This window comes from Squalius cephalus, assembly GCF_949319135.1.
Source record: "Squalius cephalus genome assembly, chromosome: 2".
Classification (NCBI taxonomy): Eukaryota; Metazoa; Chordata; class Actinopteri; order Cypriniformes; family Leuciscidae; genus Squalius; species Squalius cephalus.
Window position 1 is genome coordinate 43,046,407 of NC_137123.1, and position 283,123 is coordinate 43,329,529.

At 39.2% G+C, this 283,123-nt stretch overlaps 5 protein-coding genes and 1 long non-coding RNA gene across 7 annotated transcripts; 3 read left to right on the forward strand and 3 right to left on the reverse strand.

The window, feature by feature from the left end:
- Positions 1-1,218: 1,218 nt before the first annotated feature.
- LOC307153779 (uncharacterized protein) lies at positions 1,219-8,700 on the reverse strand. The gene is made up of 5 exons (XM_079863446.1): positions 7,488-8,700; positions 5,729-6,699; positions 5,419-5,578; positions 5,009-5,104; positions 1,219-3,038 (listed from the first exon to the last, which is right to left on the reverse strand). The coding sequence occupies exons 2-5, from the start codon at positions 5,731-5,733 to the stop codon at positions 2,721-2,723; spliced, it is 579 nt and encodes a 192-aa protein (XP_079719572.1). The 5' UTR covers positions 5,734-6,699; positions 7,488-8,700; the 3' UTR covers positions 1,219-2,720.
- A 20,615-nt stretch (positions 8,701-29,315) lies between these two features.
- dnajb14 (DnaJ heat shock protein family (Hsp40) member B14) lies at positions 29,316-242,688 on the reverse strand. 2 transcript variants are annotated; one of them, XM_079863383.1, is made up of 8 exons: positions 242,506-242,687; positions 101,571-101,748; positions 72,105-72,250; positions 65,381-65,557; positions 60,821-60,906; positions 35,024-35,133; positions 34,458-34,630; positions 29,316-34,330 (listed from the first exon to the last, which is right to left on the reverse strand). In XM_079863383.1, exons 1-8 carry the CDS (start codon positions 242,639-242,641, stop codon positions 34,206-34,208), a joined length of 1,131 nt encoding a protein of 376 aa, XP_079719509.1. In that variant the 5' UTR covers positions 242,642-242,687; the 3' UTR covers positions 29,316-34,205. The 2 variants fall into 2 exon arrangements, with proteins under 2 accessions (XP_079719509.1, XP_079719510.1); XM_079863384.1 differs by lacking the exons at positions 29,316-34,330; positions 34,458-34,630; positions 35,024-35,133 and adding an exon at positions 51,185-51,489 and having other exon boundaries at positions 242,506-242,688.
- On the forward strand, positions 115,346-116,167 carry LOC307154763 (zinc finger BED domain-containing protein 4-like; the record flags this gene model as incomplete). The annotated part of the gene is made up of 2 exons (XM_079864850.1): positions 115,346-115,454; positions 115,651-116,167. Exons 1-2 carry the CDS (start codon positions 115,351-115,353, stop codon positions 116,165-116,167), a joined length of 621 nt encoding a protein of 206 aa, XP_079720976.1. The 5' UTR covers positions 115,346-115,350.
- On the forward strand, positions 167,771-169,623 carry LOC307154764 (uncharacterized protein; the record flags this gene model as incomplete). Its single annotated transcript, XM_079864851.1, has 3 exons — positions 167,771-167,944; positions 168,008-168,614; positions 168,813-169,623. 3 exons carry the CDS (start codon positions 167,771-167,773, stop codon positions 169,196-169,198), a joined length of 1,167 nt encoding a protein of 388 aa, XP_079720977.1. The 3' UTR covers positions 169,199-169,623.
- Positions 199,967-202,678, forward strand: LOC307153785. Its single transcript, XR_013820207.1, has 2 exons — positions 199,967-201,344; positions 202,166-202,678. It is a non-coding gene; the product is annotated as an uncharacterized lncRNA (long non-coding RNA).
- Positions 242,689-278,625: 35,937 nt separating the features above from the next.
- On the reverse strand, positions 278,626-280,668 carry LOC307150344 (putative nuclease HARBI1). The gene is made up of 2 exons (XM_079857492.1): positions 279,612-280,668; positions 278,626-278,898 (listed from the first exon to the last, which is right to left on the reverse strand). Exons 1-2 carry the CDS (start codon positions 280,412-280,414, stop codon positions 278,676-278,678), a joined length of 1,026 nt encoding a protein of 341 aa, XP_079713618.1. The 5' UTR covers positions 280,415-280,668; the 3' UTR covers positions 278,626-278,675.
- Between the last annotated feature and the right edge of the window lie 2,455 nt (positions 280,669-283,123).

Here is a 283,123-nt window from a genome sequence, read left to right on the forward strand (position 1 = left end):
CCAGTCTTACAGATCATTAACTAAAAAAAGTTGTTTTAAGGTTTAGTTACACTTTAAGGTAAAAACGAAATGGACATCCATGTTTTGACGAGTCATTTCTCTTTCAAATGTGTAATTTATTCATTTGTTCATCATTTGTTTTCAGAAAAGTACTTTTTATTTTAAAATAATTAGCAGACAATAAAATAATTAAAATAATATTTTATTTTAAATTGTACATACAACTCTGTAAAATTACAAACAATATTTACAACTGAAATTAACAACTCTTACCAAGCTGTCTATTTTACTAAAGTACTATTTAGTACTATGTAGTACTATTGTAATAAAAAAGTACTACAGAAATAATATTATTAAATATTATTAGAAGTTTTTTTTTTTAATTTAAAAGTGTTCCTGTAATGCCAAACCTGAATTTTCAGCATTATTGCTCCAGCCTTCACTGTTACATGATCTTTTCAAAATTATTTTAATAAGCTAATGTGCTGATCTTTCCATGTTGAAATGTTTTTTTAAGTGAGCTTTTTCCTCCTTTGATAAGTTCAAATGAACATCATGTATTAGTAAAATACATTTGTTATAATATACAATTACAATTTTAAGCAGCTTGATGTATCCTTGTAATTTCTTTAAAAAAATTAGATTTCTGTTTGCTCAACAATTGAGAGTAAGCATATACATGATTTTTTCTAATTGAAAACATTGACTAAGTTCAAGAAAAAAGTTAAAATGAACATAATTCAGTATAACCACACACACTGTTAAAAATGACTAAAATCTAAAAGCCATTTTGTCAGATATCTTCAACAATTTTTTGAAGATGCATTTAGTTCTGGGTTACAGTTTGTTTGTTGTGTTTGTCATAAATTATTCATACATTAGCCATTTTCATGCAAATTAAAATGTTTACACACTGTAAAAAAAAAAAAGTTGACTTAACTTAAAATTTCGAGGCAACTTGCTGCATGGCTTTTTTGAGTTTACTCAACTTTTAAATCAAGTAGTTCACTTAACTCAATTCACTAAGTAAAGTCACATTTCTCCCAACTTAAGATCTTTTGTTCAGCTGATTGAGTTTTTGTAGTTAAAAAAACTTAGAAAATTCTAAAATTTCAACTTTTAATGTTATGTTAACTTAACTTAATAAAGTATGTTAAGTGGACTAAAAATGTGTTTTTAAACATTACAGGCTTAAAAAAATAAAACTACTACATTCTTGAAATTTTGTTGGAAGTTTTATTTCATAACAGCAAAAAACAATGTTCAACAGCTATACTTATTCTTAAAGTAATAAAACAAAATGCAGAAAAAACACTTTTTCTTTAACATTCAAAGTGTTATCACATTGACACGTTCTATGCGTAACATTTAAAATTGTTAATATGAAACACAAATGAGCAATGTAAGTGCAAGTTAAAGCAGCACGCTGACTTTTTGGGACTTTAGCTTATTTACTGTTTCCCCAGAGTTAGATAAGTCCATACACACCCTTTTCATCTCTGTGCGTGCCGTAACTCTGTCTGACACACCCACCACTAGCCTAGCTTCGCACACAGACTGGAGGTAAATGATTCAAACTAGCATACCAATCCCAAATAAGTGACAAAATAACACCAACATTTTCCTATTTACATGTTAAGATTTGTATAGTTACAGCTAGTATAAATAACAAGGTCTGTTTTTTTTGTCACATATTGGGAGCAGTATGCTAGCTGGAGCCATTTGCCTCCAGTCTTTGTGCTAAGCTAGGCTGGCAGTGGATCGTCAGACAGAGTTACAGCACAAACAGAGATGAGAAGGGTATGTATGGACTTATTTAACTCTGGGGTATAATGTGAATAAGCTAATGGCCTAAAAAGTTGGCATGTTCCTTCAACGTTTGGGCTTAAATTGCTGAAACAGTGGCACAATGTTTTTCACAACCTCAAGTGTACAGTTTAAAAACAAGTCACAGTAAAATCTTAGTTTTGAGGTACTAGCAGAACAATGAGAGCTCATTCTCCTTGAACACCTTCAATAACCTCAAAAGAGTATTTCAGTTTCTCTGGGTACTCAAAATCAAAGGCAAACAGAAGGCCAAACAGGTATGTGCACATGCAAGTTAACGTTTGGCCTTAAAGTGTTGACTGAGTGGCACAATGTTTATCAAAATCTCAAGTTTACAGTTTAAACAAAAACAAGTCACAGTAAAATCTTAGTTTTGAGGTACTAGCAGAACAATGAGAGCTCATCTCCATGAACACCTTCAATAACCTCAAAAGAGTATTTCAGTTTCTCTGGGTACTCAAAATCAACGGCAAACAGAAGGCCGAACAAGTATATGCAAGTGCAGGTTAACGTTTGGCCTTAAAGTGCTGAAAGAGTGACACAATGTTTATCACAATCAAGTTTACAGTTTAAACAAAAACAAGTCACAGTAAAATCTTAGTTTTGAGGTATTAGCAGAACAATGAGAGCTCATCTCCATGAACACCTTCAATAACCTCAAAAGAGTATTTCAGTTTCTCTGGGTACTCAAAATCAACGGCAAACAGAAAGCCGAACAAGTATATGCAAGTGCAGGTTAACGTTTGGCCTTAAAGTGCTGAAAGAGTGGCACAATGTTTATCACAATCAAGTTTACAGTTAAAAAAAAAAATTCAAACAAAATGCAAGCACATTTCAAAAAATACAAAAAAAACTATGTACTTGCATCTTAAATGCTTAAGATAAATGCAACATCACAGCAATAGCTTATTTTTTAGGGACATTACCCTAGGAGAACAATGAGTGCTGCCCATCTCCATGAACACCTTCTCAATAACCTCGAAAGTGTATTTTAGTTGCTTCGGGTACTCAAAATCCAAGGCAAACAGAAGGCCGAAGAGGTAAGCAAGTGCAGACTGCAAATCTGCAGCATCTTTCAGTACAATTACCTCCTCCAACACAACAGAAAATTTGATGACACTGGGCAGTGTGCTGGGGCAGGCATCATCTTCAATTACAATAAGGATTCCCACCTTCATCCCTCTGGTCTGTCTGTCCTCTGGAGTCTTGTCCTGATGATAATAATAATAATAAAAAAATAATAAATCAGTATCACTTGACACTAGGGGTTGCACGACTACTGATTTCTGCTAGTCGATTTCTTATCAAAACAATACTCGAGTTACTCGACTACTCGTGGTTCATGCTACTGTAAATGAAAAGACATGAAATAGCTAGATCTTATCAATAAACATTTATTAATTCATAGCCTAATGCAACAATTACATAAGTAAACTCTCAAAACATTATAATTATGACATTTCATTTTTAAATTTTCATGTAACAGTCTAAAGCCAAATAAATAGCCGTTCTTGCCTTTCATCTCAGACGTCTGCTTCTAGGGGCCGTTCACATATCGCGTCTTTTTCGCGCTCAAGTTCGTTATTTCCAATGTAGGCGCGCGGCGAGCTTCCTCATAATGGAAGCAACGTGGTGCGCTAGTTTTTCCAGGCGCGCCGATGCCGCGGCGAGATGAAAACATCTCAACTTTTCAGATTGCCTCAAGCGCAGGTCATGTGACAAAAAATAAGCTTCGGCCTTTCCATAACATCATCGAAAGCTCGGCCGAACAGCTGATCGTAGCTGTACAGGGCGGTTTTTTCCTTCTCATCTCCAGAAATATATCTAGTAGTAAAGCTAATGCAAGGGCTAGAAATCAATTTAATCCTTTGCTGATACTTCTTCGTCGTCATTATGGAGAGCGCAGTTCATCGTTGCATAGCAACGACAGACGCCATGGGAGCGCAAGCGCTTGTAGGAGGCAGCCGCACGGCCGCGCTTTTCACACGTTTTTAGACGCAATATGTGAACGGCCTCTTGCAGAGTTGGCCAATTACAATATTTTTGTCATCCTTGATGAAATACTTCCACACATCTGACGTGTGGTGTCTGTTGGTGACGTTCGCCATTTCTAATTCATTTATGGTTAATGGACGCTCGAGTAGTCGATTGTTTCCGACAGCGTCGACTAGTGGTTGAAGTAGTCGATCTATCGATTACTCGACTAGTCTATGCAAGCCCTACTTGACACCAACAACAACAAAAAAAAAAAAGGAACTATTAAGTAATTGATGTGCTCTAAATTTTGCAATCCCACCTGCAGAATCTGCAAGATGTTAATAATTTTATAAAGTACATAAATACACAAAATACAATTGGCTATTTTTCAATTTAGTACTGCCCTGAATAAGCTACATCACAAAAAAGCAATTATAATAACCAAGATGGTATATTTTCAGTTTCATTAAAATTCAAAATATTAGAGATTAACAAATTGCATACAAAATCATTGACTGAATCATGGTGTATTTGCAAAAATATACTTTAAATCAATAACTTATGAATAATCAAAACAATCTGTTTGTTGTTAAAGGAGAACTTCAGTCAATTTTAACATTGAGATAATTTTACAGTACATAGAACAGTGTACACTGTTGGGTACTGTCGAACAGTCGACCGAAAACAGGATGTAAACACGATGTGTGCTGGCTGAATTAACATCACATTTATTCATATCTTTTACATCTAATGCAGTCAGTCATATTCACCATACTCCCTCTTGAAGGAATCACTCATAATGGCTGGGCACTTGAAATGTCATATCAAGGATGTTAAGAGGCTAAAAGCAGGTTTAAAACTAGTCCCATTTAAGTCAACAGGGTGCAAATTTTAAAAAGAGGATAACACGTGTAGGCAACACTGATTTTTGACGTTGTACACTCCAAATTTACAAAAAAATAAAATAAAAAATATCTCCATGTTAAAATTAATTGGAGTTCTCCTTTAAAGAGGTTGTTCAGAGTAATTTCAACCTAGAGTCCTTTGCACTATGACCATGAGTCAAACACCCACCTGGGGGGGGTTTGGCTCAAGGTCACGGTGCAAAGGACCCTAAGGTTAAAATTACTCAGAACCATCCCTTTAACACAAAAATTCCCATTACCATGGCAAGATGATGTATAAGTAATGAAACATGACTCACCTGGCATGTTCTAAAAAGTGCTGAAGAGTCTTCTCTGAGAAACACTGGGAGACCTTCCAGGACGGTTTGCCTTCTATGAGACACAATATTTGTGGTCTAAAAAAAAATGGGTACAAAACAACAACAAAAATATTGTAATGCACTGTTATTAATTTAATTTTGTTATGAGTTTGCATGTATTTTTTAAGTCACAGAGCCTCTGCTAATGAGCCCATGAATCAAAATAGATGGCTTTAATAGGAAATCAGTATTGTATGCAGTAAGTTCAGAACCAAAATCTAATCAGCTAGTGAACACTTGACATACATTGTCATAATTCTTCAAAAATATCTTCTGAAAATAAAATAGCAAATGGCTCTTATAAATCGTTTTTTAAAAACATCTATCTATTGGTAACTTTAACAAGTTACCTGCTGATCAAGCTTGTTGAGAAGATCTTCCATTTCGTTTCCAAATGCCCCCCTTTCTTGCTCTGTACAACTTGAGGAGTTGTGGAGTGTGCTGGTGTATTGCTGATCTGAAAGTATCGAGGAGGTCCACACTGGTAATGCGTTTGAATTCATTACATAACTGTTGATAGAAATAAAACAGGTCTTGGTTGTAACATTGACTAACTGGCTTCAAATGGCTTACAACAGACATTTACAAGCAACAGAACAATAAAATGCATTAAAGATCATCTACACCCAAATAATTTCACTTCAACCATCTTCATTTTACCTCATTTGGAAGAAACAGGGCAGGCCATCGTTCCAGCACTTCAGATACCATTGGCACTACTTCCACAATCTCCTTTCGTCGGAGGGAGAAAGTCAAGCTCATTTTCTGATTGAGAAGCACTTCATTCTTGGTTTTCTTCTTCATTTCCTCTACCAAGAAGAGCCTTTCCTCCTCGAGAGAATCATCAGATTGGCCTGTAGGATGATCTGGCAAATAATTAACCTCTCCTCGTTTGGCCTTTTTCACAGTACCTGCTCCATCACCTCCTCTTTTCCTGTTGATACTGACTTCGTTGCAACCAGCTGAACGGAGTTTAGATCTGTAATTACCAAGTTTATACTTTATGCTCATTTTCCAGCCATCAAATCCTTTGCCATTTCCTGGCTCTGTAAGGCAGGGATGCTTCAGTACGAGTGCAGAAGCAACATCTTCAATTTCCTCAGGCCGTGGATATGCTTTCAAAGCAAATATTGTCTCTGCAATTTTTTCCAAAATGTGTGACTTCATTTCTCTTGGTAAACTTAAAGCTTTGCTTGTTTGATCGTAAACGTCATTTCCTTTCTGAAGCCTCAACTCAACATCGTACGAGAAAGTAGGAATTGGAAAGGGTGAGGGCCACTGTGATGCACTTCTCATATTGCTCTGAATGATGGCTGATGAGGTCTGAGGAGAAGCAGTTGAGGACACACTGGCAGTACCAAGGGAGGAAACAGATTGTGTATCAGACTGATCAAAAACAGATAAATCTTTGTCCCACACAATTTTTAACACAGCCTTTTCTGCAGGCAGTTCAGAAATGTCTGATAAATTGCACAGTTCATTTCCAAAGTCGGGGTCCTCATATTGTAGCATAAACTCTCCCTGAAGCTGCAACTTCAACTCTGCTTGTAAATCATCCACCGAGGCCGGCAGCTGTGGAAGGTTGATTTTCCTAATGTTTTGGGGTGAGATGTAAACCCGAAGCAACATTTCTGTGGAGACAAGATATCCTAAATATTTTGTTTTATGTGTGAAAGGCATAATTACAACTTTACACACTAAGCTTGTGTAAACTACACCGCAAAACATGATTTTCTTACTCTGTATTTATGTCTTGTTTCTAGTCCAAACATCAAAATATTCTTAAATCAAGATGCATTTACTAGATGAGTGAAATGCCATAAGATATTAGGTCTTGTTTTCTGTTGAGTGCCATTGGCTTGTTCTAAGCAACAACTCACTTAAATTTGATTTATTTAAAAAGAAAACAAGACTAAATATCTGTATGGCCTTTAACTCATCTAGTAAATGCATCTTGATTTAAGAATTTTGTTGATATTTGGACTGGAAACGAAACATAAATACTGATAAAGAAAAGCATTTTTTGCAGTGTATGAGAATACACGTGTGGTGAGCAGGACGAGATTGAGGGCCGTGAGAGAACAGCGTGAGGTCGGTGGTGTGATTATTGATGACCGACATCTGCATGTCTCAGCGGTCTTGTATCTCTAACGGAGGAGCAGAAGCATAAAAGTAGGAACTACGATCGTGAACATCTCGTCCTTCACTGTGATTACTCCTACTTTTATGCTTCCGCTCCATGAGAGATACAAGACTGGTGCATCACGCAGGTGTCGGTCATCAGTAATCACACCACCGGCCTAATGCCATTCTCTCATGGCCCTCAACCTCATCATGCTCACCACAGCAAGATTTACATATTGCAAGAAAATTTACTTTCTTACAAACTAATTGAAAAACAACAATAAAAAGCACTTACCTTTTAATGGAGGAAGACTTTTAGAGATACCAGCAGCTTTCCTCCTACTTTATATGCTTGCAGTGGGGTGGGATCATTCAAAGACTCCGGCTCCAGAATATCTATTGGCGTGTAACTGCTTTCAGTAAGTTCAAAGGATCTGTAATGTTCCAAATACCAGCATGACAGTTTTTTAGAGATAAATGATACATTGTTTTCATCAATCATAATACTAACAATCCTAAAGAATTCTGGCAAACCACTGCACTGGCCAGCAGAAATGACCATGTCCTTAACATATCTGACACCTTGGAGACGTACATCAGAGCTTAAAGAAACAGTTTTCTTATGAGGACATTTTCTGGTCACGGCTACCCTCAGTGTTGTATCTAAAGAATTGGTCTCAACCACTTTAATGTTCTCAACATATAACTGTGGCTTGAAGAGAGAATGTCCTTCTAAATAATATGCAGACATTTGCTGATGCTTTGTTGCCAGAGTGAGAAGCACATTCTTGAAATTGTGGGTATCATGCACCACTTTTTAAAAAAAACTATGCTTGGCCTCAAATCTGATGGTCCATAATTCCACTAATGGCCCAAAGCAGCGGATCAGGTGTGGGTAATGATCGACAAAGTGGTGTTTTGGTCTTAATTTGAAATCTGGATATGTCTCTGTGAGTAACTTCCGATGATCTGCTATTTTAGCCTCCAAATAGCATAATGTCTCTTCTGAAAACTTTGTAGATACAACCAATTCTACAATCTGTTTGAGGTCCATCAAAATCTCCCATGCCGGATCATTTTCAGGTATGCTGGATCCAATAATGAGAGGTAGCAATCGCAAGAGTGTCCAATTTTCGTGCCCATTGCCACCAATTGTTCCCTTGGCAAAACTAGATTTGGGAATTTTCTGTGGTTTATTTACACGGTCCGCATATTTGTAAGGGAAGGACTTGATACGACTGTTCAGTTCATCTAGTGATATAAATCCTTTTGAAATTAAGTGCTTAAGACACAGAGATAGTTCAACAGGAAAAATCCCTTCAAAAAAGTCATGTAAAACATCTGCAGGAAATCCTGTGATTGGATGGAAGTAGGATAAGTGCTTACTAAGAACACACTCCTTTTTCACACCATTCAAACTTTGGGGCTGGTCACCTTTTTGAAGTTCCTCCACCAGAGAGTTGTGTTGTTCTGGAGTTCTTAACAAAAAATCTCCAGGCTCAGTGTTGGCAATTTGTTTTTGAGATATTAAGCAGAATCTGCAAAATTTCTCAACAATGAAGCTTTCTTGGAAGCCTGCAAGGCCATGGGCACCAAGATTGTCTGCACAAATGCAAAACACAGTACCCTTTATGTACTGCTGTAAAGCTGGAGCAAATATCCCCACCTGTTCCAGGGACTTTACATCCTTTATCAATGGGTCGAGGAACTTTTCATAACCAAACAATCGCACATCATCACTCTTTCCCAGAGCTGCAAGATTAATTAAATTGAGAGTGGAGCGACTTTTTGATGGCAAATTTAGAACGACCCAATATACAGCAGTAATTTTATGTATCTTTCTTGAGGTACCGAGGGGGTTGCAGACTTCAAAGTCATCAATGTATAACCCTAAAGAAATACTAACATCCTCTTCACCTAACAGTTTGTTCTCTTTGTAGTATCTTCCATCTTGAAAAGACTTGTAATGGCCAGGCAAAGACTCCTGATTAAATACAACCTTGTCTAAAAACTCTTTATGGCTTAATAAACATTGTAGCTGGGTTGTAATAGAAACATAAACATAAGAATTTTTTTTTGACTTGTCATACAAATATTCAGTAGGTTCAATCACTGCAAATTGCTCTTTAAAATATAAATTTCTTCTGTAATCTGTAGATAATTTGCCTTTCGCAGATGTAGTTACAAAAAGAGGATTTGTTTGAAATATTGCATCTGTAATGTCTTGGACAACCTGACAATCTGATATGTTATGATTAGCAAGTATTTCTCTTACTTTATCAACCGCAAGGAACTTAGAAAAATGGAAAATGTCATGTAACTGCTCCACTATTTCTTGTATTGCACTTTTAGAAATATGCAATACAGTTTGCATAGAAAGAAAAAGATGCGCAAGTTTATGTTCAAGCGTCTCAGCATCAACACTTTCTGTGTTCTGCTCTATAGATTTGTCTTGGTCATGTGATGATGGTCCTTCTTCAGGATCACTGTACACCTCTGGCTCTGTGTCATCGAAGACTTTTTCTGATTCTTTGCATACTAATCTGAAATCTTTGACGGTCTGATTTTTATGTTTTCTTGTTCTATGACTGCTAAAGGTTGTGAGATTATTTGTTTTGAATCCACATCTCTGAAAGGGGCACAGAATAGTTTCTTTATTCCGTAGATGTTTTCCAAGATGAGAGAACAACTGGGTTTCAGTGCAGATCTCGTTGAAATCACACAAATCACAAAAAAATGTGGAATTTTCTATTCTTTTTCTGCTTCTGTTGTGTATTTTGGAAAGATGTGATTTAAGTGAACTTGGGTTTTTGAAGGTGCAGACACAATTGTCATAAAAACAGGGCCAATTTCTTCCTCCTCCATGTCGTAGTCTAATGTGTTTCAGAAGGACATCTTGAGCAGAGTGGGAAAATTTGCAAATTTTGCATTGCATGTGCTGATGAGTGCCAAAATCTGAAATGCAAACATAAGGACACTGCTAGAGCAGAACTGTATGCATGTAACCTTAAAACCCAAAATGAATACAAAAGCATTAGAGCTGGGTGATAAAACAATAATGATATGTATCGCGATAGACATGTAATCGATATCAAGAAAAAACGCATTCGATATAACGTTCGATAAAAAAAAATCTTCGCCGGAAGAAAAAGAGGTTGCGAAGCAAGTTTGGTTGCATGAACAAAAGAACTCACTCTCTCGTAACCTAGCAACGTAGGGAGTTAGCATAGGGAGTGACAGGGGAGTAAAGGCGGTCGCTCACCGGACGGTCACGGGAAGCGCAGCGTGCGCGTCAGGACATCAATGGTCAGGACAACTCGAGGTAGCCTATCGCACAGCACACCAGACGTGCACATTCTCAGTTTATGGCCAGCAATATTGTTATGTTTAATGACATTATGGAATTAATATAATATCAGTACTATGTTATGTTGTACAATTAAATACAATTGTTGCCAAGTATGCAGTCTGAACAATGAACTTACATAAGAGCGTCTGTTAACTTAATTAATTAATTGAGAATATCACTTAAATTCGATAACATCAGCTATTTTCATTCAAGCATTTTGTAACGGTTTGACCAGGACTCTCGTGAAATGGGTGGAAGAAAGAGCTTAAATGCGAAAAGGCTGTATTATGCACGTTTAATCGCAAGTTCACAGGCAGCGCGATCCTCTCATACATGAGAGATTACTCTTTCTTAGCGTCACAAAATAATAAAAATAAACAAAAAATAACAAGGAGGTAGAGCACGCTTAGCATCTACTGTGTTTCTGTTTCTCATCTCAAAAACTCTCACCGCCACCTGAACGTCATCACGCACAACGCACGTCTGACGTGACATTGTCTCTTAAAGGGCACACTGCACAATAATGTTATGCATGTTAATACAGTTACAATCGTTACAAGCTGATTTCTGTAACGTTAAATGAATGTAAAACTAAACGTATATTGCAGCACAGGGTGAAGTCAGTATACATTATCGACGATTTGCTGCACTTTAGCCTTGATAACTGTGGGGATTATAACCAGAAGGTAAGTTTAAAATAAAAAAGGTTTACATGTAATATATTTATATATAATATGTATATGTTATGTTATATTTTAAATATTAAAAAAAATAATAATAAAATTATCATAAAAAAGATCAATAATTATCGATATTGACCGATATAAAACACTGATACTGTGATAAAGTTTTCAGCCATATCGCTCAGCCTCAACGGTCCGTGTGATGTAATTATATTTCTTATATAAATGGATGTTTGTGGACATATGCATGTAGCCAGATTTTTCTTTCCATGCAAACACATACGTATTCATTATTTTATTAAAAAAAATGTAACATAACATATTGCACTTTTAAATACATGCACTCAAATTCATGAACTTGGTCAAATTTGCTAATTTCTTTGCAGTCCACAAACAAAAACAAAAAAAACCATTTAAAATTGTGTCTGTGAAATTCAGAATTAAATGATTGTCCAGAGATTTGTACAAATGTCTCATCCCAAGACGTCAATGACGTGTCTTGACCACATACAACGAAAAGGGTACCCCTACAACATCAATAGAGGGTTTTCACCTACGTCACGATTTGGTCAGTTACCCGGATGCGCGGCCATATTGGAGGTACTCGGATGTAAACAACAGCATGGATTGCACTGTTTATGTACTACTGAACACATTGTTACACTAATTTCTGATGTCTAAACCACGGGAACAACACATGGAAGCTGCGAAATCATATAGAGAAGGACTTAAAGCAGGAAAGAGCTCAACATTTTGACAAACTTAAGTTAATATGTGGTAAAGATCCGAACGAGCTAGCTTCTCTAACTAGTCCTTACTTCTATTTCGCATCCCGACATTGGCTACGTTCAGATTGTCAGTCCAAAAAAAAGCACATGAAATCCGTTTCAAGCTACATCCATATGTGGTTTAATATCCTATTCAAATCACATATCAGGAAATCCACCAGTCTGAACGCTCTTTCGCGTGGTTTATGTGACTTTCTCACGCCACGTAAAATGTAAACATCAGACATTGTTATAGGGAACATGCTGAAAGTTGCAGCCGAAACAAGGCTGTGTTGTTGCAAAGTGCCGGACAAGCATAACATTATTATTTTTGAAAAGTATTTTGAAACCGGCGCGGAAAAAGAGTTGTGCAATGTGCATACAGTACCAGCCTCCTACAGTTCTGCAGCTCGAGACGCAGTAGTCCAGCGCAGCGGCTACACATCTCCATATTGTAAAATTTAAATAAGAAAACATTTATATTGCAAATGCAAACCCCTCCATCAACGCAACATCATTGCCGTGTTGTCAAAGAGCTGCGTGGACACACAAATCGGACCTGAACAGTTGCAATACAGTGTGGACATCATTTTAGATCATATTCCAATCGGATACAAAGATAATCGGATTGACAGTGTGTATGTAACTGTTACCCATAGTTAACTATTTTACGTCAAAATTTTAGCCATAACGTTTTACACATGTGGCTGATGCTGTGCCTCTCTCAACCACAAACGCCATCTTTCATCAGTTTTTTGCACTCTTCTCTTTAACTTTCGGCAGTCTATAGAACTAGAAATGTTTTTTCTCGGTGCGACCGATGAGTACAGACCAAAACTTGACCATTTTTCAGAAGCAATAATCAGCCAAATTTGCGAGTCCGTTCAGTTCAATGGCACTGTTTACGTTCAGTGCCTCCAAAATGGCCGACTTCCGGATTGATGACGCGTCGTGAAAACCCTCTATATGAGACGGAGACATAAGCGCACCAGCAGCGCCTCCTAGCGGTACCCCTAACCCATACCTAAACCTAACCATAACCCGAACCGTCTTCATATTGACGTTATAGTATATGACGTTTTGGGATGAGACTGTTACAAAAAAGACATGTTTGTTAATACAATTTGTGGTAACGTTACTTTGAATTAGATCAAATAAATTACAGACACAAGTTGACATGCATGTTTGTGGAGAGCAAAATACATTTGCAAATTCAGTGATTTTGTGCATATGTTAATATCAAATCAAAATCAACTCCATAAAATGATACTTACTTTAAATGAGCCGTTAACTTAGCAGTCTTGTCGATTCCGATGAGTAGAAACACGTGAGAATGCCTAGCCAGGCAAATGGCACAAGGACGAAATGTGCAGATTTTCACTGACTTTGAGTTGTCTGAAATGGGAAATTTATATTAGCCCACGGCAACGCGTGTGTGAATAACATTAGCCTATAAATTCAAGATAAAGAGTCGACTTTAAAATATTTCTTTGGTGTCACGTTATTGCAAAAAATCCCAAACTAAATAAAGTTAGTTTAAAATAAGTGGCGATTTCGAACTTCTTAACTCAAAACGATTACCTCAGATTCTATTATAAACATTTTACATGCTGAATGCAAGTTAGGAGACTTGTTTAGAAAAAAAAATCATACCATGCATACGTTAACAGGGCTTTGCGATCAATAATACATACTAATTTCACAAACAACTTCAAAATAATGCATATATTCTACTTATTACTTACATAAAACGATGACTTTGAGAAGAAACACGTTGGGTGCAGTTGGATGCAAGTAAATCCGTAGGTCTCGCACGCTGATGGTCAAAATGGCTCCTTCGTCTTTCCACTGTTTGGTGTTCGCGCGCTTCACTGCACATGCGCCAACTTCGTGGTCGTTACAGTGCGCATGCTCCAACTTCCAACCCAACTTGTATGCTTGTTAACTCGCATTTACAAATCGAATTTACAACTAATACTATGTTGGTTCAACAATTGTTGAACCAACGACTTTTCACTAGTTAAGCCAACATTTTTGCATTTAATTGTCCAGTTAACTTAAATATAATAATTAGTCTAACTTTTTGTGAGTTGGATTTTTTACAGTGCAGAGTTCCTGTGGATCCATAAAAAGTCTTACATTTTTATTTTATTTAAGGTCAGAAAAATCTTAAAACGTTTTATTTTTACTTATGAGTGGTCTTACATTTTGGATGACACTTTAACTTAGGCATATCTAAATGCTTTACCAAATTACAACTATCAAATTTGCTAACATAGCCTATATATATTCTTTTATTCTATCTTTGTGATTATGATTTGTTTGTTTACATGATAATTTGTGACATTTACAACAGCATGTTACGCCTGTCTACTGCACGCAAAAAGGAGAGAAGGAGAAAAAATGTGTAGGCCTAATGTCAGTTCAATTGTAAATTAATTATTTACATATAGATACATTTACATACATTTTTCTTTTAAGCCGCCAAATTTTCCCAAAATGAAACCGTAGCAAAACCATGCAACAAACAGCAATGATTTTTTTATCCCCCTTTTCAACAAATCAATTTAATTAATGATTCCATGACCCATCACATGCTACTTTTCTCAATAAATCAGCTATTTGAATAAATCGGTTGAACAAATGACTCACTCAACACACTTAAGACAGTGACGTGCTGCCACCTACTAGCAATTTTAGTTTAATATGTAAATAGGCTACCCTTTAAATAAAAAGTTCAAATTAGAAATAATTTCATTGTTACACATTTAATTTAATCTCATAGCAATATTTATGCACTTGTAAAAGCTGTGTAAATATATTAATGCCTCTTTTTCTGTCACCTCTGCACTGCAAAAAGGGATTTTGTTGATAATGATTTCATTTGACTGATGACCACCCTATACTATTATTATACCCCTAATGTACAGTATTAATATTTATTTCTTCAGGTCTTAAAGTACAATATAATAGAGGTCTGCTACCCGACCCGAGCCCGACGGGTCCCGAAAAATGTGCGGGTTTCGGGTCGGGTTCGGATTAATGTTTAATGAACAGCCTCGGGTTCGGGTCGGGTTCGGGTTTGTAAGAAAAAATAAATAGGCTATATATAGTTTGCGTGCCGTGTGCTTTGCCTGCTTTCTGTGTTGTGGTGACCGGCACGCGCGAGAGAGAAAGTAGCCTACATGCGTGCGCAGATGTGCAATGTGCATAGGCTACACAGACTGTCGATGCCGTTCTCTTCCTTCATAACTCATACTGAGAAGGATATATTTGTGTAAATAGCTCTGAAAGCGGCACTACAATTAAAACTTTCACAGAGATCTCAAACAGGCATTAAAACATCAAATATTAAGAATTGGCATATCGAGCAAAATAATATGAGTGATCTAAAATTGTAGGCTATCTCTCCCTCCTCATGCTCACCGGCAAGACGCACCGACATTAAATTTCTTTGTAGGCTAATAGGCCTATGTGTTGTAACCCAGTCATTAAAAAACGATTTAGTTTTATATTCATGTTTAAATAAAAATAATATATATATTTTTTAAATTTCATGTTGAGATTATATGAAAAGTGAAAAGCATGAATAAGATAAGATGATCCCGAAAATATCGGGAGACAAATGGAGTGGGCAGACATGATTTTGACCACTTCATTAAGTTTGTTTTTTAGAAAGCCTGTCTTTAAAGTGAATTTCGTTTTGTATTAATTGTATCTTAATTTTAATCAATTTTTCATTAATCAATTTCTTGAATTTAATAAATAAGAGGCTAAATAGGCTATAGCAGGCAATATAATCAGGACACGGTGTCGCCGGCGCGTGAACTGGAGCTGGTCCGAAACACAGCGTATAGGCTATAAGCTACTTGCCTCTCAGACTTGAGACATATATTATATATAGAAAGCATGAAATGTGTACTTTTAAACAAAACAATTCAAAACGAAAGAAAACAGACTGTTCTCTCTGGCGCGTTTACTGCGAAGATCGCGAATCAGCATCGTCAAATTTATCTTTGACACAGAAAACACTTGTTTATTAATAAACAATTGAAATGTCCTTTATATATTTGACATACTAATCATTAGGCTACTTTTCCCTGACAGCTTTTAGGCGCGTTATTGGCAGCGCACCCTATGTTACATGAACACGTTACCACCGCTATAATATTATTCTTCGGTGTTCAGTTAAAAAAAAAATACAGACCGACCTACCGACCTTTTTTTGGCTGTTACGGCAAACCAAAATATTTTTAAGGATGGCCTTACCGTTTCAAGCAATCATTACACTATTGCAAAAATGGTAGTCTTTGTAGGCTGGTGTTAGAAAGAGTGGACCTCGGGTTCGGGCTTAACATGTAAATGTAATTGTCGGGTCGGGTTAAATGATCGCGGGTACGGGCCGGGTTCGGGCTTCAGTTTAAAGCCCGTGCAAACCTCTACAATATAATAATTTCTATGATTTTAATGTGATCTTATGTTTTTCCTTAGATGCCTAAACTGAAGAGTTTTCGAATGCGGCGCAAGCCATTGATCAACAAAAGTAAGACTGATATCGCTTCCTCCCCTGTTTGCGTGTGTCCAGATGTGTCTGGCATTGTAGCAGGCAATGAGGTAAGATTGCAGTCTGCAGAGTTGAATGAGGAGATTATAGGTGCAGCCTGCAGTGTAGTTTCAATAGTCAAGCATAAAATACATAATGTGTGTACCTGGAAGAAATCAGATCTTCAGGAGATCCTTAACAAAGGAAGTAAATTGGTTAAAGACATAAAAGCTGAGGCTAATAGAGACCGTCAATTTCCTCACAACTTTGGTGGCCAATATAGTGTTTTCAATAAAACATGCCAAGTAACAGTAGGACAAGCATTGGGTGGATCAAAGAACGAGTTGTATAAGAAATTACAAGAGATGCTGTTCAGTCATGAATATTGTTTGATGAACATAAATGGAGACATTTGCACTATCGTGAGACATAACAATTTCTATGTTGTTGTAGACTGTAATGTCCGTAACGCATGTGGTTTGGGATCTGACATCGGTACAGCAGTTATTGTTTTTAACACAAACTGGCAAGACATATTTTTGCACATTGATAACTTAATGACGAGCTTGAGTGCAGGTCAATTTAGTATTTGTGGTATTAATGTAGACATCATCTCATCAGATATGCCACCCTTCGTAAATAGTGAAATTGATGGAACAATTTGTGCATCTACAGCCAAAGATACTGAACAAAGCCCACCATCTACATCAAATGAAACAGAAAGTGTTAGTAGCATTCGTGGATCATTTCATCAGGGTGATAGGCAGTTCCAGTGGGCAGGAAAACAGTGTGTTGCGATTAGTTTGACTGTAATGGCAAAGCACAGTGTACATAGCGTATTCTCATGGGGAAAAAAAGATTTAGATAATGTTGTGACTGATGGTGACAGGTTATATACCAGTTTGTATCAAAGTGGTTCAATCACTGACCCGACAAAGGAAAAATTGTTGTGCATTTAAGATCTTCCTCAGCAGTACACTTTTAATTCAAATGCATTTAAATTTAAATACGGCGACTTTGTTTCTGGATTTGTAGATGTGGTTGATGGAGAATTTACTTTGTCCGGTGCATGTGTGACATGGTTTGCAATCAATGTTTGAAAAATATGATACATGCTTTTTAACTTTAACTGGTAGTACCTGTGCTATAATTAAACAAAATGGGCAGTTTGCTATAGTTGATTCACATGCTCGTAGTAGTACTGGGATGCCTGATGGTGATGGATTTAGTGTAGTTGTATATTACAAAACACTGAGCTGTGTTTTAAGGCACATTAAACATTTGGCTGCTTGTATTGGAGGAAACCTAAAGGTATTTGAATTAAGTGGCGTTTGTGTATTAGTATTGTAACAGTTAGTATTGTAGGTGATGGAAATTGTTTCTTCAGGGCAGTGGCACAAGCAGTGTGTGGCACACAAAAGGCTCATAGAGCAGTTTGACTTGCAATTGTAAAGCACATGGATTTGCATAGTGAGGAATACAGGAATCTCTTAAGATGTCCTTATACATCTATGGAAGATTATTTGTCAAGTTCAAAAATTAAGTTTGTAGGCTCATGTGCCACAGAAGTGGAAATTCAATCGACAGCAAATTATTTAGGAGTTGATATTTATACATATCATAATGAGGAATGGTTAAAATACAGCAGTATGCATAGAAGGATGTGTAATAAAGGGATATATTTAAAACACTACAATGAGAATCACTATGAAGTTGTTATTTGTGTGAGACAACCTGATAACCAGATTTGTTATAAGTTGTGTCAGAATGATAAGCAAGATGATGGAAAAATGTGCACAAGACAAAGTGTAAAGCCAAAAAATTAAGTTACCATAAAACAAGAGGAGCCAATTTGTATTGGTCAAGATACAAATAACGATTTATCTGTTAAAAAGAGCAGATATTTTAACAAGTATTATTCATTAAAAAGAGTTAAAAATAAAATTGAGGTACAAAAAAAAATGGAATAAAGTCCATATCAAAGACTTGTATAATAGAAATTCAGAGTTTCAACAACATGTCAAAACTGTCAATAGGACAAGATATACAAATGTTTTGTATAATGAGTCATTAAAACAAGCAAGTAAAAATAAATATTTTGAAAACAAGCAACATAAAGACAAAATAAACAGTACAGTAGAGTAAAGTACAGAGTCAATACACAACATAAAGAAAAAAAAGAAAGAAATGACAGTAGGGTGAAATACTGTGTCAATACACAACATAGACAAAAAGTCAGAGAGTACAGTAGGGTGAAATACTGTGTCAACGAGCAGCATAAGAAAAAAGTCAAAGAGTACAGTAGGGTGAAATACACTGTCAACGACCAGCATAAGAAAAAAGTCAAAGAGTAAAGTAGGGTGAAATATGGTGTCAACGAGCAACATAAGAATAAACTGAAGAAATACAACAGGATGAAATGTCATAATAATGAAAAACACAGAAATACAGTAAAGGCAGCGAGTAACTTAAAGTATCACAACAATGCATTGCACAAAGTAAATATAAAAAGAATTAACAAGATGAGAAGAGAACAATTAAAACAAAATCAGCAGATATCTGATTTTATCAAAAAACAATTTGAAGATAAAGTTAGTTCTGGATTAGAATTTGTTTGTTGTATTTGCCATAGATTGTTGTTTAAACAGCAATTATTATGTTGTAGAAAAGAATATTACAATAACAATCCTGCAATGTCGTTGGTAGCCAACACATGTATTACACATCATTTTTTGCACACGTTGTGGTGAGCAATGTAATATTTCCTGTGATTTGGCAAATTCATGTAAAGGTCAGCTTTGGATTTGCTTTACTTGTCATTCTAAGTGGAAAAAAGGTGAAATGCCAGCAGAAAGTGCTGTTAACAATCTGGAATTGCAACCAATACCAGAAGAGCTTCGTTGCCTTAATAACTTAGAGCAACATTTGATTTCATTGCATATTCCATTTAAGAAAATGTTGGCTTTACCAAAAGGTGGTCAAAATGGAGTTCATGGTCCTGTCACTTGTGTGCCAGCTAATGTTAAAAACACACAAAAAAATTCTTGCCTAGAACAGAAACTGAAGGGTCTTTCGTATGTGTGAAGTTAAAGCGCAAATTAACTTATAAAGGTCATTATAAGTATAGGTATGTAGATACAAATAAATGGTAAATGGACTGCATTTATATAGCACTTTCACAGACCTATGGCCACCAAAGCGCTTTACATATAGCCTCACATTCACCCATTCACTCACGCATTCATACACCGATAAGAAATAAGATTAGACAGGCTTTATGTTACTTAAAACAATGCAACAAATTTTATTCAGATATAGTTTTTAATGATGATTGGTTTAACGACTTTACTAGGCAAGAAAATGAAGATGATAAAAATGACATTGAAGAAAATGAAGCGGAAAATGTACAAGTTGATGAGGAGTTACATGATAGGCAACAGCACTGTGTGTTTATGGACACGTGTTTACAGCCTGTAGATATTGGCCAAGAAGTTCTTGATCAGTACTTTGATAAGATCTTGAGTGTTGCTCCTGCTGAAGGGAATAATGCAGTGAAAATGCTTGCAAATGAAACAAACGAGGCAAAATGTTTTCCTGTTTTGTTTCCAGATGGTAGTTCAATATATCGTGACAAAAGGGCACAGAGATTAACATTGTCACGCTATTTTAATAATAGAATTTTGCATGCAGATGGAAGATTTCCGCAAAATGTTGAATACATTTTTTATGCACAGTATTTGTCCGAAGTTGAAAAGGTAGTGTCTAGTGTATCTATTGCTCTATGGAAAGGGCATGGCTGTAGTAAATCCATACCAAGTGACATGTTTAAAGACACAGAGTCCTTGAGGCAAGTACTTAATTTTGATGAAGGGTACAGGTTTTTGAAGCCCATTCGAGGCACTCCATCATTCTGGCAAGGAGTGCAAAAAGATTTGTTTGCTATGGTCAGACAGTTGGGCATTCCCACTTGGTTTTGCTCGTTTTCATCTGCTGACATGAGATGGACAAATTTGATGTCAAGTATTTTAAAAAATGAAGGAAGACAGGAAACTTTAGATCAGCTAGAATGGGCTGACAAATGTGAGCTTTTGCGTCATAATCCTGTTACTGCAGCTCGCATATTTGATTTTAGGTGGCATTGTTTTTTAAAAGAGGTGCTTATGTCACCTGTTCACCCCATAGGAGAAATTGTAGATTATTTTTATAGGGTGGAATTTCAACAACGCGGTTCTCCCCATGTTCATTGTTTGTTTTGGATCAAAAATGCTCCACAAATAGATAAAAATTCTGATGAGGAGGTTGTTGATTTTATAGATAAATATGTTACTTGTGAAGTGCCCATTGAAGATGAGAACTTACACAGTATTGTCACATCTGTGCAATGTCACAGCAAACATCATTCTAAAACATGCAAAAAGAAAAACACAGTCTGTCGTTTTAACTTTCCTAAGCCACCGTCAATGCAGACGTTCATATGTCGAAGAAAGGTAGACGTGCCCGATAATGGTGATTATACAAATAGTTGTCAAGATAGAACTAAAAGTGGAACTGTAAATGATAACGTCAATGTAGAATATGCTCGTGGCATAATGACAGCAGTTAAGACAGCTGTTTTAGAAGAGAAGATATATTCTGTACAAAGTTTGTTTGATAGTGTTGGAACAAATCAGAAATTGTTTGAGATGGCATATAAGTGCATAAATAATACTACACACATTGTCTTGAAACGACAATTACATGAAGTGTGGGTTAATCAGTATAATAAGTTTGGCCTTCAGTGTTGGAATGCTAATATGGACATTCAATATGTAACAGATGCTTATGCCTGCATTGTTTATATCATTTCCTACATTTCCAAATCTGAAAGGGAAATGGGTTTGTTGTTAGCTAATGCCCAACGAGAATCAACAACTCGGGGTAATGTGGATGCAAAACAAGCTTTAAAAAAATTAGGGACCGTGTATTTACACAATCGAGAAGTTAGTGCACAGGAAGCAGTTTATAGATTAACCAATATGCACTTAAAAGAGTGTTCAAGGAAGGTTCAGTTTATTCCTACAGGTGATGATACTGTTCGTATGAGTTTGCCACTTAGAATTATACAAAACAAGTTGAACTCTCAAAATCTGTAAAGTGAAGAGATGTGGATGACAAGTTTTGATGATCGTTACAACAATAGACCAAATCAGCCTTTTTTTTAACAATATCTGCTTAGCCACATTTGCGTCAGAGTACCGAATTGCATACAAAAGTGAACCTACTTCCAATAAAATTATGTTACAAAACAATTTGGGTTTCATTGTGAAAAGAACACGCACTCAACCTGCTATAGTCCGTTTTGTACGATTCTCAGTGACAAAAAGTCCAGAAAATTTTTATCTCAGTTTATTACAACTTTTCCTTCCATACCGTACAGATAGACAACTTAAACCAGAAGGATATAATAATTATGAACATTTTAATAGGGAAGGTGAGGTTTCTTTTAGCGATGGATCAGCACAATTAGTACAACATGTCGTAAATACAAACAGAGCATTTTTTTTTCAACTTTTTTTTTGAGTAGATTTTACATTTTTTTTCCCCCAACACCAGGTGACAAATGTATAGTTAACAATAAACATTACAAAATGGGACCGAAATGACACCTGAACCAGATCCCCTCCCCACCAAACCCAGCCCAACCCAACCCAACCCAACCCAACCCAACCCAACCCAACCCAACCCATGAACTAACCCAACACAGGCCCACTGTAATCTTGGAATTAATCTAGATTAATCTAGATTAAAATGGCTCATTTGAATTCTGCCGAAGGCATTCAGAATATGTGTGCTACCCAAATAATGACTAAAGGGCACGTGTTTCTTAAATACAAAGTAACATTTAAAAGAACTAGTGAAGAAATGCCAGAGTTTTTTTTTTATTATTAAAACTAACATAATAAAGTTTTTTTTTTTTTTTTTTTTTTACTTTGCGCAATGATGGAGCTATAATAGACTCTTCTTATGAGCATATAAAACAAAACAGCTCCTTGGAAAAAATTAAATGTAGCCTAATATTGTAGTAGTTATAAACAAAGGTCTATTTTTAGTTCAGATTAACATTTGAGGGCAGCAATTTTATTCATAATGTCAAAATAAAACCAACGTAATGTTACTTGAAAGCATTATAGCCTATTATTCCTGCCAAACTCCCATGGTTGCAGTTAGTGTTACTACAGTAAATCCATGGTAAATGTTGCAGATCTGTGGACACTGGATAGTTCATTCATGGCACAATGTTTCTTCCTGGCTTCCACGCACTGTTTGATCCGTTAATAACGGAGAAATGTGAATGTTTCTCACTAGATCTCGCAGCGATGTTATTACTTCTGTGGCGAATTCAAATGCTTTCTTTACTGGATCTCTTAGCGCTGTGTAGTAACAGTGTCGCATGATCACGATCGGCTCGTGCTGCTTTGGTCCAAACTGATAAACAACGGTCCGTCAACCACACAATAAGGAGTAGCTCAGTTTCGTTCTGCTTACATTACGTTTGCTATTTGATGTCGGACAATGTTGTGGTCGCGCCAGCGTCTACCCGCCTACATTTGAAATAACGAAACTTTGGTCGGCAGGAAAAATGATCCAACGAACCGTTCGGTTTGAAAATGCGTACCGAACACCGAACCGAATTCGGCTAGGTATACATCCGCGATAAAATATCAAGGTGAAAGTCATCATAGCTTGCGTAGTATAGACCCAGCTCCCAACCCAACTTTGAGAATAGATTAACGACGATATTTTTTTTTATCGCCCGATGAGAGTCTCACGTTAACGCAGCACGTTAATGCTGATAACGGCCCACCACTAATATATATATATATATATATATACAGTACCAGTCAAAAGTTTGGAAACATTACTATTTTTAATGTTTTTGAAAGAAGTCTCTTATGCTCATCAAGCCTGCAGTTAAAAAACAAAAAAAACCCAGTAATATTATGAAATATTAGTACTGTATTTTGTTACAAAAGATTTCTATTCTAAATAAATACAGTTCTTTTTAACTTTTTATTCATCAAATAATCCTGAAAAAAGTATCTCAGGTTATAAAAAAAATATTAAGCAGCACAACTGTTTCTAACATTGATCATAAATCATCATATTAGAATGATTTCTGAAGGATCATAAGACACCAAAGACTGGAGTACTTGCTAAAGACACATCTCTTTGACCTAGCTTTCACATAATACATTATAGACTTCTATAATTTAATGTTAGGCTGCATATAGTAGGTCAGCCGGAACCGGGAACACTTCCCAAAAATCCTGATGTACTCGTTACATCATGAGAAGAATGGCACCTACGCTAATTTTAGTGTCTGTGTTTATCCCGAGGTTTTCCTGCAGCCTGCCGGATCCAGGCCGTATCCAGATCTGACGAAGGACCTTCGCCTGGACCGATGACAACGCAGTGCTGAAGTGCCAACTAGTCTCTCCCTATGGAGGATCCCACTACCACTCTACACTCTACACTCCACTACCACTCTGTCGGGAAAATTCGTCTCGCGGTCCTACCCCAAAGCAACAAATAAAATAAAATTCCTTATCAAAATTTATAAGGAAAGACAAGTATTTTGTTTAGGCTTGGCTTGTAGGGAATTCCAAACCTGCGTATATTCAAACGCACATAACTATAGAACCCATTCTAAATGCGCATGTGAACGCCATCAGTGTTTCTCACAGGTTCGCGTTTAAAGTCTGTGTAGAGGGAATGGTGTCGTCTTAGCGGCCCCTAATTTAATAACAAATGATCATTGCGACGGAAGCAAATCAATTAAAACTAACTTTAGATGGAAATAACTTAACTCTGCTGTAAAGCCGAAACAATCTCTGTTACCTTAAATTATACGCTTATCTCTGTAAAGCTGCTTTGAGACAATCTACATTGTTAAAAGCGCTATATAAATGAAGATGACTTGACTTGACTTGATGAAAATTCAGCTTTGCATCACAAAAATAAATTACATTTTAAAATATATTAAAAAAGAGAACCATTATTTTAAATTGTAATAATATTTCATAATATTACTGTTTTTTTTTTTGTTTTTTTGTTTTTTTAACTGCAGGCTTGATGAGCATAAGAGACTTCTTTCAAAAACATTAAAAATAGTAACGTTTCCAAACTTTTGACTGGTACTGTATATATATATATATAGCTGCAAGCAGCGATGAAGGGCCAAAGCCGGCGGCACCGGGGTTGCGGTGCCACCGGCTTGGGCCCGTAATCGCTGCTCTCAGCTATATATATATATATATATATATATATATATATATATATTAGGGGTGGAGCCGAACCCGAATACGGTATTCGGAAAGGCACAAATGTGTTTTTTACGAATACTTATTTCGAACAAATACTTAAAAAAATATTTGTATTCGGGAACAAGAAAAACTTTATATCCAAAAGCTGCGTTTCCTCCGGCTGTAAATCCACTTGTTGATAAGAAAGGAGGAAATGACACGGAAATATTTTGGATTAGGCTAATGTCACGTTGCCATAAGGGGTCGTTCACATGCAGATTTCAAATGTAGGCGCGCGGCAAGCGCGCTTATAATAGAAGCGAGCGGCGCGCTCGTTTTTCCAGGCGCGCCGTTGGTTGCATAGCAACGACAGACGCGGTGCGAACTGCGCTCTCCGTGATGACGAGGAAGTATCAGCAAATAATTAATTGATTTCTAGCCCTTGCATTAGCTTTAGATATATTTATGGAGATGAGAAATGAAATAAAAAGCCGTCATCATGTCATTAATATCAGTCCTTCAGAAAAGCTGTTCTAGGCTTATTCTTGGCTGGATAACTCTTAGCAGGTTTAAAAAGCCCTTTTAAAATTAAATATGAATGCAGTTTTGGATTAAATAAAAGTACAGCCAAGTCAAATAAAACACGTTTTATCTCCTGTATTTGGTAACACTACAATAAGATACCATTCATTAACATTACTTAATGCGCATCTAACATCAACACATTGAGTGAACAATATATTTTTACAACATTAATTAATGTTTGTGAATGTTATTTAATACAAACACTTGATTGGTCATGTTTGTTCACTTCAGTCATTGTGCATTAAATAATGTTAACAGAAATAATGTTAACTTTTGATTTTAAAAATTTATTTTTAAATGAACCCCAAGGAGAATAATTGCGACAGTATATAACTATTGTTTATTGTTAGGTAATTTAATCTAATGTTATCTAACTAAATGAATCTTATTGTAAAGTGTTTTTAATACTACAGTTTCCATCTTTGTAACCGTGATATACACTTTAATATATGTAAATTTAATCTAAATTAAGCTTTGGTACCGAAATTGGTACCGAGAACCGTGGATTTTCACTGGTATTGGTACAGAATACTGAAATTTTGGTACCGTGACAACACTAGTAGCTCTGTTAGCTCGGTAATTTAGACAATAGGCTGTTGACAGAGTTGTTGGTAATGGCTGTTATGTTATTTTCTTTTCAATGACGTTCCTTGTTACATGTTCATTGCTGGATTTATGGAAAAACATCAACCAATATTGCATATCCATAATTATTATAATGGATATAATTAAAGAATACTTACACTATAACGTAAATTAGAAGTGTTAACGCAAAAAAAATGGATTTTTACACCTATTTTGAATTTTACTCGAATACAAATACAAATACAAATACTTTTCCCCCCTCAACAAATACAAATACAGATACAAATACCGGCTGCTTTGCACACCCCTAATATATATATATATACACACATACAGTATATATATATATATATATATATATATACACTCACCTAAAGGATTATTAGGAACACCTGTTCAATTTCTCATTTATGCAATTATCTAATCAACCAATCACATGGCAGTTGCTTCAATGCATTTAGGGGTGTGGTCCTGGTCAAGACAATCTCCTGAACTCCAAACTGAATGTCAGAATGGGAAAGAAAGGTGATTTAAGCAATTTTGAGCGTGGCATGGTTGTTGGTGCCAGACGGGCAGGTCTGAGTATTTCACAATCTGCTCAGTTACTGGGATTTTCACGCACAACCATTTCTAGGGTTTTCAAAGAATGGTGTGAAAAGGGAAAACATCCAATATGCGGCAGTCCTGTGGGCGAAAAAGCCTTGTTGATGCTAGAGGTCAGAGGAGAATGGGCCGACTGATTCAAGCTGATAGAAGAGCAACTTTGACTGAAATAACCACTCGTTACAACCGAGGTATGCAGCAAAGCATTTGTGAAGCCACAACACGCACAACCTTGAGGCGGATGGGCTACAACAGCAGAAGACCCCACCGGGTACCAATCATCTCCACTACAAATAGGAAAAAGAGGCTACAATTTGCACGAGCTCACCAAAATTGGACAATTGAAGACTGGAAAAATGTTGCCTGGTCTGATGAGTCTCGATTTCTGTTGAGACATTCAGATGGTAGAGTCAGAATTTGGCGTAAACAGAATGAGAACATGGATCCATCATGCCTTGTTACCACTGTGCAGGCTGGTGGTGGTGGTGTAATGGTGTGGGGATGTTTTCTTGGCACACTTTAACCCCCTTAGTGCCAATTGGGCATCGTTTAAATGCCACGGCCTACCTGAGCATTGTTTCTGACCATGTCCATCCCTTTATGACCACCATGTACCCATCCTCTGATGGCTACTTCCAGCAGGATAATGCACCATGTCACAAAGCTCGAATCATTTCAAATTGGTTTCTTGAACATGACAATGAGTTCACTGTACTAAAATGGCCCCCACAGTCACCAGATCTCAACCCAATAGAGCATCTTTGGGATGTGGTGGAACGGGAGCTTCGTGCCCTGGATGTGCATCCCACAAATCTCCATCAACTGCAAGATGCTATCCTATATATATATATATATGTACACTGCTCAAAAAAATTAAAGGAACACTTTGAAAACACATCAGATCTCAATGGGGAAAAATATCATGCTGGATATCTATACTAATATGGACTGGGTAATGTGTTATGAACGAAAGGATGCCACATCGTTTGATGGAAATGAAAATGATCAACCTACAAAAGATTGAATTCAAAGACACCCTGGAAATCTAAGTGAAAAAATGATGCAGCAGGCTTGTCAATTTTGCTGAAATTTCATTGCAGCAACTCAAAATGGTACTCAGTAGTTTGTATGGCCCCCACGTGCTTGTATGCATGCCTGACAACGTCGGGGCATGCTCCTAATGAGCCGACGGATGGTGTCCTGGGGTATTTCCTCCCAGATCTGGACCAGCGCATCACTGAGCTCCTGGACAGTCTGAGGTGCAACCAGGTGATGTCAGATGGACCGAAACACAATGTCCCAGAGGTGTTCTATTGGATGTAGGTCAGGTGAGCGTGGTGGCCCTTCAATGTTATCATTCCTTCATCCTCCAGGAACTGCCTGCATGTTCTCGCCACATGAGGCCGGGCATTGTTGTGCACCAGGAGGAACCCAGGACCCACTGCACCAGCATAGGGTCTGACAATGGATCCAAGGATTTCATCCCGATACCTAATGGCAGTCAGGGTGCCATTGTCTAGCCTGCAGAGGTCTGTGCGTCCCTCCATGGATATGCCTCCTCAGACCATCACTGACCCACCACCAAACCGGTCATGCTGAACGATGTTACAGGCAGCATAACATTCTCCACGGCTTCTCCAGACCCTTTCCTGTCTGTCACGTGCTCAGGGTGAACCTGCTCTCATTTGTGAAAACCACAGGGCACCAGTGGCGGACCTGCCAATTCTGGTGTTCAATGGGAAATGAGCTCCCTGGTGCTGGGCAGTGAGCACAGGGCCCACTAGAGGATGTCGGGCCCTCAGGCCACCCTCATGAAGTCTGTTTCTGATTGTTTGGTCAGAGACATTCACACCAGTGGCCTGCTGGAGGTCATTTTGTAGGGCTCTGGCAGTGCTCATCATGTTCCTCCTCGCACAAAGGAGCAGATACCGGTCCTGCTGATGGGTTAAGGACCTTCTACGGCCCTGTCCAGCTCTCCTAGAGTAGCTGTCTGTCTTCCTGGAATCTCCTCCATGCTCTTGAGACTGTGCTGGGAGACACAGCAAACCTTCTGGCAATGGCACGTATTGATGAGCCATCCTGAAGGAGCTGGACTGCCTGCGCAACCTCTGTAGGGTCCAGGTATCGCCTCATGCTACCAGTAGTGACACTGACCCTAGCCAAATGCAAAACTGGTGAAAAACAGTCCGAAAAGATGAGTAGGGAAAAAATGTCAGTGGCCTCCACCTGTAAAACCATTCCTGTTTTGGGGGTTGTCTCACTGTTGCCCATCTAGTGCACCTGCTGTTAATGTCATTAACACTAAAGCAGCTGAAACTGATTACCAACCCCCTCTGTTACTTAACTGACCAGATCAATATCCCAGGAGTTTAACTGACTTGATGCTATTCTCTGATTAAAAAGTGTTCCCTTTATTTTTTTGAGCAGTGTATATATAAATATAGCTGCGAGCAGCTATGAAGGGCCAAAGCCGGCGGCACCGCCACCCCGGTGCCTTTAGGTAACTAAAGGCACCAGGGTAGCGGTGCCACTGGCTTGGGCCCGTAATCGCTGCTCGCAGCTATATTTGTTACGGACTGCACCTCCCGCTATGTTCCACGTACGTATACGAAATTCGGTACATACATGTAATGACCTAATACCTACAAAAAAGTCTCTTGGAGCATAGCCCTAAACACAACAGTAAGTCAGCCATTTTGAACATCCTCTCAGATTTTTGTGCAGTTTTTGCCATTTTCAGGCCTCGTACTTTAACAAACTCCTACAGATTTAATCTGATCATCTTCAAATTTGGTGAGTGTAATCTTAAGGCCTTTGCGACGTTAAATTGCGAAGATCTTGAGTTTTCGTCGAAGGGCGTGTCCTTGGCGGCCTGACAAATTTCGATGTTTCACCATGAAAGAGGAAGTTGCTGTAACTCAGGCATGGAATGTCCAATCTGCCCCAAACTTCACACTTTTGATAAGAGTCCTGTCCTGACCGCCGGACCCGTGCATCCTCCATGTCTGTGTTTTTTTTTTTTTTTTTTTTTTTTTACACTTTTCACTCGTGTTTGTAGTTCTAACCGCGCAATGGGTTGTGGGCAATATTAGCCGTTAGAGTGAACATCGATCTGCACTTCAGATTCTGACCGGAAATAGTAGACCATCCGGGTATCTTTGGAACACTTATTTCAACATACTACGATTTGGTACATACTAATTCTGTTTTCAAATACTATTTAGGACGGATAGTATGCAAATTGGGACGCAGCAATAGTAAAATATGCCATTGAGTGTTAAACATGTTAGAAACATGCTAAAGCATGCTAGTAATACTTAGCTAAGTGTTAAAGCATGCTATTAATGCCATGAAACAGGAAGTTGTAACTCAGGCATGGAATGTCCAATTTGCCCCAAACTTAACACGCTTGATAAGAGTTCTGTCATGAACACACGTCCATGCTCATATTCAGTTATAATTAAAACGCCACCTGCTGGCAACAGGAAGTGACATGTTTAACACTGTTGTGGTCTCCTAATAACATATAAAAAAAGTGCCAGCAGGTGCTAAACAGGCTAGCAACATACTAGAAACATGCTAAAACATACTAGCAAACACTTAGCTAAGTGCTAAAGCATGCTATTGCTGCAATTAAATATGAATTTGCTGTAACTCAGGCATGCAATGTCCAATCTACCCCAAAATGAATATGTAATATGCTAGAAACATCATGAAACATGCTAGAAATGCTAAAGGAAGTTGTTGTAACTCAAGCATACAATGTCCAATCTGCCCCAAACTTCACATGTTTGATAAAAGTCCTGCACTGAACACATCTATTTAGCGATATTCAGATATAGACATAGCCCCACCTACTGGCAACAGAAACTGACATGGTTAACACAGTAATGCAGTACTAACCACATAATTATTGTGTACTAATAGGGCAAGACCACCTTTGTCGAGTCCAAGACAAGTCCAAGACCAGGACTAGTCGAGTCCAAGTCAAGACCAAGTCCAAAGAGTTTCGAGTCCAAGACAAGACCGAGTCCAAAAAGGTTCGAGTCCGAGTCAAGCCAGTGTCCAGGACAGAAAAAAAAAAAAACTTATGCATGACAATACCAAGACAATCATTTTGGGTTATTATTTGTTGATCTAAAAGCAAAAACAGTGTCACAACACCCAGGATTTTTAAGTATAGACATTCCCCTTGATATCATATAATCTTCTAATCTAAAGAAAACAAAATGATGACATATGGTGATACCTCATAATAGCAGTGTTAGAACTGATATACAAACACCAACCCACTACTATTACCACTGCTAGGTACTAGTACTGAGCATTTGAGCAACTAAATGACAATATAGCCTCACTCCAGATGTACAGTAGTGTAGAAAAGAAGTGACCAGTATTACAGAGTGGACCCCTATGGTTGGTTTATGCCTTCCCTGAAAAACAATATTGTATTGTATTATATTATTATTTGGACGTGGGTTAATAGGAAAGACATGTATTTTCAGAAAACATTAAAGTTTGGTTAAACAACAATGAACACAGTGTAATTTAACATATGTTCTTTTTATTCGAGAACAAACTGCAGAATTTTAAAATAAATTCATCAGGAAGTTGTTTAAAGGGGGGGTGAAATGCTATTTCATGCATACTGAGTTTTTTACACTGGTAAAGAGTTGGATTCCCATGCTAAACATGGACAAAGTTTCAAAAACTAAGTTGTACGTTTGAAGGAGTATTTTTGTTCCAAAAATACTCCTTCCGGTTTGTCACAAGTTTCGGAAAGTTTTTTTCGAGTATGGCTCTGTCTTACGTAAGATAGGGCGGAATTTCCTTATATGGGTTCTAAGGGCACTTCTCCGGTAAGATCGCGGCCGCGCGCGCACTCGTAGACTAGAGCAAGAGAGTGAAAGCAGTTCGCCATCAAAGCGCCCTGCCCGGCTTTTGGGAAGTCAATGTCACCAAAGAAGTGTGTTTTTGGTTGCCAGGGCAAGACAACCCTGCACAGATTCCCAAAGAACCCAGCGTTAAGGAACCCGTGGATGGAGTTTGTTTTCCTGAGCATAAACGGAGTTGTGTTGTAAGACTGTTGTTCCCTGCATTTCGACGATGATTGTTTTATGAACAAAGCCCATATCGACGGATTTGCAGATCGTCTAATGCTTAAGGATCGAGCAGTCACAATGATAAAGTTTCGCGGTCGTGCGTTGGAACCGGACGGTGAGTAAAACTGTTTGTTGAACAAATGTCTCTGTGTGTTGTCACTAGCTTGGCGCGTTAGCACAGCTAAGCTTCGCCCACACGGCCCGCCCCCAGCCGCTCGTTTTTTTCCGGAAAGACTCGGTACAGCCAATCTTTCTGTTAAAAATTTAATAAAACAAAAGACTTTTTGGAGATATGAAGGATGCAATATTACTCTATAGGTACTCAAGATTAACAGGAGATTGAGTGAAAATGAGCATTTCACCCCCCCCTTTAAGAAATTCATAAGAACCATTTTTTCACCAAATAAGAACCATAAGAACCAAAATATTTTAATTAAATTCGGGTGTCGGTTGAACCAATCAAATGAAAAAAGTTTGCCACTAAGCAAACCTGCAAGCTATGAGCCCAGCTGTCAGTACTATTGGAGGAGGCCTAAACGTCTCGTAGATGAGACTGCCTGGGTTATTTTGTTACGATATTAGCTATATTTTAATACAGCCAGTCATTGTAGCCTACTACTCGTGGAATAGGCATTTAAAAGAGAGGCAGATTATGGAGTGATATGACTCAGAAATTACATCGGGCAATGTTCATATGTCATTCAGCGAGATGTTCAGAAGAACGCAAGAGCTAAACTTCTACAAGCTCAATAACATCCACATTAAAAAAAAAAGAAGGTAAGAAAAAAAGTCGGAAAACTTTGCCCATTAATTAGATGTGCAAGGCAAGCAGGCAAGTTTTCGGGTTGTTATGGACAATTAAAAATGTGAATATTCACATTGCACTAGCGGTGGACTTTCAGAGAGTTAAAACATCAAAAGAGCCGGCTCTTTTCAGTGAGCTGAGTCAAACGAGCCGGCTCACGAAAAAGAGCCGAAATGCCCATCACTAGTTATTAGGTGTCCAGTGTTTCACTTTCCCTCCGTCGCGGTGACGTATGTGTGCTTACTGGGAACATAATAAAGACACCTGGACTCGGTCGAGACCAAAAGCCATATTTGGCAAGACCAATGGCCGAGACCGAGACAAGTCCAAGTCCGAATACCAGCGAGTCCGAGACAAGTCCGAGACTATAGAAAAACGGTCTCGAGTCCGGACTCGAATCCAAGACCGGACTCGAATACAACAGCCCTATGTACTAAGCATGCTATAAACATACTAAACATGCTAGCAACACTTAGCTGAGTCATGAAGCATGCTATTATCACCATAATACAAAACATTTTGTAAATGACTTTGACATACTCTTACTATATATACCTCCTTAAATGCACATTGCCCAACCATGCTCTGTCTTCCTAAAGCCACCGAGTGACGATCGCACGAGTGCGAGGGCCCTTTCATCGTTGCTTGCAGCTTTAATTCTGTATATAATCTTTGCTTAGTTTAGTTGTGTGTGTAGCCTACCCGTAGTTTTGTTTATTAAACCATTATATCCACGCTTTATTGTCTCGGTGTTTGCCACTCACAAATCAAAGTCACTTAAATGTCTTGATCTAGCTACAGTACATGCAATTTCTACTGTATAAAGTACTAGCAGGGTAAAAAGGTTATTCTTTCTTGGCCAAGAATTGATAACTGATTATGCTCTCTGTTCGTTGGACGAACTGATTAAATAATTGTACTATTACTTCTGCTACAGTCAATTCTTAAACTAATCCAAATATTTATAATTCGTTATAATTAATTATACATATTTTACTTTTGAGCTAATTTGCTACACAAGCATGGTTGTGCTTCCATGTTTACCCATATTTGGTCAACTCTATGTATGCGAGTTATTCAAGGTTTATAAAGGAGTAAAAGCCTATATTAATTTGGTTTTGTATGCTTGATTCATATGGATTACTTTTAAGGCATATTTTGTGTGAAATTTTGTTTGTGTGGACTTTCAATTGATGGAAAAAATTATAAGAGAATATAAAATTTAAAAAAATCTAATAATTTCTGTTCCTAAAATGAATGGAAGAGTAGTCCTCTATTTAACAGCTTATATTTCATCTGTACTATTTAAAGTTCATTAAGATTCAAAAGAGTGACCTCTTCAAATTAGTAGCATTGTTAAAACTTGGCAAGGAGAGCAACATTGATATGCAGTCAATGCAAGTTTGGATTCAAAGTTGAAAAAAAAAAGTTGTGTAGTTGAAGTGTAGAACATCTAGGCCCACGGTTTAGTGAATTCACACATAATAGAGAGAGAGAGATTAAAACATGGATTGATGGTGCTGGGTAAAAATGATATTTTTCTCAGTTGATTTGATGTACTATGAAGCTAAGCATATTCCAGATGATAGACTTTTAACATTTTTTATATGTTTTCTATAAGAATGTTTAAAAAAAAAACAACTAACAAAAAATAAATTTATACCATGGTGTCTTATTTTCTTAAGTGTCTGTTAGTTTCAGTTTGAGATTTATCCACCACGGAACAGGTTGTTTAATCTGTCCAGCTCTTTGCAGTTCTCCATGGTCATGAGCTCAGCCTTTCGCTGTAGTCTTTCATCTCTGTAGACCTTAGCAGCATACAGCAGGTCTGTTTCTGAAGGGGATGACATGATGACAAAACTAATTGTATTAGGACCTCAAAGCATATCCCTAGGACCAAACAAAGCATATAAACTCATAGTGGAAAAATAATATGGTAAAGATGAAATAATGACACATACTTGTCTGTCTTTCCTTCCAGCAGTTGTTGCGCACATTAGAAACATAATCCTCCTCTACATTCTTCTCAATCTTTAGCAAAGCTGAGCCCTTATATTCTGATTTGAAATCTCTGGTGACAAAATAGTCCACATGCAGGTTCTCTGTTTGTCTCTTAATAGACTGTCCTGTGGACCTAGATGTGAAGGAGCAGAGATTACAACCATTACACAGTTTTAAGGAACAGTATGAAAAATTTGAGTTTAAGGGTACAAGTGTATAAAGTGCTAGAACCATAATATATTTATTCAGATTTTCTTTCTTAATATTAGGGTAACATGGGGTAATATGCCCCCCATGTTTTTTTGTTTAAAAAAAATAAATGAATTCAACAGTGTAAGAGATTCCATTAATTGCTTGAATGCAACCCATAACATTTTAACCCCATATATAAAGAGTTATTACATACTGTCTAAAGTACAGTTTGTACTGTGTTGTGAGGCATGTATCAAAAGGCATTACTGCACATGATCTAAAGCATAGATTCTACTGTAGTATGAGGCATGTATTGTAAGGTATTATGACATACGGTCTGGAGTAAAGGCTATAAGGAGGTGTGGACACCATCATCTGGCTGAGGACTGAGACCAAGACCAGCACAACTATCGGCATCAGCTGAATAAACATGGAGTACCCACCCTGAAGAATAGACACTGGCATCAGTCACTATCTGTGAGTTACTTCAAAACAAGAACAACAGAATGAAACATTAAAATAGGGCTGGGCAAAAATTTTGATTTTGATATATATATATATTTTTTATTTATTTATATAGCACACATAATACAACAGGCGTTGCCCAAGGTGCTTCACAAACAGTAGAATAAAACACTTAATTAAAAATTACATACAAACAAGCAATGGAATGTAAACATAAGACAGGAGACAGCTACATACTGTATCACTTTCACACAAAGAGCCAAGCCACTTCAGACTGACCCCCATGCTACATCTAATAAGTAGGTTTTTAACAACGACTTAAACACAGCCAACGACTTTGCTGATCTGACAGAGTGCGGGAGGTTATTCTACAGTATAGGACCGACTCGAGAAAACGCTCTGTCACCTTTATGTTTAAAATTTATTTGAACAATTACGTTCAATTACGTTCAAATATTACGTTCAAATTCGTTACAATTACGTTCAAATTCAAACAATTACGTTCAAATATTTATTTCAACAATCCTGATATTGAATCTTAAAACACCATGGTCAATATTTTATTTTATGGCTATCATCATTGGCTGTGTGAAAACGTATTTCTACAACACTTTATGTCTTGCAGAGTTCAATTTGTACTGCTGAGCTAACTAATTTTCATAATGTACCAAATAAGGTTCTCTTTATCATTTTTCTCCATCATTTCAGAGCAGCAATGAATCTTCCGTGCTATTATAAAATAAATCATATCTCCCCCCCCCCCCCCCCCCGCCCCCGCTCAGTGAAATGGAATTGTATTGAATTCCGAAATCTGTATTTATACCCACCCCTTCATGCTTCAACCCCTAATAATAATAATAATAATAATAATAATACAACATCTGGTCCTTAGTAGGTCTTAAAATGAGTTAAATACAACCTCAGATGAACAACAACACATGACATTAACAATAACTATGCCAAATTTGAGAAGCCATGTGTAAAAAATGTCCTTGATCAATTGAAAATCAGCAAGAGTGACCATCTCAATAAAAGCAGAAGTTTTGGCAGTTTGCTGGTGTGGAGCATTCAGGTGTGTGCTAACACAATGGGCCCTATCTTGCACCCAGCGCAATTGACTTTGTACACCGACGCATGTTTCATTCCTATTTTGCACCCGCGCAAAGCGCGCTTTTCCCTCCACAGAAGCACGTCGCTAAACTAGGGAATGAATTTGCGCTCCCTGGGCGGTTCAGCGCAAAAAAGGAGGCGTGTTCCGGCGCAAACAATCCCTGGTGCTATTTTACTGTTCCATAAAACAATTGCGCCACTGGCCAGAAAAAACCTAGTCTAAAGTCAGTGGCGCGTTGCGCGTTGTTCATTATGCTATTTTAAGGGCGCATGCTTGACCATAATGTATAGCGTGCACAACGCGCATACACTTTGATTCTCTAATCTACACAGAAGCAGCAGTTTTCATTTTTGCAAATCATATTATTACAAACGATAGATAGATAGATAGATAGATAGATAGATAGATAGACAATTTTTATAAAAGCATACATCTAGCTTACACATTTACCCACATTATTATATGCCTGTTTAACCGAAGCTAATTTGGGTGTGTTTTTTCCATCCCCAATGTCACTTCTCTCTCTTTTACGGCCGTGACGAGAGCGTCGGTCTCCTCGGCTGTGAACCGCTCCTGGCGCGCGCCTGGCAAATCCGCCGTTATAATAGCAATACGCCAAGGAAAAAGCGTGTCTGCTCTTAAAGGGAATGTGAGATGATGCTCTGATTGGTTTATTTCACGTTACGCCCAAACCACACCTATGAATAATGAAGCTACTTCAGACCAACCCTTTTTAGATTTGCGTCGGGCGCAAGAGTCATTTATCCCGCCGGGAAAATAGCAACAGCGCCGAGACCCGCCCACAAAGTTACTTGCGCTTTGACACTTGCGTTTCAGATCGTTAAAATAGGGCCCAATATCAAGGATGAAAGACATCAGCAATGATCTTAGAGAAGCAATTGTTGCTGCCCATCAATCACCTGGGAAGGGTAAAAAGGCAATTTCCAAACAATTTGAAGTCCATCACTCTACATTAACCCTAAGGTGATTTTGGGGTCCTTGAGATGTTCTGACATGCCCTGACATTTGTGCTTTTTTCAGTTGCTTATAAACATATTAATGGCAAAAAAAATTACACACTATTTAGCACAAACAGGGCTACCAGAATATGTGAGCAACAAGAATGTACATGTCTGCATTTTTGAGAGAATAATGTTTATGCGTGGTTATTGAAAAAACTAAAAACTAAAGTTTCTGAAATAAGGCCATAAAACACATTCTAAATATGTGCCAATAAGACTTTTGTCTAATGGATGTCATCACCTAGTGTTTTTTCTTCAAAATGATGTGAAAATCACCCAGCCTTATCAATCACATAACACAATACATTGATTTGAATTTTGCAAAGCACTTTCTGTTTGGAAAGGCAATATGCGGAGTGGGCGTCAACGATCATGCATATTTAGTGGTTCACACCTGAGGAGACAATGGGGCCTGCATACTTAATTAGCCATTCATTCAGGTGAGTCACTGAGCCACAAGAATGCAAGAGCAACAGTTGGAAGCATCTCAATTCTTTTTTATTTTTCCACATATTGTGCTTGCAATTTGGCCTATAATATCCAAGGACAACATGTCTAGTAATTGTGCAGTTAATTCTCATACTGTATTTTCAGTTTTGGAATATTTATCCTCTCCCCAAATTTGTCACTAATAAAACACAATAAAAATTATTTAAAGAAAAGGCTTATATTTACCTTTTAATAGTTTGTTTACATCTACCTTGTAAATATATTTTTTTATTAAAAAGGTTACAATTACAACAACAATTCAAGTGTAATCTTTCATTTTTTGTAGTCTTTCATTTTTATTATAAGAAATATAAATGTTAATTTGCAGTTTAATACGTTGCTTATACAAATACATTTTATTTCAACATATTTCAGTGGATTTTTACTCAGTATAGCAATACAGTTTGCTAAAACCGAAACATTCATTCACAAACAGAAACGCCTGACTGTAACGTTGTTTTTATGAAATATTAGGGCATATAAATGTTAATTTTCAGTTTAATACGTTGCTTACAAATAGCCTACATTTTATTTCAACATATTTCAGTCGATTTTTACTCAACTCAGTATAGCAATACAGTTTGCTAAAACATCATCATTCATTCACACAGAGACGCAATTTAAATTTAAACTGTCTTTTTGCGAGCTGTGGTAAACAGCGCGCATTCTCTGCGGCTGCCGTTCATTCATTCACAGAAACGCAATTAACTTGAGAAGGAAAAAAAAACTTACTACATATTCGGATCCTCTCTCCTGCAATACCCGCACTCTGAGGTAGATTTTCCATTATTATTATTCCTCACAGCGCTGCCAGATGGTGTAAACACGTAGGCTACAATGATTAAACTTGTGTTTTCTCGAGCTGATATGGGGGCGTTCACAGGTTTGCTTGGATTGCCTCAGTAATTTGCTTTTGAATAGCACGCGCTCTCCGTGGGCGTGTTCACATTACATTTGAATGAGCTCTAATTAGCTCGACTGGAATCGCTCTCTTTTAATAAAGATTTCACAAGATGAGAATATTTGTTTTTTATATAAATTACCTCATTTAAAAGAAGAGAATTCAAGCTTCATGCTTGTGTGTCCGTATGCCTGTTTGACTGAGTATTCGCTGAGTTACAGTTCATTTTCGGACGCGTTTCAGAATGGTCTTCACTGACAGAGAGAAGGCAGAACTCGCATCACGTTTATTTTTCTTTATTTGGCAAAAAGCACAACACTTTGTTTTTATTGTGAGTATACACAAAAATAATACACATTTAACAGAATCGATTGATGTATGAAACTTGCTTGTAATATCAAAGTCAACAGAGCAAAATTAATTTCTTTTGAACTGAACTGAAAAAAAGCGAGCCTATCGTGCCGGCGCGATTGTCGACCTCAGGGGGTTAAGGAAGATTATTGGATAGGTGGATAACATTCAAGACAGTTACAAATCTTTCCAGGAGTGTACGTCCTGGCAAATTCACCCCACGGTAAGACCGTGCTATACTCAGAGAAATTGCAAAAAAAAAAAAAAAAAAAAAAAAAGAACTACATCTCAGACTCTACAGGCCTCGTTAGCATGCGTGTGTCTGTTTAAGAGCCTATAGAAACTGAAACCAAATGGCTAGCTCAATAATTCTTTTTGCATACAAAACCAGAGATGTAACATGTTCAGATCAAGCCTACAACATGCTCCTGTTGCGTTGTTTTCACCCTCTAATGAGTCTGTACAAATTGCGTAATATGCGTTTCCAAAAAAAAACACAAAAAATGCATTGCACGTCTTTGCACACATGTTCTGTAGATCTGCGATTGATAGTTACGTCTTCCGATGGCTCATTGAGGTATCACGTTCTGTGCACTATGACCCCAGGGTTTGTCGCATGTTGTGACGTCACAAGCTGTGTCATTTGACCATGCATTTGACTCCCGTTTGACCCCCATTTGCTGTATGTTTCTTTCTTTTCGTTACTGTCTTTTTATCATTGCTTCATTTTATCATTTCTTTCTCCTTTACACACTCACAAATACACTTTTACAAATGCAAGCACATTCACACACACACACACGCGCACGTAACGTTATGTCTAAACGAAAGTACATGGACGCGGAGGTTTTGGCAATACTAATTGCGTCCGATGACAATTAACTCTCCGTCTGCTCATCGGCTCCAGATTCCGTTTCAAGTGGGGACGAAGCTGACTTTCTTGAAGGAATAGATCCGTCCCAGGACATGTAAGTATATATTTATGAAATATACTTTGCTTTTGAGTTAGAGAATAAACGAAACAAACATAGAATGAACTTGAGCTTATGACGCACCATTTACTCATTTAGTCAGTTCTATATTGCTATATTCTATATTATATTTCTATACAAAAACATCTAACTTACTTACCGTTTTACTTACCTTTTTTGTTGTAGTGTTGAAAATGTTGGAGAGCCATTGGAGCCCTCTGAGCCACCCTGCACCTCTGAGCCATCCGTGCCAGTTTGCAGAGGGAGAGGTTATGGTCGGAGGGCTAACACTAGAGGCTACAGAAGTCGGAGCCAAAGGTCCCGTGGTAAGGGCTCTACATTAGAGACTGCCCCTAATCAATCTGGTGGGTGGAAAACAGAAAAGGACCCTGACCAGTTGCCTAGACCCCTCCATCATTTCCTGCCCAAAAGAAAGCCAGGTGTGCAGCCACCTCTGTCAACTTCTGTGGACAACCCAACACCCACTGAGCTTTTCAAAATGTACTTTGATAAGTCCACTATCAAAACACTGTGTTCCAACACTAATAAAAAAGCAGCAATAAATATTGCTGCAGGGAAAAAATTCAAGTGGACTGAAATCACTGAAGAAGAACTTTACAAATACATTGGCCTCACACTGTACATGGGCATTCTAAAGCTTCCAAAGCTCAGAGATTTCTGGAGTGTTGAATCCATCTTCCATGTTCCCTTCCCTCAAAAGGTTATGTCCAGAGACCGGTTCCTCAGCATCACGTGGAATATGCACTTGAGTGACCCTGCAGAAGATGCTGCCAATGACAAAAAAAAAAAAGGCACAGCTGAGTATGACTGTCTGCATAGAATATGGCCTCTATATGACAGTTTGCGCGTAGCCTGCAAAGCTGTCTACCACCCTGACAGAAACCTTCCCGTGGATGAGCGTATGGTAGCCACCAAAGCCAGAATCAGCCTGAAGCAGTACATCAAAAATAAACCAACAAAGTGGGGAATAAAACTTTTTGTGTTGTGTGATTGTAGTGGCTACACAGTGGATTTCAACATTTACACAGGGAAGTCCAATGTTGCAAGTGGGAAAGGACTTTCATTTGATGCTGTGATGTTGCTGGTCAGAAAGGAGTTCTTGGGATCTGGATATCACATTTACTGTGACAATTTTTATACCAGCCCAGTACTCTTTCAGCAGCTTTATGACCTGGGGTTTGGAGCCTGTGGAACCATCAGGGACACAAGAATTGGTGTCCCAAACACCAAAGTGAATGCGCTGTCAAAGAAATCTCCACGGGGATCAATAAGGTGGATCAGACAGGGATCGCTCCTTTTCACAAAATGGATGGACACTCGAGAGGTGAGTGTGTGCACTACTCTGCACACTGCATACTTGGGAGACACAGTGAAAAGAGTGTGCAGATCCAGCAGTGAGTACAAGAAGTTGGATGTTCCAATTCCTCCGGCTGTGAAAGACTACAATCGCTTCATGGGGGAGTTGACCTGTCAGATCAGTTGATTGGCTACTATTCCTTGTGGAAGAAAAGCAAGAAGTGGTACATGACTGTACTGCACCATTTCATTGACATTGCTGTCACTAACAGCTACTTGCTGCACAAGCTACTGTGTAGCAGCAAGGAGGAGCAGCCCATGACACACCAGGCCTTCCAAGAACAGTTGTCAGCGGAGCTGTGTGGGGTGTCCTTACAACCAGCACAGGAGAGCTACCAACACTTACCTGTTGCCATTTCTGGTACAGTTGGCTCAAAAAAAGCCACACAGGGGCACAGGAAATGCAGGCTGTGTGGGAAATGCACTCCGTTCATGTGTGAGTTATGCCAAGTGCCCCTCTGTGTTATTCTGGACAGGAACTGTCACAAGAATTATCACAGCTAGACAGAGGTGGGTAGTAATGAAGTACATTTACTTCGTTACATTTACTTGAGTACTTTTTTGGAAAAATTGTACTTTTAAGAGTAGATTTAACCCCCTGGGGTCGGCGGTATCGCCGGCGATACCAGCTCGCTTTTTTTATCAGTGTAAAAGAGACTCATAAATACTCTGTTGACTTTGATTTTCCATAGGAGTTTCATACATCAATCCATTCTGTTAAGTGTGTATTATTTTTGTGTATACTCACAATAAAAACAAAGTGTTGTGCTTTTTGCCAAATAAAGAAAAATAAACACGAAGCGAGTTCTGCCTTCTCTCTGTCAGTGTAGTCCATTCTGAAACGCGTCCGAAAATGAACAATAACTCAGCGAATACTCAGTCAAACAGACATACAGACACACAAGCATGAAGCTTGAATTCTCTTCTTTTAAATGAAGTAATTTATATAAAAAACAAATATTCTCAGTTCATGTAATCTGTAAGAAAAGAGCGAGATGTCAGTCGTTCTCATCTCATCTAATTATTTTTAATGTGACTCCGCCCACGGAGAGCGCGTGCTATTCAAATGCAAATGGCTGAGGCAATCCTGCAAACCTGTGAACGCCCCCCATATCAGCTCGAGAAAACACAAGTTTAATCATATCATTGTAGCCTACTTGTTTACACCATCTTGCAGCGCTGTGAGGAATAATAATAATGGAAAATCTACCTCAGAAGTGCGGGTGTTTCGAGAAGCAAGGATCCGACTGAGCTGAGGAATACTGTAATAAGTTTTTTTTCCTTCTCAAGTGAATCGCATTTCTGTGAATGAACGGCAGCCGCAGAGATGCGCGCTGTTTACCACAGCTCGCAAAAAGACAGTTTAAAGTTAAATCGCGTTTCTGTGTGAATGAATGATGATGTTTTAGCAAACTGTATTGCTATACTGAGATGAGTAAAAATCGACTGAAATATGTTGAAATAAAATGTAGGCTATTTGTATAAGCAACGTATTAAACTGCAAATTAACATTTATATGCCCTAATATTTCATAAAAACAACGTTACAGTCAGGCGAAATATGAAAGACATGCAGTTTTTACTGTAGAATATACTGCCACATCAAATAAGCTTTTGTTTAGCAATTTCTGCTCATATGTTATATATATACATAATATATATATATATAAAATACTATTTTTGTCAAAAATAAAGTCATCAACTAAGATGTTAGCTGTTCCAATGTTGGCTATATTCAAACTAATGAAATATTGCACTTGAAATATTGTTGAAATTGTAATTATTGTTGTAATTGTAACCTTTTTAATAAAATAGCAAAACATATTTACAAGATAGATGTAAGCAAAATCTTAAATGGTCAATATAAGTCTTCTTCTAAATATATCTTTTGTCCTTGCATTGTGGCTCAGTAAGTGTCACACCTGAATGAATGGCTCATTATGCAGAGTGGGTGGGACATTGTATTCTCAGGTGTAAACCACTCCTCGTTCACGCCCCCCTCGCATATTGGCTTTCCAAGCAAAACCTGTCTTACTCAATTTAAATCAATGTATTGTTTTATTTGAACGATTAGGCAGGATGATTTTCACATCATTTTGAAGCCAGAACAACGAAGCGACAACATCCATTAGTCAAAAGTCTTGTGGACACATATTTTGTATGAGTTTTGTGGTCTTATTTCAGCAACTTTCATTTTTTATTTTTTTCAATAACCATGCATAAACATTATTCTCTTAAAAATTCAAACATATACATGCATCTTGAGTACATATTATGGTAGCCCTGTTTGTGCTATATAGAGTGAATTTACACCTTTGCCATTAACATGTTTATAAATAACTGAAAAAAGCACAAATGTCAGAGCATGTCAGAACACCTCCAGGGCCCAGAAAACCCCTCAGACCCCAGAGGGTTAAATGTGGGTACTTTTACTTTAACTTGAGTACATTTCTTGAGTACTGTACTTTTACTTCGTTACGTTGGGCGACGTTCCTCTCGTTAATTTATTTTAATGCAATATGCATTAAATGCGTAGTTTATTCCAAGCGCGCTGTATCTTTTTTTTCTGGGCTTGAGCGATGCTCAATTCACAAATGAATCACTCTTTTGAGTCGATTCTGTTCAAAGACCGCTTCATCAAACAACAAGTTAGATCTGTCTAAATCGGTTCGCGAATCAGTTTGAATGATCTGTTCAGTTCCTGCACGCACTGAATCGTCTGAAGCGATTTCAATTCACACTCGACTCGGAGTCGTAACAGGAAGATTTAAGGACATCAAGAGCGTTAGATGAAGTGGCAGTGGACCTACAGTACAGCCAGTGAGAGCAAATCTTCAAATGCATCATATTTTTGCCAGCGATGAAGATCTTTATTAGTTGAACATCTTCGTAAGCTGTCTGTGAATGAATGATTCCACAGGACGATATATTCGATTTCATTTCACTCAGGTAATACATTTTACAACCAAACAGATTATTAGGCCACGATAGCACTACTAGAAAGTATGACATTACCCGTTTTTTGGACATATACATTCATTTATACATTAAATAAGCTACCATTGTTCACAGTTTATGAACACCCGCCATCCCGCGGTAGTTTGTGTGTAGTGTTGCGCAGTGGCGTGCGAACTCGACTTGAAAACGAATGCCTTTGCCTGCCGTAGACACAGTTAACCAGTTTAAACATGCTTGCAGAAATATACATTTGACTATATTTTGGAGAACAGACAGAAGAAGATCCGTCGATGTACTTTTATTTGTTTTTGTTTTTTGTGTTCAGATGTTAAGTAGCAGTCATGAGCGCGAGCACATGTGAAGAGTTTTAACTCTTTCTTCTCTGTGTCAATTACATGCCTTTGAATGCAACACTCTGCAGATTCACTTTATTTCGATATTGTCTAATAATCCAAATGTAGTTGTATTACTATTATACAAACCAACGGACAGGCAATGATTTTCGGGCTATACAGATGGCAGAAATAATGCTTACGCCTCTCTTCTGTTTTTGTTGCAAAGATAGCTACTTATGATAATAATAGTCATTTAAATTAAAAAAAAAACTAAATAAAATCATTTTATATATATGATGACTTCAAAGGCAAAAGCCTCTAAGTACCATCTGAAATTTTCTTCTAAAAGAGCATTTTTATCAAGCTTGTATGTTTATGTTGTTATTTCACTTAAATGGCAATGAAAAGTACCTAAATTAATTGTCATTAAAGTGAAATTACTGAACTTAAATATACGAGCTTGATAAAAATGCTCTTTTAGAAGAAAATTTCAGATGGCACTCAGAGGCTTTTGCATCATGAAGTCTTCATACATATATATATATATATATATATATATATATATATATATATATATATATATATATAGGCCTATATGATCCGAAGTAACTAGTAACTCGCTACTTGAGTAGTTTTTTCATTGGATACTTTTTTACTCTTACTCAAGTAGCCTAACTATTAAGATTATTACTTTTACTTTTACTTTGAGTAAATATTTCTATAAGTACTTGTACTTTTACTTGAGTACAGTTTTTGGATACTCTACCCACCTCTGCAGCTAGAGTTGCCTGTGTATACAGTACAGGCCAAAAGTTTGGACACATTACTATTTTTAATGTTTTTGAAAAAAGTTTATTCTGTTCATCAAGCCTGCATTTATTTGATCAAAATACAGAAAAAAAAGTAATATTGTGATATATTATTACAATTTAAAACCAGTAGTGTATATTGTTGTTACAAAAGATTTCTATTTTTAAAACATTTGCTTTTTTTTTTTTATTCATCAAAGTATCCTAAAAATGTATCACAGGTTATGAAAAAATATTAAGCAGCAGAACTGTTTCCAACTTTGATAATGAATCATCATATTAGAATGATTTCTAAAGGATCATGTGATAGACTGGAGTAATGATCCTGAAAATTCAGCTTTGCATCACAGAAATAAATGATAATTTAAAGTATAATAAATTGAAAACCAATTATATAATATATCACAATATTAATTTTTTTTCTGTATATTTTTGCAGGCTTGAAGAGCAGAAGAAACTTCTTTCAAAAACATTAAAAATAGTAATGCGTCCAAACTTTTGGCCTGTACTGTATGTAGGGGTGCCTATCTGTATGTTGTTTAGGTCTGATAATGTACAGTTTATTTATTTCTTTTTTACACAAGAATTGTTCTGACAGGGTCTATTTATTTTATATTTTAACCAATTCAATGTTCAATCAATATTCAAAAGCAAAATGTTATCTGTTTGAACACAAATGTAATTGAATATTTTACATGGCATTTTTCCCCCTTTTTTTGTTTGAATAAAAAAATTAGTGTATCTTAAAAACTAATTTATGTAAACAGTTCAAATCAATTCTGTATAGTTTTAAATTGTTTTATGCATGTTTTTCACATTGACAAGTTTGAGGTTGACATTTATCAAATTTCTGTATTGAATAAAATATGTAGAAAAAAAATATTAAAATTGTTTTTCTTTTTGTTTATTGCACTTTTGAGATATTTATCTAGTTACTATTGATTTATTACAAACATAGCCTTCAAATTGGGAGAGTAAGGATTATTTTGATGTATGGCATATGAAAATGCTCAAAAGAATGACAGCACAGCATGTAAAAATACAAAGATATACTCTGGCGGAATTGTTCTATGGCAGGTCATAAAGGGTTAAAGCCTCTTCTCTCAAAAAAAAAAAAAAAAAAAAAAAAAGAGGGTTTGCAAAGTTGCATTTGAACAAAACAAAAGACTTCGGGAGCAATATCCTTTGGACAGACAAGACCAAAGTGGAGATGTTTGGCCATAATGCACAGCGCAACATTTAGTGAAAACCAAACACATCATATCAGCACAAACACCTCATACCAACTGTCAAGCATGGTGGTGGAGGGGTGATTATTTGGGCTTGTTTTGCAGTCACAGGACCAGGGCACCTTGCAGTCATTGAGTCGACCATGAACTTCTCTGTATACCAAAGTATTCTAGAGTCAAATTCGATGTCATGAAAACAGGACAATGATCCCAAGCACACCAGCAAATCTACAACAGAATGGCTGAAAAAGAAAATAGTCAAAGTGTTGCAGTGGCCCTGTCAAAGTCCAGACCCCAACCCAATTGAAATGATGTGGCGGGACTTTAGGAAAGTAGTGCATAAACAAAAGCCTGTAAACCTCAATGAACTGAAACAATGTCCAAAATTCCTCCACAACGATGTGAGAGACTGATAAAGTCATACAGAAAACGTCTCCGGTTACTTTCGTAACCTCGGTTCCCTGAAAGGCAGGAACGAGACATTACGGATGTCGTATATGGGAACTCCTCCCTACTTCACTTCTGCTGAAATCTTATGGCTAAATATGCAAATACTGATGAACCCACAGGCAGTATAAATGCATGTGTCGCGTCATTTCCCGTCAGAATCAATGAACGCTCGAATCGAGCAGCAACACGGCGGCGAGCGTAATGTCTCGTTCCTGCCTTTCAGGGAACCGAGGTTACGAAAGTAACCGGAGACGTTCCCTATCAAGGCGGAACTTCGACATTACGGATGTCGTATATGGGAACTGTATAGAATCCCGCCGTGGAAGCATGAAACATACCACAGACTGACAGAACCCACGACCAACTCCGCCCCCCCGGAATACACGCGCCTGATAGGTCAACGCTGGCCAATGGTGAGCTTCTTAACCCTCTGAGGTCTGAGCTGTTTTCTGGGCCCTGGAGGTGTTCTGACATGCTCTGACATTTCTGATTATTTCTGTTACTTGTGACATTTTCATGGCTAAAGTCTAATTACACTGTATTCAGCACAAACTCTGCTACAATAATATATCAGCAGCATGTGTGTAAAAGTTTGTAGTTTTGAGATAATGACATTTATGTGTGGTTTGTGAAAAAAAAAAAAAAATTCTCACTGAAATAAGGCCATGAAACCCACACTGATTATTTCTTCACAAGACTTTTGAAAATTGTATCACGTAGCCTAGAATATTTGCTCTAAAACTATGTGAAAATCACCCTGACTGCTCATTCAGATAAGACAATATATTGATTTAAAAAATGTATGACGTGTTTTGTGTGAAAAAGCTTTATGCGGAAGCTCATTAATATGTAAGCTTTTCACACCTGAGAAAGACAAAGACCCTCCCCTAACGGCCCTATTAGGAGCCCTATCATTCTGAGCAACCTTGCACAATACTGTAAATGAGGAGATTTAAAAAAGAATGGCTTTTAAATTGTTTGGATTTATTTACAACACAACATAGTCCAAAGATACACAACAAATGCCAAAAAAGCACTTATTGAAAACAATGATCCAAAGACAGAGACCTTTGTGCCATTCCTAAAAACATTGTACATACCTTTCATTTCCAAGGTGTTTGATTTTAACTTTACCATGTTCATGTACAGAGACTCATGTGAATGTTGAAGTCCTCAGTGGCATCTGGGCCCTGAAAAAAAAAGAGTGAACATACTGATATCAAGAGAAAGGTCTGCACGATTTTGGGAATAAATTTTAGATTTTTCTGGTTAAAATTGCTTTTTAAAATTCACAGAATACACACACACACACACACACACACACACACACACACAAAGGTTTCCAACAATATATAATATAATGAACACCAGGTTTGTTGTGCCTTGTAGGCATAAGCTATGCGCAGTGCTGGATAAAACAATAATAACAATAACCTATCAGTATAAATCTTCCAAAAGATTTCAGTAACAACTAAGCTAGAGAAAAATATATTGATTATCATGTTACTTCAAATGTTTCCATTCGTTATGATGATATGAAATGAGATAATAGTAAAAACATGAAGCCGTTTGCTTTTCAAACGCGATCGCGAACCAAAATATGATACATTCAAACGCGATCGCGCTGCAAAATATGATACATTCAAACGCGATCACGATCCAAAATATGATACATTCAAACGCGATTGCGCATTCGCGCTCAAATATAAAACATTATGATTACCATATACATATATACGTTTGAGCAGATATCCACAAACACAGTAACAGTAAACACGGGTCTAAATATTATAATATTCACCATATATCTAGCAACAGTTCAACTGCAATGTGACATTTATGCAACAATAGCAAACTAATGTGTAAGAATTTCTTACCTTACATCTGTCTTGTCTTCAAATCGCGTTCTTCTTCTTCTGAGGTAAATCAATCCAATGTAAGCTCAGGCGCGTCTAAAAGCAGAGACTTGTGAAGTGTTTTGGTGTTTTGTTTTTGAGGTAGGCCTAATGAACGCGATCGCGTTCCATGTGGAGATTTGCATGTGAATGTCTCTTGCGAGTGGGCGTGGTAAATTAAAAAATAATTAGGAAGCGTTTGAGAAGCTGGACATCTTGTTGGTTTTATACAAATTACTTAAACGGAGAATATTTATTTTCAGTTTGAATCCGATCATTTAAAAGTACACACTTAAATGTTTATAAAGGTATATGGCTCATAAATGTGTGACAAGTATTCGCTGAGTTTTGTTTCAGTTTATAGATTGTTTATTTTACAAAAGCACAATGTTTTGATTTGATTGTAAGTGGACACATACAAAAGTAGAAATATCACAGATTCTTTTATTATATTTCTTTTTTCTGTATGATCATAAATGACGGAGTAATTTAAGTTTATAGTGCTACAATGTGGAGAAAATCCAGCAAAACGCGCCCGCGCGTTTGCCGACCTCAGAGGGTTAATCCTGATAGGCCGAGCTGCACCAATCACCGCTTTACCTCACTCTGCGCAAATTTGCATATTTCAAGCAATATAACTGGGGGAAGTTGCACTGACAACATTCAGGGTTCCAGTAGAGGAACCACGTGTCGAGCTTACTCTTAGACGGCTCGTCCGGAGCGTTCCAGGAGAGATCCAGCTCGGCGACCGCCATGGTTAGGATCCTAAGGAGCTCTTCCTGGAGGTCCGCCGGGCTCTCCTGTTCCGACTGGGTGTGCTCGGATCCCCAGTCTTTCTCCGACGCTGACAGGGACATAGGATCGCCCTCCTCATTCGCCACGAAGGACAGAAAGTCAGCGACTTCAGGAGGGGGGCGAAAGGTGGCGTCGGGGAAGCTGACTGCTTCCCGTTCCCTGCCGCCTCGGCTGGGGGGGGAGCTCACCAGTGGCTCTCTGGCGGCGGTGAGCTCAATCCCCGCTGCTGCACGAGCCTCGTTCCATCTGGCTTTGAGGGTTCGCATTGGCAGGTCCGCGCAGCTATCGCACTAAATGCCATGCGATAGGGCTGCCTCAGCGTGGGCCAGACCCATACACGCGACACAGAACAGGTGCGTGTCCGGAGGCACGATGGGGCCTGAGCACAAGTTGCACGTGGTCGCCATCGGATGCTGAAGACAGTAATCCTTCGTATCTTCCTTGCACCTTCGACGACGGCGAAAAGTTCTGTAGGATGTAGGTTAATATCTAAGAGCACACGATTTGAGCGTGAAGAGAGAGATTCTGACGGGAAATGACGCGACACATGCATTTATACTGCCTGTGGGTTCGTCAGTATTTGCATTTTTGCGTCATTGGCCAGCTGTTAGCTGGCGTTAGCCATAAGATTTCAGCAGAAGTGAAGTAGGGAGGAGTTCCCATATACGACATCCGTAATGTCGAAGTTCTGCCTTGATAGGGAACTGCTTAAAGTGGTTCTACAAGCTATTGAATCATGGGGTGTACTTAGTTTTTCACACATGGCTTCTCTATTTTGGCTATATTTTTGTTAAATAATGACACTGTGTAATATGTCCTGTGGTGTTGTTCATCTGAGGTTGTATTTACCTCATTTTAGGACCTGTTAAGGATCAGGCAAATTTTTTAATTGTTTTTTTTTTAATGTCCTGATACCTAAAACCATAGAATTCAAATAGGGTGTACTTTCTTTTTCAGATGACTATGTTAATGCTCACATTTACACTCGCTTAAATTTTAAGAAAACATCGTGTGAATAAATTACTTGGTTAGCGACTCTTCAACACGACCCCGCCCTAAACAAGTGCTAAACTGTGTGCATTGGCTTGTGTTGTGCATGCCAAATAAAATCAATCATAATTAATTAAAGGGGTCATATAATGCCATTTTTGTACAAGCTAATATGATTCTTTAGGGTCTAAATTAAAAGTTTGTAATATACTTTAATTAAAAATTCTCATTAGTATTGTAAGAAAACACAAATTTTACCTGGTCAAAAACAGCTCTGATTTCAGCACGCCGTTTGAGTGCATGTGTCTTTAAATGATAACTGTTACGGAAGCAGACGGACAACAAGGTAAGTAGTGATGTAATGTTTATTTAAACAGCTGAGTGTCAAGAAGATTCAACGTGCAGAATTTAGGTGAGTATCAGAGTTCAGAAGTGCAGAGTTCTTGAGTGTAATTCGATAAGGAATGATCGTTGTATCTTTTGCAGGACCGGCAGGATGAGACTTCAGAGTGGATGTGATCTTCGTATGAAGAGGATGACAGGTGACAGCACACACTCACGCACCACTTGATGGGACAGACAGGCTTACGGCTCGGACACCACTCGAGATGAGATCTGGACAGACTGGAACAGACTGGAATCGTCGTAGAGAACTGGTAAGTAAACACAGGTAAGTTTAGTAGTGAAACTCGCAGAGAGAAGCACTATGAGTCCGCTTCGGATAAACGAGCCCGGACAATGAGAGGTGCGTGAGGTGTGCTTATGAAGCAGTGGTGATTAATGGGGTGCAGGTGTGACTTGTTAAAACTCAGGTGACTGTGATCGCTGGGTGACTGTGGTGGATGAACCTGGCCAATCCGTGACAATAATGAGCTTTGCTCACCCCGCCCCTCTGTTCTGTGCGGACACCGTTGGTAACACAATAACACAATAACCACGCGTTGTTCATTAAAAACGTGGGATTATGAATTATATTGATAAAGTCCTACATAGAAAACATGCCGTAATGTACCGAGTGTAAAAATAGCTGCATTCATCGTGAAGCGTGCAGCAAGCGATTTGCAAAGATTAATATAAAGATTAATATAAAGGTTAATAAAACGTTACACTCACTTCAGTTCTTCTGGATGTGCAGCAGGAACACGAATAGTTGACGATCCTTTTTTCAGGAGCAGCTTCTTAGCAAATCCAGTTTTATACTGACCCTCGTTTGTAAAGCAGTCTGGTGTGTGACATGATTCGCGCAAACATGAAAGCATTGACGTTGATCGTGGGGAATATTCACTTCAAAAACAAAACTTCAGCGGTTTGGATTTAGGAACATCAAAATGACTGCTGTGTTCCTTATTACACCCAAGAACAGAACACCACAATCGCTTAGACGCCATTCTGCTCATAGACAGTGCTCCAGTGAGGGTATCAACAATGACGCGCGGACTGTGATTGACAGCTCGCTCACGAGCGAGGGCGGGACTGTGTTGAAACGCTGCTGTCAATCACAAATCGTGGGAGGGGCTTCCGACCGTGTGCAACACTGGGTCGAACAGCTTGATTTTAGAGATTAGAAAACATATAAGGAGATTAAATAAAAACCACTGGATGGATTTTTATCATTTTATGATGGTTGTGTACAGGCACTGCCAACACACATTTCAGTACAATCAACTTGTAAAAGTGCATGTACCATTATATGACCCCTTTAAGTGTGCTTGCTGAAAGCAGCACACTTATTGTTCTTCTTAAGTTTTCTTATTATTAAGTGTGCTTGCTGAAAGCAGCACACTTATTGTTCTTCTTAAGTTTTCTTATTATTATTTCTGTCAGGACCACTACCGTCAAATATGATTGACAATTAGCATACAGTTTGGATTGGCGGTATGGTTCCGTTCTGTGCGAGAACTCCCTGCGCATCCATGCAGCCTAGCATGGAAAAGAGCAGGGAGAGCAGCAATAATCCCCCTTGGGGTAAACAGAACAGAACCAACATGAAAATTTGCAAATAGGCTATATTTAATTCAAGATTTTAAAAAGTACAACATATTCGATAATTGTTCTGATTCAAGGGGAATCAGAATGTCAAATCCTGACTGGGCAAGAGGAGGAGCTGGGGATGGAGGAGGGTAATTCGCTCCTGAGAAACGCGATAGCTTCTGATAACACTGAAGGAGCTTATACATGTATACGGTGATAGGTGTCGTATTCCTATAGGTAGATGTGGATCAGCTGATGCGAGCTTGATTAATGTGACCTGCCAGAACTAATGCTACGCTTGATTATTAAGTGTGCTTGCTGAAAGCAGCACACTTATTGTTCTTCTTAAGTTTTCTTCTTCTTCTTATTAAGTGTGCTTGCTGAAAGCAGCACACTTATTGTTCTTAAGTTTTCTTATTATTATTATTAAGTGTGCTTGCTGAAAGCAGCACACTTACTGTTCTTCTTAAGTTTTCTTCTTCTTCTTATTATTATTATTCCCGGGAGAAAAATTTTGGCCAGCTCCTGCGCCTAGGCCCTTTGAGACAGAGACACTGTTCCAACTTTAAAACGTGCGGTCAGTACCGGTGTAAGTTGCTCGCGAAGATGACATCACGAGTACATGTCGTTTGTCCGCCACACTGGATTGAACAGAAAGCGAAACTAAATTTTCACAGGTCACAAATTTAGTCCGAACTTCACGAAACTGGACGTGCATGATCCTTGGACCAAGCCTCACAAAAGTTACTAGAAGGATTTTTGATTTTCGGAAGCGTTTGCCCGTCACAGCCAAACGAAATCGGCGGCGAGGTCGCCAAAACAGGAAGTAGTTCATATTTCAGGAACTCTATCACGTATCGAAACCAAACTTTGTACATTAACTCAAGACTCCAATGTGAGGAAGCACAAGATCTGATTTTTTTTAAATTTTTTTTTATTTCAGGCTAATAGACAAACCCATTTACCTATGTCTATGCAAGAGTTTCACCTTTAATGTTAATGCATTTAGACAGTAGGTGGCACTGTTGTATTACATTTCACAGAGCTGCCAAGTCAGTGTATATACTGCATTCATTTTTACTAGGTTTGTCTTAATAAATGCAGGCATGAATTTCGTTTTTTGCATTGGTCTAATTTAATCATCATCTGTATTTATTAATATATACAGATTTGTATGCATGAATTGTGCATTTCCAGTTCTCAAAGCAGTTAATAACAAAAAAAAAAAACCTTTATACAAAATACATCATGCTCTTCTTCGCTAACCGAACAAACAATTCATTGTCTGTGGCTGTGTTTGTGCGCGCGGGAAATATGCTGCGCATAACAATAGAAAACAAGGAGAAACATGCAGTCACATGCTCAAACAATCAACAGGTGCGTTCCATTTGACCATAAGTGGACTGCGAAGTGGACTTCACAGGGTTTTCCGCCATCTTAAGTTGCGAACATGTTCAGTTCGAAGGACACTGCGCACGGCATAGGGAATAAGGGAACATCGATACATCACTTCACAGGAAGTGGAGAGCGATGATCACCCAACTGTCATTTCGCGCACCACGTCATCACCAGTCAGAACGGTCATAACTAACGATGGAGGAGTTTACGTATGTGTGTAAGTATTCATACATTTCGCCATTGTTATACAAATGACAGTATTTTTAACGGTTATTGTTGTGAATATTACATATACTATTTTTGATGATTATAATTTACCTCAGTGAATGCAGCAAGCTTAGCTAGTTTGTGAAGTAAAGTGATTTTATTTTAGGTAGTTGTAAAATAGTGCAATATAATTGTAAATATATAATATAATAATAAAAATTAAAATATGAATGTAGTCCTATATATATTTATGTTATATCATAATCTGCGCGACTCCGTCGTTGACTTTCTTTGATGACATTTGCAGGGCGTTTCAAATGATCGGTTATTGTCAGTGAAGTCCACTTCAACTGATATACTGTGCTCATGGAGTAGGGGAGCAGTGAACACTGCATATGGACCCTGTCGAATGGAACGCACATTAGATGTGTAAAAACAAGTGGAAAGCGCGAGCGCGCCGCTGTCTCCTTTCCACAAGCGCTTGTTCTCCTGTGGCGTCTGTCGTTGCTATGCAACCATGAACTGCACTCTCCATGATGACAAGAGCTGTGTCTGAAATCGCTCCCTATCCACTATATAGTGCACTATTTAGGGTGTCGGCCATTTTGTAGTGGTGTCCGAATTCTGAGTGAACGACATCATTCCCTACATTCTTCACTACTTTTACCCACAATCCTCTCTGAATTCGAGTGTACATACGATGTACACTTGCTGAGACACTATTTCCCACAATCCAACACAATAAGGCGATAGAGCGCAAATTAAAAATAAACAAAAATGTCACCATGGCAATGGTGCACGGGAGTTAGAAAACAATCATTTATAAGACCAGACGCCTGGTTATTTATTTATATATACCGTTATATCTATATTTGAATAAATAAAATGTGTTGTGTAGTGTTTTGTTCTCTTTTATTTTCACATATAAATGTAAAAAGTAAATAAATATGACAAGCAAGTGTTTTTATTATCTTTTTTTTTAATCAAATAACGCAATAAACGTGAAAAATACATACATACAATTGTTACATACAATTCATACAGCCAAAAAAAGGAAATATTAAAGATGGGTAGGTAATGTTTATGACAAATTGTCTGAGCTCTCTGGCGCGTGATAATTATGTCAGCGTCCGAATTCTTTGCTGATGTAGTGCACTCAACTGCCATTCACTATGTAGGGATTAGTGAACGAGTGAGCGGTTTCAGACACAGCTAAGGAAGTATAAGCAAAAGATTAATAGATTTCTAGCCCTTGCATTAGCTTTACTACTAGATATATTTATGGAGATGGAAAATAATAAGGCGCCCTGTACAGCTATGATCAGCTGTTCGGCCGAGCATTCAATGTTGTTACGCTGCAAGCTGATGGTTCGTTGCTGCCGCGCTCTATCACTCGCACACCATAAAGAGCAAATTGTTTTTTAATGTTCCAATTTCGTGATTAAAATGACATAATTTGGAAGCGGATAATTTCTTCACAAACAGCTCATTATGACTCAATGTTAGAATGCTGCACCTACACTCGATAGTGTGAATAAGATCAGCGCAACGCAGACCACTGCATTGACAGGGTAAAACATATGATCTGTCTACGGCCAGGGCTCAGCGGAAGACAGAAAATGCCGGTCCAGCACTGATTGAGGAATTAAATTTGAAAATAAAAGACAGTTTGACATCTTTTTTCTCGCATTCTCGCATTTTTTCTCGCATCTCGCATCTATCCACTACCTGCTAACGTTAGTGCACTGCACTCGAGCAAGCACACTTTGCAGTTCCTCCGGAAATGCATTTTTCTAGTTATTATTATTCCCGGGAGAAAAATTTTGGCCAGCTCCTGCGCCTAGGCCCTTTGAGACAGAGACACCGTTCCAACTTTAAAACGTACGGTCAGTACCGGTGTAAGTTGCTCGCGAAGTTGACATCACAAGTCCATATCGTTCGTCCGCCATAGTGGATTGAACAGAAAGCGAAACTAAATTTTCACAGGTCACAAATTTGGTCCGATCTTCACGAAACTGGACGTACATGATCCTTGGACCAAGCCTCACAAAAGTTACTAGAAGGATTTTTGATTTTCGGAAGCGTTTGCCCGTCACAGCCAAACGAAATCGGCGGCGAGGTCGCCAAAACAGGAAGTAGTTCATATTTCAGGAACGCTGTCACGTATCGAAACCAAACTTTGTACATTAACTCGAGACTCCAATGTGAGGATGCACAAGATAAAAAAAAAAAAAAACATTCCAAAATTTGCCATCATTTGGCAAACCCCCCCCCCAGCTATTTGGCCAGCTCCTGCGCCTAGGCCCTTTGAGACAGAGACACCGTTCCAACTTTAAAACGTCCGGTCAGTACCGGTGTAAGTTGCTCGCGAAGATGACATCACAAGTCCATGTCGTTCGTCCGCCATATTGGATTGAACAGAAAATGAAACAAAATTTTCACAGGTCACAAATTTGGTCCGAACTTCACGAAATTAGACGTACATGATCCTTGGTCCAAGCCTCACAAAATTTACTAGAAGGATTTTTGATTTTCGGAAGCGTTTGCCCGTCACAGCCAAACGAAATCGGCGGCGAGGTCGCCAAAACAGGAAGTAGTTCATATTTCAGGAACGCTGTCACGTATCGAAACCAAACTTTGTACATTAACTCGAGACTCCAATGTGAGGATGCACAAGATTTGATTATTTTATTTTATTTTTTTATTTCAGGCTAATTGACAAACCCATTTACCTATGTCTATGCAAGAGTTTCACCTCACACTTTTAATGTTAATGCATTTAGACAGTAGGTGGCACTGTTGTATTACATTTCACAGAGCTGACAAGTCAGTGTATAGACTGCATTCGTTTTTACTAGGTTTGTCTTAAAGGGTTAGTTCACCCAAAAATGAAAATTCTGTCAGTAATTACTCACCCTCATGTTGTTCCAACCGCGTAAGACCTTCGTTCATCTTCGGAACACAAATTAAGATATTTTTGATGAAATCTGAGCTATGTCTCACTCCTCCATAGGCTGCTATGTGACCGAAACTTGCTGGCCCAGAAAAGTCATCAAAGAGATCGTTAATATAGTCCAAGTGACTCCAGTGGCTCAATCTTAAGTATATCAAGCGACGAGAATACTTTTTGTGCGCAAAAACAAACAAAAATAACGACTTTATTCCACTTTTCATTTCCTTCTCTCTGGGCCTCTAGTTGGTTCGCGTAGTCTTTTTGCGCAGCGCGTCTGTGTTACACGTCACCACGTAGGCTCACTATTGGCCGACGCCGGTCATGTGTGTGATGCGTGATGACGTGCAACACAGACGCGCAGCGCAAAAACACTACGAGGCCCAGAGAGAAGGAAATGAAAAGTGGAATAAAGTCGTTATTTTTGTTTGTTTTTGCGCACAAAAAGTATTCTCGTCGCTTGATATACTTAAGATTGAGCCACTGGAGTCACTTGGACTATATTAACGATCTCTTTAATAACTTTTCTGGGCCAGCAAGTTTCGGTCACATAGCAGCCTATGGAGGAGTGAGACATAGCTCTGATTTCATCAAAAATATCTTAATTTGTGTTCCGAAGATGAACGAAGGTCTTACGCGGTTGGAACAACATGAGGGTGAGTAATTACTGACAGAATTTTCATTTTTGGGTGAACTAACCCTTTAATAAATGCAGGGCCTGAATTTCTTTTTTTAAACTGAAGAGAATAACTTTTGATGCATCGGTCTAATTTAATCATTTGTATGCATGAATTGTGCATTTCCAGTTCTCAAAACAGTTAATAACAAAACAAACAAACAAAAAAACTTTATACACAATACATCATCATGATCATGCTCTTCTTCGCTAACCAAACAAACAATTCATTGTCTGTGGCTGTTTGTGCGCGAGGGAAATATGCTGCGCATAACAATAGAAAACAAGGAGAAACGCGCAGTCACATGCTCAAACAATCAACAACGTCGCTCTAGAGCTGCGTTTGACCGTAAGTGGACTGCGAAGTGGACTTCACAGGGTATTCTGCCATCTTAAGTGAGATTCCAATCCGAAGGGAGTGAACATGTTCAGTTCGAAGGGCACTGTGCACGGCATAGGGAATAAGGGAACATCGATACATCACTTCACAGGAAGTGGAGAGCGATGATCACCCAACATGTCATTTCGCACACCACGTCATCACCAGTCAGAACGGTCATAACTAACGATGGAGGAGTTTACGTATGTGTGTAAGTATTCATACATTTCGCCATTGTTATACAAATGACAGTATTTTTAACAGTTATTGTTGTGAATATTACATATACTATTTTTGATGATTATAATTTACCTCAGTGAATGCAACCAGCTTAGCTAGTTTGTGAAGTAAAGTGATTTTATTTTAGGTAGTTGTAAAATAGTGCAATATAATTGTAAATATATAATATAATAATAAAAATTAAAATATGAATGTAGTCCTATATATATTTATGTAATATAATCTGGGCGACCCCGTCGTTGACTTTCTTTGATTACGTTTGCAGGGCGTTTCAAATGAGCGGTTATTGTCAGGTGAAGTCCACTTCAACTGATATACCGTGCTCAGGGAGTAGGGGAGCAGTGAACACTGCGTATGGACCCTGTCGAATGGATCGCACCTTAGATGTGTAAAAACAAATGGAAAGCGCGAGCGCGCCGCTGCCTCCTTTCCACAAGCGCTTGCTGTCCCGTGGCGTCTGTCGTTGCTATGCAACCATGAACTGCGCTCTCCATGATGACAAGGAAGTATCAGCAAAAGATTAATAGATTTCTAGCCCTTGCATTAGCTTTACTACTAGATATATTTATGGAGATGAAAAATAATAAGGAGCCCTGTACAGCTATGATCAGCTGTTCGGCTGAACATTCAATGTTGTTACTCTGCAAGCTGATCAGTTGGTTCGTTGCTGCCGCGCTCTATCTCTCGCACACCATAAAGAGCAAATTGTTTTTTAACGTTTCAATTTCGTGATTAAAATGACATAATTTGGAATCGGATCATTTCTTCACAAACAGCTCATTATGACTCAATGTTAGAATGCTGCACACTCGATAGTGTGAATAAGATCAGCGCAACGCAGACCACTGCATTGACAGCGTGAAGCATATGATCTGTCTACGGCCAGGGCTCAGCGGAAGACAGAAAATGCCGGTCCAGCGCTGATTGAGGAATTAAATTCGAAAATAAAAGACAGTCTGACATCTGTGAATTTATTTTTTAATCATTTGCTCTGAGATGAAGCGAATATATTTGTGCGGGAATTTCTCGCACTATAAAAGCTAACCTTGCGGGAATGGTTTAAATTACGCGCAATCCCCACATTCCCGCACCGAAATTCAAGCCCTGAAATGGCAGCGGGATGTGTAACTCTAGCATATGGCGCATATGTCATATAAAGTTAGGCAAGGCCAAACAGCGTTATCCATGTTGTTGCGATTGCATCGCTAGAGTAAGCTAATAGTGAAAATGATAGCGTTTTTCATTTAATTACAATATGAGGACTGACGGTAGGCTATAAAAGTCAGCGTTTCTGTGTAGGTGATGACAACCATCTTGACAGCAGCAATCAAAGCATTGCTAATTACGGTAGACCTTAATTTGAGATAGTAAATTTGTTCCTAATCAAAGGGAACACTCAACCACAGAACAGCTGGGTGAGTTTTCTATTGGCTTATTGGATACAGTAAATGAAGACTGTCAACTTCTTTTCAATACTATTTCATCACCCAAAACACTCCCAGCTGTATATTCATAACCAATTATTTCAAAGCCAACAACCAAGCCACATAAACAATGCCATTGGCACTAGTCTACATTGCAGACATGTCTCTTAATGCACATAACTTTTCACCTTTTTGCACAATCTTGAAAAAAGTACTATTGTTGAAATTCTCACATCAAGCAAACTTCAACGCACCCTTATCCACTAACTGCTCACGTTAGTGAACCGCACCCGAGCAAGCACACTTCGCAGTTCCTCCGGAAATGCATTTTTCTAGTTTCTTATGTTATTTGTATCAGTTTTTATTAATTTATACTTATTAATTTAAAAATACCATTTCTGATTGTTATTTACATACAAAAATACTTTTAATGGAAACTTGCTTTCAGTTATTTGCTTGAGGCAAAAGAAGTTAGACATAAGTATAAACTGAAATTTATAAATTAATAAATTATATTTATTTTATGAAACAGCATTTCAACTATTTCTGCTCATGTATTTGAAGGCTGCTATTGGATCACTGAGGGTAAACGTTGTATTATGCGACTATGCATTACTTTACAGAGAGCTTACAACCTAACAGAGTTAAAAACTAGCTAGTAGTAACCAAGTTAAAAACTAGCTAGTGGTTACTAAGTCTCTAATATTACTGAGAAAGACAGAAAAAAAGATGCTCATACCTCTCCTCTCTCCTCCGTTCTCTCTCCTCTGGTTTGGTCCGTATGGTGACTGTATGTTCGGTTATTAGTGAATTCTTGTGTGTTCGCTGAAAAAACAAAAAATCACATATTCAGTTTCCCACACACCTAACCAGACCTGACATATTAAAGGGGCAGTAAGCGATTTCTGAGAACCGCTGTTAAAAGTGGATCCTACCGAGCACAACAACACACTTAAAGCCAATCAGTAGTAGGGGGCGTATTCATGATGGGGGAAGAGAGAAAGTGAGCAAGAGGGAGATTTTAAGAAAGGAAGATGGCTGAGAGACATTACAAAAAAGAAAAGGTCAGGGAATATCACTGGAAAAATAAGGTTTATGATCAGGCAAGAGCTTTAGAAAGAGCATTAATATAAGAAAAGCTTTCCAGGGGGCCAAGATGGCAGCATGAGAGGTGGACGCTTTTGCTGATGCTCCTGCCTCATTCAATATGAAATTCCTCATTCAATTAGTTGAGTACATAATTTAATCAATTTTGGCAATGCAACCTGAGGTACAATGTCTTCAGAAACTTTGTGGCCTGATTCTTTAGTAAAAAAAAAAAAAAAACAGCGAAGAAACTTGAGAAAAAGGATCTACATCAGGGGCGTCACTAGGCCATTTTTAGGGAGGCTTCAGCCCCCCTAAACTTCTGCCCAGCCCCCCTAAAAAATATTTGATTAATACATTTTTGATCGCTTCAGTCCCCTTTTAAAAAACTCATTTGAAACGGCGGCAAGCTGCGTCAAGTTTCGGCTCCTCCCCTTATCCGAGTCTGCTTGGATTTAGCGCATTTTTCAATCTGCAGGGGCGCCGAGCAGAGCGAACATCAGAGAGTAGGCTACAAGGTGTGTCGTGAGTGCATTTATTGATAGATTGCTATGATATTACATCTGCATCGGTGCAGTTCTTTGTCATAAATGCATTGCAGTTTACATAATGTAATGTTACTGGAGCATTGGGAGCAACACGGGACGGTTCGGTTTCTCACCCAATACCAATATGTTTCGCTGCGTTCACCTTCAGCCCTTATCAGTGTGATAGTTGTTTTTTATTCCTACAAAAATGAAGCGATTAACACCCATTAAAACATACTTTAGAAAACGATCATGATTTATTTTAATTTACTTTTTAAACTTTAAAACATATTATTTTGTATTTCGGCATGACATTATGCAGCCATGCACAGAAATGATTAAAGACACACATCATTGTCTGAAAGCACTAGATGGCCCAGAGAGAGAAACATCATGTGGAGTTATTTTGTTTTGTATTAATAGTTTTGTATTAAGTAATAATGAATCAGGAGGAGTGTATCATGATACATATATTAGAGTAAGAGTAGAGTAGCCTAAAGGGATTTGTGATTTTCTTTTAAGTACTTGATTTATAGAAGTGGCAAATTGATAATGCATGTTGTTATTTTTAATAAATAGAAATAAATATAGAACAGATTAATCATATTGCCAATAGACAATTACATTAATACATGTTTAGCTGGTTAGTTAAATGATTTGAAATTAAATAGATTTTCACGGGGTAACTTGATGAATAACCAACCGTATTGTTGATTATAAAGGCTAAAAAGCTTAAAAAATAAAATAATTTATATTTCATTGTAGATGGACTTAGTTACCTAGCTTTCCTGGTAGCTTTGTCTGAGAAAATGATTCATGAATCAACCTATCAGTTGACCCTATGTTTACTTTCTTCACTGACAGACAAAAATAAAAAGCCTATATCAGTCAAAGCTCAGCTTTAGGAGGGAAAAGACAGAGCAAGATAAAAACAAAGAGAAAAATAGTGTGATGCTGATGAGGTGAGAAAAACAAACAAACAGCTGCCCGCACATGGTTTTAAAGCTATTGTCATCCAATTTTTTTGGCCTTCAAAACATCTTAAAATGCACATGTAGATCAGAGAAATCAAAATTTTCTCGGGGGAGCATGCCCCCGAACACCCCTAAATACCTCGCATTCGGTACCTCAGTGATTATAAAACCGTGCCATATGCATGTTGCTGGATGAATGAATGAAACTAGTTAATAATGAGCATTAGACCATAAACTAACTTTTTTTTTTTTTTTTTACATCATACCCTCATTGGGAGCTGAGCCCCCCTAAAATGAAAATCCTAGAATCACCCCTGATCTACATGCAGATGCGGTTTGTGAAAAGTCCCACACTAGTAACTATGTTGGACAGCTAGTTCCAGCGTTATCCAGGGTGCTGCAGGAAATGACTGGGTCGATCGCACAGACTATTCAAGCCCATTCGCAACAACTTGAACAAACGGCGGGCTGACTTAACGTTAACGCTACCTCCGGTTGAGTGGCCTGACTTCTACACCTACCTGATAGAGAAACCGAGGGTAAAGAGAAACTGAGGGCATATAAATCTTTAGATGCCTATAACTATGTGCTGAATGGTCATGTAAAGACTTGTGTGGTACGATCCGCAGTCCAGCACCAAGAAGACGACAATGTAAAGAGTGACATTACGGTGCAGTTTTAATGATATGAATATTTTCTAGAAATAAAAATTCCAGATACAGCATACTCATTTTTCATCGATTCTTGCACCCAACAACACAACAAGATGACATTTAATAATAAAAAAAATAATTTAAGCTCCTTATTCTGTAGCCGAATCTGTGCTGGTTTGTATTGGCCGCCTCCAGTTTTCCCTTTGTTTTGCCTCCAGCTAGCGCCGTTACGTAACTGTGACGTCGGCGCAAAAGGGGTCTATATAAGATGGTCTCAGCTGGCGTGTCAGCTTCATTTTGTGGCGGAATGGTTGAAGAATGATCCAGGATCTTTTGGCTTGATCTTGAAGCCTCGCAATCTCTCTGTCCTCTTCAGAATATTTTGTTTATTAGCAATCCTAAAAAGTTAAAAGTTCTATACGATAGTCCGGTCATACGGAACACTCTTCAAGGCAGGGTGCTGCCTGAAATAGGATGTTGAGGTTGCATTGAGGTCCACTCTTGAATTGCGTGTTTGTGCATTTTGGGGGAGGAGCAATGAAGGGAGGGTGTTTGTTTGTTTGGGTTGATTTCAAATATCAACAGTGTTTCTGCTGATACTGCACTTACTGCACTTTCAACGCGATAAGAGATTAAAGACATATTTTCAGCCCTGGAAAAGCAGAGGTGGGTATGGATGGTTCCAGTGCCCTCTAATGTTCTCTAAATGCCCACTGGGATACTACCAGTCCCCAATGGGACGCTCTCTTCTTCTCACAGCCATCCACGCCCATTTAAGTAGCATTTTTCAAAAAGATTGTGGGCTGGACTTGAGCTGAAAGAGGGGGGTTTAATGACCCTTTAAAAACACATGCAAATAAACTTTTGTGACAATGAATCACCACAACATCACGTGTGTAAACACGGGGTAGAGAAAATAATCAAATTTATACCAGTTTTCAAACTTATACAGGTTTCTCGTGTGTAGCAATATATCAGCCACCACTCCTATATCCCACCACACCTTACAGGGTAACTCTCGCCAAAATGCAACCTAGGGTCTTTTTTGTTAATCTACCCGAGGAAAACTTTTATTTAAAAGCATAATTAGAATGGAAACGCCACTTTTAAGTTTGACCGTATGTTCGTTTTCGGTCAAATTGCCTTTTGAATGGGAGTGCTTGGGGCACTTCTATGATAGCATCAAAAATCGCTATTTTAAAACACTAAGAAGACTTGACACAACATGAAACTTTGCTCGAAGTATCACCAGGGGCTCTACACATGAACTCGAGCATTGAGAACATTTTTTATGTACACAGAGTTTACTAAAAAGAAAGATTTTGAACAACTCACTGTAGCTGTGTCCGCCGGCATTTTGACAGTCAAAAATAGTCAATCTCCGAATGCAACGTAACAGGGAGGAGAGTAAAGATGGAAAGCTCCTAAAGCTTAGTTCCATATAAATTCACAGATAATTTGTTGTTTTGTTGTAAGTGAAAATCAATATTGACCTTGTATTTGAAAAAATAATGCTCATATAAGAAGCAATGCTAAAATTCAGAGTCAGTTCATTCACATTCGGAGACCGACTATTTTTGACTGTCAAAATGCTGGCGGACACAGCTACAGTGAGTTGTTCAAAATCTTTCTTTTTTTGTAAACTCTGTGTACACAAAATTTTTTCTCAATGCTCGAGTTCATGCGAAGAGCCCCTGGTGATACTTCGAGCAAAGTTTCATGTTGTGTCGAGCCTTCTTAGTGTTTTAAAAATAGCGCTTTTTGATGCTATCATAGAAGTACTCCCAGTCAAAAGGCAATTTTACAGAAAACGAAATTACGGTCAAACTTAAAAGTGGCGTTTCCATTCTAATTATGCTTTTAAACGAAAGTTTGCCTCGTGTAGATGAACAAAAACACCCTAGGTTGTATTTTGGCGAGAGTTACCCTTTAATGCTATACAATCCCTCATACTAACCAGAATTTATAAAGTGAATGCTGTGCAGATGAATCCATCTGCATGGAGAAAATACACATACTGCATCTGCAGATTTTACATGATCTATACAAAATGGCTTACATGAAGGGAAGCCGCCTCCAAAGAACATGTTAAAGAGATCTTCAGGTGTAATATCAGACTCAAAGCCTCTGTGGAAATTAAATCCTCCATGAGCGCTGCTAGGCTCCTCTCCTCCACATAGATCATACTGCCTCTTTTTCTCTGGGTTACTGAGCACTGCATAAGCATTTCCAATCTCTGGAGAAGAACAAGAACAGCATTTTTTGTTTTAGCCTATATTTTATGTACATCAATTTTGTAATAATTACAGTGGCCGAGAGAGCTCAACACGCTGCAACTGAAGAAAGCACATGCAAATAGAAAAAAACACATGAAAATAGAAAAAAACAACAACTTGCAAATAGAAAAAAACACCCACAAATACTCACAACACAACCAAATACAGAAACGCGCTGCAAAAGTTCACAACACAACCAAGTACAGAAACGCGCTGCAAATAACACAGACCACAACGGAAATGTTTCCAGGGGAACCAAAAAAGTGACAAACCCGGCTGGGACGTGCTTACAGCTCAAAAGTCTACTTTATTTTATTCTATTTCTTTTAACTTTTTTTGTTGTTGTTGTTGCAAAACATACAGAGATTACATTTTTATGACATGCAACTTGTATACAATGTACAAAATGTCATCAGAATACAAATGAGAAAAGAACAATGAACTGAAAACTAAAAAGAGCATGAAGGAAAGATATTAATCTATACATCAGTTACACTGTACAATTTCTTTCATGATATGTTTACATTTTCATAAAGAAAAGTTTCATAATAATTGTTAGGTAATGTAGGGTCCAAAGTTTTAAAGTTGAGACACTCACACACAGATATATAACGCATATTTTAAAAGCTTTTTTGTAAAAAATAATATATTTATTTGCAATTACCATTGTGTTAACAGCATTATATTTCTGTCGTAAGAACGTCTCGGTTACGTATGTAACCCTCGTTCCCTGAGTAGGGAACGGAGACGTTACGTCGGATGACGACGAATGGGGTTTTGCTTAGAAATCCTATCACCTTCGAGTATATAAAACGAGCCAATGGCAAAGAAATGCCATGGGTCTACGGAATTTGCATAGCGTAACTCCGCCCCACCCTGGGGGTATATAAGGAAGTGCGCTGGCAACATGCAGATATGTCTTCGCTGAGGAGCCGAGACTGAACTCAGGCGTTCCAGCGGTACTGCGGAAGTGGCAGGGAGACGTAACGTCTCCGTTCCCTATTCAGGGAACGAGGGTTACATACGTAACCGAGACGTTCCCTTTCGTTGTCACTCCGAGTTACGTCGGATGACGACGAATGGGGTTCCCAGTGTAATCACGCCACCTCTCGACTGTCTTCCAGTGCCCTGCGTAAGTCTGAGCTCCCTGTCGTGAGACTAGCATGGACGAAGGAGTCCTACTTAACACAGGAATACCAAGGTACACTGGGAAGCATATCCAGTGGAAATATGCAATTATACCCAGCCCGAAGGGGGGGACTTGGGATACACATATGACCCCGAAGGGCTGCATATGGAGAATCACTGGGGTGTCCAGCCGCAGGTGGAATATTTCAACCCCAGGGGTGGCAAGGTGGCTTGCCAAGGGAAAGACACATGCTCAAAGAGGCTTACAGTGGAATACACATGTGGGGGTCGCCCAGAGGGGGAACCATGCACATGGAGGCACCTAGCCAAGCGCGAAAGCTGCTCAGTTGCATAACTGCTGGAGGAGACTCAGGGCTTACTAGGCTCACCTGAGGAAAATATCGCACGTATCCCATCCGTGGAGAGGAATGGCGAGCAAGCGAAGACACCTGAGCAGAATCTCTTACCGGCTAGTTGAAGCGAGTACATGAGAAGAAACTGGCTCCACTCGGAGATTGTAAAATCTCGCGAATGTGTTAGGTGTCGCCCAGCCTGCAGCTCTGCAGATGTCTGTTAGCGAGGCGCCATGCGCTAAAGCCCAAGAGGATGCCACACTCCGGGTGGAGTGGGCCGTCACACCAAGGGGGCATGGTCGACCTTGCTGCTGGTATGCCAAAGCAATGGCGTCCACTATCCAGTGAGACAACCTTTGCTTGGAGAGAGCCTTTCCCTTCAGCTTCCCACCATGACAGACAAAGAGCTGGTCTGAGGTCCTGAAACACTGCGTTCTGTCAACGTAAGCACGGAGTGCGCGTACTGGACAGAGCAGTGCCAAGGCTGGGTCTGCCTCCTCCAAAGGCAGCGCTTGCAGGTTCACCACCTGGTCTCGAAAGGGTGTGGTGGGAACCTTGGGCACATATCCAGGCCGGGGTCTCAGGATCACGTGAGAGTTAGCCGGTCCGAATTCCAGGCACGCTTCGTCAACCGAAAATGCCTGCAGGTCCCCTACCCTCTTGATGGAGGCCAATGCAACCAGGAGCGCTGTCTTCATTGACAGGAACTTAAGCTCCACTGATTGCAGAGGCTCAAAGGGAGCACTCTGCAGGGCAGTTAAAACCACTGAGAGGTCCCAAGAGGGTACGAGGGGAGGACAAGGAGGATTCAGTCTCCTCGCTCCCCTCAGGAACCTGACGATCAGGTCGTGCTTTCCCAAAGACTTACCATCAACTGCGTCGTGATGTGCGGCAATGGCGGCAACATACACTTTCAGGGTGGAGGGAGACAGCCTTCGCTCCAACCCTTCTTGCAGGAAGGAAAGCACGACACTGATGGGGCATTTCGTGGGTTCTAGATTTTTAGAAGAACACCAGTTGACGAAGAGGTTCCACTTCAACGCATAGGCATGTCTCATGGACGATGCTCTAGCGGAAGTGATGGTAGCCACCACCGCTGGTGGTAGGGTACTCAAACCTGCCTCGTCCCGTCCAGGAGCCACACGTGGAGGTTCCAAAGATCGGGACGAGGGTGCCATAAGGTGCCCCGTCCCTGAGAAAGCAGGTCCTTCCTCAGAGGAATTGGCCAGGGAGGTGCTGTCGCGAGGAGTACTAGTTCTGAGAACCAGGTGCGGTTGGGCCAATACGGGTCAACCAAAATTACATGCTCCTCGTCCTCCCTGATCTTGCGCAAAGTCTGCGCAAGAAGGCGGGGGAAACGCATACTTGCGGAGGCCCCGCGGCCAGCTGTGCGCCAGTGCATCCGTGCCGAGCGTGCCCTCGGTCAGGGAATAAAACAGGCCGCAGTGGGACGAGTCGTGGGAGGCAAACAGATCTACCTGTGCGTCCCCGAACTGATCCCAAATCAGCTGAACCGTCTGGGGATGGAGTCGCCAATCTCCAGCGAGAGGCCGAAGCCGAGACAGCTCGTCGGCCGCCTGGTTCAGGTCTCCCGGGATATAAATGGCTCGAAGCGACCTCAGATGCTTCTGACTCCATATAAGGAGGTGGCGGGCGAGTTGTGACATACGGCGGGAGCGCAGACCACCTTGACGGTTGATGTACGTTACAGTCGCGGTATTGTCCGATCGGACTAGTACGTGTTTGACTCCTGAGCAACGCATGGAAGCGGTGCAGGGCAAGGCGTACAGCCAACAACTCGAGGCAATTGACATGCCAAAGGCGCTGGGGTCCTGTCCAGGAGCCCGCGGCAGCATGTCCATTGCACATGGCGCCCCAGCCCGTGGTGGAGGCATCTGTTGATACAACAACATGCCTGGAAACTCGTTCCAAGGGCACTCCGGCCCGAAGAAAACTGAGGTTCGACCACGGGGTGAAGGTCTGACGGCAGGTCGGAGTCACTGGGACTCGGAGCGTGCCGTGATGCAATGCCCACCTCGGGACTCGATCGCGAAGCCAAAGCTGAAGTGGTCTCATATGAAGCAACCCGAGCGGCGTGACTGCGACTGCGGATGCCATATGCCCCAGGAGCCTCTGAAATAGTTTCAGTGGAACCACACTCTTGCCCTCGAACTGACAAAGGCAAGTCAGCAGTGACTGCGCGCGCTCACTCGTAAGCTGCGCGCACATGGCAACCGAGTCGATCTCCATACCGAAAAAAGAGATCCTCTGCACTGGGCAGAGTTTGCTCTTCTCCCAGTTGACCCGAAGGCCCAGACGAGCTAGGTGCCGGAGCACTAGGTCCCTGTGTTCGCAAACCTGGTCTCGAGAGTGAGCTAGGATCAGCCAGTCGTCGAGATAGTTCAGGATGCGAACCCCGTGTTCCCAGAGGGGAACAAGGGCTGCCTCGACGACCTTCGTGAAGACGCGAGGAGACAGGGTTAGCCCGAAAGGGAGTATATGCATATATATATGTATACCAGTATATGCCTGCCCCTCGAAAGCAAACCGTAGAAACGGTCTGTGTCGAGGTAGAATGGAGACATGGAAGTAGGCGTCCTTCAGGTCGACGCGACCCGGATGGAGGCTGCTGCTGGGGACGTGCGGGAGGGGCGGGAGCCGTAGGAGGGCGCCCTCGGCGGCGAGCAGACTGAGGCACCTGTGCCGACGGCTGAGTGGAGGCAGCAGCGGGCCGTCGGGGCAGGACGTGTTTGAGAGCCTCAGTCTGCTTCTGGGCGGTCGAGAACTGCTGGGCAAAGTCCTCAACCGCCCCGCCGAAGAGGCCAGCCTGGGATATGGGAGTGTCGAGGAACCGGGTTCGCTCGGCCTCACGCATATCGGCCAGGTTGAGCCACAGATGTCTCTCCTGGACCACGCAAGTGGACATCACCTGACCCAGGGAGCGTGCGGTCACCTTCGTCGCTCGGAGAGCAAGGTCGGTGGCGGCACGCAGCTCATCAAAGAGCCCTGGGCCAGTCCTCCCCTCGTGCATGTCACGCAACATCTGGGCCTGGTAGACCTGGAGTGTCGCCATGGCATGCAGTGAGGAGGCCGCCAGCCCCGCAGCTCTATAGGCCTTCGCCACAAGGGTGGAGGAGAACCTACAGGCCTTGGAGGGGTGCTTTGGGTCCCCGCGGGAAGAAGCACTCTGAGGACACAGTTGCATCGCAACAGAGCGTTCAACCTGGGGAACCCCAGTGTACCCTTTGGCGGCCGCCTGATCGAGAGGAGGCAAGGCGGAGGAGGTCGCCGAGCGATCACAGGAAGACAAGTGTGCCTTCCAGGACCTCGTGACCTCCTCATGCACGTCCGGGAAGAAAGGCATTGGGGACGCGCGCTGACGAGGATCAGCGGCGGCACCCAAAAACCAATCGTCCAGCCGCGAGCGCACCGGACCAGGTGGCGGGGACCACTCAAGCCCAATGGCCGCGGCTGCCCGGGAAAGCATGGCAGTCATCTCGGGATCAGACTCGGGTCGAGACTCTCACAGCCGAATCCTCACTTCCCAAGGACTCTTGCCCACCCTGTGATGCAGCGATCGACATTACATCTTCCTCTGGAGCGCCGAATGAAACCCGCGGCAAGTCAGAGAACTGTACAGCGGGTTCATTCAGAGCGCTCACGGGTTGCACGGCGCTAGAGGACGGTGTGGAGCGTGGAATTGTCGGCGCTTTGTTCCACACCGTAACCCTCAGGTCACCCTGGCCGCCAGCCGAAGTACTAGCTCTCGCGGAGCCAGTAGATCGGGGTGCGGATGAGGGGACTCTACCATGAAGGTCATTGAGTCTTGACCGCAACCGTGCGATGGGCATGTTCCCGCAATGGGAACATGACTCATCCACAAACGCTGCCTTAGCGTGCTCAGCACCCAGACACACAAGACAGCGATTGTGCCCATCAGAGTCAGAAATGAATAGACCGCAACCAGAAGTGCACGGGCGAGGCATCTTTAAAAAGACGTGCCGCGTGCAAGCTCTTTTAGAAAGGAGATTTCTCCACAAATGCTGAAGCGACCAGGGAGAGAACACACACACACTGGCAAATCACTGCACAGATAAGCAGGGAATGTGCACTCGCTGGAACTCGCTGTCACACCAACACTTGGAGAGAGGCTCGTCTCGAAGAGAATGAAGAGATGAATCTCAGGATTGGCTGTGGAGTGAAGTACATCAACTTGGCTCCTAAGCGAAAACATATCTGCATGTTGCCAGAGCACTTCTTTATATACCCCCAGGGTGGGGCGGAGTTACGCTATGCAAATTCCGCAGACCCATGGCATTTCTTTGCCATTGGCTCGTTTTATATACTCGAAGGTGATAGGATTTCTAAGCGAAACCCCATTCGTCGTCATCCGACGTAACTCGGAGTGACAACGAAAGGGAACAGCTATTCAGCTGATGGACACCGTGCTTCGTTGTCATGGGAACATCCCATGTGAAAATAATGAGGAAATTACGTTGTCTTTCGTTGCTCCCTTCATTAAGTGCGTTCCAAACGGCTACATAATGGCACACTAGTGCCCTGCTCACTCCAAAGTCCCACTTCAAGAGCTCTACCGTCTGCCCTTCGAAAGGAGCAGGGCATAGGGATGCTCACGAGCAATAAGCACGTCCCAGCCGGGTACGTCACTTATTTAGTTCCCCTGGAAACATTTCCTTTGTGGTCTATGATATTTGCAGTGCGTTCTGTATTTGGTTGTGTTGTGAACTTTTGCAGCGCGTTTCTGTATTTGGTTGTGTTGTGAACTTTTGCAGCGTGTTTCTGTATTTGGTTGTGTTATTTGGAGCACACGTGTGTTGTGAAACTGATGAAGATGTTTTCTTAATTTGCGGGTGTTTTTTTCTATTTGCATGTGTTTTTTTCTATTTCCATGTGTTTTTTCTATTTGCATGTGTTTTCTTCAGTTGCTGCGCGTTGAGCTCTCTCGGCCACCGTAAAATAATGTAATGGAAAAAAATTGGATATGGTGTTTCAGGGACAGCATTACTTTTAAAGGCCTCGGTTGCTCCTGGCGCATGGTTTTTGTCAGGGTGGAATTTCAAAGCCAGTTTTCTGTACGCCTTTTTCAGTTCCTCATCATTGGCATCTTTTCTGATAGCCAGTACTTCATAGTAATTCTTACACTTCTTTATCCTAAAGACAACAAAAATCAACAGGGTTTAACTTTATTCTGAATTTAACACATTCTGTTGTCTATAAGTAACATTGCACCTACATGTCTACTAACTCTCAAAGTATTAGTAAACTGGTAGGGTTAGGGTTAGGGTTAGGGTAAGATTAAGTTGACATGTAGTTGCAAAGTTACTTATAGTCAGTAGAGTGTCTGTTGAAGGACTATCACAATAAATAGTTAGCAGATATTAAGCAGAGAGTCCACTAATACTCTAATGAGAGTTAGTTGTCATGTAGTTGCAAAGTTACTTATAGTCAACAGAATGTTCAAAAGGGACCATCAAAATAAAGTGTTACCAGCAACACTTTTTAAATGTTAAATCTAAAATGTTAAATCTATTTGATATAAATCTTATTTTTTATTACAACTGTGGCTTATATATGTATACATATATACACAAACACACAAACAAAAACACTCACCACCTACTTTATTAGGTACACCTGTTTAACTGCTTGTTAACACAAATATGTAATCAGCCAACCACATGGCAGAGACTCACTGTATTTAGGCATGTATACAAGGGCTGCATGCAAAATCGCATACTTCCCTACTATATAGTAGGGGGAAAAGAAAAAGTGACAAAAGTAGTATGTCCGAATTCATGGTACTCATAAAAGAGTATTTAAATAGACATATCAAGTAGTAATTAATGTATATGAATCTTAGTTGATTATAGGCTATTAGAGCTGGTTTGGTTGCTGAGAGACAGAGACGGCAATTAACATGTTGTTTGATTTGTGATCATGCTGTGCTTATTCCATTCATTTGAGTAGCCTATAATATCGTACAAGGCTTAAATCATTTAAATATACATACAATAATATACAATATCATATTGTAGAACATGTATATGATGTAGTAGCCTATTTGAGTTGATATTACTCTTGCCAAGCTCTGATTTCTGAGAGATGCATGCATAGACGGATTTGCGCTTGTTTCATTTTTTACTCTCACTCATTCAATAATTCACTCATATTGCATAGAGATTTTAGATGAGGTTTTTGGCTTCAGGAACACCCCTAATCTACTCCAGTAAAAAAAATTCTGGAGGATGACCCACCCACATTTTATTTGCTTCCAACGCTGCTAGTGGTTGTGTAATGGTGTGGGGGATATTTTTTTGGCACACTTTGGGCCCCAATTGAGCATTGTTTAAACGCCACGGCCTACCTGAGTATCTAAGAACTTCGTTTAAGCCTGATTTTGTTCGAAATAATGTCAAATCAGTTCATTCTTTGATTTCGCTTGAAGTATATTGTGGCCTTTAAGATGTGGTAGAACGGGAGATTCATAATCATGGATGTCAAATTAGCAACTGTGAGTCTTCATGTATTTGTAAACCCACAGTAAATGTTTCTCTTTGTGAGCTTTGGTTAGAGGTGGCTGAAATGCAACTTTACACACAACTGCCAGCCAGCATGGAGAGGTTCTTGAGACTCCAGTGAGACCAGCAGCTTCAAATACCTGTTTGCTTCTCAACAGTGGCTTTTTTTTTTATAGTCCTTATAATACAATTATTATTTTTTTGACAGAAACATTCCTTAAGCCTTTATCTGACCGAGTTCTCTTGTACTGGAAGTTACTCACAAATTTTATGATAGTTTAATAATCTTTTCATGCCTTTTGCATAACATTGCACCATTTCACGCTTCTTATCTTCAACAAGATCTTTCTTCCTCCCCATGATCAGTCATCAAATTACATTCATAACCGGTGTGAAGTGTGTCCTCGGCTCGGCTTTATGCCGTTATTAGAGAGAGATGTTGCAATAATGAGACAGAAAAGCATGTGCGTCAATATTATTATTTATTTATTCAATTCGTTTTAATTAATTCGTTCATTCTTTTTTTTTCTATTATTGACAGATGACAGTAGACTAGCCAAATAAATGAAAAAAAAAAGCCTTTTAACAAGTAAGGCCTATCAATGATTTATTTGTTATATTATCTGCAATAAAAATCCGTGCTGCAGGACTATCCATTTATTTAGCCTATATTCAGATAAATTTTCTATTGATTATAGATAGGAATATACTTTATTTATTAAAATTAAACTGCATGTTTCCATTGATTGTGAAGCTAGACATTGAAAATTGCAGATCAAGCGCATGGGGCTAAATGTTTTTTCTTGTTATGAATTGTATCCTATTTTCCGTTATTACAGTTAACTACGCAAAGTGATATGGAAATGTAATGCGGTCAAGACCTGCCTGGAACTACTTTAGCCGTGCGTTTCCCTGAAAATAATGCACACCTTAGAACGTTCGTCAACCAATCAGATTCAAGCATTCAACGGCCCTGTAGTATATATATATATATATATATATATATATATATATATATATATATATATATATATATATATATATATATATATATGAAGAGTTCAGATGCAAAAGCCTCTAAGTGCCATCTGAAAATTTCTTCTAGAATGGTCATTTTTATCAAGCTCATATATTTAAGTTCAGTAATTTCACTTAAATGGTAATTTTCATTGCCATTTAAGTGAAATTACTGAACTTAAATATACGAGCTTGATAAAAATGACCATTCTAGAAGAAATTTTCAGATGGCACTTAGAGGCTTTTGCATCTGAACTCTTCATATATATATATATATATATATATATATATATATATAAAGTAGTAATTTTGATATACCTTATGTCAAAATGATTAATGACTTTGACCTTTGACCTTTTGACAGGTTGAACTTCCGGTATAGGGGTCAGGGATTAACCTTTGCCCTTGCTAGCCCATCGATCATGTGGTTTTGACAGTTAGTTTGACCTATTGACTATCCCTATTATATGTCATAGTTTTGACAGTTAGTTTGACCTTTTAACCCTGCTAGTCCTCGATCATGTAGTTTTGACAGTTAGTTTTGATGAATGTTTGAAGCCAGTGTCAAGAAGGGTTATATAGTATGTGTGTCTGTGTGCACGTCCTCCCACCCCCCGCATTCCTGAGCGCAGTGAAAGTGAGAAAAAGAGATTTTATAAAAATTATGTATATTTCACACAAAAGTTGAAAAACATTCTATTCTTTATTTTTGTCCATACAACATGAAACATGTTGTCAACTGATAGATTTTGTATTTTCAGTCATCAGAATCATCTACATTGTGACTTAGATTTAATCAACTGAAAACAGTGTCTGTAAAGGTGCGAACCAAATGGCCCACAGTCATATGGCCCATACAGACAAATGGCCCATAGAAACTGATGGGTGTGAAACCACATTGCTCAAGGTAGATTGTAGTATAGATCGATCTCCTGTGGGAGGTCCTAACTGTTTTCCTTTGTTTGTAGCCGTTTTGTCTTCATGTATAAAGTTCTGTCTCAGACACAGAACGTTGGGTTAAGATTGTTGAAGGGCAACATGCTAACACATCTGCTGAAGGACTGCTACACTACAAACCTTCAATACATTCTTCTCCCCACAAGAACACTGGTCAAGCTTACTTATTTTATGTATTGGAGAAATCTAATACATTGGCGAGCCACCCAAACCACTGCTTGGCCAAATACACCAAAATCTAACACAACGTTTGTCACAATGTTTTTTTTGTTGTTGTTGTTGTTTTGTTTTAAGAAATCCGAGGACTCTACATTGCTCTTATTTAGATTAAGTTGTATCTTTTAGAAAATCACCACACATTTTTCAGAGATGCTGGTGGTCCGTGGCACGGCACAAGTAAAGTTTGTCTTGAGCGAATATTTAATTTTACTCGTCTTAATTCAAAGCATGATCTTACTTTTTCTACGGTAGCTATGATCTATTACACGTATAAGATGTATAAGATCATTTTTTACTTGTATCTCCCGAACTATCCTTAATCAGTGTGGAAACACACAGGGTGAAACCCTTTACTGAGAATATACTATCGGTTATCTACTCAAAATATATGTAGAATTTTAAAATGTTAGCATTGTTGATGCGACAGGCTCTCTGTCTGGTGGCCGCATGAATAGATTTTGGGGAGAGCTGATGATACTATAGCAGGAAGCATGCCCTTTGACCTCCTCGATTTTGGAGGCTTTTTTGTTAAAGACCCTACAAGTTAGTCCTTAACGGTACGCTGTGTAGGATTTCTCCCATCTAGCGGTGAAATTGTATTTTTGATGACACGCGTTGAGGTAGGCTAGTTCTTTTTGTCCCTCTCTGCTATTATAGTTTTTAAAAATGGCGGAACGACATGGAAGCCTCCTTGGACTAACCCGCCCCATGTAAATAAAGATAAGAAATTCTTCGCTTATGAGGATAAGTCAGATCACTGGCAGAGGTCATTTTACACCAATGAGGACATATTTTATGAATACAGACAATGATTTTAGCTAATAAAATACATTTAAAAAAACTACTGTACCTTTAATTTCAGATGTTTAAATTACAAAATACAATTTTTCAACCGAGTGAATCTACACATGAGAGGCCTTCAGAAGTCATAACTTCAGGGGTCAACAGTTTAGGCCAGTTGGCGAAAACACTGCATGTGTAAAAATCAAATACTGTATTACACTTTTCAAAGGATAATCTAGCTTTAAAGTTAGAATAAAAAGTTAAAAACCAAACATATCTTCATACCTGTTGTGTTCTGACACAAGGCCATTAACTTGTTCTTTTTGTTTTATAAATGTATTTTGCTTATTTCTACAAATATCAACCTGATAAATATGGACTTAATACACGATTAAACAAGATAATCATGCTACGTCTGACACAACATTTTTAAGAAAAAACAGTTTTTTAAAATACAACTAAACCATGATAACAGATGATTTTTTGACAGTCCTACATAAATGCATGTTGATTCCTAAGTTTCAGGCATAGTGCAACCATGAGATGGTCGAGAAATCTAATATTGGTGTAATCTTTGCGATGTCTCACTCACAACGCACAACTTTGTGTTGGGTGATCCAGGCATACCTTTACTAAAATAAAATATTATGGAAGTCATTTTCAAACTGTAATTATACCATATTTTATTTATTAATATTATGGTTTCATGTTGATTTGAAGTTTTTGTTTGTTTGTTATTTGCGTCAGGTTCAGGCAAACAGGAATGCTGAAGCGGCCTTTGACGGTCCATGTAACAGCCAGACAATGTTCCTTCAACTTTTGATCAATGAGATGATGCAGTAGCACAGCAGTCCACGGCTAGTAGAGCTAGAGCCCTTCAGTTAGGAAAACTGGGGTTGTGTGTGATAACTGAGGCTGAGCCGGTGCAGAGTTTATCAGGACAGCGATTGGGGTCCGCCCCCTCGCCCCACTGGAGGGGTTGTATAGGGGTGTCGTCATCAGGAAAGCCATAAATAACTAGTTCCCTTTCGTAGTCACTCCGAGTTACGTCGGATGACGACGAATGGGGTTTCGCTTAGAAAGCCTATCATCTTCGAGTATATAAAACGAGCCAATGGCAATGAAATGCCATGGGTCTGCGGAATTTGCATAGCGTAACTCCGCCCCACCCTGGGGGTATATAAGGAAGTGCTCTGGCAACATGCAGATATGTTTTCGCTTCGGAGCCAAGTTGATGTACTTCACTCCACAGCCAATCCTGAGATTCATCTCTTCTCTTCGAACGAGCCTCTCTCCAAGTGTTGGTGTGACAGCGAGTTCCAGCGAGTGCACATTCCCTGCTTATCTGTGCAGTGATTTGCCAGTGTTTGTGTGTTCTCTCCCTGGTCGCTTCAGCATTTGTGGAGAAATCTCCTTTCTAAAAGAGCTTGCACGCGGCACGTCTTTTTAAAGATGCCTCGCCCGTGCACTTCTGGTTGCGGTCTTCTCATTTCTGACTCTGATGGGCACAATCGCTGTCTTGTGTGTCTTGTGTGTCTGGGTGTAGAGCACGCTAAGGCAGCGTTTGTGGATGAGTCATGTTCCCATTGCGGGAACAAGCCCATCACACGGTTGCGGTCGAGACTCAATGACCTTCATGGTAGAGTCCCCTCATCCGCACCCCGATCTACTGGCTCCACGAGAGCTGGTACCTCGGCTGGCGGCCAGGGTGACCTGAGGGTTACGGTGTGGAACAAAGCGCCGACAATTCCACGCTCCACACCGTCCTCTAGCGCCGTGCAACCCGCGAGCGTTTTGAATGAAACCGCTGTACAGTCCTCTGACTTGCCGCGGGTCTCATTCGGCGCTCCAGAGGAAGATGTAATGTCGATCGGTGCATCACAAGGTGGGCAGGAGTCCTTGGGAAGTGAGGATTCGGCTGTGCTGCCACCTTCGGGTGTGCCAGCATTGCCCGAGTCTGATCCCAAAATGATGACGGCCATGCTTTCCCGGGCAGCCGCGGCCATTGGTCTTGAGTGGTCCCCGCCACCCGGTCCAGTGCGCTCGCGGCTGGACGATTGGTTTTTGGGTGCCGCCGCTGATCCTCGTCAGCGCGCGACCCCAATGCCTTTTTTCCCGGACGTGCATGAGGAGGTCACGAGGTCCTGGAAGGCACCCTTGTCTTCCCGTGATCGCTCGGCGACCTCCTCCGCCTTGCCTCCTCTCGATCAGGCGGCCGCCAAAGGGTACACTGGGGTTCCCCAGGTTGAACGCTCTGTTGCGATGCAACTGTGTCCTCAGAGTGCTTCTTCCCGCGGTGACCCAAAGCACCCCTCCAAAGCCTGTAGGTTCTCCTCCACCCTTGTGGCGAAGGCCTATAGAGCTGCGGGGCTGGCGGCCTCCTCACTGCATGCCATGGCGACACTCCAGGTCTATCAGGCCCAGATGTTGCGTGACATGCACGAGGGGAGGACTGACCCAGGGCTCTTTGATGAGCTGCGTGCCGCCACCGACCTTGCTCTCTGAGCGACGAAGGTGACCGCACGCTCCCTGGGTCAGGTGATGTCCATTTGCGTGGTCCAGGAGAGACATCTGTGGCTCAACCTGGCCGATATGCGTGAGGCCGAGCGAACCCGGTTCCTCGACACTCCCATATCCCAGGCTGGCCTCTTCGGCGGGGCGGTTGAGGACTTTACCCAGCAGTTCTCGACCGCCCAGAAGCAGACTGAGGCTCTCAAACACGTCCTGCCCCGACGGCCCGCTGCTGCCTCCACTCAGCCGTCGGCACAGGTGCCTCAGTCTGCTCGCCGCCGAGGGCGCCCTCCTACGGCTCCCGCCCCTCCCGCACGGCCCCAGCAGCAGCCTCCATCTGGGTCGCGTCGTGGAGGATGCCGCAGGAAGGCGCCACAGCCCTCTCCCGCCCCGTGCCCCGCTAAACGCCAGGCCAAGCGGCGCTCCTGAGACGTGCTGCTCAGAGATGGCGCAGAGTTCTTTTCAGGAGACGGTAGCAGGGCCGCTCCTTCCCCCGGTGGAGGGCCGGGGGAGAATCCTTGGTTTTCCCCACCCCGCTGCTCGTCCCACGACCCTTTTACACCCTAATGTGGTTAAAGAAAGAACTCACTCCCCCATCTCTGAGCACACAGAGTGTTCGGATGACAGTGCGCGCCGCTCACGAGCCTCGCCACTCTTGTCCCCCTCTGTCGCCAGTTCCCTGCCAGAGCACGCCCCCGTGGGACACTGGTCCTCCCCTGGCCTCCTCTGGCACGACGCGGCGAATGACCGTGACCCCGCAGCGGGCCGCTATGCCACCCACGCCTGGGTCGGTCATTCCGCCTCGCTGCACCACCGAGGGTACGTCTGTGGTCCGCATGACCCCGCTGGTACAGTTCCTGGAAGCCTGGTTAGAGCTGTCCCACTGGGTCGCGAGGACCATCAGGCTCGGCTACGCGATTCAGTTCGCACGGTCTCCTCCCCGCATCAGGGGAGTCCGCTTCACTATGGTCGGTGGCAATGCCCCGGTTATGAGAGCGGAGGTCGCTACCTTACTGGCGAAGGGTGCGATCGAGACTGTCCCTCCAGCCGAAATGAGGTCCGGCTTTTACAGCCCCTACTTCATTGTACCGAAGAAATCCGGTGGGTTACGACCAATCCTCGACTTGCGCGTCTTGAACCGCTCCCTTCACAGGATGCCGTTCAAGATGCTCACGGCCAAACGCATTTTCGAGTGCATACGGCCGCAAGATTGGTTTGCAGTGATCGACCTGAAGGACGCCTACTTTCATGTCTCCATTCTTCCTCGACACAGACCGTTTCTACGGTTTGCTTTCGAGGGGCAGGCATACCAGTACGCGGTTCTCCCTTTCGGGCTAGCCCTGTCTCCTCGCGTCTTCACGAAGGTCGTCGAGGCAGCCCTTGTTCCCCTTCGGGAACACGGGGTTCGCATCCTGAACTATCTCGACGACTGGCTGATCCTAGCTCACTCTCGAGACCAGGTTTGCGAACACAGGGACCTAGTGCTCCGGCACCTAGGGGTCAACTGGGAGAAGAGCAAACTCTGCCCCGTGCAGAGGATCTCTTTTCTCGGTATGGAGATCGACTCGGTCGCCATGTGCGCGCAGCTTACGAGCGAGCGCGCGCAGTCACTGCTGACTTGCCTTCGTCAGTTCGAGGGCAAGAGTGTGGTTCCACTGAAACTATTTCAGAGGCTCCTGGGGCATATGGCATCCGCAGCCGCAGCCGCAGTCACGCCGCTCGGGTTGCTTCATATGAGACCACTTCAGCTTTGGCTTCGCGATCGAGTCCCGAGGTGGGCATGGCATCACGGCACGCTCCGAGTCCTAGTGACTCCGACCTGCCGTCAGACCTTCACCCCGTGGTCGAACCTCAGTTTTCTTCGGGCCGGAGTGCCCTTGGAACGAGTTTCCAGGCATGTTGTTGTATCAACAGATGCCTCCACCACGGGCTGGGGCGCCATGTGCAATGGACATGCTGCCGCGGGCTCCTGGACAGGACCCCAGCGCCTTTGGCATGTCAATTGCCTCGAGTTGTTGGCTGTACGTCTTGCCCTGCACCGCTTCCATGCGTTGCTCAGGGGTCAACACGTATTAGTCCGATCAGACAATACCGCGACTGTAGCGTACATCAACCGTCAAGGTGGTGTCTGCGCTCCCGCCGTATGTCACAACTCGCCCGCCACCTCCTCATATGGAGTCAGAAGCATCTGAGGTCGCTTCGAGCCATTTATATCCCGGGAGACCTGAACCAGGCGGCCGACGAGCTGTCTCGGCTTCGGCCTCTCGCTGGAGATTGGCGACTCCATCCCCAGACGGTCTAGCTGATCTGGGACCAGTTCGGGGACGCACAGGTAGACCTGTTTGCCTCCCACGACTCGTCCCACTGCGGCCTGTTTTATTCCCTGACCGAGGGCACGCTCGGCACGGATGCACTGGCGCACAGCTGGCCGCGGGGCCTCCGTAAGTATGCGTTTCCCCCAGTGAGCCTCCTTGCGCAAGATCAGGGAGGACGAGGAGCAGGTAATTTTGGTTGCCCCGTATTGGCCCAACCGCACCTGGTTCTCAGAACTAGTACTCCTCGCGACAGCACCTCCCTGGCCAATTCCTCTGAGGAAGGACCTGCTTTCTCAGGGACGGGGCACCTTATGGCACCCTCGTCCCGATCTTTGGAACCTCCACGTGTGGCTCCTGGACGGGACGAGGCAGGTTTGAGTACCCTACCACCAGCGGTGGTGGCTACCATCACTTCCGCTAGAGCATCGTCCACGAGACATGCCTATGCGTTGAAGTGGAACCTCTTCGTCAACTGGTGTTCTTCTAAAAATCTAGAACCCACGAAATGCCCCATCAGTGTCGTGCTTTCCTTCCTGCAAGAAGGGTTGGAGCGAAGGCTGTCTCCCTCCACCCTGAAAGTGTATGTTGCCGCCATTGCCGCACATCACGACGCAGTTGATGGTAAGTCCTTGGGAAAGCACGACCTGATCGTCAGGTTCCTGAGGGGAGCGAGGAGACTGAATCCTTCTCGTCCTCCCCTCGTACCCTCTTGGGACCTCTCAGTGGTTTTAACTGCCCTGCAGAGTGCTCCCTTTGAGCCTCTGCAATCAGTGGAGCTTAAGTTCCTGTCAATGAAGACAGCGATCCTGGTTGCATTGGCCTCCATCAAGAGGGTAGGGGACCTGCAGGCATTTTCGGTTGACGAAGCGTGCCTGGAATTCGGACCGGCTAACTCTCACGTGATCCTGAGACCCCGGCCTGGATATGTGCCCAAGGTTCCCACCACACCCTTTCGAGACCAGGTGGTGAACCTGCAAGCGCTGCCTTTGGAGGAGGCAGACCCAGCCTTGGCACTGCTCTGTCCAGTACGCGCACTCCGTGCTTACGTTGACAGAACGCAGTGTTTCAGGACCTCAGACCAGCTCTTTGTCTGTCATGGTGGGAAGCTGAAGGGAAAGGCTCTCTCCAAGCAAAGGTGGTCTCACTGGATAGTGGACGCCATTGCTTGGCATACCAGCAGCAAGGTCGACCATGCCCCCTTGGTGTGACGGCCCACTCCACCCGGAGTGTGGCATCCTCTTGGGCTTTAGCGCATGGCGCTTCGCTAACAGACATCTGCAGAGCTGCAGGCTGGGCGACACCTAACACATTCGCGAGATTCTACAATCTCCGAGTGGAGCCAGTTTCTTCTCATGTACTCGCTTCAACTAGCCGGTAAGAGATTCTGCTCAGGTGTCTTCGCTTGCTCGCCATTCCTCTCCACGGACGGGATACGTGCGATATTCTCCTCAGGTGAGCCTAATAAGCCCTGAGTCTCCTCCAGCACTGACGACGTCAACGCCAGAGTTATGCAACTGGCAGCTTTCGCGCTTGGCTAGGTGCCTCCATGTGCATGGTTCCCCCTCTGGGCGACCCCCACATGTGTATTCCACTGTAAGCCTCTTTGAGCATGTGTCTTTCCCTTGGCAAGCCACCTTGCCACCCCTGGGGTTGAAATATTCCACCTGCGGCTGGACACCCCAGTGATTCTCCATATGCAGCCCTTCGGGGTCATATGTGTATCCCAAGTCCCCCCCTTCGGGCTGGGCATAATTGCATATTTCCACTGGATATGCTTCCCAGTGTACCTTGGTATTCCTGTGTTAAGTAGGACTCCTTCGTCCGTGCTAGTCTCACGACAGGGAGCTCAGACTTACGCAGGGCACTGGAAGACAGTCGAGAGGTGGCGTGATTACACTGGGAACCCCATTCGTCGTCATCCGACGTAACTCGGAGTGACTACGAAAGGGAACGTCTCGGTTACGTATGTAACCCTCGTTCCCTGAGTAGGGAACGGAGACGTTACGTCTCCCTGCCACTTCCGCTGTACCGCTGGAACACCTGAGTTCAGTCTCGGCTCCTCAGCGAAGACATATCTGCATGTTGCCAGCGCACTTCCTTATATACCCCCAGGGTGGGGCAGAGTTACGCTATGCAAATTCCGCAGACCCATGGCATTTCATTGCCATTGGCTCGTTTTATATACTCGAAGATGATAGGCTTTCTAAGCGAAACCCCATTCGTCGTCATCCGACGTAACGTCTCCGTTCCCTACTCAGGGAACGAGGGTTACATACGTAACCGAGACGTTCCTGCATAAACAACAAGTCCTACATGCCACCAGAGAGAAGTTTATTATTTTCACTCAATCCAGTTACAAAATCTGATTAAACATTACACGTTTAAAACATATGCATGGGTGAATTGTTCACAATAAGTTCTGTAACACACATTTAGAAAGTAGTTAGTATAACACTAGAGTTGAGGCATGTTTTCTGCATTTTAATTACTGTATCATAACCCTGACTTAAACACTGTATTCAGTTGGCTTTAAATTAATTTTACCAACTATTAAGATGTTAAAGTTCATAGACCATTAGCGCATTCAAATGTATTGAGTGAAAATTAAAACGTGATATAAATATCACATTAAACACAACATTACCGAATTCAGGGGTGTTTAATAACTTCCATAGTTATCAAGCACCAGCTGATTTAAGTTTTTCTTCAAACAAAGAGACAAAAGTAATTTTCTGATAAATTATTGTACACATACATGTGTTTTGTTGTATGCATTTTGAGGGTCGCGTATAGAAAGATGTGTCCTTGTCTTTGTTTAGTGGCATTTTTTATTTAATAACATACATTTCAACATACAAAACGCACATTCGCAACTCTTGTAAATGTTTTCTTTAGCTGTAGATTAGGTGGTGCAGGCAACAGAAATTTCTACCAGCTGCCGACATTCTAGGAAGTCTGTTTTTCAAAGTGTAATGAAAATAGATACGCTACAATAGATTGACAATGGTGATGTTAAAAATTGGTAAACAATTTCAAAACAGGGTGTTTCAGAAGAAATGCAAACAAAATCAAAGATGCATAAAAACAAAGGTGTCCAAAATGTTACGTGCTAATATTTGGTCTTGTTTCAGAGTCGGTATGCTCCGGTGAAAACTATGTGACGTGTGAACTTTGATGAGGCCGAGAACAATAGCACTGTTAAACATGCGGTTCAATAACAATGCTCAATATAAACAAGAATCCGACTCTAATGCGACTGAGCTTGTTTCACATATAACTGTTGATTGTTAGATGATTTATCTAACAATTGCAATTTACGATATGTTAAAACATTTCGGCCAAAAACTGCTTACCACATGTTTTCATAAAAAGAAGAACAATTATTAAGACATAAAACACAACGTCTGTTTTCTGGATCGGCCTAAAACTCTGGTGTCAAAGTATTGGTGTGGACAGAATAAAAAATGAATCAACCCTCCTTTCACGTAAAAATACCACGTATCAACTGTAATTCATTAGCTTAACTGTTGTTTAGTGACACACACAAAATAACTGTATCTATGACTGTGCTGCGAAATGCACATCTTTAAGTGTAATAGTTAGACGAGTTTGAAGTGTAATAGTTTTATAGGTAACAGAAAAACAGCAATACTCATCTTTGATGTTGATGTTTCGTAGACATAGCAGAAAGATGTTCTAAAATAAATATGATTTGTTTAGTCTTAAACACTCTCATACTAGAAGGACCGTCATTTAATTCTCTTTATGCAATATTTGTTCATGTTTTTCATACATTCCTATATGAACATGTTTGACCATGCTCTGAGACTATGTACTTTTTGCAAACTGTACAAAAACAAAATGAAACAAGATGTAAACAGCGTAATTGACTAGTATATAAAATGTCAATTACAGACATTCAAAAGCTAAAACTGATCACTATAGTGGCTTTTCTGTATTTGTTTTAAATGGCTCATGATGATGCATTTACTTTTAACCCAGTTGACCTCTAGTGCTACTTTTGTGCAATTTTATCAGCAGGTTTTACCAAAGTGTGGAACTTTGTTTAACAGCCTCAATCTTTGATGAATATGCCTCTCTCAGTGCAATAGTCAGATGTGATTCTGTTGTAATAGTTTAAGTGTAAAACAGCATGCACTTTGTGTGATTCGTAGATAGAGGTAAAGTTGCACTAAATGAAGTATCAATTTAGTCAAACATTCTCAAACAGAAAGACTATCACTTAAATTCTTAATTGTCATTTATTTCTATAAACAGTGAATGTTGACAGCTCTCAAAGAAATGTCTTCACCTAAAACACATACAGTCCAACATACAAAATGTGAAACAGTGTCGTCTGCTATCTGAACAAGATGACTAAATCTAGTGGAGTAATAAAACCATCATTTGGAAACTTTTGTGTATTTATTATAAACAGCTCTTTTCAACCCTCTTTTCTTAGTGATTTGGTCTTTTGAATCTGACATGGATTGTAAGGACACGTGTGATTCCTGTATAAAGATTATGTTTTAAAGTTAGTCCACAGGCTTTATAAGAGTGTGGAACTTTGCATCACTATGGTGTGGCAAAATATGCTGCCGTGTAAAAATACACCCAAGGATTTAAGCACAACTATTTACTAGGGGTGGCACGGTACATGAAAAAACATCCGAACCGTACTGTTCGCTTGTCTCGGTTCGGTGCGTGTGTGCGTCGCACGGTTAGCACAGTTCGACGCATGCGCAATGTAGCCTCGTGCCCGTGCTAATACAATGCTAAATCATAAATCAGATATGCAGAATAACATTACGATGTCCAGCAATCGATTTAAATAGTGCACTGGGTTTACTTAGACATTTAATGAGATCTACTCCACTATATGCTGTTTTTTCAAGTGAATAAATACATAGATCGACTGTTTCACGTATGTAGGCTACTTCAATGGTCCAGTGGAATAACTTTTGCCAAGTGTGTCAGAGGTTCTGAGTTCTAATCCACACTCGTATATATTTTTTTCTTTTTCATCAAAACCGATTATTTTTATCAGTGGTTGTATATCAAGCAGGGACAGATTTGTGTGAATTTTGTTATGATTTCATCGGAAAGAATAGAGAGTCTCCACAACGGATTGAAGCGCGCGTCCCAGTGTAGACTGTGCGGCGTGTGCGCGAGCCACAAGAGAACACTGTACCAGCGCCACTGATCGCAGCGGCAACGAGTACTTTGATCACTTGATTTAAAAAAAAAAAAAACCTTTCAGCGCTAGATTGCTTCTTATTTAACAAACGAACGAAAATAATACTTTGCTAGTTAACTGCAGATGCTTTATTTATTTGTATTGGTACATCCGTGCCGCGAGATTTGATTTTTACACATGCAGTGTTTTCGCCAACTGGCCTAAACTGTTGACCCCTGAAGTTATGACTTCTGAAGGCCTCTCATGTGTAGATTCACTCGGTTGAAAAATGGTATTTTGTAATTTAAACATCTGAAATTAACCCTCTGAGGTCTGAGCTGTTTTCTGGGCCCTGGAGGTGTTCTGACATGCTCTGACATTTCTGGTTATTTCTGTTACTTGTGACATTTTCATGGCTAAAGTCTAATTACACTGTATTCAGCACAAACTCTGCTACAATAATATATCAGCAGCATGTATGTAAAAGTTTGTAGTTTTGAGATAATGACATTTATGCGTGGTTTGTGAAAATACAAAAAAAAATTCTCACTGAAATAAGGCCATGAAACCCATACTGATTATTTCTTCACACGACTTTTGAAAATTGTATCACGTAGCCTAGAATATTTGCTCTAAAACTATGTGAAAATCACCCTGACTGCTCATTCAGATAAGACAATATATTGATTTAAAAATTTTACGACGTGTTTTGTGTGAAAAAGCTTTACTTTTTAAATGCATTAATATGTAAGCTTTTCACACCTGAGAAAGACAAAGACCCTCCCCTAACGGCCCTATTAGGAGCTATCAGGCCCTGTAATTCTGAGCAACCTTGCAAAATACTGTAAATGAGGAGATTTAAAAAAGAATGGCTTTTAAATTGTTTGGATTTATTTACAACACAACATAGTCCAAAGATACACAACAAATGACAAAAATGCACTTATTGAAAACAATGATCCAAAGACAGAGACCTTTGTGCCATTCCTAAAAACATTGTACATACCTTTCATTTCCAAGGTGTTTGATTTTCACTTTACCATGTTCATGTACAGAGACTCATGTGAATGTTGAAGTCAACAGGACTCAGTGTCATCTGGGCCCTGAAAAAAAAAAGTGAACATACTGATATCAAGAGAAAGGCCTGCACGATTTTGGGAATAAATATTAGATTTTTCTGGTTAAAATTGCTTTTTAAAATTCACAGAATACACACACACACACAAATGTTTCCAACAATATATAATATAATGAGCACAAGGTTTGTTGTGCCTTGTAGGCATAAGCTATGCGCAGTGCTGGATAAAATAATAACCTATAGCAGTATAAATCTTCCAAAAGTTTTCAGTAACAACTAAGCTAGAGAAAAAGATATTGATTATCATGTTACTTCAAATGTTTCCATTCGTTATGATGATATGAAATGAGATAATAGTAAAAACATGAAGCCGTTTGCATTTCAAACGCGATCGCGATCCAAAATATCCTACATTCAAACGCGATCGCTCTGCAAAATATGATACATTCAAACGCGATCGCGCTGCAAAATATGATACATTCAAACGCGATCGCGCTCAAATATAAAACATTATGGTTACCATATACATATCTACGTTTGAGCAGATATCCACAAACACAGTAACAGTAAACACGGGTCTAAATATTATAATATTCACCATATATCTAGCAACAGTTCAACTGCAATGTGAAATTTATGCAACAATAGCAAACTAATATGTAAGAATTTCTTACCTTACATCTTTCTTGTCTTCAAATGGCGTTCTTCTTCTTCTGATGTAAATCCAATGTAAGCTCAGGCGCGTCTAAAAGCAGAGACTAGTGAAGTGTTTTGGTGTTTTGTTTTTGAGGTACTGTAGGCCTAATGAGCGCGATCGCGTTCCATGTGGAGATTTGCATGTGAATGTCTTTTGCGCGAGTGGGCGTGGTAAATTAAAAAATAATTAGGAAGCGTTTGAGAAGCTGGACATCTTGTTGGTTTTATACAAATTACTTAAACAGAGAATATTTGTTTTCAGTTTGAATCCGATCATTTAAAAGTACACACTTAAATGTTTATAAAGGTATATGGCTCATAAATGTGTGACAAGTATTCGCTGAGTTTTGTTTCAGTTTATAGACGTGCTCAAGAAAAAAAAGTTCACCGCGACGGAGAGGCAGAACGCACACCCTGTTTATTTTCTTTATTTTACAAAAGCACAATGTTTTGATTTGATTGTAAGTGGACACATAGAAAAGTAGAAATATCACAGATTCTTTTTTTATATTTCTTTTTTCTGTATGACCATAAATGACAGAGTAATTTAAGTTTATAGTACTACAATGTGGAGAAAATCCACATGTTTCAAAAGTGGTGGGGTAAATATCGACCCTGGCAAAAAATGGTGGGGAAATGTCCCACCCGCATATTACGCCTATGATGACGAGACACGAGGAGAAATTGACAAAGAACTGTCCGACACAGCCCACGTAGCTCTCACTACAGATGGATGGACCTCCAGGGCCACTGAAAGTTTCCTCACGGTAACCGCTCACTCGCTCACTATATCACTTCGAAATGGGAAATGAGAAGCTGCGTTTTGCAAACATGCCCCATTTATGAAATAAATAATTAGATAATTAAGTTATATATCATATGCTGAAGTTAATTTTTGCAGTGTGTTAAAGGTTAAAAGAAAAAATAACAACAAGAACCGTACAGAACCGAAAACCGTGACCCTAAAACCGTGATACGAACCGAACCGTGGGTTTTGTGAACCGTGCCACCCCTACTATTTACACACATACTAAGTAGGAGAATATATAAACTGTATATTGTAGATTATGAACATTCCATTATCTATTTATTTGGGGTCAGAGAACATCCTTAGCTCATATATCTCTTTAATTTTGTGCTGGATGTTGAAGTGTTAGTTAAAAGATAAAGGTATTAGTTAATAACAAACAAACAAAAACTTTAAATCAACATGAAGCCATAATATTAATAAATAAAATATGGTATAATTACAGTTTGAAAATGACTTCCATAATATTTTATTTTAGTAAAGGTATGCCTGGATCACCCAACACAAAGTTGTGCGTTGTGAGTGAGACATCGCAAAGATTACACCAATATTAGATTTCTCGAACATTGCATGGTTGCACTATGCCTGAAACTTAGTAATCAACATGCATTTATGTAGGACTGTCAAAAAATCATCTGTTATCATGGTTTAGTTGTATTTTTAAAAAACTGTTTTTTCTTAAAAATGTTGTCAGACGTAGCATGATTATCTTGTTTAATCGTGTATTAAGTCCATATTTATCAGGTTGATATTTGTAGAAATAAGCAAAATACATTTATAAAACAAAAAGAACAAGTTAATGGCCTTGTGTCAGAACACAACAGGTATGAAGATATGTTTGGTTTTTAACTTTTTGTTCTAACTTTAAAGCTAGATTAGATTATCCTTTGAAAAGTGTAATACAGTATTTGATTTTTACACATGTAGTGTTTTCGCTGTAGTGTTTATACGCCCACGTATAAATATAATTAATTATTATTCATAACGGATTATGATCAATAATTAATATTTTAATTATTTTCAGAATTTACTGTAGCAGAATCAATAGTATGATCATTTTATTGGTTCATCCAATGAACAGAAAGCATAAACAATTATTAACTCTAGGAAATATAATATCTTCCTGGCCAAGAAAGAATAATCCCCAGCTAACAATAAATTACGAAGTAAATTAAGGGTAAAAGCATAGGTAACTTAAATCGAAGTTCAAGACAATAAATTTGTAAGCAGATAACACAAGTAATCTCTTTTCAAATACAAACAATACTTTATTGATTATATACTAACACATAAAGCTAATATCTAACACAAACACACACGCACGCATACACACACATTCATACAGGTTGCTGAAGAAAGAGAGTGAGAAAGAAAGAGTTTGAAAAAAATGAGTTTAAGAGTGAGATGATGAAATCTCAAGATTCTATGCACTTAGAAGACATAACCTGAACGAACCATCAAGCATTAATTCAACCCTTCTGTCGTTTTAGGCAGGTTATTAAATTTATATCAATGCACCAGTTCAGTTTTAGTCTGGAGGTACTTGCGTCTTTGCTTTTGGGGATTCCCTTGGGTTTCCCGTTCGTTGGCTGTGGTCTCCTCGTGCCTGGATAGATGTCTGTGGCGTGGATGTCGGATGGTTGAAAAGTCTTTGAAGTTGAAAGCGTGCGTTGCAGCCGTGAATCGTGGACCGAAACTTTGCAGCAAAACTTAACTTAAAACCGAGACTTTCAATCGGAAAAGGAAAATAACACAAAGAAAGAAATAAAATGAGATACGGAGTTAGATGACTGAAAATTAATCTAACCCATCTGATCTTAATTTGGGTTGGTCTGCTCCTCAGTTACATGGTTACTTGTCTGGTTTAGATCTTCATCTTTTTCTGCCCATCTCTCTTGAGAGTGATAGCAGAGCGTTTCTTGAGGGTGAACCCAGAGAGCGAGAGCACAGAGATAGAGCAGCACAGAGAGCGAACTTTGTTTTTGGGTCTAAGATTTTAAACTCAAAGTTTGTCCCCCCCTCCTGAAGAGATCGGACCAATTAGACACTGGCTTTGTTTGTCTCATCGTAAATCATGCATTATCTGGGACCTCCTTACTCTCCAAGGTCTAGCAGAGAGTACAGAGGCCACAGTTTAGACATCATTACTATTATAAGAATACGAAACATTTTACACAGATTTCAATCAAGTCATCTTGCTAGTTGTGTTCGTAAGATAGCATTGATATGAAACAGTACACACTTTCATTCACACACCTAATAGTTATACAATTACATGAATTATATGGGATTAAAGCATATTAAATGGACACATATATCGTAGAAACAACATAGACTGATGTTGCATGATCTTTGATTATAAGTCCATTGAAAATTGTTCTTGAATGATTTTATGTATTGTTAGGTAAAATTCTCTGGTTTGAAGAGAAAAGAACAGTTTGTTCGTTCAGAGGTCCCAACGGGGGAGGGGTCAGGAATGTTGTTGTGCCATCTCTGAACCAATCCTTCTTTTAAAAACCCCCTCACATTGACAAGCTTTTCCGTTAGTTTGGTCATTAGAAGGGTCTTTTGCCGACTCTCTGGCGCCGGGATGGGTGACTTATGGCTCTGGGTTTGGTGATTTGACCCTGGAATGTGAGGACTCTGTGTGGGACCTTGGTCTCTGTCTTTCTCTTAACCAGTCAGTATTCAAAGCTAGCATTGACCAGTATACAAAGCTAGCATTGACCAGTTATTTCGTTGGTGCTGGGGGGCTCTTTTAAATAGCCAGAATGCTGATGATCATGAGACGTTCTGAACAAATCTTCCCCCCTTCATTCGCGAGAAGTGGAGAGTTTGAATTAATTTTCTGGAAGAAGATTAGCTGGTGTTTGGTTCATACTCGCAGTCGTTACATCGCCAACTGGCCTAAACTGTTGACCCCTGAAGTTATGACTTCTGAAGGCCTCTCATGTGTAGATTCACTCGGTTGAAAAATGGTATTTTGTAATTTAAACATCTGAAATTAAAGGTACAGTAGTTTTTTAAAATGTATTTTATTAGCTAAAATCATTGTCTGTATTCATAAAATATGTCCTCATTGGTGTAAAATGACCTCTGCCAATGATCATACTTATCCTCGTAAGCGAAGAATTTCTTATCTTTATTTACATGTGGCGGGTAAGTCCAAGGAGGCTTCCATGTCGTTCCGCCATCTTGAAAAACTATAATAGCAGAGACGGACAAAAAGCACTAGCCTACCTCAACGTGTGTCATCAAAAATACAATTTCACCGCTAGATGGGAGAAATTCCTACACAGCGTACCTTTAACCCTCTGAGGTCGGCAAACGCGCCCCCGCGTTTTGCTGGATTTTCTTCACATTGTAGAACTATAAACTTAAATTACTCCGTCATTTATGGTCATACAGAAAAAAGAAATATAAAAAAAGAATCTGTGATATTTCTACTTTTGTATGTGTCCACTTACAATCAAATCAAAACATTGTGTTTTTGTAAAATAAAGAAAATAAACAAGGTGTGCGTTCTGCCTCTCCGTCGCGGTGAACTTTTTTTTCTTGAGCACGTCTATAAACTGAAACAAAACTCAGCGAATACTTGTCACACATTTATGAGCCATATACCTTTATAAACATTTAAGTGTGTACTTTTAAATGATCGGATTCAAACTGAAAACAAATATTCTGTTTAAGTAATTTGTATAAAACCAACAAGATGTCCAGCTTCTCAAACGCTTCCTAATTATTTTTAATTTGAACACGCCCACTCACGATTAAAAGATATAACGCGCTCGTTACCTCAAAAACAAAACACCAAAACACTTCACAAGTCTCTGCTTTTCGTCGAGTTTGAAAGGCGCACCGTGAGCTTACATTGGATTTACCTCAGAAGAAGAAGAATGCGATTTGAAGACAAGAAAGATGTAAGGTAAGAAATTCTTACATATTAGTTTGTTATTGTCGCATAAATTTCACATTGCTAACTGTTGCACGATATATGGTGAATATTATAATATTTAGACCCGTGTTTAATGTTACTGTGTTTGTGGATATCTGCTCAAACGTAGATATGTATATGGTAACCATAATGTTTTATATTTGAGCGTGATCGCGTTTGAATGTATCATATTTGATACATTCGAAAAGCAAAACGCACCAAACGGCTTCATGTTTTTACTATTATCTCATTTCATATCATCATAACGAATAGAAACATTTGAAGTAACATGATAATCAATATATTTTTCTCTAGCTTAGTTGTTACTGAAATATTTTGGAAGATTTATAGGCTGCTATGGTTATTGTTATTATTATTTTATGCAGCACTGCGCATAGCCTATGCTTACAAGGCACAACAAACCTGGTGTTCATTATATTATATATTGTTGGAAACATTTGTGTGTGTGTGTGTATTCTGTGAATTTTAAAAAGCAATTTTAACCAGAAAAATCTAAAATGTATTCCCAAAATCGTGCAGGCCTTTCTCTTGATATCAGTATGTTCACTTTTTTTTTCTTTCAGAGCCCAGATGCCACTGAGTCCTGCTGACTTCAACATTCACATGAGTCTCTGTACATGAACATGGTAAAGTGAAAATCAAACACCTTGGAAATGAAAGGTATGTACAATGTTTTTAGGAATGGCACAAAGGTCTCTGTCTTTGGATCATTGGTTTCAATGAGTGCTTTTTTGTCATTTGTTGTGTATCTTTGGATTATGTTGTGTTGTAAATAAATCAAACAATCTAAAAGCCATTCTTTTTTAAATCTCCTCATTCTTTGTGCAAGGTTGCTCAGAATGATAGGGCCTGATAGCTCCTAATAGGGACGTTAGGGGAGGGTCTTTCTCAGGTGTGAAAAGCTTACATATTAATGAGCTCCCGCATAAAGCTTTGTCGCACAAAACACGTCGTAAAAATTTTAAATCAATATATTGTCTTATCTGAATGAGCAGTCAGGGTGATTTTCACATAGTTTTAGAGCAAATATTCTAAGCTACGTCATACAATTTTCAAACGTCTTGTGAAGAAATAATCAGTATGGGTTTCATGACCTTATTTCAGTGAGAATTTTTTTTTTGTATTTTCACAAACCACACATAAATGTCATTATCTCAAAACTACAAACTTTTACACACATGCTGCTGATATATTATTGTAGCAGAGTTTGTGCTGAATACAGTGTAATCAGACTTTAGCCATGAAAATGTCACAAGTAACAGAAATAAGCACAAATTTCAGAGCATGTCAGAACACCTCCAGGGCCCAGAAAACAGCTCAGACCCCAGAGGGTTAAGGACTAACTTGTAGGGTCTTTAACAAAAAAGCCTCCAAAATCGAGGAGGTCAAAGGGCATGCTTCCTGCTATAGTATCTCAGCAAGTATAATCAGCTCTCCCCAAAGTCTATTCATGCGGCCACCAGACAGACAGACTGTCGCATCAACAATGCTAACATTTTAAAATTCTACATATATTTTGAGTAGATAACCGATAGTATATTCTCAGTAAAGGGTTTCACCCTGTGTGTTTCCACACTGATTAAGGATAGTTCGGGAGATACAAGTAAAAAATGATCTTATACATCTTATATGTGTAATAGATCATAGCTACCGTAGAAAAAGTAAGATCATGCTTTGAAATTAAGACGAGTAAAATTAAATATTCGCTCAAGACAAACTTTACTTGTGCCGCACCACAGACCACCAGCATCTCTGAAAAATGTGTGGTGATTTTCTAAAAGATACAACTTAATCTAAATAAGAGCAATGTAGAGTCCTCGGATTTCTTAAAACAAAACAACAACAACAAAAAAAACATTGTGACAAACGTTGACAACATGTTTCATGTTGTATGGACAAAAATGCTGTTTAAAATATTTTCGTATAAATAAGATCTAAGATGCCCAAGCATACTTTTTGCTATATTTATTTATTTATTTATTTATTTATTTTTTGTAAATCTAAAGTTTTTGAACAGACGCTGTTTAGTAAAAATAATACCTTAGGTTAAATTTAAGCAAAATAATTTACATTATACATAAGTCTTCTAAGAAGATAAATACAAGATATGATTTTAATAAAACTTTAAAGATTTGATTTAAACAGTCTTTTAATTTTAAAATATCTAATTTAAACTTTTACGGTTATGCTTTTAAATGAATTTAGTATAAAACTCTGCATGTAGTATGCTCTGGAACGCAGACTAGCTTTACTGTGACATTGTACACCGAGGCTCATCTGGTCTGTAACTCCTCCCGTCTCTGTACGGGTCTGAAGCTTCAGTTCACACTGTAGTTTATCCCTGAAGGATCTGGGGTTATTATGTTTATGACAATGTAAACTATTTGCTTTTTGGATTGTTTTTTATCGTTGCATAAAGAACTACTTCACCTCTCTGGAAATGTAAGGTTTTTTTATTTATATATTTATTTAGCTACAACTTTGTTTACATTTTCTAAATACATTTTAGTAACATATGTTATTATTCATTGGTTATATATTTTATTAATAATAATTTAATTTAAAATAGAGATTAGTTCATTTTTTAGAACCGTGTGTGCGCGCGCGCAAAACAGTTTAGAAATGATATTAAATTATTTATTTATTTTATAGTTTTCTGTGATGGTCGTGTTTAGGTGTACGGGATAGAATATGTAGTTACAGTACAAAAATCATTATGGCTATGGAATGCCCCCACCATAAAAATTTAAACCCCGCATGGACAAAAAAATGCTGATTGAATCTTTTCATGTAAATGAGACGACTAAGTACAGTTTTTCAACAATCTAAAGTTTTTGAACAGACATTGTTTAATAACAATTATACTTTAGGTCACTGTTAAACAAAATAATTACGGTAATCTTCTAAAAGATAATTAGAAGATGCGTATGTATTCAAACTTTAAAGATTTAATTTAAACAATCTTTCATTTTAAAAGATCATATTTATACTTTTACGATTATGCTTTGAAATAAATTTAGTATGAACAAAACTTTGGCTCTGGAAAGGCGTTAGCAGACTAACATTACATACGCTCTGACATGATGCACAGAGGCTAATCTGGTCTGTCACCCTATATCCTGAAGCTATCATTATTGTCAAGTAACTTCTTTCTCTGAAGACGCAGCGCTGAACGGAAGGACCTTATAAGCAGCCTATCAATGGGGCAGCCTGAGGGTTCACAGTTTCTAAATGTTTTCATTGTTGCTCTCTCTCTCTCTCTGAAGATAGGCCTATGTGGTCATTTTCTCACAGATACAACTTAAGGAATTATTGAACATTTCACAGGTGTGAGATGACTTGTGACGCTTCAAATTTCGAATTATTTTACATACCCATGATAAATAAAAAATATACTTTAAGTTCAAGTCAAGTTTTTCCACAGACGATCGTTGTAGAATATTTGTTTTTTAAGACTTTTAATAATTTATTGAATTTAATTTAAAACATCTTTTATTTTAAAAGATATCATTTAAACTTTTAAGATTATACTTTGAAATAAATTCAACACAACATTCACAATGTCTCATCCTGATCACTGAATACAGCCCTCTGAGTCAGAGACCGACAGATGGTGCTGTGAGAGAGAACCACTCTGTGATTTTATATTTTATATTATATATTTTATATTATAAGCAATTAATTTATTAATTAATTTAGAATAGAATGTTTTTCAACTTTTGTGTGAAATATACATCATTTTTATAAAATCTCTTTTTCTCACTTTCACTGCACTCGGGAATGCGGAGGGTGGGAGGGCGCGCACACAGACACACATACTATATACAGTGCTATGCATAAGTTTAGACACCCATGCTAAAGTTGACTAAAAAGAGGAATAAAAAATCATCTTTTGGAAATTGAACTTAATGCCTTAATTTAAAAAATTAGGAAAAATCCAACCTTTAAGGACACCAGTTTTCTTTGTGAATGAATAATGTATCGTAAATAAATAAATGTTCTTCCTTAAAATACAGGGTGCATAAGTCTGGACACCCCTATGTTAAATTCCCATAGAGGCAGGCAGATTTTTTTTTTTAAAGGCCAGTTACTTCATGGATCCAGGATACTATGCATTGGCATGGTTTTATTTCAGTTAGCCTAATAGCTGGTTTGATTTGCATTGAGAGATGATCTTATGGAAAGTACTCCATGCCAATCTCTAGGTATGGTGAAGGCTATGTGATGATGTGGGGCTATTTTAATTCCAAAGGCCAAGGGAACTTTATCAGGATGCATAGTATCCTGGATCCATGAAGTAAGTTCCACCACATCCCAAAGATGCTCTATTGGGTTGAGATCTGGTGACTGTGGGGGCCATTTTAGTACAGTGAACTCATTGTCATGTTCAAGAAACCAATTTGAAATGATTCGAGCTTTGTGACATGGTGCATTATCCTGCTGGAAGTAGCCATCAGAGGATGGGCATGGTGGTCATAAAGGGATGGACATGGTCAGAAACAATGCTCAGGTAGGCCGTGGCATTTAAACGATGCCCAATTGGCACTAAGGGGCCTAAAGTGTGCCAAGAAAACATCCCCCACACCATTACACCACCACCACCAGCCTGCACAGTGGTAACAAGGCATGATGGATCCATGTTCTCATTCTGTTTACGCCAAATTCTGACTCTACCATCTGAATGTCTCAACAGAAATCGAGACTCTTCCAGTCTTCAACTGTCCAATTTTGGTGAGCTCGTGCAAATTGTAGCCTCTTTTTCCTATTTGTAGTGGAGATGAGTGGTACCCGGTGGGGTCTTCTGCTGTTGTAGCCCATCCGCCTCAAGGTTCTGCGTGTTGTGGCTTCACAAATGCTTTGCTGCATACCACGGTTGTAACGAGTGTTTATTTCAGTTAAAGTTGCTCTTCTATCAGCTTGAATCAGTCGGCCCATTCTCCTCTGACCTCTAGCATCAACAAGGCATTTTCGCCCACAGGACTGCCGCATACTCAATGTTTTTCCCTTTTCACACCATTCTTTGTAAACCCTAGAAATGGTTGTGCGTGAAAATCCCAGTAACTGAGCAGATTGTGAAATACTCAGACAGGCCCGTCTGGCACCAACAACCATGCCACGCTCAAAATTGCTTAAATCAACTTTCTTTCCCATTCTGACATTCAGTTTGGAGTTCAGGAGATTGTCTTGACCAGGACCACACCCCATATGTTCATGTATGTCATGCAAATACATGTGACGGCTTGCAACGTTTTAAAGAAACAAACAAGCAAAACTAAACACATAAATCATTATTATTTAAATATACTTGAAGTAAAACAACCTGTTTAAAGTAAATAGTGTAAATAAACTGTGATATTTATATTTAACTATGTATTGTACATAAAATGTATAATTTCACATACTATTTTGTCATTAATTTATGAATATTGTTTAGATTGGTTAATTAATGATAAATGTTATTTGTAACCTGCAGTAAGCAGCAGTAATTATTTGACTGAAAAAATGACTAAATATTAAAGCAGACAAGAAGCTGCACTAAAACTTTATTTATTGAAGTGTTACCTTACCTTTTTGTTTACATTTTAACTTCTTAGTAAATATTTTTTTATTGCAAAAAGAATTTTGCATAAATAGTATGTACAATAAATGTTCATTTAGTTTCACCAATATTCTTTATGTCTCTCATTTACTGTATTCACATGTATTGTATCGGCCTCATATCGGCCAATCGGTCAGATTGCTTTCTCAATATCGGCATCGGCATCGGCCATTAAAAATCCCATATCGGTCGACCACTATTTATGACCACCATGTACCCATCCTCTGATGGCTACTTCCAGCAGGATAATGCACCATGTCACAAAGCTCGAATCATTTCAAATTGGTTTCTTGAACATGACAATGAGTTCACTGTACTAAAATGGCCCCCACAGTCACCAGATCTCTGTGGAACGGGAGCTTCGTGCCCTGGATGTGCATCCCACAAATCTCCATCAACTGCAAGATGCTATCCTATCAATATGGGCCAACATTTCTAAAGAATGCTTTCAGCACCTTGTTGAATCAATGCCACGTAGAATTAAGGCAGTTCTGAAGGCGAAAGGGGGTCAAACACAGTATTAGTATGGTGTTCCTAATAATCCTTTAGGTGAGTGTATATATATATATATTATTAATATATTAATATATATTACTTATATACAAGTAAAAAAGTAAAAGTATATAAAAGATATACACATACATACAGAAGGGGATGGATTCTAGAATGTATATGTAATTGAGTGATTGTAATCAAGGTATTAATCAATATTTTTCCTTCTCAACATCACATGAGTTGAATGACTTCTCCAGGCTTGTGAGATTTTACTGTGTTATAGAAGTTACCAGTGTGATTACTGAAATGGTCTATTCATGTATTTTCATGTATCTAATGTCTGTATTTGATATCTGAATGCAATAACAATGCTTGCTTATTTAGCCAGGCTTCCAGAAAAACCCATTTAATCCCAAATTTTTCCCAGACACAAAAATATCCAAATCATGTGTCATTAGTATCCCTTTGAAACAATCAATCATAATTTTTTGAAATTTTCATGGAAAAGTGTGTGAAAAAGTGTGTTTTATGATCAGTCACAATTGTGACCGGTGGGATACTGTGTTGTATCAACCATTGTATTGATTTAATATAGGTCTATTTGACCTGTGCAGTGTGTTTGTGTGTGTTTTTGTGTGTGTGTGTATGTTTTTTTTTTGTGTGTGTTTTTGTGTGTCTGTGTGTGTGTGTGTGGGTGGGTGTGTGTGTGGAGATCAGACATCAGAGGAGACGTGACCATGTGTGAGTGTGTGTGTGTTTGTGTATGTGTGTTTGTGTCTGTGTGTGTTTCTGTGTGTGTGTCTGTGTGTGTGTGGAGATCAGACATCAGAGAAGACGTGACCGTGACCGTGTGTGTGTGTGTGTGTGTGTGTGTGTGTGTGTGTTTATGTGTGTGTGTGTGTGTGTGTGTGTGTGTGTGTGTGTGTGTGTGTGTGTGTGGAGATCAGACATCAGACGTGTGTGTGTGTGTGTGTGTGTGGAGACGTGACCGTGTGTGTGTGTGTGTGAGTTTCTGTCTGTGTGTGTGTGTGTGTGTGTGTGTGTGTGTGTGTGTGTGAGTTTCTGTCTGTGTGTGTGTGTGTGTGTGTGTGTATGTGTGTGTGTGTGTGTGTGTGTGTGTGGAGATCAGACATCAGAAGAGACGTGACTGTGTGTGTGTGTGTGTGTGTGTGTGTGTGTGTGTGTGTGTGTGTGTGTGTGTGTGTGTGTGTGTGTGTGTGTGTGTGTGTGTGTGTAAAATTAGGTAGAAAGTAAGGTAGAACAGTTAACCTATGTGTATTAGTATGTAGATACAATGGGTTATCCCACCGGTCACTATTGTTGCCGTTGACATGTTTGTGAGTTCTATGACCACATTAAACAAAGTTGAGTAATTGCAAATGCATATATCAATACTAGACACCTTAAACATGATGTGTACCAAAAATCTATGTCCTATCTTTATGTTAACATACTTTACCACCCTTTTCTTTGGGAGCTTTCTTGCTGCCATCCTCTTCTCTTGGCGCAAACAGGAAGTAAACAGCTCTGGTCATGTGACAATTTACAGTAAACATGCGACACTGCACATATTTCATTGAGACCCTTTATTATTTCAATATCTGCTGGAAATGCATTGATAGATCATTCAGAAACATTTTTATAGCCTTAGAAATGAAACGTTTCATCAGCAGAAGTCAGCTTCAAGGGCGGCCTACAAACTCCTTGTGAGTCTTGAAGCTGACTTCTGCTGATGAAACTGCAAACTATCTTCAGTAAATCTTTTCTTTACTTTATTATAATTCTGACTCTTGTCTTAATTAATCATTTCTGGTTCTGGGTCTTTGACTGCAAATCCCTGTACAATACATACATATATATATATAATGATATTAATGGCTGATTCTGAGAAATTTTGACGTGAATATGATGCTGAGCTAGAAGTCTTCTAAGAACCTTTAAGTTTGTGCCAGGCTGCAGCCTTGTCTTTCCATTCATCAAAGGTCCTTAAACTGGTTCTCTTATCAAGACAACTTCAGCAAAGATCAACTGGTTACATGCTCTGAGTAGTAAAGGGTGTCCAACCCAATACAAGCAGGGTATACCTAATAAAGTGGCTGGTGAGTGTATATGCTCCTAGTTTATGGACTGCAAAAAAAGGTGTTGATGCAGAACCTAACCTCCCCTCCCCAGGCCTGAACATGTACTACCGCAAAATTTCACGAGACGTTAAACATGTTAAAGGTCCCAAAAGCACCCAGATCTTAAATAAAGATAAATAAATTAATAAATAATAATCCTTAAGAAAACAATAGGGACCATGGCACCTTCAGTGCTTGGGCCCTAATAATTTATACACACTTGCCTTTGTACCCCTTCAGCTTGCTCCTTAGTAAATCCTTTTGTTAAATCTGCAGTGGAGTCCTGTTTCTGTGCCTCATGTTGGGTTTGGGATCCAGGGTCTGTTCCATTTGATGACTTCCTGCAGTATGCACTGCTTTTCCCTGCCGAAGTACCATTCCTCAGCAAGGCTTCCAACAACACTGCCAACAAAACACAACTAGGCTAAATAGCAGATTTGACTGGGAAATTCAATTCCAATTTATGAATAAATAATTACAAATGTCTTATTACATTAGACTAGTTGACAGTCCTCTTTCATGTTGGTGTTCATTAGCTATTCAGCTTTAAATCACAGGAATAAATAACATTGTAAATCCAAAGAGAAACATTGTTTGATCAATATATGTCTCATGCTCAACCATTAAAGTAGCCTATAAAATAATTATTCTGTTTATTATGAAAATTTCCATTAATACATGGATGCCACGTTTTAGTTATATTTAGATACATTGATAACAAAACTTAATAATTCGCATCTGTGTGCTGTGCACGGAAACCATCCGACAGTATGCATATGCGACAAGTATGCAAAATATAAGTTGAATGTGACAAGTACGCAATTTTGGATGCAGCCATTGTTTTGATCTAAGCCATTCGTGGTAATCCTGAATAAAACTTCAGTGAGTGACATCTTTTCCCTGCGGGTGTTATGGTTTAACTGGTGATTATGTTAAGGTTGTGACGTACGCCAGATGTGAACGATCGACCGTAGATTTGTCAATTCTGGAAAAATTGTGCAATGTTTTCATTACGATTAAACTTTCTTACTACATTATGTTGGTATTGTTGTAAAGATAACTGTAATGGCAGAAATACGTTTAAAAAAAATCTTATATAGTATGACTGTGTTTTAGTCTAAGATTATCTAAGATTACAAGAATAAAGTCATAGCAATATGAGATTTTGAGAATAAAGTAGTAGCCTACTTTGCACAGGACCGGCACTGGGACAAATTCCTGTGGCCTCATTTGACCATATTAGGTGGATAGGCCTGTAGTGGAGTTGGAGCCTACTTCAAATTTTAGAACATTTCTTATTATCTGATCTGCTCGCTTTTTTTCCTTATTTCCAAAAGAGACTCCAAAATAATCTGTTGATTTTGATTTTACATACTTGTGTTATACATCAATCGATCCTGTTAAGTGTGTATTATTTTTGTGTATACTCACAATAAAAACAAAGTGTTGTGCCTTTTGCCAAATAAAGAAAAATAAACATGATGCGAGTTCTGCTTTCTCTCTGTCAGTGAAGTCAATTCTGAAACGCGTCCGAAAATGAACCATAACTCAGCGAATACTCAGTCAAAGAGGCATACAGACACACAGGCATAAAGCTTGAATTCTCTTCTTTTGAATGAAGTAATTTATATAAAAAAACAAATATTCTCAGTTTATGTAATCTGTATGAAAAGAGAGAGATGTCAGTCGTTCTCATCTCAGCTCATTATTTTTAATATGACCCCGCCCACGGAGAGCGCGCGCTATTCAAACGCAAATGATCTGAGGCAATCCATGTAAACTGTGAACGCCCCCATATCAGCTCGAGAAAACACATTGTACTTGTTTACACCGTCTCGCAGCGTAGTGAGGAATAATACTATTGTAATAATAATAATGGAAAGTGTACCTCAGAAGTGCGGGTATTTCGAGGAGCAACGGATGCAGCTGAGCTGAGGAATACTGTAGTAAGTTTTTTCATTCTCAAGTGAAACGCGTTTCTGTGTGTGAATGAATGAATGGCAGAGATGCGCGCTGTTTACCACAACTCGCAAAAAGACGGTTTAAATTTGAATCGCGTTTCTGTGTGTGAATGAATGATCCGCTTTTATATTCCTTATAATAAAAACGAAAGACCTGTTACAGACATATGAAAGACAACATTTCGTTGACTAGTTTTGGATAGATTATACATTTTTACTGTAAAATATCTGCCACCTCAAATAAGCTTTTGTTTGCCAATTTTTGCTCATATGTTAAATAAAGTATGTTTTGTCAAAAATAAAGTCATCAAATAATATGTTATTAGTGTTTTTTCCAATGTAGCCTAGGCTATATTCAAAGTAATGAATCCTTAACTTTTAAATATGTATGTTAAAATGTATACTTTAGTTTTTACAAAGAAAGATTACATTTGGATTGTTGTAATTGTAACCTTTTTAATAAAAAATATATTTTCAAGGTATATGTAAACAAACTATTAAAAGGTAAATATAAGCATTTTCTTTAAATAATTTTTATTGTGTTTTATGCCCTGTTCACCAAAATTAATATTAAAGAGGTGTGTGAACCCGCAAGTACGATGTCAAGCACTGTAATTTGCTCTGGCCCCCTTCCTGTTCGCAGGAGTGATGACATAGTTAGTAGATTGTGTTCACTGAATCGCTGGCTGTCTAAGTGGTGTCCGCTTAATAATATAGAATTCATAGACAATTGGAAAAGTTTTTGGGGCAAACCTGACCTGTTGAAAAGAGATGGTATTCATCCCTCCTGGGATGGTGCTGCTCTTCTCTCTAGTAATATGGCTCATAGTCTTAGAGCTCAAACATGACAAATTGGGCACCAGGTCAGGAAGCAGACAGACTGGCTAAACCGACCGTCTGCTAGCGGCCTCGCGTCACCCAGGTCAGATAAATCCCATCACATAGAGCCTCTTTCACCTAGCTATCATCATATAGAGACTGTGTCTGTTCCCCGAATTTGGAAATCCAAAAAACGTTTAAACCCATCTAAGGTTAAAAATTTAATTGATGTTCAACAAATAAAAAACAGCTATAATACAGATGAGCAAATGCTAAAGCTTGGGTTGCTGAATATTCGATCGCTTACTTCAAAAGCACTCATTGTTAATGATATGATTTCAGATAATAACCTAGATGTGCTGTGTTTGACAGAAACCTGGCTAAAACCAAACGATTACATTACTTTAAATGAGTCCACCCCGCAAGATTACTCTTATAAACATAAGCCTCGTCTGAAACGCAAAGGGGGTGGTGTTGCTGTAATTTATAGTAATATTTTCAAAACCACTAAGAAATCAAGTTTTAAATATAATTATTTTGAAGTGTTGGTGCTTAATGTAAAAATATATAGTATAAATGATAAATCACGTTTGAGATTTGTGCTGGCTACTGTATACAGGCCACCAGGGCACCATACAGACTTTATCAAAGAATTTGCGGACTTTCTATCAGAGTTAGTATTGGCTGCAGATAAAGTACTAATTGTTGGTGATTTTAATATACACATCGATAATGAAAAAGATGCATTGGGTTTGGCATTTAAAGACATTGTAAACTCAATTGGAGTTAGACAACACGTGTCAGGACCTACTCATCGTCGTAATCATACTCTAGATCTAATATTATCACATGGAATAGATGTTGATGCCGTTGAAATTCTGCAGCAGAGCGATGACATCTCAGATCATTATCTAGTCTCGTGTAAATTACATTTAGCCAAGGCTGCAAAGCCGACTCCGTGTTTCAAATATGTTAGACCTATCACTTCTGCCACTAAAGATTGCTTTATCAATAATCTTCCTAATCAGTTTCATCGTCTTAGCATCCCGGATAGCTTAGAAGAACTTGATATTGCAACAGAAACTTTTAACTCTCTCTTTTCCAGCACTTTAGACACAGTTGCTCCTTTGCGCTTAAAGAAGAGTAAAGAAAATAATCCAACGCCGTGGTACAACGAGCACACTCAGGCCCTTAAGAGAGCAGCCAGAAAAATGGAGCGCAACTGGAAGAAAACAAAACTAGAGGTATTTCGCATTTCATGGAAAGAGAGCTCGATTGCATACAGAGAGGCTTTAAAAGCTGCTAGATCTGCTTATTTTTCAACCCTATTAGAAGAAAATAAACATAATCCTAGGTTTTTATTTGAAACAGTGGCTAAACTAACGAAAAAGAAAGCTTCAAACACAGAAGTTTCCAAGCAGCACAGCAGTAATGATTTTATGAACTTCTTCACTTATAAGATTGATAATATCAGGGACAAAATTATAACTATGCAACCGTCTACTACAGTATCGCATCAGGCAGTGCATTGTAGTCTCCCTGAGGAAAAATTTGATTCATTCGTTGCTATAGGAGAGGAAGAATTTACTAAACTCGTTAAATCATCTAAATCAACAACATGTATGTTAGACCCTATACCGACTAAGCTACTGAAAGAGATGCTTCCAGAGGTCATAGATCCTCTTCTTAATATCATTAATTCGTCTTTGTCTCTAGGATACGTACCAAAAAACTTTAAGCTGGCTATGATTAAACTGCTTGTTAAAAAACGCAACTTGATCCTACAGAATTAGTCAATTACAGGCCGATCTCGAATCTACCTTTTCTGTCAAAGATACTAGAAAAGGCAGTATCTTCACAACTGTGTTCCTTTTTAGAAAGAAATTATATCTGTGAGGATTTTCAGTCAGGATTTAGACCGTAGTACTGAGACTGCTCTCGTTAGAGTCACAAATGATTTGCTCTTATCATCCGATCGTGGTTGTATCTCTCTATTAGTGTTACTCGATCTTAGTGCTGCGTTTGACACCATTGACCACAACATTCTTTTAAATAGACTAGAAAACTATGTTGGCATTAGTGGAATTGCACTAGCATGGTTTAAATCATACTTATCTGACCGTTATCAATTTGTAGCAGTAAATGAAGAGATGTCTCATCGATCACAAGTTCAGTATGGTGTACCACAAGGCTCAGTACTAGGACCGCTGCTGTTCACTCTGTACATGCTACCATTAGGAGATATCATTAGGAAACATGGAATTAGCTTCCACTGTTATGCTGACGATACTCAGCTCTATATTTCTTCAAAACCTAACGAAACTTACCAATTCACTAAATTAACAGAATGCATAGCTGATATAAAAAATTGGATGAATCGTAATTTCCTACTTCTAAATTCTGAAAAAACAGAGATTCTAATTATTGGACAAAAAACTTCCTCACGTAATAATCTAGAATACTGTCTAACACTTGATGGCTGCTCTGTTAAGTCTTCGTCGTCGGTTAGGAACCTGGGTGTGCTCTTTGATACCAATCTTTCATTTGAAAGTCACGTGTCTAGTATCTGTAAAACCGCATTTTTCCATCTTAAAAATATATCTAAATTACGTCATATGCTCTCATTGACAAATGCGGAACAATTAGTTCATGCTTTCATGACATCAAGGCTAGATTATTGTAATGCTCTACTGGGTCGTTGCCCTGCACGCTTAATAAACAAACTACAGCTAGTTCAAAACGCAGCAGCTCGAGTTCTTACCAGAACCAGGAAGTAAGGAAAGGCAAGGCAAGGCAAGGCAAGTTTATTTATATAGCACATTTCATACACAATGGCAATTCAAAGTGCTTTACATAAAAGAAATTAAAATAATAAAAAGAAATAAGACTAATTAAAACAGTTAAGAAAAAAAAAAAAAAAATACAGTACAGTACAAACAGTCGGACGAACATTGGCACAGTGCTCATTCAGTAAATGCATAGCTAAACAGATGTGTTTTGAGTCTAGATTTGAAAGTGACTACTGTAGGAGCACGTCTGATCTCCTCTGGAAGCTGGTTCCAGCTGCGGCTGGCATAATAGCTAAAAGCAGACTCGCCATGCTTAGAGTGAACCCTTGGTATTTCTAGCTGATATGATCCTAGTGATCTGAGTGATCTGTTGGGTTTATATTCAGTGAGCATATCTGCAATGTATTGAGGTCCTAGGCCATTGAATGATTTATATACCAGTAATAATACTTTAAAATCAATCCTAAATTTAACTGGGAGCCAGTGTAAAGACCTGAGGACTGGTGTGATATGTTCATATTTTCTAGTTCTGCTCAGAATCCTGGCGGCAGCGTTCTGTATGAGCTGCAACTGTCTTATGGTCTTTTTGGGAAGGCCAGTGAGGAGTCCATTACAATAATCCACCCTGCTGGTGATGAAAGCATGCACAAGTTTCTCTAAGTCTTGTCTGGAAACAAAGCATCTAATTCTTGCAATATTTTTCAGATGATAGTATGCTGATTTAGTTATTGCTTTGACATGACTACTGAAACTAAGGTCTGACTCTAGTGTCACACCAAGATTCCTGACTTGATTTTTAGTTGTTTGACACCTAGAGTGAAGGTATGCATTCACCTTGAGAACTTCATCTTTGTTTCCAAATGCAATGACTTCAGTTTTGTCTATGTTTAACTGAAGAAAGTTTTGACACATCCAACTTTTGACTTCATCAATGCATTGGCACAGGGAGTCAATGGGGCTGTAATCGTTAGGCGATAGGGCTAAGTAGAGCTGTGTGTCGTCTGCATAGCTGTGGTAAGAGATTTGGTTCTTTCTCATTATTTGGCTCATTGGGAGCATATACAGGTTGAACAGGAGTGGCGCAAGAATTGAGCCTTGAGGGACTCCGCATGTCATGGATGTCCACTCAGACTTATGGTCTCCTATACTCACATAATAACCTCTCCCATCTAAGTATGACCTGAACCATTTTAGGACTATCCCAGAAAGCCCCACCCAGTTTTCCAGCCTGTCAAGAAGTATGTTATGATCGACAGTGTCAAATGCAGCACTGAGGTCGAGTAGCACCAGCACTGATAGTTTGCCTGAATCAGTATTTAAGCGAATATCGTTTATTATCTTTATGAGCGCTGTCTCTGTGCTGTGGTGCGGTCGGAAACCAGATTGAAAATTGTCAAAGGATCCATTCGAGCTTAAGAATTTGTTCAGCTGATTGAAGACAACTTTTTCAATGATCTTGCCTATGAAAGGAAGATTTGAGATCGGCCTATAGTTGCTTAATATGGTCTTATCCAGATTGCTCTTTTTCAGGAGGGGCTTGACAACTGCAGTTTTTAGGGAGTTTGGAAAACTCCCAGAGAGAAGTGAGGCATTTACCACTTCTAGAAGATCTGCTTCTAAACTGTTTAACACACTTTTGAAAAATGATGTGGGAAGTGTGTCAAGAGCACAGGTTGATGTTTTAAGGTGTCGTACGGTTTCTTCCAAAATTTTGCCATCAATTTCTTTGAAGTCAGACATAGTAACTACTTTCTCAGGTGGTTTGATCTGTCTGACCCCAGGGCAACTCAAGGATGTGCTGATCACCTTTCTGATATTACTGATTTTCTCAGAGAAGAAAGAAGCAAACTCACTGCACTTGTTCTCTGAGAGCATTTCACTGGGAATCTGGCTTGGGGGGTTTGTCAGTCTCTCTACAGTAGCAAAAAGAGTGCGTGTGTTGTTTAAATTACTGTTTATAATATTTGAGAAGAAAGTCTGTCTAGCTTTGCCTAGTTCCATATTGAAAGCATGAAGGCTGTCTTTGTAGATGTTATAATGGACTACAAGTTTTGTCTTCCGCCACATGCGCTCTGCTTTTCTGCATTGTCTTTTCATATTTTGCACTGCTGTTGAGTTTCTCCAAGGTGCTTTTTGTCTGCCACTCTTCTTCCTGACTTTAACAGGAGCAATATCATCAATCACACTTTTAACTTTTGAGTTAAAAGAATCAAGGAGAAAATCAACAGAGTCTGCAGATATGCTTGGTGTTAAGGATATAGCCTTCATAAATAGTACACTAGTGTTCTCATTTAAGCATCTCTTCTTGACAGACACAGATCTAGCTTCAGTGGCAGGAGAGATCAATATATCAAAGAAAATACAGAAATGATCAGACAGTGCTACATCCTTAATAACAATCGATGAAATGTTAAGACCCTTACTGATAAGTAAATCTAGAGTGTGTCCACGATTGTGTGTGGGTCCATGTACATGCTGAGTCAGATCAAAAGTTTTTAAAACAGTTTTGATTTCTTTAGCCATGTTGTTCTCTGCACTATCTATGTGGATGTTAAAATCTCCAGCAATGGCAAAACAGTCAAACTCTGAGGTAATTGCTGATAACAGTTCTGTAAAGTCCTCAGCAAAGGCTAGAGAGAATTTTGGAGGCCTGTAAATAATGATAAGTAAAATGCGTGGAGCACCTTTTAACACATGTAACGACTATGGCTCGATGGGTAAAAATGGACTTTTAATTTATATACTAATTAAAAGTGAAAACACTTTCTAAGTCCCACAGACTTGGCAGACTCTGTAACTGAATCCCTTTACGACCCACTTCCCCCTTTCCACAGTGTGAGCTTCAAAGACATTCTTTGAAATGTTACACACACACACACACACACACACACACACAAAACACACTCGTGGACTTTGAAACAGACATTCCCACACAGAACAAGTCACTAAATGTTGATATGTATTCCTATGTTTCTTTAAAGTGTCATCGTTTGCCATTACGGAAACACTGACAATTTTATTGTACGTTTAATCAAGCTTTATTTGTGTGTAATGATGCATATGAACGTAACGTTATGTGTGTCCAAAATCTACCTGTAATTCTTGGTATCTGTCTGACCGTCCTGTTTTAATTCGATCAGTCCCACCTAAGTTATATAAGTAACATCTTTAGTTCAGTATGTATAATCTTAAGAGGAAATATGAATTATTTCGTTCAGGAGACATATGGTGAAAGGAGGCGTTTTCTTCACACAAAGAGAATTTTCCCGCCTCAGAACCGAAAGATTTCATTGGGTACCGTCATCAAACAGGGCGTTACCCCGCGCTGCTTTAAAAACCACAACACAAGCAGACGTCTCTCTCTCTCTGCTCTCACACGCTCTCACCCTCGTGACTCCGAACTCTGAACTCTGCACTCTCACCCCTCCCTGCTCCATGAGCAGCGGAGCGAGAGAGAGGGGACAGGGCCTTCATCCAAACGCGGATGTAAAAATCCTTTCTTGGCTTGTAACCAAGTTTTCTCGCCCTTCCCGCACCGGGAAGAGACTTCCGTACCTCGGTAATGTTACATTCAGTGAGTTTTTAAGAACTTCACGCGAAACGCAAGCCTACAAATCGATGAGACACGGTCCAGCCAAGATACGCACGTGGTCCCGAAGCCCAGCTTCACACAGACAAAGGAACAGAATCGCAAGTAACGTATAAAATGATCTCTCTCGAAGCTGCTTTCACAGTTGTCTCTTAAAAGGTTCTGTTTGTGAATTACCATCCTTTCTCCCTCACTTTCTTCCTATTTTCATTCTGATCAAGTCATGTTTATGTTTGTTTGTTTAAACGTTCGTGTGTCTTGTGTAATTTTACGTACGTAGATTAGCCTATATTACTTCCTATATGCATATAATCCTTTGTGTGTCATTTTTGATTAAATAAATCTTTTATACTTTGACTGACTCTGTGCTACAATCCCACCAATGTAATTGTCAATGAAATTGCGATAAGATCTGGCTACTAGCTCTTTATTTTAATTCATAAACCCAGCAATTTGCATCCACGGCCAGGAGAGAATTTGTCTGAGGTTTGATAATATAAATATTCCTTCTTAACTGGTATAATCAAAGCATTCGCTGGTCGAATGACTGATGAGAGACCAGTTATAGAACGAAATATTTTTGATAATTAGCAGGTAATGTAATAGCATATGTGAAATTTATGAATTATGACTATGAGTTATGATTTTAATATTTCCCCAAATTTGAATATTGCTCGAGCTAATATTTCATATGTGACCTAATTACGATTGTTACCAATAAACGCTACACACAATACCCAGATATTCAAAAGAAGGGTAATTCCCAAATGATATTTGCTTACATTGATAGATATCTTTAAAAAGAGCAGCTAGACCCCCACCTCTCTTAACAGCTCTGCAGACACTCATAAAAGTAAAGTTAGGAGGGGCTGCTTCATTGAGGATTGTTGCACTAAAGCTGTCTTCTAGCCAGGTTTCATTTAGAAGCATAAAATCCAGGTTGTTTGTGGTTATTAAGTCGTTGACTAGAAGTGATTTATTTTTAAGTGAACGAATGTTTAAAAGTGCTAACTTAACAGTCTTACTTTTTGTCCCCACATCAATCTTACTTATGACCATATTAGTATGACCATATAAGTATGACCATATTAGCCCAGTTCTGTCAAAACTGCACTGGCTCCCTATTAAACATCGCATCAATTTTAAAATATTGCTGATGACTTACAAAGCACTAAATGGTTTAGCTCCGCAGTACTTGAGCGAGCTCTTAACGCATTATAGTCCTTCACGTCTATTGCGATCTCAAAATTCCGGCCAGTTGATAATACCTATAATATCAAAATCGACTGCTGGCGGTAGATCCTTTTCCTATTTAGCACCAAAACTTTGGAACAATCTTCCTAACATTGTCCGGGAAGCAGACACACTATGTCAGTTCAAAGCTAGATTAAAGACACATCTCTTTGACATAGCATTCACATAATACATTATAGACTTCTATAATTCAGTGTTAGGCTGCATAGATTAGGTCAGCTGGAACCGGGAACACTTCCCATAAATCCTGATGTACTTGTTACATCATGAGAAGAATGGCATCTACGCTGATTTTAGTGTCTTTGTTTATCCCGAGGTCTTCCCGCAGCCTGCCGGATCCAGGCCGTATCCAGATCTGACGAAGGCCCTTCACCTGGACCCGATGACAACGCAGTGCTGAAGTGCCAACTAGTCTCTCCCTATGGAGGATCCCTTTCCCACTCTACAGATAAAGCGTCGTCGGGAAAACTCAATTTGCGTATCTACCCCGAATTGATAAAATAAAATTCTGAATCAAAACTATAAGGAAACACCAGTAATTTGTTTAGGCTTGGTTTGTAGGGAATAACAAACCTGCACACATATATTCAAACGCACATAACTATAGAACCAATTCTTAATGCGCATGTGAACGCCATCAGCGTTTCTCACAGGATCGCGTTTAAAGTTTGTGTAGAGAGAATGGTGTCTTCTTGGCGGCCCCTAATTTAATAACAAATGATCGTTGCGACGGAAGCGAATCAATCAAAACTAACTTTAGCTGTAAAATAACTTTATTAAAGAACCGCTATAAAGCCAAAACATTCTCTGTTACCTTAAATTATACGTTTATCTCTGTAAAGCTGCTTTGAAACAATCTACATTGTTAAAAGCGCTATATAAATGAAGATGACTTGACTTGACTTTTATTAGTGACAAATTTGGGGAGAGGATACATATTCTAAAACTGAAAATACAGTATGATAATTAACTGCACACTTACTAGACATGTTTTCAATGGATATTTTGCAAGCACAATTTGTGGGAAAATAAAAAAAAATGAGATGTTTCTAACAATGTGAATCAATTTGGTAGAATATATATATCATTCTGATATGATTTTTTTTTTTTTAAATCAATGTTGGAAACCGTTGTGCTGCTTAATATATTTTTATAACCAATGATACGTTTTTTTCAGGATTCTTTGAATACAATTTTGATTGCAATCAACAATTTTGATTATTTATTTTGCTCACATTTGATTTGCTTAGAGCCCGCATCAACGGGGCATAAGCATTTACTGTGAGATACCTGCCTTTACTTTTGTTTATTTATCACTCACAATTGCTTTGTTTATAGCCGACTGATTATTTTTTTATTTTGCTCACATTTGATTTGCTTAGAGCAAATTTAGAACATTTCGTTCCTCCACATAGAGGAATTACAATAAAACAGACTGAAAAACAAAACCTTTGAATCTCCTCTCATTCTTTGTTCTTTGTTCAGGCTGCCTCACTTGATGGCCCATTAGCCATTGGGGGAGTGTCTATGTCACACCCCTGGTCTGAATCTTATTAATATTGATAGGCCATTACCACTCCCACGCATAAACAAAAAACTGACTTACAAAGTTTAAATCAATGTATTGTTTTATTTGAACGATTAGGCAGGATGATTTTCAGATCATTTTGAAGAAAAAACTCTAGGCGACAACATCCATTAGTCAAGTCTTATTGACACATATTTAGTATGTGTTTTGTGGCCTTATTTCAGAAACTTTATTTTTTATTTTTTTCAATAACCATGCATAAACATTATTCTCTCAAAAATACAAACATGAACATGTATGTTGCTCACATATTATGGTAGCCCTGTTTGTGCTAAATAGAGTGTAATTACACCTTTGCCATTAATATGTTTATAAGCAACTGAAAAAAGCACAAATGTCAGGGCATGTCAAAACATCTCAAGGACTCCAAAAACACCTCAGACCCCAGAGGGTTAAATTGGATATTACAATGGCTGGAGTTGTCAATCAAACACCGGGTGTTTATCACTGGCTGAGTTTGAACGAATCTCTTATTTACAATGTGTTTGCACTGTTAGTAGAGTTGTTCCGATTCCGATACCAGTATCGGAAATGCGTCCGATACTGCCGAAAATGCTGGCATCGGTATCGGCGAGTACTGGAGTCCAGGCACCGATCCGATACCACGCAATTTATTAGAAATAGGAATCTATTTACTGGTTAGCTCCATTAACTCTAACACGGTTCTTCTTCGCCGCTCTTAAAACAGTTGCGCTGTGCTGCCATCGGCAGCTGCTGTTTTAGAGGGGCGAAGAAGAATTGATCACGTGACGCCTCCTTAAAAGAAGCTAACATTAGCGCATCATGTTGGCGGTTTGGCAGTATTTTACAGTGGATGTTCCCAACAGTAAGTCAGCGACATGCAACATATGCAAGGAATCAATTTCGAGGGGTGGCACAAATGTTGCAAATTTCAACACCAGCAACTTAATTAAACATTTGAAGACGCGTCACGCTAAAGAGCACGACGAATTTAAAGCTAAGGGGAAAAGGAAGGACGAACTGCAGCAGCAAACTCTGGAAGCTGCCTTCCAGCGACGAGATAAATTCCCCAAAGACAGCCAAAAAGCAACAAAGATAACAGACAAAATTTTGGAGTTTATTGTCCTGGATGACCAACCCCTGTCTGTCGTCGAAAGTGTGGGATTTCGCCGCTTAATGGAGCATTTGGAGCCAAGGTACTGTTTGCCAGGTCGTAAATATATCTCAGAAACTGTGCTGCCCAAATTATACGAGACAATTAGGGAACACATTTCGTGTATGCTGAAAGACGTGCATGCAGTCAGCTTTACCACGGACATTTGGAGCTCCGACGTGTGCCCCATGTCTTTGCTAAGTTTAACATCACACTGGGTGGACAGAGAGTCAACATTTACCCCTCGAAGTGCGGTGCTGCACGCCAACGAGTTCCGAGGGTCACACACTGGCACATTAATTGCCGAAGCAATTGAGGGGATGCTGGTAAAGTGGAAAATCCCCAAGTCCAACGTTCATGTTGTTTTGCGCGACAACGCTAGCAACATGAAGAAAGCCATGGACGAGATGGATGTACCAAGTTTGGGATGCTTCGCCCACACTCTCCAGCTAGTGGTGCATGAAGGGCTACTGTCACAGAGAAGTGTGAGTGATGCACTGGCGAATGGTAGGAAGTTAGTAGGGCATTTCAAACACTCGCCACTGGCTACTACACGCCTGGAAGATATTCAAAAAGATCTCCAAATGCCCACCAAACGTCTGCACCAAGACATAGCAACGAGTTGGAACAGTACCTACTATATGGTTGAGAGTTTACTGGAGCAGAAGCGGTCAATTTCAGCATATGGAGCTGACCACGACCTGCCAGTGACCCTTACGGCTAACCAGTGGGCTTTACTGGAGAAAATAATCATTGTTCTGGCACCATTTGAAGAACTGACCAGACAGATTAGCTCCTCCACCTCTTCTGCAGCTAAAGTCATCCCCTCAGTCACAGTGCTGAAACGCCTGCTTGCTCGGGAGAACGAGGGGGACACGAGTATAAAAACCATGAAAACAACCCTTCTTGAGGCTGTCCAGAAAAGATTCAAGACCATCGAGAATGAGCCCTTGTATGCAGTTGCCACTCTTTTAGACCCACGATTCAAAGACAGGTATGTCTAATATTTTTATTAAGTATCTATATTATAAACAAAATTTTGAAATGGTGTTTTGGATAACTAGATATTGCATTATTATTGATTACTATTGCATTAATAATGTTACCACTAAAAGTTACTATGGAGGAGGTTGTTTATTTGTTTATTTTACACATAAAGACATTTATTTATTATTTTTCTTTTTTTTTAGATACTTCACAGAAGCAGACGGCATCAAGCAGGCCAAGGATGCTCTGACCCAAGAGGTGGAGAAGATGGAGGCGTTACTGAGCAGGACCACACCTGAGGGAGCAGAGACAGTGCCAGAAAACCCCCATAAAGCCCCACGTATGGAAGCACAGCCAGACAGCAGCAGCAGCAGAAAGAGCAGCTTGAAAGGCCTGTTTGAGGAAATCCATGATGAGGAACGTGGGGCAAGTAGCACAAGCACACAAGTTCAAAATCAAATACAGACATATTTGACAGAGCAAACAGTCCCACGCTCAGACAGCCCATTCCAGTACTGGGGAGTCAACCAAATTCGGTTTCCCACCCTGGCTGCCACTGCTGCAAAGTTTCTCTGTGCTCCTTGTACCAGTGTTGACAGTGAGAGACTGTTCAGTGCAGCGTCCAACATTGTTGATGCAAGAAGGAACAGGCTAGGAGGAGAGAGGGCAGAAATGCTCATCTTCTTGAAGAAGAATCTGCCTTTGCTCTTGAAATTATGAGCAATACTAAATTGCTAAAATGCTACTGCAATGTGTAGCCTACTTGTTTTAAAGTATTGTTTTGTTTACTGTGCAGCTGCTGCTCTTTTGATTTGTATTTTTTTATGTTTACTTTATAGGTTGGTGTTGCACTATTGTTAAATACTGCACTATTTAAAGATTTAAATGCCTTTTTATTTTAGTGCATAATTTTTTTTTAAAGGAATCTTTAAAGTTACTGTTGCACTACTGTTTTATACTGTTCTATTTAAAAATTTAAATGCCTTTTATTTTAAAATATTGTGGCTGCAGTTTAAATTTTTTTTTTTATAATTATTCCTATATTTATTTAGTTAAGTTGTTGTTGCACTACTGTTTTATACTGTTCTATTTAAAAATTTAAATGCCTTTTATTTTAAAATATTGTGGCTGCACTTTAAAAAAAATTTTTATAATTATTCCTATATTTATTTAAGTTGCTGTTGCACTACTGTTTTATACTGTTCTATTTAAAAATAAATTTAAAAATAAATGGCTTCCATTTGCTGTATTCATTCATGTTTTACAAAGGGTTTAACCTGAGCCAGGCCTTACCAGAATGATAATCATATCAAAGTCATGCAGGTAGTATGATCTTTTTCTTTTTTTTTTAACACACTGGTATCGGTACTCGGTATCGGCCGATACCCTTAGCACGAGTATCGGTATCGGGAGGGGAAAAATGGTATCGGAACATCTCTAACTGTTAGTTATGATGAAAGCATTCGTTAGTGTGCAGATCACATTCATGCGCTCAACATGTCTGTGATCGGCTACATTGCTCATCACTGCAACATTTTCATGCCACGAAATAAATATAAAGCCATAGATCTAAATATAATACTAAAATCAACACTTTAAATGATTATTTAACCTTGAGAGCTATAATAGTGAAAGCATGCTAAAAGATCGAGAGAGTTCCACTTGTAATACTTATTTCATATGCAAAGATGTTAGCCAATCACAGCAGTGGGTGTTTACACTTAAGTCTCACAGCAGACACGCCCCTTCAAATCAGAGGGCTAAAATCAGGGTAGGAAAAATGCCTTTTATTTCTAAATTATGACTTTTTTTAATTTAAAAATCATACTAACATTATAAATGCACCACAGGAAACAAAACAATAGAGTTCAAGACCCCTTTAAACTAGTGTTTCGAAACTTCACCTTCCTCTTCATCGTCTGTCTGTACTACACGTTGCTAACAGAATACCAGACCAAGATGGATTATGCGGCACAATTTGATGCAATATCCCAAAAGGGCTTCAGTTTTTTGGATTATGCTGAGAGTTTCTGCCGTCTCGTCGTCAACTGCACTTATGATGATGCACTTATGATTCTGGCTCGGGGCGAACTACTGCCATCCAGTAGACCTCCCAGACATCTTAGGACTTGACTGGAGGGAGGCCAGTATCAGGTGTCTGGAGAGAATCTGTCCCCGATCCAGGACACAGCTAGACCCAGAGCCCAGCCCACCACCACCTTCGACCACGGAGACCTCGCTCGAGCCCCCTGCAGACAGAGAGCAACCACCCACTGTGATGAGTAGGCCAAATCTCTATGAGGAAGGGACAATGCCGACCATCGCTCCGGAGCCAGAGCCCCAGAGTGAGTCTGACCAGGGGTGAGAGTCAGCGACATCTGTGGCAGAGGGAATACTGGTGGTTTTGGACATCGAGGACTGGCTGATTGATTTGGACACTGAGGTACTGCCTCCCACCCTATCCCACCCTGAACTGTTCTTCATCATCGCTTTTTCAAGACAGCATTGAAACTGTATTGTCGACCTTTATAGACTGTGAAATACCGTCATTGATTCTATCAAGCTTACTGTCACCCTCACAGCAAAGCTCAGCCAGTCCTTGAATCGGCATCGGCTGATTATGCTGCAAATTAGACACAGCACAGCACAGACATGCTGACAGTACAAAAACGTTGAACAACCACTCTGTGCTTGCAAAACAGCGTCTTGAAAGCCATTCAATAATATCTTGGCCTCCCCCAGCACAGCATCATTCAGGATGTACCCACCCACTGGAACTCCACATTACATATGTTGCAGAGGATGCTTGAGCAGAAGCGTGCCCTGAACATTTATGCAGCAGAACATGGCAAGTTTACCACACTAACTGCAGAAAAATGGGATATCTCAAATTTGATTGATAAACTAGGCCCTATTGAGGAAGTGACTTTTGAGATGAGCAAGGCAGAGGCCTCTATCTCCTGCATCATCCCATGCATTGCTGTGCTGAAGATGGTGCTTCAGGCAGTGGGTTCCGCCACAAGGGGGATCAGTGATGAGTGTAACATCTCTGAGCAGTTGGACCAGTACCTCCTTGAGCCACTGATTGACAGACGGACTGGTGTGCCACTGGAATGGTGGAAGCAGAATGCATCCCGTCTGTGCCACCGTCTGCGAGTACTAAGAACTTTAAGCAATGGATGGGTGGGGCGAAAAAGAGACTCAGGGACTGGAACCGGAGCTAAAACTAAAGATAATGTGCACTTTTTTGTATTGTTTACAAACTTCCCTCAGTAATGGTATTCTTCCCTCAGTAATGGCCATTATCTATGTGCATACATAGAACAAGGGTTCAAGTGAAGTTCAGGTGTTAAATAGAGATGGATTTAACACCGTCCAGAGATGTATGGAATTCACGAATCAGATCAATTATATATCAGCTAATAAATTAGTTTTTGTATTACCTATAAGTTGATCACACTATTTTATGTCATCGTAATTAATTATCTTCAAGGAACGTGAACTGTAATGCTATAGGCCTGTTACTATGTGACTATTTGTCAAATTACTTTGTGGGTTAATGCTGCGCAGTTTTACACATTTAAAAGAATCATACTAAAAACAGAAAAAAAAGTTTGTTGAGACAACCTTTAAGTTGGCTTGAGAAAGCCAGACCAGAGAGTTTGGAGAAGTTTAAAGTAGTTTAAAGTTTAAAGTAGTTTAAAGTTTGATAGATACATTAGTTAGAAAGAAAGAATACTTAGAAAGAAATAATACTAAGAAAAAGAAAGAAAGAAAGAAAGATTAGTTAGAAAGAAAGATTAGTTAGAAAGAAAGAAATATAAGTTAGAAAGAAAGAAATATAAGTTAGAAAGAAAGAAAGAAGTTAGAAAGAAAGAAGAAAAATTAGTTAGAAAGAAAGATAGATTAGTTAGAAAGAAAGAAAGAAAGATATATTCGTTAGAAAGAAAGAAAGATAAGTTAGTTAGAAAAAAGATAAGTTAGTTAGAAAGAAAGATATATAAGTTAGTTAGAAAGAAAGATAGATTATTTAGAAAGAAAGAAAAGTTAGTTAGAAAGATATATATATTAGTTAGAAAGAAAGAAAGAAAGATTAGTTAGAAAGAAAGATTAGTTAGAAAGAAAGAAATATAAGTTAGAAAGAAGTTAGAAAGAAAGAAAGATAGATATGTTAGTTAGAAAGAAAGATAGATAAGTTAGTTAGAAAAAAGATAGATAAGTTAGAATGAAAGATATATAAGTTAGTTAGAAAGAAAGATAGATTAGTTAGAAAGAAAGAAAGAAAGAAAGAAAGAAAGAAAGATGGATAAGTTAGTTAGAAAGATAGATAGATTAGTAAGAAAGAAAGATAGATAGATAAGTTAGTTAGAAAGATAGATTAGTTATAAAGAAAGATAGATAAGTTAGTTAGAAAGATAGATTAGTTATAAAGAAAGAGATAAGTTAGTTAGAAAGATAGATAGATTAGTTATAAAGAAAGAAAGAAAGATAGTTAGAAAGATAGATTCGTTAGAAAGAAAGAAATATAGATAAGTTAGTTAGAAAGATAGATTAGTAAGAAAGAAAGATAGATAAGTTAGTTAGAAAGATAGATTAGTTAGAAAGAAAGAAAGATAAGTTAGTTAGAAAGATAGATAGATTAGTAAGAAAGAAAGATAGATAAGTTAGTTAGAAAGATAGATAGATTAGTTAGAAAGATAGATAGATTAGTTAGAAAGAAAGAAATATAGATAAGTTAGTTAGAAAGATAGATAGATTAGTTAGAAAGAAAGATAGATAAGTTAGTTAGAAAGATAGATAGATTAGTTAGAAAGAAAGAAAGATAGATAAGTTAGTTAGAAAGAGATAGATAGATAGATAGATAGATAGATAGATAGATAGATAGATAGATAATGTTTGAAGATAGATAGATAGATAGATAGATAAGGTTTGAGGATAGATAGATAGATAGATAGATAGATAGATAGATAGATAGATAGATAGATAGATAGACAGATAAGGTTTGTAGATAGATAGAAAAGGTTTGTAGATAGATAGATAGATAGATAGATAGATAGATAGATAGATAGATAGATAGATAGATAGATAGATAGGATAGATAGATAAGATAGATAGATTGATTTCTATGTGTGCTGCTGACTTCGTAATATAATGACTGATGTGGACTTCTGTAGGACAAGGAGAAAGGGGGAGACATGGTTTTCAAGTAGACCTCTGACCCCTAAGGTTAAAGGGGGGTCCAATTTAGGACTTGCAGGCTGCAAGCAGAGCTAAACCAAAGTTCAGTGTGTAATAAGATCACTGATTGAGTTTCTTATCCATCTATGGTTAGAGAAAGAACCTTGAAGAGATAACAGTATAAAAAGGCTGGTCTGTCCTTCTCTCCTTGTCGCACTTGAACCACAGACTATACTGTCTACCTCTGTGGGTCTCAACTGGGCCTTTTCTTGCAAGAAAATAAATTACTTTGAATGTTTCTTTGATTCCAGACTGTCTCTTATGCAAAGATGATTGTTTAATGAAAATTTGCCACTACAATAGATAGATAGATAGATAGATAGATAGATAGATAGATAGATAGATAGATAGATAGATAGATAGATAGATAGATAGATAGATAGATAGATGAAGTATGAAGACAGTATGAAGGTCTGACCCGAGTTTGGAGTATGTAGCTTGAACGGTCTAGGAGGAGTTAGTGTCTAAAAATTTGTGGTCAGAAAAAGAAGAAGAAAAACTAGATTAAAAAGTTCGTCGAGACAAACTTTAAGTTGGCTTGAGAAAGCCGGACCAGAAAGTTTAAATTAGTTTAAAGTTTAAATTAATTAGTTTGAAATAGTTTGAATAGATAGATAGATAGATAGATAGATAGATAGATAGATAGATAGATAGATAGATAGATAGATAGATAGATAGATAGATAGATAGATAGATGAGTTTAAATGAGTCACTATGGGTTAGAAGTAGTATAGAAATCTAGTATATTTGGTCTATAAGTTTAATTGAGTCTAAGAGTTCAGAGTTGATTTATTTACGAGTTTAAGAGTTCATAATGAATTCATGAGTTTATACGTGTATGTGTTTATGAGTTTTAAAAGAAGTTTAAAGTAGTTTAAAGTTTAAAGTAGTTAGAATTTTAAATTGGTTAGAAGTTTCCTGAAGAAAATGTGAAGTGGTGCTTGCAGTGGCAAAACTCGCCACTCGGTTGCTAGAGTCAAGTAAAGTCAAGTCAAGTTTATTTATATAGCGCTTTTCACAACATAGGTTGTATCAAAGCAGCTTCACAGTATTAAATTAAAACAATACATCAATGTTTGTTTCTAGTGGAACGTCCACGTTTGGTAATGCTGATCAATAGTATCGTTGATTGATTAACCCTCTGGGGTCTGGGGTGTTTTTGGGGTCCTTGAGATGTTCTGACATGCCCTGACATTTGTGCTTTTTTCAGTTGCTTATAAACATATTAATGGCAAAGGTGTAAATTCACTCTATATAGCACAAACAGGACTACCATAATATGTGAGCCACATGTATGTACATGTTTTCATTTTGAGAGAATAATGTTTATGCATGGTTATTGAAAAAACTAAAAATTAAAGTTTCTGAAATAAGGCCACAAAACACATACTAAATATGTGGCAATAAGACTTTTAACTAATGGATGTCGTCGCCTAGAGTTTTTTCTTCAAAATGATGTGAAAATCATCCTGCCTAATCATTCACATAAAACGATACATTGATTTAAGTTTTGTGAAACACTTTTAGTTTGGAAAGCCAATATGCGGATGGGGCTTAAACGCTCCAACAGCATCATGCATATTTAGTAGTTCACACCTGATGAGACAATGTCCCTGCATACTTAATGAGCCATTCATTCAGGTGTGTCACCTATAGCTAACTTAAATATACAAGCTTCATAAAAATGATCATTCTAGAAGAAAATTTCAGATGGCATTTAGAGGCTTTTGCATCTGAACTCTTCATACACACACACACACACACACACACACACACACACATATATATATATATATATATATATATATACACACACACACACATATATGCATACACATACATACTTTATAATCTATTCAAAACTAGTCAACGTCTTTCAAAACTAAAGTATACATTTTATCATACGTATTTCAAAGTAAAGGATTCATTAGTTAGTTGATGACTTTATTTTTGACAAAACACATACAGTATATATTCCTCATCTCAGTATAGCAATAGAGTTTGCTAAAAGCTGTTCATTCAATACAGCAGTATTTGAAAATCGATAATATTTTGTAAAATTACATTTATATTTGCATTTATGTCAAAACCTAGACACTTTTAAACATCAAAAGGACATTTATTATGTATTCGTGTCAAAATGACATATAAACAGATTTTCCTATTCAATTTTGCATGGAAACGCTTCCAAGACGCTTGCGTGTCGCGTGAAAAATAGGCGTCGGTTCTATTTCTTGCATGCACGCGTTTTCCACGCGGCTCGTGCCGCGCCTGAGACGCGCGTCTCACACAGGCAGTGTGCAAACTCTAAACTGTTAACATGGGAGCCGAAATAAAAACGGACACGCCACGCAGCTGAGACGCTTACGCCACGCATCCAGTGTGTCACCGGCCTTATCCAGCGGATGTGGGTGTTTCACAGGTGTGTATGGATCGCCTCATATTTGCGTTTGTATAGCGCGGTCTCCGTAGGCGGAGTCACATTAAAACTTAATTAGCTGAGATGAGAACGACTGACATCTCTCTCTTTACATACATATTATATAAACTGTGAATATTTGTTTTTTATAAAAATATTTGGCGAAAAGCACAACACTTTGTTTTTATTATGAGCATACACAAAAAAAATACACACTAAACAGGATCGATTGATGTATAACACAAGCATATAAGATACAATTTTTTTTTTCTTTTTTTTTTTTTTTGCACTCATAAGGAAAAAAACGAGCCTATCGCGCCGGCGCGATAGCCGACCCCAGGGGGTTAATTAAATTAAATATCCCCAAATATCCCCAACTGAGCAAGCCAAAGGCAACAGAGTGTGGTACATGATTGCATACAAGCCAACAAACATGTCTGTACGATGTGCTGGTGCTGAGATATGGCTTATTCATGTTGTTCAGGTGGTTGCTAGGGTGTTGCTAGGGTGTTCTGGGTGGTTGCTAGGGCTTTGCTAGGTGGTTGCTAGGGTGTTCTGGGTGGTTGCTATGGTGTTCTGGGTGGTTGCTATGGTGTTGCTAGGCGGTTGCTAGGGTATTCTGGGGGTTGCTAGGGCGTTGCTAGGCAGTGGCTAGGGTGTTCTGGGTGGTTGCTATGGTGTTGCTAGGCGGTTGCTAGAGTGTTCTGGGTGGTTGCTATGGTGTTGCTAGGTGGTTGCTAGGATATTCTTTGTGGTTGCTAGGGCGTTGCTATGGTGTTAGGCAGTTGCTATGGTATTTTGGGTGGTTGCTAGGGCGCTGCTAGGCTAATACTAGAGTATTCTGGGTGGTTGCTAGGGCGTTGCTAGGCAGTTGCTAGGGTGATCTGGGTGGTTGCTAGGCGGTTGCTAGGCAGTGGCTATGGTATTCTGGGTGTTTGCTAGGCAGTTGCTAAGGTGTTCTGGTCGGTTGCTAGGGTATTCTTGGTGGTTGCTAGGGCGTTGCTAGGTGGTTGCTAGGGTGTTCTGGGCGGTTGCTATGGTGTTGCTAGGCATTTTCTAAGGTGTTCTGGGTGGTTGCTAGGCGGTTGCAAGGGTGTTCTGGGTGGTTACTATGGTGTTGCTAGGCAGTTGCTATGGTATTCTGGGTGGATGCTAGGGCATTGCTAGGCAGTTGCTAGGGTGTTCTGGGTGGTTGCTAGGCGGTTGCTAGAGGGTTCAGGGTGGTTGCTAGGCAGTTGCTAGGGTATTTTTGGTGGTTACGAGAGCGTTTCTAGACGTTGCTAGGGTGTTCAGGATGGTTGCTAAGGTATTTTTGGTAGTTGCTATGGTGTTACTAGGTGGTTGGTAGTTGTCAAAGATGGTTACTATGGAGTTTTTATAAAGTTCTTAAAATCTTAAATAACGAGTGCCTTCAGTACGGCACTTGGCCTACGGCCTCGTGCCTGTGGCCGAATAGGCACAAGCATGGAGCGATATCGCAAGGCTACGAGTGTGATATTGCTTTAAAAAAAATTTAAAAAGATTTTTTCTTTTTTTTTTTTGGTTTAGGGTGGTTGCTAGGGAGCTCTTAAGGCCTATTTATACTTCTGCGTCGAACTGCCGCCGTAGCTACGTCGTAGGCTGTGTGTAGCGCGCGTACCCTTCGGCGTACCCTGACGTGCACCTCTCCAAAAATGTAACAACGCATCAATTCTACGCGGACGCAAACGCTGTGATTGGTCTGCCAGAACCCCTCCCTCGGGGTTTCACATGCACCCTAGGTGCGCGTCAACGCGGACAATGATGCAGAAGTATAAATTAAAACCAACACGTTACCTACGGCGTATAGGCTCCGGCGTATGTCCGACGCAGAAGTATAATGAAGCCTTTAGTGGTTACTAGGATGATGTAACTGGTTGCTAGGGTGTGGCTATGAAGATTTTAGGCCATTACTTATTGGCTGCTTGATAATATAAATCCTCTGAAGGAGAGAGAGTGGGAGAGACGCAGGGGTGTCAGGCCCTTTGGAGTCTGTGTGTGTGAAAATGGCAGTTGGGATTCAAATGTTTTTAGAACTCCCAATGTAAAGTCAATGGGACTTTTTTGGCCGCTTTTTCGTCCACTGTGCAAACATCGTACACCCGATCACTTAGAAAAGTCATAGCACACCTCTCCTCAATGAGCTGGTCGATTTGACACCTCACTCAGGGGTCTGTGACAAACGGTGCGGGGCGAGTTTCGCGCCAAACTTTTGTCTGGAATAATAATAAGAATGCAGAATACCCTAGCATTCTTCAGAATGTGGTGCTTGCAGTGGCAAAATTCGGCACGGTTGCTAGGGTGTTCTGGGTGGTTGCTAGGCAGTTGCTATGGTATTCTGGGTGGTTGCTAGGGTGTTGCTAGGTGGTTGCTAGGGTGTTCTGGGTAGTTGCTATGGTGTTGCTAGACAGTTGCTAAGGTGTTCTGGGTGGTTGCTAGGGCGTTGCTAGGCAGTTGCTAGGGTGTTCTGGGTGGTTGCTATGGTGTTGCTAGGCGGTTGCTAGGGTATTCTGGGTGGTTGCTAGGGTGTTGCTAGGCAGTTGCTAGGGTATTCTAGGTGGTTGCTAGGGCATTGCTAGGCGGTTGCTAGGGTGTTCTGGGTGGTTGCTATGGTGTTGCTAGGTGGTTGCTAAGGTATTTTGGGTGGTTGCTAGGGAGTTGCTAGGCAGTTGCTAGGGTGTTCAGGGTGGTTGCTAAGGTATTATGGGTGGTTGCTATGGTGTTACTAAGTGGTTGGTAGTTGTCACAGATGATTACTATTGGAGTTCTTAGCATTTTCTTGGCATGATTTAGCACAATAAACTGCCAGGTGTCAGCTTTCAAATGAGATCATACTTGTGCTTTAGTGCAACGGGATCATGAACTGTATCTGTTTCAGTTTGGGTATGTCATTTCTGGGGATTTTTCAAAAGTGGGGTTGCAGCTTAACAGGTTAATTTGCAGTTTAATACGTTGCTTATACAAATACATTTTATTTCAACATATTTCACTCGATTTTTACTCAGTAGCCTATAGCAATACAGTTTGCTAAAAGCGAAACATTCACAGACAGAAACGATTCAAATTTAAACCGTCTTTTGCCAGTTGTGGTAAACAGTGCGCATCTCTGCCGTTCATTCATTCATTCATGCACAGAAACGCGACGCACTTGAGAATGAAAAAAAAAAACTTACTACATTATTCCATAGCCTCGGATCTGTTGCTCCTCGTACTTCTGAGGTAAATTTTCCATTATAGTATTATTCCTCACAGCGCTGCGAGACTGTGTAAACAAGTAGGCTACAGTGATCTGATGTGTTTTCTCGAGCTGATGTGGGCATTCACAGTTTGCAGTTTCAGTCATTTGCGTTTGAATAGCGCGCGCTCTCCGGGGCGGGGTCACATTACATCTGAATGAGCTCTAATTAGCTCGACTGGAATCGCTCTCTTTTAATACAGATTTCACAAGCTGAGAATATTTGTTTTTTATATACATTACTTCATTTAAAAGAAGAGAATTCAAGCTTCATGCCTGTGTGTCTGTATATGCCTGTTTGACTGAGTATTCGCTGAGTTATGGTTCATTTTCGGACGCGTTTCAGAATGGACTTCACTGACAGAGAGAAGGCAGAACTCGCTTCGTGTTTATTTTTCTTTATTTGGCAAAAAGCACAACACTTTGTTTTTATTGTGAGTATACACCAAAAAAATACACACTTAACAGGATCGATTGATGTATAACACAAGCATATAAGATAAAAAATTTAAAAAAAAAATTATATATTTTTTTCACTGATAAGGAAAAAAACGAGCCTATCGCGCCGGCGCGATAGTCGACCTCAGGGGGTTAAAGCAAGGAATTCAAGTTTGTGCGCTGGATAGCGACGTTCGCTGAGTGACAAACCTCTACTTGTGAAGGCAATCGGCCTCATGATTCCCTCCTGCTCCTGGTACAACGCAGCTCCCAAACCTGTGGTGCTTGCATCCGTGTGTAAGATGTACGGTAGTTTAGGATCCGCAAAGCCCAAGATAGGAGCCGAGGTGAGCTTGTCAATGATTTCATCAAAAGCTTGCTGGCAAGTAGCTGTCCAACGCTGTTTAAATGGCTCTCTAGGATTCAGGTATTGACCTTTTGTCTCTTGAGTCTTCTTCGTTTTTCGAAGTGGAGGGTATCCAGAGGTAAGATTGTTTAGAGGTTTCACTATTTTGGAGAAGTCTTTGATAAATCTCCTGTAATACCCTGCGAATCCAAGGAAAGACCTGAGTTCCTTCAAGTTTGTCGGACTTGGCCAGGTTTTTAGCGCCTTAATCTTGTCAGGATCCGTCTCAACGCCATTTGCAGACACAATGTGCCCTAAGTATCTCACTGAGGTCTGAAAGAATTGACATTTTTCGGGGGACAACTTGAGACTGTAGTCTTTCAGACGTTAAAGAACTCGCAGAAGCCTTTTCTCGTGCTCTTCTAGTGTTGCAGAAAAGACTATGAGATCATCTATAAAGACTAGAACCTCTTTGAGATTGATGTCTCCCATGCAGCGCTCCATTAGTCTCTGGAACGTGCTGGGTGCGTTCGTGACCCCCTGGGGCATCCTATTAAATTCCCAGAATCCCATGGGACAAACAAAAGCAGTCTTCGGCTTATCAATTTCCTCCACCTCAATCTGATAGTACCCGGACTTGAGGTCTAAGACTGAGAACCATCTAGACCCAGTCAAAGCAGAGAAAGTCTCTTCCAGATTAGGTAGGGCGTAAGCGTCCTTAATGGTCTGGAGGTTGAGTTTCCGATAATCGATGCAAAGTCTCACCTCCCCATTCTGTTTCCTCACCACCACGATTGGGGAAGAGAAAGGAGACTCTGACTCCTTTATAACTCCAGCATCTAACAATTCTTGTAGATGTTTTCGAACAGCTTGGATGTCTTTAGGGTGAATGGGTCTGGCTTTGTGTTTAAACGGCGTCTCGTCATGCAGTCGAATATGGTGTTTGGTCTTAGTGGTGTGACCAAAATCAAGATCATGGCATGCAAAGACTTCATGCATTGAATTAAGCTTTCTTGTCACTCTTTCTTTCCATTCAAGAGTCAGCGGCGAATCGTCAAGATTGAATTCAATTTTAGAGTTGTCTAACTACCTTGTCTGATCAACGGGAGGTGTCAACACACTATCTTGACTCCTAGGTAAGACACTATGAATAGAATTCACTTCAGCCACCCGGATCTTCGATGGAATGACCACATCGTGCTGTGGCTCATTTTTCAGTACAATGGGTAAGCGGTCTCCTTTGACAGGAAGGGTAAGCAAACAATTTGACACCATTATTCCACCAGGTAAAGATGACGTATGTGGAGCTTCCACATTAACCCATCTGTCATTCACTGGACTAGCCATCCGGATTGACCCTTCAAGAACTACTGTCTTCCCTGCAGGAATGGTTTCAGGGACTTGACAGTTCAAACCCACCCAACCCAGGGTATCAGATGCACTCTGCTTGTGCGTGAACTCAAGGACTTGTAGGACAGCTCTGTAACCTTGATGAATGGGTTGATGACTCAACTGCTTCGAAGAAGTATACTCAGAATATAGAGAGTTCAGTGTGTTAGTGCCTATGAGCACTTGAGCATTAGGTCTGCCATCTGGAATGATCAACGCAAGGGTCTGCACTTCGGTGTCTGATCCTACAAATTCATTTGGGAAGGTTATCGACGTTTCAATGAAACCCAAGTAAGGAACTTGACAGCCGTTTGCACCTTCAATTTCAAGCAAGTTGTGCAAAGGTTGAATGGCTTGATTTGTAAAGTTGTCTTGGTAGAATGAAAAAGGAAAAGTGGTCACTTGTGACCCAGTGTCAAGAAGACAATTAATCTCTTTGTCAGCAACTATCACTCTTGCTGTGCATTTTGTCCCAACAAGGCCAGGTGGAAGCCTTTTGCAGTCACGGGTGGGGTTATGGTCAGCCGAGGCAGACACGGTAAAGTTATCTCTGGGACGCTGAGTAGTTTCTCCAGTTCCTCTTTGTCCCGTAACAGGAACTGGAACTAGTTTAAATCTTGGGAGTCAGGGGACTTGTTACTTTTCTCCCACTGCAACTGCTTTTCTCTCAGCTGGCGTTTCTTAGCATTGACCAGGGATGGATTTGGATCACCCTCACATTGGGATGCTATATGTCCATCCTCCCCACAGTGAAAACAATACCAGGGTCTTGGCTTAGTTGGCTTGTTATGTTGCGGGTTGGCCTCTCTGTTTGGCTTCGGCGTGAATGTCTTAGCTGATCTTGACTGCATGCTGGGCTCCTTTGGCTTAGACTCTTTACATTTCTTAGACTGTTTCATTGAGGCAATCTGGTGTTGTAGCTCAACTATCAATCGCTTTAGTTCTCCCACTTCATCGCACTTCTCAACAGAAGACGCAGGACTGACAGCGTGAAGATTTGACACAACACGTCTTGTGGGTCCAGTGGATTGCTTGGCAATACCTAAATGTTGGTTCATCCGCACTGCTTTGATGGCTTGCTTATCTTCCTCTGTTCTCAACAACAGCAGTAAATCAGAGAATGTGGGTGGATTGTTTCTTTTCCGCTCTAACTGGAGCTCAGTTATTAAAGCATTATCCCAGCATTCCCGGCAGAATTGTTTCAACAAATGCCGGTCATGCTCATCAGCAGAAACACCGCCTCTTTTTATGGCTGCATTCAAGATCTTTTGTAGCCTGTGCAGAAATTGCGATGGTTTCTCACCAGCATTTTGGAATGTGCTCATAAACTTTGCAAAGAGCTCGTCTTCATCCTCCACAGGCTGAATCTAGGAGCTCAAGATAATCACTTGGAGGAGAATGAGGACTTAAGTGTTTCACAATATCAGCTGCAGGTGGAAGGAGACTGTCTAACATTCGTCGTGAGCGCTGCACATCCGAGAGTGTGGGGTCAGTCAAGAGGAATTCAACATTTGTGCGCCAAGTATCGTAGTCTATCTCATTAGCAGAGTATGAGGGTTTTCCTGAGAAGGGTCTCAAGCGCATAGAAGCAGGGGAATGTTCAGGGGTATCCTCACTTCTCACAATATGCTCCACAACTAAACGCTGCACTTCAGCTGGAGTCACGTCACCCAGTTATTTTTAATGGTGCGCCTGCATCAACATTGGGCCTTGAAAGTGATGCACCAAGCTGTGGCAGAGAAACGTTGGACTTTGTCTGGAGGGGGACTGACTCATTTGAAGGCGTGACATCACGTGGGGCTACCGTCGTAGTCTGCATTGACTCCACTATTCTTTTCAAATCACCTTCATGATCAGACTCACTAGCCGGGAACTCAGTTTGTGGGAGTGATACAGCAGGGGCTTTTAATTTAGCTAACTCTTGCTGCAAGAGCTCTTCCATGGGCTTGCCTGTTACTTTTGAGATTTCTCGTAGCCCTTCAATGAAAGTCTGAGTTGCACTGCTGCTGGCTGCAGGTGTATATATATATATATATATATATATATATATATATATATATATATATAGGTCAAATTCCAACAAAAAAAAGGTCGCAGCTAAATGTCCATGGTAAAATGTGGGTCCAATGGCCTAACCAGTTGAGAACCACTGCATTAGAGCACAGACAAAGTTATTATTACTTATCCATATAGCAATGTTTCTTATGGAAATTTATTACAGTAATCAGTATTGTTACATAACCCATTGTGATGCAATAAAGAAGGTCTAATTTAACAATGTTTATCCTCCAAAAAAGACAGAACAGAGAGAGTGTAGAATGGCAAAAAGGTTCCGGCAAAATACGATAGATGTATTTCTTTAAAAAAAAGCCTAAATTGAAAGATCAGGAAGATGGATATGAGAACAAAGAGGAGAGCAACAGAGAGGAGGATAGAGATCAAAACAAGATGGAAGAAAGCAACAGAGAGGAGGATATAGATCAGAAGGAGACAAAAGAGAGCAACAGAGAGGAGGACAGAGATCAAAACAAGATGGAGGAGAGCAACAGTGAGAAGGATAGAGATCAGGAGACAGAGGAGAGCAACAGAGAGGAAGATAGAGATGAGAAGGAGACAGAAGAGAGCAACAGAGAGGAGGATAGAGATCAAAACAAGATGGAGGAGAGCAACAGTGAAAAGGATAGAGATCAGGAGACAGAGGAGAGCAACAGAGAGGAAGATAGAGATGAGAAGGAGACAGAAGAGAGCAACAGAGAGGAGGATAGAGATCAAAACAAGATGGAGGAGAGCAACAGTGAGAAGGATAGAGATCAGGAGACAGAGGAGAGCAACAGAGAGGAAGATAGAGATGATAAGGAGACAGAGGAGAGCAACAGAGAGGAAGATAGAGATGAGAAGGAGACAGAGGAGAGCAACAGAGAGGAAGATAGAGATGAGAAGGAGACAGAGGAGAGCAACAGAGAGGAGGATAGAGATCAAAACGAGATGGAGGAGAGCAACAGAGAGGAGGATAGAGATGAGAAGGAGACAGAGGAGGAGGACAGAGAGCAGAGGAACTTAGATGAGGATGACATCAGTGATGAGCAGGGCAGCGAGAACACTGAAGAAGGGACTCTACATCCCTTTGACCCTGTGAGAATAAAGAATAAAATAAATAAGGGAGAGAGAGACTCAGATGGAGATAAAACCTGTTTTCTCCAAAATAGATGGATACCACCAGAGCAGCATAGCTATCCCTATCGGACATTTGGCACAAAACAACTAAAATACAATGTCCAGTGGGAGAAAAAATATGAATGGCTTCGTTACTCACCATTTGAGGATTCAGCATATTGTGCTCATTGCCTCAGCTTTAATAAGTTAAAGGGCTCAAACTTTAGTTTTCTTACAAAGGGCTTCACTGACTAGAAGAATGCTGTGGGTGAAAAGAGAGGTATCATCCCAGGACACAGTTTAACAGAAGGACACCGAAAATCCACAGAAAAGGCAGAAAACTTCCTTTCTGTTGTCCAAAATAAAAAAGAAAGGACATTAGTTCAGTTATCAGCCAGAAATATGAGGAAAAATTCATTGCGAACCATTACAGTCTTCTATCTATTATTGACATAATTGTGTGTCTTGGCCAGCGAAATGTAGCATTCCAAGGGAGCTGGGAGGGGGACAGTGAGAATGGAAACTTTAACCACTTCGTTAACTGGAAAGCACAATTTGATGTGGCCTTAAAGCAACACATGCAGACTGCACCCAAAAATGTTATATACCTTTCACCAGCAATTCAGAATGAGCTTATTGAATGTTGTGCAGAGGAAATCAGAGGGACACTAATCAATAGAATACAGGCAGCCAAGTACTTCACTGTATTAGCTGATGAGTCCATGGATATAAGTGGGACTGAACAGATGTCCATATGTGTCCGTTACGTCAATGAGGAGGAAGAAAACCTTGAGATAAAGGAGGATTTTCTCGGTTTCTGTCCCTTGCCCAAACAAGATGTGGCAACAATAACCTCAGCCATTCTCAATCAGCTGACAAAGTGGGGTCTTCAAACAACTCCTAAGGGGTCATGGTTATGATGGGGCCTCTACAATGAGTGGCAAAGTGAGTGGGGTACAAAAGAGAGTCAAGGAACTGTACCCCAAGGCAATGTACACCCATTGTAGGAGCCATGCACTTAATTTGGTTGTGGTGCATGGTTGTTCTGATCTTCCTTTAGTGAGGAACACAATGTCTGTCGTAGAAAAGATTGCAGGCCCCAGGGGTCAGAAAAGATGCCCTGTGGGCAGAGAGTAGAAGAGAAGGGCAACCAAAAACAGCAGAGATCCCACTGATGTCAGACACTAGATGGGGTAGCAGAGCAAACGCACTGAGTGCTTTTGTGGAGAAGTTCACTGCTATACATTCTGTTTTGGACACCATGGAGGCAGAAGTAACTACCACCTCTGGAAAGGCCAGTACTCTCCGGCATAGTATTGGAATATTTGAGACCATCATTACTGCTGTAATAGCCAACAAAGTGCTGGGTTATATGCTACCTCTAACCAAACAGCTGCAGTCTACCAACTTGGACATCATCACAGCATACGAGGGGCAAGAAATGTACGGCAAGTCATAGCCAACCAAAGAAATGAGCAAGGATTCAGTCCATGTTTTCAAAAAGCCACACCATTGGCCAACTCAGTTGATGTGGTCCCAACAAAGCGTAGAATATCAGTAAAACAGAATTACAGACCAAACATATCCACAGAGTCAGTGGAAGACCACTACCGGGTGAATCTCTTCTATCCCTTCATCGATCATATAACTAGTGAGCTGGATGAGAGATTCTCTGAAAGTAATGAGCCTGCATTACTAGCAGCTTACCTGGTACCAAAATCTTTGAAGAAACTCACAGAAGAAATAGAGCAAAGAATGGTAAAGTGGTACCATGAGGACCTACCTTACCCAAACACAGTAGAGCAGGAAATAGAATGCTGGAGGCACAAGTTTCACTCTGAAGATGGGGTGCTGCCTGCATCAGCATTGGAAACTCTGAAAACAACACAGATGGCCTTCTTCCCCAACATCCAGTGTATGCTGAAAATGTTTCTTACACTTCCTGTGACAACATGTGAATGTGAAAGGTCATTCTCTGCAATGTGAAGGTTCAAAACATGGCTCAGATCTTATATGTCTAGTGAAAGGCTCACAGGACTGGCGTTGATGCATGTTCATCAAAAAGTTAACCTGTTAAGCTGCAACCCCACTTTTGAAAAATCCCCAGAAATGACATACCCAAACTGAAACAGATACAGTTCATGAACCCTTTGCACTAAAAGCACAAGTATGATCTCATTTGAAAGCTGACACCTGGTAGTTTATTGTAAATGTAGAATTAATTATTGTCATAATGATTTTTTTTTTTTAAATAGCTTCAAAGTTTTGTAAAGTTATTAGAATTTTTTTTTTATGAAACATATTAATGAAAATAAAATTGAAGTTGGCACTGGAGCAATCTAGAAATGCACTACAGCTAAAGCCACATGTCTAAACATTTTATATTTAAAATATGAAGATAATAAGTCTAAAACTCTGTATTTAGTTAAATGTTTTTCAAGATCATGTCATGACTTTATTTTGATTAGGCTACTCTAAAAATGCTACTGATGTTTAGTCGTCTTCTAAGCATCCATTCAGACTTTTGTCTCTATTGTTTTGTGGTGCAAACGAGCCCCATTCAGTCTCAGTCTCCCCCTGCACACATTCACACCTCTCCAGACTGGTTATGGCTCGAAATATGCATTTCTTTTGTCTGTATTATAGTTACTAACGACTGGCTATTCACAGCCTATTCATAGGGTTTCAATCCCTAATTTCTTTTATCAAAGTTCTCACTTCACATTTGAAGTGCACTAAATAGTGGTCAAATGCACTAAAACATATCAGTAAGCATTCTTATTTAGAACAAAATTCATAAAAGAATAACCCCTGGTGGCAGGTGCACCTGGGCTAGCTAGCATGTTAGCTTAGCACACCATCAATACACGACCATTTATGAGATTAAAACCATGTTTGTGCTCCAAACTTACTTCATAATGCAATCGAGTGTTTTAAATAATCTTCTGTGATATAATTTGGCTTCAGATAAAAAAAAAATCAGACAGAAAACATTATTTATAGTTTTATGCACGATGATAAAGTCTATATCGATTAGCATTACATTATAAATATAATCTATTATTATGAAAATACCTGGCATGGCTTGAAGAACACAGGCAAATCAAATATCATAGCAAACATGTTTATTGTCTTCAAAACATGCATATTACAGCGGGATCTCTGTAGCTTTGTGTGTAGCAGTGACGTCCTGGAATGTCACATGATTATGGCTCTTCTTCATGTCCCATATATGGATTATTTTTTGTGCATATAGCGCCCTCAGGCTATTGGTATGAATTGAAAACACTGCACATCTCAGTAAGAAGCGATCATAATGATTACATCGACGCATTTGGGTATAAATTCAATAAATATTATTCCTGTCTTTAGAAATATGACGTGAATCTATGAGAATATATCAATATTTCTCCAAGTTTGCACATTTTTGAGCTAAAAGCCCTGAAGGACGTTGTTTTGTGTATCGCTGTCATGACGACAGCACGGGAGTTTTTTATGAATGAAAGCGGCTGACGTGCATAATTCATATTAAAGGTATCGACTCATTTTTTCATTTCATAACTCCTGACACAAATTAAGACATAACTGTCACTATAAGTTTCTCAGAATACAATAGTGGTCAAATACTGAAACTTGAGTATTATATCTTTTTAATGATGTATAGTTTGTCGAAGTATAACATTAAATCTGATAGTAACTTTGAACTATATAAATAAAAAAAACGCTTCAGTGCGCCCACGCACTGGTGAAGCTTAACAGGTTAAGCTGGACAAGGAGATAGTCCTTAGACGGTGGGATGCCTCTGGCCACAGGAGGATACAGCTAGCCTTCAATGGAAAGGTGCATGTTGTAAAGAGTATAGCCATCCAACATTCATTTGCATTTGCTTTTGCACTGATTATAAACTATCTGTCTGAAGTCTGAATCTGTCTTTTTTATTTTGTCATTTCAGTGAGCCAAGGATTGAAGAGTAGTACACACACACACACACATACACACTATAGCAAATAGCCTGTAAATAGTTTGTAACATGTCTGTGAAATGTAAAACATTATATTGGAAAAAAAATCTTTCACAATCATCTACAAGTCTGTCTATTTTGGAGTTTAGGCTATATGTAGTGCATTTGTGGGTGTTATTATAGCACAATTCTTAACACCTCACTCCGTTACAAATTGGTACAAATTCAAGGTCAACGTCAAGGTCAAGGTAGCATTTATTGTCTCCCTTAGGAGAAATTTGTTTTAGATTAGGGAAATTGCTGACACATCAAGACATAACACATAACATACAACATATAAAATAAAATAAAAGTAAAACACATTCCAGTCCCAAAATCCTACATCATAAAAAAAACACAACACAGCCCTCAGTTCCTGCCTCTTGTACACTCTATTACCATTATTTATCTTCCTGCAGTTGCTCATTAATTAATTTAATAGACAACGGTAAAAATTAATATTTATATCGGTTATACTTGCATAATGTAACCCTGTATCTCCGACCAGAGTTCATCAGCGTATACTCAGGATACAACACATGCGAAGGGTCTAATAAAATCTTGTTGGCCTGCTGGGTGATACAACGCTCAAAAATATCCTGTAACGAGCTAATCGTCTGTGTCCCCATGATTTTTCCTGCCACTCTCAACACATTATTTATTTGGGCTCTCAATTTTACTGTTAGACTTCCGAACCAAACAATAATTCCATACCTTAAAACAGACTCAATCGTTGCTTTATAAAAAATTAACATGATATTACTGCTCACTCCAAACAATCGCAATCTCCGTAGAAAATGTAAACGCTGGTGGACCCTTGTGCACACCCATGATACATGTGTGTGCCACTTAAACTCACTATCAATGTAAACCCCCAAATATTTATACGAAGTAACCTGCTCAATAGCTTCACCGTGAACCACAACAGAGCTCCTATCCCCCACTGATCTGGGATCTATGATGACCTCTGCAGTTTTTTTAAGATTGATCTGTAGATAATGGTCGTCACACCAGCCCACAAACGCTTCTATAGCAGCTGTGTAGTCGTCAATACTGCAGTCTCTTGTCAACAATTGCAATACTACTGTGTCATACGAAAATTTTATAATAAATTGATTTTATTGCTGACTAATGCAGTCGTTTGTATACAAAGTAAACAGAAATGGCGAACTTACGCCCCCTTGAGGGGCCCCTGTCACCGCTACATCCGACAGCACTGAGTTAAAATTCGCCCATAACTCGAAAACGGAAAGTCTCTGTGCACTCAAACTTTGATGGTAAGGTCCTCTCCGGGCCCTTGATCGAAATCTATCGTCGCGGGCCTCTGGAATTTATATTTCAAAACTTGAAATATAAATTCTCAGAAAATGCATTTAATACCAATATATTGAAACATCTGTTTATATCCATAGGCTACTCCCTTAATAAAGGAGTCCAGACATTAGAAAAATATCAGTCTACACATGTGTTTTATATTTAATATGAGGGAAACAGACATGCATGCATGCATGACACAAAAAACTTTGACTTTTAGGTAGCAAAATATTTTTTAGTAATTCTGTGAATTCCACTAAGCAAACCAAAAGTAATACTACCCACCCGATGAAGAAGGGTTGGCTCTCCACAGAACATAATATATTAATTTATTTTATTTTTCGTGAAAAAACAATGTTACGGACGTGTCAGTTCCCAGTTATGGACTGGAACGCTCTGAAAGCGACACTAAAAGACTTCTTTAAAACTTTCACAGGGACCTCAAACAGAAAGCACAAAGCCTTTCTTTAAAGTGAATTTCGTTTTGTATTAATTTTATCTTAATTTTAATCAATGTTTCATCAACCAATTGCCTGGATTTAATAAATAAGAAGTAAATATAGAAGACGAGATAATCAGGACACGGAGGCGCTGGCGCGTGAACTGGAGATCGTCTCGTAAATGAACCGAAACTCAGCGTCTACTTGCCTCACAGACATGTCTACTTTTAAACAGAACAATTCAAAATGAAAGTAAACAGACTGCTCTCTGCCTATGTAATCCGTATGAAATGTGCATTTCTCTCTGGCGCGTTCACTACTGCGAAGATCGTGAGTCAGCATCGTCAACTTCATCTTTGCAGCCGACACTGACACAGAAAACACTTGTTTATTAATAAACAATTAAAATGTCTCCTTGCTATATTTGACATATTCATAATCATAACTTTTGCCGGTTCTTTGTGACAGCTTTTAGGTGCTTTTATTGGCAGCACCACGTTACATTTTACATGAACGCAAAAAACATGATTGAGTGATGAAAACATGATGAAAAACACCACCTAAACATAGCCTAACTGGTTAGAAAGAAAACATTGAACAAACAGAGTAATGCGCATACGTCCATCTTACGAATGTACAGTCTTCTTCTACCATATTCTCCCATTAGCCGCTTTTCCACTGGCCAGCATGAGCACAGAGACCGAAATCATGCCTCGCAGCACTCCTGTAAAACCTGCCCTAAACACGCCTTTACTGGACTATGTCATACAATACAAAGGTACACAGCAAGAGGGAGATGAATGAAATAAATCGCCATACAAATATATCAGAAGCTGTCATTTAGTCTTTATTTACAAACTTGGAAACCACACGCGGCTATTGACTGAGCACGAACAGGTAATAACTTGCTTGCATTTTTCATTTGTTAATGTCTTGCGGTCGTGCTGTTTTTTTTCCCCCGGGGGTTTTTTTTTTTTTTTTTTTGAGCAATTAAATTTTGGGCTAAAAGTGTGTTGTAACGCAAGCGTTACTGAACATGTACCGAGTAAAATATTACTGAAAATTGATTAGTGATACCTTACAATACTGCGTTACAGCAAAAAGTAATATGTTACTGTAATGCATTACTTTTGTAACGCGTTACTCCCAACACTGATTATGATGTACTGGTAATATATTTTTATATTATTATATCACAAAGAAATATGTGAAATGCTTATAGAGCATTAAAATATATTTTCTCAATAACATATCCCAAAAACATTGAAAACATATTTGTCTTTGTGTGTGTGTTTGTGTGTGTGTGTGTGTGTGTGTGTGTGTGTGTGTGTGTGTGTGTGTGTGTTTGTGTGTGTGTTTCAGCATGCTTAATGGAGTTAACATGGAAAAACTGCTTTGCTTTATTGGTGGAAACCAAGTAGTTTAAAATGAAAGTGAGCCAATAAGTGGTCTTCTACTGCCCTCTGCTGGACATTCTACTAATTAATAAAGTCTTTTCACAGGTGCTTTTGCATTCATATTTAGACAGTATAAAATTACTTGCATGAAAATCACTATTATAACACAATCATATTTTGTCAGAGTTTATCACTTCAATTGTACTGAGCTCTCAGTTTGAACAATTCTGCCTCTTAACCCTTTCGCACGTACGATCACACCGGTGTGATCAGTCTAGGCTGGTCCCTGGAGCGTACGATCACACCGGTGTGATTAGAACGGTCAGCGCATCACGTGATCAACTGTTAAATTCAAATGTGCTTTCGCGCGATGGCTGGCGCTGAGCCAGAGACAGACGCACTCAGAGCTGTCATATATCACAACTTTTCAGTGTTTTCAACCACATAATGTTTATTTTAGGTTTCAGACATATAAGTACTAAAAAACAATACATTTAGAGTTTTTAAAATACACATTGATGTCAAAGGAAGAGGCAATAATAATCCTTTCCATTATAATTTTTATTCATATCAGATACACATTGTGTAAGTAACTTTAAAGTTTACTCTATTCTTCTCCCAGTTCACCAGCCACTAACTTTTATGTATTTCGGGAGTCGTGGATGAATTCACGTGTTGTAAACAATCCAACAGATCCGATTCTCTGAACTGCATCTGCGGCACAAACTAAGATGGCGGCGCCCATCGCACATACAGCTCAACTAACGCGATCGTTATAAAGGTGTTTAAACAACAAAACACTTCCACTTGCATATATTTGACAATCGGAATATCAGATATTTCATGCCATATCTAACAAATTTGTGAATATTTTGAATAAAAAAGGAAAAATGACATAAAAGCAGATCATCATTCATTCAGCTCTGTTGTTGCTGCGGTGTGTCACGTGACAAGCAATGACGCGTCACCATGGACACCATAAAGTGACACATTCTAAATAACGGTTGCCTTGAAAAACTCACGCTGGGGGGTCAGCCAGAATATTTTAAACTTACGTGTGAAAGGGTTAATGATTAATGTGAAACCTGAAAATGGTGAACAAAGGAGATTTGCAATAATCATTTTGTTACCTATCATTTATTTCAAATATCTATATCTACAACAAAATATGTGTGCATGTGTGTGTTCAAGTATGCTTTAGAGTGTATTAAGTAATATTGTTCAAGCTTTTCATTTACATTTTAACCACCAGAAGAAGATCACTCATTGGTTCATTCTGCTCACTAAAATATTACGTTTTATTTATTTTTTTTCATTTGAAATCTTGTTTAAACTTTATACAATCATTATAATAACACATTGGCTGTAATACTAATGTTGTCCTTTAGAGGGGGCCAAAGGATTAGACATATCCCAGATAGCAAGGAGACATTGATTAAATGTTGAAATTCCATCAGAATCATCATTTTGGTTGTGGTTGAAAATTCAATGCTAAATAATATTGGATCAATGTTGAAAAATCAATGCTAAAATAATATTGGATCAATGTTGAAAATTCAATGTTAAAATAATATTGAATCAATGTTGATAATTCAATGTTTTTCAGTGTTGAAAAGACAAACATTGAATCAATGTTGATTTTTGGTCAGCTTAAATTTCTCCACTGGTTGCCTAGAGACAATCCTAACATTGGTTGCCAACCAATCAGATCAAAGCGCTGCATAACGGTCAACAGATTTCAAGCGCAGCATAACAGATTTCAAGCGCGAAACAGACAGACAGACGAAGCATTCAGGCAACGACAAAGTGATTTTTAGAGGTAAGTTCATCTTAAATCTCTAATCTTTCATTTCTCAATTTTATTTATCTATATTTCTTACAACTTGTTTGCCTTTCCTGGGTGAGTCGGAATTAACTGCTATGTTAAATGTAGGCCTATTAGTAACATGGACACAAACCAACGGCCGGGATTTTCCCTACTAATATATTGAATTTCAATTTGTCTTTTACCAAACGCCATCGTGGGTAAATTGTTCATTTTCATTCTAGGGCGAACTAACCCTGAAGTTAAAAAAGGCGCAAAGAAGTGGGAGTTCTTTGGGCACGCAAATGGAAGACGACGTGCACGATGGGTAATATATTTTTTGTATTCAAATAATAACAAGCTATTTATTTTTTTATTAATTTAAATCTGAGTTCTGATTTCTGTTCTGGTTCTTTTGTTTTATGCTTACTCAGCTATGATGCTCTTATTTTTGTTTTATTTTATAATGCATGTTATAACTTTTTTTATTTTAAAATGCATATCTTGTTTTATTTTTTAATGCATGCTATATCGTTTAATCATGTTGTTCTTCTGTAAAGCATTTTGGTCTGTTCTAAATGTGCTAAATAAAATTGAATTTGAAAAATTTATCAGAGTAATGTTTCATTCTTTCTTACCATAGTACTGCACTGTTTTTGTCTTTGTCACCACGAAATGCTATTTTTTTTCTGAATGTGATATTTCCTGTTCAGTTTTGGGGGCATAAATAAATACATTTACTTGTAAACTGAAGGACAGTTTACTTTGAATGACATTTTGATTAAAAACATATTTAATTGCAACCCTATATGGTCTCTGTCTGAAATGAGTCATTTAAAATTTCAAGCACAGTACAAGCATGATAAACTAGCATAGAATCATGCTGTACATAAAACAAGATTGATTTTATATTGTTTCTATGTTGATTCAATGTTAAATAAGTGATTTAATTATGGTTGAAATAATATTGATTTTATGACCATATTGATTGATTTTTTATCGTTGAAATAACATTATTTCAGGGTGCAAACCTGATGAAAAATCAATGTTAAATTTCAACATTGATTCAATGATCTTTTGGTTAATATATTAACATTGATTCAATGTAGATTCAATGTTGGTCTGCTATCTGGGATTTCATGTCTACTCTTCTGTTTCTAACAGTTAAAATTATAAATAAATGCATGCTTCATGTGCTCTACAAAAATTAGGATTGTTTACCATATAAATACTCAATATTGTTCAGAGGAATGCACGTTTCAACAGTTCATTATACAGGTAAGTTAATCGCTGTAGTCAGAAAGCTTGTCATAGGAACCAAAATTGTTTTTTCCATACGGTCTGATATCAGTGTCGCACACAGAAAGACAGGACTGCAAATGTTCGTCTGTACACCTTAATCAATGCTCTGTGTACTGCGTTTGTGCATCGATGTAAGTCCACAAATATGTCTTTATTCATCTGGTATGTATTGTTGATGCTTATTGTTAACATTGGCAAGTTCTGAGCATTTTATTGCGGCTGTAATTTGGTGCTAGAAATGCACTAATTAGCATTAGCCACAGGGTTATTATCATACTGGGCCAGATGTGTTTATTTTACAATCGTTTCGTTGTATTTACTGTATTATTTACTTTGCATTGAGTATATTGATATTTATGTAAGACACAAACCGGATAGTCTAATCTGTGTGTATCGTGCATATATTATTGATATATTACTATTGCAAATCATTTTATTGTAACTCATATCTTAATAGAATATTATTTGTAATTTTCGTTCTTTATTTCTTAATTGTTTTTTTATCATCACTACAGATATCATCACCACACATATCAACTACAGCTTCACTATTAGTAGAGAGACGCTGCACATAAAGTGCAATCACACTCACTAATGCATTCAAGTAAATATGCATATCAGTTGATAGATCTCCTCATACTGAACAACTTTGCCTCAAGAACTACTACTGTCAATCAAATCGTTCATTAAATATTTGTGATTATGTTAAAAACCTACTTTTGCGAACTAGTCCTAGGTTTTTTGCCCGATAGGAACCAAACCAGTCTGCCGCCGTTCCCGCGGCGGTAAATTGCGGGTGTGTATTAGCAGCCTCTTACCGCTAAGAGGCACTACAATCACAGACTTTGCAAAGTGTCAGTTTACTCTCTCTATTGCGTAATCTGCAGCCGCGCCACGGCTCATTGAGAGTGATTGAAAACTTGTAGCAGATCAATTCACATGAAACACTGAACGAATTCATAATCACAATACTGAAATTACTGAAATTAAATTGAATAAATTGAATAATGAAAATAAATTCAACATAAAACATTGCAATAGAAAAATATTAGGCCACATCAATGAGGCTTTGTAAGAGCATAAGATATTAGTTTAACAGTATTCAGACGATAACTCTGTGGCCAACGCAACAACATGAGCCTCGCGGAGCTTCAAGCGATACGAGATCGAATCTCAGTGTAGCCGACAGCGTGTATGTTTTTCCGTTCTTGATGCTTAAATATGTATCTGTTTATTAACCCCCTGAGGTCGGCAATCACGCCGGCGTGATCTGCTCGTTTTTTTTTTTTATCAGTGCAAAATACTGTTGATTTTGATTTTACATACTTGTGTTGTACATCATTCAAAGCTGTTAAATGTCTTCTTTTATTTGTGTACACTCATAATAAAAACAAAATGTTGTGTTTTCCGTAAAACAAAGAAAATAAACATGATGCGCGTTCTGCCGTCTCTCTCAATGTGAAACTCATTATGAAACGCGACAGAAAATGACCTGTTACTCAGCGAATGTTTGTCACACAGACTTAAAACGCATGTCTATACAACGCTTGGAATCTCTATTTTTAAAGTATGTAAATTATATAAAAAACAAATATTATATTTTTAAGTAATCCATACGAAAGCAGCGGCATGTACAGTTTCTCAAACGCGTCCTAATTAACTATAATGTGACCACACCCACGCGCGCACGAGCGATTGACATGCAAATGATCCATGCAGAGAAACGCAGACCTGTAAACGCCCTCATCACCTCAAAACAAAGAAGCAGAGACTTCGTAACTTACTCCTCTCTGCTTTCATCGAGTTTGGACGAATGTAAGCTGTGCTGTGCTGTTTACCTTGAATTTACCTCGGATTTACCTCAGAAGAACGCGATTTGAAGATGAGACGATTTTTAAGGTAAGACATGTTAAACTGGTCGTGCCAGATTAAAATGTATGTTATGAAATGAGTTTGGAGTAAAAACATGAACTAAGCCTAATGTCATATATGTAGCCTACATGTAGGCCTATATATAGACAGAAACATGAAATGTGAACTGGTAGGCAACCTTTCAGTGCTTGTATACATGTTCGACACGAGGATGTTTTTATATTCAATAATAAAACACAGCATGGTAAAAGTAGGCTAATATATATATATATATATATATATATATATATATATATGTATATGTGTGTGTGTGTGTGTATATTCTGTACATTTTAAAAAGCTATTTTAACCTGAAAAATCTAAAATGTATTCCCCAAATTGTGCAGCATAATTTCTCTTGATATCAGCATGTTCACAGCTGTTTTGTTGTTGTTGTTTTTAGAGGAACAAGATGCCACTGAATAAGTCCTGCTGACTTCAACATTCACATAAGTCTCCATACATGAACATGCTAAAGTGAAAAATCAAACACCATGGAAATGAAAGGTATGTACTATGTTTCAGGAATGGCACAAAGGTGTGTGACAGTTCAAGTCTCTGTCTTTAGTTCAGTGTGTTAAATAATGTGTTTTTTTTTTGTCATTTGTGTATCTTTGGATTATGTTGTGTTGTAAATAAATTAAAAACAATCAAAAAGCCATTCTTTTTTAAATCTCCTCATTCTTTGTGCAAGGTTGCTCAGAATGATAGGGCCTGATAGCTCCTAATAGGGCCGTTAGGGGAGGTTCTTTGTCTTTCTCAGGTGAGAAAAGCTTACATATTAATGAGCTCCCGCATAAGGCTTTTTCACACAAAACACGTCGTAAATTTTTTAAATCAATATATTGTCTTCTCTGAATGAGCAGTCAGGGTGATTTTCACATAGTTTTGAAGCAAATATTCTAGGCTACGTCATACAATTTTCAAAAGTCTTATGAAGAAATAATCAGTATGGGTTTCATGAGCTTATTTCAGTGACAATTGTTTTTTGTTTTTTCACAAACCACGCATAAATGTTATTATCTCAAAACTACAAACTTTTACACACATGCTGCTGATATATTATTGTAGCAGAGTTTGTGCTGAATACAGTGTAATTAGACTTTAGCCATGAAAATGTCACAAGTAACAGAAATAAGCACAAATGTCAGAGCATGTCAGAACACCTCCAGGGCCCAGAAAACAGCTCAGACCCCAGAGGGTTAAAGTCAAGCATCTTGTTTAATTATCAATTGTGCATTACAACATACATTTGCTACATTCCAGTTGAGCCGCTGCAAAGACGACACAACTGATGAAGACTGTCAGCCGATCGCACCAGAAAATGAAGATGATGAAGCTCGTCTTTAATCTGCTAATTTTTTTTTTTTTTTTTTTGAATCATTCACGAAATTGAGATGACTGACAGTGATACCCGGCCATAGCAACGGAAGACATACAGATCGAACAAATCAGAAAAATACTTTCAATACAGTATTGCTTTCAATGAAAAAAATAAACAATGAAAATGTAAAAGAAAAAGAAAATTAATTAAGTTTGAAAACCCATCGCACATTTCAAGGTTTAAATAATGTGTCGGGGACAGTTTATTTATTAAAAACAGGGTTGCATCGAGTTTAGAGTTTATTCCCTTTGCGATGCAAAATAAGAAACACAGAATCTTATTCTTGCAACATTTTAAATTTCTATTGTCAACGAAAATGCAGCTAAGTTAAAAAATTAAAACGGTACAAAACAAAAATAGTTCAAAGCAACATAAATTAAGAACAGGCATTTTTCTTTGCCCCTCTCTCGCGCTGGATCTCTTTTTAGTAAGCTTCTTTTGTCTCCCTCACTGCGCACGCCAGGTCTCTCTCGAAATTAAACATTTCAGGGTAAAAACACATCATACAGCTGATAATACTGTATACTGTCGCTGCGTGTCATCCACACAAATCACGAAAGAAAAAACTGTAACAAATAGCCTTTGTTGCTTCAAAGACACAGCATGCCTTGTTGAATTCACCTTACAATAAAACGAGGTTGATCGCAAATTAAAGAGCTCTGTATCTGCTAAATTGAAATTGTGTGTGGAAAACCTTTAAATACAATAAATAAAACTACAATATTAATAATTTAATAAGATATAGGGCCTATATATGGACTTTTGGAGATTTTGAGATTTATCCTTAAAATAATTTTGCCTTTGCCTGCTCATCAGGCTGGCTATCCGACACTCTCCATATGAAAGACGGAACATTAACACCTATTGTCCTGCACCCCCACGATAAAGCAACTATACTGCATTCTCCAAACCCCCCACAAGAGTTTGCAATTCACACTTAAATCGCTATTCTAGACATTAGCAGTAGGTTACTAAAGTGTTGATAATGAAGGAATTAAATAATTTAGGCTATGTAGTAATATTTCTGTCATAAATGTTTATTACTAAATATTTAATTATTTCAATAATTGAAGAATTAAAACGCTACTTCAGTTTGGGCCATGCTTTTTCCAAGCAAAACTAAATACAATCTTCAAACGCATGTTCATTTGTTGTCATGAACAAAATGTACAACTCAATATTAGGGCTGAACGATACATCGAATTTTCATCGTCATCGCGATATGAACTCGCGCGATGAACACATCGCAACAGACAGCCTGACACGATGAATAACGCCTGGTTCAGATTACAAGATTTTTGTGTCTGTTACGATAGCCACGGTGTCAGATTACACGATTTTGACTCCTAAAATCTTGTCGTGTCGTTGACAAGAAACATGTCAGACAACACGTTGCTTTCAGACCAGTCATCGCGTGCCATCACACGCACACATTCACTCGCAAACATTCACTCGCACGCACGCACGCACACAGACGCACACACACAGACACGCACGCACACAGATGCGCACACACACACTGCTCGCTCGCTCACTCACTCACTCGTGCGCGCACACAAACACACACACACACACACACACAAGCTCACTCGCGCGCGCATACACGTATATATACACACACACACACACTCACTGTCCCTCGCTCACTCACTCCCTCTCGCGCGCACGCGCACGCGCACACACACACACACACACACTCGCTCGCTCACTGGCGCACACACACACACTCACTGTTGCTCGCACTCTCACTCACTCGCACATACTCGCACATACTCAACCCGGCGTGGAGGACCGTAGATTAAACATGCTTTCTGTCGTGATGTCTTGAAGCATCGCAGACGCGACGTAGGTTGTCGCCCACTATGACACACTACGAGATGAAACGATCGAATCTTGCATCCCGACGCCCGTTGTCGTTTACGAATTCCCAGACACCACATCAAACGGATCGTTCCAAAATCGCGCTAAAATCATGTAATCCGAACCAGGCTGGTAATAAACGTTTGACCTATCATGCAAAGAACCTATTAGATCACTAAGACATGGGAACAGTATAGCTAACATTCACATTTGAATATTTATCGCAAGTCATATCGTCATCGCAATATTAAACAGTGTTATCGCACATCGCAGCTTTTCCTCATATCGTGCAGCCCTACTCAATATTAAATTCCACAGGGATCTTTGAATCCCTATAACCAGGGTGCGATTTGTGAATAAAGTTTTTTATTTTTGTATTTTTTTTATTCAAATAAATCTCGAACCACAGTGCTTCGTGCTGCTGTTAAACTAAATAACGTTTATAGAATAATTATGAACTTAAATGAAACAATATCGCAACATTGACAAATACATTTATTTGATCTGTTTTTACAATTTAATTCAGGGCGATTTAGCCTACATTTAATTAGAGCGAGATTTTCACCCTTTCCTCATTGGGAAGCGCTCACATGACAGCTAAACATGTTTGAGTAGATCGTCTGTACCTCTCGGTTTCATATGGATTACATCAGGCTTTAGACATAGCCGATTTTGTATCGTAACTGAGCTGAGGCAAGTGGCTTTCGGTTCATTTTTGTGACACGCAGTTCCCAGAGACAGAGAAGACAGACAAACTTTTGTCGTTAGCCTAATATGAATAAATGGGGGCGGGGCTTTAACATTTCAAATATTTTATGTTTCAAAAAAGTGGCGATGTACAGAAAATCACACAAAGATATAGAGGAAAATGTATAAAACATTTTGGATCAATAAAACTAAGAAATAACATAAATAACTCCAGAAAGGCCACACTGCAGACAGGATTTGCATTTCACATGCAAATTAAATTAAATCGGCTAAATTATCTGTGCGAGCAGGCTCTAAGTACAACACAACATCGATGCACCGAAAAAAATAAACAATTAATTTACAAAATTAAATTAGAACAGAATATACTTTTCTAATAAATAATAATAATAATAATAATAATTCATTACATTTATATAGCGCTTTTCTCGGCACTCAAAGCGCTTTACATAGATGGGGGAATCTCCTCAACCACCACCAATGTGCAGCATCCACCTGGATGATGCGACGGCAGCCATATTGCGCCAGAACGCTCACCACACACCAGCTTACTGGTGGAGAGGAGACAGTGATAAAGCCAATCAGTATATGGGGAAGATTAGGAGGCCATGATGGACAGAGGCCACTGGGCAAATTTGGCCAGGATGCCGGGGTTACACCCCTACTCTTTCGAAAGACATCCTGGGATTTTTAATGACCACAGAGAGTCAGGACCTCGGTTTTACGTCTCATCCGAAGGACGGAATAAAAATACAAAACGAAATAAATCAGAATCAAGTCACAAGATGAGGAGCAAATGTGTGCAAAATGCCAAAAGTGCAGGGGAACATATATTCAAAACACAAGCCACAAATAGTTAGATTAGATAACACTGACAGATCAATAAATAAAATAATAATAAAGAAATTATTAAAATAACGATTGTAGCCAGAATTTTCAACTTTATAAATGCTAAACTCAATAAATGCTAAACTGGAGTGGCAGTCTTTTTAGCTAAAAATGTTTACAGCATCCAAAAATCAAATTAGAACCGGGTGAAAAGTTTTGAAATAACTTGTACCCTACCTGATCTAGAGAACAAATCTAGTCTTTCACTCTGTCTGTGTCCGTTGGAATCTTTTCAAATTGTGCACGCAGATAAAATACATTCTAACGTGAAAAGCGTTTACGGCTTAATCTCCTAAAATAGTTAAATTAAAATATCAAATTATGTAGCCTAAAGAAAACGCTTTACTATAGGAGGAACGCATTGCATTCATATTCTGGGTTCATCCACTTATCTGCACATAGTATGGTTTCTTAATAAAGTGTGTACTGTGTACATTAACCCTCTGAGGTCGGCAAACGCGCCGGCGCGTTTTGCTGGATTTTTTTCACATTGTAGCACTATAAACTTAAATTACTCCGTCATTTATGGTCATACAGAAAACGAAATATAAAAAAAGAATCTGTGATATTTCTACTTTTGTATGTGTCCACTTACAATCAAATCAAAACATTGTGCTTTTGTAAAATAAAGAAAATAAACAGGGTGTGCGTTCTGCCTCTCCGTCGCGGTGAACTTTTTTTTCTTGAGCACGTCTATAAACTGAAACAAAACTCAGCGAATACTTGTCACACATTTATGAGCCATATACCTTTATAAACATTTAAGTGTGTACTTTTAAATGATCGGATTCAAACTGAAAACAAATATTCTCTGTTTAAGTAATTTGTATAAAACCAACAAGATGTCCAGCTTCTCAAATGCTTCCTAATTATTTTTAATTCGACCACACCCACTCGCGCAAAAGATATTCACATGCAAATCTCCACATGGAACGCGAACGCGCTCATTACCTCAAAAACAAAACACCAAAACACTTCACAAGTCTCTGCTTTTCGTCGAGTTTGAAAGACGCGCCGTGAGCTTACATTGGATTTACCTCAGAAGAAGAACGTGATTTGAAGACAAGAAAGATGTAAGGTAAGAAATTCTTACATATTAGTTTGTTATTGTTGCATAAATTTCACATTGTAGTTGAACTGTTGCTAGATATATGGTGAATATTATAATATTTAGACCCGTGTTTACTGTTACTGTGTTTGTGGATATCTTCTCAAACGTAGATATGTATATGGTAACCATAATGTTTTATATTTGAGTACGATCGCGTTTGAATGTATCATATTTTAGATCGCGATCGCGTTTGCAAAGCAAAACGCACCAAACGGCTTCATGTTTTTACTATTATCTCATTTCATATCATCATAACGAATGGAAACATTTTAAGTAACATGACAATCAATATATTTTTCTAGCTTAGTTGTTACTGAAATCTTTTGGAAGATTTATAGGCTGCTATAGGTTATTGTTATTATTATTTTACTTTATGTAGCACTGCACATAGCCTATGCAAACAAACCTGGTGTTCATTATATTATATATTGTTGGAAACATTTGTGTGTGTGTGTGTGTGTGTGTGTGTGTGTGTGTGTGTGTGTGTGTGTGTGTGTGTGTGTATTCTGTGAATTTTAAAAAGCAATTTTAACCAGAAAAATCTAAAATTTGTTCCCAAAATCGTGCAGGCCTTTCTCTTGATATCAGTATGTTCACTTTTTTTTTCTTTCAGGGCCCAGATGCCACTGAGTCCTGCTGACTTCAACATTCACATGAGTCTCTGTACATGAACATGGTAAAGTGAAAATCAAACACCTTGGAAATGAAAGGTATGTACAATGTTTTTAGGAATAGCACAAAGGTCTCTGTCTTTGGATCATTGTTTTCAATGACTGCTTTTTTGTCATTTGTTGTGTATCTTTGGATTATGTTGTGTTGTAAATAAATCCAAACAATCAAACAGCCATTCTTTTTTAAATCACCTCATTCTTTGTGCAAGGTTGCTCAGAATGACAGGGCCTGATAGCTCCTAATAGGGCCGTTAGGGGAGGGTCTTTGTCTTTCTCAGGTGTGAAAATCCATACATATTAATGATCCTTGCATAAAGCTTTCTTACACAAAACACGTCTTACAATTTTTAAATCAATATATTGTCTTATCTGAATGAGCAGTCAGGGTGATTTTCACATAGTTTTGAAGCAAATATTCTAGGCTACGTGATACAATTTTCAAAAGTCTTGTGAATAAATAATCAGTATGGGTTTCATGGCCTTATTTCAGTGAGAATTTTTTTTTTGTATTTTCACAAACCACGCATAAATGTCATTATCTCAAAACTACAAACTTTTACATAAATGCTGCTGATATATTATTGTAGCAGAGTTTGTGCTGAATACAGTGTAATCAGACTTTAGCCATGAAAATGTCACAAGTAACAGAAATAAGCACAAATGTCAGAGCATGTCAGAACACCTCCAAGGCCAGAAAACAGCTCAGACCCCAGAGGGTTAAGCCACGTTAAAGTGGCTTTTAAGCGTTTTAAAAGCTTTTTTCACATTAAGCATTTTAGAATGTCCCGTGGAAAACCAACTTGTTAACGTTGGCCGGCAGAAGTGCGATCATGGTTTTCCTGATGCTAAATCCAGCCTCGGAGAATATCCTTTCTGATGGTGTACATTCACACTTTCTTATCCCAGACATTGTTAAAGATTTAAATCCTTGCCGCCAAGACGCTCCTCTGTCGGTCACGGATTGAAAGTGAAACTTAAATCTGCCACGGGGTGTTTGGATTTATTCACGCACATTAAAAAAATATTTATTAATTTCATTTTTATATACAGCATTATCATAATAGGCTGAATATTAACGTATTGACAGAAAACCGGTAGTTCTATGTGAAACCAGACATTGAGCGCCCTCATATAGCCAAAGTGGCATGATCCTCGTTTCATAACACCTCTGCAAAGATTCGACCGTGAGATCGGTAGTTGAATCAGGCTCCTCCAATCGAAGCATCGAATCTTCGACTATTCGGGGTCACCCCTAGCCTGTTGCATATCTTTATTTTATATATTTTATATGATTTATTGGTGAAGTAGCAATGGTTTTTTTTTTTTTTTTTTTTTTTTACAGAACTGCTTTTGAAATTACGATTGGAATTATTATACATATATAAAGTCATTCTGTTGTATAATTTTTGTTCCTTAGTGTAAAATGGAAATGCATGGTAATTTTATTTTATAAATATAAGCAAAAAACTATGGTGTAACAGAGTTTTAGAACAAGACAAATCTCTCTGCATCAATAAAAGGCTATAAAATGCATTAATATAAACATTACAGTAGTCCAGGTTGGTTTGGGATTCGAACTCGTGTCAACTAAATGATCGAAACTTAAGTTCTACCACTCGGCCATGAATTTACTCACTGAGAAATGCCCAAACGTTCGTTTCTCCAGTGTATGTTCGCTCACATGAGCGAGAAGCGCTCTTTATTCGTCTCATTCATGTACATATGGATTACATAATCAGATAACATGTATTAAATATTTAGACACGTAAAGGCTTTAGACATAGCCGATTTCGTATCGTGACTGAGCCGAGGCAAGTGGCGTTCGATTCATTTTTGTGACGCGCAGTTCCCGGAGACAGAGACGACAGACAAACTTTTGTCATTAGCCTAATATGAATGTTTATAGTTTTGAACGACGTAGGCTACTCTACTCTTATCTGTATGACCGAACAATTACGGAGTAGCCAATTAAGTTATTTTAGCTTTTATGAGAAAAATAAATCCAAATGAACGCGCCACCGCGTTTGTCGAACACTAATTCAACATGCCAGAATAAAACCTGGCTTTAGAACAATGCATAGCGCCACATGTCGTGGTGTGCCAAAACACTTAATTATAAACTTCAATATTTCATTCAAAACAATCTCAAAACGCTTTGCATGCATTACGGCCACTGGAACCATTAACGTAACAGAATACTGGTTCAGATTTTATTATTTGTCGTTTAAACGTGCCTGTTGCATATCTTTATTTAATATATTTAATATGGTCTATTGAATTAGCATTGATATATATATATATAATTTATTTTTTTATTTTTTTTATTTTTTTACAGAACTGCTTTTGAAATTACGACTGGAATTATTATAGGTTACAGATGTAAAGTCATTGTATAATATTTGTTCCTTAGTGTAAAATGTAAATGCATGATAATTTTATTTTATAAATATAAGCAAAAAACTATAGTGTAACAGAGTTTTAGAACTAGGCAAATCTCTCTGCATCAATAATACGCTATAAAATGCATTAATAGGCTAATATAAAAATTACAGTAGTCCAAGTTGGTTCGGGATTTGAACAAGTGTCATCTAAATGATCGAAACGTAAGTTCTACCACTCGGCCATGAATTTACTCGTTGCAAAATGCCCAAACGTTCCAATGTGTGTTCGCTCACGCGCTCTTCATTCGTCTCATTCCTCAATAGAACAGTACAAATAATCAGCTTCATTGCACATAATTTACATTTGTTTGTTATTTTTGGTATTAAATTTGTTTTTGTTTTTATGTGTGTTTTTTAATCGCACTGCTCCCTGGGGAATAGGCTTGTCGCCCACCGACGTCTAGGCCTACAATATGAAATATAGGTTATATTGTTATTGTCTCTATTTTTAACTTGTTATTCTATTTTTCTGGCCTTATAAAAATGTTCTATTCTGTTTACCATAGTTGTAGTATTTCACCCTTACTGTTAATTGACATTAACCCCACTTACAGCAATTGAAAAAAAATTTGCCGTGGCGGCTGGCGTGGCGGTAATAGACATTCTGGTTGGCTACCATCTGTATGTGTCAATTTTATGGAGATCGGACAATAGGTGGCACTATAACTGTTAAAAAGTTTTAAAGGGGTCATATAATGCCATTTTTGTACAAGCTAATATGATTCTTTAGGGTCTAAATTAAAAGTTTGTAATATACTTTAATTAAAAATTCTAATTAGTATTGTAAGAAAAACACTAATTTTACCTGGTCAAAAACAACTCTGTTTTCAGCACGCCGTTTAAGTGCATGTGTCTTTAAATGATAATGAGCTTTGCTCACCCCGCCCCTCTGTTCTGCGCGTACACCGTTTGAAATAATAACACAATAACCATAACGCATTGTTCATTATAAACGTGGGACAATTAACTATTGTCACGGATTGGCCAGGTTCATCCACCACAATCACCCAGCGATCACAGTCACCTGAGTTTTAACAAGCCACACCTGCACCCCATTAATCACCACTGCTTCATAAGCACACCTCACGCACCTCTCATTGTCCGGGCTCGTTTATCTGAAGCGGACTCATAGTGCTTCTCTCTGCGAGTTTCACTACTAAACTTACCTGTGTTTACTTACCAGTTCCCTACGACGATTCCAGTCTGTTCCAGTCTGTCCAGATCTCATCTCGAGTGGTGTCCGAGCCGTAAGCCTTTCTGTCCCATCAAGTGGTGCGTGAGTGTGTGCTGTCACCTGTCATCCTCTGCATACGAAGATCATATCCACTCTGAAGTCTCATCCTGCCGGTCCTGCAAAATATACAACGATCATTCATCCACGAATTACACTCAAGAACTCTGCACCTCTGATATCTGATACTCACCTTTATTCTGCACGTTGAATCTTCTTGACACTCTGCTGTTTAAATAAACGTTACATCACTACTTACCTTGTTGTCCGTCTGCTTCCGTAACAGTTAGCCCGGACCGAAAAGAGACAGCGGCAGCATGAGTGTTCCAGATCCCTTTCAAGAGCTGGTGGATTCATTGAAGAGGGTATTGACATTTAATCCTACCGTCACGCATACCCCAACCATCACGCCTTCCGCACCACCAGCACCATCACCATCGAGCACTTCTTCGACCACCGCATCTTCCAGTCCCATGGCCCGACCAGTGCCCTACTCTGGCGGGGCGGAGGAGTGCAACGGATTTCTACTTCAATGTTCTCTCATATTCACCATGCAGCCCACATTATATCCAACCGACCAGTCGAAAATTGCATTTATTACATCTCTTCTCACCGGTCCAGCTCTCCAATGGGCTGAAACGATTTGGAAGCAAGCTGGTCCCGCCATTAGTTCAATTCAAGCCTTTGTTTCTCACTTCAAAGAAGTATTCGGCCGAACCGATGGAGAGATATCAGCCGGTGAGCAACTCTATCATTTGTCTCAAGGAAAGATGTCTACTCATGAATATGCCCTTCGCTTTCGCACTCTAGCGGCAGCCAGTGGATGGAACGAGCGGTCCTTACTGACCACATACCGGCTTGGTCTCACACCTCAACTCCGTCTGCACCTGGCCACCTTGGACGATAATATGGGGCTCGAAAAGTTCATTCAACAATCCATCAGGTGTTCAGACCGTATACAATCTTATCAGTCCCATTCCAACTCTACTGCACTCCTCCGCCCATCTGAAACCGCCAGCCCTCCAGAACCAGAGCCCATGATCATCGAGTCTGGTAAACTTACCGCTGCTGAGCGACAGAGGAGGCTGACCCGGGGTCTTTGCCTGTATTGCGGAGCCAGTGGGCATGTTCGGTTGAACTGCCCAACTCGTCCCATACGAACATCGATGAGTGTATTCCATATTGATGAAGAGAAAATGCAACCACTCACTGCTTGTGTCCAGTTAACCACCCAAACATCCTCTGTTTCAGTTCATGCCCTCATCGACTCCGGGTCAGCTGGGAATTTCATCTCGGGGACCCTCTGTCGCCAGCTCCAGCTTTGTACTGAAGCCTCGTCAATAGTTTACCAGATTCAACCCATATCCAAGTTCATCACTGCACGTCCACGTATTCACCGGAAATGTGAACCCATTACGCTTCATGTCGGAGCCCTACACAAAGAGGATATCCAGCTGCTGGTTCTGGAGGGGGCCAATGCGGATATTATACTGGGACGTCCGTGGCTGGTGAAGCATGATCCCATCATCTCTTGGGGCTCCGGGGAAGTGATGAAGTGGGGCAAGGATTGCTCACCAAGATGTTTTCCATTTCTTCCACGTCCTGTTCTGAGTCCTGTTCCAGTCTATGTCACATCAGTCGAAAGTCCACTCGAGAAACAGTCCACGAAGATTCCTGATATCTACTCATCTTTCCAAGACATCTTCTGCCCCAAGAGAGCTTCCCAGCTACCACCTCATCGGCCATGGGACTGCGCCATAGACCTGATTCCTGATGCTCCTTTGCCCAGAGGTAAGATCTACCCGTTGTCACTTCCAGAGACCAAGGCCATGGAGGAGTATATTCAGGAAGCTCTCGATCAAGGGTACATCCGGCATTCGACATCTCCTGCAGCATCCAGCTTTTTCTTCGTGGCCAAAAAAGATGGAGGGCTGCGGCCATGTATTGATTATCGGATCCTAAACCAAGGTACTGTCAAGTTCAAGTATCCCCTTCCTCTCGTCCCTGCGGCCCTCGAGCAACTCCGAGCAGCTACCATCTTCACGAAGTTGGACCTCCGCAGCGCCTACAACCTGGTGAGAATACGAGAAGGGGATGAATGGAAGACCGCTTTTGTGACCCCTACTGGCCACTATGAATATCTGGTTATGCCCTATGGGCTGGTCAACGCCCCTTCCGTGTTTCAAAACTTCATTCATGAGGTCCTCCGGGAGTTCCTGCATCGCTTCGTGGTCGTCTATATAGATGACATCCTCATCTACTCCTGGAGTGAAGTCGAACATCGTCACCACGTTGCGGAGGTCCTTCACACACTCAGAGCTCATCATCTCTTCCTGAAGGCCGAGAAATGTTCTTTTCATCTCCCATCAGTCCAGTTCCTAGGATACCTCATTGACCGTCAGGGGGTCCGCATGGATGAGAGGAAGGTCACAGCTGTAACCACCTGGCCAGAACCCACCACGATCAAAGAGCTCCAGAGATTCCTTGGTTTTGCCAACTTTTACAGACGTTTCATACGAGGCTACAGCATCATCACCACTCCACTCACCAACTTGCTCAAAGGTAAACCCAAAAGTCTCCTCTGGACTCCTGAAGCGGCCGCAGCCTTCCAATCCCTCAAGTCTGCCTTCACTCAAGCACCTCTCCTGACTCATCCTGATCCTGAGCTTCCTTTCGTCGTGGAGGTGGATGCCTCCACCTCTGGAGTTGGAGCCGTCCTTTCTCAACTTCATGGGACACCGAAATTACTCCATCCATGTGCCTACTTCTCTCGGAAGCTCAGCCCGGAGGAGAGGAATTACGACATCGGCAACCGTGAACTCCTGGCCATCAAGCTCGCCCTGGAGGAGTGGCGACATTGGCTGGAGGGCGCCATCCACCCATTCCAAGTCATCACAGACCATAGAAATCTCCAGTACCTCCGTGATGCAAAACGTCTCTGTCCCCGTCAGGCCAGATGGTCACTATTCTTCTCGAGATTCCACTTCACCATTACCTACCGTCCTGGTCCTAAGAATGTCCGTGCCGATGCTTTGTCCAGACTACATGATACTCCAGAGACTTCCGAGACAACCACCAACATTCTACCCGAAGATATCATCATCAGTCCCATCGAATGGTCTGCTCCTCCAGCCGTCGCCACTCCTAATCCTCGTCCTCCGCCGGGCTGTCCACCGGATCGCCAGTTCATCCCTAGGACACAACGGGTAGATCTCATCCACACTACTCATACCTCTCTGGGCACTGGACATCCCGGGGCCAACAACACTCTCTCGCTGCTATCCGAACGCTTCTGGTGGCCGGGTATGGCAAGGGATGTGAAGAGGTATGTCCAAGGCTGTAAGGAGTGTGCCATGTCCAAAAGTCCCAGACATCTTCCTGCAGGAAAGCTCCATCCCTTGCCAATTCCTAACCGCCCCTGGTCACACCTAGGAGTTGATTTCATGACCGATTTACCATCATCGGATGGAAACACCTGCATCTTCGTCATCGTCGATCGATTCTCTAAGTTCTGCAGACTATTACCACTAAGAGGTCTTCCTACTGCCCTGGAAACTGCCGAACTCCTCTTCAATCATGTCTTTCGCTATTATGGGATCCCAGAAGACATTGTGTCAGACAGGGGACCCCAGTTCATTTCCCGAGTATGGAAATCGTTTTTCAAGCTCCTAGGTGTGACAGTCAGCCTCTCCTCTGGCTACCACCCTCAGACCAACGGCCAGACGGAGAGGAAGATCCAGGAAGTGGGGCGGTTCCTCAGGACCTTCTGCCACGGCCACCAGAACTCCTGGAACCAGTTTCTGGGCTGGGCGGAGTATGCCCAAAATTCACTGCGGCAACCCACGACAGGCCTCACACCATTCCAGTGTGTTCTCGGATTCCAACCTCAGGGTTTCCCATACATTCATTAATTTGTGGCGGCCCGCCACAATATCAACGCTGACCGCCACGGATTGATTCAGAATTTTTTTTTTAATATAGGTAAAATTTTATTTTATTGTAGACCTGCGCGCTGCTTGTTCCCTCTCTCTCTCAAAAAACTGACAACGGAGGCACGACTAGCCCCTCCTCTTCGAGCACGATCTGAATCAAAACATGAGCATGCGTTAGTTAAAGGACGGATTGTTGCCGGTGCTTAATGCTTATTCCCCCAGCGAAGATTCCAGAATCAATCCGGAGTTGAATGGTTAGTAATGAACACTGTTGCTCTCGACAAAACTCGGACAGACAGTCATGGTCAGATACACTTTTCCCAGCGTGACGGTTCAGTTGCGGTTACCGCTTGTGTCCATTTTCAAAACGTATAGTGCTACGCGGATAATCCGCGGGTCGGGCGGGCCAAGTAATAAAAATATTCCATTCCAATTAATCGAGGGTGGATGACAGATAAATCATTATAATGTGTTGAGTTTAATAAAGACACGGAACTCTCATCACGGTAAAACGCAATGAACGTGCGTGACTCTTTTACTTTCGTTTTCAACAACGTAATTCTCTTCAGGGAAAACAAATCAAGGAAAACATATCAGGGCTCGACAATAACACTTGTCTGGGACCATAGACTGTGTCCAGGACACGTGTGTTTTTTTTCTTTTTTTGAAGGGAAAAGTGAGAGAGAATTGTAGCCAATCCGGACAAATGCCCTGATTAAAACAATTTTTAATATAAAATAAAAAATAACTAGGGAATCACCGAAACCGTGAGGATGATTCTGTTTTATTTAATTTAATGTAAGTGGCGATTGATAGCCTAAGTTATATAGTTGATAATAATATAGTCCTACCTAATGTACTGACGGTAACAAAGTTGCGCTGTTGAGGCTCACGCAGTTATTTATAACATATTATAGTTAAGAAACAATATATAGCCTAGGCCTAGGCTACACACGACCAGAGAGCTGTTTTCCTGAATGCCATCAAGATTGAAACAGAGACTGATTTCATAACAGTTCAATAAACAAATAGTTAAAATTAAGTCACTTACATTTTAGACGCAATGACTGCTTTTGTTCTGTTTCAGCAGCGAAAATAGTTCCAAACAAAGATCACAGCAGAACCATCGGGCATCTCACAGGCTGCAACACTTGTTGCAGCAGCATTACTGAATGATTCAGCGTTTTGAACAAATCGTTTGAATGAATGACTCAATGACTCGCTCATTAAGACGGTCGCCTGCCGCCTCCTACTGGCGGTTTAGTTTCATAAAGTATCATTCTTTTCAACATTCCTTATTTGTATATTCAAAAGTATTTAAAATAATCTCATTTAATACAGTTATAATTTTTCAATGTAAATTATTTAATTTGATTGGTAACAGCCTAGTGTCTTATTATTTTAATTGAATATATTGATAAAATTTAAGACTTTGAAATGAAAGATGGAGCAAACATTTAGGGAAAAAATGCCTTTTATAACGGTACAAAAAATTATTCCGAGTGTTTTCAAACAGTGATGTAATGAAACATTGACAATTTAAGTTTGAAGGGAGTAAAGTCTCTGTTTAGGCTATTAAGGAAATGTAATTTTGGCAAAAGAAGAACTTTTATTTTAAATAAATGTTCTTTTTTAATTAGCCAACTTCAATGTGATATGTTACCATATTATCATGCTTAACACTGAGAATTTCAATAATTGTAATGTGATGATCAGATGCAGATATCTAAATCAAAGAATATGGGCGGTTTGCGGGTGGATTATGTATTTTTAATAGTGGATTCGGGAGACTCAAAGTGCACCAGATTAATGAATTTATCTTTAAAATGTACAAAATTTTCTTACGGGGGGGCATGCCCCCGGACCCCCCTAGAGGTACCAAGCTCCACCCACAAAAATGATGTGGGAAACACATTAGGCTATATGATGATCTATGAAAAATACTAATTTAATTACCTTATTATTGAAATACATTATTAGGATTTTACCACCTCCGCCTCATTTTGAGCCAAGAAAAACCCTGTATGTATGTATGTATGTATATATATATATATATATATATATATATATATATATATATATATATATATGATATATTTAACTTAATCTCCCCCCCCCCCCCCAACACCACACCACCGCAAATAGAATCTAATTCTGTGGGAAACACTGAACCTCCTCTATTTCCCTGGGATGGTGAACCATCTGAGGTCCCCGCAGTGGATTACTGGTTCCGGGAGAGCGAGAGAGTCTGGGACGAAGCTCACCATCATCTACAGAGGGCAGTTCGCAGATCCAAGACAGTCGCTGACCGGAGGAGGATTTCGGGTCCAGTCTACGTTCCAGGAGATAAGGTTTGGCTCTCCACTCGCGATATCCGTCTGCGACTGCCCTCCAAAAAACTTAGTCCCAGGTTTATTGGCCCCTTTACCATCTTGGAACAGGTCAATCCCGTCACTTACAAACTCCAGTTACCACCACAATACAGAATTCATCCCACATTTCACGTCTCCTTGCTCAAACCCTTTCACGAACCTCTTGTTCCCTCCACAGAACCTGGCCATGAAGAGGAACCTCCTCCCCCCTTGATGCTGGAAGAAGGGTCCATCTACTCCGTTCGTGAAATCCTCAAGTCCCGACGTCGTGGTGGTCAGTTGGAATATCTTGTCGATTGGGAAGGATACGGACCAGAGGAGAGATCATGGATCCCAAGAGTCGACATCCTAGATCCCACGCTCATGGAAGAGTTCCATTCCGGTCATCCTCAGTACCCTGGACCTTGTGGACGAGGAAGACCACCACGGCGTCGGAGATCTCGGCCCTCAGGAGCGGGCCCTGGGGAGGGGGGTAGTGTCACGGATTGGCCAGGTTCATCCACCACAATCACCCAGCGATCACAGTCACCTGAGTTTTACCAAGCCACACCTGCACCCCATTAATCACCACTACTTCATAAGCACACCTCACGCACCTCTCATTGTCCGGGCTCGTTTATCCGAAGCGGACTCATAGTGCTTCTCTCTGCGAGTTTCACTACTAAACTTACCTGTGTTTACTTACCAGTTCCCTACGACGATTCCAGTCTGTTCCAGTCTGTCCAGATCTCATCTCGAGTGGTGTCCGAGCCATAAGCCTTTCTGTCCCATCAAGTGGTGCGTGAGTGTGTGCTGTCACCTGTCATCCTCTGCATACGAAGATCATATCCACTATGAAGTCTCATCCTGCCGGTCCTGCAAAAGATACAACGATCATTCATCCACGAATTACACTCAAGAACTCTGCACCTCTGATATCTGATACTCACCTTTATTCTGCACGTTGAATCTTCTTGACACTCTGCTGTTTAAATAAACGTTACATCACTACTTACCTTGTTGTCCGTCTGCTTCCGTAACAACTATATTTAGAACGTCGTACATAGAAAACATGCCGTAATGTACCCTGAGTGTAAAAATAGCCGCATTCATCGTGAAGCGTGCTAGCGATTTGCAAAGATTAATATAAATATTAATATAAAGGTTAATAAAACGTTACACTCACTTCTTCTTCTGGAGGTGCAGCAAGAACACGAATAGTTGGTACCGATACTTTTTTCAGGAGCAGCTTCTTAGCAAAACCAGCTTTATACTGATCCTCATTTGTAAAGCAGTCTGGTGTGTGAAATGATTTGTGCAAACATGAAAGCACTGACGTTGATCGTGGGGAATATTCCCTTCGAAAACAAAACTCAGCCACTGCGTCTTCAGCGGTTCGGATTTAGGAACATCAAAATGACTGCTGTGTTCCTTATTACACCCAAGAACAGAACACCACAATCTCTTAGACGCCATTCTGCTCATAGACAGTGCTCCAGCGTATCAACGACGCGTGGACTATGATGACAGACAGCTCGCTCACGAGCGAGGGCGGGTCTGTGTTAAAACGCTGCTGTCAATCAACAATTGTGGGAGGGGCGTCCGACCGTGTGACATCACTAGGTTGAACGGCTTGATTTGAGAGAGGGGAAAACATATAAGGAGATTAAAAAAAAAACTCTGGATAGATTTTTATCATTTTATGATGGTCGTGTACAGGCACTGCCAACACACATTTCAGTACAATCAACTTGTAAAAGTGCATGTACCATTATATGACCCCTTTAAAACCATATATTTCCTATGGTAAATTGCCTGTATTGGCTGTAAATGGTCCTTTCCATCTATTATGCCAGTGGTTACATGCTTGCTAAGTAAAACTTAATGTCTTTTGATGCTTTTGTGCTTAACCCTCTGGGGTCTGAGGTGTTTTCTGGGCCTGGAGGTGTTCTGACATGCTCTGACATTTGTGCTTATTTCTGTTACTTGTGACATTTTCATGGCTAAAGTCTGATTACACTGTATTTAGCACAAACTCTGCTACAATAATATGTCAGCAGCATGTGTGTAAAAGTTTGTAGTTTTGAGATCATGACGTTTATGCGTGGTTTGTGAAAATACAAGAAACAATTGTCACTGAAATAAGCTCATGAAACCCCTGCTGATTATTTCTTCACAAGACTTTTGAAAATTGTATCACGTAGCCTAGAATATTTGCTCCAAAACTATGTGAAAATCACACTGACTGCTCATTCAGATAAGACAATATATTGATTTAAAAACTGTAAGACGTGTTTTGTGTGAGAAAGCTTTATGCGAAGGGGGCGTGATCACCTCATTAATATGTGAGCTTTTCACACATGAGAAAGACAAAGACACTCCCTAATGGCCCTATTTTAGGACCTATCAGGCCCTGTCATTCTGAGCAACCTTGCACAAAGAATGAGGAGATTAAAAAAAGAATGGCTTTTTGACTGTTTGGATTTATTTACAACACAACATAATCCAAAGATACACAACAAATGACAAAAAAGCACATTATTGAAAACAATAATCCAAAGACAGAGACCTTTGTGCCATTCCTAAAAACATTGTACATACCTTTCATTTCCAAGGTGTTTGATTTTCACTTTACCATGTTCATGTACAGAGACTCGTGAGAATATTGAAGTCAGCAGGACTCAGTGCAGCATCTGGGCCCTGAAAAAAAAAAAAAAAGAGTGAACATACTGATATCAGTATTTTCTGGTTAAATTTGCTTTTTAAAATTCACAGAACACACACACACACACACACACACAAATGTTTCCAACAATATATAATATAATGAACACCAGGTTTGTTGTGCCTTGTAAGCATAGGCTATGCGCAGTGCTGCATAAAATAATAATAACAATAACCTATAGCAGCCTATAAATCTTCCAAAAGATTTCAGTAACAACTACGAGAAAAATATATTGATTATCATATGTTACTTCAAATGTTTCCATTCGTTATGATGATATGAAATGAGATAATAGTAAAAACATGAAGCCTAATGTTTGGTGCGTTTTGCTTTTTGCTTTTCAAACGCGATCCAAAATATGATACATTAAAACGCACGACGCTCTCCAAAATATGAAACATTATGGTTACCATATTATACATATCTATGTTTGAGCAGATATCCACAAACACAGTAACAGTAAACACGGGTCTAAATATTATAATATTCACCATATATCTAGCAACAGTTCGACTGCAATGTGAAGTTTATGCAACAACAACAAACTAATAAGTAAGAATTTCTTACCTTACATCTTTCTTGTCTTCAAATCGCGTTCTTCTTCTTCTGAGGTAAAGCCAATGTAAGCTCACGGCGTGTACGTCTTTCAAACTCGACAAAAAGCAGAGACTTGTGAAGTTTTTTGGTGCTTTGTTTTTGAGGTAGGCTAATGAGCGCGTTCGCGTTCCATGTGGAGATTTGCATGTGAATCTCTTTTGCGCGTGTGGGCGTGGTCAAATAAAAATAATGCGCAAGCGTTTGAGAAGCTGGACATCTTGTTGGTTTTATACAAATTACTTAAACAGAGAATATTTGTTTTCAGTTTGAATCTGATCATTTAAAAGTACACACTTAAATGATTATAAAGGTATATGGCTCATAAATGTGTGACAAGTATTCGCTGAGTTTTGTTTCAGTTTATAGACGTGCTCAAGAAAAAAAAGTTCACCGCGACGGGGAGGCAGAAAACACACCCTGTTTATTTTCTTTATTTTACAAAAGCACAATGTTTTGATTTGATTGTAAGTGGACACATACAAAAGTAGAAATATCACAGATTATTTTTTTATATTTCTTTTTTCTTTATGACCATAAATGACGGAGTAATTTAAGTTTATTGTGCTACAATGTGAAGAAAATCCAGCAAAACGCGCGGGCGCATTTGTCGACCCCAGAGGGTTAAAAGCCTTAAAGGCCTTAAATGCTTGAACCCCGATAAATGCTGCTTGCAGCTTTAATTATTAAATTAATAATTTTAATAACTTAATAACTTTAATTAATCATTGGCGTTCTTCTTATTATTATTATTCCGCTTCTTCCGCCATGGAAGTGTATGGCAGCCCATAGAACCGCTAGCGGGAAAGTTATGAAATTTTGCATACTGATAGAGTACAGTCTGAACAGTCACCATAGCAAATTTGGAGTTTCTAACTCAATCTCACTAGCGCCACCAACTGTCCACAGTTTCACTCATGTTTATGCTAATAACTTTGGAACCATAAAGGCTAGCAACAAAATTATTTTTTCCACTAATTCCTTAGCTCAAGACAATTCGACTGCACCCTATGACGTCATTTTCCGTCATGAAAATTTGGCAGCCATTTTGAATTTACCAAAAAAAAACTACTTTTTCGAACTCCTCCTAGGCCGATGCTCCGATTTTTTGGAATTCATGTCGATTCGTCAAACCATTCTCGAATACCGCGCAAACTAATTTTACGTAACGCTTGCAAAAACAGACGTAAGGCTGTATCTCCGCAACGCTTTATCGTATTCAGACCAAACTTGGTACATGTCATCACAAGCATGACCTGAGGCTACATGCTGCGTTTCAGCGCAGCGCCACCTACTGGTCCGGAGATATGAAAAATGGCTATTTTTGCTTATAACTTCTGAACGGTTTGAAATTGGTCTTCTTAAGATTCAGGGCAACATGCCGAGTCGACTGATATCCAATTTTACCATATCGGCCATTTTGGCTGCCGGACATTTTGAATTTTGTGCTAAAATGCTTTATTTTAAGAACACATGAACGGATTGTTAGGAATCTTGGTATGGGTCATCAGCACGATGTCCTGAAGGAGCCTGAGAAGTTTCGAACCAACACCACCTAGTGGTAAAATTACATTTTCAAATGCTTATAACTCTGGGTGTGGTTGACTAATTTCCATGGGAGTCATCTCATTAGGTAGGTGGGGGGTGGGGACCATGGAAAAATTTGTAAGTGAGCAGGAAGATCTTGTATGTGATGTGTGACTTAACTGGCAACCAGTGGAGCTGTTGGAGGATGGGAGTGATATGCTGCCAGGGCTTTGTGTGAGTTAGAATCCTGGCAGCAGAGTTCTGGACATACTGGAGTCTGCTAAGGGCCTTGGTGGGCAGTCCAGTCAGGATACCATTGCAGTAATCCAGACGGGAGTTGATGAAGGCATGGATGAGTGTCTCAGTTACTGAATGTGTGAGAGAAGGCCGGAGTCATGAGATGTTTCTGAGGTGGTAGAAGGCAGACTTGGTTATATTGTTGATGTGCGACCGGAAGGAGAGAGTAGAGTCCAAGATGACTTATTACTATTAGGGCTGGGCGATATGACGAAATATATCGTCTGGACGATAGAAAATGTCTATCGTTTTATATAAGGCTCTATCGTTTACGCCACGATAAGGCGTTTTACGGCAGAATTTTACGTCAAGATGCACCTCACGGCATGCCCATGCACACTGCAATACATAAACAAACATGGAGGAAGACGGTAGTAGATGCGGTTCAGACCAGGGTAATTCTCAACAAGATGACCAGCCAACCCAAACCGAGGAGCTTGTACCTAAAAGAGGGGCGACTTCTGTTGCATGGACGTGGTTTATATATAAGAAGACCGACGTGGACCAGACAACAGTTGTTTGTAAAGTTTGCCGGCTCCCAGTGCCAACAACGGACTCCAACACTACTAATTTATTTTATCACCTGCGCAAGAACCACGAAAAAGAATACAGAGAGAGTCAACGAGCAAAAACTGCAAAAGCAGCGTCGAGTGGTGACGTAAGCGCTCAAAACAAACTCCAGACACAGACGCTGCAACAGGCTTTTACCCGTGGCACACCATATAGCCATAGCTCCCGCAGATGGAAGGAGATCACTTCTGCTGTTGCCAAGCATATCTGCAAAGATATGGTTCCAATCTACACGGTCGAGAAACGCGGGTTTTGTTTCAAATGGGGCAGTTTCGATTTGCCCCATTTTCGCTTTATTTACTTAATTGGCCGACTGAGACAGCAGTCCTCACTCAAGCAGTGATAGCATTGTATCTATATCTATGTAATTTGCGCGCTGTCGCGGAAGCGTCAGCGGTAGCGTTCAGCTCTCGTGTTCAGCCTCCTCGTGTGAAGACCGACTCGGGTAAAGACCATCGACTCTACCTGTGCGACTCCACCGAGCAAGGACACCAGAAAGTCACTTAAGTATCTCCTTCTCCCTTTCCCTTCCCACTTTTTATCGTATTTCTCACCTTTCTCAACATGTGCTTTCAATACATTCCTGTTATCTCTCGGCAACGCCCTTTCATCACGCGCAAAATTCTGCGCAATACTGCTAATCTGCGTCCCATTCTCTCATCCTCACACACACCTCTCTCTCTTTCCGTGGGTCTATGGAATTGTCAGTCAGCAGTCAATAAAGCTGACTTTATTCCAGCCTTTGCATCTCATTCTACTCTTAGTATCTTGGGCTTGACTGAGACCTGGATTCGTCCAGAAGACTCAGCAACCCCTGCTGCTCTCTCTAGCAATTTCTCCTTCTCTCACTCCCCTCGCCAGTCTGGGAGGGGTGGGGGTACAGGGCTTCTCATTTCTAACAATTGGAAATACTCAGCACTCTCTTCTCTATGCAACAACAACTCATTTGAATATCATGCTATTACACTTACAACTCCCAATAAGATCCACATTGTAGTCATTTATCGCCCCCCAGGTCAGCTGGGTAACTTCGTAGAGGAGCTGGATGTGCTGCTGTCCTCTTTCCCTGAGGACGGCACCCCACTTCTAGTCTTCGGTGACTTCAACATCCATCTCGAAAAGCCGCATGCAACAGACTTCATCTCTCTCCTAGCCTCTTTCGATCTCAAACGACTCATCACCACAGGTACTCACAAATCAGGTAACCAACTGGACCTGGTTTACACACGCAACTGCATCACAGACAACATCTTGGTGAGACCTCTCCATGTCTCAGATCACTTCCTCATTACTTTCAGTCTACATCTCTCTACCCCTGCACCACCAACCCCCCCACCAGTCACTTTCAGGCGAAACCTGCGCTCACTTTCTCCCTCCCATCTTTCCTCTGCCGTGTCATCTTCCCTTCCCCCACCCTCACAATTCTCATCTCTGGATGTGAATACCGCAACGGACACCTTATGCTCTACTCTAACCTCTTCTCTAGACAATATCTGCCCTCTCTCCTCCAGGCCAGCACGCGCTACTCCCTCCAACCCCTGGTTGTCTGAGGTTCTTCATGAACACCGGACCGAACTCAGGGCAGCGGAGAGGAAATGCCGCAAATCAAAAGACACATCTGACCTGAGTATGTATAAATCTCTCCTCTCTTCCTTCTCTGGTGATGTTCATGCTGCAAAATCTTCCTACTTCCTCAACAAGATCAACAACTCCTCCAACACACGATCACTCTTCAAGACATTCAACTCTCTCCTCTGTCCACCTCCACCACCACCCACCTCCTCCTTAACTGCTGACGACTTTGCAAACTTCTTCACCAACAAAACAACAACTATCAGCAGTCAGTTCTCAGCTCCACACACACAGGAACCCAGACCGACCCCTTCCACAGCCAGTCACCCTCTCCCCTCCTTCTCTCCGCTAACCGAGGAAGAAGTATCTACACTTCTCCTCTCCAGTCATCCTACCACCTGCCCTCTTGACCCCATCCCCTCACACCTTCTACAAGCCATCTCTCCCACACTTCTCCCAGCACTCACACACATCATCAACTCATCCCTCCATACTGGCACCTTCCCTACAGCATTCAAGCAGGCTCGGGTTACTCCACTGCTTAAAAAACCAACGCTAAACACATCATTTGTAGACAATTACAGACCTATCTCTCTCCTACCATTCATTGCGAAAACACTTGAAAGAGCTGTTTTCAACCAAGTAACATCCTTCTTGTCTCTAAACAACCAGCTGGATGTCAACCAATCTGGCTTCAAGAAAGGGCATTCAACTGAGACTGCACTACTGTCAGTCACAGAAGCCCTACGGATCGCAAAGGCTGCTTCCAAATCTTCAGTCCTCATTCTCCTGGATCTGTCTGCTGCCTTCGACACTGTGAATCATCAGATCCTTCTGTCCAGCCTCTCATCACTGGGCATCACAGGAACTCCCCTCCACTGGTTTGAGTCCTATCTCACAGGTAGGTCCTTCAGGGTCGCATGGAGAGGCGAGGTATCCAGATCTCATCAACTGACCACAGGTGTTCCTCAGGGCTCAGTGCTGGGACCGCTCCTTTTCTCCATCTACACCACATCACTGGGACACGTCATACAAGCACACGGCTTCTCCTACCACTGCTATGCTGATGACACACAGCTCTTCCTCTCATTTCAACCAGATGATCCCACAGTAGCTGCACGGGTCTCAAGCTGTCTGGCGGACATCTCGACATGGATGAAGGAACATCACCTGCAGCTCAACCTGGCAAAGACTGAGCTTCTCGTCCTCCCTGCCAATCCGTCTCTACAGCACGACTTCACTATCCAGCTAGATTCATCATCAATCACCCCATCAAGGTCGGTCAGAAATCTTGGAGTAACGTTTGATGACCAGCTGACCTTCACAGATCACATTTCAAAGATAGCTCGATCATGCAGGTTTGCAATGCACAACATCAGGAAGATCAGGCCTTTCCTAACTGAGCATGCAACACAACTTCTCGTCCAGGCCCTGGTCATCTCTAGGCTTGACTACTGCAATGCTCTTCTGGCTGGACTTCCATAATGTGCAACCAAACCTCTACAGATGATCCAGAACGCTGCAGCTCGTCTTGTCTTCAACGAGCCCAAGAGGGCCCACGTCACTCCTCTGTTCATCTCTCTGCACTGGCTACCTCTAGCTGCTCGCATCAAGTTCAAGGCATTGACGCTTGCTTACAGATCTATCACAGGCTCAGCTCCCTCCTACTTTCACTCACTACTACGAGTCTACATCCCTACCAGAAGCCTACGATCGGTCAACGAGCGACGTCTCGTGGTTCCATTACAGAGAGCCACAAAATCACTTTCCAGAACATTCTCATTCACAGTTCCATGCTGGTGGAACGCTCTCCCCACCCTCATCCGGAATGCAGAATCCCTGACAACCTTCAAAAGACAGCTGAAAACCCATCTCTTCCGTGAGCACTTAACCTCATAAAAAAAAAAAATAAAAAAAAAAATAAAAAAATAAATCCCCTTCCCCACCAACAACATCCTTGCCCTTCAGCTGAATGAAATGACACGCCTACAGTGTTTTGGCCACCATCTTCATCTAGCTATTGGTGAGTGCTTAATCTCTAAATCGATATAAAAATAATACAAATATATTTCAGTACACAGTCAGTAATACCTTATGCCTGGTTCAGATTACACGATTTTTTTGTCTGTTACGATAGTCACTGTGTCAGATTACACGATTTTGACTCCTAAAAATCTTGTCATGTCGTGGACAAGAAACATGTCAGACTACACATTGTTTTCTGACCAGTCATCGCGAGCCGTCTCACACACTCATTCACTCGCACATATACACGCACTCACTCACTCACACACGCTCACTCACTCACACACACGCTCACTCACTCGCACATACACACTCTCACACACACACACTCACTCACATACACGCACTCTCTCTCTCTCTCTCACACACACACACACACACACACACACACACACACACACACACACACACTCACTCACTCACTCACTCGCGAACACAGACTCTCACTCACTCACCCGCGCAGTGGTTCCCAAACCTGTCCTGAAGGCACCCCAACACTGCACATTTTCTTTGTCTCCCTAATCAAACACACCTGATTCAACTCATCAGCTCATTAACCCTTGTGATAATGAGCTGATGAGTTGAATCAGGTGTGTTTGATTAGGGAGACAAAGAAAACGTGCAGTGTTGGGGTGCCTTCAGGACAGGTTTGGGAACCACTGCCTTAGAGCAATTTTTCTTAAAAGGTTCTTCCCTTAACTCTGACAATGTAGAGCAGTGATGATCAACTTCAATGATGTCAGGGCAAAATTATAGTTGCCCTTACTGCTAGAGGATTATTTTAAGCTAGAGGTTACTATCAGCAACAGAACTTGTCTAAAAATGTAATAAATCATTCACAAATAAAGTATTCAATTAGGTTTATTACCCACAACATGTGTTTTGTTTTTTAAAATCAACAGAAATGTAGTAAAAAAAAATAAGTTAAATTAGATTGACATATAAGGTAAAAAGTCATAATTATAAAAACTATAGGAAGATGAAATCAAAGTTATGGAATAAAAATGTCATAATCATAAGATACAATGTCTTTTTATGTGATAGAATTGCACGGTTTTAAAAAATTGTAACTGTGAGATGAAAATCCACATTATGCGATATATATAAATTAATTTATAAAATGTAATTAACTAATACATTTTACTAGTCCTGTACACTGTCATGTTAAAAAGTACACAATCATACATTTACCCCTCCTTTATATACACAGAGAGGAGTGTGAAACTAAGGGAGGTGGAACGAGCAGTCGGCGTCTGCAAGAAGATTGTGGCTGCCTTCTCCAATTCATGGAAAAGAAGACGGGAGCTGGCCAAGGCTCAAGCAGATCAAAATCCACCCTTGCCGCCTCATCAGCTAATCACAGAAACCCCTACGAGGTGGGGCTCTATGCAAGCAATGGTTGAAAGGGTGATCGAGCAGGAGAAAGCTCTCTCACAAGTTCTCCGTGCCGACAAAAAAAACACGTCACCTGGTCCCAACTTGGCACGATATGGACGTTCTGGAATCCATGAACAAGGCACTGAGTCCACTCAAGGAGTTTACAGATGCCTTGTCTGGGGAGCTTTACCCAAGTGTTTCCTACTTGAAACCCGTCCTCCATCTGTTCAACAACCAGATACTCAAGCATCAGGATGGCGACACTGAGCTCACCACGACTATAAAAGAGGGCATACTAAAATACTTAAATGAAAAGTATGATGACCAGACAACCCAGGACCTGCTTGACATTGCTTCTCTTGTCGACCCTCGATTCAAAACCACATACATCAAACAAGAGAGGGTGGATTACATCAAAACAAGAGCTGCTGCAGAGCTACAGAAGCTGGTGGCTGAACAAACAGAGGCAGTCCCTCTATCAGCTCCATCAGTCACTGCCGTAGGTCAGGATGAGCAAGAGGAGATTCCTGCTAAGAAGAAAAATTAGAGTTTGAGCAGCTACTTTAAAACATCAGCAAAGCCAAGCCAAGTGGCTCCACATTCAAGCAGAGAGTCAATTGAAAAGGAGCTAAGCCTCTATCTCCTAATGGAAGCAGGTCCAGACACAGAACCACTGGAATGGTGGAAGAGAAATGAGGTACATTTTCCCCTAGTGGCCAAGCTTGCGAGGAAATATTTATGTGTCCCTGCCACAAGTTCCCCATCAGAGCGGGCTTTCAGTGCAAGTGGGAACATTGTGTCATGCCAGAGGTCAGCACTGAAACCAGCAAGAGTTGACCAGCTTGTATTCCTCGCACTCAACCTGTAGAAGCCTTAGATTTGGCAAATCTTTATGTTCTCATAATTCATATCCATCCTACTTGAAGTTCTTTGGTTTACCTCTTAAATATTCTAATCATTGTGCAGCTACACTTTAAACTTAAAGGCTCCGTGTGTAGTATTTTGTAACCAACATTTATTTTAGGGGCTAGGACTGTAGGCCTGTATTATTTTAGTTTGCTGTTACCATTCAAAGTTGAAATTTTTTTTTTTCACTTGTTGGATTTTGTAAAATTATATTGAGGCTGATTTTGTTGCTGCATTTTAAACTTAAAAGGCTCCGTGTGTAGTATTTTATAACCAACATTTATTTTTAGGGGCTATGACAGCAGGCCTGTATTACTTTTGTTTGCTGCTACCATTCAAACTTGAAAGGTTTTTTTTCACTTGTTGGATTTTGTAAAAAATATATTGAGGCTGACTTTGTGGCTGCACTTTAAACTTTGAAGTTTACGTTTGGTATTTTGCCCTGCACCATGCTCTTTAAACCTCAGAGGTTTTCAGTTTGTTACTTTTTTATATCCAATAGCAATAGACAGGCCATTATCAATATTTGTGGTTGCTTTCTATTGCCTGCTCTAGAGAACAAAGAATACTACTTGGAAACATCTTTACACCTACATGATGCTACAAGAGAAGTCTGGGTGGTGTTACTGTTAAAAGTTGGCTGCTGCTATATGTTGAAATATTTTAATGGCAGGTGTTAACATTACCAACAGTCTTGCTTGAAAAAAAGGTTCTAAATAAAATAAATATTTAGTCCCTACTACCTTTGTAACGGTGGCAGCCCCAAATCAAATTTGACTCAATAAATTTAAATTGTTCGGGCGCCAGACAAGTAAAACTTGTCAAGTAAAAAAAATATATATAATGAAGTTAAATTTCCCCGAAGATAACTCAAACCACTGTTACACAAAAAACGAAAATAAATTCCTTCAAATACCCACAATAATATAGAATAGGGCTTAAATGACACACAGTCAGAGATTGAAGGGTTTGGTCAAAAATATATATATTTTAAGAAAACATTTTGCAAAAAAATAAAAAATAAATAAATAAAAATAAACTACACAAAGTTAAATTTTCACAGAGTTTGTATTTTTTTCTTTTACCTCACATGACAAATAACAAAAGATGCAAGGCAAACAGACAGTAAGTAGGTTGCTGTTCAAGTTCAGTTCAAGATTTCACAAACAACAACAAAATCACGACAGTCCTTGATTCACCATCATGTCTTAAAGTTCGTTCTTTTTTTTCAAACTCAGTTTGTGTTCAATTTTCAACCAAAATGAAATGAAAGAAAAAAAACTCAAAGAAAAATAAATACTTCAAACAAGTGTTTGTGTATGGGTGTGTGCGTGTACAATGAGCGTGTATGTGTGTGTGTGGTGGTGGCTGCGTGAAGCAGTCTGTGTAACGGGCGCAAATCCTGGGCCGGGGAAAGAGTTTGGAGACTTGGCGTGAGTTTGGAAACTTGGCGTGAGTTTGGAAACTTTTGGCGTGAGGTTAAAAGATGATGGACATCACCACTAGTACCTGAGGCAGGCGAACGAACCAGGCTGGATTGTGTTGCACCAGGCAGGCGAACGAACCATGCAGTAGAGCTCAATTTCTCCGTCACTTTGGCGATCGCACCCAGTCAGCGCATGCACAGAGATTCCAGCAAAGAATAGTACGACCTTCAGCTTCAGGTAGCGTGTGTCCCACTCCGATAACAACCTACACGTTTGTTTTGTTTTTACTCGCGCGCCCTCTTCCGTTTCTAGCTCTCTTTTATATTAAATTTCCTCATTGGTTTCCGCCCATTAGAAAAAATGAAAAGCTGATATGGATTTCTTCCATATCGCCACACCTTTATTTGTTTTGTACATCATTTCAAACTGCATTTCCACATTGCAATTTTATATAGACTATTCATGAACTGAATTAACAGAAAAATTGCTATATCGTTATGTATATCGTTATCGGGATATCAAATGAGCTATATCGGGATATGAAATTTTGGCCATATCGCCCAGCCCTAATTACTATTGAGTTTGAGTCAAGTTTATATTTATATAGCGCTTTTTACAATACAGATTGTATCAAAGCAGCTTCACATTGATAACATGAAAATAATACAACAAAGTTTGTTTCTAGAAGTAAATTGCGTCATCGTCCACCCTAAGTAAGGCAGATCAATAATATTGTTGAATAATATACCTGCAAGCAGCAATTAACGGGGTTCAAGCATTTAAGACCTTCATGACAACTATGCTGTTGGGGGCAAATTATATAAATCTATAGTACCAGTTCAACCTAATTCTTTGAAAAAAAAAAATGGTTTTAAACATTTGTTTATCAGCTAATGCTGGATAATGATAAAGATTAGATTAACCCCTTAAACCCAAAGTGTCCCGCCGGCAGGACACCTATTTACAGCAGATGCTTACCATTAAAATGAGTCCAAACTCAACATAATCCATCACTCAGAACTAGGGCTGTAAGGATACGCAATATAAAACTGAAATCACGATACTCAGAGCCATGAACCTGTGTCGCTGTGTGAGAAGGCAGAATCGCAACACACCCCTTCCAACTCCCAGAGTTATCCTTCCCGTCCAGATCTAATGCTACCACATCTTCAAATTACTATTAGTATTATTTGAAGTTAACATTATAAAATACGTAGACCTACACCACAAAACTAGTTGAGGATAAATTATTTAAAATCGGGCAAGTCCAGCATTATGGACGTGACATTTGCAGTCAAATCTTGAAATATAAATTCTCAGAAAATGCATTTAATACCAATATATTGAAACTTCTGTTTATATATCCATACTCCCTTAATAAAGGAGTCCAGACATTAGACAAATATAAGTCTACACATGCATTTTATATTTAATATGAGGGAAATACACATGCGTTACAGACGTGACACAACTTTTAGGTGGCAAAATATTTTTTAGTAATTCTGTGAATTACACTGTGCAAACCAAAAGTAATACTACACACTGGATGAAGAAGGGTCGGCTCTCCACAGAACATAAAATATTTATTTTATTTTATTTTTCGTGTTCACATTTATGAGGAAAAAACAATGTTACGGACGTGTCAGTTCCCGGTTACGGACGTGAGCGCTCTGAAAGCGGCACTAAAAGACTGCTTTAAAACTTTCACAGAGACCTCAAACAGAAAACACAAAGCCTTTCTTTAAAGTGAATTTCGTTCAGAAAACACTTGTTTATTAATAAACAATTAAAATGTCTTCTTGCTATATTTTACATATTCATAATCATTACTTTTGCCGGTTCTTTGTGACAACTTTTAGTTGCTTTATTGGCAGTGCCACCCACAAATATATGTTATAGCTTTGGCTATTTATTTATTTTATAACTTCATGAAGCATGCACAGATCGTAGAAAATTGCACATCATTATTTCAGGAGACTCTCCCAATTAACCCCCTGAGGTCGGCTATCGCGCCGGCGCGATAGGCTCGTTTTTTTCCGTATGAGTGCAAAAAAATAAATAAAATACAAATATTATTTTTTATCTTATATGCTTGTGTTATACATCAATTGATCCTGTTTAGTGTGTATTTTTTTTGTGTATGCTCATAATAAAAACAAAGTGTTGTGCTTTTCGCCAAATAAAGAAAAATAAACATGATGCGAGTTCTGCCTACTCTCCGTCAGTGAAGTCAATTCTGAAACGCGTCCGAAAATGAACTGTAACTCAGCGAATACTCAGTCAAACAGGCATACAGTCACACAGGCATGAAGCTTGAATTCTCTTCTTTCAAATGAAGTAATTTTTATAAAAAACAAATATTCACAGTTTATATAATATGTATGTAAAGAGAGAGATGTCAGTCGTTCTCATCTCAGCTAATTAAGTTTTAATGTGACTCCGCCTACGGAGACCGCGCTATTCAAACGCAAATGTGAGGCGATCCATACAAACCTGTGAAACGCCCACATCCGCTGGATAAGGCCGGTGAAACACTGGATGCGTGGCGTAAGCGTCTCAGCTGCGTGGCGTGTCCGTTTTTATTTCGGCTCCCATCCATGTTAACAGTTTAGAGTTTGCACACTGCCTGTGTGAGACGCGCATCTCAGGTGCGGCACGAGCCGCGTGGAAAACGCGTGCATTCTAGAAATAGAACCGACGCCTATTTTTCACGCGACACGCAAGCGTCTTGGAAGCGTTTCCATGCAAAATTGAATAGGAAAATCTGTTTATTTGTCATTTTGACACGAATACATATTAATAAATGTCCTTTTGATGTTTAAAAGTGTCTAGGTTTTGACATAAATGCAAATATAAATGTAATTTTACAAAATATGATCGATTTTCAAATACTGCTGTATTGAATGAACAGCTTTTAGCAAACTATATTGCTATACTGAGATGAGGAATATATACTGTATGTGTTTTGTCAAAAATAAAGTCATCAACTAACTAATGAATCCTTTACTTTGAAATACGTATGATAAAATTTATACTTCAGTTTTGAAAGACGTTGACTAGTTTTGAAAAGATTATAAAGTATGTATGTGCATGCATATATATATATGTGTGTGTGTATATATGAAGAGTTCAGATGCAAAAGCCTCTAAATGCCATCTGAAATTTTCTCCTAGAATGATCATTTTTATGAAGCTTGTATATTTAAGTTAGCTATAGTGACACACCTGAATGAATGGCTCATTAAGTATGCAGGGACGTAGTCTCACCAGGTGTGAACTACTACATATGCATGATGCTGTTGGAGCGTTTACGCCCCATCCGCATATTGGCTTTCCAAACTAAAAGTGTTTCACAAAACTAAAATCAATGTATCGTTTTTTTGTGAATGATTAGGCAGGATGATTTTCATATCATTTTGAAGAAAAAACACTAGGCGATGAAATCCATTAGTCAAAAGTCTTATTGCCACATATTTAGTATGTGTTTTGTGGCCTTATTTCAGAAACTTTAATTTTTAGTTTTTTCGATAACCATGCATAAACATTATTCTCTCAAAAATGAAAACATGTACATACATGTGGCTCACATATTATGGAAGTCCTGTTTGTGCTATATAGAGTGAATTTACACCTTTGCCATTAATATGTTTATAAGCAACTGAAAAAAGCACAAATGTCAGGGCATGTCAGAACATCTCAAGGACCCCAAAAACACCCCAGACCCCAGAGGGTTAAAAAGAGCCCAAACAAATCAAATCTAAATCTAAGCAATGTTTTTTTTTTAACTGGGTGATAAGGCAGGTCAATTATAGGGGTGTAACGATACATCGATATGGATCGATGCATCGATATAACGTCTAACGATACGATGCATCGATTCCACACTTAAAATATCGATATACACCTTTATTTTGACACTCTCCACATTATCACGTAACATCCTTCCGCCAAAGTGCACATTTTCGTTTACTCACCAACCGCCTGCCGGTGTGTAACGTTAATCTCCTCATCTGAAAAAGACGCCTGACAAGACTGACTAAACCCTAAACAAGTTTTTTTCACAAAAGCCGGAATTGTCCGCTGTCAAGGCATCGCGAGTTCATGTTTTACAGCAGAAACAGACAAGCACTCGCACCCTTGTTGGTGAACACAACACGATAAGTCCGTTTTAGCGACTCAGCGCGCAGTATTCAGGTCAGATGTCACTTTGAAAAGACGCGCTGGCTAAGAGGAGTTTCGTCAAAGCTGACTAAAAGTGATCGAGGATGGATAATTTCAATGAACTCGTGATATCTTCTTCAGGGTGTAAAAGGAAAATAAAACCTGAAACATTTTCACGGAACCTTACTAAAGCAGCTTGTTTAGGGGTGAGGGAAAAGCTCTCTGTACTGCGTGTACGTTATCACAACAACAAAGTTTGTCAGGCGTCTATGTCAGCTGAGGAGATTAATGTTATGAAGATTAACCGAGTGTTGTATTATTTATCAGCAATTACTTGGTTTTGTTTGACTCAGAAAGATGAAATGTGAATGTATCTGCTCTGCTCTGCTCTGCAAAAAAATAAATAAAAAATATTTAACATATTAAAGCATACTTTCAATTAACTTTAATTTTGTAATTTACCTGTTATTATTATTACTATTATTATTATTATTAATCAAAACAACCCAGCTGCAGTTTGATTGATATTACTTGGAATGTACAATAATAATAAAAAACATGATTTATGAAAATGAACAAGAACGGAGTACTTGCAAATGACCACTTCTGTTATAAATGTCCCAATTGGGAGAGGGTGTGCAATTTTCAAAGAGTTCAATTAACCCTCTGAGGTCTGAGCTGTTTTCTGGGCCCTGGAGGTGTTCTGACATGCTCTGACATTTCTGGTTATTTCTGTTACGTGTGACATTTTCATGGCTAAAGTCTAATTACACTGTATTCAGCACAAACTCTGCTACAATAATATATCAGCAGCATGTATGTAAAAGTTTGAAGTTTTGAGATCATGACATTTATGCGTGGTTTGTGAAAATACAAAAAAAAATTCTCACTGAAATAAGGCCATGAAACCCATACTGATTATTTCTTCACAAGACTTTTGAAAATTGTATGACGTAGCCTAGAATATTTGCTGCAAAACTATGTGAAAATCACCCTGACTGCTCATTCAGATAAGACAATATATTGATTTAAAAATTTTACGACGTGTTTTGTGTGAAAAAGCTTTATGCGGGAGCTCATTAATATGTAAGCTTTTCACACCTGAGAAAGACAAAGAACCTCCCCTAACGGCCCTATTAGGAGCTATCAGGCCCTGTCATTCTGAGCAACCTTGCACAATACTGTAAATGAGGAGATTTAAAAAAGAATGGCTTTTAAATTGTTTGGATTTATTTACAACACAACATAATCCAAAGATACACAACAAATGCCAAAAAAGCACTTCAAAGACAGAGACCTTTGTGCCATTCCTAAAAACATTGTACATACCTTTCATTTCCAAGATTTTCACTTTACCATGTTCACGTACAGAGACTCATGTGAATGTTTAAGTCCTCAGTGGCATCTGGGCCCTGAAAAAAAAAAAGTGAACATACTGATATCAAGAGAAAGGCCTGCACGATTTTGGAAATAAATATTAGATTTTTCTGGTTAAAATTGCTTTTTAAAATTCCTTTTTAAAATTCACAGAATACACACACACACACACACACACAAATGTTTCCAACAATATATAATATAATGAACACCAGGTTTGTTGTGCCTTGTAGGCATAAGGTATATGCACAGTGCCGGATAAAATAATAATAACAATAAATAACCTATAGCAGTATAAATCTTCCAAAAGATTTCAGTAACAACTAAGCTAGAGAAAAATATATTGATTATCATGTTACTTCAAATGTTTCCATCCGTTATGATGATATGAAATGAGATAATAATAAAAACATGAAGCCGTTTGGTGCGTTTTGCTTTCATCCAAAATATGATACAGTACATTCAAACGCGATCGCGCAGCAAAATATGATACATTCAAACGCGATCGCGCAGCAAAATATGATACATTCAAACGCGATCGCTATCCAAAATATGATACATTCAAACGCGATTGCGCTCAAATATAAAACATTATGGTTACCATATACATATCTACGTTTGAGCAGATATCCACAAACACAGTAACAGTAAACACGGGTCTAAATATTATAATATTCCCCATATATCTAGCAACAGTTCAACTGCAACGTGACATTTATGCAACAATAACAAACTAATATGTAAGAATTTCTTACCTTACATCTTTCTTGTCTTCAAATCGCGTTCTTCTTCTTCTGAGGTAGCCTAAATCCAATGTAAGCTCAGGCACGTCTTTCAAACTCGACGAAAAGTGAAGTGAAGTGTTTTGTTGTTGAGGTAATGAGCGAGTCCGCGTTCCATGTGGAGATTTGCATGTGAATATCTTTTGCGCGAGTGGGCGTGGCCAAATTAACTGTAATGAGCAAGCGTTTGAGAAGCTGGACATCTTGTTGGTTTTATACAAATTACTTAAACAGAGAATATTTGTTTTCGTTTTGAATCCAATCATTTAAAAGTACACACTTAAATGTTTATAAAGGTATATGGCTCATAAATGTGTGACAAGTATTCGCTGAGTTTTGTTTCAGTTTATAGACGTGCTCAAGAAAAAAAAGTTCACCGCGACGGAGAGGCAGAACGCACACCCTGTTTATTTTCTTTATTTTACAAAAGCACAATGTTTTGATTTGATTGTAAGTAGACACATACAAAAGGAGAAATATCACAGATTCTTTTTTTATATTTCCTTTTTCTGTATGACCATAAATGACAGAGTAATTTAAGTTTATAGTGCTAAGCAAAACGCGCCCGCGCGTTTGTCGACCTCAGAGGGTTAAACGTTCATGTTATATATTTTGATTGCATTTGTGAGTTAATAAAAACGTAACTGGTTGTGTGAACATAATATCTAAATATCGATTAATCGATCGATATAGCCCTGAATCGAATCGAATCGTATCGTGGAATTTTTTGAAGTATCGGAAAATATCGTATCGCTGGCTGAGAGAATCGATATCGTATCGTATCGTGATGACCTGTCCGATTTACACCCCTAGTAAATTATTAGCTCATCAAGCTTAGAGCATCAGCATCAAGGCTGATTAATGGAATAAGGTCACCACAGGTAGACAAATTTCATGATCCGCATACAATTAATAGCATTTTCCTAGAGTTTTACTCAACCCTTTATACTTCTGAGCTTCCCTTAGGTTCTAACTGTGGGGAATGGCCCTTGGATAAGATCACATTACCCAACATTGATGGTACCGTGGCTAGGACCCTTGGTGACCCAATATCAGTTTCTGAGGTGGTGGAAGCTATCAAACTTTTACAGAATGGCAAGTCACCAGGCCCTGATGGGTTTACTACGAGTTTTATAAAGCGTTTTCTACATCCCTAGCACCTGCACTACAGAATATGTTTAAAAAAGCTTTTTCTAAAGGCTTCCTACCTCCCACCCTGTCGTTAGCATCAATCACTTTGAATGCCAAGAAAGACAAGGGGTCTTTGTAGCAACTATAGACCCATCTCACTTTTGAATGTGAATTATAAATTTTATCATTGTGTTTACAACAAGTGTTGTCCCAAATAATTTCGGATGACCAAACAGGTTTTATGATTGGAAGACATTCTTTCTCTGGGCTTCTTCGCCCGAAAACGGGCGAAAACTTGAACGTTTCGAATTGTTTAATTTTTTTGCTTCATCGGATGGGGGTGAAACTTGGTGACTTTTCTTTTATTACCTATATGAACACACAAACAAATCAAGGAGATGATTCTGATATGTTAAAGGGTCGTAAAAAAAAAAGTCACACTTAGCTTCCTCCCGCCCGAAAACGGGCGACATAGGAAATGAATGGGAAATACGAAAAAATAGGAAAACTCAGAGAAACGTTTGGTGGTACAAGCTACAGATCAGCCACTGTGCTGAAAAAAAGTGTACAGCAATGAAGGGGTGACACTCTAAAACATCAAGAGTGCAAAAAAGACACCCTCCCCCCCACACACACACACCTACACACACAAACACACACACACAGAGAGAGAAATGAACTGGTAAGACTGAAACAGCACATTTTGCCCCAAACTATATAAAAATTATATAATCATAATAACTCCAAAACTATAGCAAGGAGAGTCAAAAGGTAGGTATCGTTTGAAAGAACTCTTTTTAAATTTTTTGAAAATATAAATTACATTACATTTGGACATTGTCCTGCCAAGAAACGGCGGATAAAAGACAATATATATATATAATTTTTATTATGATTTTGCATATCTTTCTTATTTGTCATGGAATAACTCAGGAAGGAAATAAGGTAGGAGGAAAATTCTTTTTTAGTGAAGTCCCCCTACATGTTAGCTGCATCTGGATAAAAAATTAATAATTTTTGGATAAAGGAATCAAAAATTACAGCATTTTGAAAAGAGATAGCCTTTTTGTACAGTCTTTGACACCCCCTCATGGGCAATTTTTTCTCCATGAAGAATATCTTGTCATAAAAGCAATAGATTATGTTAATTTTGGGCTCATTTTAATTGTAATAATATGCTGTAAAAAATGATGTGCCATTTTCAATTATCTGAGAATGTTTCATGAGCTGTATGATGTTTTTGACACATTGCAATACATTATTTTATAGATTATGAAAAAAAAGAAATTCTATTTATCAGCAAATTACTCAGCAATACTTAAGAGTTTTTCAAAGTGGATACATTCACTGTAAAGTTCAGACTCTAAGCTTTCAAATGACATCAACTTTGTGTTAATCAAGGCAAGATTTTTGAAAAATATGGTAATGAATATTTTCGCAGCTAGGTGGCGCCTGCTGGCGGTACACTTGGTTTTAGAGGGATTACTCAGCACTCGTTAGGATTAATAAATGTAATTAGATGCATTAAAAAGCTGAGATCCTAAGCTTTAAAATGATATATAATTTGTGTTGTTCCATTCAGTGGTTGATTAGTAATAAATTGTTTTCTTTCCGAATGGGAATAAATCAAATAAATAAATAAAAAAGCTATAGGCCGCCTATAGGCGGTTATAGGACATGACACAAATTAATAAATTTTGAAGCCACTAGGTGGCGCTCTTCTCACTTGAAAAATTTTTTTTTTTAGGCCTGCACTCTAATTTGATGTGAAATGTTGCATTTATTGAAAAATAAAATAAAATAAATAAAATAAAAATATTTATATTAATTCTAATGGAAAAAATAGCTAATAAAAATTATATAATTAATGCAAACTATCATAAAAAATTCTAAAAATTCTAAATAATAATCAGAAAACATTATAGAACAAAAATATATTTGATTGGTTATCCTGGGAAAAAGTAAAGTAAGATTTTAAGGCTTCGCCCGTTTTCGGGCGGGAGGAAGCTAAGTGTGACTATTATACGAAGAAGCCCAGAGGGTTAATACAAGGAAACTTTTCAATATTCTCAATATACCTAGTTCAGATGTGCCTGAAGTGGTTCTGGCACTAGATGCGGAAAAGTCGTTTGATAGAGTCAAGTGGGGGATATCTATTTCGTGTAATGGAAAGCTTTGGTTCTGATGATTGCTTTATTTCCTGGATCAAACTGTTGTATGTCTCTCCACAGGCATCTGTGTTAACTAATGGTGTGGTTTCACCACCATTTTTGCTTCAGAGGGGCACTAGGCAAGGCTGCCTTTTGTCGCCTTTGCTTTTTGCCATTGCCATTGAGCCCTTAGCTATCTGGCTTCGTGAGGATGTAAATTTTAAAGGTATAAATCTGCAAGGTAGAGAGTATAAATTATCCCTATATGCAGATAATCTTCTACTCCTTATTTCTGATCCAGAGACTTCTGTTCCTATTATTCTGAACATTCTAAACCATGTCGGTAAAATTTTGAGTAAAAGAGTGAGTTGTTCCCTGTAAATTCTTTGGCAAATAACCTTGCATATCCACTTCTACCATTTAGATGGGCGGCTGATGGATTTAAGTATTTGGGTATTATTGTGAACAAATCTTTAACTGGAATGTATGTTTCTAATTTTGTCCCCTTACTTAAAAAGATGGAGTCTGACATGGAATGTTGGGCTAACCTCCCTCTTTCTCTGGGCGTATAAGCCTAATCAAGATGACTGTTCTTCCCAAGTTTTTGTACTTATTTCAACATATTCCAATTTTCCTAAAGAAAAAGTTTTTTTTATGGATTTGAACAAACAAATAATTTCCTTTTTATGGGGAAATAGGTCAGCTTTCATTAAGAAATCAATTTTAGAGCTCCCTAAAAACAAGGGAGGTTTTGCACTCCCAAACTTTTTGCACTATTATTGGGCTTGCAATATCCAGAAAATGTTATACTGGAGGAACAATCTGAATTCTGAACCCTCTTGCTGGGCCTACCTGGAACAGTCCACAGCACGCCTCTCTCTGCACTCAGTTATATGCTCTCAACTACCATTGCCTACCAACATTAGTTCAAATTTAGTAGTATCTCACTCAGTTAAGATATGGACTTAAGCTAGAAAGCACACTGGTTTGCATAGGTCTTCTACCCTCTCTCCGATTTTCAAAAAACACAGTTTTGCACCCTCTAATATGGATGAGGCGTTTCGAATATGGTTTGATAAAGGCATAAAGACCATTGATGATCTCTATGAGAGTGGAGTTTTCTCATCCTTTAATAACCTTTACAAAAGATTTGCCCTACCTAATTCCCACTTATTTAGTTTCTTTCAAGTCAGGCACTTTGTGCAAAAACTATTCCCTCACCTCCGAGTCACCCCACTGAATCTCCATTGGATGACTTCTTAAAGCTTGAACCACATTCAAAACATTGTAGCCTATTTCTGTCATTTATAATCTGACTCACAATATTAATCCAGGTTATGCAAGTAGGGCCAAAGGTGCGTGGGAGGGAGACTTGGGATTTGAGATCTCTGATGAACATTGAGAGCGTATTCTTGATCTCACTCACACTTCATCTATATGTGCAAGACATGGCCTGATACAGTGTAAGATTCTACATAGGGTTTATTATAAATGCTAAACTTGCTAAAATATTCCGCTCTGTCAGCGATGCATGTAATAGGTGCAAGCAATCACCAGCAGATCTCATTCATATGTTGTGGAATGCCCTAAATTATTTGATTACTGGACTAAAATATTCAAAATTTTAAGGGATGCCTTTGCCATAGATCTTGATACAAATCCACTTCTGGCCATTTTTGGGATGACCGTTGATGTTAACCTTTCAGTAACGGTTCAAAACGCTCTAGCCTTTACTACTTTACTAGCGAGACGTCTCACACTTTTGAAGTGGAAACAGGTTCTTTTTGGGGTATTAACAGTGTGGAATGTTAATTTCATAAAATCAGTGTTATTATCTGTTGACTTGATGTTCCAAGCAGAAAAACTAATAAAGAAGATTGAAATATAAAACATTAAACTACCCACAAAAAAAAAAAAAAAAAAAAAAAAAAAGTATTTCGATTAGGGCTGGACCCGAATATTCGAATATTCGTTCGGGGGGTTGGTATTCGATTTGAAAATTTGACATTCGAATATTCATTTTTTTTTTTTTTTTTTTTTTTTGCACACCTGGGATCCCCCGCGAAACGGTTCTCATTCGCGCTTGAAAAAGGCCGGCGACACACTGGCTGCGTGGCCTGAGCATCTCAGCTGCGTGGCTTGTCCGATTTTCGGCTCCCATGTTAACAGGTTGGGAGTTTGCACACTGCCTGCGTGAGACACGCGTCTCAGGCGCGGCTCGAGCCACGCAGAAAATGCGTGCATGCTAGAAATAGAACCGACGCCTAATATGTTCCTGCAACAGGAGTGTTTTCTGGCTAGAGCGCAGAACAGCAGAGTTTGTATGAACCGAAGTGCATGTCTGAGCTTGTGTTTTGGGTTAAGCTGCGTTGCTTTGACATTGTGGAAAATAGAATAATAGAAACAAAATGTATTAGCCTTTTTACCCGTTATTATCAATCTAAATTAATCTCGTTTTTAATTTAACTTAATTTCGTTTTTCTTTATTTAAATTCCGTTTTTTTATTTTTTTTTATTTCGTTTTTCTTTATTTAAATTTCGTTTTTTCTTTATTTAAATTTAGTTTTTCTTTATTTAAATCTACCCTTTACTGTGTCGGTAATTTGTTAGTCAGAAAAATATTAGACTACCTTAAAAGTATTGCTTAAGTTAACAGACCTGTGTGTGTGCGTTTTATATCACAGTGTAAGTTCTCGGAGCATAAGCCCTGCCCGCGTGAGGTGCGCCGCTTCCCACTCGCGCTGTTCTGTAGTTTACTAAAAGTTTATTAATTCTGAATGTGTTGCGTCTCACGTGTCTATCTATATTGCACCAAATGCGACACTGCACTCCCTTGTGAAGTCGATTGGATGAACGGTTCTCGAAATAATCAAAATGCAAACGGACATACAGACACATAGAAATTCCTGCCTTTATTAGAGAGAAGAATATGTTCAGCACCCTCTCTCCGAAGCTTCGAATATTCGATGTTCATTACTACTGAAGCTTGAAAGCTCAAAAAATGGTATTCGGACCAGCCCTAATTTCGATCGATGAAACCATTTAGCAGATACAATTTTTTATATATTTCTGGAATGGCCCATTGTGAGTAACATGTCTATATATTGTGTGCACAAAGTAGAAACTTCACAAAACTGTGTAGATATGGAGAACAACTGATTTTGAAGAAACATGCCAGGTTTCATGGATTTCTGATGCTCAGAGGGCTCACAGTAAATTCTAAACTATCAATCATTTCACCTGAAGATGAAGCCTTTAATACTACTGTTGTCCACAAGAGGGACAAGAAATCTTTTTAATCTAATCTTTATAATTATCCAGCACTGGCTGATAAACAAATGTTTAAAACCATTATTTTTTCAAAGAATTAGGGTGCACTGGTATTATAGATTTATATAATTTGCATATTCTCCACCATGGATATTTTAGGGTTTCAGGTCTACATTTCGGATCGGCCTAGAGCCAAACAGCATAGCTGGCATGAAGGTCTTAAATGCTTGAACTCCATAATGGCTGCTTGCAGCTATATTTATTATTATTATTTTTCCGTTTCTTCTTTTTACACTTTGGAAGTCTATGGCAGCCCATAGAACCGTATGGTAAAAAGTTGTGAAATTTGGCACACTCATAGAGGCCAGTCACTTTGCTATGGTGAACCGTCACCGTATCAAATTTGGAGTCTCTAACATTTCAATCCCTCTAGCGCCACCAACTGTCCAAAGTTGCACTCATGTTTATGCTAATAACTTTTGAACTGGATGGGGTAGCAACAAAATTATTTTCCACTGATTCCTTGGCTGAAGATGATTCGAATTCACAATAGACGTATGGCTATGTAATAGACGTATCTCCTTAACGCTTTATCGTATTCAGACCAAACTTGATCCATGTGATCACAAGCATGACCTGAGTTCGATCAGTTTTTCCAAAAATCATAAAAGTGGTCTCGTTAGATTTGGGGCAGCATGCCGAGTTGAGTGATATCCAATTTAATTATTTTATATTGTCATTTTGTGCATTGGCCATTTTTAATTTTGTAGTAAAATGCTGTATTTTATTAACGCATTAGCATGTCGTTACGAAACTTGGCATGGATCATCGGCATCGTCATTCAACTAGATCTAGAGAGAGCTTGAAATGTCTACTTTTGAATGAACAAATTCAAATGGAAAATAAGTATTCTCCGATTATGTAATCCGTATGAAGCGTGCATAATAGAGGCGTGTCCACTACTGCAGAGATGACGAGTCAGCATTGCTGACTTAGTCTCTGCAACCGAAAACACAGAAAACATTACCAATAAATTATTTAAATGTTTAGACAGTCTACTTCTGTCATTCATAAGGATTACATCTGCCAGTGCGCTGTGGCAAGCTTTATGCGTCTGTTTGAGTGCTGACTGGCTATGTATTTTATATAGGCAATTAAAGTCTCATTATTATGATCTATGGCTTATTAATATGCGCAATAAGTCGACTAATCTTTTAAATGAACGACTACTAGTCGATTAGAAAAATCTTTAATATTAGCCCTAATATTCACAGTATATATATTTTACCTTTACTTCAATTGCACAAAATAGTAAATGCAAATCTAGATCCCACTTTTTTGATTAAGTATAAGTTTTAGTCAGTTTTTATGCACATGGTGGTGTGTTCTTTATGATGGTTTTTATAAAATTAGATCCTCTTCCTAAAAAAAACCCAAGAAATATCGCAAAACATCGCTTTTCTTACAGTATTGCAATATATCATATCATAGCCACTTTATTGTGATGCGTATCGTATCGGCAGAATCTTGGCGATACATAGCTCTACCTGCAACCTTAGCCGAAAAAAAGCGAATACTGTGGTAAGCAGGGAAGAAGACAAGAGGCCGTTTCTTTTTCTTTTTTTTTTTCAATGGATGTCAATGTAGGAGAAGCTTCACTATGCTGAATAAACCGCTTTTGAGGAAATAGCAAATCATTTAATGAATCAACAGCCTATCGTCTAATCTTCAACATGTTTGCTCTTAAAAATTTATTAATTTTGGATTTATTTATTTTTAGATAACACCAAAAAAATGTCACGAACAAAAGTCCACCCTCGAACACAGATGAGCCAATGGCAGTTGAGTATCAGTTGCACGGGGACCAGAACTCTGGCAACTTTAGGTTTCAGCACAATAGAGAAACATTGGTTTTATGGTGTTTATGTTACAAAAATGGTAAAACGATGTGCCTGGGGTACTTGTAACACTGATTCCAGGTATTCTTTGAGGATGGGCATGGGTATTCATGTTTTGAAACACCGTACTGTGCACACGTTCACCAGTGTGATAAGATTTGCGCGAATGTACCAATTATCTGCACAATACAACTGAAGCTCGGTTCATTTAGAATATCAATAATGTATGCGCAGTAACCTTGGATTCAACCCCAATCCAAATGAAGACAAACATTTTCATTTCTGGTTGTCATACTATCATTAAGTTACAATTAAAGTTAGTGAGTCCATGCTAACATACAAACCTAAATAGCAAACTGTTCTCACTTCATGTACAGTGTAGGTCAAAAACACCCGATGGCTCGAAAACAGCCACCTGCGATCGTGATGACCGTAACATGAGGCTTCTCCTGCTAGCATTGTGATTTGTAAACTCTCGTTTCCAAATAAATCGTGTTACTTACCATATTTATTTTAAAATATTTTATATATCCCTCCATGGCATATTTACATTTTTTCTCAATTGCTTAAACACAGTTTCTGAAACCTTGCTCCCTTTTCTGAAAACATTAAACACAAAACCTCATCTTCAAGCACTATTTACAAAACCTCTGACTCCTCTTGCAAAATGAAACTTTCACCTCAAAACAGTTTTACCTGTGTTCAAAATCAAACACTGCTCTCATCCTAAACAAAGTGATCAAAATGATATACACTATCAAGCAGTCAGTAAACAATACACCAAAAAATAGAAAACACATAGTTCAAAACATATACAGTAGTTCTCGAAAGATATCTACGGACTGCTATTCTGTTTGTAGACTTACACGTGACACCTTACTGTACCATCAAAAAGTTCATTTGTGACATACTGTATGACTGCACTTGATAAAAGGAAATAAAAAGAAAAGTAAAAAAAAAAAAGTTCTCAGGGAGAAGTACATTTTTTATCTCAAAACAAATTTCATATTTTTCCGTTATTGTCTTTTGATGAACGAAAACATGTTCTATCATAGTAGCTCAAAATTGATCAGAAATTACTACTCTGCTTTGCTCTTTGCAATTTTATTTTTTGTTCTTCCTCCTCCTTGTATACCTATTTTTACAGTACTGTACCCTGCATCTCACAAACGTGTCCTTTGTCTCTGTGATACTGTAATTCTTGTTCTTTGTTGATATGAACCTGCAACCAGTCAAAATCTATTGAGCAGTCAGTACTGTTAACAAATGGAAAGCACAATGTTCAGGCCATACAATTTGTTCATTGTACAGTATACAGCCTACAATGCACTGTACTACAGTATACAATACTAAAAGGGACAAAAATCAAAGGAGTAAAGATATGATCAGTGTGCTTCTTCTTGTCTTTGGGCTGGGTCAGGCCAGGCCAGAGCACTTTGCCGACCTCACAAGCAATATTGTCCCTCCTCCTTTCTTGCCCTCCTCCCCCTCTTCCTCTCCTCCCCCTCTTCCTCTTTCTTGCCCTCCTCCTCCTCTTCCTCCTCGTCGCCCACCTCGCATATGCACTCGTCCTCGTCCTCTCACATTGTTTCTTCTATCCATTCTCAGACTTTCTCCTTCCCACCTTCAACAACCTGTTTTCTCTCTGAACTGGCTTATATTGTTTGTGTCACATCTTTTGAAACAGGTTAAATCCATTTTGAGTGGTTGTGTTCAATCAATGACATGTGTTCTCTATTTGTATTTGATTGTTGCCACTTGTGTTTACCAGTATGGATGACATGTTCATTAGAGTGCAGAATGTGTTTTGAGAATGAGAATGTGTTTAGAGTTTTGCTGAAAAGTCTAAGTGAGATCTGCAAATTGTGTTTTACCATGTGAAATGGTTTAAGGTATTGACAACAGACTGCACAATTAGCTAAATGAGTTCAAGCAACTGAGAACTTTGTTCAGCCAATGGGTTTTAGTGTTTTAACAATTGAGAAAAACTGTAAGTCCCACTTGAATGCTCCTCGACAAGAGGTGGTACTTTTGTGTCCAAAATTTATCAAAAACATCTTGGGACAAGGTTTTCACACTGACAGCTGTCATTGTAAGACAGTTAGCAACTCCGGTTGTTTGTCAGAGATAGCAACAGTAATTAAGGGGGGCAGCGCTCACCGATAGGTCGATTGTGCTACAGGTATGATTCAGTTTACGGCACTTCTCATTCATTTCTATGGTATCTGCAAACAGTCCCTGCGTCTCAATGTCCATACTATCCATCCTAAACAGTAGCCTATGTGAGATTAAAATAAGTGTGTCCCAAAGCATAGTATGTTGAGAAGATTATGCCAGAAGTCCTCGGATGGTCTACTATTTCCGGTGGATTTTCGATGTGTGGATCCGTTATGGGTGGGGGGAAAAAATCTATTCTTAGATGCATCGCGATGCAGATGTGGACGATTCACAAATGTCAAAAATCGATTTTCTAAATGTTTTATTTATTTTTTCTCTCTAATATCGTAATATTAAAGGAACGCAAAAGGCGGAACTCTGAAGCGCGGACGTGCAGTGTCCGGACACGGACAGTCTGTGGCGTGCACATAACAGAGACGCATGATGGGTGAGCGCGAAATCCGAAGGGCATCCTCTTTGTTAAAAGCTAACGTATGGAAAATTGGCAATTACATTGTGACCTATTTTGTATTTTTTGTATGAGAGCTGCTTTCTGTATTGTTTAGTTTTCACATCAATATGCTGTAAACCGATCTGTTATACGTACGTTATACATAGGTTTACTGTACTGCCCTCCACAGTCACAGTGTGTATCAGTGCAATGCCAGTCACAAAAAGTAACGGTTTGACTGTGCTCTCTGCAGATGTTCATTTACTTTTTTTCTATAAGCTGTTTTTGATTGCGGTATACAGTAAAAATGTCTAGTCATAACTCTTTATTTTTTAGTTTTGTATAAGAATGGCTTTGTATGTTACTAATTATTCAGAATATACTTAAGTCCACAAGCATTATTTTATATGAGAGCTGCTGGTACATAATTCTGTATTTTTTAATGAAAGCTGTTTGTGATTTTGCTACAGCAAAATGTGTCTTTTTATTTTTTTTATTTTTTTTGTCTGAAGGATTATATTGCTCATTGCACATAACAGGAGGATTTTGGTTAGAAGTCTTTTATTAAATGTTAGAGATTCAGAATATGCTGAAGTTTGTATTCATTTACAACAAGTATGCTGCTAGTACAGGCACACATTTCTTTTCCTGTTGGTTCTTTGCAATGTTGGGACATATGCTGGCAAATGTAACCTTATAGTTGACTTGCCAAATCACTTCCATTTGTTTTATTAATAAAATTAATATAGGAAATTAATATAGGAAGTATTGTAAGTAAATTCTTTATGGGTCATTATAAATACTATGCTTTAAAATACCAAGTAGTCACACAAAAAAAAGATGCATCGATAATCGGTTTAGCATGGCATCGCAGCCCTCTGAATCCTAATTGAATCTAATCGAATCGTGAGGTGCCTAGAGATTCCCACCCCTAGGATCTGTGCTCACAATAACGGCTTATATTGCCCACAACCCATTAAGCTTTTGAGGAGGAACTACAAACACGAGAAAAAAGTGTTAAAAAACTACAAAACATGGCGGATATGCGTGACCGACGGTGAGAGGTTCAGATAAAGGTTTGAGTGACTAATCAAAGTTTAACCTGATAAAAAATATATTTATTTAATGTTATCCGTGTTATATTTCATCTGCAATAACAATATGAACTTTTATAAAAGATCCGTTTGGCCATTCAATTTTAAATGCATCATTATGCATTAATATGAGGAGTCTGCGCATGAAAGGCCAGCGACTGCAGATCAGCGTGCTTCTGCATTTTTCTCTGTTACATTAGGGAATGTAATGAAATGAAATGTGGAGGATTTTAACTGTGACAAGATGATTGACAGGCTAGTTTACTGTGACCAGATGTGACAGAGAGCAACCATTAAAGATGGAATTGTATGATGTGATAGTATGTCCTGTGAATGAATTTTAATTAATCAACTTTAATTAATCAACTAACATTTGTTTTTCTTGCAGGAATAACATTCATATGCTTTTAATGTGTCAAAACTCTTTGGGAAAAACTTATGACTTTGAGTGTATGTGTCTATGTGTTATTAATAACAGAAAGGGGAACTGAAACTAGACATCACAAGGTTTTTGCGAACTAGTCATAAGTAATCAGAGTTTGCTTATGCCAGTGACAGAGGGAAAAGGTTGGGGCTTTTGAACCAATTGAACCAATCATATTGAAGGTGACATGTTAGTCTTATTTGTTTTCTTGATTCTATAAAAACTGTTGTATGTGTTTTTCGGTGGGATTCTCAATGGAATTTGTCTGAGATCCTCCGGCCTTGCTTCTTGGGAGAGATTCCCTGAGAACTGCTCGGGAAGATCTCCTGGCCGTGATTAAAGCATTTAAAGGACATTTGCAGGTCTGTTTGTCGATTTATTCCTGCGCAGGAAGCTAGTTTAGGGAAGCAAGTTAGTTAGAAACTCGGCCAGTTGTCGACTGAAGACGCAAGAGCCAGAGAGTTAAGGTATTGGTGTCGAGAGCAGACGCCAGAGAGTTAAGGTATTGGTGTCGAGAGCAGACGCCAGAGAGTTTAAGGTATTGGTGTCGAGTGTAGACGCCAGAGATATTAAGATCAGGTGGGTGTCGAGTGCAGACATCCCAGGTAGTTAGGTTTAGGGAGAAAATCCACGACATTTTGGCGGGCCATCCAGGAGTCCTCGGAATCTCCCTCTGTCGGATCGATGGGAGCGAGGAACCCCGTTGTCTTCACTCTGCAGACTGCAGAACCCTATTCGACAGAGGGACCATTCCAGTCGGGCTAAAAGGACTTAAAGTATTAAGGTAGGACGACAGACTTGACATTTTTCCTTTAAAATGCTTCTAAATTAATTAAAATGTTTAATTAAAAATTGGCTATTCTGTTAAGTAAAATTTTGAAGAAAACTGGTGAAAAGATTTAAGTGATTTAAAAAATGTTTTACCTTTGCTAAAAAGGGCAATGAATGATTATGGTTAAATTCAACCAAATTAGTATATGTTGAGTATTTTATTTGTTGTTTTTGAGAGTGCGCCTAGAAAGCTCTTAATGAAACTTTGTTCTGCAAATAGCAACTTGTCATGCTGGAAACCAGATCCAGGAGGGGAAAATACCCTTAGATGCTGTAGTAATGAAACTTGCTTTTTGTTTGAAATTTTGTTTAAAAAGACTTTGATGTTGATTGAATTAAAGAAAGGTTAATAGAGAAAGAAAAGAGATAAATGTTGAAATGTTGAAATAAGATCAATAGATAATTAAAATGAAGAAATTGTTAAAATTATAAATCATAATAATAGGAATATGCATTCTGTGATAATTAGGAAATTTTGAGTAATGAAGGAACTTTTATGAGTTAGACTTTAATTATGTATTTATGTAGATGAGATATATAGAACTGAGCAATAGAATTTAAGCAATTCACTGCTTTTGAATTTAGGTAATCACTTAAAGTGATGAGAAAATAATAAAATATTAACTGCACGTGTTTAAATAATATATTCTATATGAAGGCGTCTAGAATTTGTATCCCGTTATCCCTAGGAGACAGTGTGAAAAAATGGTTTTGATCTGAGAGATTCTAAGAGTCAATGGTTTATGTTTAACTAAGATAATTTTTGTGCATTGTGCATAGTATGAGAATGAGAATGGGTGACCAACTTTAAATATAAATTGTGATTTGAACAAGCACATAACTGACATCTTAGAGCCATTTTATTTTAGTTTCTGGTAAAAGAGAAAAGAAATAATTATTTCGGTTTACATTATGCACTGCATTATTGTTAGAGGAGTTTTCCTGCTTTTTCCTGCGTCTTTGCAAAGAAGAACTGCTTGCTTTTTTCCGCAATGAAGGACTAAGCTTTTTAATAAATTGAAGAATTGCTGTGTTGTAAACCAGAAGAGACTTTTGGAAATTAAGCTGTTTAATTTGATTTTTGCGGTTCTCTGAGTGTTCAAGATTTCAGACAGCTGCCTTGAAAAGTGGGATGACTGCAGAAAAATAAAAGAGGAAGTGGGGCCTGCAGCCGCCCTCCTGAAAGAGGAAGTTGACACTTCTGAGAGGGGTCAGCATGGGGAGACTGATTCAGCCTGCAAAGGTGACAATTCACTTGAGACTTTTCCTAAAGAAAATTTTGCCATGCATTATGAACATTTTGTGGCAGGATGGATCAAAAGCCAGACCGATGAGAGTGCCATCACAGCCTGACGATCCACTGTATCAGCCTGAAGTTCAACTGAATGACAATCCACACTGAATGACAATCCAATGTATCAGCCTTGTGGGCTAGGTGCTGCATTTTCAATGATCACTACAGAGACCGTTTCAAATTTAGTTATTATTTAACTTGATTGTTTTTGATTATCCACTGGTTTCAGCAATTCTTCATATTTCTTCATATTCTTCTCTGTTTAAACTAACACTCTTTGAATCTGCTTTCAATAGGTACCAGTCAGTAACAGCTCTACTGCAGGAAGTGCAATAGAAGTGAGAGCATGACTCACCAATCAGTTAAAACTGAGGCTGGATATGGCAGTGAGAGTTATGTAAAAGCATTAATAGGTTATTGACATTGCAGAATTCTATGGAAAAGAAAAATACAATATAGGCCACAAGGCGTCTAAAGAGAAATTATGACTAGAAAAGCAAAAATATTGGTCACTCCATTTCATTTAAAGGTAATTTTCTAGATTCAATAGAAACAATGTTTCTAATTCTAAACTTTTGAAATCACATGCTGTCATCATCAGGGGTACGAGATGGAAATGTTATTTTCTTTTTGTCCATGGACCAAAGATTGTGTGAAGATTTCTAAATCTTCTTTTAAATAGCTTATGAGCAACAACAAAAAGTTTGAAAAATTGAAATTGTGCAATGAATGACAAATTGCATTTGAGAAATTAAAATGGATTCTCTCAACTGCAATTGTAGGTCTATATGATTATTATTAAAAGTGTTTAATCTATTTGATTTTGAAAAGTTAGGTTTACATCCACTGTGTAAACTCAATCACATAGCGACTACATCAGACAATTGAAAATTGATATCCTAGCGTTCAGACACTGTTGCAAGGGGAATGCCACAGTGTGTCTACGTTCAGTAGTTTCTGTCGTCGGCGAACTTTGTTACCGTTCAGATTTGGTGGTATTCCACTTCTAATATACAGTGAGGAAAATAAGTATTTGAACACCCTGCTATTTTGCAAGTTCTCCCACTTGGAAATCATGGAGGGGTCTGAAATTGTCATCGTAGGTGCATGTCCACTGTGAGAGACATAATCTAAAAAAAAAAAAATCCAGAAATCACAATATATGATTTTTTAACTATTTATTTGTATGATACAGCTGCAAATAAGTATTTGAACACCTGTCTATCAGCTAGAATTCTGACCCTCAAAGACCTGTTAGTCTGCCTTTAAAATGTCCACCTCCACTCCATTTATTATCCTAAATTAGATGCACCTGTTTGAGGTCGTTAGCTGCATAAAGACACCTGTCCACCCCATACAATCAGTAAGAATCCAACTACTAACATGGCCAAGACCAAAGAGCTGTCCAAAGACACTAGAGACAAAATTGTACACCTCCACAAGGCTGGAAAGGGCTATGGGGAAATTGCCAAGCAGCTTGGTGAAAAAAGGTCCACTGTTGGAGCAATCATTAGAAAATGGAAGAAGCTAAACATGACTGTCAATCTCCCTCGGACTGGGGCTCCATGCAAGATCTCACCTCGTGGGGTCTCAATGATCCTAAGAAAGGTGAGAAATCAGCCCAGAACTACACGGGAGGAGCTGGTCAATGACCTGAAAAGAGCTGGGACCACCGTTTCCAAGGTTACTGTTGGTAATACACTAATGCCTGGCTCACACTACAGGAGTTTTAGGCCGATTTATGCCCGATTTACCCCTCCCGAGAATCTGAGAAAAATCTTGTCGAGGACCTCGATCGGTTCCGATGTTCGGCGCAGATTATCTCACACTACAGGAGTTTTAGGCCGATTTATGCCCGATTTACCCCTCCCGAGAATCTGAGAAAAAATCTTGTCGAGGACCTCGATCGGTTCCGATGTTCGGCGCAGATTATCTGGTAATGTGAGGCGTTCACAGATCGAATCTTGCCCCTCCCGATCTGCTCTCACACAAATCGGGCTCGCCCCGATCATATCAAACATGTTTGATATTTATCGGGATGAGCAAGATTGTGATTACGTCAGTGCTGTCAAAAAGACAGCAGGGCTGTCGTGCTGAAGGAATTTCCCTTGAGATAATTTTAAATGACTCAACTCGATATGCGTTTTTATCTCCATTTATTTATTGCTAAATAAATAAGTATTACGCTGTGGTCAGCAGGCACAAACGTTACATGTTCAGTAATGAAACCGAAACTAAAAAGCGCGTTAAAAAGCGCGTGGATTTCAAAATCAATGCACGCATCACCGGATTTAAAAATGCACATCTAGCTTGTTGCACGCACACATATTATGCCGAAATAACGATAGTATATTATGTTAACATTATTAGCCTAATAATAATAAATCTTTAATCAATATTTGATTGAATGCTGAATGTTGTGCTTGGTCAAATTAATAAAACGAATAGGCTACTTTAATTGTGACAATTAAAATGATTGAATATTAAATATTAAGTGGACAATTTTTGCAATAGTATTTATATGCTATCTAGCACCCCCTCGTTAAAAAAATATCTCGCACCGCCCCTGGCCCACGTATTAAAAAAATGGTCGGGTTTAAATCGGGCTCGGGCTCATAATTACAGTTATGTTAATGTGTTGAGTTGTGTTGTGTCGTGTCGGGCCGGGCCGGGCTCGGACACAACGTGCATGGGCTCGGGTAGGGGTCGGGCTTGATTTTTTTGGGCCCGATCTAAGCTCTTAACTCAAAGTACCGGTAGGTTCAAAGTCTCTGTGCGTGTGTATGTGCGTGCATGCGTGTGTGTCTCATGGCAATGCATATCCCATATGTTTCCATGTTTTTACACTTCAGATCTGCTGCGTGAGATCACGTGAGACGCTTCCTCTGGCACGATAATCTTAATAACATTTTGTAGTGTGTGGTGCACCGCGATTTTCAAACCTTGTAGTGTGAGCATGTTTAAGATTTGGGGGAAGAAAATCTGCAAAGATTCTCCTTAAGTGTGTGCTTCAACCAGATTTCAAAATCGGTTAGGATTTTAAAACTCCTGTAGTGTGAGCCAGGCATAAGACGTCATGGTTTGAAATCATGCATGGCACGGAAGGTTCCCCTGCTTAAACCAACACATGTCAAGGCCCGTCTTAAGTTTGCCAATGACCATTTGGATGATCCAGAGGAGTCATGGGAGAAAGTCATGTGGTCAGATGAGACCAAAATAGAACTTTTTGGTCATAATTCCACTAAACGTGTTTGGAGGAAGAAGAATGATGAGTACCATCCCAAGAACACCATCCCTACTGTGAAGCATGGGGGTGGTAGCATCATGCTTTGGGGGGGGGTTTCTGCACATGGGACAGGGCGACTGCACTGTATTAAGGAGAGGATGATCGGGGCCATGTATTGCGAGATTTTGGGGAACAACCTCCTTCCCTCAGTTAGAGCATTGAAGATGGGTCGAGGCTGGGTCTTCCAACATGACAATGACCCGAAGCACACAGCCAGGATAACCAAGGAGTGGCTCTGTAAGAAGCATATCAAGGTTCTGGCGTGGCCTAGCCAGTCTCCAGACCTAAACCTAATAGAGAATCTTTGGAGGGAGCACAAACTCCATGTTTCTCAGCGACAGCCCAGAAACCTGACTGATCTAGAGAAGATCTGTGTGGAGGAGTGGGCCAAAATCCCTCCTGCAGTGTGTGCAAACCTGGTGAAAAATTACAGGAAACGTTTGACCTCTGTAATTGCAAACAAAGGCTACTGTACCAAATATTAACATTGATTTTCTCAGGTGTTCAAATACTTATTTGCAGCTGTATCATACAAATAAATAGTTAAAAAATCATACATTGTGATTTCTGGATTTTTTTTTTTTTGATTATGTCTCTCACAGTGGAAATGCACCTACGATGACAATTTCAGACCCCTCCATGATTTCTAAGTGGGAGAACTTGCAAAATAGCAGGGTGTTCAAATATTTATTTTCCTCACTTTATGTTGCCCATTCAGTTCATAAACTGCTATGGCAGACAAGAATGTATGAATCTCTGGCCAGAGAGGGGTGTGTGAAAGTGTGTGAAAGTGAGTGTGTGAAATATGGTGTTCAAAGACAAATAAATTATGTCAATCAAAACAGCTGTATCTAAATTTATAAAATATGACACACAGGTTAAAATATCCCCACCGAGGGAAGAAAATATGACCAATAAAATAACGACCATGGATGATTTTGACTAACTATCCTGGTCTGGGTTTATTGTTATGGCAGAAATAAACAATGCCACACCTGTGCAGCTAGGGCTGAACGATTTTGGAAAATAATCTAATTGCGATTAGTTTTACCAATATTGCGATTGCGATTTAATATGCGATTATTTTTTAAGCTCTTTATCTTTTCTATTATTTCAACAAAAACAAGCAATACATCATTGTAAAATAGGATGGGAATCTTTAGGCACCTCATGAGCCGATCAAATTTTTTTCTTATTAATTAATCTTATTAATAAAACTTAAAATATTTATAATTATAAGTACTTTTAAAAGTACTTAGAATTATAAAAAAGGAGCACTGAAGATAGCAATGTGCTGAAACGTTTGCTGGTGTCTAGTCTGTTTTTAATCCACATGCACTTTGCACTTTATTTGCACAATGCAATTTGAAAAATAAAATATGCTTTTGTAGACTTCAAGTCTTGAGTTGATCAGTGTGCGGCCAGCTACTCCTCTTGTTCAAGTACTTTTAAAAAGAAATACACATTAAAAAACTAAATGTTCATCTCTTTTGAAATATAAGATGCGGTTTGTCCTGTCTGTTAAAATAACTGACTGCGTTTACATTAATTTCGCGTCATAAAAGCATTTTGAGATGCAAGTACATTTAACCACGTAGACGGAGTCGCTCACAGCCGCATGCTCAAGTGCTCTTCGCAAAGCGCGTGTGACTATTTGAAACTGAATGCAGCTTCTGTCGGTGATTTTCATATTTTTAACATATAAGCCAACTAAATTCCAAAAGACATATGATGCCTTCGTAGAGCATTTGTAAGGAAAATACCGGCGCCGGCGGGCGAGACTAAAAGAGTAACATCAAGCAAAGCACGTGTATCTTATAGCGCATCTTGTGCAATAGCGCCCGCAAATGTCCTTGTAATTCGCTTCAACTTCTCCGAACTTTATGAAAGATTATTTTTCGGAAGGTTCGAGTGGTGTCGTGTGTGTGTGTGTGTGTGAGACAGAGGAATTAGAAGCAAGCAGAAGGTTGTTTATAAAGCACACGCAGCGTAATCACGTATCTGTGTTTAAAACTAAGCTCAGACTCTATTCTGAAATTATCTGAATAGATACAAAATCGTTGGAGAGAATCTATAACACAATATCACATAAATTAAACACAAACTGTTCTTTCCTGTAGCCTATGCCAGGTCTATAATAGCGTGCCAAGTTGATGCTTCCTCCGTAGTGCAGACTGCTTTACTCTCGCATGTCACGTGACCAAAGTTTAATCGCAGCTTTTGCGGTTAGAAAATCGCGTTTCATCATATCGCGATATTATCGCAAATGCAATTAATCGTTCAGCCCTATAACTTTGGGAAGGCAGAGAGCAAGCAAGCTTGCCCTGTCCACCCCATATTTAACTTTTTACTTTTTACAGGATGTCATGATGGATCTCATCGAACAGAACTGATTCTGTTCCAAATGTATAAAAATATTGTCTTGTTACTGTTTAACATGAAATTTTACAGGTCTCATCAAAAAAGGACGACCGGCCAGACGAGCAGACGACATGATACATGTTGTCACTAACAAAAAATACTTAAGATCTCCATTCACAGGTTGTTCTTATGGTTCACTCCACAAACAAGGTCCCATCTGGGGTGCGGTGACACCTCCGTCCAAGCATCTCGACTTAAACTACACCAACGACAACGCACAGCGTCAAGTGGGGGATCAAGGACGTGCTAGTTTAACGTACCTCCCTTGCCAACGTGGGAAAGCCCATTGCAACGGTTCGCAAAGAATCACCCTGGTGAAGTTGGAACGTCCATGGGGCAACAAGATGATCAACACATCTGGAGGAAGATGTGGACCAACTAATGGTTTAAGCTTAGCATAATAATTAATTTTGTGTGATGTTTATTGATGTTTTATTTGGTTCAATCAAACTATACTGTAGGACTGAGTATTTAGATCTCATGATTTGAACAATTACTGATTAATTTGAATACTTCAGGTAGTCTTAAATTGGAAAGAGGAAAATCTCTTAATTCTGTAGAGTATGGGGACTCTAACTAGGTACATTACTGTAAAGATAATAAATAATCTAGAGACTATTTTTGAAGAAACTTGAGGGTTTTAGAACCCTAATGCAGATATCATAGATGCTAAAAAATTAATAGGGGTAATAGTTGTTCTCTAATAAGAGAGGACAAGTTACTTTGCCAGACTTAGGTCCGAATAGATAACTGGGTGGGCTTCTATAGCGATGAATGAATGACTAAATTAAATATTTTTTAGGTGTTTCCATTTGTTAAAATAGCAAAAGAAAAACTTTCAAAGGGAGATTGATTTTGGGAAACATATTTAATTTCTGAATTATTATTAGTTAAAGAAGTTACCAGTGTGATTATTGAAATGTTCCTTTCATGTATTGTCTAATGTCTGTATTTGATATCTGAGAGGTGACTGCGGGTCTAGTCTATCTAGGAATACAGTAACAGTGCTTGCTTATTCAGCCCGGCTTCCAGAAATGAAATATGGATTTGTTTTGTTGAGGAAGGTCTTCAACGTGTTAAAATTATTATGTAGGGGGCACAAAGTTAAAACCAAGACCAAGAGAAATGTAACTCAAACATGTCAAATTTAAACTAAAATTAATCTAAACAGTTAACCTCTTAAGTGTCACCGGCCCACCGGTGGGCCCAAAATCATTACATATTTAAAACGGTAATATCCTATAATAAACATAAACTAATATTGACAAACTATATATCATTTGAAAGCTTACAAACTCTAGTTTTCATATTTGGTGAATGATTTTCAAAATAAATTAGAGAGGAGCTGTAATTTATTAATTTGCAACAAGAATATTTTCATATTCCTAAGGCATGTTCAGACCTTTATTTTGAAATAGCAATGAACATGAAAAATCATGAAAGAATGTTTGAAACCTCAGTTTGTTTTCATGCCAAGAGTTCAAAAGGTATCATCCATTAAATTATTTTAGAAAAAAAGATATTAAAATATTTTTAATAACACATATGGAAATGGAGGCGCCCTTATATGGGCAGTAATGGAGTCTGGTTGTCACCTAGTGAAAATGTTTGGTACTGCGCCCAAACAAAATCTCACTGAAAGCTCATTTTTTGAGATATCAACCTAAAATTTGAAACACAACTTATTCAGATTTTTGGCTTTGATTTTCTAGCAGTTTTAGAGTCGGCCAGGTTTTAAAAATATATATTTTATATAAAATATGAATAATTAATTTTTTTACATTGTACATTTTCATAAACTCAAACTTCTATAACTTTTTTTTTGTTTCACTTTCTTAATTTATTTCACTTCAACAAAAATCTGCAAAATGTCTTCTTTAAAACAAGACCAATTTTACGTCTATACTCCAAAGCATTCTTTAATTACAACCATTTAAAGTCGAAATGTGCATTTTCATGTATATTTTAAAAAAGGGGGGTGACACTTAAAGGGTTAAGACATTTCAGTGAAATAGAATATTTGCTCATAAAGCAAAATTCTAAAAAGCTTTCTTAATTCAGAATGAAGTTACAGATTTAATGATCTGGATCAATGGATCCATTATGAACTATTCCGCATTGCCAACAAATAGAGGCAGGACATGTTATGTCCATCAGTTAATTCTGGAAAAAAAATAGGATTTTAGGATAGGTAATTAATGATTAAATGGCACATCAGCAGCTAAGGCTATTCTCATGGCAAGAGCTGGGTGAAACAGAGTTCATTTTAAAATAATGACATTGTTTGAAACAAAATAATACAATTATTGATATTTGTGTTAAGGATAAAAATGAAAGATTTTAGAACTTGGTTGGGTAGATTTTATTACACAGATCCTTAAATAGATCTTACTAAGTAAAACAATCGCCTGCTTTAATTAAAAGCTAACAAAATAAGGTTAAGAAAAATGGTTAATCAGCAGTATCAGCCTGTTAAAGGCCTAATAGATCAATGAGATTCAAAATTCAGAGAAAGATGAGACTTAAACTTGGCTCAAGGTCTACTAAAGTTATAAAGGCAATGTACTATGGTATGTTAATTTTTTATTGAAAATGGAATTAGATTGCTCGAAGATAGAATGTAGGGAAGAAGATGGTATAGTAACATTGGAAAAAGGTGGTATTTTAATTACAACTTATGATGTTGATTGAAGGAATATTTGACAGGTATTATAGAGTAAAAGATGGAACATGGTATGATTAGAGATATCAGGTGGTATTAAAGTCACTGACTTATAATGGGATGATTTGGTAAAGGTAAATTAGTTTGCAGGTAAATCATGCAGGTATGGAATAATTCATTAGTGTAATTAAAAATCCAGATATATTTTATTTGGCCGTGTTTGATTACGACCAGAGAGGGGAATGTGAATGAATTTGAATTAATCAACTTTAATTAATCAACTAACATTTGTTTTTCTTGCAGGAATAACATTCATATGCTTTTAATGTGTCAAAACTCTTTGGGAAAAACTTATGACTTTGAGTGTATGTGTCTATGTGTTATTAATAACAGAAAGGGGAACTGAAACTAGACATGACTAGTTCGCAAAAACCTTGTGATAAGTAATCAGAGTTTGCTTATGCCAGTGACAGAGGGAAAAGGTTGGGGCTTTTGAACCAATTGAACCAATCATATTGAAGGTGACATGTTAGTCTTATTTGTTTTCTTGATTCTATAAAAACTGTTGTATGTGTTTTTCGGTGGGATTCTCAATGGAATTTGTCTGAGATCCTCCGGCCTTGCTTCTTGGGAGAGATTCCCTGAGAACTGCTCGGGAAGATCTCCTGGCCGTGATTAAAGCATTTAAAGGACATTTGCAGGTCTGTTTGTCGATTTATTCCTGCGCAGGAAGCTAGTTTAGGGAAGCAAGTTAGTTAGAAACTCGGCCAGTTGTCGACTGAAGACGCAAGAGCCAGAGAGTTAAGGTATTGGTGTCGAGAGCAGACGCCAGAGAGTTAAGGTATTGGTGTCGAGAGCAGACGCCAGAGAGTTTAACCTGTTAAGCTGCAACCCCACTTTTGAAAAATCCCCAGAAATGACATACCCAAACTGAAACAGATACAGTTCATGAACCCTTTGTACTAAAAGCACAAGTATGGTCTCATTTGAAAGCTGACACCTGGCAGTTTATTGTAAATGTAGAATTAATTATTATCATAATGACAAAAATTGTTATAAATAGCTTCAAAGTTTTGTAAAGTTATTAGAAATTAATTTTTATGAAACATCCTCATGAAAATAAAATTGAAGTTGGCACTGGAGCAATCTAGAAATGCACTACAGCTAAAACCACATGTCTAAACATTTTATGTTTAAAATCTGAAGATAATAAGTCCAAAACTCTGTATTTAGTTAAATGTTTTTCAAGACCATGTCATGTGACTTTATTTTGATTTGACTCTAAGATGCTTCTGATGTTTATTGTCATCTTCTAACCATCTATCCAGTATATTGTCTCTATTGTTTTGTGGTGCAAACGAGCCCCATTCAGTCTCAGTCTCCCCCTGCACACATTCACACCTCTCCAGCCTGGTTATGGCTCGAAATATGCATTTCTTTTGTCTGCATTATAGTTACTAACGACTGGCTATTCACAGGGTTTCAGTCCCTAATTTATTTTCTCAAAGTTCACCTCACATTTTAAATAAAGAATAAAGAACATTCTTGAATAAAGAAGGGCAATTCCACGCAAAGGTCATCCTTACCATGAAAAAATAAAGTTTTTACCTAAAGATCAAAACCCCTTTTAAGTTGTCCATTTAGGTCTGTAATATACTGTATTAATGTGCTGTATCAGAAATTTTAAGAAAATTGCCTTGTTTTTCCACCACATATGAGGTGAGCAACAATGCTAAAATTTTAATTTCAACCAGCCATATTTCATGCTTTCAAAAGAGGTATCAAAGACCCCCCTTTTAAAAACTTAATTTGAACATAAAGCATTTTGCTGAAAGATGGAGGCATGCCTGAGAAATAAATATACTAATTTGGTCATAACAGCACTGCCTGTTGAATTTATAAGGGCTTTAATAAAGAGGTCTGGACGCTTCAGTGCTCTGTCACGTCCGTAACGTTTTAAAGATTAAGTTTATATAATATAACAATTATAAATGCAAATAACTTGAAACTTTATATGCAAAGCTAAACTATGTTTATGCTTACTAGGATCGACATTTCATTCCACTACTTTGCTCTGAACAACCATAATAATGCGTTACGGACGTGACCGTTACGGACGCTTCACATCAAATCATGCACTTGTGATCGGTTTCAGGCTTACCATATATTCAGTGCATATCCAATAATCACAATAATATTTGTGCTTTATTAGTTTTAATATGAAAAAATGTCTCAACTTTCAAATTCAGTCTATTTTATAACAAAATGTAAACAATAGAGACCGCTCTTTAATACGGCGTGGTATATTTCTGTATATAGCGCCTCAGTGCGCGGCGGATAAAGTGCACATGAACGGATCTTCTCTTCCTCTGCCAGTTACAGAACGAAATATGAATATCAGAAGGTAGTATATGATACAGTACAACTTAAAGAAGAGCATATGTCTTATAGCCATAGGACACTTCCTTCGGGATGTCGCGTTTTTCCCTCTTGGTTAAAACATGAATATTCATCATAATCCCGCGATCAAGCTGACAAAATAACAGTGATATTGCAATCATTTTGACTCATGACTTAAAAGTAGTTTAAAAGTAGACATTTCAGACGTCCTATAGATATATTTCTCAGGTATGTGAGGCAAGTAGCCTACATTATACGCAGAGTTTCGGTTCATTTATGAAGCGCGCTCCACTTCACGCGACGGCGCTTCCGTGTCCTGATTATATTGTCTGCTATAGCCTATTTTCTTCTTATTTAAAAAAATCCAGGCAATTGGTTGATGAAACATTGATTAAAATTAAGATACAATTTATACAAAACGAAATTCACATTAAAGAAAGGCTTTCTACAAAAAAAACTAAAAAAAAACTAAAGAATTGGTCAAAATCATGTCTGCCCACTGATATACCGTATGATACGGTCCATATCCGATATATTTGCATCTTATGATCTTACTCATGCTGTTATCCTTTCATATAATCAACATATGAAATAAAAAATACAATTATTTAATTTAAAGCAGTATTTTAGTGCCGCTTTCAGAGCGGTCACGTCCGTAACGTCACGTCCATAACATTGTTTTTTCCTCATAAATGCGAAAACGAAAAATAACATAAAATGAATATTTTATGTTCTGTGGAGAGCCAACCCTTCTTCATTCGGTGGGTACTATTACTTTTGGTTTGCGCAGTGTAATTCACAGAATTACTAAAAAATATTTTGGCAACAAAAAGTTAGAGTTTTTTTTTGTCACGTCCGTAACGCATGTTTATTTCCCTCATATTAAATATAAAACGCATGCGTAGACTGATATTTTTCTAATGTCTGGACTCCTTTATTAAGGTAGTATGGAAATATAAACAGATGTTTACAATATATTGGTATTAAATGCATTTTCTGAGAATTTAAAATTCAAGTTTTGACTGCAAATGTCACGTCCATAACGCTGGAATTGCCCAGAAACTTTCAGTAAGCATTCAAAAAAACATAAAAGTATAACTTCTAGGTTGCAGGTGCACCTAGGGCTAGCTAGCATGTTAGCTTAGCACACCATCAATACACGACCATTTATGAGATTAAAACCATGTTTGTGCTCCAAACTTACTTTTATAACGCAAGTGGAGTATTTTAAATAATCTTCTGTGATCTAATTTGGCTTCAGATAAAAAAATCAGACAGAAAATATACTATTGTATACTGTTCTGCACAATGATAGTCTATATAGATTAGCATTACATTATAAATATAATCTATTATTATGAAAATACCTGGCATGTCTTGAAAAACACAGGTAACTCAAATATCATTGCAATCATGTTTATTATCTTCAAAACATCTGTATCTGCATTTTACAGCGCGAACTCTGTAGCTTTGTGTGTATCAGTGACGTCCTGGAATGTCACATGATCATGGCTCTTCTTCATGTTCCATATATGGACAATTATTGTGCATATAGCGCCCTCAGGCTGTTGGTATGGATTGAAAACACAGTATCAGAGTATCCAATCGCTCATAATGATTACATCGACGCATTTGGGTATAAATTCAATAAATATTATTCCTGTCTATAGAAATATGATGTGAATCTATGAGAATATATCAATATTTCTCCAAATCTGCACATTTTTGAGCTAAAGCCCTGAGGGACGTTGTTTTGTGTATCGCTGTCATGACGACAGCACGGGAGTTTTTTATGAATGAAAGCAGCTGACGCGCATAATTCATATTAAAGGTATCGACTCATTTTTTCATTTCATAACTCCTGACACAAATTAAGAAATAACTGTCGCTATAAGTTTCTCAGAATACAATAGTGGTCAAATACTGAAACTTGAGTCTTATATCTTTTTAATGATGTATAGTTTGTCGAAGTATAACATTAAATCTGATAGTAACTTTGAGCTATATATAAAAAAAAAACGCTTCAGTGCGCCGACGCACTGGTGAGGCTTAACAGGTTAAGGTATTGGTGTCGAGTGTAGACGCCAGAGATATTAAGATCAGGTGGGTGTCGAGTGCAGACGTCCCAGGTAGTTAGGTTTAGGGAGAAAATCCACGACAGTCCCAAAGCTTGTCTACTTTTTGTACTTTTTTCACACTCAAAAGTATCTACTTTTTCATCACAAAAAGAGTATATACTTTTAGGGCGTAGTATAAGTAGGCGAACTGAGACACAGCAAACAACTGAATTTCGTTCAGAGTTGTGAAACAGTCAATGACAACAAGGCTGTAATGCGATTGGTTATCAAGGCACGTGATCCAAGTTAGCCGTTACTCCAATGGTAGAGCCAAGGACCCTCGCATCTCCCAATAATTAAGCCATTTTGTGAAGAATAAAGTATACTTTTGGATTTATAAATAAACCGGTACCAATGTTTACATCTGCGTGTTGATAATGATGACCAACCAACTCTGTTGTACAGATCACAGTGATGAGTATTGTATTTACAATTTAGTATACCTAAGTGCACAATGATACAACATATCCAAAGAGCTTAAAAGTTTGGTAGTTGCCGATTTATATCCCCATAATCAATGACTGGTATAAAAGTGGCCAAGACTAGTCTTCTTTTTGCCTCAAAAGAAAAACAGGATTTATTTCTATAATAAACCCCAGCTTTTTTAAAATGTAGTCTTAATTGATTAACATGGGATTTAAAAGATAAGGAATCATCAAATATAAAACAGAGATATTTATATTCTGTCACTACCTCTATTATAGTACCCTGTAAGGATTTAAGTGATGGTTGATTTCCCACTTGATTCTTTGATCGTAAAAATAACAGTACTTTAGTTTTGGTCTTGTTCAAAGTCAGGTTTAAATCACAAGCCTTTGCTACACAACATCAATAAATCACAGTGTCATCTGCATAAAAAATTCAAATTGACATTACTAATATTGAGATCAAGATTATTAAAGGGATAGTTCACTTTGAAATTAAATTTTGGTATGTTTTAGCTTACCTGAAGGGCATCCAAGATGTAGGTGTCTTTTTTTCCGCAGTAGTTTCAATTTTGATATTTTTAGGTCAAACCGTTCTTGTCTGTTAGTCATTTCATGCAGGTATATGGATACTGACTCAAAGAGCTTGCACAAAGTCCAAAATAAAACAGTTCCCCATCGTCCAAATTAAACAATTCCCCATCGTAAGTACACATTGATGGCCTAAGACACGAAACGAGCGGTTTGTGTGAGAAAACGAACAGTATTTATATAGTTTTTAGCTCTTATAACACAGCCGCGTCCAAATGATCTGAGGGCTCGGCGGGTATAGATATACTAGATGTCGCCTTGGCTACGGTTCCGTTCCAATGAACTGCAGTAGCGAAGGCGACATCTAGTGTATATATCTATACCTGCCCAAGGGCGGGTATAGATATATACACTAGATGTCGCTTGGCTACGGTTTCGTTCCAATGAACTGCAGTAACCAATGCGACATCTAGTGTATATATCTATACCCGCCGAGCCCTCAGATCATTTGGACGCGGCTGTGTTATAAGAGCTAAAAACTATATAAATACTGTTCGTTTTCTCACACAAACCGCTCGTTTCGTGTCTTAGGCCATCAATGTGTACTTACGATGGGGAATTGTTTAATTTGGACGATGGGGAACTGCTTTATTTTGGACTTTGTGCAAGCTCTTTGAGTCAGTATCCATATACCTGCATGAAATGACTAACAGACAAGAACGGTTTGACCTAAAAATATCAAAATTGAAACTACTGCGGAAAAAAAGACACCTACATCTTGGATGCCCTTCAGGTAAGCTAAAACATACCAAAATTTTATTTCAAAGTGAACTATCCCTTTAATGATAAAAATTAAGGCCCCAGAACGGACCCCTGAGGAGCACCCCTCATAATCATTAAAGGTGCGGATGAATGATCTTCTATTCGCACACACTGTTTCCTGTCCAATAAAAAGCTTTCAAACCAAGAAATTGTATCATTTGACAATCCAGTTAGTCTCAGGTTCAGTATACTGAAATCAACAATGTCAAAAGCCTTAGACCAGGGTTCACCAATCTCGGTCCTGGAGGGCCGCTGTCCTGCAGAGTTTAGCTCCAACCCCAATTAAACACACCTGAACCAGCTAATCAAGGTCTCATTAGGCAAACTAGAAACTTTCAAACAGGTGTGTTGGAGCTGGTTGGAGCTAAACTCTGCAGGACAGCGGCCCTCCAGGACCGAGATTGGTGAACCCTGCCTTAGACAAATCAGTAAAAAGTGAAACACAATAATGACCTCTATCAAGTGTCTCAATGATATCATTTAGAACCCTGGTAGCAGCTGTAGTCTGTGCTGTGCTTTTTTCTAAAGCCTGACTGATTATGTGATAAGATGTCGTGTTCATTCAAATATGAAATCAACTGCTCACTAATAAGAGATTCAAAAACCTTAGACAGAATGCAAACGATCGAAATCGGCCTTTAGTTATTCATATCAGAAGGATCTCCTCCTTTTAACAATGGAATAACAAATGCATAATTCCATATCTTTGGAAATTCATTAAAACTCAGTAAAACATTATAGATATCAATGGGGCATCTTAAAACTTAAAACTGGTTTAAAACTAAAATTAAGATCAAGTAAATGTCTTCCTCTATTATCCATTTCAATATTCTTATCATTTTAGGTGCCTTGAGTGACGATCCGACAGCAACAAAATGTTTATTAAAACAATTCAACATCTGAAACCAGCGACCAGCAAGCCTAGGACAGCGCCTGAAGAAGCCGGCCGCCTTCGCCGCCTTCAGCCTTCCGTGCCTGCTACGCTATCCGGCGTCATATCCTTTTTCACTGCTGTGTGTTCGCCTACTGCAACACACTCTCTCCTTCTAAAAGAGCACGGGCCGTTTTTCTAAAAATGCCCCGTTTTTCATGCGGCTCGTGCCACGCCCCGCTCAGCAACGGAGACCGCCATCTCATCTGCGCTCTCTGCCTGGGCCGCGAGCACGCCGCCACCGCACTCTCCACGGGCGGCTGCCCCGAGTGCGAGGAACTCTCAATGTCGACCCTGCGGGCTCGGCTTGAAGTTTTCGACCAGCATGTCGCTCCGCCCGTCCCTGCTGGGCCGCGCAAGAAGAAGCGCCGCTCACAGCGAACGCCGGAGACCAACGAGGCGCCCAGAAGCTCGCCGGAGCCTTTCCCTCGAGCTTCTCTCTCGCCTTCCCCGCCCCCCCTCACGGCCGCGCAGCCGCCGGCCCTCGCCCGCGCCGCCGCCGCTTCAGGGGATGAGGCGGATGAGTTTGGTGAACGCGCCGCGGACAGCTGTTCTATCCTGGCCTCTGGCAGCGAGGAATGGTCTACCGCCTCCTCTTCAGTCCAGGATTCAGACCGATCTCGAGCGGGCGAGGACGCGGAACTTTTACGCCTCCTCACGCGAGCTGTCGATCAGCTGGGCCTTGACTGGTCTTCCCCTGAAGAGCCAGCCCCGAACAGACTCGACGGCTGCTTTCTTCACCAACGCCGCCGACAGCCGGCGTCCAGAACCGCACCCTTCCTGCCTGAGCTTCACAGCGAGCTCTCTAAATCGTGGAATGCTCCATTCTCCGCAAGAGTGTCTTCACACGCCTCATCGACGCTCTCACAGGTTGACGGCGCCGCTGAGAAGGGGTATAATGCCATTCCCCCTGTGGAGGAGGCGGTCGCAGCGCACCTTTGCCCGCCCTCTCGTTGGCGCTCAAAGGCTGCCCTCCCGTCCAAAGCATGCAGGACCACTTCAGCCCTCGTTGGCCGCGCTTTCGCCGCCGCGGGGCAGGCCGCATCCGCACTCCACTCTATGGCAGTTCTGTAGATTCTCCAGGCTAACCTCCTCCGTGATCTGGACGAGAAGCGCTCGGAGCCTGCTTCCATCACGGATTTGAGGAGCGCGACGGACCTCTCCCTTCGCGCCACGAAATCCGCTGCCCAGGCCATTGGAAGGTGCACCGGCCTGTTCGGCCCAGCGGTTAGCGGGATCGTTGACCGCTTCTCGGAGGTACAGAAGACCACACAGGCAATGAATTTGTTTCTGCCTCGACGCTCCAGGCCTGCTGCACGCCGTCCTTCGGACCAGCCTGCACAAAGCTCTGCCCAGCGCCCAGCTCGACCTCCGTCCTCGCAGCGACGACAGGGCGGCCGCCCTCGCTCTCGCTCGACCAGCCGCGTCAGACCGCCTCCTCCCCGGGGACCCCGGCAGAGGATCGCGGTGAAGCCTGAGCCTGCAAAATCCTCCTAGCCCGAGGAGAAAAGCGACGATTGGGTCCCGCCGCGGCCGGACCGTCGTCAAAGCTTCACGCTCTGTCAGTCCCCGTTGCCACGGTTACTGCAGACACTCATTTCGCAGCCAACGAGCCGGTGAACTCACCCTCTCGCCTGCACACAACCGCCGTTTTCACGGCGACCCAGAGAAATCTCAAAGAGAGTATTATGCCTGGTCACGCGGCTCGCGCTGTATGTGTTTCAAATGCAGTAAATGTGCCCACTTATCTGTGTTCACCTCTGCACACAAGCACTGTAAACCCCGTGTCTCTCACAGAGCCCACTCGCATAAAGCTGGCACAAGCCGCTCGAGTGCTAAAAGTAGGTCACGTGTCCACCCCGCTGTGCCCACACCTACTCACTGCCCGCTCTGTTACACAACCCCTCACAACCGGTCAAGTTATAAACACGGATGCTGTCCCCGCTTCCACGCGCTCACACATCCGCTCTCTTACTTCGCCCCCGACGCCGCTTTCGAGCGTTGTGCTTCACACCGTATGTTCCCCGTCAAAAGCCACCGGGAAGCTGTGTGTAAAACGGCCAGTTACCGCTGTGTGCGACCCGCCGTATCTAAGCACCAAGAGCGCGCGCGTCACGCCCGCCCCTCCGTTTCGAGCTCTCGAGCCCGCGATCAGCGGCGATCAGAGCCCGGAGGCCATTCTGCCCCTGGCTGCACACGCGAGGGCGTGGGAAGCTATTCCAGGCGCATCAGAATGGGTGCTAAGCACAGTAAAACGGGGCTATACTCTGCAGTTCGCTCGCCGCCCTCCGCGCTTTCAAGCGCGTATCGAGACCAGAGTGAATAGGGAAGTAGCACATCTACTTCGAGCAGAAATAGCCACACTTCTGTGCAAAAGGGCCATAGAACCGGTTTCCCCTTCCATGAGCGAGTCGGGCTTTTACAACCGTTATTTCCTCATTCCCAAGAAGGACGGAGCTCTCAGACCGATTCTGGATCTGAGACGTTTGAACAAGGCTCTTATGAAAAGACCGTTCAAAATGCTCACAACCAGACAAATCCTCGCGCAAATTCGCCCGAGGGACTGGTTTATATCTCTCGATCTAAAAGACGCTTACTTTCAGATCCAGATAATACCCCGTCACAGGCCATTCTTGAGATTCGCCTTCGACGGTCAGGTATATCAGTACACCGTCCTGCCGTTCGGCCTGTCTTTGGCACCCCGCACATTCACGAAGTACATGGACACGGCTCTCGCTCCCCTGAGGGGTCGGGGAATGCGAATTTTGAACTACTTGGACGATTGGCTGATCCTAGCACTGTCAGAGGCCGAACTCATCGCCCACAGAACAGTGCTTTTAAGCCATTTGGACAGCCTGGGGCTTACGGTCAACTGGACCAAGAGCTCGCTGGTGCCCAGTCAATCAACCTCTTTTCTGGGTTTGGATCTGGACACTGTAGCAATGACGGCCCGCCTGTCGACACAGCGCGCGCGCTGCATTCGACGCCTGGCCGCGTCCTTCCGGCCGGGCAGCACCGTACCTCTCAAAACATTTCAGAGGTTACTGGGTTGTATGGCCTCAGCCGCAGCAGTGCTTCGGCTGGGCCTTTTACGAATGCGCCCGCTACAACGCTGGCTGAATGCCCGAGTGCCTCACAGAGCATGGGCTTCTGGCGGTATCCGCATCAGAGTGACTCAGAGCTGCGTTTCAGCACTGAAGCCCTGGTTAGCGGCCGACTGGTACCAGCGGGGAGTGACAATGGGAGCTATCTCACACCGCAAAGTTATCTCGACGGACGCTTCCACCTCAGGCTGGGGCGCTCTGTTCGAGGGCAAACTGGTTTTTGGCCTATGGTCAGACCAGGAAAAATGCCTCCACATAAACTGTTTGGAGATGATAGCGGTCGAGAACGCGCTCAGGCGCTTCCTCCCATTCATACGGGATCACCATGTGCTAGTCCGCTCGGACAACATGTCCGTGGTATCCTATGTGAACCGACAGGGCGGTGTCAGATCCAGGAATCTGTGCAGGCTGACAGAACGCCTTCTCGTGTGGGCTTACCGCTTGCTGCGCTCGCTGAGAGCCGCGCACGTGCCGGGCCACCTGAATGTTGGTCCAGACAGACTGTCCAGGGACAACATTCCCCCGGGAGAATGGTCCCTGCACCCCCAGACAGTCCAGTTTCTCTGGCGCCTATTCGGCAGAGCGGAGATCGACCTCTTTGCGTCGAAAGACAATGCTCAATGCCCGAAGTTTTATTTGAAGAGCGAGGACGCGCTGTCCCAGACATGGCCCAGCCTCCCGCTGTATGCTTTTCCTCCGATCTCCCTGTTGCCACAGGTCATTTCGAGGATCAGAGAAACGCACCACTCAGTGCTTCTTATAGCCCCGCGATGGGAAAACCAAACTTGGTACCCAGAGCTAGTGAGGCTGTCGCACTCACCCCCGTGGCCGATCTCCTCTCCCAAGCCGGTGGATCGATCTGGCATCCCCATCCAGAGCGCTGGTCGCTGCATGCATGGGTGATCAACGGATACCCGTTGACCTGTCAGAAGGGGTCGTGAACACGATCACACAGTCTAGAGCCCCCTCCACGAGACGGCTCTACGCGTCTAAATGGTCGGTGTTTTCTAAATGGTGCGCTACTAAAAGCTTGGATCCGCGCGCATGCGGGGTCCCGCGGGTGCTCGCCTTCTTACAAGAGCTGTTGGAAAAGGGCAGATCCCCTTCCACGCTCAAAGTATATGTGGCCGCTATTGCAGCGTTCGCTGACACGACGCGCGGCCGGGCAATGGTAAGGAATGAGCTCATTATCCGCTTCCTCAGAGGAGCTAGACGGATGAATCCCCCGCGGCCCCCCTCGGTTCCTTCGTGGGATCTGTCCTTGGTCCTGGCGGCCCTAAAGGCTTTTCCCTTTGAACCGCTTGAATCCATGGATCTAAAGTATCTGTCGCTTAAAACCGTTTTTCTGATAGCTCTGTCTTCAGTCAAACGAGTGGGTGATTTGCACGCGCTATATGTTAGCCCTGCATGTCTTGAGTTCGGGCCGAATGACTCGAAAGTCATTCTCAGACCGAGACACAGTTACATCCCCAAAGCGATTGGAACCCCGTTTAGGGCACAAGTTATTTCCCTTTCGGCTCTGCCAGCATCCGATAGTGGGGACAGTGATAACCTCCTATGCCCTGTCCGGGCGCTGAGAGTTTACATCACGCGCTCCGCCGCTTTCAGGCGTTCAGAGCAGCTCTTTGTTTCCTTCGGCGGACGCACCAAGGGTCTTGCTGCCTCGAAGCAGAGCTTGTCCAGGTGGATAGTGGACGCGATCGCAGCAGCTTATGCCTCCAAACACCTGCAGTGCCCTCTGGGCATCAGAGCCCACTCCACTAGAGGCATGGCCTCGTCGTGGGCCTGGTCCAGCGGAATTTCTATCCACGATATTTGTATGGCGGCGGGCTGGGCCTCCCCGTCAACATTCGTGAGGTTTTATAACCTGGAAGTTCCTGCCCTACAGGCAAAAATATTGTCAGTATAAGTGACATGTATGCTCTGCCCAGTTCTCGTGTGCAGACTACGTTCATATGCTGGCGCTATTCTGGTACTTTACTCAGGGTGAAGTGTTTGACTCAGACCGGCTGATCCGCTCTGTTTCCTATTTCCCGTTACGCGCTGTTATCGGTGCTGGCCCGCGCTGCTGGCCGCCCGTATTCCTCTCTGTGGCGCGGGGATTTTTCTCTTCATGTGAGACCGACTATGTCGTTCTTCTCCTACCCTTATGAGTGCTTATGTACTGTATGGGCTCGCTCTGCCGGCCCTACTGTTTTGTACTGTTATGCTTATAGACCGGCCGCGCCGCTCTATTTCATATGCTGCATGAAGTGCTTGTACTGCGCTGGCCCGTCTCTCTGACCGGCCACATATCCCAGCAGAATGTTTTCCCCGGCTTCCCTGGGATTCATGGGCTGAATGCTCGGCGCACACGGCGTTGACAAGGGGTTCCCGATGCGTAAGCTACTTACGCAATACGAGAGAACCTCTCGTAAGAGAACGTACTCGGTTACTAATGTAACCTCGGTTCTCTCTAGAAGAGGGAACGAGTATTGCGTAACCTGCCGTGTCGCGCCACGAGCTTTTGCGCTTCAGACTGCGAAAACCAGAATTTTAGCCTGTGAGCACTGAATATATACACGCTGGCCACACCCATTCTGACGGTTAGAAGGGTGTGGAGGGCGCGAAGCGCCCTCATTGGTTGCCGCGTTCAGAGCGCTCACTGATAGGCTTAAGCAGTTGCCGCCGAGCAGCCAATGAGCACGCTTATACAGCCTGCCTAGGTCTGTCGGCTGCTGCACTGCGTTGACAATGAATACAAAATTAAGGATAATTTTTTGGCTTCAGATCTCGAAGAAAGAAGACTTTCCCGATGCGTAAGCTACTTACGCAATACTCGTTCCCTCTTCTAGAGAGAACCGAGGTTACATTAGTAACCGAGTACGTTTTTCATGCAGAGAACTCTCCTCATGTGTTTGCATGTTGCACGATGCATTTAAAAATTAATGACCAAACGTATCTTTACAAAAGTTCACAATGCTGTTGCAGATGAAATATAATGTGGATAACATTGAATAAAAATCTTTTCGTCAGGTTATACTGTTTATATACTGATTCGGACTCGCACATCCACCATGTTTGTAGGGTTTTTTTTACACTTTTTATTTGAGTTTGTAGTTCTAATCGAATCCTCGTCCAACACGCAATGGGACGTGAACAATATTAGCCGTTAGAGTGTGCACGGATCTGCACTTCGGATTCTAACCGGAAAAAGTTGACCCTCTGGGTATCTTTGGAATACTCACTTCAACAATTTGGGATGCACTAATTATAATTCCAAATACTATTGGTATGCAAATTGTGACGCAGCACGTCTCTGTCCTAAAGACCTTGATTAGCTTGTTCAGGTGTGTCTGATAAGAGCTGGAGCTAAACTCTGCAGGAAAATGAACCTCGAGGGCCAGAGTTTAGTACCACTGAGCTACAGTATGTTGTTCCATGCAGCCCATGGTTGTCACATGCCTGTCCTGTCTTGTGCTGCACATGGGTGTTTTGTTGTTTTGTGCCATGTGCTCTCCTGTCTATTGTCTAGCCCCTCCCATCTTGTTATCTGATTATTGGTTAATTTGTCCCACCTGTCTTTCTCGTTACCCTCCTTTGTTTGTTCCCCTATTTAGCCTCCCTGTGTTTGTAGTCCTGTGCTGGTTCGTTGTCCAAGTTACCTGTTCCAGGGGCCGGTTTCACAAAGATAGACTTTGACTACGGCTTAGATAGAGTAGATAGTCAGACTTCAGATAGACATCTAAATCAGACCGTTGCACAAAGCACTTAAGACTCTGACTATCTTAAGTAGGACTACACTGCAATGCATTCTGGGTAAATTAAAACACTTTTCAAAACAAAAAACATGGCGGATCGAGTAAGCGCATTCAACCGCTCAGTGCAGTTTACCCCAGCGGAGAATATGTGTTTGTTGGAGGAGTATAACAGTTACAAGGACATTTTACTTGGGAAATTTAGCGGAGAATATAGTAACAAGAAGAAATGTGTAAATTATGAGCCATTTATGCCATTATGGGCTTGGGGGTGCAGACTAACTTTTTTTTTTTGCTACATGCCATGGGATTAATCAATGCATGCTGATGAATGATGTATAATAATAATTAATCTGCATACCCTAGTTTTGCACTGATGTAAAAAGACTGACAGTGACACAATAAGACCTAATGTTAGCAAAATGTTTTAATCTTTTAACTCTTAAAAAAAAACTATTAAAAAAACATGTATGTTCTTTAATGTTTGATTATAATTTTACTGTCTTCACATAGGGATGGGAATTGATAAGATTTTATCAATAATAATGCCACTGACGATTCTGATTATCGATCCAATTCTTTAACGATTCTCTTATCGATTCTTGATAGCACTGTGTGGAAAAATGTAGTCATATGCTTTTAAAAAAACAAAACAAGTGGTTTTATTTATTTTAAAGTTTAAGCTTGAGTTAGCAAACTGTACTTTTTATATAATTTATGTAATAAATAGAACCTTATTGTAAAGTGTTACAGATTAGTTATACACCGATTCAGACGTCTCCTGAGTTCAAGATCAGTTGTTTTAACCATTCATTAAAATGAATCGGTTCAAAGGAGTCATTAGTTCGCGAATTGGACGTGTCGTGCGCGTTGTGTGATTATCCCAGCAGTTAGGACATGGACATCCAAGATTTGTGTCAACATAATCAGCTCAGTTGACGCTGTGTGCTTCAAGATTCTGACGCAAGTGCTAAGATTCCAATTGGCCAAGAGAAAAAGTGCTAAGATTCCAATTGGCCCAGAGAAATGTCAATTATAAGAATTATCCAATAATGTTTCGCAATTCTAGCCTGCATGGCAGTTACTGTGAGAAACAATTGATAATTCTGATTATCGATCCAATTCTTTAACGATTCTCTTATCGATTCTTGATAGCACTGTGTGGAAAAATGTAGTCATATGCTTTTAAAAAAACAAAACAAGTGGTTTTATTTATTTTAAAGTTTAAGCTTGAGTTAGCAAACTGTACTTTTTATATAATTTATGTAATAAATAGAACCTTATTGTAAAGTGTTACAGATTAGTTATACACCGATTCAGACGTCTCCTGAGTTCAAGATCAGTTGTTTTAACCATTCATTAAAATGAATCGGTTCAAAGGAGTCATTAGTTCGCGAATTGGACGTGTCGTGCGCGTTGTGTGATTATCCCAGCAGTTAGGACATGGACATCCAAGATTTGTGTCAACATAGAAAACATTTCATCACTGTATAGTTTTATTTCGTTTAATTAAAGTGTTGTTTTATGTCAGCTGAATGTCCGGAACGCTTTTCAGAGAAGATAAGGAAACTTATTTAGCACAATTTACACCCAGCAGTAATTCAGAAAAAAAAAAAAAAAATCTCCGAATGCTCCACATGAAACTTTGGTCTTCCGACCTTTTACCACCGTGTCGATTTATTTTGATTAATATGTGCGAGGGAGAGAGCAACACAGCGCCTAGTTTGGAGGCGGTGAAGTTGTTTACACAGAGTGCGCGCGTGCGACCGGCTCTCTCTCTCGTTCTTTCAGTTAAACATGCGCCCTGTCACAAACGCATCCGTTCATCTACATTACTCACCGATCAAATAAGACTTTGGCGGGACAAAAATTCACTTTGGCGGGCGCTAAAACAAGTTTAATGCAGGAAAATTCATGCGTGAGTTTCCATTAGACTTGCACGGTAGCCAGGCGTCTCATCAAATGGCGAGCTCAGCTCAGTTGACGCTGTGTGCTTCAAGATTCTGACGCAAGTGCTAAGATTCCAATTGGCCAAGAGAAAAAGTGCTAAGATTCCAATTGGCCCAGAGAAATGTCAATTATAAGAATTATCCAATAATGTTTCGCAATTCTAGCCTGCATGGCAGTTACTGTGAGAAACAATACCCCCCCCCCCCCCCCCCCCCCCCCCCAAAAAAAACTCTCCGGTTCTATGCGATTCACGTAAATTTACATTTACATTTACATTTAGTCATTTAGCAGACGCTTTTATCCAAAGCGACTTACAAAGTAGGACTAGATTAAGCGAGTCATCATGAAGAGGCAAAAAACAAAAAGCAGCGCAAGAAGTGTTCAAGATACAAAGTTCAGGCATTATTCAGAGTAGCATAAGCCCGATAAGTGAGGTTTAGAGGGAAAGGGGAGGTGGTTTTTTTTTTTTTTTTTTTTATGAGGTTAAGTGCTCCCGGAAGAGATGGGTTTTCAGATGTTTTTTGAAGGTTGTCAGGGATTGAAGGTTGTCAGGGACGTAAATGACCCAATTGACCAAGAAAACGGCGATTGTCACCGAAAAGCGACAAGTTTGCAGGTATGAATATTAACTGCACCATGAAATGTGTGATATACATATTTAATTGTATTATATTATTAATGTAGACAATGTATTAAAGGACTAATGGAATATCATTACAGTATTTAATAATATATTTAGGCTACTGTTTTTCATACAGATATGAATAGAAACCATAAAGTTAAATTTTGCCATGATAGTGAGGTGCTATAGGCTATGCCTGGTTTTATCTGTGGTTATCATGATCTAAATGCATGATACTGGATGACCAATGGTTAATTTTAATAAAACTCAAACAGTCAGAATATTACATTTTACCAAATAAAAATGAGGTCATTACATTTTTTTTTAACAGATGTTACTGTTTTTTTTTTTATTTAACATAGTAAATCTGCATCGTAACTCAAACTAATACTACTGTCAACTCACTGTCAAATAAGCATTTCGAGACAAAACATGTAATATTAATATTGCAGCCTGCACTGCAAACTGTGCTGAAGATACGTGCCATCAAAGTCAGGCAACACAAGCCCGTTTCAAGACTTGAAACAATATCCCCCATTAGAACATGCAGAAACTAAGAAATTATTTTTTTCTATTAAGATGTTTATTTTGTTAAGGAAAAATGACAAATGTTTGAATGTTCTTCCTCAGATATGTGAAATGTTCACCGGTTTGGCAAGTGTTTGTCATGATATGTTATGACAATAAAGAGTAGTTTAAAACCACAATTGATACAATCTGGTTTCTACAACTTTCACTTAGGAGCAGAAATCTGCCTTTAAACTTGAAAGAAATAAAGATTTGACATTTATCGTGATAATTATCGATAGGGATGTCCCAATCCGATCCACGTCATCGGTATCGTGCCGATACTGGCCCAGGGGTGCGTTTCCCGAAAGCATCGTTGGCCAACTATGGTCGCAAGTTCATCGCAATGTCCATTGAACTCTATTGGTAACGACGGAACTTGCGACCATAGTTGGCCAACGATGCTTTCGGGAAACGCACCCCAGAACGCTAGATCGGAGATCGGAGGGGAGAAAAAAATGTGATCCAATACATATTAGGGGTGGAACGGTACATGTATTCGTATTGAACCGAAACGGTACGTGCGTCACTGTTCGGTGCATAGATTTACACGGAGAATACACGGTATAAAAATAAATAAAACTCGCGTGCACATTAATTAATAATGCGGAACTACTGTTAGATTCGCGCATAGACATATGCGGGTTCTTTAGGGACACCTAATCTGTAGCCCTGCCTTAGCTCTGAACGCGCATCTATTTCGCTTCAAACACTCGCTTATACGCGCGTCGCCGCGTCCCATTCGCTTTGGACGCGCGAATGGATTCAAAATGTTCAAGCGTCGAACTAGACACGATAGACGTGAATTTGACGCTCTATTCGTGTTTGGTGTGAACGCAGCATAATGAACAAGCTGCGATGTCAAGATTGTAATGATGGAGTGTGTGTGTGTGTGTGTGTGTGTCAGAGAGAGAGGCACGGGCGCGATCGAACAGTGGAAACATAAAAACATACTCCGTCATGTTGAATACAGGACATCATTAAAACTGCAAAGTGTTTAGCCAACTTATATTTTTGTAAAACACAACAATGTTAACAAACTGTAAACTCTTGTCAAACTGTAACCAAACCAAAATCACACACACACACACACACACTGTTTAAAAGCAAAAATTATCTCATCTTTTGGACATTCATCATATTGCATTGGTTTTCATTTCTTGTCCTAAAACAGAGCACTAATCTGTTTATTTTTAAGTTACACATTCTACATTGATTAAAAAAGAAAATCAAATGTGTTTTTAATGGTAGTATTATTTTATACAGAAACAAATTATTTATAATTCAGATGAGAATAAAGATAAAGTTAATTAAAATTTTAAGGAAACAAATATATAGGGTAAGTGTACCCATTAAGCCCACCAAAATCTAAGTTTAGGTTTTTTTCATAGATATTGACATAGTTTATAAGAAAAACCATTTGTTAAAATGCAAGATTAATCTCTCATTTGAAATTATATTAATTAGTTGATGTACATTTTAGAATATAAAATTAAGATAATTTAGGAATAAAGTCAGAAGTCTGGCATGGGCTTAATTGGTACTTTGGCACCATTTAAGCCCGCATGTGTTCCAAATAAGCCCACATCATCATTGATTCACAAAATATAAAAAAAATAAATGATTTTAAAGAAGTAAAACATCAATATATTTATCCAGTGACAGGGAAGTATTAAAAAACAATCCTTTTGCTAATGTTTGATTAGAGCCCTGGGTGGGATGGGTTGGTGTTAGTGGCCAGTGGTCTGGAGCCTTAACTCGGCTTGACTGGAGTTGTAGCTGGAGTCAAACTGGAAGTTTGACCGGGTGTATCTCGGGAGCCAAGCTGAGTTAGGGCTCCATACTCTGGGCTTAGGGGGGGCTCCTAGTGGGCCCCCCTAACAGTCCCAGGGGCTCAGGACTGTGGGGAATGTAGGGTCCCTCTGGGAGCTCTCCATGTCCGGAATCACAAGCCTTAACTCAGCTTGACTCCCGAATTATGCCCAGTTATACATAAAGGACTTTAGGACAAAACAGGCTCTATCTCATTTGAATGAATGTGTAATTTGTGTGTAAGTAAGGTAAGGGTAAAAGGTTAGTAAGGTAAAAGCACACAAAGACATGTTATCATTAAACACTTTCAGAAAATGTATCAAAGTTTGCAAATAGAGGGATTCCTCATTGAAACACATAAGGTGGGCTTAAATGGTACACAGTGAGTAATGGTGAAAAAAGACAATGTTTTCCTTTAAAAATGTAAGATATGTTTACAAATACATGCATGGATCTTAAATATACTGTGGACTAGTATCATAGTAATTTTCATTGTGCCCACATTGAGAAATGTTAAGTTTTTTTCATTCAAGGTTAGCTTGTGCTGGCTCTAGTTTGCATGTGTTTTGTGGCACTGTACCATTTAAGCCCATCTTAAAAAAAAGTTAATTTATAAAAAAAATCTTCTCTACAAAACAATTTATGATGTATTTATTTGTAAATGAATGTAAAATGAATCACAAAAAATTCATTGTTTGCAGTTCACATGCTTAATTATTTGGCAGTCTATCTTTCTGTAAGGCTAATGGTTTGACCTAGAGATTAGCTTTGAACACAAGCTAATAAAACTCATCTTTCCATTTAAAGGAAAATTATATAAAATGATAAAGTACTATTTGTTCATACACAAAAAACAATACATTTATCTCTTATTTGACATAATATCAATGTAGTTACCAAAGAAATGGCTGAAAATTGCAGAAATGTGTTGATTTCTGAAGGGTCCCGAAACACCAAAGTTTTGGGGTGACTTTGTGTGAGGTCCCCTGAGACAGCATGCACATGGGTGGGGCTAACTCAATATTGCCAAATGTGATTGGTATGCAATTAAAATTGCCAGGGAAGTAACAAATCACTGGATTGGTTAAAATAATAAGCAGCATAAAATATTATTTTCTCTTTTTTTAATTTGACTTCAGAGTTGAAAGTGGGCTTAAAGGGTACATGGGCTTAATGGGTACACTTACCCTAGATCTGAAATATAGCAAATTAATTTTAAATTCGTACAATTACCAAACATATCTCAAGGTCTTTTGAATAAAGGGTGGCAGTCTTTCATTATCAACTGTTGTTGTGGACTATATACTGGAGAAGTATTTGTTCTCCATTTGAGTGAGATGTTTTTATGTGGCTAATTAAGCAAAGTGCTTCCATAGGCTATATTTTATTGTTATTAGTATTAGTTCAAGAATAATAAAAAAATATCGGTTTAATATCGGTATCGGCAAATAGCCAAAGCTGCGGCATCGGTATCTGTATCGGAAGTGAAAAAGTGGTATCGGGACATCCCTAATTATCGATAACGACTGATATAAAATATTTTTTTGGCCATATCGCCCAGCCCTATAGGTGAATACGTTTTTTGTCCAATAATTAGAATCTCTGATTTTTTCAGAATTAAGTAGTAGGAAATTACTAGTCATCCAATTTTTTTATATCAGCTATGCATTCCGTAAATTTTGTGAATTGGTAAGTTTCGTCAGGGCATGAAGAAATATAGAGCTGAGTATCATCAGCATAACAGTGAAAACTAATTCCATGCTTCCTAATGATATCTCCCAAGGGTAGCATGTACAGAGTGAACAGCAACGGTCCTAGTACTGAGCCTTGTGGTACGCCATACTGAACTTGTGATCGATGAGACATCTCTTAATTTACTGCTACAAACTGATAACGGTCAGATAAGTATGATTTAAACCATGCTAATGCAATTCCACTAATGCCAACATAATTTTTGAGTCTATTTAAAAGAATGTTGTGGTCAATAGTATCAAATGCAGCACTAAGATCAAGTAACACTAATAGCGATAAGAGCAAATCATTTGTAACTCTAATGAAAGCAGTCTCAGTACTATGGTACGGTCTAAATCCTGATTGAAAATCCTCGCAGATATCATTTCTTTCTAAAAAGGAACATAGTTGTGAGTAGGGGTGGGCGATATCTCGATATTTAAAATATATCGAGATATTTTTTAAACACGATATGGATTTTGACATAATCGTATATATCGATATAATGTTTATATTTATAAAAATGTCGTTATTTCAAATGTAGGCGCGTTGCTCGTGGCAAGCGCGCTCATAATGTAGGAGACGCCGGCGCGACCACAACATTGCCCAACATCAAATGGCAAACGTAATGCAAGCGGAACGAAACTGCTCGTTATTATGTGGTTGAAGGACCGTTTATCAGTTTGGACCAAAGCAGCGCGAGCCAATCGTGATCATGCGACACTGTTACTACACGGCGCTAATAAGAGATCCAGTAAAGAAAGCATTTGAATTCGCCACAGAAGTAATAACATCGCTGCTAGATCTAGTGAGAAAAATTCACATTTCTCCGTTATTAACAGATCAAACAGCGCTGACGTGGAAACCAGGAGAAACATTGTGCCATGAATGAACTACAGTGTCCACAGATCAGCAACATTCACCATGGATTTACTGTAGTTACACTAACTGCAACCATGGAGGTTTGGCAGGAATAGTAGGCTATAATGCCTTCAAGTAACATTACATCGGTTTTATTTTGACATTATGAATACAATTGCCTCAAATGTTAATCTGAACTAAAATAAACCTTTATTTATAACTACTACAATATTACATTAAATTTTTTCCAAGGAGCTGTTTTGTTTTATATGCTCCTAGAGTCAATTATAGCTCCAGAATTGCTCAAAGTAAAAAAATATCATACTTGATGATGTTAGTTTTAATTATAAAAAAAAAAGAATTAAAAAAAAAAATTTATTTAAAAATGTTGCAGAAGCACTTGTTCCTATGTGAACTGCCTACCTCTTTGCACTTCAATAAAAAGACTTTGTGGTATTTGGCATATTTGTTTTTGCAGTAGTTTTTTTTGGGGGGGGGGGGTTTCCTGTAAAGATATCGAGATATATATCGTATATCGAGATATAGCAAAATATATCGAGATATATTTTTTGCTCCATATCTCCCAGCCCTAGTTGTGAGGATACCGCCTTTTCTAGTATCTTTGACAGAAAATGTAGATTCAAGATTGGCCTGTAACTGACTAATTCTGTACGATCAAGTTGCGGTTTTTTGACAAGTGGTTTAATCATAGCCATCTTAAAAGTTTTTGGTATGTATCCTAATAAAAAGAGGAATGAATGATATTAAGAAGAGGATCTATGACCTCTGGAAGCATCTCTTTCAGTAGCTTAGTCGGTATAGGGTCTAACGTATGTTGTCGATTTATATGATTTAACGAGTTTAGAAAATTCTTCCTCTCCTATAGCAATGAATGAATCGAATTTTTCCTTAGGGAGACTACAATGCACTCCCTGATGCGATACTGTAGTAGACAGTTGCATAGTTATAATTTTCTCCCTGATATTATCAATCTTATAAGTGAAGAAGTTCATAAAGTCATTACTGCTGTGCCGCTTGAAAACTTCTGGGCTTGAAGCTTTATTTTTCGTTACTTTAGCCACTGTTTCAAATAAATACCTAGTGTTTTGTTTATTTTCTTCTAATAGGGTTGAAAAATAAGCAGATCTAGCAGCTTTTCAGGCCTCTCTGTATGCAATCGAGCTCTCCTTCCATGAAATGCGAAATACCTCTAGTTTTGTTTTCTTCCAGTTGCGCTCCATTTTTCTGGCTGCTCTCTTAGGGGCCTGAGTGTGCTCGTTGTACCACAGCGTTGGACTATTTTCTTTAATCTTCTTTAAGCACAAAGGAGCAACTGTGTCTAAAGTGCTGGAAAAGAGAGAGTTAAAAGTTTATGTCGCAATATTGAGTTCTTCTAAGCTATCTGGGATGCTGAGATGATGAAACTGATCAGGAAGATTATTAATAAAGCAATCTTTAGTGGCAGAAGTGATAGGTCTAACATATTTGTAACACGGAGTCGGCTTTGCAGCCTTGGCTAAATTAAGTTTGCCACAGACTAGATAATGATCTGAGATGTCATCGCTCTGCTGCAGAATTTCAACAGCATCAACATTGATTCCGTGTGATAATATTAGATCTAGAGTATGATTACGACAATGAGTAGGACCTGAAGCATATTGTTTAACTCCAATAGAGTTAAGAATGTCTTTAAATGCCAATCCCAATGCATCTTTTTCGTTATCTACATGTATATTAAAATCACCAACAATTAGGACTTTATCTGCAGCCAGTACTAACTCTGATAGAAAATCAGTAAATTCTTTGATAAAGATTGTATGGTGCCCTGGTGGCCTGTATACAGTAGCCAGCACAAATCTCAAACATGATTTAACATTTACAATATATATTGTTACATTAAGCACCAACACTTCAAAAGAATTATATTTGAAACTAGACTTCTTAATAATTTAGAAAATATTACTATAAATTACAGCAACACCTCCCCCTTTGCCTTTCAGACAAGGTTCATATTTATAACCATAATCTTATGGGGTGGACTCATTTAAAGTAATGTAATGCTTTGGTTTTAGCCAGGTTTCTGTCAAACACAGCACATCTAGGTTATAGTCTGTAATCATATCATTAATCTAGTGAGATTTATTGATTGATAAAATTAAATTAATTATTCCCAAAATATCCCCAACTGAGCAAGCCAAAGGCAACAGTGGCAAGGAACCGAAAAAACTCCATCAAGTGACCTAATGGTGAGCTGAAACTCCATCAGGTGACCTAATGGAGAAAAAAAAAAACCTTGGGAGAACCCAGGCTCAGTCGGGGGCCAGTTCTCCTCTGGCGTTTATGAACTAGAGGCCGGATTGTAGTTTAAACTGTAAGATTAAGAATATTATATGAATGCCTGGCTGAAGAGATGCGTCTTTAATCTAGTTTTAAACTGGGAGAGCGAGTCTGAGCAACGAACAGTATCAGGAAGGCTATTCCAGAGTTTTGGAGCTCAATGTGAAAATGCTCTCCCTCCTTTGGTGGATCTGGATATCCTAGGTATGACCAAAAGCCTCGAATTTAGTGATCTTAAAGAGCGCGATGGATTATAGGGCGATAGAAGATCCGTTAAATAGACTGGAGCTAAGCCGTTTAGGGCTTTATAAGTCAGTAGCAATACCTTGTAATTAATACGGAACTTTATAGGTAACCAATGTAGTGATGATAAAATCGGTGTTATATGGTCATATTTTCTTGATCTAGTAAGAACTCTAGCGGCTGCATTTTGGACTAAATGTAGCTTGTTTATTGAGGATGCAGGACAACCAGCTAATAAAGCATTACAGTAATCTAGTCTCGAGGTCATGAATGCATGAACTAACTTTTCTGCATCAGAAACTGATAGCATGTTACGTAGCTTAGCAATGTTTCTAAGGTGGAAAAAGGCTGTTCTTGTAACATATGAAATATGATTTTCAAAAGACAGGTTGCAATCTAATATAACACCCAGGTCTTTTACTGTAGAGGATAAAGTAGCAGGACATCCTACTATGTTAAAGTTGTATTGTGAGAGGTTTTGTAGGCGGTTTTTTGAACCGATAAGTAGTACCTCTGTCTTGTCTGGATTTAATAAAAGAAAATTACGCGTCATCCAATCTTTTATATCTTTAATACACTCTGTCAATTTGGATAATTTAGCGTTTTCATCTGGCCGTGATGAAATATATATTTGAGTGTCATCGGCATAACAATAGAAACTAATTCCATGTTTCCTTATAATATAATAAAAAGTGGCATTATATATATTGAGAATAATAGAGGGCCTAACACAGATCCCTGCGGCACTCCATAGTTTACTGGAGTTATGATCGATTTTTCACCATTTAAATACACAAAATGGTGGCGGTCAGATAAGTATGATCTGAACCAGCTTAATGCTTGTCCTTGAACACCAGTATAATTTTGTAGTCGATCTAAGAGTATTGTGTGATCTATAGTATCGAACGCAGCACTAAGATCAAGTAAAACTAGTATTGAGATACAGCCTTGGTCAGAAGCTAATAGTAAATCATTTGTGATTTTAACGAGCGCAGTTTCAGTGCTATGATGCGGTCTGAATCCAGACTGAAACTTTTCATAGATGTCATTTTCTTTCAAGAAAGAGTCCAGTTGGGCAGATACAATTTTTTCTAGTATTTTAGACATAAAAGGAAGATTTGAAATGGGTCTATAATTTGCTAGGTTATTATGATCTAATTGTGGTTTCTTAATGAGTAGTTTTATAACTGCCAGTTTAAATGTTCTCGGAACATGACCTAAAGATAAAGATGAGTTAATAATATTGAGGAGAGGCTCTTCCACTATAGGGGTAAGTGTACCCATTAAGCCCACCAAAATCTAAGTCTAGGTTTTTTTTCATATAATAGACATAGTTTATAAGAAAAATAATTTGTTAAAATGCAAGATTAATCTCTCATTTGAGATTGTATTAATTAGTTGATGTACATTTTAGAATATAAAATTAAGATAATTTAGGAATAAAGTCAGAAGTCTGGCATGGGCTTAATTGGTACTTTGGCACCATTTAAGCCCGCATGTGTTCCAAATAAGCCCACATCATCATTGATTCACAAAATATAAAAAATGTATTGATTTTAAAGAAGTAAAACATTAATATATTTATTTAGTGACAGGGAAGTATTAAAAAAAAGTAATTTTGCTAATGTTTGATTACAGCCCAGGGTGGGATGGGTTGGTGTTAGTGGCCGGTGGTCTGGAGCCTTAAGTCGGCTTGACTGGAGTTGTAGCTGGAGTCAAGCTGGAAGTTTGACCGGGTGTATCTGGGGAGCCAAGCCGAGTTAGGGCTCCATACTCTGGGCTTAGGGGGGCCTCCTAGTGGGCCCCCCACACCGGGAGTCTGGAGCCTTAAGCCGGCTTGGCTCCCGAGTTATGCCTGGTCAAAGGTGGAAGTTTAACCAGGTGTATCTCGGGAAGGAAGCTGAGTTGGGGCCAGGGTTTCGGGGGGTCTCCTAGTGGGCCCCCCACACTGGGAATATGCAGCATTAGGTCGGCTTGACTCTGGAGTTATGCCCTATCAAAGTTCCACAGGAAGTGACCATACCTCGGGAAGAAAGCCGAGTTAGGGCTCGATAACTCAGCATAGGGGGCCCACTGGGTGACCCTTCCATGCCCAGAGTCTGGAGCCCCAACTTGGCTTGGGTCCCGAGTTTTGCCCGGACAAAGTTGGACAGGAAGTGGCGGTATCTCGGAGCCGGACAGTCCCAGGGGCTCAGGACTGTGGGGAATGTAGGGTCCCTCTGGGAGCTCTCCATGTCCAGAATCTCAATCCTTAACTCAGCTTGGCTCCCGAATTATGCCCGGTTATACATAAAGGACTTTAGGACAAAACGGGCTCTATCTCATTTGAATGAATGTGTGTAATTTGTGTGTAAGTAAGGTAAGGTTAAAAGGTTAGTAAGGTAAAAGCACACAAAGACATGTTATCATTAAACATTTCAGAAAATGTATCAAAGTTTGCAATTAGAGGAATTCCTCACTGAAACCCATAAGGTGGGCTTAAATGGTTCCACAGTGAGTAATGGTGAAAAAAGACAATGTTTTCCTTTAAAAATGTAAGATATGTTTACAAATACATGCATGGAGCTTAAATATACTGTGGACTAGTATCATAGTAATTTTCATTGTGCCCACATTGAGAAATGTTTAGTTTTTTTCATTCAAGGTTAGCTTGTGATGGCTATAGTTTGCATGCGTTTTGTGGCACTGTACCATTTAAGCCCATCTTTAAAAAAAGTTAATTTATAAAAATAATCTTCTCTATAAAACAATTTAGGGTGTATTTATTTGTAAATTAATGTAAAATGAATCACAAAACATTTATTGTTTGCAGTTCACATGCTTAATTCTTTGGCAGTCTATCTTTCTGTAAGGCTAATGGTTTGACCTAGAGATTAGCTTTGAACACAAGCTAATAAAACTCATCTTTCCATTTAAAGGAAAATGATATAAAATGATAAAATACTATTTGTTCATACACAAAAAACAAAACATTTATCTCTTATTTGACATAATATCCATGCAGTTACCAAAGAAATGGCTGAAAATTGCAGAAATGTGTTGATTTCTGAAGGGTCCCGAAACACCAAAGTTTTGGGGTGACTTTGTGTGAGGTCCCCTGAGACAGCATGCACATTGGTGGGGCTAACTCAACATTGCCAAATGTAATTGGTATGCAATTAAAAATGCCAGGGAAGTAACAAATCACTGGATTGATTAAAATAATAAGCAGCATAAAATATTATTTTCTCTTTTTTTAATTTGACTTCAGAGTTGAAAGTGGGCTTAAAGGGTACATGGGCTTAATGGGTACACTTACCCTAACACTTCTTTCAGTAGTTTATTGGGTATAGGATCTAATAAACATGTTGTTGTTTTAGATGAAGTGATAAGTTTATTTAACTCTTTTTGTTCTATAGTTGTAAAGCACTGTAATTGTTCTTGCAGGGTGATAATTGAGGCTGAATTATAAGGCGCGATTGAGGATTGAACGTTTACAATTGTGGTTCTGATGTTTTCTATTTTCTCAGTGAAGAACTTCATGAAATCATTACTACTAAACTGTAACGAAATATTTTGTTCAGGTGACATCTGTTTATTTGTTAGTCTAGCCATGGTGTTAAATAAAAACCTAGGATTGTTTTGGTTGTTTTCTATTAGTTTGCGGAGGTGCTCAGCCCTGGCTGCTTTTAGGGCCTTTTTATAACGTGACATACTGTCTTTCCATGCGATTCTAAAGACCTCTAAATTAGTTTGTTTCCATTTACGCTCTAAATTACGGGTTTCTCTCTTTAGAACATGCGTAGTATTGTTGTACCATGCTGCTTTAATTTTCTCTCTGACCTTTTTTAATCTAATGGGTGCAACAATATCCAATTTTCCAGAGAGAATGGTGCTCATAGTGCTAGTTAATTCCTCTAGTTCATCTGTTTGTTTGGGTTCACTGAGCAGCTGAGACAGATCAAATAAGTTATTTGAAAAATTATCTATGGTGGATGGAAGGATTGTTCTGCCTAATCAATAACGCGGCGCAGCATGACATATTACAGGAGTACGTAATATGCAAGTTACCATGTAATGGTCAGTGACATCATCACTTTGTGGAATGATATCTATATCGGTTGGATCGGTTCCATGTGATATAATTAAATCGAGTGTATGATTAAAACGATGAGTTGGTCCGGTAACGTTTTGCTTGACCCCAAAGGAGTTTAATAAATCTGTAAACGCAGCCCCTAACGCATCATTTGGATTATCTATGTGTATGTTAAAATCTCCAACAATTAATGCTTTATCGACATTGACTAATAGGTCTGAGAGAAAATCTGCTAACTCTTTTAGGAAATCAGCGTAAGGCCCAGGCGGTCTATATACGGTAGCCAAGGCTAGAGATAATAGGGATGTTTTTCTAACATCTAAGTACAAGTACTAAGTACATTTAGTACAAGTACTTCAAACGAAATAAACTTATAACCCGTTTTGCTGAGTAATATTAAGAATATCTCTATAGATTGTTGCAACACCGCCGCCACGACCAATCAGACGGGGCTCATGCTTATAGGAGTATCCTGATGGAGTAGACTCATTTAGACCGAAATAATCATTTGGTTTAAGCCAGGTTTCAGTAAGGCAAAGTACATCGAAGCTATTATCTGTGACTATTTCATTTACAATAACTGCCTTAGGTGTGAGTGATCTAATGTTTAGAAGACCTAGCTTTAGAAATTGTTTTTGTTTACTAATAGCAACATTTTCTGTTTTAATAACAATTAGATTTTTCCTAGATCCTGCAGTAGATTTATTATTTGATCTCACTAAACGAGGAATAGACACAGTTTCTACGCAATGTTCTACACTAGTATTTATATCAGTTAAATTGGTGCAGCAGAGACTGTGATTTGGACTTTTGGTTACTAGTCAAAAGGTATTTAACATTTTGGAGATGTTATCCGACAGAAGATCCGCTCCGAATCTGCTTGAGTGTAAGCCATCAGCACGGAAAAGCCTAGGACGCTCCCAAACAGATTCCAATTATTTACAAAGAGCAGTTTCTGCTCATTGCACCATGACATTAACCATTCATTTAGCGCGAATAGTCTACTAAACTTTTCATGTCCTAGTCGGTACGTGGGAAGCGGTCCTGACACAATGATCATTGTTTCAGGCAATGTGCTGCGTACCGTATCGATCAGATTCCTGAAGTCTTTCTTCAGAACCTCCGTCTGGCGTAGCCTGATGTCGTTCACTCCCGCGTGCAGGACCACAGTTCCGACGCGCTCGTCACCGTTCACGATAGGCGAAAAAATGTTCACGACGCACGATAGGCGAAAAAATGTTTGTTTGTAAGTGAGTGTGGAGAAGACGCGTTCAGCCGTGATCCACAGGAGTAACCTATAAGAGTATCCGATGTTAGATCACTAATAGGCTTGAGACGCGTCTGCTCAACAGTCCGCGTTGTAGCTATGAGGTGAGGAAAAGTAGAAAATGTTCGTTGTAAGTGAGTTTAAAGAGAAAATGTTAACCACTCGGTGAGTAGCACAGTTTTGAAAACGAACGTTAAGGGTTGTTTTAAGGACATGTTTGTGCATGGCCATTGACTCCCATTCAAATGCGGTCATGGGCAATTCTAAAATAGTCAAAAAGTCGCGACAGGAACCATTGACAAAATTTCTTTGTCCACCACTCTTGTTCATCCAAAACAAACTACAAAATAGACTCAAAGTGTTAAATACCGGAATTGTCCTTGAAGTGCAAGTGACAATAAGAGGAGAAGATGACATGACTCACCGTGTTTGTTGACAGATCCTACTCACCTAAGGTTTGATGAACTCGTAAAAGGCGCAAGCGCGCGGGAGAAAAATAAATAAAGAGTGCACGGATGGCACGCTAACAGGCTAGCTAATTACTAGTGTGTTGTGCTAGCAATAACGATTTAGATTGGAGCTAGCGATGTCAGGTTAATGTGTGATGTTGAGTAAGCTATATTTAGCAGTATAAACAACAAGGAATAATAGTAAATAATGATTCAAAACAGAAAGATATATGAAGCTTACAGACGCTAGCCAACTCAGAAGCAGCAACGAGGCAGACAGGAGCAATCGATCATACTAAAGGTTGGCTTGCTCATCATAAAATTTCAGACCCACTGCTCTCTGTTAAAGCCCATATTTAAACAGAATATACTCCCACCAGTCCTGAGATCTTTCTCGCACACAATAACTGAAGCATATGTGCAGGCTACAACAATGGCACTTTTCGTCCCCCTCCGCCTCAAAATCATGGTGATTTTTGGCGAACTTTGTATAGGCCTATCTAGCTAGCATCAAGCATATTTTGCGTTCGTCCATCTGTGCAAGAGAATTTAACCCTTTAAGCATGCGCGATGTTTCAGATAGTATGGCGAGTGTAAACACATGAATCGGATACAGCTGAAAGAAAGTGTAAACGGACGGTAAATTGGACATCAAGACCTGCAGTGTAAACAAGGCTTTATTTTCAGAATAATAACAATTTAACTTTTTTAATTTATTAATTTAAACTAATTATTAGGCTATCATTTTCACCACTCTCCGCACCTCCCCTGGCATGCTCTGGCACCCTCCTGGGGAGGCGCGCCCCACACTTTGAAAACTCTGCTATATGAGTTTATAAAGCCTTTTATTTTCCTTTTACCTCTGTATAAAGTAGTGTTTATAAGCACAGCTGCTTTGTTTACAGCGGTACCCAAAAAAACGCCTCTTTTCCATAAGCGCCACCTGCTGTCAGAGAGTGAATTTGTATTTTCATTCATTTAGGGTACGTTTACACGACAATGATATACTTAAAATTGAGAATTTTTTTCTGAGTTGTCCGCGTAGATTCATTATCAAAACGATCCCCATTCACACGTATCCGTGAAAACAACTAAAAACACTGTATACTGCTGCCATTAGATGGCGATGAAACACTATAGACTGAACATTTAATACGCATGTGCATGACATCATCGTCTTCTGAAATTCGAGTTTTTGTTGTTTACACGGAGACTGTTTTCAAAAACCCGTTTTCAAAAGTTTGCGTTTTCAGGCACCCAAAACGCAGTTGTCCTGTAAATGAACGTTTCGTAGTAAAACTGTGTCGTGTAAACAGCCCCTTAGTCTGTCTGTTTTTGTTTTGTGCAGGTGTGTCTTCCACAAAACTAAAGTCAGACCATTATGTAAATTTGCTCTAAGTCAATTTAATTGCCACATTATGCAATCTAATTTAAATCAAAAACAACTACTCAAGCTACATAGCATCTTTGTTTGAATCATGATTAAAATGCAGTGGTTGCCTCTAATTTCAAATGGTTACAGACATTTTTTTAAAGGCCAGTTTGCAAATAAAAAACAAATAAATTTGTTCAAAGAAAACATACATATACATCATAGTGCTGCACAATTAATCATATCGCAATCGCAATGTCAAGCCTACGCAATTATATGACGCAAAATGCTGCGATTTTATATGAAATAAACTAATTTGGGCTGTTAACGCAATTAATGCAGCATCTGTTAATTTTTGTCATCCTTTGGCTAGTGTTACATGATCCCGCTCTTATTCATGCTAATGTTTTAAAACCATTTATGCGCGAGTCAAAAAAGAGCTCGCTGTCTGTGAATGTCCTGAGCAGACGCACAGAAAGACTCGCGCTGATATCGTGCGTGCGCACAAGACAGCCCAGAATACAATTCTCTTTCACGCTTTTATTGTTTTACGAACAATAACACACAATTATGCCAAAATGTATTTTTGTTGAGTATCTTCATAACATAAGAGCAGTCTTATGATGAACGTGAAGAGTTGTGACTCGTGAGAGAATGAGGCGCGTGTGAGATCCGTGTCTCTGTCAGCAGCGGCTGGTCTTAAAGGGACATTACACAGTAGCCACTAATTACTTCTGTCATTTAAGTTAATCAAAGAACAAAGGGAACAGAGAAAAACACTCACTGCTAAAGAACTTTTCTAAAAGTTCTAAAGATGTCTAAAGAACTTTTGTAACTTTAATAAGGATTAGTCTATATATAATTTATAATTAATGCAGCGCAGACTGTTTGATAACTTTATTCAATTTCTATATATGTCCTACCTGTTAGACAGGAAGGGCACAGGTAAAAATGATATGCAAGTTTTGTTTTGTTTTTTAAATGTATGGGTTTATGTGAGGATTGTTAAGCTGTTTGATCAAGGCATGCGACTGTTCTGACTTGTCCAATTTTCAGCATCAATTTTTCATCTTGCATCAAAATCCTATCTATGCATTTGAAATATAGACTTGGGTTCTGTTTTAATGTACCCAAGTGTACCTAAAATAAAGAGAGTTTAATATACAGGTTTGTAGCTCTTAATTTATTTTTATTAATTAACCACTTGTAAACTTATGTTCACTTTTCTTTTTTCTTTTTTTTATAAATATAGGATTTGTATTAAATATATATTCATTGAGTCTAATTGAAATCTAATTTAGAATCGAAATCGAAAATTTAATCGAGAATCGAAATCGAATCGAATTGAGAGCTTGCGTATCGAAATCGAATCGAATTTTAACATCTGAATCAATACCCAACCTTACTTATCATTAGGGCTGTGCAAAAATATTGATACAGCTAACTATCGTGATAATTTTATTCATGATAGTGTGTCGATATTCCAACCTCTACTATCGATACTTTAAAAAAAAAAATTTTAAGTTTTAAACGGGTTTAAAATTATGTTAACATTTCATCAAATCCCTCTGTGTGTCAAACGACCTCCTCAGTTCCTGTAGATCGCTGACTCGCTATCTACAAAGCAGATGAACGTCAGATACATTCATACGGCCAAGCGGGAGCGAGCATGGCGGAAAATATGATCGCCTCCAGCTTGCAGAGCCAACTTGGTGCACTTTGGTGTGCGATATCACGATTTTTGTTCATGGATGATTAAAATGTCTCCACGATCTGCTTCTGAAGAAATATCGTAGTATCATGTTACAGTGCATTCTATCAGTCGCAGTTCTGGCGCCTTCGTCTCAACAACGCGACGTACATACACATCACACTTTAATGCAGAAATAGTTACACTCACTGGACACTGCAATTCACAAAAGTTCATTATTTGCATGTGCTTTAAAGCCTTGCCGGTTAACAGAGATGGGCAGTATTTTAATTAGCCTACATGTATTTGAAATACGTATTTAATTACTTTTGAGTATTTTGTAATTTGTATTTTCCTTAACAAAAATAAATTAAATGTAATTTGTAATTAAATACTTTGAGAGACTGTAATTTATATTTAAAATACTAAAATACTTTTTTAAATATATAATTTTATTTAGCACCAGGCTTAAAAGGATAATTCACCCAAAAATTAAAATTTTCCCATGATTTACTCACCCTGAAGCCATGCTAGGTGTATATGACTTTCTTCTTTCAGATGAATACAATAAGAGTTATATTTAAAATGTCCTGGCTCTTCCAAGCTTTATAATGGCAGTGAATGGCCATTTAAGTTTTGAAGTCCATCAAAGCATATCTATCCATCATAAAAGTGCATCTAAAAGTGCATCTATCCATCATAAAAGTGCATCTTTATGATGGATAGATGCACTTTTATGATGGATAGATGCACTTTCATGATGGATAAATGCAGTTTTATGATGGATAGACGCACTTTTATGATGGATAAATGCACTTTAATGATGGATAGATGCACTTTTATGATGGATAGATGCACTTTCATGATGGATAAATGCACTTTTATGATGGATAGATGCACTTTTATGATGGACAGATGCACTTTCATGATGGATAAATGCACTTTTATGATGATAGACGCACTTTTATTATGATAGACGCACTTTTATGATGGATGTACTTTTATGATGGATAGATGCACTTTCATGATGGATAAATGCACTTTTATGATGGATAGAGGCACTTTTATGATGGATAAATGCACTTTTATGATGATAGATGCACTTTTATGATGGATAGATGCACTTTTATGATGGATAGATGCACTTTTATGATGATAAATGCACTTTTATGATGATAGATGCACTTTTATGATGGATAGATGCACTTTTATCATGGATAGATGCACTTTTATCATGGATAGATGCGCTTTTATGATGGATAGATGCACTTTCATGATGGATAGATGCACTTTCATGATGGATAAATGGCGCACTTTTTTTTTGTTTTTTTGTTTATTTAGGTAGGGACAGATACAAATACAACATAACATAGATAAGCTTAACAGTCATCCGATGTATGTATCATAGTTTTTTTTAGCTAAAGCTAATTCACGACACTTGTCTCTAGTAGGGCATTTTGATTAAAAATAGTCTTACATTATCAAAAAAATAAATAAATAAATAAATACAATATAAGAAAATAAAAAGGACAAAAAATATACAGAGAGGGCAAAGTGTAAAGACTAAATGTGAGAACAATATTGTTCCTTTAATTAACCATGATTTGCCGGGGTTTTTTTAAGGTGGCTAATGTCGGGATATATTTCAAGTGGTCTGGCAGAGAATTCCATAATTTAGCCCCTCTTACTGAAAAGGCAACCTGGGCAAATGATGTTCTGCGAAAAGGGATACTACAATTGCCTTTTGACGCTGATCGGGTGGTGGATCTGGTACTTTGCTGTCTTGATATTGTTTTACAAGATCAAGGTATTATGATGGATAGATGTACTTTTATGATGGATAGATGCACTTTTATGATGGATAGATGCACTTTTATGATGGATAGATGCACTTTCATGATGGATAAATGCACTTTTATGATGGATAAATGCACTTTTATGATGGATAGACGCACTTTTATGATGGATAGACGCACTTTTATGATGGATAGATGCACTTTTATGATGAATAAATGCACTTTTATGATGGATGGACGCACTTTTATGATGGATAGACGCACTTTTATGATGGATAGAGGCACTTTTATGATGAATAAATGCACTTTTATGATGGATGGACGCACTTTTATGATGGATAGACGCACTTTTATGATGGATAGAGGCACTTTGATGAACTTCAAAAAATATACCCATTGACTGTCATTATAAAGCTTGGAAGAGCCAGGAAATTTTTTAATATAACTCTTGATTGTATTCTTCTGAAAGAAGAAAGTCATATACACCTAGGCTGACGTCAGGGTGAGTAAATCATGGGCTAATTTTCATTTTTGGGTGAACTATCCCTAGGACCATAGACATAAAATACAAATAGGACTACCAAATTGCCTATCACAGTTTTTGGCAAGTAAATCATGTGATGTGACCCTGTTCACATTTCTGGGTTTCTCAGAAGTGGAAGGCGTCATAGTTGGGTAAACTTCTATAGCAGTGAATGAAAGACTACATTAAATATATTTTTATGTGTTCCAATTTGCTCAAATAGCAAAAGAAAAACGCCACAACAGTGTTTTCACAACTTTCAAAAAGAGTAAAAAAATAGATAATGGCAGTCGGAAGAGAGAAAGTTGTCAATTTTGTCACAGCCGCGCTATTAGAAACACCCTGCAGCAGTGTTAACTAGTTTTTGTGTAATGTAATACAAATATAGTGTTATATGCATAATTATCTTTTATTATGACAGTATGTGGAAACATGTACGTTAAAAGCGCATCTTCTGCACTAAACAATGATATTGCAATATTCTAGACTCTTACATGTGTCTAACGCCACACTTACTCTCACACTACAGAAGACTCTAAATTTTGTATTTTCAAATTACAAATTACTTCTATTTTAATTAAATACTTTTTTCACAGCAGTATTTTGTATTTTATTTAAATACATTTGATGAGTAAGTATTTGTAATTTGTAATTAAATACTTTTTGATGTATTTGTGCCCATCTTTGCCGGTTAAACATTTCATTCGCATGCTGATACGCTGTTTTAACATGCGCTTTTCTGAGCACGTACTCGCGAAGCTCACAGCAGGCACTAAAAGCCTGAAAGACAGCATCTGGATTCTGTTACATTTGAGTCTTATTGCGCTAATACTGTCAAATATGTACTCACAAGGTTTGCATAAACACAGTTGGTTATGTCTAAAGTGAAAGCAAACATTTGAAAGAGAATTGGGTGCGCTTTACCTTAAAGGGATACTTCAGGATTTAGCATTAAGCTTTGTATTAGTAGAAAACCTGTAGTATTTTCGAATTACCATGCTTTCCACCCTCATATCTCCCTGAGATGATTTTTTGTCTGGAAAAAATCCTCAGATGACGCAAAAATCGTCATTTTGCGTCATCTGAGGATTTTTTGGCCAGAGGCTAAAGACTACAGCCAGTAGTAGGGGCTGTCCCGCATGTGTTCAACCCACCCACAGGAGGTGGGATCTCACTCACAGAATGTACAGTGTCAGCCGTCTTTCTTTGGAAGCTTAGCTAACAGGCTCTTGTTCTGTGGAGAAAGCGGAGTAGTAGGAGAAAGCTGACTAGTAGGGGTTACCATCCTCTTTTTCCCGAACATGTCCGGCCGTCGAGATTGTCCAAAATGTCCGGGATTCAGCTTTTGCTTTCTGCAGTCACCATTCATTGTTTACATGCACACCTTTTGTTTCAGTCTAACTGAATTCATTCCGATTGGTGAATCTGAATGTAGTGTTTACATGAACACTAAACAAGTGATCGGTTGATGTGCGTTTTAACATTGCTAAGAAAATTCCCGCTCCTCCGTGAGAGATACAAGACCGGTGCGACCCAGTAATCACGCCACCGGCCTCGCGCCGTTCTCCCGCGGCCCTCAGCCTCGTCCTGCTCACCACAGTAAACATAATGAATGGTGACTGTAGAACGCAAAAGCCGAATCCCGGACATTTTGGGCGATCTCGAAATCCTGGGCAAACTCATCACGGAGACTCACTAGCAGCTAGTGGTCTTGTTGTTTTCAACTGCGCTCTCTTACCGGTAGGCGTGGCTAGGGAGTGGCCTCCTAGGGCAGCGAAGCAAGTGCATTCTGGGAGTTGTTGTCTTTCATTCACATAAGCCAAAAATACATTTTCTGGCTTTTCTCAGTCTAGAAAGCTCCAAATTCAAAAATAATTTCACATTTCTTCTACATAAATGACCTATTTTAAATACACATTCATCTTTCCAGAGGTGAAGTATCCCTTTAAAGGGATAGTTCACCAAAAATGAAAATTCTGTTATTTACTCTATAATGTTGTACCAAACCTGTATTAATTTATTTTCTTGTGCTAAACACAAAATAAGTTATTTTGATGAATGTTTATCCAGACAGTTGCTGTTCCCCATTGACTTCCATAGTATGAAAATACATTCTATGGAAGTCACAGGGGACTGCAACTCTTTGGATACACATTCATTAAAATAACTTTTATTTTCAAACAGAGGAAATTTCAGTTTTATAAATTTTGTGGGATCTTCATTTTTACTTAAAAGTGTTCAGTGACACAATATGCACTTCATACATTTCAGTGTGTTCACTGTTCAGTGCAATGCAAATAGCTTTACTAATAAATTGGAATGGAAGTTTTTATTTTTCTGCTGAGTTATCAATATGATGTGATACACATACCACACAGCAAGTTGTATTTTCAACTCTATTATTTTTTAATTATTATTATTTTTTTAAGTATCGCAATATATTGCAATATGTATCGTAACGCAATATATCATGATATATCGTGTCGTGACACATGTATCGCAATATGTGTCGTATCGTGAAGCCCTTGCCGATACCCAGCCCTACTTATCATATCATGTCAAACCGTGCAAATTATACTGTGTTCTCAAATTGTTAATGTTAACAACATCAGCATTGCGTGACTAGCCTACATTTAATGTGTATTAGGGCTACCTGTAGTTCAGTTTCCATTTCTGTGCAAGAAAAAGTCTAATTTCTAATTGTCATACCAACAAATTAATGTTCCTTAGAACTGGTTCTCTTTGAAATACAAACACACCTATCTGTAATCAGATACATATTATTTGCATTATTCAATAATCCGATGCACGCGAAAAAGCCGCCTCTGCGTCCGTTTTGAACCCCTTCAAAACACGGAGTTCACACCACCTTTCAAAAGCCCTTCTGATATTATCGCATGGGCCCTGTTGCAGTCCTTTTTTTTCTGTAGCCACTCCGAAGTCCGAAGTCTTTTGCATTTTACAACGGGTGAATCTTCAGTTGTCACTGGTGATTGTCGTTTGAACCTTTCTGGATCCGCCATCAAATTAATAAGTTTAATTATATCAAGTGCTGTGAGAAAAGGCTAAATATCTCCACCTCCAACATCCTCACACACAATATTGCCTACTAGCCGAGACACCTTCTTTATGTGTACAGATGTGACGTAATGACGCAAAGACATGCTCGAATTTCCCGCGGAAATTAAAAACATTATTACAAGCTTACAGTTTTGAATCGAGCTAAGGCAAGCAAATAGTTTTGAACATTGGCTGGTTATGTTTGCTCAAAAAATTATTTTGGAAAATTTTTAACCCAAAAAAGTTACAGACTGCAGCTTTAAATAAAATTTAAAATATTTTAATATAAATTGCAGTTGTGGTGCTCCTATATTTTTGCCGATGCTCTTAACTTTTTGAAGTTGGGCGCACCAGTGCTACCAAGTAAAAAAGATCATTTTGAGCCCTAATTGGAGTTTTATTGTTAATGCTGTGATTATTTCTGCAAAAAGTTTACTTCATACATTCAGTTTCACAGCATGCATTTTAGACACTTATGTTTTTGCCCTGTCCATGCAACAAATGTGTGTCCTTGAATAGGCAGTTTTAATTTAACTGCTCAAGTAAAGTCCATGGTATAACTTAATTCAGCAACAGCCAGAATTAAAATTTAAAATAAGCCAGACAGTCCAAGTTATAGAAATGTATCTTCATATGTCCAAGTAAAGCTTTATATTACAATTATTTATCTATTTCCATGTTTCTTGGTCTGAAAATAATAATTTTAAAATTCTCTATTATTTCATTAATTATACCTAATATATAATTATTTTATCAATTAAATTGCACATAAATAGGTTAAGCAAAACAAATGTGTTTATGTCCTAAAATCATTTTAGTATTTAATTCAGGCAACAACAACAACAAAACTTTTTATACTCATACTCAACTGCAGAAACTGAACATACACTTTGTACTTGAGTGCTCCTTATGCTGTCCCTTAATTTCCTACAAAGAACCAAGATTGTCCCTTAATTTCCTTTTCTGAAGTTGGCAACCCTACATGTTTGTGTCATGTGTTCTGTATTCAGTAATTTTAGTCTGTATTCACTCTGCTAGCCTGTGTTAATGACGTGTTTATTACATTTTATAAAGCGTTAATTGATAATCTATTATTATATGTTTAAGTTCTCCATATGTTGTGTGTTATTCGCATTTAAGTATATTTATTGCCTTTGAAAATAACATTTAAAACATAAACAGATATTCAGCTAGCTTCTGCTAAACTAGCTCGTGTGCCGTTTGTAAATAATATATTAATCATTTACCTTTTGCTTTCTTGGTTGGATACAGTTTTTCTGCTTTGTAGAGGAATTTCAAAGCTTTGTCTTTATTGCCATCTTCGAGGACTTTAACAGCGATGTTTAAACATTTTTCAGCTTCATCCCGGTTTCCTTCCATCATTTTATCAGCTGACCGGACAAACAGCAGTTTGCGATTCAGAACAACACTTTCGCTTTCCAAGAAATACGCAAATAAAATATCGTTATTTTCCTTATATATCATCTATATAAAAATGTTTCAATGTACCAATGTGGCTAATGCGTATAAGGCGTTAGTTAAATAAATAAATAAATAAATAAATAAAATAAATAAACAAACAAACAAACAAATAAATAAATAAATAAATGTTTTAATTATTTTTTAATGATACAATACTAAGAGTAGCCTACTATTCTGTACAATAGGCAGCTAAATTACAGCTTCAAGTTAATTATACATACAATAAGATAAGACAAATAAAGTCAAAATGAAGAATTTTCTTTTAAAAGTTGCCTTTTATTTATTAATATCACACTTAATAGGTTAAAAATGTAGATTGTTTAAAAGCATTAAGTGCACTGTAAAATCAAACAGTGATTCTAAACTAACACTTTTTGTTAACTTTACTTTGTGTCTTAACTTAATTGTAAAAATCTAATCTGTACGATTCATATGCTTTGTTTACTCAGAAAACCCAAGCAAAGATTAATTGATTGGTTTGAGTTTGGTTTTTGAGGCAGGGAAATTCTTAATGGACTTTTCACTAATTTCCTCCACATCTGCAGTTATTTTTCTCTGTTTGCATTCAATGATTTCCCAAAGTCATCTTGAATGTAGAATTGTCATTACAACTGAAAAAATTGATTTTCCTAAAATGTTTTAAGTCATTATTAAGAAGTTCATTTATATTTTTGTAATTCTCTTCCCATTGATGCAGCAATGCAACAAGAAATCATTTATTTGGTTTCAAAGGAAGAGAAGTAATATTCATAATATGCATACATGTATGTATATGTATATGTAAATGTATTAGGGTGGTCCTTATTGTCACGGATTGGCCAGGTTCATCCACCACAATCACCCAGCGATCACAGTCACCTGAGTTTTAACAAGTCACACCTGCACCCCATCAATCACCACTGCTTCATAAGCACACCTCACGCACCTCTCATTGTCCGGGCTCGTTAATCCGAAGCGGACTCATAGTGCTTCTCTCTGCGAGTTTCACTACTAAACTTACCTGTGTTTACTTACCTGTTCTCTACGACGATTCCAGTCTGTCCCAGTCTGTCCAGATCTCATCTCGAGTGGTGTCCGAGCCGTAAGCCTGTCTTTCCCATCAAGTGGTGCGTGAGTGTGTGCTGTCACCTGTCATCCTCTTCATACGAAGTTCATATCCACTCTGAAGTCTCATCCTGCCGTTCCTGCAAAAGATACAACGATTATTCATTCACGAATTGTACTCAAGAACTCTGAACCTCTGAACTCTGATACTCACCTAAATTCTGCACGTTGAATCTTCTTGACACTCTGCTGTTAAAAATAAACATTACATCACTACTTACCTTGTTGTCCATCTGCTTCCGTAACAGTTAGCCCGGACCGAAAAGACAGCGGCAGCATGAGTGTTCCAGATCCCTTTCAAGAGCTGGTGGATTCATTGAAGAGGGTATTAACATTTAATCCAACCATCACGCCTACTTCAACCTTCACGCCTTCCGCACCACCAGCATCGAGCACTTCTTCGACCACCGCATCATCCAGTCCCATGGCCCAACCAGCGCCCTACTCTGGCGGGGCGGAGGAGTGCAACTGATTTCTGCTTCAATGTTCTCTCATATTTACCATGCAGCCCACATTATATCCAACCGACCAGTCAAAAATTGCATTCATTACATCTCTTCTCACCGGTCCAGCTCTCCAATGGGCTGAAACGATTTGGAAGCAAGCTGGTCCCGCCATTAGTTCTATTCAAGCCTTTGTTTCCCACTTCAAAGAGGTATTCGGCCGAACAGATGGAGAGATATCAGCCGGTGAGCAACTCTATCATTTGTCTCAAGGAAAGATGTCTACTCATGAATATGCCCTTCGTTTTCGCACTCTAGCGGCAGCCAGTGGATGGAACGAGCGGTCCTTACTGACCACCTACCGGCTTGGTCTCACACCTCAACTCCGTCTGCAGCTGGCCGCCTTGGACGATAATATGGGGCTCAAAGTTCATTCAACAATCCATCAGGTGCTCAGACCGTATACAATCTTATCAGTCCCATTCTAACTCTACTGCACTCCTCCGCCCATCTGAAACTGCCAGCCCTCCAGAACCAGAGCCCATGATAATAGAGTCTGGTAAACTTACCGCTGCTGAGCGACAGAGGAGGCTGACCCGGGGTCTTTGCCTGTATTGTGGAGCCAGTGGGCATGTTCGGTTGAACTGTCCAACTCGTCCCATACGAACATTGGTGAGTGTATTCCATATAGATGAAGAAAAAATGCAACCACTCACTTCTTGTGTCCAGTTAACCACCCAAACATCCTCTGTTTCAGTTCACGCCCTCATCGACTCCGGGTCAGCTGGAAATTTCATCTCGGGGACCCTCCCATCTCCCATCTCCCATCAGTCCAGTTCCTAGGATACCTCATTGACCGTCAGGGGGTCCGCATGGATGAGAGGAAGGTCTCAGCTGTAACCACCTGGCCAGAACCCACCACGATCAAAGAACTCCAGAGATTCCTTGGTTTTGCCAACTTTTACAGACGTTTCATACGAGGTTACAGCATCATCACCACTCCACTCACCAACTTGCTCAAAGGTAAACCCAAAAGTCTCCTCTGGACTCCTGAAGCGGCCGCAGCCTTCCAATCCCTCAAGTCTGCCTTCACTCAAGCACCTCTCCTGACTCATCCTGATCCTGAGCTTCCTTTCGTCGTGGAGGTGGATGCCTCAACCTCCGGAGTTGGAGCCGTCCTTTCTCAACTTCATGGGACACCGAAATTACTCCATCCATGTGCCTACTTCTCTCGGAAGCTCAGCCCGGCGGAGAGGAATTACGACATCGGCAACCGTGAACTCCTGGCCATCAAGCTCGCCCTGGAGGAGTGGCGACATTGGCTGGAGGGCGCCATCCACCCATTCCAAGTCATCACAGACCATAAAAATCTCCAGTACCTCCGTGATGCAAAACGTCTCTGTCCCCGTCAGGCCAGATGGTCATTATTCTTCTCGAGATTCCACTTCACCATTACCTACCGTCCTGGTCCTAAGAATGTCCGTGCCGATGCTTTGTCCAGACTACATGATACTCCAGAGACTTCCGAGACAACCACCAACATTCTACCCGAAGATATCATCATCAGTCCCATCGAATGGTCTGCTCCTCCAGCCGTCGCCACTCCTAATCCTCGTCCTCCGCCGGGCTGTCCACCTGATCGCCAGTTCATCCCTAGGACGCAACGGGTAGATCTCATCCACACTACTCATACCTCTCTGGGCACTGGACATCCCGGAGCCAACAACACTCTCTCGCTGCTATCCGAACGCTTCTGGTGGCCGGGTATGGCAAGGGATTTGAAGAGGTATGTCCAAGGCTGTAAGGAGTGTGCCATGTCCAAAAGTCCCAGACATCTTCCTGCAGGAAAGCTCCATCCCTTGCCAATTCCTAACCGCCCCTGGTCACACCTAGGAATTGACTTCATGACCGATTTACCATCATCGGATGGAAACACCTGCATCTTCGTCATCGTTGATCGATTAAGTTCTGCAGACTATTACCACTAAGAGGTCTTCCCACTGCCCTGGAAACCGCCGAACTCCTCTTCAATCATGTCTTTCGCTATTATGGGATCCCAGAAGACATTGTGTCAGACAGGGGACCCCAGTTCATTTCCCGAGTATGGAAATCGTTTTTTAAGCTCCTAGGTGTGACAGTCAGCCTCTCCTCTGGCTACCACCCTCAGACCAACGGCCAGACGGAGAGGAAGATCCAGGAAGTGGGGCGGTTCCTCAGGACCTTCTGCAACGGCCACCAGAACTCCTGGAACCAGTTTCTGTACTGGGCAGAGTATGCCCAAAATTCACTGCGGCAACCCACGACAGGCCTCACACCATTCCAGTGTGTTCTCGGATTCCAACCTCCTCTATTTCCCTGGGATGGTGAACCATCTGAGGTCCCCGCAGTGGATTACTGGTTCCGGGAGAGCGAGAGAGTCTGGGACGAAGCTCACCATCATCTGCAGAGGGCAGTTCGCAGATCCAAGACAGTCGCTGACCGGAGGAGGATTTCGGGTCCAGTCTACGTTCCAGGAGACAAGGTTTGGCTCTCCACTCGCGATATTCGTCTGCGACTGCCCTCCAAAAAACTTAGTCCCAGGTTTGTTGGCCCCTTTACCATCCTGGAACAGGTCAATCCCGTCACTTTCAAACTCCAGCTACCGCCACAGTACAGAATTCATCCCACATTTCACGTCTCCTTACTCAAACCCTTTCACAAACCTCTTGTTCCCTCCACAGAACCTGGCCATGAAGAGGAACCTCCTCCCCCCTTGATGCTGGAAGAAGGGTCCATCTACTCCGTTCGTGAAATCCTGCAGTCCCGACGTCGTGGTGGTCAACTGGAATATCTTGTCGATTGGGAAGGATACGGACCAGAGGAGAGATCATGGGTCCCAAGAGTCGACATCCTAGATCCTACGCTCATGGAAGAGTTCCATTCCAGTCATCCCCAGTACCCTGGACCTCGTGGACGAGGAAGACCACTACGGTGTCGGAGACCTCGGCCCTCAGGAGCGGGCCCTGGGGAGGGGGGTAGTGTCACGGATTGGCCAGGTTCATCCACCACAATCACCCAGCGATCACAGTCACCTGAGTTTTAACAAGTCACACCTGCACCCCATCAATCACCACTGCTTCATAAGCACACCTCACGCACCTCTCATTGTCCGGGCTCGTTAATCCGAAGCGGACTCATAGTGCTTCTCTCTGCGAGTTTCACTACTAAACTTACCTGTGTTTACTTACCTGTTCTCTACGACGATTCCAGTCTGTCCCAGTCTGTCCAGATCTCATCTCGAGTGGTGTCCGAGCCGTAAGCCTGTCTTTCCCATCAAGTGGTGCATGAGTGTGTGCTGTCACCTGTCATCCTCTTCATACGAAGTTCATATCCACTCTGAAGTCTCATCCTGCCGTTCCTGCAAAAGATACAACGATTATTCATTCACGAATTGCACTCAAGAACTCTGAACCTCTGAACTCTGATACTCACCTAAATTCTGCACATTGAATCTTCTTGACACTCTGCTGTTAAAAATAAACATTACATCACTACTTACCTTGTTGTCCGTCTGCTTCCGTAACACTTATCAAGTCCAATTTTTTTTTTATTTTGCAAAATGTTAGTGTCTTAGCCTTTTAAACTGTTCCTTTTAACTTCAAAATTAGAAATATGCAAAAATGTTGACAAAAAAAAAATGATATTTAGAGGTAGCTCAATCATGTGGAAGATTGCCTATGTTAAGCTGTGCGGCGTTATTGTGATATGCAAGTAATATTAAAAGTTGCTGCAAATGAACTACATTTTATTGAAATCAGAGCAATCATGACAACAATCTCAAAAAAGCACAAAGTTTTCAACAATCCCTCATTTCTGATGCTCAGCAGCCAGTGTTGACTTTTTGCAGTCTGGATAGATCCGTCGGTGATCTTCCACCACATGAAGGAGAAACTGCAATTGTTCTTCAGAGTGTGTGAGATAGCCATTGTATTCTTGAATCAGAGCCACTCCTCTCTCGGCGTGATCAATGACTACTTTCATTGCATGGTTGCCTGTGCCTCCTGATAATCTGCTTGATTCGGCCAAAGTTCCGGGTCAATTTCAAGGAACGTAATGTAATTTTTTAAACCAAAAAATGTGTTCTAAACCCAAACAATAACCAAGGTGATCATCAATAGAAATATGTATTGATTCCACCAGGAAAGGTAAATCTGCTAAACCGGGTCATGGATGGATTAATTTGGATTTAGTTTCTACAATAAGTAAACTGAGATATGTATCTAAAATACATATTTAGGAATATATGGTGCATTAGATGCTTTTATGGAGATTTTTTTGGAATTTTACTAGCCAGGTACAATACCAAATCAAATGATCTGTTTTTACGAAAATCATCAAAATCTCAGAAAGTTTAAAGCTATTGAGCTACCAGTAATTATGTTACTGCCATAAAAATTGGCATGCTGTATTTTCTTATATAAAGGAACAATTTGAAGGGTTAAGAGCATGACAATTGGATACTTTAAAAAGTTACAACTACGATTAGAGTTGTTTGCATAAAATGCACTGTGCACATTCACACGTTTGCCCTGAGATAGGCAACAATTTATCTCCATAAATACTATTTTCTCAATTCTGCGCATATATTTTTACTTACATCAATTGCTCAATCAATATTATCATCAAATATTTTACATTTTTAACTGTAGGTACCACAAACAATTGAATATAGGTAAGTTTGTGTATATTTTACACGTAGTAAAATACTGTATGCTGCTTATAAACACCAGACAGATAATGATTTATGAAACAGATGGTCTTTACTCATCTCACTTGCACAAAATAAATGCAGTAATAGAAAGCATAGAAACTCACAGGTGAAATACACTGAAAATTATATGCATTTAAAAATTTGGTGGCGTTGAAGTCCTCCCTCCGGATCTTCTGTATCCACTCAATCCTAAAAAGACTATTGTGAAAAAATATCTCTGGTAATGGAACTCGGTCGCTGTTTTCTCTCGCTCTCGCTGTCAGATCACCGGAAGTACTGGCGTGCACAAGTTCGAACGTCAACGGTCGCCGTGCACGGAGTCAATTGATTAACTGAATGTGCTTCTACTGTGTTAATTAGGTTAATTATCTGAATGTGCTCCTCCCAAATTTTGTTAATATAACTTCATTAATGTTAAACTAAACTGAAAAAAGGTCAAATCTTTTACTGTTACTTTTAGGCCATTATTTTATGCCAACAGTTTATAATTTAATAATTACATAAATATCACTTAAAAACATGATTTGCCCGATAGAATGTTTCAAATTTAACTGGTTCTAACTTAGTCCATGCATTCTCCCTGTCACCATGGAAGTAGACCATGAATTTTGTGAGGTAAGAGTGAGTCTGCTTCGCTCTATGTGAGCTGTCTAATAGGCGAAGCAGACATGCTGCACCTTGAACACCTATTATGAATCTCTTTGCCACGGTGTGAAGTGAAAGCAAGTTAATTGGGTGAGTCTGTAGAGCATGTGAGGGTCGTGGTTTGAGGGCTGCTGGTCTGACAGTTGAGTGTCAGTGAAACTGGACCCAAGTGGAGAGAGAGAGAGAGAGCGAGAGAGAGAGAGAGAGCGAGAGAGAGAGAGAGAGCGAGAGAGAGACCACCTAAGTATGTCTTAGCAAAATTCAAAAAAAAAAAAAAAAAAAAATGAAATTGTTTATATCAGTTGAGTTTCTAAGAAAGCAATATGAAGAATGCTGTAATAAATAGAAACTGGCTGGCTGGCAGAGAAAGAAAGAGAGAAAGAAAGAGAGAAAGAAGACATACTTGTTTAACACAGCTCTGTGTGAGAGTATGGGTTTTCCTGCTTCAAATACAGGTTTATATTCCTAAGGCTCACATTTAATTTTCATCATTTTGTCAGATGGAAATGAGATGATCACTTTTGCAGCATTCACTGTAAGTAGGTGATATACACTTCTCTCATAAAGCTTGCATAAATTAATTAGTAGGGACAGAATCATAGATAAGAGGAGTGCCTGTGAGGATCTTTGTGTTTAAAATACTTTTGAAAGTTAGAGCCCACTCCAGGACCTCAAATGGATGTATTGTGTAAAGAAATAAAGAGTCTTTACTTGACTTGACATAATGGAAGCATTTGAAATAATAGGCAAAAATTTACGAGGCTGAGATTGTTTAAAATAATTATTACAAAGAGAAATGTTTTATACATCAGATGAAGGCAATTAGGTTTCCTGATTTAAAGAAAATTAAATATTTGAAATGATATACACTATCGTTTAAAAGTTTGGGATCAGTAGATTATTTAATGTTTTTTTTGTTTTTTTTTTAAACTGCAATATTGTGAAAAATTATTACAATTTTAAAATAACTTGTTTTCTATTTGAATATATTTGAAAATGTAATGTATTCCTGTGTTGGCAGTGCTGAATGTTCAGTGTCATTACTCCATTCTTCAGTGTCACGTGATCCTTCAGAAATCATTCTAATATGCTGATTTGCTGCTCAAGAAATATTTATTATTATTTTCAATGTTGAAAACAGTTTCTTTGATTAATAGAGAGTTCAAAAGAACAGCATTTATCTAAACAGAAAGCTTTTCTTCCGTTCAAAGGTTTGGGGTCAGTAAGATCTTTATTTGTTAGGTTTTTTTTTTTTGGAAAGAAATTAATACTTTTATTCAGCAAGCGTGCATTAAATTGATCAAAAGTGATAGTAAAGATATTTATAATGTTACAAAATCTTTCTATTTCAGATAAATGCAGTTCTTCTGAACTATATATATATATATATATATATATATATATATATATATATATATATATATATATATAATCTTTTTCTTGAGACATTGTTATGTATGTAGGTTGCACCCGTGGCCAGTACTCTCTTTTTAAATGTGCTTTTATAAAATGAATAAATTGAATAAAGGCATTTTAACATTTATAACATATAAGTGTGCATTTGATCATTGTCTTTTTTAGTTTTCCATTTTAGTTGTCTTTTATAATTCATCTTAGATTTTGTTGTAATTTTCCAAAGTTCCAAAGAAGAAAAATCAATAATCCATTCTAGTCTCTATCTATCAAAGTGGATTCCTTCTTGTCTATTTTAAAGTGGAGTATGTGGCACTTTAATAGGATCGTGCAAGCTGTTTGAAATGTATGCCAATGATTCCTGTCATTTCATGGCAGCTAAGCCATGGTTCACTGAGCACCCACTTCTCCCTGTCAGCTCTACAGAAGACAAGCATTTAGTTGCAATCTTTGAACAGGTTGCAAAAACCAGAAATGATGTGACTGCTATTCTGTTCCACCTATCTCCATTCCAAATCCTCCTCCAATGTACTGCATTGCATTGTCACTCATGGCACAAGGCAAACAGATTCAGAGTAATTGCCCTCATCCAACCACCCTGCAAGGGGACCTATTATGCAAAATTCACTTTTGTATGGTGTTTGGACATAAATGTGTGTTGGCAGTGTGTGTACACAACCACCACGTGTGTGATAAAAATCCACTCACTCCTTTTTTTTAATCTCCATAAATCAAAAGCAGTCTCTCCAAACGACCCATTTTCAGAATGTGGCTTTAGTGACATCACTAAAGCCACAGGCCCCGCCCCCGAGAGTTGACTGACACTGCCGTTATAACTTAGACCCGCCCTGATCGAGTTCACTGCGAGTTGTACACATCAGCCATTGCTGCAGCAATGCACTCACGAGAAGCGTCGAAGCATCTCCCAAGCGTTGAAGGTGTTGTAGCTGGATGTATTCATTCACATAGCTCTCTTTATTTACTCTTGAAATCTGCTAGCCAGTGAAGACGAGGTGGATTCATTTTGTTTTCAAAGAAAATCCTCCCTCAACTCAACAGAAATTTATGTAAGTTACTTATGCACTTTTTATACTGTTTACTCAGCTCTAACAGTGATTTTCTGAAGAAAAACTGATGCTTCATCTTTTGTGTGACATACAGTAAACTTTATTAAACTCATCAGTATATTTTGTGTCATCATTCAGACAATTCAGATCGTCAGACGGAGTCCTACAGCAGGCTTGCATTAATAGGGATGTTCGCCGGAGTCAAATGTGACGTCACGATATGGGCGTGGCCGCGAACTGGTTGGCAGAAAGAACCAACAAGTCGCAGCAGTCTACCTGTGTTTTGTCAGCATAATGTTAATTATTTGTCCGAAGAAGCTAAAAAGAGATATAATTAAGCTTTTATAACCAGGGTTCATGTTCTCTGCCTGATCCATATCACCTGAGTGAGAATTTTTTGTTGTTCTTTGACTAACGAAGTCAGCAAATTCGTTGGATTTACAGCTAAAAAATGTGGCGGCACATTAGTAAAGAAAGCATCTGTGAAAGCAGCGCAGTTTGAGTGTTTCGGAACGTATATGTGATCGGAGAGCAAGATGAGGCCCTTCTCTGACTGCGTTTGAATGTGTGAGTTAAGTAAACTGTTGGTGAGATGAGATGCGATTATGCAACGCTGACATAGGCTACAGTACAATGACAGTTGCACAGATGTTGGGAACCGGTGAGAAAATGTCCGGTAGCCTACCCGGTAACTTTACCAGTAATAACAATATTAATTTAGTTCTGCTTAACGGTTCCTGAACGCTGTAACTAACAGCTGCCCAGCCATCAACACAGCCACGTGTGATTTGTTTACATGCGAGCTGCACTAGGTCTATCTGTATTATTATTACTTGTATGGATCTCGTTAATAAATTGACAGAACTTAAATGTGTATTCTTACAAGTTAAAGAAGAAATGTTTGTGCAATTCCTTTTTTCACCTTTTATGAGGCCAAAAAAAACTGTCTGGTAAAAAGTCACAGTGGCTGGTGGTCAAAAAAGTTAACTTCAGGCCCTGTATATAACATTGGTTGACACGTAAAAATGTATTAAAATACAATAATTTGCCCTTAATATATAAGGGTATGTACACAGATGATACACACAGTACAGTACCCAATCTTGCCGATCACACAGCACGATACAACCATTTTTCTTCTGTGTTTGCGCTGCGCAGCAAGCGGCCATTACTTTTCTTCTGCCAACCAGAGCGCGTCGTGACGTCACGGCGAAGATCCCTATAGTGTATACAAGCAATGCCAAATAGGTTATAATCGTAATTAAACTAAACTATACCTGTTCCATCTCCATACAGCATATATTCTCTGACTCTGTAGGCATTTTTATGGTCGAAATGAACACCATTACTGTGACTGTCTGTTTTATTATTATCATCTTCCCTGTTCTGGCTCTGATCGCGGCTGCTTAGGCTCCGCCCCCTGTCCCGTGAACCAGCAGCTCATTAGCATTTAAAGGAGAAGCACTAAAACAGTGCGTTTTTCACAGACCCAAAAAATGATGATTTAAACGTGCTGTAAATAAAATGCTGTTGGGTATTTTGAGCTAAAACTTCACATACACACTCTGGGGACATCAGAGAATTATTTCACATCTTGTGAAAAGGGGCATAATAGGTCCCCTTTAAGTCAAACTATCAGGCTGGGGGAGGGAAATAAGTATTGCTGTACTTATGTAGCTCTTCAGTCTGAGGATCATCTACTGACCTTTGGGATATTACATTTCCTATTAACAGATTACAGAAATACTCATTCTGCAACTCATTTCTTACTCCAAAACTTAATTTTATAGTTAGCAACAAATACTTTAGCCACTGACTATGCAGATATGCAGACTATGCAGTTATTAAAGAGAGAGATATTCAGTGATTGATTAAGTATGTGTGAACTACCTGTGTCTGTGTGCCTCTCAACAGTGTTTGGCAGCAGCATCTCTACTAATAGCCAAGCTGTAAGTTTAAGTGCTTCAAGAACAGTGACATTACTACCTCGATACTGAGAAATGTCATGTAGCTTTGCATATATTTTATGGATAAAGTCACAGGGCAGCTCTGATAACAAGTTTCTGTGTAAGTGACTGTTTCCGAGTGTGTGTCTTATACTGTGTGCGTGTGTGTGTGTGCATGCGTATGCGTGTGCGTGTGCGTGTGCGTGCGTGCGTGCGTGTGTGTGTGTGTGTGTGTGTGTGTGTCCTGTATGTGTGTGCATTTGAATGGGAGAGAGAGCAGGAGAAAGAGAGCGTGCTCTCTTTAGATCATGAAACATTATTTTGTGGGGTAAGCATAACATTTTTTCATTTTTATCCTATTGTTTGTTATATTTATTTGCTTGGTCAGTGTCTGTAAGTTTTGGTTATTTTGCTTTGAAATAACTAAAATTATTGATGAAGTGATATGGAACTATAATGCAGTCAAGACCTGCCTTGAAATACTTTAGCTGTATGTTTACTGGGAAATAATTGCACACCTTAGAACGTTTGTCAACCAATCAAGCATTCAACAGCCTCATGACTCAATATGCAATCAACATGACAATCTATTAAAAGATACTTAGAGTCTTACGTTGGTGGATTCCCCAGCTGATGAACTAGCTTCTCTACTTTTATGTGAATGCTGCATCATGACCTGCATGGCAGATACAGCTATGGTGAAATAGCCACTTGCCCCTAGTTCTTCCTGCCTTGTAGCACATTAAAGTAAAATCGCTGTCAGCCAGAGTCTACGAACTGACAAGATGCCTCAGTGACATTTGAGCTCCAAAGAGCAAGTGTCTTGCAACCAAGTGGTCAAATATCAAGTAATAGGTCAAGCAGGGAAGTGGAAGCCCTTAGAAAGGCAAGCTCTAGCAATGAGCTTGACAGGCATGGGGGGTTTGGTTGAACGTGTGACTGAACAAAGTGGTTCTCTGTAGGGCATTATCAAAAGTCTGTAGCTTATTGTCTTCAAAAAAGCAGACATTGACATTGATTAATATCCTTAACCCCTTGAACATGGAAACAGGAGACCAGCCTCTCCCCAAGGAGTAGGACAACTTTAGTGATTCATGGCCTAAGAAATGTATCTCTCATTAAATCATCAACTTGGGCCGGTTGCACCAGCTGTGCGCAAGTTACAACTTACCTTGACGTAAAGGGGCACCAAGTTACAACTTACATACTAGTAAATATTTTGCGTTGCACTATTAAATTTAGTTGAAGCATAACTACATATAAACTAGGGCTGGGCGATTTAAATCGTGATATTGTTATACGCATCTCGTCAGTAAAGCCGGTTCCTTGATTAGTAGTAAATCGCTATCACCTGCTTTCAGATGGAGCGGCATTTACTACAAAGAACCGTAGTTAACTGACAAGCTGAGCCATATCGCATTAATTATCGCTGACGATACGTCCGCTATTTTAATGCGATATGGCTCAGCTTGTCAGTTAACTACGGCTCTTTTTAGTAAATGCCGCTCCATCTGAAAGCAGGTGATAGCGATTTACCACTAATCAAGGAACCGGCTTTACTGACGAGATGCGCATAACAATATCACGATTTAAATCGCCCAGCCCTAAAATATTTACGGAAGCCTCCGACCAGGAGTAACGTTTGTAACTAGATTAAAAAGTTCGTCGAGACAAACTTTAAGTTGGCTTGAGAAAGCCGGACCAGAAAGTTTGAAGAAGTTTAAAATAGTTTGGAGTTTAAAGTAGTTTGAAATTTAAATTAGTTTAAAGTTTAAATTAGCTTTAAAGCTTTTAAAGTTTTAATTAGTTTGAAGTTTAAAGTAGTTTAAAGTAGTTTGACGTTTAGCTGAAATGGTTTAATGTGGTTCCTGTTGCTAGGGTACTCGGGGTGGTTGCTAGGGTGTTGCTACGTGGTTGCATTCAAACACAAGCTTCCATATTTTATGCAGTCTTAAGATGTTTAAAGTAGTTTGAAGTTTATGATAGATAGATAGATAGATAGATAGATAGATAGATAGATAGATAGATAGATAGATAGATAGATAGATAGATGAACAAAATGCATATTCTACAAGGGGGTAAAACACACAGTCAAAATGAATCTATTACGATTGTCACTTTTTAAGTGAAATGTGAAAATAAATGAAAAGTGTTGCGCCATTACAGTAACCGTTATCGATGCTCACGCAAGATTACTTTTTATTATACTTTTTTTTCCAGCGTTGAGCATTACAACCAATCACACACGACTCTGTTGATCTAATGATGCAATGCCCAATCAGATGAGTTTAGATTAGTTATCGATGAAGAAAAAATGTTTGGATTCGCGGGAGTTTTTGCCGCGTTCACGACCAGTGTTGCACCTCAGCCAGTCAGTCAGTCAGTCAGACACACTCCGACTGGATACCGTCAATTCGCTCATGGAAAAGTGCAGGCAATATGTAAGTAAGATATGAATTAATAATTCTTTTGTGTTTTTTTTTTTTCATGCTACTAAAATAACAATGTCTGGTCTTGTTCTTGTCATACAAGAATGAAATTTCCCCCTCAAAACAAAAAAAAGGTTAAATATCGTTTTAATCGACTTTATTCATTATTACAATATCCAGAGCAATAATCGGCAATAATGATGTTTTTTCAGTTAGATAGTAATAATGACTTAATTAATAGCTATTAATAATTCATTAATAATGCTTTGTTTTAAACATAACGTCGAAAATTTCAGTTTTTAAATTTTTTCACTTTAAATGTGAAATTAAAACTGCCACTAGGTGGCAGCAAGTCACTTTTATTGAGTGAGTCATTGAGATTCAACAGATTCATTCAAACAGCTTATTTATTCATTAACGAAGCAGCGAGTCATTGATTCAATCATCAAACAATTGATTCAAAAAGCTGATTGATTCGTTCAGTAATGTAACAACCATGTCAGAAAATTCAGTCATTATTGATCTTTTAAGAAATGTCGATTTTAACCAAAAATTGACAAACGACATTATGTGCTTTTGAATGCATGAATGTATATATAATCTCAGCTATTGTGTTAAGTTTTATATTTGTGTATCTATACTGTATCTGGAAAATTTGTCACAGCGAAGGACATTACAGTACGTTAACACAGTGTTAATGTTTTGTTTCCATCCTGAGGTTAAGAGAAAAATAAAATACATATATTATATGAATGTTGATTATGAAAAATATACAGAACATAAACAAGGGCTTTTGTTTCCTCTTTTGTGAAAGGCTGAGGATGTTAGTGCTAAAGCTAGCATGTGCTCCACAGCTGGACATGACTAATTATTGAGGTCATTTTTAAAAGCATGTTTAAAAAATATCACACAAACAACTTTTTGAAAACAAAATATTAAATAAAATTTAAAACATGACGAAACAAACATTTACTAAATTTAAAAATGAAACAAACACGATAAAAACAAAAACACTTTCAAATAACTACTAAACTAACTTATTACTAAACTAACTTATTAACATAAACTAACTGAACTACTACTAATAATAAAAACTGATTTAACTCATAAATTGAACAAAAAATTAATAAACTAAACAAACTGAATTATTTTATTCTTGTTTCCTGAAATGAACTGCTATTACTCTTTTTTTGACATGATTTATCTTTAGGTGGACTGGCAGCTGGTGGATAAGCTCTTCCACACTGCCATGGTAGAGGTCCGCCGGGACAACGAACTCTGTGAAGTCCTCACAGAGGAGAGTGATGCTGCCATCTTCCTCAGAGACCCCTATCACCTGCACCTCAGCAGTCTCCTCCTTCCTCTCAACGGTCTGGATTTTAACAAAAAATACAATTTACATTCAGGTTTAGATCTCCTTAAAAGCACAATGAATGTATGAATTAAATGCTATACATCAGTGATATTGCACCCTACTAGAAAAATGACATATTGCTATAGGAAAATTATAGCAACCATGGCATGTAACCAGCAATGAGAATGGTTAATGCTACAATAGAATAGGTTGATAATTTTTTTATTGGGTGCTTAACTTCATGTTAGATGTACTATGCACAGTTTTTAATATTTCTAATGGGGTGGGGGTTTGTTACAAGAGTTATGGATAGGGATGGACAATATTATCGGAGCGTCATCGGTAAAGGCTTAAAATGTAGTCGTCAGGTCCTTCTTGAAGTGAACGTTTGCCTGTGATTAGATTCACTTTAAATGGATTGCTGCGTTGAACTTGACAATGTGAGTACAGTTGTGTCTGGTGTGTGATTCCCCTGGGTCCTAGTGCTTTATTTAGGGGCGCTGTTCTTGTTAGACTATAAGTAACATTAAGTTACGCATGTTTAAGAATTAATTAAGCTGTAATTGATGACATAAAGTCACAAGTCTGATTTGACTTAATGGTCTGACTCAAACATAACACTTGTAAATTAATATATATAAAAAAGAGAGATGTATAACAGCATTGACTATTGGCCCAGTTCTAGAGAAGCAGCTAATGTGTTTTGCATTGTGTACCTTCACTGTGGTGTAATTTGAGGAATTCAATTTCCCGTTTCCACTGTCCCATACGAACACCTTGAGATGTGTGAGCTCTACCTCATCTCAGAGGTAGAGCTCACACAAGGCCTCATCCCTCCACAGTGAGACGTCCAGGAGCTTCTGGCCACACCTGAGGGTCAGATCCAGGACTGGGACCGGGCTTCCCTGGACCTCTGCCATCCTCAGCGCTTGTATCTGCAGAACAATAGCCCAATAGTTCTGTTGTGTTAGGGGTAAGTATTTCAGGTCAAATTACCCTCATTCAGCTTTGGGACCGTGGTTGAGTTGTCTAGATAGTTGTGTGAGTATTATTTTTATGGTTCTGCTGTATTTTTTTTATTATTATTATTATTTTACTAATTTAATATTGTTTCTAGCCAATGGAAAAATTAAACCTTTTTGTAAAGATTCTCAGTTATCTTGATTAATGTTGTCACATAAATGGAATCTCCAACTTTGATGTGATGCCTTTAAAAATATTTGCTTTTAGGTTTGCAACTTCATGAGGGTGAGTAAATAAACCTTATACTTTATTTTCATATTCATGTAAGCATCAGAGTAATGCAGAAGAACCTATTTCTAGATATGCAGTAATGACATTTAAATAACTCACTTTTTCCACCTGCCCTCGAAGACTTAGAAAGTCTCCCCGGGAAAAGATGTCCTCTTCCTCTCCTGTGACGTGGAGCGATGGAGGATATAGGACCTCTTTGGCAGCCTTTTCCTGCTCCTCGCTGATAAGGAGTGGTGCTGCCCTGAATTTGGTTGACCCCCGGCCGAAATATAAATTTTGTCGCCCATACCTATTGCCAATTGTAATGTTTTTTAAATAGTAAGTTACCCCCTCTTCAAAATCTGGTGTCTCATTGTTATTTGAAGAAATATATACAGTTTTCCCATCACTTAAGGCGCTACATGATTTCGCCTTAAGTGATTCTATTTTCGCTATTTTCCCAACAGATGAAAATGTAACTCCTCTGCACGTTGTTCTTGTTGCAACGCATTTGCAGCGGATTGGTGCTGGGCGACTGTATGGGCTCTGTGTTGCCATCTAAAGGGTAAGAGAAAAGTACACAAAATACTTAAGAATACTTGTAATAAAGATTATCTATTCAAAAAATTCACAACTCAAGCTCTCAACTGTCACCCAGAATTTAAATGAATTAAGCTGCATTTAAATTCTGGGTGATAGTTGAGAGCTTGAGTTGCTGTAGCAACCCCGGCCCATCTTCATGCCAGAGTTGCCACGGCAACTCAAGCTCTCAACTGTCACCCAGAATTTAAATGCAGCTTAATTTACTTCAATATACGACAATTCACCATGACGTCACAACAATAATAGACGCTCTTCCGGGTGGCAAAAGCCGAATCGTTCCTATGGCAACGCTAGTAAATTGCTTGGGAGACCCACTGTCGGCAGTAGCCTAATCTATATTTCAACAGATAAGTTGATTCAAAAACAGACGTGGTGGAAATTCAGACATAGTTAACATGATCATTGAGGGAATTATTTACTAAATTCAGGAGACAGCAATAAATTAAATGCCTAACCTTGGTCATAGTATAATACGTAGTCATATATAATATGTAGCGCTAGTCTACTACTGCCATAATTTTTAAATGAGCCTCAGTCTACCATTGAGTAGTTATTTTAATGACTGTTGCTGTTTGACTTACAATATGTTAGGCTATGGTAGATGGTCTATTTCCCTGTTATCTAACTAAAAGCCTGCTCGCGATATTATCCCCGATGAATATCCTACTCTAGCTTGTTAGTCCTCTAAAAAGTTATATAACATTGAGGAAATGCAGAAATTATTTAGATACGCACAACAGCAGGTCAGCAGCAGCTGCTGACCTGCTGTTGTGCGTTTCTAAATAATAATAATAATAAAAAAAAAATTACCATCGCTTTGGCGCCCCCCTGGTGCTGCGCCCCTATGCGCCGCATATAGCGCATATCCACTTTTTGCGCCACTGGGTACACCCATCAATCATCCATCATCAGTAGCCTACAACACTGTGACACTGCAGACTAGAGTAATGATGCTGAAAATTCAGCTCTGCCATCACAGGAATAAATTACATTTCAAATAGAAAACAGTTATTTTACTGTGTAATAATATTACACCATATTTCTTAAAAAAAAAAAAAAAAATCTACTGACCAAGTAGTGAATCTAGTCTATATAAATTGCCCATTATACATTTTGAATAACTTATATGTCCAAATTCCTTTTTGAGCCAACTGCGTGTTTGTATTTCTACTTTCTGAAAAAAAAATCAAAAATGGATGAAGTCAAGTCAACCTTCTTTCAATATCTAAGAAAACAGGAAGAAAAGTGTAATGTGAGGAGTAATCTGTTGTAAATGTAAATAAGACTGAAAAGATTTCTAACCTCAAAGTTCAGATTGCGGACTTCTATTTCATATGCTCTGCTATGATTTTGTAGATGGACAGTTTTAAGAATACATGAAGCAAACAAACATTGGATGAATTATATAATTTAGGGGATCATTAAGATTTCCTCTTAGCAGTTTTAATATGGGTTGTTTGCACATTCTTACAGTCACTCTGCAATTTAACAGAACCACTTTTTTTTACATTGAACACTAGGGACCTGACAGAGCAAAGCAGAATAGAGCAGTGACTGCAATGAGAGGGAGCCCAAAGACAGGCAGGAGAATCCAGTCCATACAGATAGAAGGCAGGCAGTTGCTTTCAGAGACAGACTGAGACAGAAAGACAGAGAGAGACAGGAGAGACAGAAAGTTTTCACATGAAATATGTCTAATCTTTCTGCATATGTTCTTCAGTTGGACAAATCTGATTCCAATAGGTACATTAGTAAACTGAAGCTCTCATTTGAAGATCAGATTCTGCCTTTGCCAGATCCATACAATCTAGATGATGGCTGGTATGCTGCTGATGCTAATACATTGCCCCCTGTTCAGTATATTGACCTTTTTAACTACCTGATTAACACTCCAGGCCCATGTACAGGTGAGGCTTTGCAAGCCTATAAGTCACTAGAGGCTTATAACTATTTTGTTTGTGATCATGTCCAAAACATCAAGCAGCATGATCTATCAGAAACAAGTCCTGTTGCTTTTGTTGCTGCCACAGTGGCTCCAGGACAGCGGATCAAAGAAGAAAAATACAAACCCTGGGTTTGTGTTAGTAGAAATGGCTGTATTGTTGCAACCCACTGCACTTGTGCAGCAGGTTTAGGAGAGGCCTGCAGCCACATTGCTGCTCTACTGTTCGCCATTGAAAGCATTACACAAAGCAGAGACAGAAATGAAGTGTCATGTACTGATATCCCATGTCAATGGAAGAAATGTGAAAAACAAAACATAGCCAGCTGTACTGCTGAAAATCTTGACATGTCACATCCAAAGCATGGTAAGGTATTGAACGGCAGACAGAGGAAAAAAAGTAAGGAAGTACCAGGGTTATCTGTCCAGGAGCAACAGCAAGCCTTTGCAGAGCTGAGAGAGATCCTGCCCACTGCAGCAGTTTTAGTCAGGGACAGCAGTGACACCGACACTGCTTCAGAATCAGAGGATGCTGTAGACTACCCACAACTCCCATACAGATTAGCGAGACTAACTAATGTTGACAATTGCTCTCCACAGACTATAATCGATGATGCCATTCCCACCAAGGCACAGATTGACAATCTGTCTTAAGCAACCATTGCTCAGTCCCAGTCACACCTTTGGAGTGCCCAGAGAAGAGGAAGAGTGACTGCCAGCAACATCCACAGAGTCATCAAACGCAAAGCAGATGGAGCTTCAGCTGTAAGGACCATCATGCAGTATGATACCAAGAGCATCTCCCACATCCCCTCAGTAAAATGGGGAACTGAAAACGAAGACACTGCAAGAGATGAGTTTTATCAGCATATGACAACAGTACACACAAACTTTGTTTTGAAGCGCACAGGCCTTGTCATCTACCAGCCTTACCCATTCCTTGCTGCATCACCTGATGGGATCTCAACATGTGACTGTCATGGAGACGCAGTTCTGGAAATTAAATGCCCTTTCAAATACAAGGACTTGTGCTCAATTGAGATCCTACAAATCCAAGATCCAACTTTTTGCTTAGATACCCATGGTAATCTGAAGAAGGCACACCAGTATTATGATCAGGTACAAACACAAATGCTAGTGACCAACTGTACCCAGTGCAACTTTGTTATTTGGACAGAGCCTGGCCTTGTCATTGTCAATGTGTCACGAGATGAAGATCATATCACTAATTTGTTGCACCAAACTAAAGTGTTTGTTGAAACACACCTTATCCCAGAACTCCTTAAGAAGAAAATGGAAACAAGTCAGGATGATGCAGTCATTTGCACCTGCAGCAGACCCAAGTTTGGAAGGACCATAATCTGCTCTAATGAAAACTGCAGTGTGAAAATGTACCACTACAGTTGTGTAGGCATCAAAAGAAAGACAAAACAGTGGCTATGTGGCAGATGTAGATAATGCAGACACGAATATGTACAGCACTTTTTTCAATTTCAATTAAATGTAAATCATATTAAGTATATTTGATCTATTCTTGCTTCTTTCTCATTTAGTAAATATTGTAATTATCTTTTTTTAATTGTGCTTTCATTGAATGTTTTATTGAATGTTTTAAATAGAAAGTAGACTGTTAGCTCAACTAAAAAAATAAAAAAAAAAGACACCACTTACCTAATAACTGTTTATTGAATGTTGCAAAAATCTAGTTAGTAAGATACGGTAAGTTCTAGGTACGGCATTAAGGGGGGAAGAACATGACAATGAAACCAAGTAAAATTGTATACAAAGATAATGGATATTTATTAAACATATACAAACATATGTATGTTAAAAGAGAAAAAGGAAAGAATAACAATAAGATGAATACAATAATAAATAAAATAATAAAAAAATTAATCAGTGCATCAACAAAGTTAAGTAGCAAAGGGTTTTGATTCAAATATCTTTTCACAAGAGTAATCACAAGAGATTCTAGCTTATCAATTTGTTAAAAAGTGAGAGGACAATAATCAATCAAATCAAATTATTTACAATAATAAATAAAATAATAAAAAAAATAATCAGTGCATCAACAAAGTTAAGTAGCAAAGGGTTTTGATTCAAATATCTTTTCACAAGAGTAATCACAAGAAATTCTAGCTTATCAATTTGTTAAAAAGTGAGAGGAAAGTAATCGAAGTCTGGTAGCAGTATTATTTAATAAGTTTAGGTCTAAGATTACTTAGAGCATAACAGATGGTCAATATGTCACTGGAGAGAGGAACAAGGGTCAGAGGGAGCGCGTTTTTCAGAATTTTAAAGATCTTGATGCGTTCAATAGCTCGCTCCACATGAATACGCAATGCTGAAAGTTGGCGGGCCCTCTGAACATCACACCCAGGTAGCTGCTTTCTCCCCTTCAAGAATGGAGGCATGACCAGTGTGGCACCAAGCCTAGCCAGGTGGTCACCTATCAGAAAACCTCTATCTGCCATCACCTGATTGCCTGGATTAATGTTACTGTAAAAGCCAGACTTACTACTGATCTCTTTGTCTGATATCCTCCCTCCCCACATTTTGGAAATAAATGATATTGAGCCATAGGGCGTGATACCTATTAGAGCCTTGAGAGTATTATGGTGTTTATAATTCGACCAGGTCTGGGCTCTAGCCCTGAGATTGAATGGCCTGTCAATGAAAAACTCTGTGCAGTTAATGATAACTACGCATTTCTTAAACCTCTTCTTGAACTTCTGTGGCATGTTTTTCTGAAGAACCTCTGCAGATGGCCTGGGGTCCGTTCTTCGTACGTCGCTAACTCACTTAGCTGGATTTGATTGTTGGCGATTTGGCATGATCCTGGATTGTTTGGTTCTTCAACGCTCATCCTGGACTTGCTGTCATAGCAACATGTGCGCAAACTTAAACCTGCTCGGGAGCAGGTTTATTTCATGTTAACAGGATTAGACCGCGGCTTCATAAGCGGAGCTGATACGGGAAGTCCAGCGCAGCGCGATAGTGCACTTTTTGAGAAATATATATATATATATATATATATATATATATATATATATATATATATATATAGCCTATATATATTTTCTCGTGATTCGTGAGATTGTCGTTTTTTGTCGCTTTTATGTTTAAAAAAACAGGTTTATTTATTTTATTTTATTATTTTTTTTATTTCCAAGCCACTTAAGACCCAATGTTGTAAAGCAGTTTTTTTTAATTATTTTTTTTAGGTTATCATAATTTTTTATGAAGATCATACAATCATGACCATGCCGATTACAGATATGTCACTCAGGCTTCACTAACGTGATTGGTACTATAGACTAGGCTACCATAGACTGCCACCAAGGCCTCAATGAAGGGGATTATGTGAACAGAAAGGGGATTCACAATGTAAATGTGCAGCCCAGTTACTATTGTGATTCTTAATATTCCAGATTAGTAATATTATATCAAATAAAAAAAAGGCAGTTGACTAAAATCTTCCATATCACAAATGTGAAAGCAAAATGGCCAGGATCTGTGCATGACTTAATCATTTTCAGAGATTCACATGTATGCACATTATTTGCAAGTGGTAAGAAAAGTTCCACAATTAAATATCAAGCTCACTGTATTACATACACTTATGCTGATCCTAACAGAACTGCATTTTTTCATAGGTGATTATGACATGTTCCTGCAGACAGGTGTTTTATGACCCCATTCCCTGACCCAAACCAGTTACAATGCAGCTCTAGCCAGGACAAGGGCACACAATGAAATGAACTTTGGCTAACTAAAGGGAAGATGTCAGTGTCTGAAAAGTCTGAGGGTTGCACACCTGACAGGGCCTGTGACATTGTTGCATGTGCCATATTACACAACATTGCCAAAAAAAAAACACTTTTCATTAAATGTTTAATAAAAGACAAATATGCTTAGTTCCTTGAGTTTTATTTCAATTGTTCTTTGTAAAGAAAAGCCAGTGGTCAAGTGCCTGCAACAAGAGATATTAGACACATGCCTCATGCAACAAATAAAAAGGAAAAGTTGGCTATACACATGTAGGCCTATGTCTCCTCTGTCTGTGCAGACTCTTCTGTAGGCCTTTCTGTAGATGTGGAATCCTACAACTTATATTGCAGCCATAAAGCATACAAGTATAAATTAAGTAAAGTTATTTATGCACTCGCAGATAGGCTAGTTCCTCCATATGACAGTTATCTGAGAGGGTTTATTCACTGTCCAGTGCAATGGAAACAAATGGACATTACAAAGTCTTATACTTTCTTTCCTTTGGAAAGTTAGAAAATGTCCACTTACTGCACATATTTCAGCCACCACTTTCTTGGGAACAGATACAAGTGTGTATTATGTAAAAGTGCACAAAAGAGGAAAACACAATGTCATTACAATGAACTACACTGGGGAAAAATGTGATCAATAACTCATGGCAAAATATGTGTACATTAACATAAGTTTATCAGTTTTCACTTTCACAAGTCAAAGCAATTCATCATTACTCAAGATTTAACAGTTGAAATGACTATACAGCCTTAATTTAACGCAGCAAAAATTATTTTACAGTGTAGGCTACTAAGATCTTTTCTATTTTTTTCTCAGCCTTTTTCTTGGTTGCTTTTATAAACAGAACACCATTTATTTAACAGTGCCTTTTATAAAAGAGACTATAATATAACTAAAAATGACCATTATGTAGAATATTTTTGTACTTCACTTTTATTTGTTCCCATGTTCTAGTATGGTGACTGACATTACAAAGCACAAAGTAATTATGCAATTATTAAAATACAAAAATATAGGCTAATAAGTGATAAAAACATCTAACATGGCCACTTCTAACGGATTTAAATTGTCTGCTACTTTTTGCCAGCCCTCTCTCCTGGCTTTTGCAGACTTTGAGGTGTTCCCTGGCGTTTTGATTAAACATTAAAATTCCGAATAAACTTCGACTATATTAGTTCTTGCTCTGCTGAGGAGAAAAACTGAGCGCGCTCTTTGGCCACGCTGAGCAGCCAATAGCAGCGTTGCTGATCAATGTTTCTACTATCGATACATATCCCCTTTTAACCAGCGCATGAACGCGCAATTATCTCAGATAACTCAATCCAGCGATACTAATCATATCCAGCAAGTGTGTTCGAAGAACCGAGTTAGCCAGATCATGATTCGCACGATGATATCATCTTGGATGTGTCATTTGATCTCGGATGTAATAAGCAACGTACGAAGAACGGGCCCCAGGAGATTAAAAATTGGAGACGCTTTGCAAGGACAGGTATGACTTCGTTGATAACATTTGAAACACATGCAGAGGACACACCAAACCGGAAACCAAGGTCTAAATGGGCAAGTCCGTGTCGGAGCTTCATCAAAGTTAAAAGAAGTTGATTCTCCTTGGAGATAACCCTTCTTTCTGAAATAAGCGGTGCAATTAAGTTCAAAATCCAAATAAACGCCGCAAAAGATGGCACTCCAAAATAAAATGAAAATAACTTCTGTTTGCGCTTAATTTGACTAGCTGCATCATTCTCTGTGGCAATGAAATTTTCTGAAGAGATGGACATTTTTGACAGCTTGTGTTTGTAAGTGTCTCTCTCTAAACGCAACCTATGTACCTCTTGCTGTAGCATTTCACACATTTGACATTGTCCCACATTGTCTTGGTTGTCCCCTTCTTCTTCCTGGATGTCTTCTATGTCAGGAACAATCTCTGGTTCTGGTCCAGCTTCAGAATAAAGCTGTCTCCTTCTCACTGCTCGATGGTACCGGCCCTGTTTATCTGCTGCTCTCTTAGCAGATGCGGTTGGATCGGCTAACTCAGGTCCCAGGTGTTGCGAAGGAGCAAAGTCAGGGTGGTCGGGGTCAGAGTTGGGACAACCTGCATAATAAACAAAGACATAGACCATTTAAGCATGTGATCTTAAGTAACTATATTTTACCAAATGTTTACGTAAATTTTGGACACTGGAGAGTTCAAGTTAGGCCTAACAAAGCAAGCTTTACAATGAACACTGCTGTTTGTTAGCCTGGGCCTAGACCTAGACCTAGTCCTTAATTGTAGAAAATGTCCCCTTATGTAATGTAGGCTACAACATTTCATTTTAATGGAGTAGGGCAGTTCACATTTCATCCTATAAAATCTGCACAGAACACAGCAGACTTAAGACAAAAGGGGGCGCTGTTGTTCAGTAAAAGCTTGCAGTCTTTTTTCAGTGTAAACAAACACTTGACGAAACGTTAGTTGACGTAAAATTTAGTTTGCTTGCACTACATTAAAAAAGACTGCAAGCTTTTAGTGTGTTACAGCTCATACTTGTGCCCTAACATTTACACATTTAACTTGAACTTGTACTGTGTCAATTGGAAAGCATATCGATGGAGCCAAGTCAAGACGGTGACAGCTAGTTCTAAGCCATCAGTTTCTTTACAGCTGGGCAAACGCTAACGTTAGCTAGCATTAACACTGACAAACGTATAGCTGACGTTAGCTAGCAGGCTAGCCATTATGTTTTGTTAAATTAATCAAAGACAACCAAACCAAACATTTTATACATTACCTGTGAGAAAATGTCTTCCACAAACACGATGATGGATGTTTGGTTCCCAGTCTGCCCCGTTAGAAATGGCTACTCCGCCACCAGGCAGTCTTGCAATTTTCTCTGTAGCACTAACGTTACTTTTGACGACGTCCACTCGCTTTAACCTCCTCACCCACAGGTTCCACTGGATAAATTTACTTTTTCCTGAAGGAAATCGATAAAACCCTACACCTTTTGCTGTAACGTTATATCTGGCAGCGCAACCCCAAACACAACACGTTTTAGTCATCGTTTCAACTTTGTATCGTAACTGTTTATAGTAGCTAGCCGGCTGGATTTCATCAGTTGGTCAGTAGAAGCCGCTCGCGTTCTGCCACCCGGAAGTATCTTGGTGCCTTTTGTTTACAAACATTCTGAAAAGGCCTATACTCATTATAACACCTTAATGTAGTGAAAACCCTTATAAAATACATGTAAATACTACACAAGTGCAAGAAAACAACAACAACAAAACATTTCCAAGTTCCAAAAGTTCTTGTACTGTCAGAGGACTTTTTCTCACTGCCTGATCAGGACAGTTTTCATTTTTTGAGGTAAATCTTTACTTCACAAAACATTTTATCAATGACTTTCAATGAATAAGTAAATAAATAACATTAATAAATAAATAAATTCTTATTTGAATGTCATTGATAAAATGTATTGTGAAGTGAAGATTTACCCCCAAAAAATAAACTGTCCTCTCAGGCAGGGAAAAAATCTCTCTGACAGGATTCCTCTCTTTTTACTTCAAACTGAGAGAATTATTATTATTTTTTACTTCATACTTAACAAAAATGTATTTATTTATGTAATATGTGAAGTATGAAGTAAAAAAAAAAGAGTAATTCTCTGTTTGAAGTAAATAAAAAAAGAGAAAAGTCTGGTCAGAGACCTTTTTCTCACTCGCTGACAGGACAGTTTTTCATTTTTTGAGGTAAATCTTTACTCCACAAAACATTTTATCAATGACTTTAAATGAATAAGTAAATAAATAACATTAATAAATAAATAAATTCTTATTTAAAAGTAATTGATAAAATGTATTGTGAAGTAAAGATTCTGACAGTACAGGGATTTCTTTTTTAACTTGGAAATTTCTTTTTTTTGTTTGTTTGTTATTGTTTCTTTTTGAAATGTTAATACAGTATTGAAATAAAACACATATTCCCCTGGCAGAGACTGTCCTATCAGGGTAACACATATTTCCCTGTCAGAGACTTTCCTATCAGTGTAAAACTTACATTATTGGAATGTCTTAATATTTAAAATTAATTTAATATAATTTATTGTGAAATTAACTCAACAATCATACATTCTATATCTTTACTTCTCACCTCTATCTGTAGTTGGTTTTGCGTGAGCGGTCTCCGGAGTCCTCCTGCGCAATGAAGTGGACTGTGATGGTACGACCTTTTAACGGAGTCTGGGTGCGCGCATCTCCTGCGCGGTCTGTGAGTTCACGGGCGCGTTTTGATTTTTTTAAAACTTGTAATTATTTTTATTTATTGTAATAAATATTTTTAATTTGTAATTAATTGTATGTATATGTATTGTAATGAATTGTAATTGTAATGAATGAAATTGAAATTAATTTATTTAAAATAAAAGGCTTTGCACAGCTTTTAACAGACTCTGGCTGCGCGCATCTGCTCTGTGTGTGCGCACCGGAGTGCACACTTTGATTAATATTTTTAACTTATAATTAATTTTATTGTTATTCATATTTTTAACTTGATTAATTCGTATTTATTGTAATAAATATTTTACCTTGTAATGACTTTTATTTAAAATAAATCCCTATTAAATCTGTTTTGCCTCCAATTTTTTTAAATTAAATTACGGATCTACACGGATTTCCTATTATCCTTTTTGCTGACATCTAACTTGTCTAATTGTTTCCTAATTAAACATTTCCGTTTTTTATTATGGATGAGCCCCCATTGTTACTGTGACTGTGCACTTTTAACGGACTCTGGGTGCGCGAATCTCCTGCGCGGTCTGTGTGTGTTGCGGCGCGTTTTGATGGTTTTGATACATACGTTTAACTGGTAGGCTAGTTATTTTTATTTATTGTAATAAATATTTTTTAACTTGTAATGACTTTTATTTAAAATAATTTGTATTAAATTTGCAATTTTTGTATTAAATTAATTACGGATGATTAAAACCGATCTTCACGGATTTCCTATTACCCTTTTTGCTGACTTCTAACTTTCCGGTTTTTATTACGGACGAGCCCCCATTTGTTACTGTGGCTGTGCGCAGCTTTTAATGGACTCTGTGTGAGCACGCTTTGTTTAATATTTTTAACTTGTAATGACTTTTATTTAAAATAAATCCCTATTAAATCTATTTTGCCTGCTTTTAATTAAATTAATTACGGATGATTAAAACCGATCTACATGACTTCTAAGTTACGTGTCTAGTTGCCTAATTTATTAATAGGCCTATTAAACCTTTCTGTGTTTTATTACGGACGAGCCCCCATTTGTTATGCCCAGTGGCTTTAAAGGGTCGCAAAAAATTCGCAGGCGCGTTTTGATGAATATTTTTTAACTTGTAATTAATTTTACTTAAAATAAAAGCCTGTGCGAGGCTGGCATCTCCTGTTATGTGTGCACGCGCGCGTTCTTATGAATATTTTTAACTCCTAATTAATTTTATTTATTCTAATATTTTAGATTTAAAATAAATCCCTATTAAATGTAATTTGACTAATTAAACTTGATTATAATGGTATTAGGTTGTAGTATTTAAACGAATGTAACGGCTGGCCAATTAGACTGTTGAATGCTGCATAACTAATGAGCGATCATTCTGGAATTTTCCAGGCTTGCTGTTTGCGTTGGGGGAGTAAGAAAATATGTTTGAGGTAATTAAAATGTGTGTGGGTCAACGATTTGAATGCAGATAAACGTATTGGATTATAAATGTTTTTATTACATGGCTTGGCTGAATTCCAATGTAGAATGCGGTCTGTTATTTCTTGTTAACAGACCGCTGCGAAGTATAACAGACCGTTGCCATGAAAAACAGCGCGTTGCTATGGACGCGGAACGGACTATTTTCTTTGGCGGAAGCAATACAATCGTTTTTAAATCAATAAACTCCTTTTTAAATAAATAATTCGTGTCAAATTATTTACTTATTTTGTAGGTAGCCATGTAATAAGCGGGATAATGTATAGAGAGGTACACTCTCTATACATTATCCCTTACATAACTGCTGAATCACGGATAATAGTTAATTTCCATTAAGCATTACGATATTTTGTCTCTCGTCTTGAGGAGGGTTGTGTAACGATTTTTGTCTCCCGTCTAATTTGTTCGTTATGTTAAAAACATTCACTTATATCCCTAGTATTCGTTATTTTGATATTAAATTGGACTTTTTGTTCCTGTTTATATGAAATGCGGACGCCATCAGATACGCTTTTGGTAAGCGTAACGTTAATATCGGTTTCATTCATACTCGACGCCGGGGGGCGCTGAAAGTCCACAAGTTAGACTAAAGTCAGTCATACCAGAGACGGGCTCTGGTCATACAACACATGAATCAGTCACGAATCGTTCCAATAAAGCTAACGCTGAATAAAAAGTTGATAGAGACTTATTACTGATGAAACATGAAAACAATAAACGATGGTGACAGAATATAGTTTGACATCTCGTATTTTCTTAAGAATAGTGTATATTAAATGCAATGCGAATCGACATAGCCTAGTGTTTATCACTGTGTATAATACTAACGTTATGTATTTTCTGCCTCGTTCTGTGATGAAGCATCTGGGATCGATAAAAAAAGTTATTTTATCAATGGCGTTTTAAAGTGAGTTTTGGTAAAAAAAAAAATATATATATATTTTAATTATTTAATTATTATTATTATAATTATTGTCATGTTGATGCTTAAGTCACGATGAGAAAACATGCACTTTTGACTGCAAAAGTCACCAAAGCCAAACTAATAATGCTAACGTTACTTTTATTAATAGAAACATATCAGTCCATCCATCCATACCTGTGTATTATCTGACCTATTTCTCCCTGTTTCTTTTATGTGACTGAACACATGTCCGTAAAAATCTTGCCAGTTCATTGCATCCATTGCGGTAAGTAATCTTTTTAACTGACTGTCACATTCAGTATTTGCATTTACAATAGATAAGGAATGGCAATCTACAGTACATCAGCATGTTTCAGAATATTAATAACCTCTTTTATTAAGCATTTAAGATTTGGATAACATTTTTGGGATCAAAATTACTTATTTAATTTACTTATTAGGTTTCGTATCTCCTCCACTATCTCCACTACCCACTGCCATCAGCACCTTCATTTCAAGGTAATTCACTGATTCACATTCACTGCACTGATACAAATAAGCGATGTCTCTCTTGCATGGTTTGTTTTCTTTTTGTTTTTTATATGATTCAGTATCAATAGCTGTTTTTATTTTCATTCATCCATAGGGTTGAGGCTGCTTTGACTGTCAATGCAAGTAACACACATACACACACACACACAACATGTTAATCAGACACATTAATCATTATCTTTTTATTGATTTATACACAATTATACAGGTCCTGTAGGGTTCAAATACACATTGCTGTTTTAGTATTCAATGTAAATAACTTTGTGATATTTTACACATTTGCCCATTAGTAGAAATTAGAGTGAAGGTTAATTCATTTATTTGTAGGACATGTGCAGTTTGTGTAAATGTGTTGAGTAAAAACTAGGTTTTGTAGCTTAAATTAACAGCTTGATTTGTGTGAGATTTGTTTCTCTTTTCCCCCCCACAGTAGATTGGACATCTTTGTTTTACATCTACGTAAGAACAATTAACAAATTTATTGGGGTAGCATCATCACCCAAAAATTCAGTTAATTTTGCATAAATGTAGTTCAGTAATATGTTGAAAATATGTTGATTACTGTATTTTGTATTTATTTGTGATTACATTGTCTCCCCTCTTTACAGTAAGTAATCATTCAATAATTATTTTAATATAATTGTATTAGTATTATTATTATATTATCACAATTTTCTGATCAGTGAAGTTTTAAGTTCACATTTGTATTCCTGTTTTCTGTAAAGAATGTAATTAACTTGTTTTCTTCTGTGTGTGTGTGACTCTCTCTCTGTGCGTGTCCTTTACTGTCCTTTACTGTGCTGTCCTATCTATGCCTTTATATCCATTTTCACTCAAACATTATCTCGCTTGAATCTCTATCTCTCGCCCATTCTATTCTTTCTCTTAACACCCAAAAAAACTGGCTGCTATCAAAAAAACGCTGCTGCACTGCTTGCTGCTTCGCTTGCCTGCACCCCAAACGCAAACCGCGATTTTCCCAACGCGTGATCCAAAAATGCACCTGCATGCTTGCACGCATCTTTGAAAATAATGAACCAGAAACACACTTGACTATTGAAAAACTTGACCCTCTGAAAAACTTGACCATAAAAAAACTTGATCATTGAACCCAGGTGAGAACTGTGAACTACAGATACAGAGAGAGAAAATTGTCGGAATTGAAGTCGGAATATCAACTAATTGTTTAATCAACTTTAATCAACTTCACATTATTTAATTCATTGTTGTCTTGTTGTAAATACAATATTTGACCTTTTTGTGTATCAAGTTACATAAAAGGCGTTAGCTTTGTGTTCTACTTCAAGTATCAGTAAATATAAACATTTTTATCCATTCCTAAAACATATTTGCTTGATTGCCAGTGCTCAAACATCACCATGCCAAGAAAAGGAAAGAGGAGTGAATCTCAGAAACAGCGCAGAAACCTAAAAGCTTCATGTGGCACCAGTAGCAGTACTTCTGGAGCAGGTATGGTTGGTGAAAACCCGTATGTTCTGTCTGTTACAGCATCTCACTGTCAAAGCGATTCTAGGTACAATATTTACTCCAGAGGCCGTCAGTGTACTTGCAATGCCTTAATGTTCCTAGCTGTCCATAATGAATGTAATGAGTTGCGCCGTTTCGATTTAGACCGCATTTTACAGAAAGGTGATGCAGTTTACACTAGTGTCAAACGAACACTGTGGAGCAAACGACAATTTGTGGCTAATTTTTTAAACTTTGATGAGCTGCCAAGCACAGTTAAGACCAACTCAGCTTGCTACAACATCCTGAAACATCCTCAGAGAGTTGGATTTCTGAAAGATTCACCTGTCCTAGGCGAGTATGAAAACCTCGAGAATACTCTGCAATGTCTCAGAGCTGATGTGAGTGACGCGTTGCTGCTGTGTGGATGCACGTGTATCGCCGTATTCAGAGATCGCTCAGGGAGGTTTGGTTATTTTGATTCTCACTGCAGATCAGAATTTGGAATGCCTGAAGATGAAAGCACTGGTACGGCCGTGATGTTGACCTTCTTCCGTTTAGAAGACCTGATCGAGAGGCTGATGCTATTGTTTCAAGGGTGTTTCGATTTGAGAGACCAGCAACAATTTGATCTGTTGCCTGTATCGTTCATTAACCGAATAACTGAAAGAAGTGTACGTCCTGAAGTCTCCCTGAACTGCTGTGAGCTTGAACGTGATGTACAACCATCCACCTCTTTTGAGAACGAAGCTCTGTCAAGCAAAGAACAATGCAGGTCTGCTGATGTCTCACAACAGTGTGTCCAAGATCCGGTTGATCAACCATCTGAGACTACCGTTAATGGAGCCACATCAATTAATGATCAAGCCCACTTGACTTGTCAAGATAAAATGGACGTTATAACTTCTGTCACTCAGAATCAAGACAGTAATAAAAATGTGTCATTCAGTGAACTTTCTCATGGCATGCTGTCACAGGATCAATTGCCGTTGTCATCTCCTAGTCAACAATATTCACAATCGACAATCAAGCAGACAGAGAAACTGAACAAGACTCGGAAGCGAAAGGCTTACTCTAAAAAATGGCACAAAGAAATGGTTCAGAGGCAAGGTGTTTATGACAAAAAACAGGCTGTACGTAAAGTCTATGATTATAAAAGAAGTAGTGAATACAGGCAAAGACATAACCAAACCATGAAGAACAAGTATTGGAATAGTATGTTTTACAGGGAAGAACACAAACAAGCAATGAAAAACAAATATAAAAATATTAATGAATACAGAAAGAGAAAAAGGGCTTATGGAATTAACAAGTACAGAAATAATTATAAATACAGAGGGAGAATAAAGAGCTATGCACTCAGCAACTACAGAAATAATAAACAATACAGAGAGAAAAAAAAGAGTAAAATAACCTTAAACTACAGGAAGGATGAACAATTTAGGGAGAGACAAAGGAATTATATAATTCAAAAGTACAAGAATGATGAACAATTCAGAGAGAGACAAAAGAATTATATAATGAGAAATTATAGGAACAATGCTAAATACAAGGAGCAGCATATGCAATATATTGTTGATAGATATTTAAAAGATCCAATTTTCAGGCAAAGGCAAATAGAACATTATACAAACCGATGTAAAAATGATCCTAACTTCTATGAGAAAAGGAAGGACATTTTTAAACAACGTTATCACTGTGATGCACATTTTAGGGCTCGTCAGAAAGAATATTATTTATTCAAATCTAAAAACAAAATATCTGCACTCAAGATACTTCACACAGTACAGTGTGCACAAGACATACAGCACAAATACAAAAACATGAATCTGATGCGCCAACAGAGAGACGCATTGCAAAATACCCAGCCTGACGTAGTACAAGATCCGACCGTGTTAAGAGCCTTAAATGTTTTCAGAGACGTTATAAAACAGGGGCCAACTTATGTCTGCACATGCTGTGCCAGAGCACTCTTCTCAAATCAAGTGAAATCATGTGATCGTGAGCGCTATCAGAAGAATCCGACAGTTGCTTCAGTTTGCTTGACTGGAAACTATGTTCACGTGTGCTCCGACTGCCCTGATCAATGTACTTTGGAGAACAGGAAAACAGAGTGGATCTGTCACTGCTGCCATAACACACTATTGAGAGGTCTGATGCCAGACATTGCTTTAGCCAATAAACTTCAGTTCGCTCCCATTCCTCCAGAACTCTACGATTTGAATGTTCTTGAAAGACACGTTATTGCAAAGTACATTCCCTTTGCTAAGATTGTTACACTACCGAAAGGCCAGCAAAGAGCTATAAAAGGTGCCGTGATTTCTGTTGCATCTGAAGTAGAAACAACAGTGAATTCTTTACCCAGACCAAGAAGTGAATCACAACTGCTTACAGTGAAACTGAAAAGACGTCTGTGTTACCAAGGCCACTATCAGTTTCAGACTTTGAACATGCAAAAGGTTTTGTCTGCTTTAAGAAAGCTAAAAAACATACATTCAGAATATAAAGATATCTTCATTAATGAAGAACTCTCTGAAGAAGAAATGTTTAATGAGCATGAAGAGTGTGCAAATGACATCAGTGCTCCTGATGAGGAAATGGATATTGAGAACACTGAAGAACAGAGCAATGAGAATGAACCCAATGATTCTAACGATGACACTCCTGCAGAAGAGCAATCGAGAGGCCTTGCCTTGGACACATGTCTTCAGCCCCCAGATCTCGGCCAGCAGCTGTTGTCTTATGATGATGGAATATTTTGCATTGCCCCAGCAGAGAGAAACACTCCTGTAAACACTTTCAAAATTCCTAAACTTGAGTCTATGGCGTTTCCAGTGCAGTTTCCAGATGGCACGAAAAGCTTATAATAAATAAGGAAGCTACACGATTCATGCAACCATTAAGAGGGACTCCAGCATACTGGGAGAAATCTCTCCGTGATCTGTTTGCTATGCTAAGACAGCTCGGCACTCCTACATTTTTCTGTACGTTTAGTGCTGCTGAGATGAGATGGCCTGATGTGATTACTGCTATTAAAGCACAACAAGGTGAAACTGTGAACTTTGCTGAATTAGACTGGTCCGAAAAATGTGAAATCCTCAGAAGTAACCCTGTGACAGCGATGAGAAATTTTGAGAAACGAGTTGAAGCCTTGATGAGAGATTTGATAAATTCACCTGCTCGACCTATCGGTGAGGTAATTGACTTTTTTTACAGAGTAGAGTTCCAGCTACGTGGCTCTCCACACATTCACTGCTTATTTTGGGTTAAAGATGCTCCAGAGTTTGAAAAAGATCAAGATCAGGATGTGTGTGATTTCGTTGATAAATACATCTCGTGCAAATTACCAGACCCAGACAAAGACCCTGGGGCCAGTTGCACCAACAGGGCTTTACTAAGCCTGGTCCTAACTGCTAAGTAGGTCTTAGTTAAGACCAGTCTTTAGAGTTGACCTAACGTCTGTTGCACCAACCAAACTTAAGCCTAGGCTTAACTACGCCTGGTCTTAGCGTTGCGCGTTCATGTGTTGTTGACCAGCAGCGCGCGTTGCTAGGTTACGCTGTAAACTATCTTCCGCTGTTTTGTTAACTTGTAACGTTAGCCGTATCAATGGAGGAGCAAAGAAAAAGAAAAGGAAATTTCACCGACATTGAAATACGAAAGTTAATAGAGCTGTACAGTCAGCACAGACACACACTGACTGCCAAGCAATCAAATACAATAACAAACAAGAAAAAACAAACAACATGGAGACAGATAACAGAGGTGATTAACGATTGCTCTGACTCCGGCTGCCTTCGGACTGAGAGCGATGTAAGAAAAAAGTGGAAAGACCTCCTGAGCAAAGCAAAAAAAGATTTGTCTGCAAAAAAACACCACCCGACCGGTGGGGGTCCTCCCCCAAAAACTTCCGTGTACAGTACCATAATTGTGGATATCTTTGGAGAGGATTCCCCGGCTTTTATTGGTTTGGTCGGTGCGGAAAGTGGCGGTACTGACATGGAAGAAACCTCTGTCTCTCCAGAGATGGATGTCGATCACTCAAGCGAGAGTGTGAATTGTGAAGGTGTGTAGCCTATATATTAGAGTAGCCTAGAATAACAGTTTTAGTAGTTGTCAGATAACAATGACAGATTATCTGTATTTTTAGACTCGATGGAGGACCCAGTCACTCCACAAAGTTCTCACGAACACAGCAGCGGTGCACCGCCGGTGAAACGGATGAGGAGGCTGGATAATCTGCAGCAGACACTTCTTGAGAAGGAAATTGTTAGAGTGGAGATTGAAACAAAAAAATTACAGACCGAGCAGGAAAAGTTGGAACTTGAAAAACAAAAAATATGTTTAGAAATACAGTTGCTCCAACAACAGATAAACAGGTCTTCTTCGCCTATTTCTGAAGAGGATGGGCGGTCTTTTGTATTTCTGTAAATAAGCCTAATGGCAAATTGTGTACAATGAATCAATGACAATTATATATGTAAATAAAAAAAAAAGTTTATTATAGACCTACTGGACTTTCTTTGTGGCTTATTTTTATGATTTACAACCTGCAGATAATTGGCAGAATTATTTTAACATTTATAAAGCATTAATAATGCGTGTACGGACTAGTCGTCCACCGACATCTTCATGCCCTGCATGGTCCACAGGGTCGACACCTTCCTCTGGCACCGGCTGATGGTGTTGCCTAGGGAGAGGGATCATCTTGGTGACACAGATGTTGTGGAGGACAGTGCACGCTGCTATTACGGTGCAGACTCGCTCAGGGTGCATCCGCATCTCTCCATGAAGACAATGAAACCTAGAAAAAAATAGTCAATGATTACTGTAAACCTAAATGAGTCACTTTTTTTTACTATTAATAAATGAGCAAAACTTGGCCACTAAATATGTAATATTCAACTTTTTTTATTTATTTTTTTGACGATCGCCATATTCGTAGTGAACGCGCCTATACAGAGAAATGCACATGGATTACATAATCAGAGAGTAGCCTATGTTTTTTCGTTTTGAATTATTTCGTTTAAAGACATTTCAAGCTTTGTGTATTTGATGTATTTCTCATGTCTGTGTGAGGCATACACTGAGTTTCGTTAACTTAGGATGAGACGCGCTCCCGTTAACGTGCAGTGCAAGTGACCGTGCGGGCGCCTCCATGATTGTCTGCTATATACTTCTTATTTATTAAATAGGCTACAGGCAATTGTATGCTGAAAAAATGATTAAAATTAAGATACAATTTATCCAAAACGAAATTCACTTTAAAGAAAGGCTTTCTTCTACAAAACAAAGTCATGTCTGACCCGCTCCATGTCTCTCGATATATTGATATATCTTACTCGTGCTGTTCACTTTTCATAATCAACATAGATAAAAAAATAACATTATAATATTTTAACAAAGCAACTGCTAGCCCACCCTAGCGCCGCCCATGTATATAGTTTTCAGTGATCTAGTGACCGCACTACATCAGCACCATGGATAGGGATACAGACACTGTGGAAAGGATTTTACCTGCGCTTGAGGACTCCGATGCACCGCTCAACGAGTGACCTAGTGGTGGTGTGGATGGTGTTATACCGTCGTTCTTGCTCAGTCCTTGGAGCAATTATAGGCGTCATCAGCCAGTGTTTCAGTGGGTATCCACTGTCGCCGAGAAGGAGCCCGTTTACTCTTCCAGCCTCGAAATCCTGGTATAACGCACTCTCCCGGAGGATGCGTGCGTCATGGGTAGATCCAGGCCATCTCGCCACCAGATTAAAGATTTTGTAATTGGCGTCACAAGCAATCTGCACATTGATTGAATGGTATCCCTTGCGGTTGACATACAGATACTCATGCTCAGATGGTGCCTGGATCCGGACGTGAGTCCCATCGATGCAGCCCACAATACCAGGAATGCCAGAGGCCCGGCGGAATCGGCGTTTCATCACCGCAGACTCGGCCTCAGTGGGGAGGTGAGCAGATCGCGGAAGGCGATGGCTCAGTGCCAGTGACACTCTGCGGATGGCCCGACATGCGGTGGATTTGTGGACATTAATCATATCTCCAACAGTGTTTTGAAACGCACCATTAGCATAAAAACGTAGCGCTATTAACAGCTGTAATGCTGGTGTCAATGCTGCGTTGTGGTCCGATACATACTGTAAGTCGGGTGACAGCTCTTCAACAAGTTCATATATATCCCTCCTACAGAATCGAAACCTCTCTATCAGCTCCTCATCATTGTAAAGGTCCAATGGATTGCTTCTGTCCCGAATAACTCTCTCCCGTCTAAAAGCCCGCTCATTGTAAAGTCTGTGTATAAGGCGCGCCATGTCTTTACTACTGTATTTACTTATGTGGTTACGAAGTGGTTACTATAGAAACATTATCTATCAGATAACGGCTATTAACGCTATTATATGCCTAGATTTTGAATTTACGCCTGCTACTGACTAGGCGTAAGATTTACGCCCGGTCTTAGCGAGAAGAGGACTTAAGCCTGGATGGTGCAACGGTCGTAACTTTTAGGTCGGACTTAGAATGCTGAGTTAAGACCTACTTACCTTAAGACCAGGTGTACGCCCTGTTGGTGCAACTGGCTCCAGAACTACATAAAATTGTAAGTGAAGTACAGATGCACAGTCGTAACCACTCAAAATCCTGTAGAAAGAACAAGAAGCACTGCCGGTTTGGATTTCCTAAACCACCCATTAACAGAACCATGATATCACGCCCCAGGGGCCTCATTTATAAAACTTTGCGTATGATTTGCGTCATAAGTGGCGTACGGATGAAACATAGGACGTGCGTACGCACAGAAATATTCGGATTTATAAAACCGTGCGCACGCACATCCTACGCAGTTTTCCCTTAATAAATCACAATCAATTCTAAATGTAGCGCAGCTTTTGCGGCTTCATGTCACGCCCATAGTTGCCCATAAATAGTCTGTGAAACTCCCACAAGTTAATATTCATCGATTGCGAAATCATGGCAAACACAGAGAAGAAAACCAAGAAACGTAACTTCACTCACGTCATTACGCATTGTGATGGCATCATGGCATTTTATTACCATCCATTTGATTGCATCTGACAAGCTACAGATGTGTTATGAGGATGAATTGCATAACATGCCAATATTATTGCAGAACATATTTCACTTTTCTTTTAGCAAATATGTGTTAATTTGCATTTCTGTTGTAATCTTCGTTTGATTTTGTTTGTTTTACACTGCAGATCGATCAAACGGGTGTTCGCGTAGGCTGTTAATTGTAAGACTTGCTTTGTGAAGTCTTCATGTTATTTATGAGAGGCAGTATTGCCGTTTATTTTACACAACGGTCTACAGTTTCACACACTTTCACGTGTTTCTTCCATCTGCCGACGGTGTCGCCATTTCTCATTTCACCCGTTTTTGTGCGTACGCCTGGGTCAGAGTGTGCGTGAAAGACCGCACATTTTCCCGTCAAGTTTGCTTTTTATAAATACCAATTATTGCGTAGAGAGCGGCGTACGCCTTCTTTTGTGCGTACGCAACGTTTATAAATGAGGCCCCAGGCCTCCTCCTGCAGAGAATGATGATGAAGGGAATGAATCAGAGGAAAGAAATGATGCCAGTTTCGCAAATGAACAGCTACAGAAGGTGTGGGATCTACTGAATGACTCGACTCAGAGTTTTGATAGCGTTACACAGCTATTTCTTAAAGTAAACATGACCTATGAAGAGTACGAGAAACTTAGATACTATTTCTACATCAAGTTCAATATTTATGGAGAGACGACCACAGGACTGCTGGGTGAACGGCTATAATCCAATGTTGTTAAGAGCCTGGGATGCAAACATGGACATACAGTTCATTCTGAACCCCTACAGCTGCATCATGTATATTGTCTCGTACATTTCAAAAGCTGAGCATGAGATGAGTGATTATCTTAAAAAAGTGATAAAAGACTCGAGCCATGATAACCTGTCTGAACGTGAGTGCATGAAGCAGGTCATGACGTGCTGTCATATTCATACCTACTGATGACAATGCTGTAAAGATGAGTTTACCAATGAGGTGCTTGGAGAGCATGGATGATGACATAGAGAATGTGTGGATGACAGGATTGCCAGAAAAGTACAAAGCCAGACCAAACAGACCTGAATTTGAGAACATGTGCATGGCTGAATTTGCAAGTGAATACCGCATTGTTTATGCAGGACAGAAAAAAGGTAAAAATGTTTTACCACTTCAAAAAAACTTGGGACACATACAGAAAAGAACGAGGGGAAAACCTGCTGTCATCAGATTTGCCCGTTTTTCACAGCAGAAAAACCCAGAAAAATTCTATGGAACTTTTCTAAAGCTTTACTTGCCATATCGCTCAGATGAGCAGCTGAAGTCCACAAGATTTCCGACATATGAATCATTTTTTGCATTTGCTTCTGTTAAACTACCAGGAACTGATGAACTGCAGCGTGTCCACAATATTGTGAACGAAAACCGTGAGAAATATGAAAAACATAATGAGGCTATAGAAAAGGCAATTGAGGATTTTGAACAGAATGGTCCAGTTGAAGATGCATGGACTACATTGGCTCCAGCAAATGAACTGATCCGTTTGGAGAGCATATCGGAACGTGAACCCACTGATCCTAATGACGTGAACGAGCAGGACGATATTCCTGAATACACAGCATCTACCTCTGTCAGTAACACAGCTATGCCACTCGTGGAAGCTACCCAACAAAATCATGCACAGATTCGCAAAATGTACCAGAGCTTGAATCAAACACAAGCTTCCATATTCTATGCAGTCCGAGACTGGTGCAAAAGATGTGTCTCTGGTGAAAACCCACAACAATTTCTGTATTTTTTGAATGGAGGAGCAGGAGTTGGTAAATCACACGTTATCAAATCTATTTATGCAGAAGCAACCAAGATTTTGCGCAGGCTTCCATGCATACAAGAGCATACTGACATTTCCAAGCCAACCGTTCTTTTAACAGCATTCACAGGAACTGCAGCCTTTAACATCTCAGGTAAAACACTGCAC

Bases quoted from the DNA above. Each gene is read 5' to 3' on its own strand.
- LOC307153779 (XM_079863446.1), bottom strand. The intron at 5,105-5,418 runs GTAACTTGTTAA...ATTTTTTTTTAG, and splicing joins TCAACAAGCTTGATCAGCAG to ACCACAAATATTGTGTCTCA. The intron at 3,039-5,008 runs GTGAGTCATGTT...TATTATCATCAG, and splicing joins CACTTTTTAGAACATGCCAG to GACAAGACTCCAGAGGACAG.
- dnajb14 (XM_079863383.1), bottom strand. From the start codon at position 242,641: ATGATGGAAGGAAACCGGGATGAAGCTGAAAAATGTTTAAACATCGCT. The intron at 72,251-101,570 runs GCAAGTGTGTAT...TGTTGTCTTTAG, and splicing joins CAAGCTGAAGGGGTACAAAG to GATAAAGAAGTGTAAGAATT. The intron at 35,134-60,820 runs GTATGAGCATCT...TCTATTCTTCAG, and splicing joins GAACGGAGGAGAGAGGAGAG to GGTGGGTACTCCATGTTTAT.
- LOC307150344 (XM_079857492.1), bottom strand. From the start codon at position 280,414: ATGGCGCGCCTTATACACAGACTTTACAATGAGCGGGCTTTTAGACGG. The intron at 278,899-279,611 runs GTAAAATCCTTT...ATTTTTTTCTAG, and splicing joins ATCGGAGTCCTCAAGCGCAG to GTTTCATTGTCTTCATGGAG.